Source organism: Carcharodon carcharias, chromosome 3 (assembly GCF_017639515.1).
Source record: "Carcharodon carcharias isolate sCarCar2 chromosome 3, sCarCar2.pri, whole genome shotgun sequence".
Taxonomy (NCBI): Eukaryota; Metazoa; Chordata; class Chondrichthyes; order Lamniformes; family Lamnidae; genus Carcharodon; species Carcharodon carcharias.
In genome coordinates, this window is record NC_054469.1 from 77,639,074 (window position 1) to 77,906,875 (window position 267,802).

The 267,802-nt window shown below is 43.0% G+C and overlaps 2 protein-coding genes across 6 annotated transcripts; one reads left to right on the top strand and one right to left on the bottom strand.

Annotated features, from left to right (window-relative positions):
- The first annotated feature begins 49,151 nt into the window (after positions 1-49,151).
- Positions 49,152-92,554, top strand: sgo1 (shugoshin 1). 2 transcript variants are annotated; one of them, XM_041183472.1, is made up of 9 exons: positions 49,152-49,221; positions 63,892-64,062; positions 64,149-64,339; positions 70,023-70,135; positions 77,720-77,856; positions 84,037-85,005; positions 89,031-89,279; positions 90,095-90,281; positions 92,066-92,554. In XM_041183472.1, the coding sequence occupies exons 2-9, from the start codon at positions 63,915-63,917 to the stop codon at positions 92,214-92,216; spliced, it is 2,145 nt and encodes a 714-aa protein (XP_041039406.1). In that variant the 5' UTR covers positions 49,152-49,221; positions 63,892-63,914; the 3' UTR covers positions 92,217-92,554. The 2 variants fall into 2 exon arrangements, with proteins under 2 accessions (XP_041039406.1, XP_041039405.1); XM_041183471.1 differs by lacking the exon at positions 49,152-49,221 and adding an exon at positions 63,723-63,809.
- On the bottom strand, positions 85,441-213,160 carry kat2b (K(lysine) acetyltransferase 2B). Of its 4 annotated transcripts, none has more exons than XM_041183467.1 (19): positions 212,761-213,160; positions 205,092-205,218; positions 201,073-201,218; positions 181,694-181,783; positions 177,771-177,952; positions 159,492-159,683; positions 157,898-158,001; positions 157,467-157,622; positions 156,247-156,383; positions 155,263-155,471; positions 153,980-154,106; positions 146,911-147,021; positions 139,249-139,392; positions 134,519-134,651; positions 134,359-134,395; positions 121,158-121,221; positions 120,977-121,061; positions 110,311-110,500; positions 85,441-85,645 (listed from the first exon to the last, which is right to left on the bottom strand). In XM_041183467.1, the coding sequence occupies exons 1-19, from the start codon at positions 213,028-213,030 to the stop codon at positions 85,630-85,632; spliced, it is 2,520 nt and encodes an 839-aa protein (XP_041039401.1). In that variant the 5' UTR covers positions 213,031-213,160; the 3' UTR covers positions 85,441-85,629. The 4 variants fall into 4 exon arrangements, with proteins under 4 accessions (XP_041039401.1, XP_041039403.1, XP_041039404.1 ...); XM_041183469.1 differs by having other exon boundaries at positions 85,442-85,645; positions 134,537-134,651; XM_041183470.1 differs by lacking the exon at positions 85,441-85,645 and having other exon boundaries at positions 109,482-110,500; positions 134,537-134,651.
- Positions 213,161-267,802: the final 54,642 nt, after the last annotated feature.

Sequence of the window (267,802 nt, forward strand, 5' to 3'; positions counted from 1 at the left end):
AAAGTGGCATCATCGGAACAGATGCGACGGAGGTGAAGCAGCTGAGAGAATGGGATGGAGCCCTTACATTATGCAAATGTGCCTTTTAGGAATTTGTTCCTTACCAACAAGTATTTAAAGAAATGATGAGGATCCAAGATGAAGATATTTGGTAGTTAGTGGAGAAGAGTTTTTTTTATTGGCATGCACAAATGAAAGATTTGCAACACTGACAATGCCAGCAATCATATACATAAGGAATTCACATCTCCAGGTGATACCATTGAATTTCATCTTTAGAAACTGGAAAGGATTGGGTGCCAGAGGACTAGAGGACTGCTAATGTTGCCCCATTATTGAAAAAGGAAGGAAAGGGTAGAGCAAGAAATTACAGGCCAGTCAGTCTAACCTCAGTAGTGGGGAAGTTACTAGAAAGAGTTCTGAGGGGCAGAATATATCTGCACTTGGAGATACATGGATTAATCAGCAATAGTCAGCATGGATTTGTTAAGGGATGGTCATGTTTGACAATTTTGATTGAATTTTTTGAGGACGTAACCAGGAGAGTTGATGAGGGTAACGTATTTGATGTGGTCTACGTGGACTTTAGCAAGACTTTTGATAAGGTCCCTCACGGAAGACTGGTCAAGAAAGTAAGAGCCCATGGGATCCAAGGCAAAGTGGCATGTTGGATCCAAAATTGGCTGAGAGGCGGGAAGCAGATGGTGATGGTAGAGGGATGTTTCAGTGACTGGAAGTCTTTCCAGCGGGGTAGCACAGGGCTCGGTGCTGGGGCCCTTGCTGTTGTGGTGTACATAAATTATTTGGACTTAAATATAGGAGGCATCACAAAAATTAGTAGGGTGGTAAATAGTGAGGAGGATAGCCATAAACTGCAGGATGGACTGGTCAGCTGGGCAGAGCAGTGCCAAATGGAATTCAACCCAGAAAAGTGTGAGGTAATGTACTTGGGGAGGGCTAACAAGGCAAGGGATTATACTATGAATGGTAGGACCCTGGAAAGTACTGATGATCAGAAGGACTTGGTGTGCATATCCACAGATCCCTGAAGGTAGCAGGGCAGGTAGATAAGGCGGTTAAGAAGGCATATGGGATACTTGCCTTTATTAACCGAAGCATAGAATACAAGAGCAGGGAGGTTATGCTGGCACTGTATAAAATGCTGGTTAGGCCACAACTGGACTTCTGCGTGCAGTTCTGCTCACCGTAGGAAGGATGTGATTGCACTGGAGAGGGCGCAGAAGAGATTTACCTGGATGCCACCTAGGCTAGAGGGTCTGAGCTATGAGGAAAGATTGGATTGGCTAGGGTTGTTATCCTTTGAGCAGCGAAGGTTGAGGGGGGACCTGTTAAAGGTGTATAAGATTATGAGGGGCATAGATAGGGTGGATAGGAAGGCAATTTTTCCATTAGTAGAGGGGTTAATAACCAGGGGCATAGATTTAAGGTAGGAGGTGGAAGGCTAAGAGGGGAGTGGAGGAGAAATTTTTCACCCAGAGGTCAGTGAGAGTCTGGAACTCACTGCCTGAAAGGGATGTTGAGTCAGAAACTCTCGTAACATTTAAGAAGTATTTAGATATTCACTTGTGTTGCCATAGCCTAAAGGGCTAACGGCCAAGCACTGGAAAATGGGATTAGTATAGTCAGATCTTTGTTGACATGTGCAGACTCGATGGGCCAAATAGCCTTCTACTGTGATGTAAACCTCTATGAGTCTACGAGTGACTCTATGGGCAGAATTTTGCTGTCGGTGAGCAGGGGGTGGGGCTCACTCACCGACGCGTAAAATGATGCGGGATGACGTTGGCCAGAACCCCTGACGTCATCCCGCCCCATTTAAATTTTCAGGAAGGTTGGCGGGCAGGTCAGGAGCCCCAGCAGCAAATAGAGAAAACATGAAACCTCGTCCACAGGCAGGATGAGGTTTCATGCAGGATGTTAAAATTTTAATAAAGTTAATCTGTAAATTATGAACATATCCCGTCTCATGTGACATTGTCACATGAGGGGGACATGTTAGGGATTTTTTTTTCTATTTTTAATATTGTTCAGAGTGGAAGTGATCTCCCTGAGGCAGCACTTAGCCTCAGGGAGGTGTGCGCCCTTTCGTGCGCATGCGTGAAAGAGCATACTCTCGCTTTTAGGGAAACACCCCCGCCCGCACAGGAAGTGTATAGCGCTTCCTGCCGGATGTCATGCTGGGCAGGCCTTAATTAGCCCGCCCACGTAAAATGGCACGAGGCCCACTTCTCCGGCGGGGATCAGCTCCCCGCCCACCGGAGATTGGGTCGGGCCCGTCCACCTGACCAGCAGAAAATTCTGCCCTATGACTCATTGCTTGTTCGATTTTGTGATGATGCAATAGTAACAAAACAGCACACTACTTTTACCTCAGAATTAAATAAGACTTTTACTGTTTAAGAAATTTTGCTGTACCAGCAAAGTAAGAAAATAAGGTAGGCTTGCCTTCATAAAAATGAGAATGGAATAATACAGGAGAGAGAATGCAGGAATCAGACAGGATATAATTTAAGCAATTCAAAGGGAATACAAAGTGGCTGAATGATTATCTAAAAATGGGGCAATGCAATTAACCTAAACAAAAACATTACACTAATATTATAATACCCTAGATAAGAGAATTTGACTTTGGAATTGTCTCAGAGTATCTTTCTATTTGGAAAGCAATGGAAGATACGATCGCACAGATATGTTAGGTAAGAATAAAAATGACTCCAAACTGCATTATAGGTAAAATAGCTGATTAAAATATTGTTTTGTACTTACTGAGGGACAATCTTCTCATTATTAATGGGAACAACCCTATTATACCATCAAGATGATCCCTTTAGTTCTTAGAAAATGCAACACTAAAAAAGTAATACAGTAATAGCATTCCATGAGTAAGCATCCTCTGTATTTCTCTGAAGAACAGCTAATGTGCCTTGTACCTGGATCATACCCCCAAGACCTTTTTTAAAAGGTCTTTTTTTTAAAAAATGTATTCTCTTATGAGGTGTGGGTGTCACTGGCTAGGCCAGCATCTATTGCCCATCCCTAATTCCCCTTCAGAAGGTGGCGCTGAACTGCCTTCTTGAACTGCTGCAAACCATGTGGTGTCGGTATACCCACAGTGCTGTTTGGAAGGGAGTTCCAGGTTTTTAGCCCAGCAACAGTGAAGGAATAGTGAGATAATTCCAAGTCAGAATGGTGTGTGTGTAGGAAGGGACCTTCCAGGTGGTGGTGCATGCATTTTCTGCCCTTGGCCTTCTAGGTTGTAGAGGTCACGGGTTTGGAAGGTGCTCCTGAGGATTCTTGGTGAGTTGCTACAATGCACCTTGTAGATGGTATACACTGCTGCCACTGTGCACCGGTAGTGGAGGGAAACATTGTTTAAGTTAGTGGATGGGGGTGCCAATCAAGCAGGCTGCTTTGTCCTGGATTGTGTTGGACATCTTCAATGTTGTTGGAGCTGCACATATCCAGGCAAGTGGAGAGTATTCCATCACACTTCTGACTTGTAGATGACGGGCAGGTTTGGGGAGTCAGGAGGTGAGTTACTTGCCGCAGAATTCCCAGCCTCTGACTTGCTCTTGTAGCCACCACTAATCCAGTTCAGTTCCTGGTCAATGGTAATCCTTAGGAAGTTGATAGTCATGAATTTGGTGATGGTAATGCCATTGAATGACAATTTGAGATGGTTAGATTCTCTCTTGTTGCAGATGGTTATTACCTAGCATTTGTATGGCCACTTATCAGTCCAATCCTGAATGTTGTTCAGGTGTTGCTGCATAAGGACACAGACTGCTTCAGCATCTGAAGAGTTCCAAATCGTGCTAAACATTGTGCAGTCATCAGGAAACATCCCCATTTCTGATCTTATGTTGGAGGGAAGGTCATTGATGAAGCATTAAAATAAAAGCAAAATATTGCAGTACTGGAAATTGAAATGAAAACAGAAAATGCTGGAAAAACTCAGTGGGCAGAATTTTGCCCTTGGATGGCGGCCGGGCCCCACCAGCTTGACGGTGGGCGGACAGCCAACCCCCGTCACTGAAACGGGCCCTGCTGCCATTTTAAGTGGGCGGACCAATTAAGACCCACCCAGCTATGCGCTTCCTGTGCGGGGGGTGGGGTAGGGATTCCCCATCTGTCAAAGTGCGCTTTTTCGTGCATGTGCGCAAAAGACTGCACTTCTCCCTGAGGCGAAGTCCTGTCTCAGGGAGATTATTGACAGTGGAGAAAACGTTAAAAATAGAAACATAAAAAAAAATTAACATGTCCCCCTCATGTGACAATGTCACACGAAATGGGACATGTTAATAAAGACCATATAAACTTTATTATTTTTTTACAAAACGAACATGAAACTTCATCCCACCAGTTGATGAAGTTTCATCAATAATCTGAAGCCCTCTAGGACTCCTGGCCTGCCCGCCAGCCTTAAGGTTGGACGGGCAGGTCTTTAATTACTTTAAATAGCCTGTCAATGTCCACAATTGGCCATTGACAGGTCGGCGGGCGGACAGCTGATTTCGCTGTCCACCTGCCTTCCTAAAAATTTAAATGGATCGGGATGACCTAGGGGATTCCTCCTGACATCATCCCGTGTCATTTTCCCCTAGGTGACCGGGCCCCACCCCCAAATCGCCGAGGGGAAAATCCTGCCGAGTAGTTCTTGTAGCATTTGTGGAGATACAGAGTTAACAATTTGAGTCCATATGGTTCTTCAGTCAGAGACAGAGTTAAACAACAGATTTTTTGTTAGAGGGTGAGATTTACAGAGCATTGCATTTGAAGGTAATAATGAACATATACATTTGCTGCCTCATTTGAATTTCATTTTCTTGATTTCATTCATTGGAAGTGGGCATTACTGGCATTTATTGCCCATTCCTAATTGACCATGAGAAGGTAGTGGTGAACCTCTACAGTCCTTCTGGTGTAGTACACCTACTGTGTTATCAGGGAGGACATTCCAGGATTTTGACCCGGAGGTAATGTAAGGAGACCACTTCAAGTGGTATTATTTAATCCCATTTTCTTCCGTTTTCCCTGAATCTCTTAAACAGGTATTCATTTCACCAAATACTTATTCAGTCCCTTTTTAAATCAAGTCACAGTTCCTGTGTCAATAGCTCTTTGTGATGTAGCATCCCTTATTCTGTCCATATGTAAAAGAAACTTCTCCTAACTTCCTCTTTCATTCTTCTCATGACAATAGTGAGTCTATGAAGAGAATCATGCTCCCAGAGGTTTAATTTACCAACCAGTGAATACAATCTTTCCCCATTTAGCTGTTAAAAATGTTTCATAGTCTTAAAACATATATGAGGTCTTGCTTAAGCTTTCCTGTAAAACAAACATCAAATTTTCAAGCTGTTCTCCATAATTGTAACCTTTTCTTGCTAATATTATAGTCAATCTTTACAAAATGTTTGCTTTGGTCTAAAAGAGTGCCATGACCTGAATGAAAAACTTCAACTACAGCCTAACCCAATGTATTGTAGAAATCCAATATAAGTTCCTTACTTTTATATTTAGTTTATTTTTCTCACAAAAGGGAAGATGAGGAGAAGACCGGCGGGGTAGGTGAGAGGTGGGAGAGCGATCACAAGGGTGAGAGGTGGCATATGGTGGGGGAACCAGAGATGGTAGGGGAACACCCACCCCCCCCCGAAGAGATGGCAGAGCTCCCCCATTCCCCTCAAGAGATGGTGGTGACTCTGTCCCAAGAGATGGTGGGGGGCTGCCAAGCGGTGGAAGCATACCCATGAGATGATGGGCAACCCCAAGAGATGGATGGATTAAAAGTTAATATCCTTTAATTAAATGAAACCTTGATCTTAATCAACTAAAATATAGGCCAGGATTTTGCCCTCGTCAGGCGGGCTCGGCAGGGCAGCAGGACTGCCGCCCGTGATCGGCAAGTGACCACGATTTCACATGAAATGCATGCTGCAGCGCTCAACGCTGCCTGTGTGGGGTGGCGAGGAGGGCAAGCAGGGAACTTGGCGCGTGCGCACAGGTGTGCACTAGAAAAGCTCCCTGAGGCACAGAGCTGCATGAGGGAGATGAAGATATAAAAAATTTAAAAAAAAATAATTTTAAGGTGTTAAAAAATTGGACCCCTCATTTGACTCTGTCATGTGACTCCTGAGCAGAGACATGTTAGAAATTAGTATGAAAACGTTTCTTTAATGACAGATTGAAACCTCATCCTGCCCGTGGATGAGGATTTGCAAAAAATGCAAAGGCTGCCTGATGCAGGCCCTTAAAGTGGCCACGTTCACAGGAGGAGCAGAGGTCCACCTCTAAAAGTGGTTGCACACAACCACGTCACTGTGCCATCACCTGGGAGGATTAATAATGTTACATTCAACATTACCCAGTAATGTTGAATCCTTTGGCCTTTGAAGGGGTGAGCAATGAAGCTGAAGACAATGCTGCAGAGGCACCCCAGCAGCAACCACAGGAGGCAGAACAAGGCCAAATAGATGGCAGCAGGGGAGAGGCAGACAAAGGCATCAAGTGTACCCTCGAGTCTACTGCACGAGGATGACCAGTCTGCAAATGGCAGAAAGGCAGTGCCAGAGCCTAGAGATGACTCTGCTTTTCACGGGAAACAGTGACCAACCAATGTGGCCTAATGTAGGATGGCCTGTGCCTGAGGAGCTTTGGTGGAAACCCAAAGCCAGTAGCACTTAAAGGGACAGCCTCACTAAATTTGTACACCATGGGTTCATTCAAGGGTCAACCAGGAAGCTCTGTAGGATCTCTCAGACAGCCACTCACCATTGCATAGAGGAAATCACCAGAACTCTCTTCACATGTCACCATTAGAGCACCTTCAAACAAACCAGTGGCATTCATCAACAGGGAGGGGTTCTATTCGTTAAATGTTCAGACTGTGTGACCATCAAATTCTGATTCTGCAGGTGTATGCCAGGTATCCAGCCATGATGCCCACATGCATCAACACTCCCAGGTGCCACACCTGTTCACACCACAGCGGCAATTGAATGGATGGATCCTGAGTGACCAGGGCAACCCTTTCTGGACTTGGATCATACACCATGAGGAATCCTCGTACAGATGCGGAAGAAAAATAAAATGACAGTCATGGCTCCCCAAAAGCCATCATTGAGTAGATGCAAGATGTGTTTCTGTTATCTGGACCATTCAAGGGGACACTTCACTGTGATCCAGTGAGGGCTTCGCGTGTTGTTGTGGTATGTTATGCCTTACAAAATCTGGTCATGCAAAGGGGTGAGCATCTAAATCCTGATGAGGAAGAGGAGTCAAAAGCGTCATTGGACAAGGACAATGGAGAGGAGGATGTGGCTCAGGGAAAAAGAACAAAACATCTACAGCTACAGATGCAGAGTGATGGAGTTTGATGAAAGGGAGGCAAGAGAAAATCTAATCCTTACTCAATTCCACCAACCTGGTATACAATGGGGGCCAGCCGTACAAAGGTTTTCCTCCATGGCCAGTGAAGTAAAATGTCATTCAGCTCAAAACCTCACATATGCCTTTCACATCTTGTGAGCTGTGCTCACCCATTGAAACTGCAAAACATCATGTCCATTGCCCACCTGTTGAAGGGTGCTTCCACTCTTTCGCTGCCCAGTGCTAACCCTCAATGACTGGAGCACACAACACTGATAAACCATAGAAAGTTTAATGCAGCATAGATGGTATAATATTTACAAAGTCATAGAAACCCCAATGTCTCTGCAACTCCAGCAGGCTGACTGTGACTCACAGAGGTGGGCCTTCATCAGCCTTGGATGCAGCAGGGACCTCTCAGTGGCCTTGGCTGTCACAGGCTTTGTCGTCTACATCCGCTCAACAGTGAAGTGTTCACCTGAGTGGATCCCAGAGCCAAAACGTGTGCATCTATCCTTCCCTCCCGACCCCCCTGAGGTGCGTCTATCTGTGCTGATGTTTGGAGCAGGGGAAAGATGTGGCGTTGCACACTTTGAGACTAGAACATTTTCATCCTCAGAGGAGATGACATGAGACTCACTGGCAACTTTCTGCAGCGCATCTTCGTGCGACGTTTCTGCAAAGGAAAGACACATACAATTAGGTCCTCAGATGATAAACTCTCAAATACCAATCATGGGCTCAAATCTCTCCCTTTCTATTTCATTGCCCATGCGATTTCACGCTCGTCGCATGGGCAAAACAGGCAGGCGGGCAGTCCAGAATTTCTAAAATCTCATCCAAGGGCAGGATAAAGAAGGTCAGCAGCATTGCCAATGTGAGTAGTGAGGACTTTGGTAGATAGTTTGCTGCTGGTGACTTACTGGTACTTGGCAGCTTTATCTCTGTTCGGTGCTTCAGTCTTAGCATTTCTAGGCTTCATTTCAGGACCCCTTGGCGTCTGCAAGGCCCCCGGAGGATTCAGACCATATGGACCCTTCCAGGTATCAGGGAGTCTTCCCTTACCCTGGTAATGGGGATTGTGGTCTCCACTGGAGGCACCTCCTCTGAGGAGGAAGAGGGGCAGAAGGGAGGGGAGGCCAAATGCCCCAGTGCAGCTTCCAGGGGAGGAACCTGTGGGAGGAGAGGTGCAGGCACAAGGGGTGCTGGGCCAGCAGCTAGCCCAAGGTGGAAGGAGCCGCAGAAGATGCCAGTGTCCTGCTGCCAGGGTATACAGGCAGCTACCTCAATATGTCGGAGGTGCTGAAGGAGGCTCCGCCTTTCCAGGGAGACAGTGACCGCCATCTGTCAGATGATTGGGTCTGAGATCATCTCCAACTGTGTGGGTGGACACCTCATGCCAGTGGCTCTGAAGGTCACAGTGGCTCCAACTTCTAAGCCTCCGGCACCTCCTAGGTGTCAGTGGGGCATCTGTGTGAAGTCTCCCAATCAGCTGTCCACAGTTGCATCAAGCTGGTGACAGAAGCTGATCAGATGAGTACTGACCTTTATTCTTTACCGTATGGACCAAGGCCAGCCAGGCTGAGCGAGCCAGAGCCTTTGCAGTGATTGTTGGGCTCCCTCGCATCCAGGGTGCAATAGACTGCACACATGTGGTCATCAAGGCACCAGCAGGTGAGCCCGGTGCCTTCGTCAACAGGAAGGGCTTCCACTCCATGAACGTGCAGATAGTGTGTGATCACAGGATGCAGATTCTACAAGTCTGTGCAAGGTACCTGGTAGCTCCCGCGATGCCTAAATCATCAGACACTCCCAGGTGCCGGGTCTCTTCAGTACTCCCGTCTGGCTGGATGGATAACAAGGCTGCTGGGTAACAAGGGCTATCCATTGAAGAGGTGGCTCGTGACACCTCTCCGCCACCCAAGAGCAAAGGCAGAGACGTGTTACAAGACGAGTCATGTCTCCACAAGGGCAGTGGTAGAGTGGACCACAGGTTGTCTCAAGATATACTTCTGATGCCTGGACCATTCAGGGGGAGCACTACAATATCCCCACTGGAGTAGGTGTCACTGATTGTGGTCACATGCTGCGCTCTCCACAATCTGGCACTGGCAAGGGGGACCCACTGGAGGAAAAGGATCTTGACGCAGCTGCACTGACCACAGATGATGAGTCCAGTAGTGAGTTTGAAGAGGAGCACAGTGAGGAGAATGCTGAGGGCATGGAGCCAGACCTCAGTAACCTGCAGGGAGGCAGGGTCACCAGGGACACCTTAATCCAACGCTCTTTCAGCTGGGCTACCAAAGATCAGCTTCAACCGCATGCCAGGGCTACCATCTCCATCCTGGATGTCTGAATAGACCCTTTCATTTGAACACAAAGAACACTCAGTACCTGTGTAATAAAGTTCAGACCCACCTACGTCCAGCATTACATACTGGCATTCCTCGCACCAATGAAATAAAAAGGTGAAGCATACTCAGGCCATGATGACAAAAATAAAATTTATCTCATTCTGACAGTTCAATAATATTTAAATAAACATTTCTGGTCTTCAACCCCAGACCAGGATACATAAAGTAAACATAAATGAACATAAAATCACCTGTAACCTGTCTGTCTTGTGCTCATGCTGCCTTTAACTTACGTTTGCGAGTGCCACGTCTAGGTGCTCCCCCCCTCACTGCACCGGCGTTGGGGGCAGCCTGCTGACTCTGCTGTCTTGTTGGCCTTGATGACCTTGGCAGTCGTCCTTAGGCCAGTGGAGCCTCTGCTGGCCCCGGATGGGAGGGACCGGCCAGTGCCATGGCTGGCATCTCCCTAGTTGCTGCAGCCTCATCAGATGCCACGGTCGCTGGCCGAGGAGCAGAAGAGCTGCTGCTGTCATCCGGACTGCCCCAAGAAGAGCCGGCAGAGATGACAGGCAGCTCGTATGCTAACGTGAGGTTGCTTTGGACCTCCCTGCTCACCATTGAAGGACGCGCACCTAGCTGGGATACTAGGTGCCTCATCCATCTCCCACACTGAACTGACCACCTGAGGTTAATTGCCTGTGTGAGGGCTTGCAGGTCTGAGGGCAACCCCAGGAACCCCTGATTCTATTCCTGGAGCTGCCTCTCTATGAGAGTTGCCACTCTCTCAATAGAGGAGGCAGTGTGCTCGGCCATGACTGTCAACGCATTACTGTTGATCTGCAAGGACTCCTCCATCATGGAAGTCATGGCACTTATACCCTCATGGAACTCCGCCAGATCCTCCAGCACATCTTGCTTGACATCCAGCATCTGCTGGCTAATGGACGACTCCAGAGGCTCACCATCAGCCTTCGACTCAGCATCGTCCTGATCCCCAGCAGTCCTCTGACTGCCGGCACTCCGGGCACTCTTTGCCTCCGCCTGCACCTCAAGTGAGTATGAAGTGCCCTCACCATTTTGCACCGAGATACTAGCTGCCGAACTTATGCCTACTGAGGTGCTAGTATCTGCACTGATGCCTGCTTCAGACAGCAGGTGTGATGTAGGTGCAGCTGAAGCCCGGTGGTCCTCCAGTGTCACAGGTGGCCCTTCGGGTCCAGAGAGCGCATGCCTGCTGGCGAACCTAAAAGGGAGAACAAGGACATGTAATTAATTAAAGTCATCACACTGTCGCTATGCATGCCCGGCACACTGGTGAGACCATGGAGACTACATCACAGCGCCCTTGTCTTCCAATGATCAATGGGGTCTCCAGGTTCAAGGCTCACATCAATGATGAGACTACACTAGAATGGTTGCACAAACAGAAAGTCTCACCTCTGTGCACTGCTCTCTTACCTCTGTCTGGCACCCCTGCCTCTCCATGCCTGGTTGCACGTGAAGCGTGTTGGCTCCTGAGCTCCAGGGGGTCTAGCTCATGTCTGGAAGGGATTAGGAGGCTATCGGAGCCTCGGCCTGCCCGACAACCTCAAAATTCAGCCCCTTATGTGTTTCAATAAGATCACCTCTCATTCTTCTAAACTCCAATGGGTATGGGCCAAACTGTCCAATCTTTCTTCATAAGACAGGTCCTTCATCTCAAGAATGAGTTGAGTAATCTTACTCTGAACAGCTTCTAATGCAATTATAACATTTTTCAAATAAGGAGACCAAAACTGTACACATTACTCCAGTTGTGATCTCACCAAAACCTTGTACAGCTGTAGTAAAACTTCTCCACTTTATATTTCATTCCCCTTACAATAAATGTCAACTTTCCATTTGCCTTCCTAATCACTACGTACTAACCTTTTGTGATTCATGTACCAGCACACTCAGATCTCTCTTTACCACAGAGTTCTGAAATCTTTCTCCATTTAAATTTATACTGCCTTTCTATTCTTCCTAACAAAGTGGATGAGTTCATATTTTCCCATAACATACTCCATCTGACAAATTTTTGCCCACTCACCTAACCTATCTATATCCCTTTTCAGACAGTCTGTCCCCTCTTGACAACTTACTTTTCTACCTATCTTGGTGTCATGAGCAATTTAGCTACTGTACATTGTGTACCTTCACCCAAGTCATTGATATAGATTGTAAATTGTTGAGACTCTAACACTGATCTTTGTGGCGCTCCACTAATTACAGCTTGCCAACCTGAAAAGGACCTATTTATCCCTACTGTTTGTTTCCTATTAACTAATGGATCCTTTATTCATGCTATGTCATGTGCTCCTTTAATGTGGCATCTTATTAAATTACTTTTGAAAATCCAAGTACACCACATCTATAAGCTGCTCTTTATCCACCTTGCTTGTTACTTCCTCAGAAAACTCTTATTAGTCAAGCATGATTTCCCTTTCACAAAGCTATGCTGATTCTGCGTGATGATTTTTAAAATATTCTTCTACAACTTCCTTAATAATGGATTCTAGCAATTTCCCAATTCAGATGTTGGGTTAACTGGCCTATAGATTCTTGCTTTCTGTCTCCCTTCTTTCTTGAATACAGGTGATACATTTGCAATTTTCCAATCTGCTGACACCCTTCCCAAATTTAAGGAATTTTGGAAGATTATAACCAATGCCTCCACTTTCTCGGCAGTCATTTCTTTTAAGACCCTAGGATGCAGGCCATCTGCTCTGGGGACTTGTCAGCCTTCAGTCTAATAATTTTCCCAGCACCTTTTCCCTGGTGATGGTGATCGTTTTAATTTCCTCCCTCCCTTTCACCTTGTGTTTTTCAAGTATCTTTGGGAAGTTCTATAAGTTGTCTCCAGTGAAGACAGAAACAAAATACCTGTTCAATGCCTCCACCATTTCCTTGTTTGCCATTATCAATTTCCCAAACTCACTATCTAGAGGACCAACACTAGCTTTGGTTATTCTTTATTTATTTAAATACTTGTAGAAACTCTTAGGATCTGTTTTGTATTACTCATTAGCTTTCTCTCATACTCTACTTTCTTCCTAATTATTTCTTGAGTCATTCTTTTCTTTCAATTTGATACAATCCTTAACTTCCTTATTTAGCTACAGATGATGCATCCTTCTCAAGGAGCCTTTCTTTCTCACTGGGGTAAATCTTTGCTGAGTGTTATTAAATATCTCCCTAAAAGTCTGCCACTGCAGAGCCACTTTTTCCTAGCTTCCTATCTTTTCAAAATGTTAAATACCCTTCAATAGGAGAGATGGTAGCATCGTGGTTATGTCACTGGGCGAATAATCCAAAGGCCCGAGCTAATGTTCTGAGGGTGTGGGTTCAAATGGCAGCTGGTGGAATTTAAAGAACTAGAATTAAAAGCTAGCGGTGACCACAGAACATCATTGATTGCTGTGAAAACCCATCTGGTTCATTAATGTCTTTAAGGGAAGGAAATCTGCTGTCCTTAGCTGCTCTGGCTTACATGTGACTCCCAATCCACTGCTAGGTGCTTGACTCTTAACTGCTCTCTGAAATGGCCTAGCAAGTCACTCAGTTCAAAGGCAATTAGGGATGGGCAAGAAATGCTGGCATGACCAGGATTGCTCATATCCTATGAGAGAATACATTGAAAAAAAATTTGGGTCCCAGCCTTGATCACCTTGCAACCATGTCTCTGTAACGGCTATCAGGTCATGCATTATTATTTCTATCTATGCTAACAATTCATTCATTTTGTTATGAATGCTGCACACGTTAGAGCCTTTACCTGTCTTTTTACTATTTTTTCAATCTCAGGCCTTATCTGCAGGTCTGAGTTTATAAGCTCCATCCCATCCTGCCACACTCTGCTAATCATTACCCAAATTACTACCCTACTCTACTACCTCGACGTGTTCCTTTGATTAACAACATCCCCTCTCATGTGATCCCTTCTCCTCGCTACAGTATTTAGTTTAAAGCCCACTCTGCTACCCTCGTTATTTGACTCACCAGAACACTGATCTCAGCAGGGTTCAGGTAAAGACCGCCCCAATGCTATAGCTTCCACTTTCTCCAGTACTAGTGCTAGTGCCCCATGAATTGAAACCCATTTCCTACACACCAGTCTTTGAGCTACATTCATCTCTCTAAGCTTATTTACACTACACCAATTTTCTCATGATCCTCATTCTACACGCCAAACACTCCACTGTCTGGATCCAAAACCACTCTGCTCCCCAGCCGGCTCCAGGGCTTCCAATTCCACATGGGTGAGAGCACAGATATCGGCCACCACTCCACCACTCTTTGCCCCCTCCAGGCAATTGTGAGCCCTTTTGACCTGCAAGCACAAGTGCACAGCGAGTTAGACTGCAGGTGAGGCTAAGGAAAAGCCCTTGACACAGGACCTCCCCCGGTTCAATGACAGAAGAGCACATGTAGGCGTCCCTCCCTTGCGTACACTCTTATGTGAGATGGAGAGGGAGATGGACTCACCTGAAACCTACATACATCCAATAATCTTGAAGCAGTTGCTGAGAGTGCACAGGATACACATAAATGACCAATCCTTCTGAAATTGATTGACCCCTCTGTCCCTGTCCACATTTCATCCACGTATAACATTACTCAGACTCACCCTTGCGGTTCGGAATAGGCCATTCAAACTCTTCTGACATTGGACCCAGTTCCACTGCTGCACACCCCAGCTGCTCACCTCTGCTGCAACTTGTGTCCAGGCTTCTTTGGTTATGCATGAGATCTTTTGTGGCCAAATGAAGGGAATAGAATATCTCGCCACTCTCTCCCAGCTTGCAAAACTCGATAAATGAGGCATCACTGAAACTTGGTGCTATCCTATGCCCAGATTGCAATATCTCTTCACATACAGTTTTAAGTCAAAATTGGGACTTGCAGAAGAATTCCTCATTTTTGCTCCACAATTCTGACCTTGCTCCTTTCCATCCGCAGCAGCCTTTCATTTAAATGGATTATTATACTCTGAGTACTGGTCTGACTGCCTTTTAAAAATGACGCCAGTTTCATGCTCATCTCAGCTAATGTGCAGCATTCCCATGCCTGACACTTGATCAGGCAGCCTGTCTGGATCGCTTGATCAGCTAACGCATAATTGCATTCAGCTGGCCACTGGAGACCTGTGCCACATTGTTGTAGTCTTCCTGAATTGGCATCAGGAACCACAACGCCACAACTAAATTCCACCTGCTGTATAATTAATTCAATAATGTACTATGTTGTTATTTCATTAATAAACTTAAATCTATTTATAGATTTATATCCTTGGTCCTGCAGCTGTAAAATAAATTTTTTAATAAAATATTTCTGGCTCACTCTAACAAGATGTATAATTCATTTAATAGTGCATGCTGCCTTTATTTCATGAATGCGTGTAGAAACATCATGTTGTATCGATCACTTTTATTTAATTAAAATATTTTATGGGGAATCCTTTTGGATCAAATGGCTGCTATTGTTATTTAACTAATAAATTGTGCACGTGCACTCTATTAAATAGCTAACTGCTTATTTCAAATGGCCATTGCGTTTAAATTACTAAAGCTTTGATAAATTCCATTCCATTAGTTGGCCCAGACTTCTATGCAATTTATATATTTTAGGGGTATCACACTGCAGTAAACAATCACTGCTTTTATTTAATTAATAAATCATCAGAGGCATAGTTTAATTCCTCCAATTTACCATCAGCAGGAAATCTACCAGCATGTTTAATGCATGCAATCAGTGCAATATGTATTATTGTTTTTAAATGCCAATTGAAATTTGTATTAATGAAATAAACAAACCAACACATGTATCACTTTAAATTTTAATCATTTCGTGCAGCATTAAGGACTTAATTTTCTATATATCTGTAATGAAAAGAAGGTGTCAAGGAGCTCCTCCTCATTAGATTGAAATATGGGAACCATTGTGTCAATCGATCTATCTGCAGAGGTGCACAACAATTGCTTGCAATTATATAGTGCTTTTAACATAGGCAAATATCCAAAAGCAGTTTTCAGTTGGAGTCAGACGTAAGCAGAAATGGGACATAGACCATGGAAGATGCCAGAATAGACAGTTTAAAAAGGCTGAGTTTTAAGAAGGAAATTGAAGGTGGCGAGAGATGTAGAAAGACAAAGGGTTCAGAAGAATTCTGAATCTGTTTCATTGGGCAGAATCTTATGGAGGCGACAGGGGTTGTGTCTTCTTTTTGAGAAGGCCCACTGTATCTTGTGCCACTCAGAAACTTGAAAGGCTAGCAGCAGACCTCCTTCTGGACAGACCCTGGGGACAGGCATCCTGCCCACCAAGAGCTGCCAGTTAATCAGAGGTCAGCAGCTCTTCTGTACTCAGCAGCACCAGTGGAAAGGCAGTGAGTGCTGCTAGTACTATGCCCATCCCAGGCCCCGGATCAAAGAGGGACCCAGGTACAGGTGATTAATGGTGGGAAGGGAGTTATGGGAGCTGGGGGTGGCTTTCAGTGGACCCTCCTTTCCAATGCCGGGTCCCTTGATCAGACTCCCGAGTGCCTTTGAACAAAGAGCTCCCCCCACCAACTCCCCTCCCAGGAGCCCACAAGAAAAATTGCCAGGGTTTGCTTGTTGTGCCCCCTGCATGGCGAATCCCCTGCCTGCTGCTGGGTTAATACCAGCAGTGGCAGATGAGGCCATTATGTCGGCATTAATTGCCCAATTAAGGTCCTCAGCTGGCAGCAGGGTGGAAGGTCATCCACGGGCCTTCTCACCAGATACATAATCAGAGTGGAGGTGGGAAGATGGCAGCGTCCCCATCTGCAGGGCAGGGAGTGCTGGAGCTGCAGGAAGGGGCCTTAACATTTCCATTTTAATGAGAAAAGCCAACATTTTCTCAGTCAGCCATTCTTCATAATTTTTAACCCTGGTAATATTTACTGTGTCCCTTCCATAGCTATATCTTTCCTATAATGGGATGCTCAGAATTGCATACAATACTCTAACTGTGGCCTAATCAATGCCATGTACAAACTCTTCATCACGTCATGTTTTTATGTTTAATGCTGCTGTACAATAATTCAAAACATATTGTGCATACTCTTTATAACACAATCTTCCTCAAATATATGTTCTGAGCTCATACTATTCTGAAATCTTCTTTTATCAATTACCCAGCTGACAGCCTATATTCTAAAATATGAAATAGGTATCTATACCTTCAGTATTTCCTCCTTTACTTTCAAGTTTAAAATTTGCACCTACATCAACTGTATAAATGCAGTGTCATTATAGCTATTTATATGGCAGCACTTAATATTGTGTTTTGTTTCATAATTAACAAAATAGTGTTTTTGTTCATTTTCCCTAATGAGGAATACTTAGGGCATTCTAGTAGATTTACATGCAACAGTGAAAGGTCTTCTTCATTGGAGCCAAAGATGGAGTAGTCTTACTTGACAATAGTTTTGAAGTAGGATAAATTTCTTGTTATTGAATGTTTGTTTTGTTGAACAGTATCCATGAAGCCTTGACATTAATCATTCTCGAAATAAATAGCATGTCTTTGACAAGCCAGTACCATATCTCCTTCGTTGATCTTGGATGTTTTAGCTCTGACATAGTGAGTTGCATACTTTTTCTTTTTTTTTCTTTTTACCTCTTCATCTGTTTTGCAAACAAACCTGGCACCTATTTGGTGGACAAGCATAGGAAGCCTTACACACAATTTTATATACATATGCAAGTCCTGTTAGAGATTTATCTGCAGTGTGCTGGTATTTTGCAAAAATTCAAAAAGTTGTGATTTCCATGGGTTTCCTGCCTTGCTATTATACTGTATACATGAAATACCTTTAGGTTGCTTTTAAGAACATAAGAACATCCAAAATAGGAACAGGAGTAGACCATTCGGCCCCTCAAGCCTGCTCTGCCATTCAATAAGATCATGGCTGATCTTCTTGCATATCGATTTCCACATTCCCATTGTCATGAAGCTATTAATGTATATAATATTTTGGAAAATATTTTTCTTTAAAATAGAGGTTTAGTCTGCGGGTGTGTCTTAACTGAATTAAAGTCAGCTAGTCTGGGTGCTTTGATATGTATTAGTCTGAAATGTAAACAGAGAGGTAGAGAGTATTTGCATTTTTTGAATAGACCATTTAAGAAGTGGAATGAAAACTGATGTCTTTCTAGCAGTTACCAAGCAATATGTTTATATTACTAATAAAATTGGTACGATGAAAGGGGTTTCATTGTTAAAAGGGGAAGTTCAAAGAGGCTGGTGAGACAATGAGAATTTGAATTCAATCAGTGGTGGTAGGTATAATTTTAGCAGTTTTGGGTATGCAGAGCAGAGGCAATGTGAGATCAAAAAGCAGCTGTAAGCCTCCAACTGCCTCCACAGTGAAGAGAACCTCGTTTTGAATTCGTACAGTGAAAATGTTTTGCCTGGTGTTTGGTTAAGTCTATGGGTTGCTGTTGCTTTAATTGAGATTAGTTTGGGAATTTGTCAAAAGTTATGATAGTAGTAATTTGTAGCCATGTGTATATACTTTAACTTGTATAAATTAATAAAATTTTTTAATTAGTTTAATGTAAAGCCTCAAAAACTGGTGGTCTGACTCCTGAATTTAGAGTTGCATCTCAAACATAACACTTAAAATTATAGGTTATAACAGTTGTTTAAAGTTTCCCTCTGGGATTTTTAAATAACTCAGCTTTACCAACTGCATCAGTCATAACACCCATCTAACCTCTTGCCTAACAAGAGTTTATCTAACTCTGCCTTATAAATATTCAATGACCCCGCCTCCACCACTTTCTGAGGCAGAGAGTTCCAAAGTCGCACAACCCTCTGAGAGAAAAAATTTCTCCTCATCTCTGTCCTTCTTCCCCTAATTTTAAAATAGTGACCCCTAGTTCTGGACTACCTACAAGAGGAAACATCCTTTCAACATCCATCTTGTCAAAGCCGTTCAGGATCTTGTACACTTCAATCAATTCACCCCTCACTCTTCTAAACTCCAGTTGAAACAAGCCCAGTATCAATCTAGTAAATCTCCTTTGAACCACCTCCAATGCATTTACATCCTTCCTTAAATAAGGAGACCAAAACTGCACACAGTATTCAAGGTGTGGTCTCACCAATGCTGTATAACTGAAGCCATAACATCCTTATTTTTATGCTCCATCCTTCTCGTAATAAAGGATAGCATTCCATTAGCCTTCTTAGTTACTTGCTGTACCTGCATGCTAACTTCTTTGTGGCTCATGTACTAGAACACCTAGATCCCTCTGCATCACAGAATTATGCAGCCGTTCTCCATTTAAGTCATCTCTGCTTTTTTGTTCTTCTTGCCAAAGAGAACAAATTCACATTTTCCCACATTAAACTCCATTTGCCAGATCTTTGTCCACTCACTCAACCTATCTATATCCATCTGCAACCTCCTCATGTCCTCTTCACAACATATTTTCCTTTCATCTGCAAATTTAGCTACCATGTCTTCACTCCCCTCATCCAAGTCATTGATGTAAATCATAAAAAGTTGAGGCCCCAATACAGACCCCTGTGGGACTCCACTTGTCACATCCTGCCAATCCAAAAAAGACCCATTTATGCATACTCTTGCTTTCTGCCAGCCAGCCAACCTTCTTTCCATGCTAATATGTTACCCCCTAAACCATCCGCTTTTATTTTCCGTAATAATCTTTGATGTGGCACCTTATCAAATGCCTTCTGGAAATTCAAGTATAGTACGTCTACAGGCTCCCTTTTATCCACTGCGCATGTTACTCCTTCAAAAAACTCCAATAACTTGGTTAAACATGATTTTCCTTTCATAAAACCATGCTGACTCTTCCCAATTGCCTTGAGCTGTTCCACATGCCCAGCTATAACCTCCTTAATGATCGACTCTAATATCCTCCCCACGACAGACATCAGGCTAACTGGCCTATAGTTTCCTGCCTCCCTCCGTTCTTGAATAGAGGAGTTATATTTGCTACTTTCCAATCTGATGGAACCTTTCCCGAATCTAGCGAATTTTGGAAAATTAACACCAGTGCATCGACTACCTCATTAGCCACCTCCTTTAAGGCCCTAGGATGTAGTCCATCGGGACCCGGTGACTTGCCAGCCTGCAGCTCCATCAATTTGCTCAGGACCATTTTGCTAGTGATTTCAATTTCACCAAGTTCTTTTCTCCCGTTCACCTCCTGATTTGCAGCTGGGATGTTTTTGTATCCTCTACAGTGAACACAAAAGCAAAATATTTGCTCATTTCTTCCACTATTTCCTTATTATCTGCAATTAACTCCCCACTGTCACTCTCTAGAGGACAACACTCGCTTTACTTATTATTTTCCTTTTTAAGCACCTGAAGAAACTCTTGCTATCCATTTTTACATTTCTAGCTAGCTTCCTCTCATACTCCAATTTCTTTCTCCCGACTAACCTCTTAGCCATTCTCTACCATTCTTTATTCTCTCCAATCATCTGTCCAGCCACTTATCTTTGTGGAGCTGTATGCTTTTTCCTTAAGTTTGATGCTTTCCTTAACTTTTTTAGTTAACCACAGGTGGTAGGTCCTCCTCTTAGAATTTTTCTTTATAGTAGGAATGTACTTATTCTGAATACTCTGAAATATCCCCTTAAAAGTTTGCCACTGCTTCTCTATTGATCTATCCTCTAGCCTAGTTTCCCAGTTCACTTCAGCTAACTCAGCTTTCATCCCCACATAGTTGCCTTTTTTATGTTTAAGATACTAGTCTTTGACCCACTCTTCTCCCTTTCAAACTGGATGTAAAATTCAATCATATTGTGGTTTTTGCTACCTATGGTGCTTTTACTCTGAGGTGCTACCCTCCACCTTTACCCAGCTTTCTTTCCTTCTTGTATGTCATGTACTCCTCAATATTAAGGACCCAGTCTTTATCGTCCTGCAGCCACGTCTCTGTAATTGCTATCGGATCATATTTATTTACTGCAATGTGGGCCATCAATTCATTTACTTTGTTATGAACACTACATACATTCAGATAGAGAGCCTTCAGTTTTGTCTTTTTGTTACCTTTGTAACATCTCGTCTTGACTGTTGATGTACTCTTAGGTTTTGTCTCTCTGTCCCTTCCTGCCATTCTCTAACCCTCATTTCTCATATTACTATCTTGCTCTCCAGTCTTGACCCTACACCTTAAATTTCTGCCTCTACCCAAGCTTGATCCCTCACCCTCTTGTTTAGTTTAAAGTGTTGGCAGTTGGTGATTATTCTACATTTGAAACTCATACATATTCATTATCATTGAAAAGAATAGCACAATGCATTTAACATGTTGGGGTACAATGAATGCTGAAAACATTCTATACAACTGGAGTTATTGGCATTAATTTTTCCAACCTCTGCTATAGAGTGCCTAAAATATTAATTGATCACTCATAGTGAATCAAAAAGGTCAACAAAACTTTACATCTTTTCCTATGGCTGTTCAAGCAAGCATGAGATTGGTAATGGTTGACACTTTATTTTCCAGAAATGTAGTTTGTCGTAGTGCAGATTTTGAAAATACATTTGCCTATTAATAAACATTCAACATCTGTTTCACTGTTGCAACAGCACTGATACTTCAGATCAGTCCTAGTTAATACACTGACAGCTATGTGGTGACTGATGAACTCTTATCATATAGAATGTTGCACCTATTAGCTTTGCTTTCAATTCCTATAAACTAGTAGAACTATACTCAATCAATGTGCTTGTTTTTTGTAGTTGTACATATTGTTTCAGTTAAATTGAAGTATTCTTAACAAACATGTTGGCACTTGATGTGGAGTTTATCATTGTTTTCAGAGGTGTTGTTTTAACCACCTATTGTCTGGGATAGATTACACAATCTACTGGATAAATATATTCCCCATCTGTGCTCAGTCATTTGAATTGTCTTTTCCTGATAGCAGTTCAAAAATATTATGAACCCTGTTACCATAGTACCCTCAATGGCAGAAATTTCCAATCCGGCCAGCAGTGGGTTTCATGGCCGGCGGGAGTGGAGAGTTCAGAGTGAGCCCAAAAGTTGGATACCCGCCGGTGGAAAAACAAGTCATAATTTTCCAGATGCCACTTTCATGGCGGGATGATAGCAGATTGGCTTTTCAGCTGATCTGTGTTGGGAATGTCATTTGCATGTATTAGCATGTCATGAATACTCATTTTTTTTATTCGTTCATGGCATGTGGACATCACTGGCTAGATCAGCATTTATTGCCCATCCCTAATTGCCGTTGTTCAAAAGGCATTTCTGAAGAGTCAACCACATTACTGTGAGGGCCTGGAGTCACATGTAGGCCAGACCAGGTAAGGATGGCAGGTTTCCCTCAAGGACATTAGTGAGACAGATGGGTTTTTACAACAATTGGCAATGGTTTTGTGGTTATTGTCAGACTTCTCAATTCTAGATTTTTATTGAATTCAAATTTCACTGTCTGTCATGGTTGGATTCAAACTCATCTCCCCAGAACATTACCTTAGTTCTTTGGAATACTACTCCAGTGATGATACCACTATGCTACTGCCTCCCCATTAAAACTGCAACTTGCTGGAATCACATTCCCCTCCTGGTTACTTGCCACACCAGCAGAAAATTAGACTGGTCTAAATCACAACCAGTTACAAGTGGTGTGCACCACTCTCATTTCACTTGCACTTTGAGGCGAGTGCAACATTCAAAGCCTACCTGCCACAGTATTACTCCAGTTCCTCAGTGATGACAGTGTTAGCCCACACTGGTAGGGGTGTATGATGAGGTTGCCTGCGATGCCTACTTTGGTTGTTGAGCTGGGCTGCTCACCATGGCTGCCTCGAGTGTGAGGTGTGCTAATCTGGCAGGACAACATTGTGTGCTATGAGTCTCAGGTAGGGCTGCACTCTAAATCAGAGACCAGCATAGTGACCAGACCTGAGGGGAGGGGGGTGGAGGGAGATGAAGGGAGATGGCAGAAACATGAGGGTTGGGGGTGGGGTGAAACAATGGCAGGCAGAGGGAAGATTGGGGTTGGGAAGCTGGAACCCAACATGGAACAGCAGAATGCAGACACAGAAGAGGGTGGATGGAATTCAATTATCATGAATGGGAGGGGATGCACACAGAGTCTAGAGTACGAACGGAGGGGTGGTTGGTGCGACACAAGAGTGAAGGGTTGTACAGAGACTCATGAATGGTATGGAGGGGGAAGGCTTGCATAAGTGGCATGGGTTGCAGAGAGTCTCATAGAGAGTGGGGGAGGGAAACGGCCTTGTGGTCATTCATTAAGGAGCCCGAGAGCTGAGTGAAAGGCAGTCATACTCCCTGGACTGATGCAAAGAGGTTGGAAGATTAAAGGCATTCCTGGGGCTCTGGAGACCTTGTAGTCAGGGTGAGAGATTAAAAGCAGTCTTGAGGCTCTGTGGGCCTTGAAGTCAGTGTGAGAGATTAAAGGCAATCCTAGGGTTCTGTTGGCTATGCAACAGACCTATGCATGGCACGCACGTCGTGTTCCTGCTCCAGGGAGGGTCAGGACCTGTGTGCTCAATGGGGTTCAGGCACAGCTTGGTGTGCAGGGCGTGTTCATAGCCTCACAGTCGGGGGTGATGGGAATGTCTGGCTTGGTACTTGGATTCAGATGAAATAGTCAGGGGAGGCATCTGCAGCCTGTAAATGAGGAAAAAGTAATCAGGGGGGATACTCAAAGCTCTCCTGGAGGTTGGGGTGTCACCTCTGTATATAACTGCACAGCCTCAAGATGGGGTGAGGTCCACATGGGGCATGGGCACATCAACGGTGATGTGTTCATGGGGAGAGCAGGAATGTCCATTGCAATGACATTGGGATCCAGGGATACTGAGGGAGGCAGGAAAATGACTGGAGGGAGTTCTACCTGTACATCGTGATGTTCCAGGAAGATTGGGAGGACCCAAACTCTGACAGGGGGAGGGTCAAAGCTTGTCTCAAAGTAGAAATGCAGCACTGCCATCTTAAGACTCCAAAATTATGATGCAGTTCAAAATTGAAACTGGAAAGAAATCTGCATATGAGGGGCCTGAGGCAGTTTGGGTAGAGCTAGCCCACAGCTGGACTCAGGGGACCTAACAGGGGGCTCCTTCACACTGCTTATAATAACATGGAAATGGAGTCTAAGCTAATAGAACTCAGGAAGATTTTATTGAGAAGGTGCCATTGGAGCCACTGACATTTGGAGCACTTTAAATTGAGGCTGCAGGAGTCATTGGGTTCACAATGAAGTTGATCAATTTGAGCATTAAGAGAGAGCATTGTGAGATTGGAAGATGCAGTCAATCATTAAGGCAGCTGCTGGATATCTGCAAGATGATCAATGGAAGCCTCTAAGTTGCTTTCTCCAATAAACATGGCTAACAAGCCAAAGGGTATCCATTCATTCCAAAAGTTCAGGTTAGGTATAATCAGTATATCAGATCAGACATAGTAGGAATGCCTTTGGTCAGCTTGAATAAATCCTGGATGCCTTCAAGCCTCTTCCAATCTCTCTGGGATTAAGATGTCAAGTTGCTAGGGTGGCATCTTGGTCACCTAGATCTGTGAGGTAGCGCCTCAGCTGGAATGCTGGATCATGGAAAGGTACGTAGTGTGGACGCAGCTCTAGGGCAAGACAGTGGCTTTCTGGTAACGATTGGGGGCTCTACTATTGTTGCTCATTACTCATTCATTTGTTGGATCAATCTGTCCACAGGGAGGAGGACGATTAAATAATGTTGCCTGCTCTCAATGCTGCCTCAATGGCGGCGACCTATTTGAAGAGAAGAAGGGCCCGGCGTCACCTAGAACAGCTTCGAGAGACCTAGCCTGAGGCCTACGGTCCAGGGGAGCCCCAACAAGACCTGGAGGATGAGGAGGTCAGAACCATCCCATGGAGGTGACAAGTATGACCAAAGGTCTACTGAAGACGTCATTCCTATTTGGATATGAGTGAGAGATAACGCCGCGCACATCTATGCTTGTCAAGAGGTGTGGTCGCTCATATCTGCCACATTATTTGGGAGGAGCTAACATCGCATGGACTGGGAGGACATCTACTGCCAGTGCCCATGAAGGCCACCACCACTCAATTTTTTTGCCAGCCAATTTGTTCCAGGGATCCACATAAATGTGTCAAGGAGGTGACAGATACCCTCCACAGTAAGGGTCATCATTATGTGAAGTTCATACTGGATGAACTTCAGTTCATGGCTGCTAGATTCCTGGGTTTCTCTGGCTTCCCTAGAGTACAGGGTGCGATTGATTGAACACATGTCACTTTTAGAGCTCCATGGCAGCAGCCCCTGATGTTCATTTACAAGAAAAGGTTCCACTCCCTAAACGTTCAGCTGATGTGCGGTCATCAGAAGCACATCATGCACGTTTGTGCCAGGTACCCTGGGAGTTCCCATGACTCCTACATCGCGATCCACTCCCAGGTGCTTCAGATATTCGAAACGCCACAGCGCTTACAGGGTTGGCTGCTTGGAGATAAGAAGTACCCACTGACACGATGGCTCATGACACCCATGCGTTGTCCTCAACATGCCTCGGAGGAAAGAAACAAAGTGGCGCATAGCTCAGCAAGATCCCTGGTAGAGCAGGCCATTGGCATCCTGAAGATATGCTTCCAATGATTGGACTGTTCAGGTGGGACTCTGCAGTATTCCCCACAGAGGGCGTCCTGCATCATTGTGGTGCATCGTGCCCTGCGCAAACTGACACTTCAGAGGGGAGATCACTTGCCAGAGGGATACATAGAGAAGGCCGAGAATTCCTCGGATGATGAAGACCTGGAAGGGCAGAAACCTGAAGAGGGTGATAATAGGGAGCTCCTACATAAGCATGCAATTGAAGCTGCAAAATGTGGAAGATATGCCCTTGAGACACTCATGGCCACAAGGTTCCAGGAGGAGTAATGTGCAGGTGAGGGTACCCACGCACATATCTCCTGTCCCCTAGTCGCATGTCAGTGATCCAAAAGGCCTTTACAACTGCTAACATTGAGAGTGAGTTCAGCATTGGGCCTTGGACCTCCAACCCTCATGTTTCACCAGGCCCTAATCTTTGGAAAGGTCAGCAGCCAAAGTTGTATGTAGTATCAAGTGAGGCACTTTCTGCTGCCACAGCAATGCGCACATGGCTGGAGAGACCATCATGGCTGCAGGTCTTGTTCTTTGGCACAAACAAAGAAGACAGCTATTTGATGATGAGACAACAAGAGTGGTAACACACCATTGCCATTGAGCACGCATAACTCCATGGTGTCTTTTAATGAATTTCACTTCCTAATGCAACTTGCAGTCACTTTCAATAAAGAGGTTGACACATCTCCTTGACATTCAACAAGGGGCAAGTAACTAACATGAGTCAGCTCGGTATCACATGAATGTGAGGTTTATAAAGATCACAGAGTGGGAGCTTGGGTCACCCTCACAATAAGAGGCCACATGCATAGATGTATGTTGTCTTTGATGACTTTGGCAGGTGTCCTCTGGAGGGCTGAGGCCTGGAGGGCCCCAGCCTGTTTTGGGTCTCCCGCTGTGAGGCGGTGCACCTTCCTCAGCCTGTTCAACTGGAGGTGATGAGGTCAAAGGCTGGGGGATTGGATCAGCTGAACGCCCATGGAGTCACCTGAGTGTATGGCCCTGGGGTGTCCAGCTCTGGTCCTCCTCCCTGTGGGTGCCCGAAGGCCCCTGCCTGACTCCTTAGGAGAAGGGGCACCTGCAGGGTGGTTGAGATGCCCAGCCCCCCTCTTGCCTAGCCATTGATGGATCCCACCAATGCCTATAGTGATGGGGTGAAGGTCCAAATGCAAATCCAGCAGAATTTGCTGGACTAAGGTCTACAAGGTGGCCACCACCCTTCCCATGGAGTCCTCAAGGTGTTCACATGTCAGAATACGACATCAGACAGATGGCAGACAGACCCTTCCATCCTTCGCTCTAGTCAGTTGACAGCCTCTCCCAATTCAGCCTGATAGACCACCACCTGTCTTTGCATCCCCAGCATGTTAGCGTCGGCCCGCTTCCAGAGGCTTATCATCTGACTCAGGCTCAGTGGGTGGCTATTCTCCAGCAGTCCTCCAAGTGCCAGGGACCTGGGCTGTCACTGTTTCCACATGCTGCAAAGATGTGTCAGTCTGTTTCCCAAGCCTAATCTAGAACTATGACCCCCGGGGTGTGCATCCCTGTACTGCTGGAGGGTGCAGATGAATGCTGTGATGGGTCTTCTTCAAATGGACCTTCAGCATCCTCCTCTGAGGTGGTCTGGGGACTAGAGCTCATGTTGCCTGTGCTGGTTTGTCTGGTCCTGCTGTTGCCTGTAAGATAGAGAAGATAGATTTAGTTTATGAGTAGGCTGAGTACAATTTTCCATGTCATTCTCTGTGAATGTCAGAATGCGATCAACTCATGGAGGGCTTATCCGTACAGGCTTGCTGGGAGAGGCCAATCTCGCCTTCTCCACAGGAGCGATCTCTGTCCTCGCCCACCAACTTGGCGGCATCCTCCTCAAACATTCTGGGCGTTACTATTGACCAGAAGCTGAACTGGACTAGCTACATAAATACTGTGGCTACAAGAACAGATCAGAGACTAGGAATCCCGTGGCAAGTAACTCACCTCCTGACTCCCCAAAGGCTGTCTTACAAGGCACAAGTCAGGAGTGTGATGGAATGCTCTCCACTTTTCTGTATGGGTGCAGCTCCAAAAACAGTCAGGAAGCTTCACAACTTTCAGGACAAAGCAGCCCGCTTGATTGGCACCCCTTCCACAAACATTCACTCCCTCCACCACCAACACACAATGGCAGCAGTGTGTACAATCTACAAGATGCACTGCAGTAAGACTCCTTACACAGCACCTTCCAAACCCATGACCACTACCATCTAGAAGAACTAGGGCAGCAGATAGATGGGAACACCACCACCTGGAACTTCCCCTCCAAGCCACTCAACATCCTGACTTGGAAATGTATTACCGTTCCTTCACTGTCACTGGGTCAAAATCCTGGACTGCCTCCCTAACAGCACTGTGGGTGTACCTACACCACATGGACTTCAAGAAGGCAACTCACCACCACCTTCTCAAGGGCATGAACATAAGAACATAAGAAATAGGAACAGGAGTAAACCATGATGTGCCTCGAGCCTGCTCCATCATTCAATAAGATCGTGGCTGATCTTCTTGTGTTTCGATTTTCCACATTCCCATTTAACCCCAATAACCTTTGATTCCCTTGCCTAACAAGAATCTATCTACCTCTGCCGTAAAAATATTCAATGACCCTGCCTCCACCACCTTCTGTGGCAGAGAATTCCAAAGTCGCACAACCGTCTGAGAGAAAAAAATTCTCCTCACCTCTGCCCTAAAAGGGCGTCTCCTAATTTTAAAACAATATATCCTTATTCTGGACTCACCTACAAGAGGAAACATACTTTCGATGTCTGCCTTGTCAAGGCTGTTCAGGATCTTGTATACTTTCAACAAAACCACCTTCACTCTTCTAAACTCAAGTGGAAACAAGGCCAGTCTCTCCAACCTTTCCTCATAAGATAACCCACTCATTCCAAGTATCAATCTAGAACAAGAACAATGAACAAAGAAAAGTACAGCACAGGAACAGGCCCTTCGGCCCTCCAAGCCTGCGTCGATCATATTGCCCATCAATTAAACATTTTGCACTTCCGGGGTCTGTATCCCTCAATCTAGTAAACCTCCTTTGAGCCGCCTCCAATGCATTTACATCCTTCTTTAAATAAGGAGACCAAAACTGCACACAGTATTCAAGGTGCAGTCTCATCAATGCCCTGTATAACTGAAGCATAACATCCTTACTTTTATGTCCAATCCCTCTTGTAATAAAGGATAGCATTCCATTAGCCTTCTTAATTACTTGCAGTGCCTGCATACTAACTTTTTTGTGACTCATGTACTATAACACCTAGATCCCTCTGTGTCTTAGAATTATGCAGCCATTCTCTATTCAAGTAATACTTTGCATTTTTGTTCTTCTTGCTAAAGTGAACAACTTCACATTTTCCCACATTAAATTCTGTTTGCCAGATCTTGGCCACTCACACAACCTATCTATGCAAACATGTTTCTTGTTACTTCTGACTCCCCTTTGATATTCAAACAAACTCTCAACTTATCTAAAGATGCAAATGTTAGATCTAACCTGTTCACCTAACACCTCTATCCTTTTATTGTTTTAAAACCCTCAGACAACCTGTCTTCTATTAATCTCTGCCCAGCTTAATTAAATCATACACACACACTGACACACACAGCCTTTTTTACAGAATTATGCAATATTCCTTAAAAATATATTTTTAAAAATCCATTGCTCACATTGCTTAAAGGAAACTAAGAAAATAAATCAGACAAAAGACTACAAACCTAGTAGCCATTGTGGATAATAGCAGAAAGCTAGTATAAATTATTAGGGTATGATTACTCCGTCATAGTCTTGGAATCTGAACCATATGACCAATGGAAGAATGAAGTAGGTATGCGGACACAGGTTACAGCCATACCAAAGAGGAAAGAAGGTTTGGAGTTGTTGCTTCCCACAAGAGATAAATCAGAAGTATTTTGTGAGCTGGATGCCTGTCAGTTGGATAATGATGAAAGTTTGTGCCTTCTATTAGAGTTCTTGGATGAAATTTACAAGAAATGTGATCTGTTAATTGCCTATAAGGCATGGTCAGACTTTGACAGATTTCGGAAAACAAGGTCATTCCATGGAAAGATACATCATGGCCTTTAACAAATTGTAAAAAGGAATGCCAACATTCAATGTGGGGATCCTTGGATCAGTACTAGCTTTTAAGTTACTGGATTGTGCCAAGGTGCCCTGTATGTACAGACTACTGGGAATAACTGGTCTTCGATTCTCAGGAAAGGAGACCCTGCGGATCAGATGTCTGCTACTTTGAAAAAAATTACTGGGAAACAGTCGTGGAATAAATCGGACATTCCACAGTAACACAAAGAATAGAAGGCTCAATGATTGCCAGGTTTTGAAATGGCCCAGACACTGGATGCAGGTGATAGTACAATGGAAGAATTAAAGACAGGCAGAATGTAGATGTAAACACTTGTAGCAGATTGGCTACTGGATTAGAAGACAAAAATTGGAAACCAATAATAGGTCAATGAATCCCAGTAATTCCAAAAAAGCAGTTAATAAGTGCTTCAGGTGTGTCTCAAAGTATCATTATGTGGTGAGGAGAGCAGAAAGCTAGGATCCTTGAAATAACATATGTTGAAAAGAATTCTGAAGAAGAAGTTGCAGATAGTGATGAATCCAAATAAATTATGCTGGTCATGAGGAATTTAGTCCTGTGCTGAATGTGTCTTTCCTCACAATTAATTGTAATTACAAAATCTCAGACTCTGATCAGCTGATAAGAGTAAATTAGGCAGCTTGTAGCTCAAATGCTGATGTGTTTTGTGAAGAAGGTCCTGAACGTAGGAAAATAGGAACAGGAGTAGGTCATTCAGCCTATCGAGCCTGTTCCCCCATTCAATTAGATCATGACTGATCATCTATCTCAATCCCACTCCATATTCCTTGATATCATTAGTCTCCAGAAATCTATCAATTTCTGTCTTGAACATGCTCAATGATTGAGCTTCCACAGCCCTCTGGGGTAGAGAATTCCAAAGATTCACCACTCTCTGAGTGAAGAAATTCCTCCTCATCTCAGTGATAAATGGCCTACACCTTATTCCTGAGATTATGTCCCCTGGTTTTAGACTCAGCAGCCAGCGGAAATCTTATATGCATCCAGCCTGTCACGCCTGTAAGAATTTTGTAAATTTCAATGAGGTCACCCCTCATTCTTCAAAACTCTAGGGAATACAGACCTCGTCTCCTCAATCTCCTCACATAAAACAATCCCAACATCCTGGGATGAATCTGGTGAACCTCTGTTACGCGCTCTCTAAAGCAAGTATATCCTTCCTTAGATAAGGGGACCAAAAATGTGCACAAAACTGAGTAACAGATTATGGTTGATCAAGGGCTGGATAATGGTAACGAGAGTGATTCTGACACAAAGGACAGAGCTATCACATCCTAAAGCCAATTGCCCAGTTGAGCTTTGCAATTGCTCTGTCTCTTCCTTAGATATACCTTTTTGTGAGGACCTTGGACAATTAACTGGAATGGGAATAGTACTCTCTAAGTAGGATTGTTAATTTAAAGCTGTTCCAGACCTAGTCTGCTTCTGTGTTGGAGTTAAATTACAAAATGAACCACCACAAAGTTGAGAATGTTTTAAGAGCAAATAAAACATTTTAAAAATCTGGACAAATATGTTCTCAAGTTTCCATCCTTAGGTGATCCAAAGAACATGAAACTTTCATTTTTAGTAATGCTTCAAGTGCTCATCTTCCCGATATGTATTCTTGTGCAGCTGGTTTCATAACATTTCTTGTGGGTGAAAATGGGAAACTAGGAAAACAAAGAAAAAGCATTGTTAAAAGTGCTTTGGTTGCTGAAACACTAGTCCTTATGGAGGCAATGGAAATGGGATTCTATTAGTCAAATAATTTTAGTGATATTCTGTACAATTGGTGCACTGAAGGCAGTATATTCATTATTTACCCATTGAATGTTACGTGGATAATCTTTCATTGTGGAATAACGTACATGCTCTGAAAAGTGTAAGTCAGAAAAGGTTACAGATTGACGTTGTTGACTTAAAACGATTGGAGAGAAAGCAAGTCTCTAAAATTAAACAGGTGGATGCAAGTTATCATCTGATTGCTTTACAAAAAGAAATGCACGTATAAGGAAATTGTTAGGGGTCCTAGAGAAGGAGCATCTTGCAGTGTAATGCTTTGTACCTCATATGGAGGCTTTTGATTTAATTTGTTTTGAAATTTTAGTGGTGTATATTGCCTCTAATTTTTATTTAAAGAGAGAGAATGGGCTCTGTTAATTATATATTAATTGTGTTTAATTATATGCAGGTGGTGGGATTCATTTGTGCCCCTGTAAATAGACTCAGTCTGAAACTGTGGTTGTTGGGTTAGGAGATGTGTAATTGTAATGTGTAATTCTGTAAATTAATGTTTACAGAAAAAAAAACATGTGAAGATTGGCACTAGTTCTATCCTTCAGCAACTGGTTTTCTGGATTTAGAAATCCACCATCACTGTGGCCTAAATATGTGCTATGTACAAGATACAAAACAGAAACTCATCATTCTTGTTTCAACAGCACTACCAGTCCAGCAGCCACTGTGACAAGAAGCATAAGAACAGCAACATCATGGGAGAGTCATCACCTTCAAGTTCACTTCCAAGTCAACACCATCATGACTTGTATACATACTACTGTTTCTTCATTATTATTGGGTCAAAGTCCTAAAATCCCTTATCTGAACACTTTCATGGGGGGACCTCCACTGCAGCAGTTCAAAGAGAAGGCCCACTACCAACAGCTCAGGGCAATTAGGGATGGGCAATTAATGCTGTCTTGCCAGCATTGTGTACATCCTGAGCATATACATGTTTAAATTAAAGTTGTACTTACATTTTCAGTTTTTCCTAAAGATGTTTCTTTTTCTGTTACTCAAATTCAACTTGACAATGGTTATTTGAGCAAATAAAGGATACAGGATCTATTCTATTTAAGCCAATCCAAATGTATTGCACATTTGCATAGGCCAAGGGGGATGAATGTTGCTAATTAGCAAATATGTCATTCTGTGAATGAATGAAGGGTACTATTTAAAGGAGGAATGGTAACCACAACAATGGGAAAACTTCATACTGTCATGGGTATCTGCTATATCCCAATAAATATAGAAAAATCTTAATTTTTTTTTGTATCTTTATTCTCCTTCTTTTCACCTCCTGCATTTGTTCTATAATCCTTGGCTTGGAAACCATTAATACCACATGAATCTAGAGAGTTCCTGAATGATGCATAATGGAATCTTTTCTCTGACAATTTTCTCTGCCTCACAAAGATGACCGAGCTAAACTGTCAATTTTGTCTCCAAGCATATGTCAGGCAATACTGAGTTTGATGATGTATTTTTCAGTAACTACCAGACAATCCTATGATGGTAAGTATTTTCAACTTTTCATACAACAAATATTACCATTAAAATAACCAACATGTGATATAAATCTGAACTAATTTGCAATTTTCTACAGTAGGCAGTAGAGTAACAGTAATTTATTACTGGTGAATCTGTCGAGAATAGTAACTTCTGCAGGGTTGCAGTGCTACCTGCAGGCTTTGCTGTGTTACTGTATGTGAAATCTAAAGGCAAGGGAAGAGAAATCAGTTTGTGTTTCTTTTATTCGTTCATGGGCTGTGAATATCCTTGTCAAGACCAGCATTTATTGTCCATCCCTAATTACCCTTGAGAAGGTGGTGGTGAGCTGCCCTTTTGAACTTCAGCAATCCTTGTGGTATATAGGTACACCCAAAAAGCTGTCAGTGAGGGGAGTTTCAGGATTTGACCCAGCTACGGCAAAGGAATAGTGATTTTGTTCCAAGTCAGGATGGTATGTGACTTGGAGGGGAACTTGCAGGTCATGATAGTCTGGTGCCCATTCTGCCCTTGTTCTTCCAGTAGCAGAGGTCACAGGTTTGGAGGGTGTTGAAGGAGCCTTGGTAAGTTGCTGAGGTGCATCTTCTAATTCAGGCTTGTCCAACCCGCAGCCTGTGGCCAGGATGATGGCCCCCAAAACCATTCTATGTGACCCTCGGAGCCACTGTTCAGAATGCCGGTAAGACAGGTAAGTGAAGTTGAAGATTCTGCAAGGTGCTGCTCCTCCAATCACAGGCCATTTCTCTCCTGCAATTCTTTACGGAATAATGTACATGCTATGAAAAAGTGTAAGTGAGAAAAGGTTGTGGATTGATCTTGTTGACTTAAAACCAACTGGGCATCACTGGCTAGGCTAGCATTTATTGTCCATCCCGAATTGCCCTTGAGGAGGTGGTGGTGAGCTGCTTTCTTGAACCACTACAGTCCATGTTGTGTGGGTACAGCCACAGTGCTGTTAGGAAGGGAGTTCCAGGATTTTGAACCAGTGAAGGAACGGCGACTGCAGCTTCCAAACCCACAACCACTACCATCTAGAAGGACAAGGGCAGCAGATAGATGAGAAACCACCACCTAGAAGTTCCCCTCCAAGTCACTCACCATCCTGACTTGAAAATATATCGCTGTTCCTTCACTGTCGCTGGGTCAAAATCCTGGAACTCCATTCCTAACAGCACTGTGGCTGTACCCACACAACATGGACTGCAGCGGTTCAAGAAGACAGCTCACCACCACCTTCTCAAGGGCAACTAGGGATGGGCAATAAATGCTGGCCCAGCCAATGAAGCCCACATCCCATGAATGAATAAAAAATATATATATTTCCAGGTCAGGATGGTGTGTGGCTTGGAGGTTCTTTTAAATGGTAGTGGTCCTGGGATCAGATGGTGCTGTCTAAGGAGGCTTGGTGAGTTCCTGCAGTGCATCTTGTAAATGTTACACACTGCTGCCATTGTGTGTTGGTGGTAGAGGGAGTGAATGTTTTGGATGGGGGTAACAATCAAGGGGGCTACTTTGTCTTGAATGGTGTCAATCTTCTTGAGTGTTGTTGGAGCTGCACTCATCCAGACAAGTGGAGCGTATTCCATCACACTTCTGACTTGTGCCTTGTAGATGGTGGACAGGCTTTGGGGAGTCAGGAAGTAAGTTACTCACTGCAGGATTCCTAGCCTCTGACCTGCTCTTGTTACCACAGTATTTATATGGCTTGTCTAGTTCAGTTTCTGGTCAGTGGTAACCCCCAAGATGTTGTTAGTGGGGGATTCAGTGATGGGAATGCCATTGAATGTCAAGGGGCAATGGTTAGATTCCCTCTTGTTGGAGATGGTCATTTCCTAGCACTTGTGTGGTGCGAATGTTACTTGCCACTTGTCAACCCAAGCCTGGATATTGTCCAGGTCTTGCTGCATTTGAACATGGACTGCTTCATACTCTACACCCCTATTAATAAAGCGTAGGAAACTGTATGCTTTATTAACCACACTCTCAACCTGTCCTTTCACCTTCATGGCCTGCTGACATATTTCTGTTACTACCTTAAAGTCAAATAAAGTAACATAAGCTGTAACGTATTATAAAGTCTCAGTTGGATTAAACCACAGGTGAGATGGCCAGGGCAGGGTATGGGTACAAGCAGCAAGTTAACAAAGCCATTGCTTTTATATAATTCTCAGAATATTAGAAATAAAATGTTAGCTAAACGGCTGTGGCATAGTGGTATTGTCACTGGACTAGTAATCCAGAGACCCAGGGTAATGCTCTGGGGACCTGGGTTTGAATCCAACTACGGCAGATGATAAAATTGAACTCAATAAAAAATCTGGAATTAAATACCTAATGATGACCATGAAACCATTGTTGGTTGTCGTAAAAACCCATCTGGTTCACTTATGTCCTTTAGGGAAGGGAAAATCTGCTGACCTTACCTGCTCCAGATCCACAGCAATGAGTTTGACTCTGAAATGGCCTAGCAAGCCAATCAGTTCTCAAGAGCAATTAGGGACGGGCAATAAATGCTGGCCTAACCAGTGACGTCTCCATTCCATGAATGAATAAAACAAAATAGCTAAAATGAAAATAGCAGAGTTACAGTCTTATATAGCTATGGAAGAGTTAGACATTATCAATGTCTCTGAAACATAATAAATAATAGACATGAATTTCAATTAAATGGTCAGAAGGGGTACCAAGAGAATTGGGTGGGACACGGTTTAGATCTATTAGTTAAGGAGGATTTAATTTTTATTGGTGAAATTAGCATGGTCTAGGACCTCTGAATTGGTGACCTTGTCTTGTCAAGAAATGCTGAGGATACGTCTGAGACAGTGAAGCTGGAAACTGTTCAGCTTTTTCTCCTGCTTATCATATGTTGTCCAGGTCTCACCACTGTAGAGGAGTGTGCTGAGTAAGCTGGCTTGGTGGACTTGCAGTTTAGTGTTCTCAGTCAGGATGCTATTGTGCCAGACTCTTACTCATCTTGGATATAACATAATAGCTAAGCCAATTCATTGCTAAGCCAACAATGTCTGCGCTGGCTCGGCCATGTTCATCGGATGGATGATGACCATATACCCAAAGACCTCCTGTACAATGAGTTGGCCACTGGCTCGCGACTTCCTTGGCATCCATACTTCTGCTACAAGGACACAAGCAAGTGGGGCATGAAGATGGCAGATATTGACTGACACTGAGAACTGGGAGGCAGTCGCTGACAGCCATGCACTGTGAAAGCTAACTGTTTGGAAGGGCATTGTAAGATACGATGGGCCAAATGGCTTCCTTCTGTGCGGTAACAATTCTGTGAAGAGGCAATCAGAAAAGAAAAGCTCAACTGGCCGAGAAGAGGGCCAAGAGAAAAGAGGCCAGTGAATTGTGCATCTTCTCAGTTTATGTCTTCTTCTGCAGCAAATGAGGCAGAGACTGCAATGCCAGAGTGGGGCTCCTGAGCCTCACCAGGCGATACTTAACACAAAGTTAACCACCCCAGCACAAATCATCATGCTACAAGCTGGAAGTCTGTCATGCACAATTCTTACTGAGAAATTATTTTGGTCTACTGGAGGAAGCTGAGCAATTTGGATGTGGCTGGATTATGTTCTTGGCTCTAAACTGATTAGTGGTACCTGATATGTGCTTTCAAGTCAGAGGACTAACCAGGACAAGCTAATTTCTGCATCGGAGTTACAGGGTTAAAAGGGTAACAGAATTAGGTAATGTTTGTAAAAAGTGGATTTTAATTACCCAATTATTCAGTGATCAACTAGAGGACAGCCAAGTATTGAACTGAAATCATAGAATGATACAGCATTGAAAGAGGCCATTTGGATCATTGGACCTGTGCTAGGTCTTTGAAACAGCTATCCAATTAGTCCCATCCATCTTTCAATTCTCCATAGCCCTGCAAATAATTCCCCCTTCAAGTATATATCCAACTTGTTTTTGAATATTATTACTAAATCTACCTACGCCATCCTTTCATGCAATGCATTCCAAGTCATTACAAATTTACTGCTTAAAAAAATTCTCCTCATTTCACCTATTGTTCTTTTGCCAATTACCTTAAATCTGCATCCTTTTACCACTGGAAGCAATTTCTTCTTACTTACTCTATCAAAAGCCTTCCTGATTTTGAACACTTCTATTACACCTCCCCTAAAGTCTCTCTGCTGGAAGAAGAATAACACCAGAACCAGGAGTCACAGTCTGAGGAGACAGGGTGAACCATTTAAGACTGAGATGAGTGGAAGCAGCTTAAAATTATTGTTGTGGTTTTAAAAAAGAAATTTTTCTAGTCTCTCCACTAAACTGAAGACCTGCATCCATTCTAGTGAAACTCCTCTGCACCCCCTCTCAGGCCTTGACGTCCTTCTGAAAATGTGGTGTTTAGATTTGGGCACAATACTCCAACTGGGGCCTAACCAGTAATATATAAAGGTTTAGCATAATCTTCTTGTTTCTTTTTTAAAACCACAACAATAATTTTAAGCTGCAAGAACAAGAATCCACATTTCCGTACAAACATGGAAAATAGGAGCAGGAGTAGACCATTCAGCCCTTCGAGCCTGCTCCACCATTCATTATGATCATGGCTGATCATCCAACTCAATAGCCTGCTCCAACTTTCTCCCCATATCCTTTGATCCCTTTCACCCCAAGAGCTATATCCAACTCCTTCTTGAAAACATACAATGTTCTGGACTCAACTACTTTCTGTGGTAGCGAATTCCACAGGTTCACCTCTCTCTGGGTGAAGAAATTTCCACTCATCTCAGTCCTAAATGGTCCACCCTGTATCCTCAGACTGTGACCCCTGGTTCTGGACTCCTCTACCATCGGGAACATCCTTCCTGCATCTACCCTGTCGAGTCCTATTAGAATTTTATAGGTTTCTATGAGATCTCCCTTCATTCTTCTGAACTCCAGCGAATATAATCCTAACCAACTCAATCTCTCCTCTTTTGTCAGTCCCGCCATCCCAAAATCAGCCTGGTAAACCTTCGCTGCACTCCCTCTATAGCAAGAACATCCTTCCTCAGATAAGGAGACCAAAACTGCACACAATATTCCAAGTGTGGTCTCACCAAGGCCCTGTATAATTGCAGCAAGACATCCCTGCTCCTGTACTAGAATCCTCTGGCTATGAAGGCCAACATACCATTTGCCTTCTTTACTGCTTGCTGCACTTGCATGCTTACCTTCAACAACTGGTGTACGAGGACACCCAGGTCTCGTTGCACATTCCCCTCTCTCAACTTATAGCCATTCAGATAATAATCTGCCTTCCTCTTTTTGCTACCAAAGTGAATAACCTCACATTTATCCACATTACACTGCATCTGCCATGCATTTGCCCATTCACTCAGCTTGTCCAAATCACACTGAAGCATCTTTGCACTCTCCTGACAGCTCACCCTCCCACCCAGCTTTGTGTCATCTGCAAATTTGGAGATATTACATTTAGCTCCCTTATCTAAATCATGAATATATATTGTGAATAGCTAGGGTCCCAGCATCGATCCCTGCGGTACCCCACTAGTCACTAACTGCCATTCAGAAAAAGACTCGTTTATTCCTACTCTTTGTTTCCTGTCTGCCAACCAGTTTTCTATCCATCTCAATACACTACCCCCAATCCCACGTGCTTTAATTTTACATGCTAATCTCTTATGTGGGACTTTGTCGAAAGCCTTCTGAAAGTCCAAATAAACCACATCCACTGGCTCCCCCTCATCAACTCTACTAGTTACATTCTCGAAAAATTCCAGCAGATTTGTCAAGCATGATGTCCCTTTCATAAATCCATGCTGACTCTGTCCTCCGATTCTGCCACTGTTTTCCAAGTGCTCAGCTATTAAATCTTTTATAATGGACTCTAGAATTTTCCCCACTACCGACGTCAGGCTGACTGGTCTATAATTCCCTGTTTACTCCCTACCTCCCTTTTTAAATAGTGGGGTTACATTAGCTACCCTCCAATCTGTAGGAACTGTTCCAGAGTCTATAGAATCTCAGAAGATGACCACCAATGCATCCACTATGTCTAGGGCCACTTCCGTAAGTACTCTGGGATGTAGATTATCAGGCCCTGGAGATTTATTGGCTTTCAATTCCATCAATTTCTCCAACACTATTGCCATACTAGTATTGATTTCTTTCAGTTCCTCCCTCTCACTAAACCCTGTGTTCCCCAACATTTCTGGTATGTTATTTGTGTCCTCCTTTGTGAAGACAGAACCAAAGTTCTTTGTTCCCCATTATAAATTCCTCTGTTTCGGACTGTAAGGGACCTACATTTGTCTTCACCAATCTTTTTCTCTTCGGATACCTATGGAAACTTTTACAGTCAGTTTTTATGTTACCTGCAAGCTTACTCTTGTACTCTATTTTCCCCCTCTTAATCAATCCCTTGGTCCCCCTTTGCTGAATTCGAAAGTGCTCCCAATCTTCAGGTCTGTTGTTTTTTCTGGCCAATTTGTATGCCTCTTCCTTGGATCTAATACCATCTCTAATTTCCCTTGTAAGCCATGGTTTGGCTACCTTTCCTGTTTTACTTTTGTGCCAGACTGGAATAAACAATTGTTGCAGTTCACCCATGCGCTCTTTGTACGTTTGTCATTACCTATCCACCATCATCCATTTAAGTAACATTTCCCAATCCATCAGCGCCATCTTGCGTCTCATACCAGGGGGGCAACATACCATCCTGGAGTCTTGTTTGCAGCCACAGAAATGCCTATCTATTCCCCTTACAATTGAATCCTCGATAACTATTGCATTCCCACACTTTTTATTCCTCACTTGTGCAGCAGAGCCAACCGTGGTGCAACAAACTTGGCTGTTGCTGCTTTCCCCGAGAGGCCATTTGTACGAGCTCTTCTGAAGTTTGAGGAAAGGGATGTAGGGGCATTCTTTATCTCGTCTGAAAAGGTGCAAAGCAAATGAAGTTGCCAAAAGAAATCTGAACATTGCTCCTACACAGTAGGTTGGTGGCTAGAGTGTCAGTGAGCAGGTTATTACTAGGAAAGTGCTGCTTGATAGCACTGTTGATGGCCCCTTCCATCACTTTACTGATGATCGAGAGTAGACTAATGGGGCAATTGTACGTCGTGTTTGATTTGTCCTGCTTTTTGTGTGTAGGGCATACCTGGGCGATTTTCCACATTGCCAAATAGATGTCAGTGTTGCACTTGTACTAGAATGGCTTGGCTAGGGGTGCGGCAAGTTCTGGAGCACCAGTCTTCAATATTATCTAAGTCGAGATGGCTGGGCAGGTGATGTGCTGTAGCTGTATGATGTGGGAGCTGGCAGATCCCATTGCGAGCCTCAGTAAGTATTAGTTGCTGGAGGAACTCCAGCTCAGAATTGATGAGCTGGAGTCCGAGCTCCGGACGCTGCAGCACATCCGGGAGGGGGAGAGTTACTTGGACGCTTTGTTTCAGGAGGCAGTCACACCTGGTAGATTAAGTACCTCAAGTTCGGACACTGGTCAGGGTCAGCAGGGTGTGACTGCAAGTGAGGCAAGTAGAGGGATCCTGTATTCAGAAACAGAGGAGCCTCAGCTCTTGACCTTGTCCAACAGGTATGAGGTACTTGCTCCCTGTGTGGATGAGGAACAGGGCTGTAGGGAGGATGAGCCAGCTGACCATGGCACAGGAGGCCATTCAAGAAGGGGGAGCAAAAATACAAGTGGTAGTTGTAGGGGATTCTATAATTAGGGGAATTGATAGCATCCTTTGTAAGCAGGATCGAGAGTCCCGCATAGTATGTTGCCTGCCCGGTGCCAGGGTGAAGGACATCTATGACCGGCTTGAAATGATATTGGAGAGGTGGTGGGGGGGATCCACTTGTTGTAGTCCACGTTGGGACAAATAACATAGGTAAGACTAGGCAAGAGGACCTGTTTGGGGATTATCAGGAACTAGGAACTAAATTAAAGAACAGATCCTCAAGGGTTATAATCTCTGGATTACTACCCGAGCTACTTGCAAATTGGCATAGGGACGAGAGAATAAGGGAAGTAAACACGTGGCTAAAGGAGTGCTGTGGGAAAGAGGGGTTCCATTTCGTGGGGCATTGGCATCAGTATTGGAACTGGAGGGATCTGTACCGTTGGGACGGTCTCCACCTGAACCGATCTGGGACCAATGTTCCAGTGAAAAGGGTAAATAGGGTGGTCAACAGAACTTTAAACTAGAAAGTGGGGGTAGGGAAGGATAAAACTCGCAGAAGTATGACTAATGGGAAACAAAGCAGCAGGTTAGCGTGTGGGGTGGGGTGGGGGGAGTTGGGGGGGGGGGTTCAACTTCATGGAATATTATGAAAAAACTGAAAAGAAAGGAGAGCCCAGGAGAGGCTATTAAAGTCTCCAGAACACAAAATAGGACAGAGTGTTTGGAAAGGGCTAGGAATTTAACTTCAAGCGCATCAGATAAAGGGACGACAATGAGAAAAGGTACGGGAAATACAGGACTGAAGGTGTTGTATCTGAATGCACGCAGTATATGAAATAAGGTAAATGAGCTTGTGGCGCAGATTGAAATTGGCAGGTATGATGTGGTGGGCATCATAGAGACATGGCTGCAAGGGAATCAGGACTGGGAGCTAAATATCCAAGGATATACATCCTATCGAAAAGATAGGCAGATGATGTAGAATCTGTGTGCGTAGAGTTGAGGAACCGCAAAGGTAAAAAAAACCATAATGGGAGTTATGTACAGGCCTCCGAACACTAGTCAGGATGTGGGGCACAAGATACACAAGGAGATAGAAAAGGCGTGTAAGAAAGGCAAGGTTACAGTGATCATGGGGGATTTCAATATGCAGGTAGACTGGGAAAATCAGGTTGGTAGTGGATCCCAAGAAAAGGAATTTATGGAATGTCTATGAGATGGCTTTTTGGAGTAGCTTATGGTGGAGCCCAATAGGGAACCGGGAATTCTAGATTTAGTGACATGTAATGAGGCACATTTGATAAGGGAGCTTAAGGTGAAGGAACCCTTAGGAGGAAGTGACCATAATATGATAGAATTTACCCTGCAATTTGAGAGGAAAAAGGTGGAATCAGATGTAACGGTATTACTAAAGGCAACTACAGAGGCATGAGGGAGGAGCTGGCCAGAATTGATTGGGAGATGAGCCTAGCAGGAAAGACAGTGGAACAACAATGGCAGGAGTTTCTGGGAGTAATTTGGGAGACACAGCAAAAATTCATCCCTAGGAAGAAGAAGCATACTAAAGGGAGGACGAGGCAACCGTGGCTGACAAGGGAAGTCAGGGACAGCATAAAAGTTAAAGAGAAAGCATACAATACGGTGAAGAGCAGTGGGAAACCAGGGGATTGGGAAGCCTACAAAGACCAACAGAGGACAACTAAAAAAGAAATAAGGAGGGAGGAGATTAAATATGAGGGTAAACTAGCCAGTAATATAAAAGAAGATTGCAAGAGTTTTTTTTAGATATATAAAGGGTAAGAGAGAGGCAAAAGTGGACACTGGGCCTCTGGAAAATGACGCTGGAGAAGTAGTAGTGGGGAACAAAGAAATGGCGGAGGAACAGAACAGGTACTTTGCGTCAGTCTTCACGATGAAAGACACAAGTAACATCCCCAAAGTTTAAGAGAGTCGGGGGGCAGAGGTGAGTATGGTGGCCATTACCAAGGAGAAGGTGCTAGGAAAACTAAAGGTCTGAAGGTGGATAAATCACCTGGACCAGATGGATTACGCCCCAGAGTTCTGAAGGAGATAGCTGAAGAGATAGTGGAGGTATTAGTGGTGATCTTTCAGGAATCACTGGAGTCAGGGAGGGTCCCAGAGGACTGGAAAATCGCTAATGTAACCCCCATTTAAGAAGGGACTGAGGCAAAAGACGGGAAATTACAGGCTGATTAGCTTGACCTTGGTCGTTGGTAAGATTTTAGAGTCCATTATTAAGGATGAGATTTCAGAATACTTGGAAGTGCATGGTAAAATAGGGCAAAGTCAGCATGGTTTCATCAAGGGGAGGTCATGCCTGGCAAATCTGTTAGAATTCTTAGAGAAGGTAACGAGTAGGTTAGACAAAGGAGAGCCAATGGATGTTATCTACTTGGACTACCAGAAGGCCTTTGAGAAGGTGCCGCACAGGAGGCTGCTCAGTAAGATAAGAGGCCATGGTATTAGAGGCAAGGTACTAGCATGGATAGAAGATTGGCTGTCTGGCAGAAGGCATAGAGTGGGGATAAGGGGGTCCTTCTCAGGATGGTGGTCAGTGACTAGTGGAGTTCCGCAGGGGTCAGTGTTGGGACCATAACTTTTCACCTTACACATTAATGATCTAGATGAAGGAACTGAGGGCATCCTGGCTAAGTTTGCAAATGATACAAAGATAGGTGGAGGGACAGGTAGTATTGAGGAGGCGGGGAGGCTGCAGAAGGATTTAGACAGGTTAGAGGAATGGGCAAAGAAGTGGCAGATGGAATACAATGTGGGGAAGTGTGAGGTCATGCACTTTGATAGGAAGAATAGAGGCATAGACTATTTTCTAAATGGGGAGAGAATTCAGAAATCTGGAGTGCAAAGGGACTTGGGAGTCCTAGTCCAGGATTTTCTTAAGCTTAACTTGCAGGTTGAGTTGGTAGTTAGGAAGGCAAATGCAATGTTGGCATTTATTTTGAGAGGACTTGAATATAAAAGCAGGGATGTGCTGCTGAGCCTTTATAAGGCTCTGGCCAGACCACATTTAGAATATTGTGAGCAATTTTGGGCCCCGTATCTCAGGAAGGATGTTCTGGCCCTGGAGATGGTCCAGAGGAGGTTCACGAGAACGATCCCAGGAATGAAAGGCTTAACATATGAGGAACGTTTGAGGACTCTGGGTCTATACTCGATGGAGCTTAGAAGGACGAGGGGGGATCTGATTGAAACTTACAGAATACTGAAAGGCCTGGATAGAGTGGACGTGGAGAAAATGTTTCCATTAGTAGGAGAGACTAGGACCCAAAGGCACAGCCTCGGAGTAAAGGGAAGACCTTTTAGAACAGAGATGAGAAGAAATTTCTTTAGCCAGAGAGTGGTGAATCTATGGAATTCATTGCCACAGAAGGCTGTGGAGGCCAGGTCATTGAGTGTATTTAAGACCAAGATAGATAGGTTCTTGATTGGTAAGGGGATCAAAGGTTACAGGGAGAAGGCAGGAGAATGGGGTTGAGAAACTTATCAGCCATGATTGAATGATGGAGCAGACTTGATGGGCCGAATGGCCTAATTTCTGCTCCTATATCTTGTGGTTTTATGGTCTTATTGCTGGGATATTGACAAGGCCCATAGCCTTTGCAGTAACCAGTGCCTCCAGCTGTTTCTTGTATCATGTGGAGTATATCAAACTGGCTGAAGACTGGCATCTGTGATGCTGGGGTCCTCCGGAGGAGACCGAGATGGATCAATCACTCAGCACTTCTGACTGAAGATTGCTGCAAATGCTTCAGCCTTATCTTATGCATCGATGTGCTGGGTTCCCCCATCATTGAGGATGGCGATATTTGTGGAGCCTCCTCCTCCAGTGAGTTGTTTAATTGTTCACCACCATTCATGATTGGATGTGGCAGAACTGCAGAGCTTGAATCTGATCTGTTGGTGTGGAATCCCTTAGTTCTGTCTATCACTTGCTGCTTATGCTGTTTGGCATGCAAGTAGTCCTGTGTTTTGGCTTCACCAGATTGACACCGCATGCTCTTCTGAACTCTTCATTGAATCATGGTTGATCCCCTGGCTTGGTGCTAACACTAGAGTGGGGGATGTGCTGGGCCATGAGGTTATAGATTGTGGTTAAGTACGATTCTGCTGCTGCTGTTGATGGCCCACAGTTCCTCATGGATGCCCAGTCTTGAGTTGCTAGATTTGTTCGAAATCTATTCCATTTGGCACTGTGGTTGTGCCACACAATCCAATGGAGGGTACCAATGTGAAGATGAGATTTTGTTTCCAGCAGGACTGTGTGGTGGTCACTCCTACCGATACTATCATGGACAGGTGCATCTGCGGACGTCAGATTGGTGAGGATGAGATCAAGTATGTTTTTCCCACTTGTTGGCTTCCTCACCACCTGCCGCAGATCCAGTCTAGCAGCTATGTCCTTCAGGATTCAGCCAGCTCAACATGTAGTCATGAAACCAAGCCACTCTAGGTGGTGGACATTGAGGTCCCCCACCCAAAATACATTCTGCACCCTTGCCACCCTCAATGCTTCCTGCAAGTGGTGTTGTACATGGAGGGGTACTGATAAATCAGCTGGGCGGGGGGGGTGGGGGGCTGCAGGTGGGGGCCTGCAGGGTACAGGGTCAGGGGTGGTACACAGGTTTCCTTGCCCATGTTTGACCTGATGCCATGAGACTTCATTGGGTCTGGAGTCGATATTGAAGACTTCCAGGGCGACTCCCTCCCAGCTGTGTACCACTATGCCGCCACCTCTGCTGGGTCTGTCCTGCTGGTAGGACATGACATACCCAGGCATGGTGATGGTGGTGTCTGGGGCAAAGATCTGGCAAATGGAGTTAAATGTGGGAAAGTGTCAAGTTGTTCACTTTGGTAGGAAGAACAAAAAAGCAGAGGATTACTTAAATGGAGAATGGCTGCATAATTCTGAGGTGCAGAGGGATCTAGATGTTCTAGTACATGAGTCACAAAAAGCTAGTATGCAGGTACAGCAGGTGATTAAGACGACTAATGGAATGCTATCCTTTATTACAAGAGGGATTGAACAAAAAAGTAAGGATGTTATGCTTCAGTTATATAGTGCATTGGTGAGACCGCACCTTGAATACTTTGTGCAGTTTTGGTCTCCTTATTTAATGAAGGATGTAAGTGCATTGTAGGTAGTTCAAAGGAGGTTTACTGGATTGATACCTGGAATGAGTGGATTGTCTTATGAGGAAAGCTTGAACAGACCGATCTTGTTTCCACTGGAGTTTAGGAGAGTGAGAATATATAAGATCCTGAATGGCCTTAACAAGGCGGATGTTGAAAGGATGTTTCCTCTTGGGAGTGGGTGAGTCCAGAACTAGGGGGCACTGTTTTAAAATTAGGAGACACCCTTTTAGGACAGAGGTGAGGAGAATTTTTTTCTCTCAGAGGGTTGTATGACTTTGGAATTCTGTGCCTCAGAAGGTGGTGGAGGCGGGATCAGTGAATATTTTTAAGGCAGAGGTAGGCAGATTCTTGTTGGGCAAGGGAATCAAAGATTATCAGGGTTAGATGGGAATGTAGAAATTGAAACACAAGAAGATCAGCCATGATCTTATTGAATGGCGGAGCAGGTTCCAGGGGCCGAATGGTCTACTCCTGCTCCTATTTTTATGTTCTTACAGTCCATGAGGTATGATTCCATGAGTATGACTACGTCAGGCTGCTGCTTGACTAGTCTGTGAGACAGCTGCCTGAATTTTGGCACTCACTCAGATGTTAGTAAGGAGGACTTTGCAGGGTTGACAGGGCTGAGTTTGCTGTTGTCATTTTCGTTTCCGGTGCCTAGGCTGATGCTTGGTGGTCAGTCCAGTTTCATTCATTTTACACTTCATAGTGGTTTGATACAACTGAGTGGCTTGATAGGCCATTTCAGAGGGCAGTTAAGAGTCAACCACATTGCTGTGGGTCTGGAGTCACATGTAAGCCAGGCATACATATGAACAAATGAACATATGAATTAGGAGCAGGACTAGGCCACTCGACCCCTCAAGTCTGCTCCACTTTTCAATAATATCATGGCTGATCTGATTGTAATCTCAACCCCACATTCCTGCCTACCCAATAACCTTTCACCCCCTTGTTAATTAAGAATCTACTGAACTCTGCCTTACAAACATTCAAAGACTCTGCTTTCACTGCCTTTTGAGGAAAAGAGTTCCGAAGATTCACGGCCCTCTGGGAGAAAAAAATTTCTGCTCATCTCTCTTAAATGAGCGACCCCTCATTATGAAACAGTGATCCCTAGTTCTAGATTCTCCCACAACAGGAAACATCTTCTCCACATCCATCCTGTTAACACCCCTCAGGATCTTAAAGGTTTCAATCTCTCAGCATTTAGATAATAAGCTTCTTTTTTACTCTTCCATCAAAATGGACAATTTCACATTTGCCCACATTATACTCTATTTGTCAGACCTTTGCCCATTCACTTAACCTATCTATGTCCCTTTGTAGCCTCCTTATGTCCTCTTTACACCTATATTTGTGTCATCATCAAATTTAGTAACCATTCCTTCGGCCCCTTCATCCAAGTCATTTATCTAAATTGTAAAACGTTGAGGCCTCAATACTGATCCCTGTAGCACGTCAATTCTCTGCTTCCTGTTAGCTAGCCAATCTTCTATCCATGCCAATATTTTACCCCCTATGCTATGTGCTTTTATTTTCCACTTGATGTGCCACTTTATCAAATGACTTCTGGAAATCTAAGTAGCGTGCATCCACCGGTTCCCCTTTATCCACACTACATGTGACTCCTTCAAAAAACTCCAATAAATTGGCTGAACATGATTTCCCTTTCACAAAACCATGTTGGCACTGCCTGATTGCCTTGAATTTTTCTAAGTGTCTTGCTATAACATCTTTAATAATAGTTTCTAGCATTTTCACTGTGACAGATGTTAGGTTAACTGGTCTATAGTTTCCTGCTTTCTGTCTCCCTCAATTTTTGAATAGAGGAATTACATTTGTTATTTTCCAATCTAATGGAACCTCCCCCAGTCTAGGGAATTTTGGAAAATTAAAACCAATGCATCAACTAGGCACTTTTTCCAAGACCTTAGGGTGAAGCCCATCTGGATCTGGGGATTTGTCAGCCCGCAGCCCCAACAATTTGTTCAATTCCACTTCCCTGATGATTGTACAGAATCAGGGTGGTGGAGGCGGGTTGCCTCACATCCTTTAAAAAGTACCTGGATGAGCACTTGGCATGTAATAACATTCAAGGCTATGGGCCAAGTGCTGGTAAATGGGATTAGGTAGGTAGGTCGGGTGTTTCTCATGTGTCGGTGCAGACTCGATGGGCTGAAAGGCCTCAGCTGCACTGTGATTCTGTAATTTTCCCGAGTTCCTCCGTCCCTTCCTTTTCCTGATTTACAGCTACTTCTGGGATGTTACTTGTGTCCTCTATAGTGAAGACTGATACAAAATACCTGTTTAATTCATCTACCTACTTGCCATTATTAATTCCCCAATTGATGATAGCCATCATGATCAACATTACTGAGACTAGCTTTCAGTTTATTAGTTGAATTCAAATTCCACCAGCTACCATGGTGGGATTTGAACCCATAGTATTAGGCAGGCCCTCTGGCTTTCCTAATCCAATGACATTACCACTATGGCACCACCTACCCTATAAAGCTGACAACATTGAGCTTTAATGCATCCATGAAATCGAATTGTACAATAAGCAATACAAAATGGGCTGCACCCACATGGAAACAGGCTCCCAGCCACCAAAGAGTGATAACACAGTGGCGGAGGGGATAACACTTCAAATTAGTAACAGATAATTTTCAGATTGATACAATGATATTCTTCTACCAATAAACTTCCAAATAAAAAAGACTTACATTTATATAGCCCCTTGCATGAACTCAGGACATCCCAAAGCACTTTACAGCCAATTAAATATCGTTGTAATGTAAGAAACATGGCAGTGAATTTGAACACAGCAAGCTCCCACAAACAGCAATGTGATAATGACCAGACAATCTGTTTTTCTGATGTTTATTAAAGGATAAATATTGACCAGGCCACCAAGGATAACTCTCCTGCTCTTCTTTGAAACGACATCATGGGATCTTTTATGTCCACCTGAGAGGGCAGACATGGCCTTGGGTTAACGTCACATCCAAACCACAGCATCCCCAACTGTACTGCACTAAAGTGTGAGCATTGATCTTTCTGTTTATGTCCTGGAATGGGATTTAAACTCACAACCTTCTGACTCAGAGGGAGGAGTGCACCGAACCTCGCAACATCTGACACTGGATAAAGCAGCACTGTCGACGCAAGATCCCTGCAATTAGTTAAGAAAGTATTTGGAATTACGAGAGCTTTAAAATCCACCTGAATAAAAGAATTAGGATGTGTCGAATGGTCTGCCTCTGTTCCTTCCCTATTTCGATTCAATTATCTTCCTCCACCTCAGCTTGACCTGAAGACCTGATCTGGCCATTTAACAATGTTTGAAAATCCTCCTCACATCCCCCAGCCCACGGTTGATGTGCTGCATGACGTCATGGACACCGTCCGTTGGTGGTCACGTGCTCGACTCAGGGAGCCAATCAGGTCCGGCGGTGGTCGAGTTTGAATCGGTTGTTTAGAATCTGCAAAATAGCAGCTGAGTCCCGTAGCAGGTAGGCTCGGGTGAAAATGGGGCGGTTAGCAGGGCGGGGATGGTGTCCGAGGCTTTGGTCCGGGTCAGAATCGGGTGGTTTAGCGGGACAGTGTCCACGATGCTGGCCCGTGTGAAAATAGGCTGGTTATTGGGGCGGTGGCACTAGGTGTAGCGAGAGTCGTAGTCCGAAATGTGCTGGTTCTCTCTCCTCTCCCAGCGCAGACGGGTCCGGCCCGAGTGGCCTCCTCTTCACAAACAACAACAGTGGCGGCGGCGGTGTGGCTGTCCTTGGATCGCGCAAAGGCCAGGCTGATCTCTGCTAAAAGGAGGGGAGCTTGTGCGCGGTAATGCGTACGTAGGATTCTGTCTCTAGGCAAGTGTCCCTCCCCCCTCCCCCTCCATGTTCTTTGGGACACTGGTGGGCAACAGGCTTATTCGGTCCGGTACCTTTCCGCGCTACTGTAACTAAGTGACTCTGAGGATGGGAAACACGAGTAAGCCAAAACTAAAAAGAAATTTGCATATAAATCGAAAGATCCTAAAGCGCTTCACAGCCAGTGAAGCACTTGCCTTGGAAAACTGAATAGGGAACTGTTTTAGTTGCAGCGGAATGACAGATATATTTAGAGGTTTTTTGATAAAATGATTAAGGCAAAATCTATTTCCACTAGTTAGCTGATAAGAGCATCAGCAATTTAAAATTAAGAAATTAGATATTCATTTACATGTTGTGCTGAATGCTTTGCCATAGCGAATAGGTGCACCAATGACCATTTATATAGAAACAGAATTAAGTCATTTAACCCCTCCAGCCTTTCTGCCATTCGATAAGGTCATGGGTGATCTGTGCACTAACTTCCATATGCTATTATTATCTTCGGTTAACAGAAATCTATCATATCTCATTTAAATTAACTGTTAACTCAGCATCAACCGTGCTCCTACTTTTGAATGTAGAGGATTTCCTAACCATCCGCGGAAGGTCAGGTCTAGTTTTTAGGCATTGCTCCTTAGTCCTAGATTTCCAAACCAGCAGAATGAGTTTCACTTATCAATTCCCCTTAATACTTTGAAAGCTTAGATCTATCCTTTTCAGGTCTGAAGACAGACTTAAAAGAAAAGAAGCACTTGCATCCTTCTCTGACACATTTTAACTCATTCAATCCTAAACTTCTCATTCTGTTCACAATGCATGAGGCTGGAGATGTTGGCATATTAGTAATGTCACTGGATTAATCTAGTGACCCAGGTTATTGCCCTGGGGTAACAAAAACAGAAAATGCTGGAAAAACTCAGGTCTAAGCAGCTCTGGAGAGAGAAACAGAGTTAATGTTTTGAGTCCGTATGACTCTTCAGAGCTCTGAAGAAGAGCCGTAGGAACTCGGAATGTTAACTTTGTTTCCCTCTTCATTTATGCTGTTAGACCTGCTGAGTTTTTCCAGCATTTTCTGTTTTGTTTCAGATTTCCAGCATCTGCAGTATTTTGCTTTTATCTTAATGCCCTGGGGTCATGGGTTCAAATCCCAACACAGCAGCTGGTGGAATTTAAATTCAATTAATAAATTTGGAACATAAAATTATAATAAAATGTAAAATACCATACTAATATAAAACTATAACACGAAGTAATGGTGACCATGAATCTATCATCAACTGTTGTAAAAACTCATCTGCTTCACAAACATCCCTTAAGAAATGAAATCTGTTATCATTACCTGGTCTGGCCTACATGTGACGCCAGACACACACCAGTGTGGTTGACTCTTAACTACCCTCTCAAATGACCTAAAGCCTACTCAGTTCAGGGGCAATTAGGGATGGGCAACAAATGCTGGCCATGCCAGTGACACCCACATCCCATAAAAGAATAAAGAAAAAGAGGTAAATGTTCTGATTTGTGGTTGCACTGTAACCTTTCCTTTAAAGGAAAAGTGAGTAAGTATTTGAAGCAAAGGATGGTGCGGCTTTGGGTAGAATGAGGTGCCTTTAATGTAAACGATGTTCCAAGTTGCTTCATGGGTTGTAAGAAAACCAGATGCTGAATTAGAAAGGGACAGATTGTGGAGTGATGAGATGCTATGTTGAGCTGATAAGATTTGAGGAAGATTTTAAAAAGAGTTGGGGAGGTTAATGGTCAAAAAGTTTGAAGGAATTCCGGACGATAGGACTCAGGCATTGCAATTGTGTGTGTGATCTAAGCCAGGAGGAGATTAGAGACTGTAGAATTAGAGAATGGCTTCCTTCTGTGCCATATGATTCATCCCATCCTGCCAGTGCTGGCTCTTTGGAAGTCCTGCTCCCTGCTTTTTTTTTCTACAGCCCAGCAAATTTTTATTTTTCAAGGAAACAGCCAATTCCTTTTTCAAAGTTATTGAACCTCCTTCCAATACCCTTTCAGGTAGTGTGCTCCAGATTATCATAATTTGCTGTGTAATTTTTTTCATGTTACCCCTGATTCTTTTACCCAGTTACCTTTGTGTTAGATCTGTGTCCTCTGATTTCTGACTTCCTGCCACTGGGAACAGAGTAAATATAGTAAAGAAAAACTAGCACAGCGCATTCAGATTTTGAACATGTCTATCAAATCTTACCTAACATTAGGAAAGCAATCCCTGTTTCTCTAGTCTCTTCACTTAACTGAAGTATTTAATCCTTGGTACCCTTCCGCACTCTCACTAAGGCCTTTTCATCGTCTGCTGTCCCTTGATTTGAAGATGATGTCTACTCAGGGTTGCTAGTTTCTGCCAGTGTTCTTCATATGACTGAACAGGCCGATTCTTGACCTTCATATTTTTAGGGCAGGATGTCCTATGGAATCTGGATTGCGGGATTTGATCCATTTGTGTTACGTTCTGTGTTGAAAAATTTAGAGTTTCTTTCTTTGACCATAAACATGGTGATTTTATTGTGTGTGGCTTCCCAGCCAGAAGAGGATGGGACAGCCTATTTTTAGGGCATCTTTTCTAGCCCCCCCCCCCCCCCGCCCCACCTTATAGAATGAGTAAAGGGTATCCTGAAGAAGACTGCTCACTCACAGATGCTGCTGCTCAAAGACATCGCTATCCCAACACAGGTGACCAACAACCTTCATGCGTCTTGTGTCTGTGTGCCAATTCTTGACTAGGGACTCCAAGGTTTACAGCCCTGTCCCATTGCCAGTTCACTATCTCCACGGGGTTTGGCTGATGGATCCCTGGCAGAAACCTGTATATGACTTTGTTTAACATGGGGACCCTGGGGCACCATCATTGTCCAGTTGACCATGTTGGGTTGGTGGTCAGGTTTACATGACATGTCAAACCTCGATGAAAGGAACCACCTTGCCGCTGCAGCCATTTTCTACCTTTGCAGCGGTATGGTTCACAGTCTTCCTTCGCCTGTCCTGCTGTTAGGGACTTTTTGGACTTTGCTTTTGTCATGTAGCTCCCCCTAACCTTGCCACCATGGGTGGCCCTACCAGGAGCAGAGTGCTCCCGAAGGAATCTCTCAAGGGATCCTTGGAACTCTTGAGCCTCACCACCATGTGAAGGTGGTGGTCCACTGTCTAAAGTGTGGTGCCCAGAATTGGACACACTGCTCCATCACAGACCTAACTAGTGTTTTCTTTTTTCGTCCCTGGGATGTGAGCGTTGCTGGTAAGACCAGCATTTGTTGCTTATCTAATTGCCTTTAGCAGGGTGGTGGTGAACTGCCTTGAACAGCAGTCCATCTGGTATAGTTACACCCCTGGTGCTGTTAGGAAGAGAACTCCAGGTTTTTGACCCAGTGACAGTGGAATGGCTTTATAGTTCCAGGCGAGGGTGGTGTGGCTTGGAGGGGAACTTGCAAGTGTTCCCATGCATCTGTTGCCCTTGTCCTCCTAGGTGGTAGAGGCTGTGAATTTGGAAGGTGCTGTCGAAGAAGACTTGACGAGTTGCAACAATGCATCTTGTCGATGGCACACTGTGCTGCCCCTGTGTGGGGGTGAAAGGAGTAAATATTTAATATAGTAGATGGGGTGTTAATCAAGGGCCTGGTCTACCTTGGAATACCCTGGAAGGGCAAAGTATCTCAAAAATTTGAGGTGAAGCTTGCTGTTTCATGCTGCTACCATGCGGTAGCAACATGAGTGGTATTTGCCACTAACAGGATGCTGCCAGCAAGCCACAAAGTAATTCTGCCTATCACACAAATGAGTAATGTGGTAAGTGAATTTCAATGCCAGTGTGATGCTAGGTATGTAGGCTGTATGTTCCAAAGATTGGCGGATCGTATCAAACAGCATGTCCCAGCCGCTGTTCACAACGGGCAGAGTACAGACTGTACCCAACTAGCCCGTTCTTGCAAAACTCAAAACACAGTGTCCAACGTTAGATGCGAATCCGTGATTGGACATTTGCTAAATAATCCTCAATATGCTAAGAATTACACTGACAACCAATTTAAGATTATCAGTTGGGCTGGCAATGTGGCACATTTGCTTGTATTGGAAGCTACATATCTTAATACACAGGGCCCTTTCTTTGCAGACCGACAGAACATGCACATATATTGTGTCTGTTTCAGCTAAACAAAATAAGTAACAGTCATTCGCTGACTCACTCCTCAGGGTACTACCATGACCAATCAGGTTCAAGCTGCCTGGTTTAAATTTCAAACGATGCTTGGCAGTTAACTGTCAGTCATCATCAGTGGTCCATTCTCCATGGCAATGCCACTTGTCAACCAATCAGTACTCTTCACTTACAGTATAAATTGTTGTTTTTCCCCTTATATCAGTATTCTCACCAGCGTCCTGATGAATGCAAGGCGAAAAGCTTAGACATGATACCTTTTTCAGCAATAGTCATTAATTTTGTTGCTGGTTATCTTAGATTCCCCACATCAAAGTTGGGCTGATTGGCCTGTAATTTGTCATGTTTAACCGCTTCTTTTTTTGAACAACGGTGTAATGTTTGCATTATCCAGTCTTCTGGTACCACTCCCAAGTCTAGCAACGTAGGGTGCATCCCATCTGGACCATGTGATTTTACTGCTTTGGGCATTGCCAACCTTTTAAGTATCCCCTCTTCGTGATGGGATGAAGCTTGAATGGAATTGAAGATGAAGACTGTGGGGGAGGGAGTGGCGAAGGAAAGGCGCTATTGTAAATCAGTAAGGAAAGAGATAATAAACTTAGTGCAGATTAGAATTAGCACGAGTTTAGAGTGTGGAGGAAGTGAAGCCAGCAAAGGTAGTTTTTGAATAATTGAGCCTGAAGGTGACAGTCATGTGAGACCTTCACAGTTTGGGGTTAAGGCAGGTGATGCTGTGAAGGCGAAATTAAATAGTTGTGGGCGGTGAGGGGTCTGAAACTAAATTCAGGATTAAGCAGGGCACCAAGATTAAAAGCAGACTAGTTGAGCATGAGATGGTGGCTAGGGGAGACCAAGGAGTCACTGTCAAAGAAGCCAAATTTGTGCTACGTACTGGAGACTCTGTTATAAAAGCAAAATACTGTGGATGCTGGAAATCTAAAACAAAAACAGAAAATGCTGTAAAAACTCAGGTCTAGCAGCATCTATGGAGAGAAAAAAAACAGACTTAACGTTTCAAGTCCGCTCTGAAGAAGAGTCATACAGACTTGAAACGTCAACTCTTTTTTTGCCTCTCCACAGATGCTGCTAGACCTGCTGAGTTTTTCCAGCATTTTCTGTTTTTGGAGATGTCTTTGGTACTCCTGAAATTGAGAAGGAGGAAGTGGATATTGGACAAGCAGAGTTACAGCTGAGGGGCCAAGGGAGGTGTTAGAGAGGTAGAACTAAATATCATTGGTGTACAAGCTGAAGTTGACTGAAAACATGCAAATCAGTTTTAAATTGCTCTCGCAAAGAGTCAGCACAGACTTGATGATAAATGAATAGTGATGTGTGCTCAGTTGGTTACATTTCTGCCTCTGATCAGAAAGGTTGTGGGCTCTTGCTCCAAATAAACACAAATAAGAAGGCTCCCATTTCGCATTGATAATAATGGTGAGGCTATTGGACCTCATTGTTATTGGAATAAATTGGAAAGCAACTTCCAGAATCTGCACATGTGCATTTAAAATGCAGAAGTCTGGAAGTTGTCAGCTACTCCACTCCTCCATAGATTGTGATGTAATAGTCCTCTGATTGATTCGGCACTTAAGTAAATGTAATGGTGTGAGGTTGCAGTGTAAGTTACTAACTAAATATGGCAGAAAAAAGTAGGGCTGGTTCATCCAGGGGTGAGTTTTTAATGGTATGTTAAATGTGGAGACACATTACTCAAGAATACCTGGTTTAGACTCTGTGCTTTAATGATTTTTCAATCTGGTTGTTTCTTGCTCTGCTCACAAATGCCAAAGATACCTCCTGTAATGGGTGCCATGTTGAATTAAACACCTGATGAAAGCAAGTCTCTGCTCAAAAGCCAGCAAAAACCATTAGGCAGCTCAGTAGAGTGAACAATGAGCACAGAATCTAGACTGTAAGGTAGGATGAAATTAGTGTAGTCCTGAGGCAGCTATATAAAAGTGACTACTTCAGAAGTAACCTATTGTCTGTGGAGTGTTTGGGGGATGTCTGGAGCACTTAAGATACTATGTAAATGCCAAGTGTTTTTTCTTAACAAAAAGCCCCAGAGTATAGGAGAAGCCATGCTTCAAGTTAAACAGTAGAAGCCCCATTTGATGGCTCCTAATCCTGCTAAGTTCAAATATATTTAGAAGGCCACAAGCACTATCTAGAGGATACTGTCCTCAGCCCTACCATCTTCAGCTACTTAATTAACGCCCTTCCTTCCATCGTAAGGTCAGAATCGGGGATGTTCGCTGGTGACTGCACAATGTTCACCATTCGTGACGACTCAAATACTGAAGCAATCCATGTCCAAATGCAGAAAGACCTGGACTATATCCAGGCTTGGACTGACAAGTGGCAAGTAACATTCGTGCCACACAAGTGTCAGGCAATGACCATCTCCAACAGGAGAGAATCTAATCATCGCCCCTTGACATTCAATGGCATTAGCATCACTGAATACCCCACTATCAACATCCTGGGGTTACCATTGACCAGAAACTGAACTGAACTAGCCAAATAAATACTGTGGCTACAGAGCAGGTCAGAGGTTAGGAATCCTACGACGAGTAACTCACCTCCTGACTCCCCAAAGCCTGTCCACCAACTACAAAGCAGAAGTTAGGAGTGTCCACTTGTCTGGATGAGTGCAGCTCCCACAACACTCAAGAAGCTTGACATTGTTCAGGACAAAACAGCCCGCCTGATTGGCGCCGCATCCACAAACATTCACTCCTTCCACCACCGGCGGACACTTGCAGCAGTATGTACCATTTGCAAAATGCACTGCAGGAATTCACCAAAGCGCCTTAGACAGCACCTTCTAAACCTGTGACTGCTACCACTTAGAAGGACAAGGGCAGCAGACACATGGGAACACCACCTAGAAGCTCCCCTTCAAGTCACTCACCATCCTGACTTGGAGATAAATCGCTGTTCCTTCACTGTCACTGGGTCAAAACCTGGGAACTCCCTAACAGCATTGTGGGTGTACCTACACCACATGGACTACAGCGGCTCAAGAAGGCAGCTCACCACCACCTTCTCAAGGGCAATTATGGATGAGCAATAAATGCTGGCCCAGCCAGCGAAACCCACATCCCGTGAATGAATGAAAAAGGGACAAGACTTCTGCTGGTGTCCTCCTTCAGCCAACACTGCCAAACCAAATTAGTTGGTTAATTGTTTGTGGGATAAAATTAGCTGTTCACATAAAGTTTTGGCATGCAATGCTACATAAATATATCAGCTGTAAAGCCATTTAATTGACATTTTTAACAAAAGATAGATGTAGTTTTGGAACTTAGCCCCCCAAAACACTGATGAAATCCAGTGTAATAACACTGGAATTTCATATTCATTAGGAATTGCTCAAAATATAAATTAGCATAAAATGATTCCCCAAAACCTTTAGACATGATACGATGGAAAAACTGGATATCTCAAACCTGGGTAAATTCATATAAGTCAGATTTTATTTGAAAGATCACTTTCAAAGAAAAACTGAAGACTTAATAAAAAGCTAAATTAAATGACAATCCACAGCTGTTTATAAATTTCATGCACGGTACTTCCATGAACCTAATGCCCTTTCTTATTCTAATTAAAAGCTAAGTAGGTATAATTTCACTACATTTATCCTTGCATCTGAATTCTCCACAATACGGTTGAACAGTTAACGTTTTAAAATTAAAGTTGGTCATAATATAGAAGATGTGTCAGACAGTGTATGTTTACTAATTTATTTCTTCAAATGTAGCTGACCTATACAAAAAAACAATTATTGTATCAGAGTTTGATGGAATGTAAAGTACCATTGAAAGGTTATTACCATTGCAACAGCTCAGTTGGCATAGAATGCAGTAAACTTTTACCTGCACAAAATAGAGCCTGCTTTATCTGTTATCAGGTCTGCATGTGTGGCACACAGTATACACGTCCTGATCACGTGGATGTGATATGCATTACTCAACCCTATTTAGGTAGGAAGATAATAGATTTTTAATGATAGTGGATTAGTTTTGTAATTAAATCTCTCTACACCCTCAGATTTATACTAGATATCAGTAATTAAATATTTTAGTTATCCTTAATTATAATGCAGATTTGGTGTAGATTTGGCACATTGACTTTCTCTTAACAAGCATTTAAAATATACTATGTCATTGTTTAAAAGAAAGATAAGGCAGGTGGCATTAAATGTAGATAAGTGTATTATTATGCACATGTGTAGGTCTAATGCCAAGCATGTGTATATCATATTGAATTTTGAACTAAAATTTGTTGATTGGGGATGTGACATAGCTGTTATAGTGATTAAAAACAAAAAACTGCGGATGCTGGAAATCCAAAACAAAAACAGAATTACCTGGAAAAACTCAGCAGGTCTAGCAGTATCGGCGGAGAAGAAAAGAGTTGACATTTCGAGTCCTCATTGCAGTAAAAGTGCAATGTCTATACATATTCTTTCTGTTTGCAGAGGGCAGGACCCTGCTTATGAATATATGTCACTTCTAGTAAGTGAGCCACATTGCAAGCCCGAGTTTCTGAGCACACTTGGGATTATTGAGTGCTGCCCAATTGTGGAATCCATCTAATTTGCAAACACAGGCTCGTTGTGCACTCTGCCTGTAGTGAACAGCCGAAGGGTCATGAGGACTCGAAACGTCAACTCTTTTTTCTTCTCTGCCGATGTTGCCAGACCTGCTGAGTTTTTCCAGGTAATTCTGTTTTTGTTTTAGCTGTTATAATGAATGAATTGCTGAAGACACAGCCAGTGTCAACAGGCTGCAGTAAAAGCAAAGAGTATTAGGATGCCTGGCCAGGATAGTTTTATATAAAATAAATAACACCTTGGTGTCCTTGCACAAGACTTTTGTTCGGCTTTAACTAGAATATTGTGTCCACTTCTGGTTACCTTGTGTCGTGAGAGACTGAGAAAAATTCAGAGGAGGGGTATTAAATTAATACTTAGTTTAATAACCCTCACTCTAGAGAAGTGTAGATTTCAAGGTGATTTAATTTGTTTTTAAAATAATGAAGATGCTAGATTGTGCCCATGTGGATAGATTATTTGAATTATGTTAGACAAAGATGCAAAAGTTATGCAAAGATAGAGCTAGGTTAGATGTTAGGAAGTTTTTTCTTCTCACAAGAGGGTCATAAACCTTTGGAATAAATTGTTGGCTCATGCAGTGTGTGTGGCCATGTTGTAGAACTTTAAAAGGGAGCTGAATATGTTCCTGAAAAATGCTAATATCATTGAATACAAAAAGGTGGGGCATTGACTGACCTTGTTATCTCCTGGAACTTGTTTATGATCATCCTTGAATGTTGAGGAGGAATTTTTGAGTCCCACTTTCTCTGAATTAGCCTAGGATTCTTTCTTCTGTTTTATTTTGTTTCTCCCAAGGAATTAAATGGCAAATGATAGATATAAGAGTGTTGAGGGACATCATTGAATGGGACAGGCTTGATTGATTAGTTGGTCTTTCATGCTTGCATTTATCATATAAAGACTGTTTCCTACCTCTTATAACAATGATATAGTGGGAATATCAGAAACGTGGCTGTATGCAGAGGATGGAAGTAAATAGAAAATTCATTCGTATAAAGAATTTAGAAAAGATAAAGTGGACAAAACAGTTATTGTATCTATATGTCATGGACAAAAGTTGTTGATCTGGGAGGTAGAAAGCTACAGTTCGAATTATTCTAGTTAGACATCTCTAGAGCAAAATAAATCAAACAAATATATTGCCAATGCTATTGTTTGCTTTAATAAACAATCAGAAGGTTGTGAGAATGTTGCTGAAAAAAGAGGTGCGCTGTCGAAGCTTTTTGTCTTGGAGTCGTCAAGACAGACGCAGGAATACCAGATTTCAAAGGAAACAATTTATATTGCAGGAGGAAAGGATGCTGATTGGTTGGCAAGTGGATTCTGGTCGAGGTGTTGCCATGTGGAATGCACCAGGGGACCGTTGCCCCACCCCCATTCTTTTGTTCAATTGAAAGAAGTGCAATGTCTATACATATTCTTTCTGTTTGCAGAGGGCAGGACCCTGCTTATGAATATATGTCACTTCTAGTAAGCGAGCCACATTGCAAGCCCGAGTTTCTGAGCACACTTGAGATTATTCAGTAAGTGCTGCCCAATCCTGGAATCCCGTCTAATTTGCAAACACAGGCTGGTTGTGTACTCTGCCTGTAGTGAACAGCCGAAGGGATCTGCTCATTGATAGAGATAGGCCCATTCATGAGTTTGATATTATCCACCAGTTGTTGGGACATATGGCTTATATACTTGGCATCACACTGGCATTGAAACTTATACACTACATTACTCATTTGTGTGAAAGGCAGAATGACTTTCTGGCTTGACAGCAGCATCCTGTTAGTGGGGTTTACCACTTGTGTTGCTACTGCAAAATAGCAGTGTAAAACTGCTAGCTTCACCTGTTGTTCAAATTTTCTAGACACCTTACCCATCCACGATAATGTCAGCTGGACTCAGCATTTTTCTGGACTGATGGTGTCGGCCTTAGGCTCATTCATGACTTTGCGTGATATATAGCAAGCAATTATCTGATTGGAGTAGCCATTATCCCAGAGGATAACTTATGTGCCCTATTTTATTGTCATCACGCTCACCATGCAAGCTTGATCCCTAAATAGGATGCATCAAACCTATCCTGTGAGATAAGGGCTACCCCTGGATCAGATCATTGCTTGCTGTATATTGTGCATGAATAGGCCTAAGGCTGCTGTTTTCAGTCCTGAAAAATGCCCTGTCTAGCTCAGATAAGGTGTCTCAAAAATTTGAGCAACAGGTGAAGTTAGCTGTTTCATGTTGTTACTAGGCAGTAATAACACACATGGTAACCTCGACTAACAGAATGCTGCCTTCAAGCCAAAAAGACAACACACACACAGCCTACTACACAAATGAACTTGTATATGAATTTGTGTCGGAATGATGCCAGGTATATAGGCTATTCGTATCAAACAGCATGTCCCTTTGGCTAAAAACAAAAAAACTGCGGATGCTGGAAATCCAAAACAAAAATAGAATTACCTGGAAAAACTCAGCAGGTCTGGCAGCATCGGCGGAGAAGAAAAGAGTTGACGTTTCGAGTCCTCATGACCCTTCGACAGAACCAGCCTGTGTTTGCAAATTAGACGGGATTCCAGGATTGGGCAGCACTTACTGCATAATCTCAAGTGTGCTCAACTGTCCCTTTGGCTGTTTAGAATAGGCGGAGTACTGACTGTACTCAACCAGCCTGTGCTTGCAAAATTCAGAAAATAATATTTAATGTTAGATGTGATTCTGCAATTGGACAGCACTTACTGTACAATCCTGTATGCACTAAGAATTACGTTAATAACCAATTTAAGGTCATCAGTCGGGCTTGCAACGTGGCTCACTGGCACTTGCTAGATGCTGCATATGTTCATACATGGGGCTCTATCGTCTACAAACGGAAAATGTCTACATATTGTGCCTTTTTCAATTAAACAAAAGCATGGGGAAAAATGCATTCCCCCTTGCAATGTCTAGACCAGAATGTACTTGTCAACCAATCGGCACCCTTTTCTCATGCAGTATGAATGCCCTTTAAAATTTGGTATTCTTGTCTGTCCTGATGAGTGTAGGTTGAAAAGCTTCAACAGCATGTCTCTTTTCTCAGCAATGCTCAAGTTCTGTACTACCAAGTGACTGGTCGTGAGAATAGAAAAGTTACTTTGAATCTTCAGTCAATTTTATATAAACTGGGAGATTCCAGAGTTGCTATTGGTAGGAGTAATGTTGGATTCTCAAATTTGTGGGCTTCCCTTTATTATTCACAGAGGTGACCACTTGCCTCATGATTGAATGCAATTATTTTATTCATCATGGGATGTGGCGTCACTGGCTAGGCCAGCAATTATTGCCCATCTTTAACTGACTTTGAGAAGGTGCTGGTGAACTGCCTTCCTGAATCGCAGTTGTCTATGTGGTGTAGGTTCACCCACAGTGCTATTAGGGAGGAAGTTCCAGGATTTTGACCCAGCCACAATGAAGGAATGGCAACATATTTCCAAGTCAGGATGGTGAATGGCTTTGCGGGGAGCTTCCAGTTGGTGGCGTTCCCATGTGCCTGCTACCATTATCCTTCTAGATGGTAGTGGTTGTAGATTTGGAAGGTGCTGTTTGAAGATCCTTGGTGAGTTCTTGCAGTGCATCTTGTAGACAGTACACACTGATGCCACTGAGCATCAGTGGTGGAAGGAGTGAATGTTTATGGATGGGGTGCCAGTCAAGTGGGCTGATTTGTCCTGGATGGTGTCAAGCTTCTTGAGTGTTGTTGGAGCTGCCCTCATCCAGGCAAGTGGAGAGTATTCCATCACACTCCTGACTTGTGCCTTGAAGACAGACAGATTGTCACCAACTAGCCCTCATATAGGTTAGAATTAGGCTTCTCTATTCACTCTACCATTGTGCAGAGTTGCATTGACAAGCGACCCAATAGACCTAGAAGTTCCTGATTATAGCCATTGGTCATCTATACCATGTACCCTCTGGAGCTGGGCTAGGATATGAGCCTTTCTTTCAATGAGCTGCCTCCTAATTCCCCGAGTGGCTGTGTTAAGCCTTATGATGTATTTCACCTTAATCTCCAGAAGACTTGTTAAAAATTCCAGTAGAAAACTGTTAATGAACTCAAAGCTGTGGGGTTTCAGGATAAAACTTGTGAAAGGATAAGAAGACTCCACTTCTCTAATGAATATTTGCTTTTATTTTTAATTTACATAAATGGCCTGTACGGTAAGCAGAACGACTTCAAGTTGCCCCACTTGAAGTGTTCTGCTCTAACGTTGGTTAGTTAATGAGGCCCTTATTCCCATTTGTCATTGGGAATTTTGTTTTAAAGTCATTTTGCCATGTTGCACTGCCTGATTGGAATGGCCTCTGTTGCTCCCTGGCCCTCCCTCCTGCTGCCTCTCCAGCTTGGAGCTTACCTCCTGCAAGTCAAAGCTGTCGTTCCTGCCTCTTGCCATTCATCTCCAGAGCCCTCACTTACAGTGAAGGTTCGGAAGGAGCAAGAGGTGCAGTGAGAGTAAGAGTCTGCACCAAGAGGGGAAGGTCAGGGAATGGCAAAGGCTGACCAGAGGGCCAGGATGTATGGAGAGGTTCAGTGAATAGGATTGGTGGCAAGTGGGAGAAACATAGAAACTAGGAGCAGGAGTAGGCCATTCGGCCCTTCGAGCCTGCTCTGACATTCATTATGATGACTGATCATCCAACTCAATAGCCTGCTCTCGCTTTCTCCCCATACCCTTTGATTCCTTTCGCCCCAAGAGCTATATCTAACCCCTTGAGGAGGTAAGTAGAAAATTAACATTTCTTTTATTTTTAAGTTCTTTCATTTACCTATATAGGAATTTAACAATGTGAAGTATTTCTATGCTCCTAAATTCCTAACTTACAGGGTATAATTCTAATGTGTTTTCTCTAAGAGAGGTCCTATGCAACCTAACTACAGCTTTTACAATGGTTTTAATGGGAAAATCTCATTCACTTAAAAGTTGCGCTTTTCAGGAATGCAACCAGAACTTTAAATGTATTCAGAAACTCTGTGCAGAGTGGCCAAATTTATTCATGCTGGCTAATGAAGGAGAGTGAAATTGGAAGAGACTGTTCAGATTACAGAACAAATTTCATTGCCCTTAGCACTTACATAAGCTATATTGTTTGACATTTAATGCAAACGGGTGTAAAGTGCCAGACATGGGAAGGCAAAATAGAGAAGGGGGGCACTCAGTTAATGGTATTGAAATAGTTAAAGATTAAGCTGAAAGAGACCTAACCACCTCTAAGCCTTACAAGTACCTCCCATTGAAGCAGAAATCTCGGTTCCTCTGTCTGACTCTTTTTGTACTTCCTGTTCCTCTGACCCACTATCCAAAATTAGATTAAGGTAGAAGTGATTAGTGGGAAAGATCGTTAAGGATTTCTGTGTTTTTAGTGCAACAAGGAAAATGGATCTGGTCTAAGGAAAGAAATGTAAGGAGTGTGATGTTCTCATTTCCTGTTTTCACATATCCCTATGATGCTTTATTTCATTGCTCTTTTATTATGTTATCAGCTATTAAAGGATGAAGAAGAAAAATGGCTTTTGAACGATGTCAAAAGATTTCTTTCCACGAAAGTCTGGAAGCTATCAAGGAACGAATGAAAGAGAAACGGAATCAGAATCAAACTAAAATTAACAGGGCTAAGCAAAACTTGACTTCAAAAGCAAAAACCAAAGTACTGAGTAAGTATGCAGTTTCATTTCTACTGAACATTAATTTTCAGCTTTAAACAGCTGTTTTTCACTTTTTGTTACTTTTTATTTCACAGGTAAGAGCTCTTTTATAAAAAATATCCAAGTGAACAATCAAAACCTAGCTGTCTCCCTAGAAGCAGAAAAGAAGAAACTGAGAGTAGCGTGTGATGTCATACTGTCCTTGAAAAGAGAACGGCAAGCTATGATGTTCTACATTCTCATGCTGAAAAGAAAACTTGAAGATCGTTTCCCAGAGCAATTTGAGGTATATGTGCAAGATCAAACTGATTGAATTTTATTTGGATTTTTTTTTGTAATCAAATAGCAAATGCATTGAATTGGTACAATTTTGTGTGTAAAATATTTTTAAAACTCCTCCAAATTTCCCAGGGTTTACAAATGTTTTTAAGCTGAAAGGATTTCCAAGGGCAAAAATGAAATTAAAGCATAGCAAGAAATGGCTGACTTTTGTTTTTAGAGAAGTTTTAGAGGTTTTGCTGCAAGAGAAATTCAGCTATGACCTTCCCAGATTACCTTTTAAAGGCATAGCCACAGCCTTGTTTCTTGGATCATTTCCTGTGCAACGAGTAAATGGTCTGAAGACATGATCGTTGAGATTGTTGTTGTGTTTTGGGTTTTCTTCTCCATTGTTTGAACATAAGAAATAGAAGCAGGAGAAGGCCATTTTGGCCCCTTGGGCCAGCTCTGATATTCAATTAGATCATGGCTGATCTGATTGTGGCATTATCTCCACTGTTCTGCCTGCCCCCCCCCACCCCCCCCTCAAACTCAGCACCCCCAATAACTCTTGACTCTCTTGTCAATCAAAAATCAATCTAACTCAGCCTTGAATGTATTCAATGACCCCCATCTCCACTTCTCCCTGTGGAAGAGAATTCCAAAGACTAACAGCCCTCTGAGAAGAAATTCCTCCTCTTCTCTATCTTAAATGGGAGATCGCTTATTTTGAAACTGTGCCCCCTACTTCTAGATGCCCCATGAGGGAAACATCCTCTCAGTATCTACTCTGTCAAGTGCCCTCAGAATCTGATATGTTTCAATAAATACCAATGAATACAGGCCCACCCTGCTCTCAACCTTTCCTCATAAGACAAACCCTTCATTCAGGAATCAACATAGTGAATGTTCTCTGAACTGCTTCAATGCAAGTATGCCCTTTCTCCAATAAGCTGACCAAAACTGTACATAGAACTCTAGGTGTAGTTTCACCAATGCCCTGTACAGTTGTAACAAGACTTCTCTATTTTTATACTCCATTTCCCTAGAAATAAAACCAATATTCCCTTTGCCTTCCTGATTATTTGCTGTCCCTGCATGCTGACCTTTTGTGATTCATTTACAAGGCCACCCAGATCCCTCTGTACTGCAGGATTCTGCAGTCTCTTGTCTCTTTAAATAATATTTAACTTTTCTATTCTTCCTGCCAAAGTGGACAAGCTCACACTTCCCCATATTATACTCTATCTGCCAATTTCTTGCCCACTCACTTAACTATATCTCTTTGCAGACATGTGCCCTTCTCACAACCTGTCTCCCTACCTAGCTTTGCATCAGCCACAAATTTGGCTACAATACAGTTGGTCCCTTCATCCAAGTCATTATGTAGATCATAAATAGTTGATGCTCCAGCACTGATCCCTGTGGCACTCCACTAGTTACAATCTGCTATTCTGAAAATGGCCCATTTACCCGACTGTTTTTTGTTAGCCTGTCATTTATCCATGCTACTATATTGCCCTCAATAACAGGAACTCTGCCCTTGTGTAGTAACCTTTTTATGTGTGGCACCTTTCACGGAGTTATATAGTGCAGAAACCAATCGTGTGCGTGCCGGTCATCAAGTAATTATCTATTCTAATCCCATTTTCCAGCACTTGGCCTGTAGCCCTGTATGATATAGCATTTCAAGTGCTTATCTAAATACTACTTAAATGTTGTGTGGATTCCTGCCTCTACCACCCCCTCAGATAGTGTGTTCCAGATTCCAACCACCCTCTGGGTGAAAAGATTTTTCTCAAATCCCCTCTAAACCTCCTGCCCCTTGCCTTAAATCTATGCCCTCTGGTTATTGACACTTCCGCTAAGAGGAAAATTTCTTCCTCTCTATGCCCCTCATAATTTTGTATACCTCTATCAGGTCCCCCCTGAACCTTCTCTTTATCAAATGCTTTTTGGAAATTGAAATACCACTACACCTACTAAACATGATTTCACTTTCACAAAACCGTTAACTCTGCCTAATAGTATTATGATTTTCTAAATGTCACCTTTTTAATAATGGATTCTAACATTTTCCCAATGACAGACTTGCCACATGCATTTTTTAATGTAAGGCATTGTTTTGGTGTGTGAGATGGGGATTTCTGGAGGGGAAGGAATATTGTGACTGTGCTACTCCTATTTGAAGGGGAGTTTTTACAAAAGTAGTAGACTAGACTGCTGCCTTGCTTGTTTCCTTATAATGCTTTGTTTTTTAATATTTGAAAGAAATCTTAGAAATGACCGTTAAGTAGGCAACATTTACATTCATTGATTGTATGAGGCATGTAAGTTTTTCAATGTATCTGATTACTATACACGTGAGGATCTTTGAGAAAGTTAACCCTTAGTAAATATAGCATTTATATGTAGAGCAAAATTAGTTAACATTTTTGGGCATTCATAGATATTCTATTATCTTTCTCCCTTCCTTCTCTTACTTCTCCAAACAAGGCATGGGGCAATTGATCTTTTCCTGGGCACCTGCCACTTTTGAGCTGCTTACTTTGGGAATGCACACAACAGCAGCAGTTTTTTTTCTCTTTAGCCTCTGGAGTTGGTTTCCTGCAAATGGACTGTTGAGACTGCCAGCTCAATGTGTGAACTCATTTCGTCACTTAACTGTGTAAGAAACAGTAATGCACTGCATTATTGTGGTTAATCTTTCACTTTTGGGCATAGTCACCCCCAGCTGTATTAGCTTTGTCTGTGATCAAATTCATCTGCTGTATGTTGCTATAATTGTGGATGTATATAAAAAGCAGTTGATTGAATGAAGTTCAAAAACTTTTGCTTTTGAAATTCCCAAGTTACATGTCATTAATGTTAATAAAACATTATCTTGACTTGGATTAGAATCTCATGAAAACACAAGTTTTTGGTACTGAAATAAAACTTGTCAGCCAAAGAAAACTTAGAGTTTGATTTGTCTGAATGAGATTTTTGCAGTTGTTAACAAAGAGACAATCTGTTCTTGGGAAATTATGTGAATCGCTGGTTGCTTACTTATAATTTGCAGAGAAGACTATAAAAGCTTGTTGAAGTATACTTTTTATGGTCGGGGAAGGAAGATCACGATCATGTTTTGACATCATTAGGAGCTGGAAATTTGAAAAAGCTGTTCACTCTGTTGTCAACCTGGGCTTGATTCTAGAGAATGTGACCAAGTATGCTTTCAGATTATGAAAGCAGCCATAAATTAGATTATAGAGTCAAAGAAACTTCGAGCCTGCTCCGCCATTCATTATGATCTTGGCTGATCATCCAACTCAATAGCCTACTCCAGCTTTCTTCCCATACCCTTTGATCCCTTTCGCCCCAAGAGCTATATCTAACTCCTTCTTGAAAACATACAATGTTTTGGTCTCAACTACTTTCTGTGGTAACGAATTCCACAGGTTCACCACTCTCTGGGTGAAGAAATTTCTCTTCATCTCAGTCCTAAATAGTCCACCCCATATCCTCAGACTGTGACCCCTGGTTCTGGACTCCCCCACCATCAGGAACATCCTTCCTGCATCTACGCTGTCTAGTCCTGTTAGAATGTTATAGGTTTCTATGAGATACCCGCTCATTCTTCTGAACTCCAGCGAGTATAATCCTAATCGACTCAATCTCTCCTCATCTGCCAGTCCTGCCATCCCAGGAATCAGTTGGGTAAACCTTTGCTGTACTCTTTGTAGCAAGTACATCCTTCCTCAGATAAGGAGACTTAAACTGCACACACTATTCCAGGTGCGGCCTCACCAATGCCCTGTACATTTGCAGCAAGACATCCCTGTTCCTGTACTCAAATCCTCTGGCTATGAAGGCCAACATACCATTTGCCTTCTTTACTACTTGCTGCACCTGCATGCTTACCTTCAGCGACTGATATACAAGGACACCCAGGTCTCGTTGCACATTCCCCTCTCAGATCAGAATTATCTGATATATTGAATCTTAATTCCAGACCAAAGTGTCCATTTTAAAAGAATTAACCTCTAAATTAATTCAATTTCTGGAGACTGCTAACCTCCTTTAACCCTGTGCAAGATCTGTAAGAAAATTACAGTATTTCTTTGTAAAAGTGCGATGAAAGAAATGCATTGAATGGAATATTTTAGTAAATTGTGCAGAATATTACTTTTTTTATATCTGAATGGAAATCTACAGATCTCGCAATCCATTGTTAAAGTAGTTTGTTCATGTTTATAATTCTGAGCCTGAGTATAATTGAAAATTTTGAGTTTATAAAAGTTGCAAATCTCCCTTCCTCCTTCACACATACAATGTTCTGACAATAGTATTTGCCACGTTTGGTCATGAAATGTTGATTTTATTTGCATAACAAAATTGAAAATCCTGAAAATATTCTGCTCAGGTGCCATCTATGTGGAGAGCAGGCAAGTTAACAGTTTGGGTGCAGGCCTTTTGTAAAAGCTGGTCTACACCCAAATATTCACTTTTCTGATATTACCTGATCTGCTGAGTTTCCTGTATTTTCATGTTTTGTTTTGTTTAATTTTCAATATCCACAGCTTTTTGCATTTTGTTCAAGATTTTCATTGTGTTGGAATCTTGGAAGTGTTTTCTTTTAAACTTGAAAAACTGATTAGCATTTCGGATTCATTGACTTAAAGCTGTTATGGTCATTCTGTTGTGGTCATAAGAAACTTATTGCTAAGCAGGTATTTTGAATTTGTCAGATTCATCTGATTTGATAGTTTGGTGATTCACAATTCATAATCTATTCTGATACTTATCAAATACTTAGGATGTTCTTATGTAATTTAAGTTTAGTTTCACTTGTTCTTTGTCAACTGAAAGGTGAATTAGTCAATAGATTGCTTGTAAAATTTACATTTTGACAGCACTTTAGCCACTTAGGAGATGGATACTTCAAAGTTATTGACAATAACAGAAAGCCAAAGGGATGCAGGTGGATAAGCATTTTACTGCTTGTAAGTTTTAACATTAGTTTCATTCTGCTTCATTCATTTGCCTTTTTCAGTAATAATTGCATGGATGCATGCATGATTGTAATACTTGTCTATATGTATCCAGAACCTATGATGTTAATAGTGTGATCAATTAAGAATCATCCTAAGAAGGCAACAGAATTGCCCTTATAAACCTTGGGTTTCAGAAATTTGATTTCCTGGTAAATGTGAAAGTTGTTATGTTTCTAAGATTTTTTGTAAGATTTTAGTTCAAGAAGTAGTGTTTGTCATTGGAAATAAATGCTGTGAAAAAGCATTTAATTTCTTCAGGCTGTAGTATCATATGGCAACTTCATGGTTTGATTTTACAGAAGTCTTTTAAGCTATCTTTGCAACTAATTCACAAACATTTTGAATTGGATTTCAGTTGTATGTACAGAAATGTAGTGGGCAGATGTATAAAATTGCCTTTTTCTAGTTTTGTGTGTGAGTCTTAATCTTAGAATTTAACACTAATTCTTCAGCCTTAAATAATTTAATCTAATCCTTTTTATAGGTCAGGAACAAAGCTCTAACCTGTTGCTTTTCTCTTTCTTTCATTCTTTAAAGAAACCTTTGTACTGACTCAATTATTGTACTGCAATTCTGAATGATAACATTCATAACAGCGACAGTCAACAGGAAGTTCAAGTACATTGTGAAGAATGCAAAATATATTGTACTATTTTGTCACCCTTTTTTTTGCAGAATTTGAGAATCATTTCTGATTCTATAGGGGAGGATCTAAGCAACTTTGGGGATGATTTGCCACAATGCATACCAGAACCACTATGTTCCTCGCCTGTTGAGCCCTTTATTCAGTGAGTATGTTTTGGAATTCTAGTCTTTAAAGAATTAGGATACTTCACAGTGAAGGTTTTAATGAACACATATTGTTCCATGTGTTACAGAAAAATAGGTAAGTTTAGTGTTAATGTATGGGCTAACAGGAGATGACCTTTCCAGTAGAATAATATCACCAGACTGAATCTTTCCTGCTATTTCTGTCTGCAGACACAGTATATTGTTATAGTGCATTATTGCCACTAGTGATCTTTGCTTTCCCATGTCTAGAATGAAATGTTTTGACTTCACAAAGGCTGTAAGGGCAGATATTGTTATGCACAGGCTGCGGGGTTTTTGGGTACTTCCCAATTACTTTTTCTGTCTTGTAGTTCAGGTTTCATGCTTGCTTGTGTTGGTAGAAGTCCTTCTGTCATTTGTTTTAGTTTTTTCAAGGGAGCATTACTGGCAAGGCCAGCATGTGTTGTTCATCCCTAATTGCCCACAAGATGGTGAGCCACCACCTTGAACTGTTGTTGCCTATCTGGTGCAGGTACCCCATAAGTGCTGTTAGGAAGGGAATTCCAGGATTTTGACCTAGCAACAGTGAAGGAGCTGCGATATAGTTCCAGGCCAGGATGGTGCGTGGCCTGGAGAGGAACTTGCAGGTGGTGATGTTCCCAAGTATCTGCTGTCCTTGTCCTGCTAGGTGATGGAGGTCATGAGTTTGGAAGGTGCTATTGAAGGGAACTTGGCAAGTTGCTGCAGTGCATCTTGCTCGTGGGTGTTTTCTTTTCAATATTGCAGAGATTTTAGTGGTTAAGTTTAAAATTGACCTGGTATGAATGTCAGAGTAACAAACATGCAAATTGATTTATTGGTTATTGTTTGATAGTTATGTATATCATATACATTCTGAGATAATGTTGTGCACATTGAAGCAATATTCCATTTGTGAATTATACTCTAGTTTTCATTAACAATGTACACCAATATATGACATTTAAAAATGAACTTGAATGCAATTAAGATAACTTATTAGAAGGCAGTTGTAACACACAACCTGATTGGCTACAATCTGATCATAGTTTTCCTATGACTCTGTTAAATAATATGGATTTGTCACAAAGGACTGGCAAGATAACACTAGCAAAATCATGGTAATGGTCGTTGCAGCTGGTGACATGGCGTGTAATGACAGTATTTAGCATCAGCTGTAAGTGAAAGCAGATTCCTGACTTGAGCTGTTTATTCCCCTCTTTGAAGCAGTGTCTGCTCGCCATTTTGATAGCATTTCCATTCAGCTTAATATGATATGATTAAAATTTAATGAAAGGGAAATACCACAGATGGTGAAATCTAAAATAAAACAAAGTTCTGGAAATACTCAGGTCTAGCAGCATCTGTGGAGAGTTGAATAAGACTTGAAGATGAGAGTTCAGTTCATTTCATACTCTTTGCATGATGTCCTGAACATGAATGTGATGAAAGTTACATGTAAAAATTAATTTTTGAATTGCAAATAATTTAGGGTTATACTGATCTTTATAAAATCTGAGATAAAGAGATCTGTTTGAAAGGTGAAGTATAATGATTCCCAGCTAATAACCACAAAATTGGTAGATACTTAATATCTCATCAGTGGAATAATATGCTTTGGTGTTCATTTGACATCAAGATTATATTAGGTAAAGTTTGGAATTGTAACATGAATGGTATAATCAAGGGGCATTGTATCACATAGCTTTATGAAAAATTGATTATTTGTAAGATTCTAAGGTCACTGGAGGGCACCAAATGATGAAACACAGTGTATGTTACAATGCTGCATTTGTAAACTTGTCATTGAAAAAATATCTTTTTGCTATTATCACAACTCATTGGGAACAGTGCGCTGCAATATCAAGCCCCACGCCCTGAGCCATGACAAATGTGAAAAAGTTTGATCAACCCACCTAATTGTTTGTTAGGTTAACAGAATACGAGCACCAGGTTTGTAAACTTAAGTAAATAACTGTTTATTGAATAAATTGTCTTTAACCAGTGGCAAAAGAATATGAACTAACTTATAACTCTATAACCTAAACTCTACTCCTTCTTAAATCCCTATACACATAAGCATACAAGACACACAAAAACATAGATTTTAAGGGTAGGATAAAACAGTTCAATAGTATCAATTCTGGAGTACAGGATTTGATGGGTTGATTTTGATCAATGTCTTCCAACCTCCTTCCTGTTTTTGTTGATGACACGAGTTGGTCTTCCAGCACTTTCAGCCTTTAGTTCACTGGTTGAGCACTTGCCTTTCAATGTCTCTAAACAGTGATTTTTCTCCTTTGTCTCTTGATAGGGGTTTTCAGGGAGAAAGCAGGTTACAGAGATATGAGGAGAAAAGGCCAGCTAGCTTGTAGAATTACTGGAACCTTACACACAGGAGGCAGAGGCTTTAGGACTTTTTCCTTTCAGGCTAGGAGCTATTCTGCTGCACTACTCTTACACAAGCCCTGGTCATCTGGTCAGGAGCCAATTAAAATGTTGTTGCCAGGTAGTTCCCCATTAGACCAGACTCCTCCTCGGCACCATCCTGTCTTTCATGGCACAGTCTGCTCCAGGACAGCAACATTGCATATATCCCTTACACTGTTCTAGTAGACATGTCTTTCAAATTGCTGCCATCGTAATTTTAATCCACAGTCCAGCAGAAATAAAAATATATGCTCTTTACAACAGTCCAACAGAAATAGAAAGATATGTTCTCTACACTATTTCCAGTTATTTAGGTTTTTGAAGAATTAAACAAAGCTCTTGTCTGTTTGATTTAATGAATTTGAATTTTGATTTTCTTTGTCACACTATTGTACACCAGCATTGTGAAAGAATCTATATGGTATCCATTGCTGTTACTGCACTGGTCATGGAGGAGTGTTTAAGGTAGTGGATGGGGTGCCAATCAAGTGAGCCACTTTGTCTAAGATTGTGTTGAGCTTCTTGAGTGTTGTTGGAGCCGCACTCATCCAGACAAGTGGAGAGTATTCCATCACATTGCTGAATTGTGGCTTGTGGGTGGTGAACAGACTTTGGGGATTCAGGAAGGGAGTTATTTGTTGCAGAACTCCCAGCCTTTGGGCTGCTCTTGTAGCCACAGTTTTTATATGCCTGGCCCAGTGATCCCCAGGATTTTGATAGTGGGGTATTCAGCAATGGTGATGACATTGAATGTCAAGTGGAGGTGGTTAGATTCTCTCTTGTTGGTGTTGGTCATTGCCTGGCACTTGTTGGTACGAATGTTATTTGCCGCTTATCAACCCAAATCTGAATGTTGTCCAGGTCTGGCTGCATATAAACATGGATTGCTTAAGTATCTGAGGAGTTATGAATGACACTGAACATTGTGTAATGATTTTTCTTTTAACTTATTCATTCACAGGATGTGGACATCACTGGCTAGGCCAGCGTTTATTGCCCATCCCTAATTGCTCTTGAGAAGGTGGTGATGAACTGGGGGGTCATTGCCTGGCACTTGTATGGCATGAATGTTACTTGGCACTTATCAGCCCAAGTCTGAAAATTGTTGAGGTCATGCTGCATAAGGGCATGGACTGCTTCAGTATCTGAGGAGTCGTGAATGGTGCTTAACGTTGTGCAAACATCCCCACTCTGATCTTATGTTGGAAGAAAGGTCATTGATGAAGCAGCATTGATGGTTGGGCCCAGGGCATTATCCTGAGGGACTCCTTAAGTGATGTCCTGGGACTGGGATAATTGACCTCTGACAACCACAACTATCCTCCTTTGTGCTTGGTAAGTCTCTAAACAGTGGAGAGTTTTCCTCCTGATTCCCATTGATTCCAGTTTTGCAAGGGCTCCTTGATGCCTTACACAGTCAAATGCTGCCTTGATGTCAAAGGCAGTCACTGTCACCTCACCCATTGAGTTCAGTTCTTTTATCCATGTTGGACCAAAAGCTATAATGAGATCAGGAGCTGGGTGGCCCTGGTAGAATCCAAAGTGAGCATCAGTGAGCAAATTATTGCTGAGTAAGTGCCTCTTGATGGCACTGTCAACGAAAACTTCCATCATTTTGCCGATGATTGAGAGTAGACTGGGGTGGTAGTTGGCCGGGTTGGATTTGCCCTGTTTTTTATGGACAGGACATACCTGGACAATTTTCCACAGTCCTGGGTGCTGTGCTGTAGCCCGTGCTATAACTGTATTGGAGCAGGTTGGCTCAGGTTGCAGCTAGTTCTGGAGCACAATACAAGTCTTCAGTAGTATTGCTGCAATGTCGTCGAGGCCCAGCGCCTTAGCAGTATCCAATTTTTTCAGCCATTTCTTGATATCACATGGAGTGGATCGAATTGGCTAAAGACTGGCATCTGCGTTGCTGGGGTCCTCCAGAGAGGCTGAGATGGGTTATCCACTGGCTGAGCATGTTTGCAAATGCTTCAGGCTTATCTTTTTCACTTATGTGCTGAGCTCTCCCATCATTGAGGATGGGTGTATTTGTGGAGCCTTCTCCTGCAGTTCGTTGATTAATTCACCATTCATGACTGGATGTGGCAGCCCTGCAGAACTTAGATCTGATCCGTTGGTTGTGGGAAAAACTCTGTCTCTTGTTTGCCATCTATGTGGTCCTGTGTTGTAGCTTCCCCAGATGAGTACCTCTTTTTTAAGAATGTCTGGTGCTACTCCTGGCATGCTCTCCACTCTTCATTGAACCAGGCTTGATGGTATGATATAATGAGGGCATGCTTGGCCTTGAGGTTAGATTATGGTTGAATACAATTTTGCTGCTGATGGCCTGCAGCACCTTGTGGATGCCCGGTTTTGAGCTCTTAGATCTGTTCTGAATATATCCCATTTAGCACGATGGATGGGATCCTCAGTTTGAAGACGGGACTTCACCGCACAGTCCGCGTGGAGACAATCACTTCTATCAATACTGTCATGGACAGATGTGAGTGCGACAGGTAGATTGGTGAGGGCAAGTTTGAGTAGGTTTATCCATCTTGGTTGGTTTCTTACCATGTGCCACAGGCCCAGTCTTGAAGATAGGTCCTTCAGTAGTGGTGCTACTGAGCCACTCTTGATCATGTGCATTGATGACTCCCACATACGTTACATTTTACGCCCTTACTACTTTCAGTGCTTTTTCCAAGGAGGAGCACTGATTCATTAGCTGAGGGAGGTCTGTATGTGGTATAATCAAGAGACCTCGTGGGATCCCAAATCCACATCGAGGCCTCACAGCGCAGCTCCCTCGTTTTCTGCAGTGGTTTGGTAAAATTGAGTGGCTTGCTAGGCCATTTCAGAGGGCAATTAAGATTCAACCATACTGCATGGGTCTGGAGTCACAGGTAGGCAAATTGGGGAAGGATGACAGATTTTCTTCTCTAAACATCATAAAATACAATTTCCGAATATCTTAACAGAGAGAAGACTCTTGTACAGGATATTAAAACTGTTAATGTGGTGGTACAATGAAGTGAGGTCCTAAGCATGCTCGCCAACAGCTTCCATTTATAAAGTGCCTTTAACATAAAAGTCCTAAGCTGCTTCATAGAAGTATAATGGAACCAAAATACTTCAGATACTGGAAATCTGGAATAAAAACTGAAAATAATGGAAACTCAGCAGGTCTGACAGCATCCGTGCAGTGAGAGTTAATTTAATGATTTTTCATCAGGTCATATGTGGTAATTATGGTTTTATGTAATGTGCAGTATACCTTTAAGAAGGATGTTAGAAAAGTAGATCACATGATCTCCTTTAACCAATAGAGGGGTAGCACAGGCTACCTCTGCAGTCAGTAGTCTGTAGTTAGAAGCAGAAGTATGGAGAATAGGGTTTGATGTAGAAGCACACGTGTTTAGTTGCTGAGCACCTTGTAAATAAACAGAATGTGTTCCACCTAAGACGTCTCTGCTGATCAACTGTATAGTACCAATTCAGCATCCCACAACAAGCGTGCAACTGGGATTCAAAAGTCCCAATATCATAGAACTGAAGATTAACAATATTTTCTAATTTTTATTGCGGAACAAAATTTGAAAGAGACACCCCAGAAGACATTGGTCAAGCTGTAGCTCATCTGGCTAAAAGGTGGCTTTTTAAGGAACATCTTAAAGGCAGAAGGATATAGGGAGGAAACTCCAGTACTTAGCGCCTAGGCATCTGAAGGCAGGGCCATCAGTGGTGGAGTGATTAAAATTGGTAATGCTCCATAGGTCAAAGTGGAGTACAGAGATCTGGAAGGGTTGTGGGAGAGGGAGATTAGGGCTGATAAGGGCAGTACCATGAAGCAACTTGAAACCAGAACGGGAATTTTTAAGATTGAGGTGTTGTTTCATGTTGAAATAGATTCTTCATTACACTCCCAACTATTTTAGATAAGGATACAAGCTCACACTCCTGCTTTCTGCATCCTTAAATGTGAACTTCTTGATGCATATAAATCCCAATGTTCTTATGCCATAAAATATCTCTGCTACAGTTCTGATCTGTTGTACATAGAGAATTCCATAGTTGTAGGAGTGGTTACAGCATATTTGGACACAATCCACACTCTTCTCCAGTCCATTTCTATTGGAAAAAGGCTTCGAACATTAGTCCCTGGGTATCAGCACATTTTTGAACCCTGTAATGAGTGGCTATTCTGCAACTGTCACTTCATTTCTTTCCAGTCATGTTGGGTGGAAGTGCCAGCACCGGTACCAATCTTGGTGACTGGAAACAGTGTCTTGTGTTTGCGGTTGTCTTGTGATTGTGGAAATATCCATAATGTGGATAAGACCCATTTGTTATTCTGGGCCTTGCTCAATAAGACCATCAGCCCAGGTAAGCAGTGTAAAGGCATCAAAACGTTCGAGGACAGGATCACAATGCTGCAAAGTTGTAGAAAATATGGTCACCTGTTTTTAGAAAAAGATGACGTTCATTGTATTTTAAGTTTGTTTCAGGATGTATTAAATTAAAATGTTTGAACTAGTTAGTAAAAGCTTGCGTTTGAGGATTACTTGTTTGTGATCACTATTATTAGATTATATTTCCTGATAATGAGCCAAAGCAAAAAATAAAGTGAAGGTACAAGACTCAAGATGTTGGTTTTTTTAAACCATGAGGAGCAAACTGGTGAAGATAAAATGAGAAATCATACTTATGATTGCATCGAGCAAAAATGCAATGTATCAAAAGATCTGTTGAGCATATCAATTAAGTGTATAATATAGAATTTAAAACTTGAGTGTGAAGAGGAATTTGACAGATTAAGAAAAAAACAAATGAAATGCATACTTGCATTGATATAGAGTCTTTCATGACCTTAACATATTTTTGAAATGTTGTCGTTGTAATGTAGGAAAATATGTTAAATAACAAAGAAACAGGCACTGAATAAGGTTGGAAAACACTAGAATTTCTAGAGAAGTTAATTTGCATGAAAGAATAATAGCAAAAGTGCTGCACATAAATTTTGTAAATGTTTTATTCCAGTGATTATTATTTCTTCTGTAATTAGCTTGCTGGATTAATTTGAAAATATTTGGCAAAATTACTTAGTTTGCTGTTCAAAGCGCAATTTCTCTTTTATAATATCTATATTTTAAAAAATGGCTTCTCAGGGATATTGTGAGGCATGTTCCCTTGGCGAACTCCAGAATTCATTCACCTGAAAATGCCGATTGCACCACAGCTGAAGAGAGCAGAGCAATATCCAATATGATGGACACAAAGCCTGCATTAAGAAAGATATTGAAAGGTAAGACCATCTGCATTAAATCTTGGTGATAAGAAAAAGTATTTTTAAACTAGCTATTTGCCCACCTCTGCCCCCAGAAAGCTGACGATTTAAAAATGTCTTCCTGCCATTCTGTCTTGATGAAAAATGTAGTCCTGTTTTGAGGGGGAAGGTTGAAAGGGGAGGCAGTAGGGAAAAAGCAATTTAAGATTACAGTAACCCCTTAACATTGTAGTTGCATTCCTGAAAAGTGCAACTTTAAATGAAGGGCATTAAGCAAATCAGATTTTCCCATTATAACCAATGTAAAAGCTGTAGTTAGGTTCTCCAGGACCTTTCTCGTCAAAAGAGCATTAAGACATTATTCTCAAGTTGAAGTACTGTATGTTCCTAAATTCCTATATTTGTAAATGAAATAAGTTTTAAAATAAATTGGGTCACACGTGCTAGGCTGGCTTGGGAAACGACGCCAAAATGGAAATCTCAAAGTCAAGTGCGCAGACCGGCCATATTATATTATATTCGCAATAAAGAGGAGTGACTTAAAGGACAGCTTAAAACAGGCATTAGCTATACTTCTCTTTTTGAAGTCCTGCTTGATCATGACTATTTTCATACATAGCAAGCCAGTTTACTCCCTATGGCATGGCATATGCAAGGCAATTTTTATTGGATCAAGGTTTTTTGACCTAATCTGGTAATTGAAAGCTGATGGAATAAGTCAGGAGGTCTTTGGTTGCGAGCTTGGTTTGGCTGTCAAGTTCACAAACCTTTTTGTTGTCAGCATGCATGGCATTGTGATTGTTGACTATGCCATATCTGATTGTTTCTCCAGCAGAGATCATCTTGGTACCCAGCTTATTTGAATTATTCACTATCCTGTTAAAGGTTGCAATTAAGATCTTCATCCATTTTCAGGCCATTGTTCAACTTCAGTGGATTAAATTTGTGTGACAAAGAGGAGGAGGACATGGTCAATAAATTACACTCTTTTCCCATAAACAGTTTGCCATGATTGTGTTTAATCATTAGGCCTGGGTTATGTTAACTTGATTTTACAGACAGTAAAAGATAGAGGTTTTTGTTCCAGCTTACAATGTGATCTCAGGGCTAGGAAATAGTCATTAACCAATATTCAGTACTGGGAAGCCAATTTCTGCAGCAAACCAAAGCAAATTCTGTAAGACTGCCTTGATTTTGGGTTTCTCCACTTTCTGCAGCACATGACTAGGTATCCTACATGTCTTAAAACTGTAGTTTCAAAAACATTTTACATTTTGTAAAAAATCAGCATAAGTTTAGAGAGACTCTTAATCTATAAATTTATAATAACTGATGAGAGGAAATATGGAGACAGAATCTGCAGAGCATAAATTGGAGCAAAAATAATAGCCTTTAACTGTGTAGGCAAAGAAAGCAACCAGTAAACCGGCCAGTTGTGGGTATCCCAGATTGTAATAACATTGCGGTTTCATTTTGAAGTAAGGTAGAAAGGTAGATAAAAACAAAAAAACTGCGGATGCTGGAAATCCAAAACAAAAACAAAAACAGAATTACCTGGAAAAACTCAGCAGGTCTGGCAGCATCGGCGGAGAAGAAAAGAGTTGACGTTTCGAGTCCTCATGACCCTTCGACAGAACTTGAGTTCGAGTCCAAGAAAGAGTTGAAATATAAGCTGGTTTAAGGTGTGTGTGTGGGGGGCGAAGAGAGAGAGAGAGGTGGAGTGGGGGTGTGGTTGTAGGGACAAACAAGCAGTGATAGAAGCAGATCATCAAAAGATGTCAACAACAATAATACAAAAGAACACATGGGTGTTAAAGTTAAAGTTGGTGATATTATCTAAACGAATGGCTAATTAAGAATGGATGGTAGGGCACTCAAGGTATAGCTCTAGTGGGGGTGGGGAGAGCATAAAAGATGTGTAAAAATAAATAAATAAATAATTTTTTTTTAATGGAAATAGGTGGGAAAAGGAAAATCTGTATAATTTATTGGGAAAAAAAAGGAAAAGGAAGGGGGAAACAGAAAGGGGGTGGGGATGGGGGAGGGAGCTCACGACCTAAAGTTGTTGAATTCAATATTCAGTCCGGATGGCTGTAAAGTGCCTAGTCGGAAGATGAGGTGTTGTTCCTCCAGTTTGCGTTGGGCTTCACTGGAACAATGCAGCAAGCCAAGGTCAGACATGTGGGCAAGAGAGCAGGGTGGAGTGTTAAAAAGGCAAGCGACAGGGAGGTTTGGGTCATTCTTGCGGACAGACCGCAGGTGTTCTGCAAAGCGGTCGCCCAGTTTACGTTTGGTCTCTCCAATGTAGAGGAGACCACATTGGGAGCAACGAATGCAGTAGACTAAGTTGGGGGAAATGCAAGTGAAATGCTGCTTCACTTGAAAGGAGTGTTTGGGTCCTTGGACGGTGAGGAGAGAGGAAGTGAAGGGGCAGGTATTGCATCTTTTGCGTGGGCATGGGGTGGTGCCATGGGGGGGGTTGAGGAGTAGGGGGTGATGGAGGAGTGGACCAGGGTGTCCCGGAGGGAGCGATCCCTACGGAATGCCGATGGGGGGGGTGAAGGGAAGATGTGTTTGGTGGTGGCATCATGCTGGAGTTGGCGGAAATGGTGGAGGATGATCCTTTGAATGCGGAGGCTGGTGGGGTGATAAGTGAGGACAAGGGGGACCCTATCATGTTTCTGGGAGGGAGGAGAAGGCGTGAGGGCGGATGCGCGGGAGATGGGCTGGACACGTTTGAGGGCCCTGTCAACGACCGTGGGTGGAAAACCTCGGTTAAGGAAGAAGGAGGACATGTCAGAGGAACTGTTTTTGAATGTAGCATCATCGGAACAGATGCAACGGAGGCGAAGGAACTGAGAGAATGGGATGGAGTCCTTACAGGAAGCGGGGTGTGAGGAGCTGTAGTCGAGATAGCTGTGGGAGTCGGTGGGTTTGTAATGGATATTGGTGGACAGTCTATCACCAGAGATTGAGACCTCGGACGGCCCGCTTCTATCTCCTACCCAAAATCCACAAACAGAACTGCCCTGGTAGACCGATCGTCTCAGCTTGCTCCTGCCCCACAGAACTCATTTCTCGTTATCTTGACTCCCTTCTCTCTCCCCTTGTCCAGTCCCTTCCCACCTACATCCGTGATTCCTCTGACACCTTACGTCACATCAACAATTTCCAGTTCCCTGGCCCCAATCGCTTCCTCTTCACCATGGACGTCCAATCCCTCTACACCTCCATCCCCCACCAGGATGGTCTGAGGGCCCTTAGCTTCTTCCTCGAACTGAGGCCCGAACAATCCCCATCCACCACTACTCTCCTCCGTCTGGCTGAACTTGTTCTCACGCTGAACAATTTCTCCTTCAACTCCTCTCACTTCCTCCAAATAAAAGGTGTGGTTATGGGTACCCGCATGGGCCCCAGCTATGCCTGTCTCTTTATGGGGTATGTGGAACATTCCTTGTTGCAGTCCTACTCCGGCCCCCTTCCACAACTCTTTCTCCGGTACATCGATGATTACTTCGGTGCCGCTTCATGCTCTCGTCGGGACTTGGAAAAATTTATTAATTTTGCTTCCAATCTCCACCCCTCCTCATTTTCACGTGGTCCATCTCTGACACTTCCCTTCCCTTCCTTGACCTCTCTGTCTCAATCTCTGGTGATAGACTGTCCATCAATATCCATTACAAACCCACCGACTCCCACAGCTATCTCGACTACAGCTCCTCACACCCCGCTTACTGTAAGGACTCCATCCCATTCTCTCAGTTCCTTCGCCTCCGTCGCATCTGTTCCGATGATGCTACATTCAAAAACAGTTCCTCTGACATGTCCTCCTTCTTCCTTAACCGAGGTGTTCCACCCACGGTCGTTGACAGGTCCCTCAACCGTGTCGGGCCCATCTCCCGTGCATCCGCCCTCACGCCTTCTCCTCCCTCCCAGAAACATGATAGGGTCCCCCTTGTCCTCACTTATCACCCCACCAGCCTCCGCATTCAAAGGATCATCCTCCGCCATTTCCGCCAACTCCAGCATGATGCCACCACCAAACACATCTTCCGTTCAAGCCCCCTATCGGCATTCCGTAGGGATCGCTCCCTCCGGGACACCCTGGTACACTCCTCCAACACCCCCTACTCCTCAACCCCCTCCTATGGCACCACCCCATGCCCACGCAAAAGATGCAATACCTGCCCCTTCACTTCCTCTCTCCTCACCCGTCCAAGGACCCAAACACTCCTTTCAAGTGAAGCAGCATTTCACTTGCATTTCCCCCAACTTAGTCTACTGCATTCGTTGCTCCCAATGTGGTCTCCTCTACATTAGAGAGACCAAACGAAAACTGGGCGACCGCTTTGCAGAACACCTGCGGTCTGTCTGCAAGAATGACCCAAACCTCCCTGTCGCTTGCCATTTTAACACTCCACCCTGCTCTCTTGCCCACATGTCTGTCCTTGGCTTGCTGCATTGTTCGAGTGAAGCCCAACACAAACTGGAGGAACAACACCTCATCTTCCGACTAGGCACTTTACAGCCATCCGGACTGAATATTGAATTCAACAACTTTAGGTCGTGAGCTCCCTCCCCCATCCCCACCCCCTTTCTGTTTCCCCCTTCCTTTTCCTTTTTTTTCCAATAAATTATACAGATTTTCCTTTTCCCACCTATTTCCATTAAAAAAAAATTATTTATTTATTTATTTTATATATTTTTTTTTACATCTTTTATGCTCTCCCCACCCCCACTAGAGCTATACCTTGAGTGCCCTACCATCCATTCTTAATTAGCACATTCGTTTAGATAATATCACCAACTTTAACACCTATGTGTTCTTTTGTATTATTGTTGTTGACATCTTTTGATGATCTGCTTCTATCACTGCTTGTTTGTCCCTACAACCACACCCCCACTCCACCTCTCTCTCTCTCTCTCTCTCTCTCCGCCCCCCACACACACACCTTAAACCAGCTTATATTTCAACTCTTTCTTGTACTCGAACTCAAGTTCTGTCGAAGGGTCATGAGGACTCGAAACGTCAACTCTTTTCTTCTCCGCCGATGCTGCCAGACCTGCTGAGTTTTTCCAGGTAATTCTGTTTTTGTTTTTGTGTTGTAGAAAGGTAGAACCAGTGGGAGCAATCTTGTGTCCTGACAGATCAATCTTGCTGCCATAGAGGGTGAAGTACCGGACTAATCAATAGTTGGATTTGGCAATGACACAAGTTTCTGGAGAAAACAGTCTAAAGCAGTTAAGATTCTAGCAGTCAATACTAAGAGTTTCCATTCTGGGACTGTATAACACTAAATGTAGTGGATTAAGTAAGGCAGCACTAAATATTTCAATTTCCGATATATAGGCAACTATTTTTTCCATTTGGAAAAAGCCAAGAAAACCTCTTTTTAGACAGGGATTTGTGCAACCCCTTACAGGACAGGGTCTATAAAAGGAAGTTAAGAATTGATTCTACTTGTGCAATGATTGTTATTTGGGATGACAGTTGCTAGACATTTTGATGCATGTTTGCATGGCGATTGCTCATAAGCATTTTGATGCTGCCGTAGTTCAAACTGGCCTGATTGTGCAAGTATTAAACCACTGTAGCAAACTATCTCATTGTATTTACAGCTGGAAGAAATGGGGAAAACAGATTACTTACCATCTATACAATATTTATTATTCTGTCTGAAATTAAATTTCCACATAAGATCTCCTGACTTGTGCTATCATAATGAGAAATACAGGATATGTCTGGAAACTATTTTTTAATATTTTGCTCATTTTATCATTGTTAAAACTTTTATTTGAATGTGTTTTTTTTCTAACAGGTTGCTTTTACGTTTGTAATTTGTAACTCCTGCTGACCAGAAAGGCATCAGGATAGCTTGCACATGTGCACTTGGTCTGCATTGCAGGCCCTGGTGCATGCACAGTTGTTCCTGATGCCTTTCCAGTCAATGGGCGGTAGGAGCATCAGTGAACAATGTTGCTTTAAAAACTCCAAAGACTGCAAAGGGTTGCCAAAGTGGTAAATACAACATGCTAATTCCTATCACTGTAACTGCATGTGCACATGTACAGGAAGTGCTCCCCTCATGTTGTGGCACAAATAAAGGCAGCCAACAGGTTATTCATCTGTCCTTAAAACCTTTTGATGCAAAGAACTTGTAGCCATTGAAGTTTTATTTGCTTTCTATTTTCAAAAAGGGCGAAGATCTACATTTATTCCAAGTCAAGACTCTGATGCCAATTTAATAGCTCCATTGGATGATGCGTCTTTTGAGAGAATCGATGAGCTGCCAAAAGGGGTTTCTGTTAGGCGACGAAGTGGGAGGAAAAGCCCTTCTTTCCATGGTCAAATTGGTGTTTTTGATTTATTCAACACTTATGAAAATCATTCAGAGGTGTCTTGGGCAAGTGATGAACAAAAGCTTGACATAAATTTCAAAGATCTTGAAAATGTGCCTCCTCTAAATTCTAATCAAGGAACTGATATGGGAAGCATCGAGCTAGAGCAAATTCAAATGGCAGACAATTGGAATCCTGAGAGAGTCAAAAGGAAGTTCAAGAGCAATGTGAGGAACACTGAAATTGTAAATTCAGAAAAAGCAGAGAGGGTTTCAGAAAAAGAACAGGATATTCAATTGGAAGTAGAGCAGAGGGGAAGAAGAGGGAAGGGAATGGAAAGAAATAAAAACATACCATTAAAGAAACAATTGGAACCTGCAAGAGCGAGCGCCAGCTCGAAGAGTAGAGATCGATGTCAAAGCAGAAGTGGTACAGCCAAAGAAAGAAAAAAGTCTCTTGATTATAGCGATACTTACAATTTTGATTATGAAGAAAGTATTCATCTCACACCTTTCCGTAGGAAAGATGAACCAAGTGCATGTGAGAATATAAACAATACCAAAATCAGTACTGATTCAGAGAGTAATTCAGAAGATGATTTGGATGATAGTCTTTATGTACCTCCTGCTGATAAAAGACGTAGGACATCATCAAGCCATAGTAGAGCTAAAAGTGAAGGGTCAACAGTTTTAGCAACCAGACAGAGGTCAAGCAGAAGGACAGTAATTCTCCGAAAAGATGTGCCTCATAAGAAAGGACCTGAAAATGGTGATGAGGAAACCATCCAAAATGAAACAGCTTCTTTCTTGTTGAAAACATCGGAGTATGGCAAGTATATATAAATTTCATGTGGTTGTATCATTTGGTTAGCCAGTCAATTCGGTGCTTTGAAAGGTGAGGTTCAATTCACTTCTGCTTTGTTTTTGAGGAATGCTAATTCCCTGGGTGCAATGCTTATGAAAAAGGGTTGAAGAATTATGATGCATCTGCCTCCTTTGCATTATACACCAATGTCCAGGGCTTCCATGGATTGGGAATACTAAGTGATTGCATCTACAACAGGTGCAAGTGTTGAAATTATTAGGGAAATATGGTGATGTCATAACTGAAAAGACCACACAAGATTTCACAATTTTAGGGAAAAACTTTTACTGACAGAAGAGAAAAAACAAGCACTATTTATTTAGTTCCCCAGTCTGGTACTTAGACTTCCAGGACTCCCTGCCTGAGAGGATTCTGCTGCTGATCTCTTTCACAAGCTTTACTGGGCAGATCTGGTAATCTTTGATTTTTTTTGAAAATGTGGACTTTTCGTTCTGAGCATGGGCCCCACTGGCACATTGCACAGTGTCCCACAGAAACACTCCTGATTTCTGCTGCTTCTGTCCCCAGCTTCTGTTGGACGCTCTCTCTCTTCCTGTTTTCAAGCTGCTTCTGCCACAGACTACCTTCTCAGACTGCTCCCAGGCTGAATGTGAAAACATAGAGGTATATTAAAACAAAAGAAACCTCCCCTGACCCGCCCCCCTCAGCCCATTTCCATGGCAACATGACAGTTTGTTTTCAGATAGAAATGCAAATCAATTAACTTTAAATTTTTCCTTTGATCTGAAAAGTATATGGATACTTCAAAACATTCCCTCGTTTGCATCCGCCCTCACGCCTTCTCCTCCCTCCCAGAAACATGATAGGGTCCCCCTTGTCCTCACTTATCACCCCACCAGCCTCCGCATTCAAAGGATCATCCTCCGCCATTTCCGCCAACTCCAGCATGATGCCACCACCAAACACATCTTCCCTTCACCCCCCTTATCGGCATTCCGTAGGGATCGCTCCCTCCGGGACACCCTGGTCCACTCCTCCATCACCCCCTACTCCTCAACCCCCTCCTATGGCACAACCCCATGCCCACGCAAAAGATGCAACACCTGCCCCTTCACTTCCTCTCTCCTCACCGTCCAAGGACCCAAACACTCCTTTCAAGTGAAGCAGCATTTCACTTGCATTTCCCCCAACTTAGTCTACTGCATTCGTTGCTCCCAATGTGGTCTCCTCTACATTGGAGAGACCAAACGTAAACTGGGCGACCGCTTTGCAGAACACCTGCGGTCTGTCCGCAAGAATGACCCAAACCTCTCTGTCGCTTGCCATTTTAACACTCCACCCTGCTCTCTTGCCCACATGTCTGTCCTTGGCTTGCTGCATTGTTCCAGTGAAGCCCAACGCAAACTGGAGGAACAACACCTCATCTTCCGACTAGGGACTTTACAGCCTTCCGGACTGAACTGTGAATTCAACAACTTTAGGTCGTGAGCTCCCTTCCCCATCCCCACCCCCCTTTTCTGTTTCCCCCTTCCTTTTTTTTCCCAATAAATTATAAAGATTTTCCTTTTCCCACCTATTTCCATTATATAAAAAAAAATTTAAAAAAATAAAAAAAAACCCCACTAGAGCTATACCTTGAGTGCCCTACCATCCATTCTTAATTAGCACATTCATTTAGATAATATCACCAACCTTAACTTTAACACCTATGTGTTCTATTGTACTATTGTCGTTGACGTCTTTTGATGATCTGCTTCTATCACTGCTTGTTTGTCCCTACAACCACACCCCCCCCTCCACCTCTCTGTCTCTCTATCTCTCCGCCCCCCACACACACACCTTAAACCAGCTTATATTTCAACTCTTTCTTGGACTCGAACTCAAGTTCTGTCGAAGGGTCATGAGGACTCGAAACGTCAACTCTTTTCTTCTCCGCCGATGCTGCCAGACCTGCTGAGTTTTTCCAGGTAATTCTGTTTTTGTTTTGGATTTCCAGCATCCGCAGTTTTTTTGTTTTTATCCCTCGTTTACCAGTTGCTTTCAAACTCTTCTCTGACCTGGACAAATTGCATGAACAATTCAAGCCCTCCAGGTTTACACCTTCAATCCTGAGATACCCCACAGACAGACTGCCTCCTCGAGATATTCAGAGAGGACCACTATAACCCTAGGTGTGAATATCTCACCACCATCCTAACAATCTCCTTTGATCTGCAACTGCAGGCCTGTGTGATAAGCCCTTCAGACCAGGTTTTCTTTCAACTATCCTACGTTTAAAACTATAGTCCCCAAACAAGCATAATTTTATCCACCAAAATATACAATCCTAAAAACACACATTTGTAAGAACCTGTTAATCAATGTAAATGTTCATTACAAGATGGAGCACAATGTGAGAAAATGTGAAGTTGTTTGCTTTGTCAGGAAGAATAAAAAAAGCAGAGTATTAAATGAAGAATGACTGTAGAATCCTGAGGTGCAGAGGGACCTAGGTGTTCTCGTGCATAAGTCACAAAGTTAGTATGCAGGTACAGCGATTAATTGAGAAGGCCAATGGAATGCTATCCTTTATTACGAGAGGGATTGAACATAAAAATAAAGGTGTCATGCTTCATTTATACAGGGCATTGGTGAGACCACACCTCGAATACTGTATAGTTTTGGTCTCCTTATTTAAGGAAGGATGTTAATGAATTAGAGGCGGTTCAGAGGAGGTTTACTAGATTGAATGAACAGGTTCTCTTATGAGGAAAGGTTAGACAGATTGGGCTTGTTTCCACTAGAGTTTAGAAGAGTGAGGGGTGACTTGATTGAATGGTCTTGACAAGTTGGATGCGGAAATTGTTTCCTCTTATGGGTGAGTCCAGAACTAGGGAGCACTGTTTTAAAATTAGGAGGTGTCCTTTTAGGACAGAGATAAGGAGAAATATTTTTCTGAGGGTTGTGCAACTTTGGAACTCCCCGCCTCCGAAAACGGTGGAGGTGGGCTCATTGAATATCTTTAAGACAGAGGTAGATTGATTCCCTTGCCTAACAAGAATCTAAGGTTATTGGGGGGTAGATGGGAATGTGGAATTAGTAATACAACAGATCAGCCATCATGTTATTGAGTGGTGGAGCAGATTTAACGGGCCGAGTGGTCTACTTCTCCTATTTCGTATGTCCATGTTTCCAAAGTACTGTACTAACTACTGTAAACTGTGGGCCTGCTCAAAAGCACTGCTGCAAAATAGGATGGCAGAAAATGTGCGATGATGGAGGGATATGTAAACTGTAGCGTGAAAAAAAGGTCATAGTTGAACACAGAACCCAGAGTTCGAACTACCACCAGCCCAGGCTGGAGAAAGTAATGATAAACATTCAGTATATGTTTTTTAAAAAACTGAATAATTTCCTTTCCCAGAAATATACTGAGGCTTTAATTTTTAAATTTAATTCCTACCTATTTGCTGACTTTTCTTCCATTGTCATCATCCATCTTGTCTGTCTATCCCTCTCTCTCTTTCTCTCCCCTACTTGTAGTTGGTTACAGCTCCACGATAGGTGAGTCTGAGAGTTGCGGGGCTTGCTCAAAATTCCAGAGAACTGGTATTTACAAATTTCTGGACTGGGGAGGTTACAGTATACCGGGTTTTAATTCCAAAACAGTTTTGATTTACAATTCTTAAAACTGCCATGGCGGGATTTGAATTTCTATTCTCTGGATTATTCATCCAGGTCTCTTCATTATTAGTCCAGTAGCAATCTGTTGTTACTGTATTCTGGCATTCGACAACACAAGATCATGAACAATGGACTTTTTGTTTGTGGCATGTTAGCACATATTTCATGTTAGCTGATTTATAAGGGCTTCCATATAAGTCACATTTTCATTTTTAAGTTTTGCTTTCAATAATGAAAGAAAACTAGAGGTTTATTGGCATAGCTGGTATCAAGGTTTTAGCCCTAATTTTTTAAAGCCAGCAAGGTTTTTATAGTTCTCAACTTCCTGGTGCTTAATGTATTAATGGATCTTATTTGTCCATTAGATAAAATCAATGTATGTGAACATTTGAAAACAAAAGCAAAGGATATCCAGTTACATTTTGAGTCAGGCAATAAACCAGAAAACACTTCTACCATCAAACATAAAAACGTAAAGAATTTTCAAAATTCTGAAGAAAGTGCTGTTAGATATCTCAAACCACAACTGAAGAAATGCGTGCTACTGCAGCAGAGAGAAAAAAATGCTGGAAGGACATCAACAATAAGGAATGAAGAAAACTTTAAAGCAACAGGTATGGACATTACCCTGGGCTACATCAAACTGGCTCACATAAAAACAACTGATGTCAATCTTCTTGAGGGCAATTGGGGATGGGCCAAAAATGCTGGCCTAGCCATCGGTGAAAAAATTATAAATAAGTGTTGCATTAGATTGGTTTTGGGGACGTTTCATATGGTTTCAGTTTATCATTAGAGTCACTTGTCACTGAACTTTTGAACATAATGTTTAAAATTTGGACATAGCTGACGTAGAAATCTGAGTCCTTAAGCTGAAAATACTGGAAATTGCCAACATGTCTATCGATATCCAAACAAATTTGATTAATGTTTCAGTACAGTCCCTTCTGTTAAGAGTTTTGACCTTTCAAAAGCTTGCACTTCTGGTCCTTTCCAATTTCCATTATTTAAGTTTTTTCTTCCAATCTTGAACCTTTTTAAATTTCTTTTTTGTACATGTGGAAGTGTAAGTAGTTCAGACTTTAATGTAAGTGTGTTCTACATAGATGGAGAAGTTTTTGAACCATAAGCAAAACTCTCTGCAGATCTTGTTGCAAGATAAAATTATTTTAACATCCATATAGTTTCTTCTCACTGCTATATGTGCAAATATTGAATTATAACTTGAAATGGAGAATAGTGATGGTAGTAGTATTGTAAGGCAGGTTATTTTCTGTTAATTGTAATTTTTACAAATGTCATTGGGAAGGTGTGTGAAGTCAGCAGGTATATCAGCCAATTGATTGGTAGTTCTGTACTTTTATATTTTTGTAGGAAAGGAATTGTATTTCACACATGCATCTCTTAATTTTTCCTATTCTTGAAACAGGGAAGAACTTTGAACCTCGCTTCAGTCTGAGTGATGTGACCAATTATTCAAAATTACCCATTGAAAACAAGGAAAAGAAGATGTCCTGTCCTGCTTTCTTAGAAAGAATGAACAGGATTTCTCCAATAATTGTTAGTAAACGCAGATGCACCATGGCTGTAAATTACAAGGAACCCAGTCTCCAATCGTAAGTTGGACTTGTTCATGCATATATATCATTGAGAGGGTAGAATAGAAGATTATCGTACCTGAATCATTCCAAGCCCTTCATCTAGAATTATCTACTTCAATCCCCATTTCACTGTCCTTTCCCTATACACTTTCATCTACTTGCTTTTCAAATACTTAACCCATTCTGTCACAATATTAATGCTGCTAGTCACTTGTGATAAGGTAGTTCATCTTCCAATAATTCTGTTTTACCCCTTTTAATCTTCTGATAATTTTATGCCTTCTTTTACTGATTCAGACACTTATGGAATCATTTTTTTCACTCTTTACCCTCTCTTATCTCCCAGAGAAAAAAGCCTCAGTTTTTAACCTTTCCTTCATAACTATAAATCCCTTAATCCCTCTATCTCGACCTTTCCCCTACCCTTCCTTGTATGCTGTCTTCCATTAGCCTTTATAGACTAGGTTATTCAAAAGGTTCGGTGTTAGGATACAAGTGCTGTCTAAGGTAAATCTGATTTTCAGCACTGGTTAGCCAATTGGAATAATTCGAGGAAGACCCAAAATATGGCACAGAAATTTTTTCACTAAATCATCATTCATGCCTCTGGTAATCCCTGCATAAACCTGGCAAAAAGCCATTTCCACTTAGTAGATATAATGAGGCATTTGTTGGTTACCGATAATCTTTTACTAAACATGAACTGTATTGAGATCATGATAAATTGAAGTTTGATCATTTACGGGTATGGATTAATTTTGTTTTTAAAACTTGCAAGTTGTTTTCACCAATGTATTTTAGTGCTCAAGAAACTCTAATAAATACCATCTTCCAACTCCTGGTCAGCCTTCTGTCTTCTACCCTGCATAATCTTAAACTCATCCCAAAACCTTTCTGCCCATATCTTAACTTGCACCTGGTCCCATTCTGCCATCACTGCTGTGTCCACTGACCTACATTGGCAACAGCTGAGCAATGTCTTGATGTTAAAATTGTCACCCTTGTTTTCAAATCCCTCCATTGCCTTTCCCCTTCTCAACTCTGTAATCTCCTCCAGCCCTACAACTCTCCAATAATCTGCACTCCTCCAATTCTAGCCTTCTGTGCAGCCCTGCTTGTTATTGCTCAACTATTGGCAGCAATACCTTCAATTGCTGAGCACCTGAACACTTGAATTCACTCAAAAACCATGCTCTCATTGAATGGCAGAGCGGGCTCGAAGGGCTGAATGGCCGCCACCTCCTATTTATTATGCTCTGATGTTCAGAACTCTCTCCTCCTTTTAAGATGGTCTTTAAAACCGACTTCTTCACCACGCTTTTGGGTCATCTGCTCATGTAACTTGATGTCACATTTTGTTTGGGAAAGCTCCTATGATTTGCTTTGGAACATAGTAGTAGTGATTAGTGTTGTGTTAAGCAGTAGCTGATACCTTGAGTAATTTCACTTCCCTTTTGGTTGTTTGTGCTAGGGAATAGAGCACTTGTCCATCTATTGTTTTGCCTTAATGCATTCCCTTAATCCCAATGTTAAAGGGCCCCTGCTCCCTATATCAGAGATTAGGGATTGCTATATTCGTCCATGTTTGTGATGGTGTTACGCGCATGCTTTTGTGTTATATCATTGCATCTCCACAGTCTGGTGTAGATTCAAAGCCAGTTATCAAGTGAATAATTGTTCTTGTAGTAGCAACTAGCTACAAGAAGCCTGGTAAAGAAGAAATTCACCATTTTAAAAAATGAAAGGTGATTTATTTATCAGACTTAAATGCTAATTCAACATTTTAATCTACTCGACAGGAAATTGCGGAGAGGAGACAGATACACCGACACACAATTTTTGCATTCGCCGATATTCAAACAGAAAAAGAACAATGCATCCCTGCGTAAACCTGGCCAAAAGCCATTTCCACTTAGTAGATATAATGAGGCATTTGTTGGCTGCCTATAATCTTTTACTAAACATGAACTGTATTGAGATCATGATAAATTGAAGTTTGATCATTTACGGTATGGATTAATTTTGTTTTTAAAACTTGTTTCATGGGAGTTGTTTTCACTAATGTATTTTAGTGTTCAAGAAAATCTAATAAATACCATCTTCATGAGTATATTTAATTGGTTTTGGTTATTACTATAACACTGTCAAATTTCTTTACCTGAATGGACTAAACAGTTTGAGTAGGATCAGGTAAAATGTCCAGAGATGAATACATGACCCTCCGAAACTGTATTTGTTGTATTTAGAATTACCTGGAGCATCATTAAACAGATTGTGAAGAATCTGAATATATCGTCATTGTTTTTGTCTCTGCTTTCTCTTTCATCAACATCTTGCCTTTTGGATGGACTGTCAGTAATGTGTAGTGATCGACTGTTCAACCATCAGTTGGCTCAGGTGTATCTTACTTCCAACAATTGGAGTTCGTAAGGTGGCAATCAAATATAATCAACTTTTACAACTAGGTGTCATTTTACCATATTCAACCTTCTGCTGTTCTTGTCACTTGCCCCCGTCCTCACCTTTTTAAAAAAAAAAAATTCTGTTGGGCCCCATGTTTCACTCTGCCTTGGGGTCACTTGTAGTCCCTGACCTCAGCCTCCTCTCTGCTTCCTTCTTTGCCTATGGCACCATGGAACTAGGGCCAGATCTTCCAGTCAGTGGTAATGCTGGGGATATTGTCGCTGACTGTGAAGATCATTGCAACTGTACCTTTTTGCATCCTTACAGCCAGGTCTTTCTGTCCCAGCTATATCAGTAATGTCTCAGCACAGCCCATCCATGGAGAGCAATTGCGAAGAGGAGCAGTGGAAAGATCACACCTTTTTCTTTTAACAATGTCAGCTGCCTTGTTCAGATAAGTTTTGATGGTGCTAAGGGTGTTAGCAGGGAGTGGGTGAGGGAGTGAGTGAGTAGTTGGGTTGGGAGTGGGTGAGTAGTTGGATTGGGGGATGCGGGTTTTTGGTTGGGCTCTGTTGTCAATAGCCGAGTCACACCACAAATTTAAGTGGGCCAATACTGGCTTAAGTATCTGGCTAAGTATTGTGTAGCTAGCTCAAATCCTGTGGCTTGTGTGAATAGGAGGGGTGGGCAGGGGCATCAGAGAGCAATAAAGTAATCCTGTTTGGGGCAGAGAGAGGAGACATGATGTGGGCATTTAGTTTGGGATTACAAGCAAGAGAAGGACCATGGATCGAAGACAGGATATACTTCTGGATCTGCTGGGACCAACAACATTCACTGTTGAGGTTTAATGAACTCGTTGCAATACAGTACAACTTTCAACCACCATGAGAAACAGCATTAGCAGTTTTTTTTTTAAATGTCAGCCAACTGGAGATTGTCTTGAGCATTAAAATAAGTTTTTGTTTGGAGGATAATGCTGTAAGTTTGTTTGGTTATTCAAAGGATTTTCAAGGCAAGGACATCCTGAACAATGAAGTCTGAAATTCCTGATCAGTGTGTGATTAAACAAGGTCAATCTCATCAGCAAAACCCTGTATTTTATTCCAGTTCTTTATAATTTTCAATATGTGGCATGTATAATTCCTCCTACACTAAGATTGTTACATTAAGAGAAAATTTGTAAATATTTACCCTGCTGCATGTCATAGTGTAGCCAGTTAACCTTGTGACTCAGACGAGTGCTACCAATTGAGCCATGTCTGACACTGACACTCGAGACACGTCATGGCATATCGACTACAGTTAATCCTATACTGCACAGGTGAATTAAGGTTACTGACGCGAGACTCACTGGCCTGTAGTTTCCTGGCTTATCTCTACAATCCTTCTTAAATAGAGGAACCACATTAGCTGTTCTCCAGTCCTCTGGCATTTCCCCCGTGGCCAGAGAGGAATTAAAAATTTGGGTCAGAGCCCCTGCGATCTCCTCCCTTGCCTCCCTCAGTAGTCTGGGACACAAATCATCCAGACCTGGACCACTGTCACCTTGCCGCTTCATCATGCTGGGCGCCATATTTAAAACCCAGCCAGGTGCACACATCTCAGTGCTTCTCTGGTTCAATACTTTACTGCTTTTTTATTTCTTCTCTGGAAATGGAGGACATTAGCATATGTGCATTTATTGCCCAACCTTTGAAGTCAGTGGGGTGTTGCTTTGCAATGCTGTAGTTCATACACTGTAATACCTCACCCAGTACTATCATGGAAGGAGATTGACCTGATGCTAATAAAGGAAAGGTGATATATGTACATCAAGATCATAGAATGGTTATAGCACAGGAGGAGACCATTTGGCTCACTGTGTCCATACCAATTTGCTGCAAGACCAACTCATTTAGTTCCACTCTCTTTTTGTACAGGGTTCCTATAGGTCATGGAAAATGTGGAAAAGTCATGGAAATTTCCAAAGTCATTGAAAAGTCATGGAATATCTTAACGACAGGGATGAGATTTTTCTGACTTGGGCCAAATTCCAAACTTTTCCAATGTTTTTCTGATGCCCACTTCCTGTAATTGTGTGCTTCCAAAACTGGTTTGGTTCTCCTACCTGATTGACTGCTTTTGAAATTGACAGAACAAGTGGTATTTGGCCAATTAGTCAGTCAACTGGGGACAGTCTATATGCCACATTGGATGCTTTGGACACTTTCAGAACAATAACTGTAACTGCTGAACAATACATGCCAGACTCCCCAGTCCTTCATTTCTTGCTTGCTTTTTGTGAAGAGAGGTGCAATTGTTGCTGTCAGCTGCAGATCTGTTGTTGTGGAGATGAAGGACACGGCGCGCTTTCTTCAGAGCCAAAATATGCTAAACAAGGTAAGGCAAGCAGGAGACAACATCAAAAATGCTGCATTTTTATAGTTGAGACCCACTTGCTCTGATCTTTCACTTGATACTAACTGAAAATTATTTCTTCAACATGGAAAAGTCATGGAATTTTATTTTACTAAAGGTGCAGGAACCCTGCCTGTAGCCCTGCATTTTTTTTCTTTCCAAACAATTGTCCTGTTCTCTTTTGAAAGCCCATGATTGAATCTGCCTCCACCACATTCAGGCAGTGAATTGCAGACCCTAACCACTCACTGCATTTAAAAAAAAAAAGTTTTTCTTATGTTGGTTGCCATTATTTCTTTTGCCAGTTATCTTAAATCAGTGCCCTCTGGTTGTCAATCCTGCCAATGGAAACAGTTCTTCCATATCTACTCTGTATGGACCCTTCATAATTTTTGAACACCTCAATCAAATCTCTTCTCAACTTTCTCTTCTCCAAAGAGAATGGCATCAGCTTCTCTAATCTATCCACAAACTGAAGCTCCTCATCCCTGGAACCATTCTCATGAACTTTCTCTGCACCCTCACTAATGCTTCCCATCTTTCAAATGTGGTAGGCAGAACGATTTGTGCACATTTACCACCCCACCCCCCCACCCCCCCATTCTTCTGCTCCTGCACCCATTTAGAATTGTATTCTTTATTTCATATTTCTTCCTACCAAAATGAATCAGTTCATGCTTCTCTTCATTAAATTCATCTATCAGTTGTCCACCCATTCCATCAGTCTGTCTGTGGTCTTTGAAGTTTATCACCATCCTCCTCACAGCTCACAATGCTTCCAAGTTTAGTGTCATCCATGAACTGTGAAATTGTGCTCGGTACCAACCAAGTCTGTCATTGATATATTTCAGGAAAAGCAGGGTTCCGACACTGATGCCCAGGGAATCAACTGTATAAATCTTCCTCCAGCCACAAAACAACCATTTACCACTAGTCTCCTGTCACTCAGCCAATTTTGTATCAATGCTGCTACTGTTCCAGTTATAGGTCTGTACAAGTCCACTTAAGTCTCATTACGTACAAATATATATTTGATTACAAAAACAGAATTACCTGGAAAAACTCAGCAGGTCTGGCAGCATCGGTGGAAAAGAAAAGAGTTGACATTTCGAGTCCTCATGACCCTTCAACAGAACTAGGTGAATCCAAGGAGCGGGGTGAAATATAAGCTGGTTTAAAGTGGGGGGTGGGGGGAGAGAAGTGGAGGGGGGGTGTGGTTGTAGGGACAAACAAGCAGTGATAGGAGCAAATAATCAAAAGATATCACAGACAAAAGAACAAAAGAACACAGGTGTTGAAGTTGGTGATATTATCTAAACGAATGCTAATTAAGAATGATGGTAGAACACTCAAGGTATAACTCTAGTGGGGGTGGGGGACATAAAAGATTTAAAAATAATGGAAATAGGTGGGAAAAGAAAAATCTATATAAATTATTGGAAAAAACAAAAGGAAGGGGGAAGAAACAGAAAGGGGGTGGGAATGGAGGAGGGAGTTCAAGACCTAAAATTGTTGAATTCAATATTCAGTCCAGAAGGCTGTAAAGTGCCTAATCGGAAGATGAGGTGCTGTTCCTCCTGTTTGCGTTGGGCTTCACTGGAACAATGGAACAAGCCAAGGACAGACATGTGGGCAAGAGAGCAAGGTGGAGTGTTAAAATGGCAAGTGACAGGGAGGTTTGGGTCATTCTTGCGGACAGACCGCAGGTGTTCTGCAAAGCGGTCGCCCAGTTTACATTTGGTTTCTCCAATGTAGAGGAGACTGCATTGGGAGCAACGAATGCAGTAGACTAAGGTGGGGGAAATGCAAGTGAAATGCTGCTTCACTTGAAAGGAGTGTTTGGGCCCTTGGACGGTGAGGAGAGAGGAAGTGAAGGGGCAGGTGTTACATCTTTTGCGTGGGCATGGGGAGGTGCCATAGATGAGGGTTGAGGAGTAGGGGGTGATGGAGGAGTGGACCAGGGTGTCACGGAGGGAACGATCCCTACGGAATGCCGCCGGGGGGGTGAAGGGATGATGTGTTTGGTGGTGGCATCATGCTGGAGTTGGCGGAAATGGCGGAGGATGATGCTTTGAATGTGGAGACTGGTGGAGTGATAAGTGAGGACAAGGGGGACCCCATCATGTTTCTGGGAGGGAGGAGAAGGCGGATGCGCGGGAGATGGGCTGGACACGGTTGAGGGCCCTGTCAACGACCGTGGGTGGAAAACCTCGGTTAAGGAAGAAGGAGGACATGTCAGAGGAACTGTTTTTGATGGTAGCATCATCAGAACAGATGCGACGGAGGCGAAGGAACTGAGAGAATGGGATGGAGTCCTTACAGTAAGCAGGGTGTGAGGAGCTGTAGTTGAGGTAACTGTGGGAGTTGTTAGGCTTGTAATGGATATTGGTGGACAGTCTATCACCAGAAATTGAGACAGAGAGGTCAAGGAAGGGAAGTGAAGTGTCAGAGATGGACCATGTGAAAATGATGGATGGGTGGAGATTGGAAGCAAAATTAATAAATTTTTCCAAGTCCCGACAAGAGCATGAAGCAGCACCGAAGTAATCATCGATGTACCGGAGAAAGAGTTGTGGAAGGGGGCCGGAGTAGGACTGGAACAAGGAATGTTCCACATACCCCATAAAGAGACAGGCATAGCTGGGGCCCATGCGGGTTCCCATAGCCACACCTTTTATTTGGAGGAAGTTAGAGGAGTTGAAGGAGAAATTGTTCAGCGTGAGAACAAGTTCAGCCAGACGGAGGAGAGTAGTGGTGGATGGGGATTGTTTGGGCCTCTGTTCGAGGAAGAAGCTAAGGGCCCTCAGACCATCCTGGTAGGGGATGGTGGTGTAGAGGGATTGGACGTCCATGGTGAAGAGGAAGCGGTTGGGGCCAGGGAACTAGAAATTGTTGATGTGACGTAAGGTGTCAGAGGAATCACGGATGTAGGTGGGAAGGGACTGGACAAGGGGAGAGAGAAGGGAGTCAAGATAACAGGAAATGAGTTCCATGGGGCAGGAGCAAGCTGACACGATCGGTCTACCGGGACAGTTCTGTTTGTGGATTTTGGGTAGGAGGTAGAAGCGGGCCGTCCGAGGTTGGGCGACTATCAGGTTGGAAGCTGTGGGAGGAAGATCCCCAGAGGAGATGAGGTCAGTGACAGTCCTGGAAACAATGGCTTGATGTTCAGTGGTGGGGTCATGGTCCAGGGAGAGGTAGGAGGAAGTGTCTGTGAGTTGACGCTCAGCCTCCGCGAGGTAGAGGTCAGTGTGCCAGACAACAACAGCACCACCCTTGTCAGCGGGTTTGATGACAATGTCAGGGTTGGACCTGAGACAACAGAGTGCAGTAAGTTCAGAGAGAAAGAGATTAGAATGGGTGAGAGGAGCAGAGAAATTGAGATGACTAATGTCTCGCCGACAGTTCTCAATGAAAAGATCAAGAGAAGGTAAGAATCCAGCGGGAGGGGTCCAGGTGGAGGGAGAATATTGGAGGTGGATAAAAGGATCCGTTGAACGGGGAGAGGAGTCCTGCCCAAAGAAGTGAGTCTGGAGACGAAGACGGCGGAAGAAGAGTTCTGCATCGTGCTGAGCCCGAAATTCATTGAGATGAGGGCGTAAGGGTATGAAACTAAGTCCTTTGCTAAGCACGGAACGTTCAGCGTCAAAAAGGGGAAGGTCAGGGGGTATAGTGAATACATGACAGGGGCTGGGATTGGAAGATGGGGTGGGGATGGAGGGACAGGCAGGGGTGGAGGGTCCTAGATGGGTGTTGGTATCGATGAGTTGTTGGAGTTTGCGTTCCTTAGCACTTGAGAGAAAGAGAAGTTTCTTGTTGAGGCATCGGATGAGATAAAGAATAAAATGAAACTGGGGGCAAGCGCAGTTTTCAAAAAGGGTACGACAGTACTGCTGGAGGGAGAGGTCGAGTGTGTTCATATGGCGGCGCATTGCACTGAGTGTGGATCTCAGAATGTGACAGGAACAGCAGTCCAAGAAACATTTTATGTCCCGGAGATACCTGTAATCCTGGGTGGGTTCGAAACATGAGGGGTGGAATTTTAGTTGAAATTCACGTGGGGTAAGTCGGAGACGGAGACAGTCACTGAGAAAGGAGATATGGCTGTGAAAGCGGGTTTTAGGAAACATCTTGTCAAACACCAGGAGAGAAATGGAAAGCAATGAAGGTGAACAAGGCAAAAGAGAGATACGGAAATCTTGTCGCAGAGACGAACAAAACTTCTTCAAGGTAGGCATTTCTTGAAGAGGAGTGGCAGTCAATTAAACACAGATATAAAAACAAAAAACCGCGGATGCTGGAAATCCAAAACAAAAACAGAATTACCTGGAAAAACTCAGCAGGTCTGGCAGCATCGGCGGAGAAAAGAGTTGACGTTTCGAGTCCTCATGACCCTTCAACAGAACTAGGTGAATCCAAGGAGAGGGGTGAAATATAAGCTGGTTTAAGGTGGGGGGTTGGGTGGGGGGAGAGAAGTGCAGGGGGGGTGGGGTGTGGTTGTAGCAAGCAGTGATAGGAGCAGATAATCAAAAGACATCACAGACAAAAGAACAAAAGGACACAGAGGTGTTGGAGTTGGTGATATTATCTAAACGAATGTGCTAATTAAGAATGGATGGTATGGCACTCAAGATATAGCTCTAGTGGGGGTGGGGGGGGGCATAAAATATTTAAAAATAATGGAAATAGGTGGGAAAAGAAAAATCTATATAAATTATTGGAAAAAACATAAGGAAGGGGGAAGAAACAGAAAGGGGGTGGGGATGGAGGAGGGAGTTCAAGACCTAAAGTTGTTGAGTTCAATATTCAGTCCGGAAGGCTGTAAAGTGCCTAGTCGGAAGATGAGGTGCTGTTCCTCCTGCTTGCGTTGGGCTTCACTGGAACAATGCAGCAAGCCAAGGACAGACATGCGGGCAAGAGAACAAGGTGGAGTGTTAAAATGGCAAGCGACAGGAAGGTTTGGGTCATTCTTACGGACAAACCGCAGGTGTTCTGCAAAGCAGCCGCCCAGTTTACATTTGGTCTCTCCAATATTTGATTAGCTTTGTGCAAGCTCTGAGGTCAGGTAGCTACAGTTTGCTACATAAGCAACAGCATGGAATCCAATGTTGAGTTCTCTGTTACGCCCATTCAGATATACATTTCTGTGGATGGAAATAAATGACAAGGCAGTAGATACAAATGAAACAGCCAGATATTTTTTATTTATTCTTTCATGGGATGTGGGTGTTGCTGGCAAACTCAGCCCATCCTTAATTGTCCTTGAACTGAGTGGCTTGCTGTGTAATTTCAGAGATTTCAACCACATTGCTTGTGGGTCTGAAGTCACATGTAGGCCAGACCAGATAAGGATGGCAGTTTTCCTTCCCTAAAGGATTGGATGGGTTTTAATGACAATTGATGATAGTTTCATGTTCACCATTTCTGAATCTAGTTTTCAATTCCAGAATTATTAATTTATTGAATTTAAATTGTGGCGGAATTTGAACCCATGTTCCCTGAGCATTGGCCTGGGTTTCTGGATTAGTAGTTCAGTGACATTACCACCATGTACATGAATGCCAGCATGTAGAGCCAGGAATTATGGCAGACAGCAGTTTCTATCCGCTTGGCCTCTTACAAAGCATCACTTTAGTATTTAATTTAACATTCTGATTTAAACGACACTTTTGATGCACAGGGGTTTATCTGCTAAGGTGTGAACTGTAAATTCTGCATTATTCACTGAGCTTTGGATAGTTGCAGGGAAGGGTGAAAATTTGTGTTTAGCTCTTGTGAAGCTCCACCTCTTCCACCACCCTCCCCCACTATTAGTTCACTGCTTTTTTTTATTCTCAATACAAGTTAAATTTTGCCCACAGTACAGCTTAGCAGCTGCCATCAGTACCACCTTATAGTATCTGCAAGGATATTGCCCTGCTCTGGGACCCAATATTTTGTCAATTTGCTGAAATAGTCTTTGAATTGAAAGGTTTATCAGGTTTATGATCATTGTGGAAAATAAATCTATTGAGATAATATTCTATAATGGCAGTGTAAAAATTTAAACTAGAAAAGTGATATGCACTGTCTTGTCAAATCATCTAGTTTAGAGGGGACAGGGGTTAAGAGAGCCAACACTGGAAATTAAATATAGGAATATGCCGTATTCAAGTACATAATTTGAAAATTACACCATTTATTTTTAACTTGGTACAATATATTAATTTTACAAATGACATTTATTGTATAGATAGCAAATACAAAAGTTTACAAAAATCACAAAAGTGAAGTTTACATTATTGCACAAAATCTACTATTTTCCCCTAAAAATGAATGAAGGAAAAATTTAGAAAACCTGTTAGTCTTTCAGTTTTTACATTCTAATTTTGCACCGCTGGAGGAGAGATTTTTGGAAAAGAAAACATTAAACATTTTAAATTACTTTGTTTCAGCTACTGAATAAAAGCTTTGATGTTCAACGACCTAAATTATGTTCATTATGTTCCCACAATTAAGGCTGGCTTTCAGATTATTGGTAGAAAGCACAAGCCGTACAGGCTTGAATCATAGCATTTTAAGTTTTAGTTTGCTTTGGAATCTTTCTTTGACTGTATTACATTCAATCACATGAGTATTAACAACAGCTCTCAAATGAATATGAAAATGTTTGGAGCCACTTGTCCAATGATGCATCCAACATGTAAAGCTGGAACATTCATCCTGACTTTAACAATAGGATGCAATATCCATTTTAATATCAAAGTGCTTTCAGAAATTCTACCCATTATATATAAAAGAAAATGAGAATTATTTTTACCAAGCATACTGTAACACTTGTGGGTGTTCCACAAATGTAATCACCTGTTGAAATTTGTCGTCTTCAAAATTCGGATGATGATTAATTCCACATTCATGGGAAATCGCCATAAAAAGTGAAAAATGGATTCTGGGTTTAACCTCGAATCACATTTGCACAATTTCTCCAGAGTAGCTCTTCTACTTTTTTAAGAACAAATTAAAATGGTTTTGGATTTAAAAATTGGAAAACTTAATATGTAGCACAGTATGATGAAACAGGACAAAACTTTTTCTAGTTCCTATAATAAGGAATTCTGTTTTGCAAAACAAATGCTGTTAAAAGCACTTCAAGTTTGAGTTTTACATTTCTAAATTGAATTTTGCAAACTAAACTTGGAAAGGAATAGAGAATTATAGAAATGGTACAAAATTGAATATGTTTTTTTAACAAATAAGATTGCATGTAGATAAAGTTAGATCACAGCATTTTAACTACAGTAGTTACTGCAATAGTGCAATATTTAAGTTTAAGAAAATTAAGACCCAATGAAACTTGAGGGTTTTTTTGTAGGCATTGCAATATCTTTAAGTTTAGGATGGACTATTTAAATGAAGATGAGCACAATTTCAGTCAGGAAGTTGTGTCATTGCAAACAGAGATAATTATTTAAATATGCATTAAAGGTTTTGCTATCTTCTGGCTATATTAAATGAAATATGTAGACAGCGTTCTACTCATCTCAACTCATCATTGTAAGGATATGACTCTTCCATCAAATAAATTGCAGTAAATAGCTAAACTTTTGTACATATGTTCTCATAACTTAAAATACCCTTAGAAAAAAGCATTTGTGAAGACTGGCGTTAATGACCTTCTTTCACACCACAGTTAGCCATTACAATATTTGCTACTTGAGTTATGAGGGGAAATCATAATTACATTTATATATTTCCCAAAGAAAATGAGTTTTGGTATTGCCTAGCATTGTATTGTATTAGCATTTTGCCTGCTTCTTGTCATGCATAAACCATGCAATATACTTGTGTCAGCTGTATACTCTTCACTTAATTGGAACGTCCAATAATCTGAACTTGTGAAGTGTTATGTTACAGGGGTGTCCAACCTTCCCTCCCTTTTCCCCTCAATGAGTCCTAGTAAACCAGCCCTTTAAGCTTAGGAAAGTCAATTTGGCAAGGCTTGCATGGAGTATAAATACCAGCATCATACACACGAATGGGAATGTAGTAATAAACTTTACTTATGATCCCCAAGGCTCTCAATTAGGGCCCAAAAATATAAAAGTTGAGCAACCTTGTTCTTTTGAACAGTAATGTATAGTTCTGTGATTTTTTTCCCCCTTTTCAGCCATGATTACAACAAGCATCAATATAAATAAGGGAACTAAAAGAAGAAGGATCAAAGAAATGGAAAAAGCCTAATGTAAAGTTAAATGTAAAATGAGGAATACATCAGGAATTCAGTCACTTAAGAGATGAGTCCTGTTTAAAACTGCAAATTAGTTATTGGCCAATACACAATAATGCAAGTTTGTTTTTGTTGAAAATGCTAAGAATTTATTGTAATGGTTTAAGTCACAGACTTTGTATGTGTTACCTCCTGCCCTTCATGTAACTCATGGAGCTGCAACTGTTAAGGATGTTTCAGTATCTACAACAGATTCAATTGTTTGTAGGAAAAATTTATTCTTGAGGTGCAAAGTAATTGGATGGCTTAGCTACTAGAACTCAGTGTTTGATTACATAATACTCCAGTTTTGATGAGGATCAAAAAACGTAAAAGGACTAACTTAAAAAGAATTCACTTCTGACAAAACAACTTTATTTTAATCCCAGATTATGAAATCAAACTTTCTTCTCTGAAGTAAAGTATTTCAACAATAACAAAAATAGCTAATTTAGGAAGCAAATAGCAAAATGTTAGAAATAAAAACAGTGCTGAAAAAACTCAGCAGGTCTGGCAGCATCTGTGGAGAGAAAAAGAGTTACTGTTTCAAGTGCTTATGACTTTTCTTCGGAGCTCTTCTCTTTAGCTCTGAAGAGGAGTCATATGGACTTGAAACATTAACTCTGTTTCTCTCTCCACAGATGCTGCCAGACCTGCTGAGCTTTTCCAGAATTTTCTGTTTTTTATTTCAGATTTCCAGCATCTGCAGTATTTTGCTTTTATCAAAATATTAGAAGTTCACTGGGAGCCATAACCTTAAAAATATTTTTAAAACTAATTATATAAGACATACTGGTGTGCATTTGGAAACAAAAATGGGGACAGGATCAGAACAAATTTATCTGTTCACTGAAATAAAACAGGTTAGTTGTCCCTTGGTCTGGATTTCAGCACCCAACAGTCCCTGTGGAACACAAGGTCCATTTTAAAGGCCTAGCCACATTAAAATTGTCTTCAGGCTGTGGCAGAGACTGGGCATCCTGGGGCAAATTGCCACGTTGGGACCACTGCAACATCTGACATTCCAGTCAGAAATGGTTAGGTCTGTGGTGCAGTAAATGGTGACTGATTTTGTGGTTTTTGTGGAGCTTGGATGAGAGCACTCTGCTCCTCCTGGCCTTACAAAACTATTGGAAAATCGAACTTTGGGCTCATCTTTGGTTAGAATGTCAGCTTATTCTGAACAAAGTACATGCAATGCAAACTTATCCCAGTACAACCCTAAAATGACAAACAGCGTCCTATATGTTGATCATAGAATCCCAATAAATCTACAGCCTGACTTGGGTGGGTATTCTGGTCATTTAGTGATATGCTTGGGGGTAATTTTCAGTGACCACAGTGATGGCAGGAACAGGGTGGTAAATCATTCCCCACCACTTATGGGGTGCTACCAGCATGTTTCCACTGGGTAAAGGGCCTCAAAATTCACCTCCCCACACCCTCCAATTGCATTTCTCTAATCCTGTAAATAGTTTAGTTTTTTTAGTGTGTCAAGATTCCCGTTCAATTGTTGAAAATTTTCCATCATTTATAGCAACACAAGATTTTACGTTCTCTTATGTTCATATAAAAAGCTAACAACGGTGGAAATTCCTTTTTAAGGTACATGAAAGCTAGCCTTAGTTGTTTTAGTATTGAGAAATATAATGTGGCTACAACTGTGGTCTTCAATTTAAGATTTTAGAATACGTCATTGCTAGAAGTATTTAAAGTAAGTGAAGGCTAGCAAGGGAATTCAAACTGCCAATGTGTCATGAAAGAGTGTAAGATGTTAATTCTGCAGTCAACTATCTGTTTTAGATACAGATACACTGTAACATTCCTGGATAAAATATCATCTGATCAGGAGGATGCAGTCTGGTAAGCAAATATTGGTAATATATCCAATGGGTGCATGCACCTCTAAACACTGATCACATACTAATCAGAGGAGAAAGAATGTTCTTAAGTATTCTAGCCAGTTTCATGCTTATCTTTCAGTGCACAGATGAATCTAAGGTGCAAGATTCAGCAGCCCCAACCTTAATTGCAGAAAAAAAATTCCTGAAATCAATTAATTTCATCCCTGGAAAGGAGACTGTCTAATTATTCAGTCATTAGAAGAAATGTAAAATGATCAGCTTCTGTCTACATTGCGAGAGAGTCTTATACTATAGATTTTTCCCCCAATGTAATTAAATATTAAATAATTCAACTTATTTTAAAATGTTTACATTCTTTCAAATGCAAAACTCGCAATTACACTGTACAGGATGTCTCTCTTAGAGCACTGGGGTCTGATAGTCAGAAACCCTTTACATTCAGGTTTTCAAACCAAAATGTTCAGAAATCCAGTTTTTACTTATGGATGTGGAGTTGACACATGGACTGCAAAATTTGGTGTAGCACCCACATTTTTTGTTCTATGAGTGCTGTTTTGGATACAAAATGGCATTCCCACTGCACACACTCCCTTCTAAGTGGGGGCTAAATGGACACCATCTGATGTAGTTGATAGTGTGCCATAAGTATGCAGAGTAGGCAGATTTTAATCTCAGTCAGCGTGTAACTTTGATTTGACTCTTGTGATGCCATTTTCCATCTGAATGCTTCAGTTAACGCCCTCTCTTAATCTTGTACAGCTAACATGTGCTCATCAGGAGTAAGGACCCCTACCCAGCACTACTGAAAGGAATTGTCATCCACTTTCAAGTTCGTTGTTGCTTGATTGAGTTCTACTGGCTGTTGCTGGATTAGTAGAAGTACTTGTTGGTTTGTACTTCGATTTAAATTTGGTAGAATCTATAGGGCTCGATGTAGTAGGTGGTGAAGCCCTTTGTTCTCACTTTGAGGGTTCTGCTCACACTGCTTGCTCCCAGGCAGGGTACTGTAGTTTCTAATACCCTTGGGCTACAGGAGAATGCGAGGCAACAGAGATGACAAGCTGCTTTAGCGATGAGGGACAGGAGGCCATGTGCATCCAGGGATTTCAGAGATTAATTCTCCTACCTCAATCTAATCTAGGAATAATGCGTGGGACCTTTCTGTTTCACTAAGGAATTGTTCACTGAAATCTGTTGCTTATTGCAGGCGGACCTCAAGCCTCAGGGCAGGATGAGGATAGCACTGTCATCGGCTGTGAAGGTGATGTATTTATGAATTTTTTTATGTGGGTCTCATTTCAGGCTGGAGTAGGGGACATCTCCAACATCTCAGTTTGCTGTTCACTGTTGGATAAGAGAGGTGGCTGACATCCTATATGCAAAGAGAGGGGAATTATATTGCCTTTTCTCTTTGCAAGGAGAGCACGAATATGGCTTTGCTAGGATAGTGGACACCCCCATAGTGTAAGGTGCCACTGACCACATATACGTTGCTTTGTGGGAACTGCATCTGAATTTGGTTGTAAAATCGCAGAGGGCTCCATTCTCTCAATGTTCAGCTGCTGTGCAACCATATTCAGCTGATCATGCATATCAATTTCCAGTAGCCTGGCATATGCCACGTTGCCTTTATTTTATGCCAATCTGTACCATTACCATTTGAGCCGCAATGAGTGACCAGAGGACGGCAAGTGGACGACAAGGATTATCCACTAACTACCTGGTTCATGAATGATGTGCGCAACCCACATACATCAGCAGCATGCATATAATGAGAGCCATGCTGCCAAACGAAATATCATCGAGCAAACCATGCTGATGCTCAAGCAACACTTCTGCTGCCTGGATCACTGTAAAGGAGCCCTACAATACTCAGCAGAGCGTATGTCACGACTTGTTATGGTCTGCTGCCTCCTTCAAAATCTCGGCATTACGAGGGCACAACCTGTGGCATCAGCTTTACGGCTAGCAGTTGAGGAAGTGTAGATTGAGGAAGGTAGGAGGCATCCCCTTTCTCCAAGCTATCTTTGATTAGCTCCTCCGACAGCAGTATCATTGAACATAACCACAGTTTACCATTTGACAATAATCCCACACCTCTTTCATGGACCGTCTCTTAGACCCAATGCTGAAACAAAAGCTATCACAAAAAAAATTCCAAACCATCTTTATCAAACAAACCATCCAATATTCCATATAAAGATCAACTAATCAACCTTGTGCATTGTCTTAGTGCCTGTTGTCCTTGTGCTATTGCTGGGCCTAGTGCTCCTATGCTGTGCTATCCCAGCAGCTGCATCATGACTGGCAGAAGACAGCTGACTTTTATTGGAGGAGACTGCAGATGGCCTTGCAGGGTTACCTTGCTCTAGAAGGTCTGGTTTCCAACTGTACCATCTTGGCAGTAGTCTGGGCTCATTGGAAACAGAGAGGAGTGGCAGTGCTGGGAGGACAAATGCAATCATCCTGAAAGGTCAGCAGGTTTGTGCTTCACGGAAACATTGCATCTCCCCTAGGAAAGTACATCAGCAATTTTACTAATTTGCCAGAACAGATTGTTGACTCACTGAGAGACCCTGCAAGCCACTTTGAGCACTGTTATCCACAGCCATGATGGCAATAGTCTGCATCTGCATGACATTAAACTGAGCTTGTGTGACTTAGTCTGAGCTGCCACCACAGCATTCAGATGTTGTGTGACTTCAGCTTCTGCTTCAATGGAAGCTGGGACATCAGCCATGGATGCTGCATCATAGTCCAACAAGTGTTTTCATGGAATTGACCATCTCTTCTATGTTGGAAAGGATGGGCCTCGAGCTCTGCAAAGCCCAGTGAAAGGTTAGTGCCAGACTCCTCCATGCTCCCTGACAATGACATCAGGCTTTCTGGCAGGCCTGCCAATGCACAAAGCACTTATGTATCCATACCTATCAGCATTTTTCTGTGCGCCACCCCATCGACGACCTCATCTGAATCCTCTTCAGCAGGCCTTGCTCTCTGGTATGCTGGAACTTGTGCTACTCTTCCTCCAGTCAGGCTTAAAGCCACGTGCCCATTTCTCACCGTGTGCAAATTCCTTTTGTAAGATATCCGATAAAATAGGCAGTGTGTCAGGATCTGAGCTGGTGCCTGAGTGTCAGAGTTTCTTCATCATCAATCACTTTTCCCTCAACAACTTAACACTCCTGAACGACTGCTTGGCCAGGTTGCTGTCCTTTAGTATTTGTTAGGAGAAAGGCACAAGGGTAGGGTTGTGTGGAGAGGGCCTTAGGGGAAAATAAGAGTCCATCCTTATACCATGGAGGCTTGTAAATCAGAAGAGATTGTGAGGTGTTAAAAGGAGTGGAATTAGGTATGAGCATACCTACTTCAATGGTTTCAGCTCCACTGTTGGCCACAGCCTTGGTCATGGCTGCTTCGATGGTGGCTAGCATCTTCTCCTCCTCCAATGGGCTGAGACCATGCAGATAGCCTGTCTCACTCCAGTTAGTCCCTGCTATCTTTGTTATGCAAGAGAGAGGGAAGCATGTCAGTGAGCGTAGTGAAACTTATTTGGGTGATGTGGCTGTTATAATGTGTGCAAGCAGTGAGTGAAAGGCTTGCTGCAGTTTTGATAGTGAGGTGAGGATACAAATGAGGTTTGCATTATGGTTGATAGAGATTTATTGGTAGTTGAGGATAAATTCACTGACCATGACCGCTCATGTGATGTCATTAGAATTTCTAAATGGCATCCAGGTTTTCAGGCTACATTGACTGTATTGACAGCGATGATGATCTGCCTTCACAAAACTTGTCTGGAGGGTCTCCTGGCTCAGTCAGTCTACCTCATGCACCAAGGCCTCCAGTGCGGTGTTGGTGAACCGTGCAGCACATTCTACGCCCCTGTTTTTGCCAGATTCATTCTTCTTGTAGGTCAGATGCTCTTCCCCAGCCACTTCCAGCACCTGCTAGAGCCAGAAGGCATCTCCCCTTTAAGACGTGTAGGCAGGCTTTAAGTGGTGCTAACCTCACAAAAACTTTTTGACCCCTTATTCAGGCATGCAATCGTTCAGGTAGGCAGTCATTCAGCACTGTGTTTATCGCTGGGCTGAAAGTTTCTAGCATTTGAATGACCAGGTAGCAGGCAGTTTGACATCTGCCTGCATCAGAAGGTACAAGTGCATCATGATCCCCATGCCTGTCCTTTGGTGAGGTGGGGGGACTAACACACATTGTCCTATTTCACTTTAGGGCCTCACTTGAGATGCAAGGTTTAGGAACCCCGCCCCCCACCCCCCCACCCCCCCTCCAAATGTGTGTGGAGTTTAACTAGGTAAAACCTTGTAGCTTTTTAGCATAGCGCATTAGGAAGCTCCCAGCAGCTTATCCAGCCGGTGCCACCCTAACTGTGAGGGTCTGGCTTGTAGTGATATAGAGCTCATTGGGAAGAACTCCCAGCCCCGATTAAAAAATCTACCCCCATCAGGTCTTTTCAGTAAGCCAGGTCAATCATCGACAGCATGCAAGAACTACGGACCTGTCTGGCTCGGTATTGCCTCACTGAATCTGCCATAGAGATGGCCTTGTTTCCAGTCTCTCATCACTGTGGTTGGTTACAACCTCCCCACGAACAGCAGGATAGTCAGCTGATTGATAAATAACTGAAAAGTGTGGATTTGAGCACTCACTAAGTAGGCAGCAGAAGCTCACAAGCAACAGGGTAAGTAGCACTGCTTACTCAGAAATTTGTGAGCACATTGTCATCAGCCTCCTTATCCAGCATGGTTACACGCCACACCCTACACCACTGGTTAGACATGTGAAGGTTCAGCAATTAAATCAAAGTACTCACTGAACCAAGCATATATGGGCATTTGTTCACATGCCTGTGCTCCAAATATTATCTATTTACTGGAGCTAGTGACCCAGGTCTCAACACTTTCTCATTATGTGAAAGAGCTCTTAGAGTGCAAAACTGATCCAACCTGTTTCGAATTGCAACTGGCTGCATGAGGAAATTCCCACAAAATCTACAGCAGCCAGTTTCTAAAGCTACTGGTAGGCATTGTAATAGACCTATATACTCTACAGTACATTAAACTAGCATTGACTAGTCAGAGCACCACAAAAAATAAACTTTTGAAGTTACTTGTCTATCAGTCCAGCTTCTTTAATTTTACTGTAAAAGTTTTTTTCCAAGATGTTGGCACACTTGAAGTATTCACTTTCTGGAGGATTATATTCTCGACAGTTGGTAAAGATACGCTGCATGTCTGCCATGAACAATTTCTTGGTCACGTAATAGCGGTTTTTGACACGTTCACTCATTGTTTTCAGATCTGTGAAGCAATTGTATTAAAGCAAATATTAAGGAAAGGCATTCTCATTGTTTAAAAGATATATGTGACATGTCCAAATTTGGCACGATTGCTGTCTATGTTAAGAACATCAGAAATAGCAGCAGGATTCACTAATCACAGCATTCACTAATTCACTAATGTCCTTTAGGGAAGGAAATCTGCCACCCTTATATGGTTTGGCCTACATGTGATTCCAGACCAACAGCAATGTAGTTAATTCTTAAATGCCCTCTAAAATGGCCTTGCAAGCCATTCAGTTGTAACAAACCACTAGAAAGTAAAAAAGGAATGAAGCCAAATGGACCACTTGGCATCAACCTAGGCACCAGAAACAAAAGAACAGCCAGCCCTGTCGACCCTGAAAAGTCCTCCTTGCTAACATCTGGCAGCATGTGCTAAAATTAGGAGAGCTATCCCACAGACTAGGGAAGCAACAGCCTGACATAGTCATACTCACCGAATCATACCTTGCAGACTATGTCCGAGACACCACCATCACTATCCCTGGGTATGTCCAGTCCCAGCGACAGGAGAGGCCCACCAGAGGTGGCAGCACAGTGGTATACAATCTGGAGGGAGTTGCCCCTGGAGTCCTCAACATTGACCCCAGTCCTGTCTCATGGTATCAGGTCAAACATGGGCAAGGAAACCTCCTACTTGTTACCACCTACCGTTCCTCCTCAGCTGATGAGTTAGTACTCCTCCATATTGGACACCACTTGGAGGAAGCATTGCGGGTGAAAAGAGCACAGAATGTACCCTGGGTGGGGGACTTCAATGTCCATCGCCAAGAGTGGCTCAGTAGCACCACTACTGACCGAGCTGGCCGAGCCCTAAAGGACATAGCTGCTAGACTGGATCTTTGACAGGTGGTGAGGGAATCAACAAGAGGGAAAAAATCTACTTGACCTCATCCTCATCAATCTACCTTTCACAATTGTGTGTTTCATAACATAAAAAGGAGTGGGAGGCTATTCAGCCCTTTGAGCCAGTTCTACCATTTAATGAGATCATGGCTGATCTTCTACCTCAACACCATTTTCCTGCACTATCCTTGTATCCCTTGATGTTCTTAATATGTAGAAATCTATCAATCTCAGATTTGAAGGTACTTAACAACTGAGCCTCCACAGCCCTCTGGGGCACAGAATTCCTAAGATTCACCACGCTCTTGAATCAAGGAATTCCTCCTCATCTCAATCATAAATGTCCAGCCCCTTATTCTGTGACTGTCCCCCCTGGTTCTAGACCACACCCCACCACTCCCCCCCCTCCCCCAGCAAGGGAAACATCCTTCCTGTATCTACTCTGTTGAGCCCTGTAAGAATTTTGTATGTTTGAATGAGATCAACTTTCATCCTTCTAAACTCCAGAGAATAAAGGCCCAGTATATTTAATCTTTCTTCATAGGACAATCCCTCTATCCCAGGAATTAGCTTAGTGAACCTTTGTTGCACTCCCTCTATGGCAAGTATAGATTTCCTGAGGTAAGGAGACAAAAACTGCATACAATACTCCAGGTGCAGTCTCACCAAGGCTCTATATAATTGCAGTAAGATATCTTTACTCCTTTACTCAAATCCTCTTGTAATAAAGGTCAATATACCATTTGCCTTCTTAATTGCCTGCTGTGCCTGCATACTAGCTTTCAGTGACTCATGAACAAGGACACCCAAGTCCCTTTGAAGTTCAACACTTCCCAGACTCTCACCATTTAAGAAATACTCTGTATTTCTGTTTTTCCAACCAAAGTGGATAACCTCACATTTCTCCACATTGTACTCCATCTGCCAAATTTTTGGACACTCACTTAGCCTTTCCAAATCCCCTTGAAGCATCATTGCATTCTCCTCACAACTCACATTTCCACCTAATTTTGTGTCATCTGCAAATTTGGGAATATTACATTTAATCCCCACAGCCAAATCACTGATATAGACTGTGAATAGCTGGGGCCCAAGCACTGATCCTTGCAATATCCACTAGTCACAGCCTGCCCTCTGTTCCTACCCTCATTCCTACCCTCTGTTTTCTGTCCATTAACCAGTTCTCAATCCATGCTAGTATATTACCCCTAATCCTATGAGCTCTAATTTTGTTTACAAACGTCTTGTGTGAGACTTTATCAAAAGCTTTCTGAAAGTCTAAATATACTGCATCCACCAATTCCCCCTATAGGGCAGAATTTTACGGAAGCGGGATTTTACGTTCCTGCTGAAGTCAATGGGATTTATAATGTCTTGCCGCATTTTTCAGCCTCATCCCCACCAAAACAGGGCCATAAAATTCTGCCCATTGATTCTGCTAGTTACATCCTCAAAAAACTCCAACAGGTTTATTAAACATAATTTCTCTTTCAGGAATCCGTTTTGAGTCTGTCCAGTCCTACCATTATTTTTTAAGTGTCTTGTTATCACATCCTTTATTACAGATTCTAGCATTTTCCCTACTTCTGATGTCAGGCCAACAGGTCTGTAGTTTTCCTAACTTTCTCCCTCTCTCCTTTCTTAAATAGTGGCGTTACATTTGCCACCTTCCAATCTGCAGGAACCATTCCAGATTTTATAGAATTTTGAAAGATGACCATCAATGGATGTAGGTCATTAGTTCCAGGGGTTTATCTACTTTAAGTCCCATTCATTTCTCTGGTACTTTTTTCACTAATATTAATATCTTGCAGTTCCTCATTTACACTGGATCCTTGATTCTCTATTATTTTTGAGAGGTTTTTAGTATTTTCCTCTGTGAAGAAAGACACAAGGGGCAGGATTTTGCCCTTGGCGGGGGTGCTTGCTGGGGGCGGTTGGGAAGCCCTGCAATCGGCTCTGCACCATGATTTTATGTGGGTGGGCCAATTAAGACCCGCCCGGCGTGGAATGCGAGTGGGCCTAGTGCGAACTTCACACATGCACGCAGGAAAGCGCTTCATTCTCCCTGAGGCATGGAGCTGCTTCAGGGAGATGAAGCGCTGTTTAAAATAAAGAATAAAGGAAATAAAATTGTCATAAAACATGTCCCCTCATGTGGCTCTGTCACATGAACTGGGACATGTTTTTAATTCAAAAATAACATTTTTATTTGATGTTTATTTGCTTTAGGAAACCTCATCCCACCTGTGGATGAGGTTTCCTAAAAAATGTGAAGGCCGCTAGGACTTTTCCCCAGTGTAAATTTTAATTTAATTAGCTTCTTAATTTTAATTGTCAGCGAGTGTGCAGCCAACTCGAGCACGCGCCTGCCAAATGAAATATCGAGAGACTGCATGATGACATCGGGACGTCATCGTGCAGCATTTTACGCTCGGGTGTGCGCCTGCATGCCAAGCGTAATATTCTGCCCAAGATATTTGTTTAGTTTCTCTGTCATTTCCTTATTCCTCACTGTATATTCTCCTGATTCCTCTTGTAATGGATCCACATTTGTTTCCGCGAATCTTAGTGTTTTTACCCACCTATAGAAGCTTCTACAGTCCATTTTTATGTTTCTTGCTGGTTTACTTTCATATTCTATTTTCCCTTTCTTAATCTTTTTCTTGGTCCTCCTTTGCAGAATTCTAAAATGCTCCCAATTCTCAGGCTTACCATTTTTTGGGCAACTTTACATGCCTCTTCCTTTGATCTAATGCAATCCTTGATTTCTGTCAGTAGCCATGGGGCAGAATTTTATATTCCGCGGGTGCGTGCCCAACCCGAATGGGTATAAAATTGTGAGAGATGATGGTGGACGAGCATCCCGATGTCATTGCGCACTCGTGTGATATTTTGCTCAGCGGGTGTGCGTGGCAGTCGAAAAAGCACCCGCTCACAATTAAGCCCATTAACAGCGCAATTGTCTGCGATTTTTCATGGCCCGTCCAACCTTATGGTTGGCAGATGGGCCAATCAGCCAGGTGGCCTTTACTTCAAAGGGTGGGATGAAATCTCCGTTATGATATATAATAAAAAGAAATATCTGGGGACAGCAATTTTACGAGATATGCTTTCAGGTGCTTGACTGTGCTGCATGGACATTTTTTGCAGCATTTGTGTGCTTTCTTTTATTATTTACAGGTCTGCAGCTATCTACCTTCAGGGAGCTCAGTGTAAGTGCTCACCTGCACCTGCGGTAACGTCAGCAGTCGCCCTCTTCCCACCCCCACATCGGCAGCGCTGAGCTTTTCAGCGTGCGTTTCGGCTGGCTGGCCATTAATTGGCCAGCCAGTGTAAAATCACAGTCGGAGGCTGATTGCGGTCGGGGACCCATTTCCCGACTGCTCCCGGGCCTGCCAATTGCGCATGCCCAATGAGTGCAAAATTCACTTTCCTTGCTGGGTTTTTGTGCATTAAAGAAATGGGTTTTTGTTATAAACTATATATTAGTTCCTTAAATGTTAGCCATTGCCTGTCCACCATCATTCTATTTAATGTAGTTTCTCAATCTACCAAAGCCAATTTGCCCCTCATATCTTCATAGTTTCCTTTGTTTAGATTTAAAACCCTAGCCTCTGAACTACATCACCTTCAAACTTAACGTAAAATTCTGTTATATTATGGTCACTCTTTTCTAAAGGCTCCTTTACAAGAATTATTAATTAGCCCTTTCTCTTTGGACAATACTAGATCTAAAATAGCCCATTCCCTAGTTGGTTCCTCAATGTACTGCTCTAGAAAACCATCCTGCATACATCCCAAGAATTTGTCCTCCACAACACTGGTACTAATTAGGTTTACCTAATCTATATCTAAACTGAAATCCCCCTTGTTACATGCACCTCTAATTTCCTGACTTTCACTGTGACTTACACTGCTACTGCTGTTTGGCGGCCAAAAACAACTCCCACTACTGTCTTCTGCCTCTTGCTGTTTCTTGTTTCCACCAAAACTGATTCTACATCTTGATCTTTAGAACTAAGCTCACGTCTCACTACAATACACTAATGACCTCTTTAATTAACAGAGCTACCCCACCACCTTTTCCCAGCTTCCTGTCCTTCCTGGATGTCACAAACCCTTAGATATTCAGGTCCTAGCTTTGGGTTCCTTGTAATCATGTCTCTATAGTGACCATCTGGACACAAATATGAAATTCTATTTGAGCTGACAATTTATCTGTTTTATTGCAAATGCTGTGGGCAATCAGATACAGAGCCCTTAATTCAGTTTTTTTTGCTGTTTTTGTCAACTCAACTCTGGCTCTATCTGCTGGCATGCTTTTAAGTTTACAATCAGTGTCCCTTTCTGCCATATATTGATTATCATTACCTTTATTGCTACCTTGGTCTATTGATTGTCATTGATTTTATGCTTGCCTTATTGCTACCTTAGTCTATTGATTGTCATAGAGGATTGTCATTTCCCTTTACTCAATCTTCCCTAATATGATCCCTTTCCCCTCTAGTTAGTTTAAAGCCCTCTCTACTTCCCTAGTTATACGACTCACCATGACAGGGTTGATAGGAGTGACCACTGCACAGTCCTTGTGGAAATGAAGTCCTGTCTTCACAATGAGGATACCCTCCATCATGTTGTCTAGCACCACCACCGTGCTAAATGGAACAGATTTTGAACAGATCTAGCAACTCAAAACTGGGCATCCAAGAGGTTATCGCTGTATAAGTGTTGCTTGATAGCACTGTCGAGGATACTTTCCATCATTTTGCTGATGATCAAGAGCAGGTTGATGGGGTGGTAATTGGTTGGGTTGGATATGTCCTGCTTTTTGTGGACAGAACATACCTGGGCAGTTTCCTACATTGCTGGTGTTGTAGCTGTACTGGAACAGCTTGGCTAGGGGCACAGCTAGTTCTGGAGCGTGTCTTTATACTATTGCTGGAACGTCTTCAGCTCTTTCTTGATATCATGTGGAGTTATTCGATTAGGCTGAAGACTAGCATCTGTAATACTGGGGACCTCAGGAGGAGGCCATTAACAGCAGCACAACTGTATTCAACCACAATCTGTAACCTCTTGGCCTGGCACAACCCCCACTCCACCATTACCATTAAACCAGGGGATCAACTGGAAAGTTTAGGTGGACATGCCAGGAGCATCACCTGATATATGCATGAGGCAAACCTGAAAATGAGCTGTCAACCTGGTAAAGCTACTTGCATGCCAAATAGCAGAAACAGCATGCAACAGACAGAGCTAAGCAATCCCACAACCAATGGGTCAGATCTAAGCTCTGCAGTACTGCCACATCCAGTTATGAATAGAAGTGGACAATTAAACAGCTAACAGGAGGAGGAGGCTCCACCAATATCCGCAATGAGAGCGCCCAGGACATCAGAAAAAGACAAGGCTAAAGCATCTTCGACCATCTTCAGCCAGAAGTGCCAAGTGAATGATCTACCTCAGCCTCTGCTTTAATTTTTTGGGCGATGGCCTTTTAATTAATATGAGGCTGGATTTCCATCCATCTCCAGGAGGAAGTCCTGCCTCAAAGAGTTGCCGGCAAATCAGAGGCCAGCAGTCCTGCACCACACCAGGATTGGTGGCCATGCTGGTATCGCAAGAGACCCAGGAGGAAGAGGAACCAAGAATGCCCCCAAACCCCAGTAGGTAGAGGATCTCTCCGCGGCTGGGTTGGTAGGCCATGAAAAACGGCATATTGGACAGAGTGGGGTGGTGGGGAGATGTGGGGAGCTGGTGGATGCAGGGAGGCAAAAACCATAGGGGCATTGCCAATTGGCAGAGGGTGTTCAGGAAGGAGACACCCCCACTTTTCACTGACCAGCAGCTTGGAGATTTAAACCTGCCGGGCTACACGTTGGGTGCAGACCTCTCCCATTGCCTGTTAAATCAGAGTGATGTTGGGATGAGGCCTTTAATGGGGCATTTATTGCACACTTAAAAGCCTCAATTTGGCCACAGTCAGACAGCCCACCTGATGCCTCACCCACTGCTTGTAAAATTGTGGTGGTCAGGTGATTTGCAGGACCACCCACCTATTTCCTCTCACAGTTGACCCATGAAATTTATCCCTAGGTGTGATCTCACTAATGCCACATATAATTGCAGCAGAAACATCCTGGGGGTAAAAAATTGAATTAGGCTGGAAAATGGGCTCAGGAATCATGAGCTGTGACTAACAGTTAATTTATGTGCCTCCATTAATTTAAACGATAGTGACGTGACAGGCAGATCACCCAAAAACATTGCACCACCCTCACAGGCACACTTACCTCTCTGTTGCAGGACAAGGTGGCCCACAACCAGAGTCAGCAGCACCTAACAAACAGGCATAGCTGCCTGCCCTCACCCCCCAATTGAGTAGACGGTGCGTTTAGCTTAACATCTTTCACAGGAAAAATCTTTTGCAATCAAGCAAGGTCAACATGGTTTTGTGAAAGGGAGATCTTGTTTGACCAATTTATAGGAGTTCTTCGAGGAAGTAACAAGCAATGTGGATAAAGGGGAACCTGTGGATGTGCTGTACTTAGATTTCTAGAGGGCATTTGACAGGATGCCACATCAAAGGTTAATACGCAAAATAAGAACTCAGTGTAGGGAGTAACATGTTAGCATGGATAGAAGATTGGTTAGCTAACAGGAAACAGAGAGTAGGCATAAATGATTCATTTTCAGGTTAGCAAGAAGTGATGAGTAGAGTGCCACAGGGATCAGTGCTGGGGCCTCAACTATTTACAATTTATATCAATAACCTGGATGAAGGGACCAAATGGAGGGTTGATAAATTTGCTGATGACACCAAGAAAGGTAGGAAAGTAAGTTGTGAAAAGGACGTGAGCCTGCAAAGGAACATAGATATGTTAAGTGAGTGCGCAAAAATTTGGCAGATGGGAGTATAATGTGGGAAAATGTGAACTTGTCCACTTTGGCAGGAAGAATAGAAAAGCAGCTTATTACTTAAATGGAGAGAGATTGCAGAACTCTGAGGTGAAGAGTGGTCTAGGTATCCTGGTATATGAATGGCAAAAAGTTAGTATGCAGATGCAGCAGGAAGGAAAATGGAACGTTGTCTTTTATTGCAAGGGGAATGGAATATAAAAGTAAGGATGTTTTGCTATAGTTGTACAGGGTCTTGATGAGGCCACATTTGGAGTGCTGTGTACAGTTTTAGTCTCCTTAGTTAAGGACATAATTGCATTAGAAGCAGTTGAGAGAAGGTTCACTCGATTATACCTGAGAATGGGGGAGGGGGGTTATCCTATGAGGAAAGGTTGGACAGGCTGCACCTGTGTCCATTGGAGGTTAGAAGAATGAGAGGTGATCTTATTAAACATATAAAGATCTTGAGACAATTTGACAAAACGGATGCTGAAATAATGTTTCCCTTTTTGGGAGAGACTAGAACTAGTGGACACAGTTTAAAAATAAGGGGTCTTCACTTAAGACAGAGGTAAGGAGAATTTTTTTCTTGCAGAGGTTTGTGAGTCTTTGCATTTCTCTTTCCCAGAAAGCAGTAGAGGCAGGGTCATCGAATATTTTTAAGGCTGAGGTAGATAGATTCTTGACTAACAAGGGAGTCAAAGGTTATTGGAGGTAGGCGGGAAAATGGATTTGAGGCCGCAATCAGATCAGCTTTGATCTTATTGAATGATGGAGCAAGCTAGAGGGGCCGAATGGCCTACTCCTGCTCCTAATTCATGTGTTTGCATGACAATCATTGGACTGAGGCTGTGACCAGTTACAGGGGATGATGGTATTTTCTTACCTAATCCAACTTCTAACATCCCACTTCCCCCTTATCCCACAATTACTTCTGATTTAAAAGTTACAGATGGTGTAAGCAAGCTTTTCACCCTTTTCTTCACCCTAGTTCCACCCTTGTGCTTTTGTCCTTTCAAAAATCCAGGAACTGACACCTGTTCTTGCACAGTGAAGTACAAGAGAAGCAGGACACTGATGAAGAAGAAACGCTATCACTCGATTTCACACTCACAGCCACCAGCTCAGCTACATTTAGAAGGTGGCAAAGAGGAAGGACACTTTGGGCATGAGCGGCCTCAGCCATGGCAAGGGAAAGTATAGCTTGAAAGTAAGCCTATCGGACAACGAGGTCACACATGGGTTCTGCTGCAGCGGACTCATGAGAATTTCAATGGGGTGGCCTGCAGAAAAAGGCAGATGGTGATGTACACAAGAACCCTTGCTGTATCTGCAGGCCAACCAGAAAGCCAGGGCAGAAGCATGGAGGAGTCTGGCTACAACTTGGCACAGGGCTTTGCACACGCTGCTCCAGATTTGTGTTGAAGTGTTTCCATAAGATCCTAGGTAGATAAGGCCTTTCACTGACACCTCTTCTCCCTTGCCTCCTCCTTTCTGGCAGAGCAGCTTATCCCTCTTCTTTGCTTCTGCTGCATCGCTGTCTCATGCTGCAGACTAAGGGCAACCATAAATGGGAGCAAGCGTTCGGACCAGAACTCTTGAAATCAAAGCCAAGGCTTTTTCCGCACGCAGCACCACTCCGAGTCGACTTCATAAACTTTAACCAACTCTACAACCATCAAACACCTGTACAAACTCAAACAGAGCCAATATAAATTAATTATCAACTAGCCTGAGAAGAGCACTGTCATCAAATCAGGCTAACTTATTGACTGACATTTCAATCTGCATGCGCTGCATACTTCTAGAGCATGTTCCTGACAGACCCACACTAACACCAAGATGATATTCGGCATGGTCATCAGCGGACATCCCTACTTCTGACCTTATGATGGAGGAAAGGTCATTGATGAAGCAGCTGAAGATAGTTAGGCCAAGGACACTATCCTGAAGAACTCCGCTGGTTTCCCCTTGCTCATTATACCATCAAAAAAAAACTCTAATACATTTGTTAGACACGATTTCCCTTTCATAAAAACATGCTTACTCTGCCTAATCACATTAGTTTGCTGGTACCACATCCTTAATAATAGATTTTGTGTTGGCTTGCTGTTTATAGGCTTAGATTTACAATTTGTTCTAATTCAGTAACTGATTTCTGTACAAATTAAAGACTCCGGAGTTAGCTATTTCAGTTCCACTTTAATTTTACTGTAAAATTATTTTTAATTTTCAGCCCTATCTCCAGACGAAATGAGTGACCATCCCAAAGCCACCACTGCTATGGCAATGGCAATATTTACTGGGCTTACTTCTGGGCAGACATTTTGACTAAACTGGCTGGAGCAGACACCATGCACTCACCATCGCTTAGTATCAACTGGTGGCATAAATAAATATCTCCTTTCGTGGAACCAGGACATCCCTGTGTTTTTTTGCTGCCTCTCCAGAAGACTGGGTGACTATGGAGGACTATGATGCATGTAGGATGCACTGTGTCTGGATGGATAAACTCTGTCCTTTTTTGTGCATTTGTAAAAACATCCTTTCTTGAACAGTTTTCAGGACAAATCGTGACATTTCAACAACATAACATGAAGGTCACTTTTAGGTCAGACTCCAAACTGTAACTTTAAAAAGGTTTAATTAGGAGTCATTGAAGCTTTATAGAAGAATTCTTACATACCCATTGGAAAGCGAATTACTTCATAATATCCAGGGGCCTCAGTTTTCTTAACTGGTTCCATAAACGGCCAAGCACTTTGGTGACTCTGTTAAAGACAATTCAGATTTTTAGTTTCAAGTGGCAAAAATAAATGTAAGATAAGTAAACAGCTGTAAATATTAAGATCAGATTTGCTTTTTACCTTTACTTGTTGTAGGATGTTCTTTAAAATATTGTAAAGCTGGTCAGGGTCTCTGGAGTCTTTTCTGAAACAAAGCAGTCAAATTTAATAAAGGAACCTGCAGTGGAATCTCCTAATTCAACTGTTCATATTTGCTGGAGCAAAAATAAAAGAAAAATGGTCATAAGTGGACAAGTTCAAAACAACACATTTTCTGTTTTTGTAATTTATTCATTTTTTATGGAATTACCATCCTAAAAAAGTCACCATCCTACCTGAAATTCACAGTGATTTTGCTGAAAATATTTTATTCAACGAAATTAATAATCCCCTGTGCAAGGTTTAGCCTATTGGCAATGAAAACTTAAACATTATAACAGTAGTAAGTCTAATACTTTGAACCTGTAACAAACTCCAAAATTCCTGCTCTGTAAATGCAGACACAAAGGCAATGATTGTGCGTGCATTTCACTTTGGAGAAAGTAGCTTATTTTGCAGTGAGAAGCAGCCATTATAAAATTGATGTACATTATTTTTTCATACAACATCCAGATAACATGTTTCTGTTGTCAGTATGTATGTTGTATAGAGCCAACTCTGAACCAAATACTGAGCTGGAACAACACTAATCAATATATCTAATCCCATTACTTTGGAGCAGGCAGTTTAGCAATAGCCAACAATGACTCTGGAGAATGTCCCAGCCATGGCAATGACTGACAAGTGTCACAGCAGATCCCCGTTTGTGTCAACACACATTGTAACATATGCTCCAAACTGCACTCTGGTGGTGTAGATCAGGCCACTTAGTCAATTTTACACCTCTTCAGTTCCCTCATCCACATTACTGGGTGAAACTGCCATTGAACAGTGATATTCCTTTATAATATCAACATTGGGTGCTGCCATAGCACAGCAAACTATTGCCTTCCAGTAGGGTGAATCAAGGTTTAGTCAAAAGGATACATTTTGAGATGGTTTTTAAAAGATGGAAAGAGAAATACTGAGGAAGATTGCAACAAATTAAAGGAGGACATTAATAAATTTGCAGAATGGGCACAAGCTTAGCAAATAAGGTTCAACACAGATAAATGTGGAAGAGTACATTTTGGTAGGGTTGCTTATTACTTGGAAGGTGCAACTCTGGTGGGATAGAGGAACTAAGGGATATTGGAATACAAGTACATCAACCAGTAGAAGTTCTGCCAGAGGTTATCAAAGCCATTTAAAAAAAAAGCAAAAGTTTTTATTTCTAGAGGGACAGAATTGAATAGGGAAGTTATGCTAAACCTGTATCGAAGCTTGGTTAGACCACACTTAAGAGAGTACTGCCTGCAGTTCTGGATGCCATATTATAAAAAGGATATAGGACAGTGGAGAGGGTGCAGATAAGATTTACAAGGATGATACCAGAAATGCATGGGTATACATATCACAAAAGGATTCAGAGGCTGGGGCTCTTTTCCTTTGAAAAAGAAGGCTGAAAGGTGACCTAATAGAGGTCTTTAAAATTTTATAAGATTTTGATACAGCGAATATAGAGAGAATATTTCCTCTTGAGGGGAAAGGCATAACTAGAGTCCATCAATATGCGATAATCACCAAGAAATCCATTAGAGAATTCAGAAGAATTCCACCTATGAGTGGTAAGAATGTGGAAATTACTACCACAGGGAATGTTGGAGTGAATAGTATAGCTGCACTTAAGTGGAAACTAGATAGGACTAAGAGTGAGAAGGGATCAGAGGATTATGATGATAGAGTTAGATGAGAAAAGATGGGAGGAGGCTCCAATGGAGAACAAACACCAACATGGACTGGCTGGACCAAATGGCCTGTTTCTGTGCTGCATTTCCTGTGTAATCCTGAATATCTTATGAAATGGACAGAGGAGAGATTTGTGGAGAGAATTCCAGAGAGTAGGGTCATGGAGGGATAAACGGAGGGGAATGAACAAGGCAAACCTGGAGGGCATAGAACAGGGCATAAAGCCAGCAGAAAATGCCAATATGGCATAGGACAGGCATCGGATGGACTTGAATATAAGGATGAGGGTTTAAAATGCAATGAGTTGGGCCAGGATCAACATAGGTTAGCTAGGACTGTTGCAAAAGCAAGAGATAATGTTGGACTTCATGAGACAGAGGTCAGAATGTGGGAGTTAGAATCGCAAAATAGGCAGGAGGTCATTTGACCTGTCATGCTGTGCTGTGCTGAAGGGGGAAATCACCTCATCCACTCTCCTGCCTTTTCCCTGTAGCCCTGCAATATTTTCTTTCTCAGATAATCATCCAATTCACTTTTGAAAACCTCAATTAACACTGCCACTGTGAAGATGGATGCTACTTTTTCAATATTTTTGGGAATGTGGCAGTATTCTGTGAAGAAGGCTGGTGTGTGTATGTGTGTGTGTGTCTATGGGTAATTAAACTGGGGGAAGGTTAGGAAAGAAAGCTTGCCTGTGGAAACTGAGAGATAAAAGGTAAAGATGCTAGATACATGCATCTATAGTGAGTGTATGGTGAAGCTGAAATTACAAGTAAGTAAGTTGGGTTTTAAAATTTGCATTAGGTGATAGAGAAGGACTTGACTTTTCAGTTGTTAAATTTTAAAGGGAGTTTAAGGGACTTTTAGAACTTACAAAGGTTTCATAATAGAGGAAGGTTATTAAATTTAATTTGACACGAAAGTGGAGGCAATAGGAAGACATGAAAGATTTTTATATTTTGGAAAATTTGAGTTCAAAGAGGTGCTTAGGTCAATGGAGTCTAGGATGAAAGGGAAAAAAGGATATTTAAAGAAAGACGTTTAGTTGAGTTCAGCTTGCTGTGGTGGGGGAGATGTCCTGAGACCGACTCAATGCTGAGAAAAGTTGTGAATTTGAAGCAGCCATCTAGTTTCAAGCCAGAAAAGTCTTTGGGCAGAATCGTCCCAGATTTGCACAAAGTGAGCTAGTGGGTGGGAAAAAAGTTGTTTTACTGGCCATCTGCAAAGATGGGTTTTCACGATGTATAGTTCCATTCCTGGAACGCCCTGCCTCATTAATAATGCATTCCTGGGAAACACGCCGGATTGCTGGTGAGGTGGCCTCTGATCTGCCCGCCCTGTCGTCACCTCTGGCCTTCAGTAATCTGACAGCCATAGTTAAAGGGCCAGCATTCTTTAAGAGATCGGAAGGTGTTGCAAAGTCATGAATGCCAAAGGGAGGAAACATGCTGCCCCCAAATTTAGCGACACCTTCCTCGGGTGTCTACTAGATGCAGTAGAGTCCTGCCGTGAAGTCCTCTACCCCCGCTCTGGGTGAAGACCAGCAAGCAAGGTCACCAATCCACCATGGGAGGTGGTGGCAGCAGTGGTCAGTGCCAACGCTCTGCAAAAGAGGGCAGCTAAATAATGCCAAAAGAGGATGAATGATCTCCTCTGTTCCATCCGGGTGAGTCACTCTTCTCATAACTCTCAATTCACACACTCACAAACTCATCACACATCCACAGGGATTTCATTTACTGCCAGTTCAAGGGACATCATCATTCACTCTCTCATACACTCTCTCACACCTTCATCTGCCCTACAGATTGTGTCCCCATCCCATCTATGGCACCACTCACCACCCACACTTGCCAGGCATCCTTCTCATCTAGCCTGGCAGCCACCCTGCTTACACTCTCCCCATCTGTGTTCATGCAGGACAAGCCGACACATAACAAAAGGGAGAGGTCACAGACTGGTGGAGGAATGCCCAACATCAAGGTCCTCACAGATTTTGAAAATATAGTCATCCACCTGGACGGTGTAGATCTGGACATTCCTGTGCTGAGGGCAAAGTCGGCACTGCCAAGCAAAGTGAGGATCCAGCAGTGCAACATCCAGCAGACAACCATGCTGTGAGTGAGTTCCCCTGTTCCACAGTCCCCTACCATGTATTGATTATTTCGCAGGCACATCTGGGAAGCAACCGAGGGGGTCCATGAGTTAGGTTCTCGACTCAAGCCCCGAAGACACTTGGGAGGAAGAATCTAATATCCCCTAATTGAAGACCTGTCATAGCTCTCATCCACACCCTCCACCAGGTTAGAGACACACACCTCGGTGGGAACCAGTTCTAGAGTAGGTTCAGGGTACAATCCGGTGAGCACATCGCACTGTCTGATCAGCAGGTGGAGGCAGGGACTTCTCAGGTTTCCAGTACTTGGAGGACTATTGGAGGCCAGAAATCTGCTGAGTCCGACTCAGATGAGGAGCCTCTGGACTCGGTCATGTCACAGCTGCTGGAGCTGCAAAGGCAAGCTTGAGAACAACAGGAAGGGATGTCCGCTGCACTCCTCAGATTGCAAGGCAAATGGGAGGAGTCCATCTGCCTTCAGTGTGAGGTGATAGCACCAGCATGCCAATGCACCAAGGTCAACACTGGTAGTGCACTAGTAGGATAGCCATGGAGACCTTGATCCAGGACATCGGTCCTGCATTGCTGCACGGGCTAAACTCCATCAGTAACGCCATAGTTGGCCTCCAACAGTGTCAATGTGAGAGAGGTGCAGGCAGCTCAATCTCACTCCAGCTCCCCCTTCTCCTTAAGGAGTCAGCCAGGGGCCCTCAGGCACTCATAGGGAGGAGGATCAGCAGGTGCACAATTCCGGGAGTGCCTGGCCCATCCGAATCCCCTCTTCCTATGATCCCAGTAGCTACAGCTCCACAGGCCGAGGAGCACTGCCGCACAGGACACTGGAAGCAGGCCGGGGCCTTCCAGAGGATGCCCACCAAGGTCATCACAAACAGGTTGTAGCAGTCAGCAGGCTCTTGTATGTTTAAGCTTTTTTTCTTCTTGTTAATAAATATTTTAATGTTAAAATCCTAAAAGTGTTACTGGGATTCTATGCTCTTGGGATCAGTAGTTTTCCCCTCAGTTTCAAAATACAAAAAAAAGTTATGATCAATAAGGCAAGTTTTCCTCTGGGATTTGGCTTGCTCAGCAAATAACATCAGCTGCGGTCGTAACATCAGGCAGTGCATTCAAAATCCTAAACACTCGCTGCACGAAGAAGTTTTCCTCATGTCACCATTGCTTCTTTTGCCAATTACCTAAAATCTGTGCCCACTGGCTTTTGATCTTCCACCAATGGGGACAGTTTCCCGCTATCTACTCTGTCTAAACCCCTCATGATATTGAATACCTTTATCAAATCTCCTCTCAACCTTCTTCACCAAACAGAACAGTCCCAACTTCTCCAATCATTCTATGTAGCTGAAGCTCCTCGTCCCTGGAACCACTCTTATGGGTCTTTTCTGCATTCTTTCTAATGTCTTCACATCCTTCATAAAGGGTGGTGCCCAGAACTGGATGCAATACTCCAGCAGATGCGAGGCTAGTCTTTTTGTATCCTATGCTCTTAATGATAAAGCCATTTGCTTTATTTATTGCTCTCTCAACCTGTTCTGCCACTTGCAATGATATATGCAGGTCCCTCTGCTTCAGCACCCACTTTATAATTGAATTCTTTATTTTATATTGTCTTGTTGGATTCTTCCTACCAAAATGAATCACTTCACACTTCTCTGCATTAAGTTTCACCTGCCACTTGTCTGCCCATTCCATCAACTCACGTTCTTATGAAGTTCCTACTCTATCCTTCTTGTGGTTTACAATACTTCCAAGTTTCGTGTCATCCCCAATTTTTGAAATTGCATCATGTACACCTGGGACTATGTCATTAATGTATATCAGGAAGAGCAGGGACCTTGGGGAACTTCAGTGTAAGGTGATAGCACCAGCATGCCAATGCACCAAGGTCAACACTGGTAGTGCACTAGTAGGATAGCCATGGAGACCTTGATCCAGGACATTGGTCCTGCATTGCTGCACGGGCTAAACTCCATCAGTAACGCCATAGTTGGCCTCCAACAGTGTCAATGTGAGAGAGGTGCAGGCAGCTCAATCTCACTCCAGCTTCCCCTTCTCCTTAAGGAGTCAGCCAGTGGCCCTCAGGCACTCATAGGGAGGAGGATCAGCAGGTGCGATAAACCTTTCTCCAATCCGAAAAACACCCTTCTCTGTTTTTTGCCACTCAGTCAATTTCATATCAATGTTGCTACTATCCCATCTATTTCATGAGCTCTAACTTTGCTCACAAGTCTGTTGTGTGGCACTATATCAAATGCCTTTTGGAGGTCTATGTAAACCAAATCAACAGTATTACCTTCATCAATCCTCTCTGTTATCTCATCAAAAAGCTCAACCAAGTTAGTTAAACAAGGTTTTTTCTTAACAAACCCATGTTGGCTTTTCTTAATACAAATTTGCCCAAGTGAGTATTAATTTTATCTGGAATTATGGTTTCTAAAAATTTCTCCACCACCAAGGTTAAATTGACTGGCTTGTAGTTGCTGGGCTTATCTTTACAATCTTTTTTTGAACAAGGATGTAAATGCAATTCTCCAGTCTTCTGGGACCACCCCTGAATCTAAGAAAGATTGGAAAATTATGGTCAGTGCCTCCGCAATATTCACTCTCACTTCCCTCCGTATCCTTGAATGTATCTCATTCAGTCCTGGCACCTTATCAACTTTCAGTACAGAGTGCCTATCCAAAACCTCCCCTTTATCAATTTTGAACCTTTCAAATGCTTGAATTACCTCCTCCTCCACCATGCCCTGGGCAGCATCTTTTCCCTTGGTAAAGACAGTGTAAAGTGTTCATTCATCCTCAGCCATGTCCCTGCCTCCAACTGTAAATCCCCTTTTTGGTCCCTAATCGGCCCCACTGCTCCTTTTAGCACCTTTTTACTATCTATATGCCTATACAAGACTTTTGGATTCCCTTTTATGTTAGCTGTCAGTCTCTCCTCAAACTCTCTCCTTGTGTCTCTTACTTGCTTTGTCAATTTCCCTCTGAACCCTCCTTATTTGGCCTGGCTCTCAACTGTATTATCCACCTTACATCTGTCATAAGCACACTTTTTCTGCTTCATCTTAATCGTCATCCAGGGAGCTCTGGATTTGTTTGCCCTTCATTTCCCCTTAGTGGGGCCATTCCTTGAATGTACTCAAACTATCTCTCATTTAAAGGCAGCCTATTGTTCAGTTACAGTTTTGCCTGCAAATGTTTGATTCGAATTTATCCAGGCCAGATCCATTCTTACCCCATTGAAGTTGGTTTTGCCCAGTTAATTATTATTATTCTGGATTGTACTTTGTCCTTTTCCATAGCCAATCTAAACCCTAATATACAATAATCACTGGCAGTGCCTACTTTCGCATTAGACTAGATTCGCATTAGAGTGGTCTAGATTCTGTCCTCGACCCAACTAGGTCATCCTCTTTCTCCAACACTGCAAAGTTCTCCTTAATCAATACTGCCAACCCTCCTCCTTTCCTTCCTTTCCTGAAGACATTGTATCCAAGTACATTTAATGACTAGTTCTGTTCTTCTTTAAGCCAGGTCAATGATAGCACCAAACATTCTATTTCCACCTGGCTATCTACACTTTTAACTCACCAATCTTATTTACTACATTCTGTATATTGACATAGGAGAGGTGATAGTGTAGTGGTATTGTTGCTGGATTAGTAATTCAGAGACCTAGGGTAATGGTCTGGGGACCTGGGTTTGAATCCTGCCACAGCAGATGGTGGAATTTAAATTCAATAAAAATCTGGAATTAAAAATCTAATAATAATTATGAAACCACTGTTGTTTAAACAAAAACCCATCTGGTTCACTAATGTCCTCTAGGGAAGGAAATCTGCTGTCCTTACCTGGCCTCCAGACCCACAGCCATGTGGTTGACTCTTAGCTGCCCTTTTAACTCTGGTACTATCTGTCTCTCGCAATATTATTTGCACCTTGGTATCACTCTCTAGTATTACCTCCTGGTTTCCACATTCCTGCGAAGTTAGATTCAACCCTCCCCAATAGCACTAGCAAATTGCAGGAGAGAGGTCAGGGTCTGGGCTTTGTGGGAGCAAGGTCAGGGTACGGGACTTTGCGGAAGAGAGATCAGGATGCGGGACTTTGTGGGAGAGAGGTCAGAGTGTGGGACTTTGTGGGAGAGAGGTCAGAGTGCGGGACTTTGTGGGAGAGAGGTCAAAGTGTTGGACTTTGTGGGACATCGAAAGTTGAGTTTGATCAAGTGCAATTTAGGATGGGAGACACGCTAGGAAGTCTGTAGAGAAACTGAGTCTAGAGATGGCAAAAGCATGTACTAAGGTTTCAGCAACAGTTAGGAAGGTGGCGGGTGTGTGTGGTTATGCAGAGATGATCTTGTGAAGGTGAAGTAAATATTTACCAAAATAATTCTTGGGAAATGGAAATTGTTGACAAGGAAGGCATGTATTGTCAATCATGCCTTGAACCACTATAGTCTATATGGTGAAGGTGCTGTAGGTATGGAAGTCCAGAATTTTCATCCAGGAATGATGAAGGAATGGCAAAATACATCCAAGTGAGGAAGATGTGCTACTTCGAGGGGAACCTGGAAGTAATGGTTCTCCCATGCATTTTCTAGATGATGGAGATTGTGGGTTTGGGAAGTATTACCAAAAAAGAAGCCTTGGTGACTCACTGCACTGCATCTGTGGAAAGTACATACTTCAGCCATGGTACAGTGGCTGCGAGTGCAGATCAAATGGACTGCTTTGTTATGAATGGAGTTGACCTTCTAGACTGGTGCAGCAGCTGCACTCATCCAGGCAAGTGGAGAATATTCCTTCATGCTCCTGTGTTTCATTGTTGGTGGAAGGCTTTGAAGAGTCAAGAGGTGAGCCATTTGCTACAGAATACCCAGCCCCTGACCTGCTCTAAAAGCTATTGCATTTATGTGGCTGGTCCAGCAGTGAGGGATAATAAAAGAAATGGATTTGATACATTTGGTCTGGATTGGTAGTGGCCTTCATGGTGTTCAGGATAAGTCCCATGCTCTAGTAGGCTCCGGTGAATATGTCAACCATCTATTTTAGCTCTTCAGTGTGAGCACTAACTTGTCCAGCATTAGCAGTATTACAAAAGTGTTTTTTGTCTTGATTGTGGCCTTCAGCATTTGAGGTTGAAGAATTTACCATCAGTATGACAAGTTACCCAGCGGGAGCCTGTCAGTATTAAGTTGCATCATTGCTGTAAAATAAATTCAAGGTGATCACATAGAGTCAACATGGCTTTGTCAAAGGGAAGTCATGTTTAACCAATTTATTGGAGTTCTTTGAAGAAATAACATGGATATGTTATTGGACAAAGGGGAACCAGTGATGTACTGTACTTAGATATCCAGAAGGCATTTGATAAGGTGCCACATCAAAGGCTATTGCAGAAAATAAAAGCTCATGGTGTAGGGGATACCATATTGGCATGGATAGAAGATTGACTAGGTAACATGAGGCAGAGAGTAGGCTTCTAGTTGGTTTTCTGGTTGGCAAGATGTAACAAGTGGTGTGCCACAGGGATCAGTGCTGGGGCCTCAATTTTTTACTGTTTATATAAATGACTTGGATGAAGGGACCGAAAGTATGGTTGTTAAATTTGTTGATGATACAAAGCTAGGTTGGAAAGTAAATTGTGAAGAAGACATAAGGTGGCTACAAAGGGATATAGATAGCTTAAGTGAGTGGGCAAAGATCTGGCAAATGAAGTATAATGTGGGAAAATGTGAAATTGTCCATTTTGGCAGGAAGAATAAAAAAGAAGCATATTATTTAAATGGTGAGAGATTGCAGAGCTCCCAGATGCAGAGGGATCTGGATGTCCTAGTGCATGCTCACAAAAGATTAGAATGTAGACACAGCAAGTAATGAGGAAAGCTAATAGAATGTTATTATTTATTGCAAGGGGAATTGAATACAAAACATTACGCTTCAGTTATACAGGGCATGGGTGAGACCACGGGCATAATTTTCCATGCATGCTGGCACAGGCATCATGGCAGGTGTGAGCAGGCAATATGGCGGGAAAGCCAAAAATCGGTTTCATGATATGATGAAACCATTTGCAATTGTTCTCTCCGCCCATCAATGGCAGGTCCCATTTCCCGCCACCGCATATCGGTAACTTCATTGTAATCCATCTGCATATCATTATAAACACGGCTGGCCAGAATCATTCCCCTACGCTGGATCATCTGAGCGCACACCGATGTGTTTCACAACTGTACATAAGCGATGTGTACCTGGTGAGCTGCACTTCGCTTGGGACTTCGAGGTTTGTTTGCTTACCTTGCTTTGGGGCAGCACTCGTGGTCATCAGTGACAGGCTTCACAGGCAGCACCACATCACTTTTAGAGGGGCTCACAGGCAGGTTTTTACCTACCAGACCAACAGGGAGGTGAGGGTGGTTTTTCAACAGCTGCAGGGCTAGGGTTTGCTTGGGGAAGGGGAAGAAGTGGCCTCAGCCAAGGGAAGAGGCTGTAGTGTGAGGGCTGTACTGAGGAAGGGAGCTATCCCAGGGTGTGTGGGGGCACAGCTGATCTGTGCAAATGGCCTCAAGATGGTGAGCGCTGAGAAGGCAGTCTCCAGAAGGGATGAGGCCAAATAGAGATGTGAAGATGTGTGTGAGGGAGTGAGTGGTGATACCCCTTGAGCTGGCACTGAGTGAGATGCCAGTGAACGTGCGATGGGCTTGAGTTTGTGAGTTTAGAGTGATGAGATAGTTGCCTTACCCTGGTGACATGGATGAGATCATTCATCTTCTTTCTGCACCAGATGGCCAACCTCTTCTGTGCAGCGTTGGCAGTGGCCACCACTGCCAACACCTCCCAAACTGGAGTAGTGAGATTGCTGGACCCCTTGCATCCAGAGTGGGGGTGGAGGACATCGGACCTCCAAAAAGCATTCCAATGATGGGTCACTGAACTCTCCTTGGCTTTCAGGTCCATGTATTCACTGGAGCAGTCCTGGACTGTAAACATTGAGAACTTTGTGGGCAGCTGCAGTTTAGATATGGCATCCTGAGTGAGGGAATGGCAAGATAACGGCATGGCAGGCAATTCAGAGGTCGCCTGCCAGCAAGACGGTGTGTTTTCTGTGGCTGCATGATTAATAAGATGGGATTGGGATGATACAGCATGAAAAACTGCAATTGCGGCTGGCAGGTAAAATGTCCTTTTTCCTGCTCGCTACTGCACTCAGTGCAAATCTGGGATGATTCCTCCCCACATCTGGAGTACCGTGTACAGTACTGGTCTCCTTATTTTAGGAAGGATGGGAATGTATTGGAAGCAGTTCAGAGAAGGTTTACTAGATGAATACCTGGAACGGAGGGTTGTCTTATGAGGAAAGGTTGGACAGGCAAGGCTTGTGTCTGCTGGAGTTTAAAAGAGTCAGAGGTGACTGATTGAGACATATAAGATCCTGAGGGGAGGATATGGAAAGGATGTTTCTTCTTGTGAGGGAATCTAGAACTAGGGGTGTGGGGGGGTCACTGTTTAAAAATAAGGGGTCACCCATTTAAGACAGAGAAGGAAAAAAAAATTTCTCTCAGAGGGTTTTGAGTCTTTGGAACTCTCTTCGTCAAAAGGAGGTGGAAGCAGAATCTGAATATTTTTAAGGCAGAGCTAGATAGATTCTTGATAAACAAGGGGGTCGAAGGTTATCGGGGATAGGTGGGAATGTGGAGTTGAGGTTGCAATCAGATCAGCCATGAACTTATTCAATGGCAGAGTAGGCTCAAGGGGCCAAGTGGTCTACCCCTGCTCCTAATTCATATGGTTATATATAAGATTGAAAATAGTGCTGGTGCAATGACACTCCCCTGTTTGATGCCTGGTTTGACAGGGAAAGGATCTGTAGTGGAACTACTGCTTATATTGTTATTTGCATATTGTCATGCAGGAGACAGAACATGTTTGCGAACTTAGCTGGGCATCCATGTTGCTGTAGCATCTTTCAAAAGGCAGTTCGATTTTCCCAAGTCAAAGGCTTTTGTGAGATTGAAGAAAGCCATGTTTTGTTCTTTGCACTTTTCCTGAAATTGGCAGTGAAGATCATTTAAGTTGTTCCTCTGGATTGTCGCAGGCCACCCTGGGACTCTGGAAGGATCTTCTCTGCAACTGGTGAGAGGTGATTAAAAGGAAACCTAGCTAGCATTTTGCCAAAAATTAAGAACAATCCAAACCCCTGTAGTTGCTACAGTTCGGCTTGTCTCCTTCCTTCTCGGTCGTGATAATCACGACATGCTTCATTCTGCCAACCTTCTCAAATAAGGCATGTATCCGAGAGATCAGTATGTTTCCGCCATGTTTCAGTACTTCCATAGAAATATTATCAGATTAAGGAGCTTCACTTTTTCAACTTTTCAACAGCAGTTATCACATCATCGAGCGTTGGATCAATGCCCAGTTCACTTCTGATTGCATGTTCTGACAGGTTCTATAGCAGGTGCATGTCCACCGTGGGGTTCTGAATAGTAGTTCTACAAAATTCTCTTTCCAGTAGATGTTGATACTGTCCATGTCTTTGAGGAGAATCCTGCCATCTTTGACAGACCATAATAATCTCACACCAGCTGAGATGGTAGGGATATGTCATCAGAATGCCCAACTCAAGGCTGCCCAAACAGGTGCCCTACTCAGAACTATGCCTGGGAGCCTGTACACACAGGGCCCTAAGGAAATATTTCAAAGATATTCTTAAAGCCTGCATGAAGTCTGCTCTACTAACATCAACATGAGAAGCAAATGCCCTATCGCAACCAAAATGGCAATCCATCATCAAAACTAGTGTTAAGACTTCCAATCAACAAGACCAGGCACTGAGAGAGAATGGAAAGAGACAGCAGCTGCTCAAGCCAACAATCTGTCACCACTTTTACTGATCGACAGCCAATGTCCTCACTGTGGGAAAGCCTATAAGGCAAAGTTAGGGTTATAAACCATTTGCAAACCCACAGCCAACACTGACATTTCACTTAAACACAGCCACCCATAAGGAAGAATCATCCTTGATATGAAGGATTGCTCATGATAAACAGAACACCATAGTTTTACACAGTCTGGTTCAAATGAATGACTGGCTTGGGATGAGAATGGAGTAGTGGGGTGAAGCAGTGTTTATGCACAGGACCAAAAATGCTGGCTTTGCTCTTTGTGGTCAACTGAAGAAAATTTTAATTCATCCAAAACTAATCTAATCTTAAAGCCATTTAGCATATCTTATCTTGTCGCAATACGATCCTGCTTTTGCACAATCTACTTAAAAGACATCCTCCCATACAGCCACACCTACTTTTTAAAACAGACTTACCCTCTTTCTTTTCCACTAGGTTTCCAACCAGATTCCTCTGTAGATAAATTAAATCAGTCAATCAGCTCAAGTCCATTAAAATTATATTCAATTTTAAAGATCAGCATTAGGTGCATCATAAGGATGCATTGTTATAAAGAGTAGTGGAAATACTTCAAACCTGTGCTAGGTTGCTTACTTATTCCAGGTATACTTTCAATAGGAATCTGTCGCACTCCTTCTTTAAAGCAGGAGAGTCCTGGGTACACCTTTCGAATTTGTGCTTGTTTTCTTTCTATCAACTTTTTTATGATCTTAAAAAAGAGAGAAGCAGCATGATAATTAGGGATAAGAAATAGCTTGTACAGTTCCTTTATCTACTGCGCTCTGCAGACCCCTCAAAGGCCACTAGGAAAACATTCAGTAAGAATGACACAATAAAGAGGAAATGTTGGAAATGCCCAGCAGGTTCATCAACATCTATACAGAGAAAAGGTTAATACTATGGGTGTTGCTCTTCTTCAGAATTGAACTGAAAGACAAACGAGTCCTTTTGTAGGGTGACATTAAGAAAAAAGGTAGGGGCCAGGGAAAGTGACAACAGAAATGCTGATCACTAAGAGGAAATTAATGGATTAAATTTACCTACCATCTGCTTAATAGAGAGGCAGGAACCTGAAGAGATATCATCTTAGTGAGACAATGAAGAGGTATAAGAAGAGCAAAAACATGTGCAAATAATAAGATCCCCTCCCCCGCAACTCCAATAAAACTGTACCATCCCACATTTCTTTCCTTCCACAGCTTCTGTACCTTTGCTAAAGAAAAATGGTAGATATAGATAGGGTCTGAATTTCAGGTTAGAGATCTAACCTGATCTCTAGGTGAGTGATCAGGAGAAATTATTCAGTTGGAAGATTGAAGACAGAATGTAAGAGTTGGAATGAGAAAGGGGACTTAAGATCACAAGAAGATCAGAGTCATGTGTGCTGACAGAAAGGAGAGCCATGATGTTAATCCCACCCCAGAACAGGGGTAAGGAGGTTAAACCTGAATAAGGGAGAACAATTCCCCAACCCAATATTTATGTACTTCTTGTCATTATTCCGAGAGGCAGGACATTTCAATATTTTTAAATCGGGATCCCATAGTGAAAATGGGAGCTCAATTTAAATTTAACAGTTGACGGCTGGGTTTCCCAGTGGCCAGGAAATCCAGCAGCAAAATGGAGATGGGAACAGCTGGTTGCAGAAGCTAAGTACTTTTCAAAGCACTCCTGAGCCAGGAGGCATAGGAGTGCTCTGCTGGCCCATCAAACAAATCTTTAGCTTCTCTTCTGCTGTACATGGCCTCTCCCTAACCATGACCATGATTGGTAATCTCCCCAAACCTCCCGATCCCAAATTTGAAGTTTGATGCCAATCCTGTACACACCACAACTGATGCCTGCCCTGTGATTTCCTGAATAACCCTGAACCAATGCCTGATGCGTCATCCCAATTGCTTGTAACCATCCCAAAGCCCCCACAATTGTTGCCTCCTATTGTTGATTTTCCCATGTGTTGGCCAGGCTGCCTGAAAGAAAAAAAATCACATTGTAACCTCTCTAGTCCAGGTACCCATTGTTCAGAAACACCAGAGATAAAAGCAAAGAACTGCGGATGCTGGAAATCCAAGACAAAAACAGAAACAGAAATACCTGGAAAAACTCAGCAGGTCTGGCAGCATTGGTGGAGAAGAGCGCAGTTGACGTTTCGAGTCCTCATGGCCCTTCAACAGAACTAAGTAAAAATAGGAAAGGGGTGAAATATAAGCTGGTTTAAGTGGGGTGGGGGGGGGGGGGAGAGTGTTGGGACAAGAAGAGATAGGTAAAGGGCCAGCGATAGGTGGAGATAACCAAAAGATGTCACAGACAAAAGGACAAAGAGGAAGGTGGTGATATTATCTAAAGGAATGTGCTAATTAAGGGTAGAAAGCAGGACAAACAAGGTACAGATAGCTCTAGTGGGGGTGGGGTGGGGTGAAGGAATACTAAAAAGGCTAAAAGGTAGAGATAAAACATTGGATAGAAATACATTTAAAAATAATGGAAATAGGTGGGCAAAGAAAAATCTATATAAATTATCGGAAAAAACAAAAAGGAGGGGGAAAATCAGAAAGGGGGTGGGGATGGAGGAGGGAGTTCATGATCTAAAATTGTTGAACTCAATATTCAGTCCAGAAGGCTGTAAAGTGCCTAGTCGGAAGATGAGGTGCTGTTCCTCCAGTTTGCGTTGAGCTTCACTGGAACAATGCAGCAAGCCAAGGATGGACATGTGGGCATGAGAGCAGGGTGGAGTGTTGAAATGGCAGGCAACAGGGAGGTCTGGGTAATGCTTGCGGACAGACCGAAGGTGTTCTGCAAAGCGGTCACCCAGTCTGCGTTTGGTCTCTCCAATGTAGAGGAAACTGCATTGGGAGCAATGAATGCAGTAGACTAAGTTAAGGGAAGTGCAAATGAAATGCTGCTTCACTTGAAAGGAGTGTTTGGGCCCTTGGACGGTGAGGAGAGGGGAAGTAAAGGGGCAGGTGTTGCATCTTCTACGGTTGCATGGGAAGGTGCCGTGGGAGGGGGTTGAGGTGTAGGGGGTGATGGAGGAGTGGACCAGGGTGTCACGGAGGGAACGATCCCTACAGAATGCCGCCGGGGGGGTGAAGGGAAGATGTGTTTGGTGGTGGCATCATGCTGGAGTTGGCGGAAATGGCGGAGGATGATCCTTTGAATGCAGAGGCTGATGGGGTGATAAGTGAGGACAAGGGGGGATCCTATCATGTTTCCGGGAGGGAGGAGTAGGTGTGAGGGCGGATGCGCGGGAGATGGACCGGACACAGTTGAGGGCCCTGTCAACCACCGTGGGTGGAAAACCTCGGTTAAGGAAGAAGGAGGACATGTCAGAGAAACTGTTTTTGAAAGTAGCATCATCAGAACAGATGCGACGGTGTGAAGGAACTGAGAGAATGGGATGGAGCCCTTACAGGAAGCGGGGTGTGAGGAGCTGTAGTCGAGGTAGTTGTGGGATTCGGTAGGCTTGTAATGGATATTGGTGGACAGTCTATCACCATAAATTGAGACAGATACAAGGAAGGGAAGGGAAATGTCAGAGATGGACCACGTGAAAATGATGGATGGGTGGAAATTGGAAGCAAAATTAATAAATTTTTCCAGGTCCTGACAAGAGCATGAAGCAGCACCGAAGTAATCATCGATGTACCGGAGAAAGAGTTGTGGGAAGGGGCCGGAGTAGGACTGGAACAAGCACTCCTCTATTATCTCCCTGACTGTGTAAATAACAGGGGCGAGTTGTTTGTCAAAGAGGTTTCCTAAGCTGCATTTGGCCTCCCCATTGTGGAGAACAACACTGTGAATTGTGAATACGGTATATTAGACCACAGAAAGAATGCCTGACACCTTATACAACGGTAAGTGATTGGATGGCTGGTATATCCGCTGCACTTTCAGTGCATGGTGCTAGAAAAAGGGTGGTGAAAAAATGAATAAAAGAATTCTAAAAGAAGAGGGGGAAGGAAAGGGGCTTTTGTTTTAAGAGGTGGGATATTATCTCGTCAATGCAGGGGCTGGTGGAACGGAAAGGGATGACAAGGTTGTGGGTGATGGCACTGGTGTAACAGGGACAAGGATTGAGAGGGAAGGCACAGGATTAAGCACTGTCACAGGATAACCCTGGTTATGAAGAAAGGAGCGCTTTCAGGAGCTTTGCTGTGGAATGTGGAGATACAAGGCAGATGTGACAGAAAAACAGAAAAGGATGGCTGCATCAATAGGAACAGCATAGCATAATCATTGGAAGTGCATTGAGTAATGACTAGTGATAAATTAGTGGAAAATAAAATCTGTATAATCAGTTGTCAACATTTTAGGAAGGAGAAGTTAAGTTCTGCAAAAGTTTCCTGCATTACAACAGTGACCGCGGGTAGAATTTTGCTGGCGGTGTGTGGGGATGGGCCAGACACGCCGACATGTAAAATGACGTGCAATGATGTCGGGCACGCGCCAGAGGCAGCTGTGTGCCCGCTGAAATGTTAATGCACTATTAAGGCCATTTAAAAAGTAATTAAACTTGTTAAGAACGCTACCCGTCCAACCTTAAGGTTGGTGGGCAGGTGAAAAGCCCCAGCAGCCTTCGCGTTTTTCAGGAAGCCTCATCCATAGATGGGATAAGGTTTCCTGAAGCTTTTATAAAATAAACAAATGAATTTTCCAAACTTCATAAACATGTCCCAGCTCACATGAGGGAACATGTTTAAATAAATTTTTACTTTATTTATTCAGACGTTTATAGTCCATTCAATCTCCCCGAGGCAGTTCCGTGCCTCAGGGAGATTGTTGCGCTCTTTCATGTGCATGCGTGAAACAGTGCGGGCTCCGATACTCCCTCCTCCCCCTGCCCGCACAGGTAGTGCCGAGCGCTGGGCGGGCCTTAATTGGCCCACCTGCGTAAAATGGTGGCGTGCAGCTGATCGCGGGCAGCAATCGGCACTGTGCCCACCCCCACCCAGCCCACCCGCCATAGGAAAAATTCTCTCCCACGTTTCAAAAAGTACTTCATTGGCTGCAAAGCGCTTTGAGATGTCCAGTGGCTGTGCAAAGTGCTGTACAAATACAAGTTTTTCTTTCTTCGATAATGGCAAAATTTAATAATAGGAAAATGCTTTTATCTGATGAATAATATATTTTCTCTAATTATTAATGTTTTATGTACTTAATATAAGGGGGCAGTACAACAAAATAATTACAGGTTTTTGCCCTGAAAAATTGATAATTTAACTGCCTGCCTTATAAGGAGATGGGGAAAAACGCTTCTTACTAACTGGTCAGAAGTCAAATGTCAGCAAAAATAGGCAAGCAGTCACCTCTTTCTGTTTCTTTATGATCACAGAGAATTCAGTGTATGGAATCCGTGGATTCAGTTCACAGCCCATCAGAGTGGCACCTTCATAGTCTTTAATATAACCAACATACTTGACTTTTGGAACTTTTATATCCTTGGAGAATCCCTGAAACAATACAGAATATCATGATGTTTTTCTTTTTTACCACTCAATGTACAAAACAAAATAAATGTCAATTTTCTCAAAAGCAATTATGTTGAGAGTCACTTTAAAATGCTTAAAACTTTTCTGAAGCTTGTTGATAAAATTGGTACACTCTATCTTAACAGTAAGCATTAGTCTTTTGAATACATAAAATAATTAAATGTTAGATTTTAGGTCCGGTTATTTAATTGAATAGTTTCAAATTTACAACTTGTATCAGGTGGCAAGATTTCATACCTTGAGAAATTGTAGGACACACTGCAACTAAGTTCACATACACATGCTACTGCTAGGTTTAGATGAATGCAATTTGTATACAATCCTAAATGGTTTCATGTGCAGTGTACTGCTATTAATCACTCAGCCCATTTAGAAAAATTATCCTTTGACATTGGAATGTAAATTTCTCTTCATGCAACAATAGTGAATTTACGATATTTAGATGTGCACAATATTCTAAAATTGATAACATAAAGCAAGCAACAAAATTATTATCCTTGATTAGGTGAAGTTGACAGTTATGTTTGAACTTTCTTTTTGCACTAAAGATGCCAATACATCAAAACCCACGAATATCTCATTCTACCTGGATACACAATGTTTTCTTGCTCTACTAGACTCCTAGGGATATATTTCTGCAGGGCTTCTCCCACTCAATTGCTTTAATTTCAGCAGAAGAGCTGGAGGAAACCATGGAAAAAAGCTATCAACTTTTAAGTGCCACTATTTTACTTTCTCCCCGCTGGAAATACCAGTGTAGATGTGGTATGTTATTTTATATTCTGGTGAAGAACAAGATCTAGAACATGAGACCAAGGGGTGGATGTTAATTTCAGGCATGGAATGAGCAGGCACAAGGTGGATCACCCACTTATTCTTGCTGGCGCAAGGTCTGAGACATTGAGGGCAAGACCACATTAACTTGTCACTGGGAAACTAAACGCCCTGTATGAATATCCTGCTGCAGCTCACTAGCTCCAGGCTGGTGCAATATCAGATGAAATGGACCTCAAGCAACCATCAGGCAGGTAGCAATGTCCCAGAACCGACTATAGAAAGGTGGTGGGCTGGTTGGTGGGGGTGGAAGTGGGAGAGCGTAGGTCGTCACTGTGGGCACTGAGGTCAGACAGCAGTTACACAGGAGGCATTTTATAAAGAACATGGAGAGCGAGGAGACTTCATTTAAAAAAGAGCGCAGGGACCATTTTAGAAAGACTGCAGAGAGCGGGGAGACTTCATTTTAAAAAGCGCAGAGTGTGGGAAGACTTCATTTAAAAAAGAGTGTGGAGAACGAGGAGACCATTTAAAAAAGCACGCGGAGACCGAGGAGACTATTTAAAAAAGAGCACGGAGAGCAAGGAGGCCATTTAAAAAAGAGCATGAAGAGCAGGGAGACTGAGCGCGTGCTCAGGACTGTGCGTGCGAGGACTGAGTGCATGCAGTTGTTGGGTAAGAAAGTCTAAATTTTTATTTTATACAAACCTAATTTAGTTTGTAGTTTGCAGTTGGCATTAAACTGAAACCAACAGTTTAAATTCTGTAATTGCCAGCCTTAAACCGGGGTTTCTCAAGGGTTCCAGTGAAACAGCAGTTTAATTAAGAACCAGGTGAAACTGGATCCTCATTGAGTGACTCATTTAGGCCTTTTGTGTTAGGAGCCAACTTATATAAGTAGCCAACTTAGTCCGACTTACAATACTGTGCAGGAGTTGAGTGCTTCAAGGTGATCCAGAGCGAACACATCTGGAGTAAGTGTTTGCAGCTGGAGGAACTTCGGATCCGAGTTGAGGAGCTGGGGTCCAAGCTGCAGACATTGCACACGTCAGGGATAGGGAAAGTTACCTGGACACTTTGCTCCAGGAGGCAGTCACACCCCTCAGATTAGGTCATTCAAAGTTGGTCTGTGATCAGCAACAGGAGGGTGTGACCGCAGGTGAAGCAGGTATGGGGACCCAGTGGGTAGCATTCGAGGAGCCTCGACCCCTGCAGCTGTCCACCAGTTACAAGGTTCTTGCAAGCTGTGTGGACGAGAGCGGGGACTGCAGGGAGGATGACAGAACTGACCATGGCACCATGGTACAGGGAGCCATTCGAGTGGGCGGAGAAAATAGGAAACTGGTGGTAGGGGACAGCATAATTATGGGGATTGATACCGTTCTCTGCAGCCGTGAGTGTGAGTCCTGAAAGCTGTGTTGCCTGCCTGGCATTAAGGTTAAGGACATCTCCTCAGGGCTGGAGAGGAACTTGGAGCGGGAGGGGAGGGATCCAGTTGTCGTCGTCCACGTTGGTACCAACTACATTGATAGGAGTAGAAAGGAGGCTCTGGTGAAAGAATTTGAACAGTTAGGAGATAAATTAAAAAGCAGAACCTCTAAGATAATAATCTCGGGATTACTACCTGAGCCATGGGCAAACTGTCATAGGATATATAAAGTTAAGGAGTTAAATGCGTGGCTCAAAGATTGGTGTGGGAGGAATGGGTTTCAGTTCATGGGGCACTGGAACCAGTACTGGGGTAGAAAGGAGCTGTTCTGGTGGGACGGCCTTCACTTGACCCATGCTGAGACCAGGGTCCTGGCGAATCGAATAACTTGGGCTGCAGAGGGGGCTTTAAACTAAATAGAGAGGGGGAGGGTTCTGGAGAGGGGATATGTACACTTACAAAGCAAAAGGATATGGCAGCATTGCAGGGCAGCTATTTAGGTAATGATACCCTGAGTGTGACAGGAAGGGAACAGAGTATACAAACGTAAAAAACAGCAAAATAGGGTCAAAGGAGTAAAGAATGTAAAAAGGCAAAATTAATCGCTCTTTACATAAATGCAAATAATATTTGGAACAAAATAAATGAGTTAACGGCACAAATAGAGGCTAATGGGTGTGATCTTATAGCCATTACGGAGACATGGTTATAAGGAGTTCAAAGCTAGGAACTAAATATTCAGCGGTACATGACTTTTCATAAGGACAGGCAGGAAGGAAAGGGTATCGGGGTAGCTTTGTTAGTACGAGGTGAAATAAGTACGAAAGCAAGAAATTATCTTGGATTGGAAGATGTAGAATAATATGGGTTGAGGTAAGAACTAACAAGGGGAAGAAGACACTGGTGAGAGTAGTCTATAGGCCCCCTATCAGTAGCTGTACTGTAGGACAGAAAATAAATCAGGAGATAATGAGGCCATGTGAAAAAGGCAGTACATGGGCGTAATCTTCATGTAGATTAGGAAAATCAAATTGTCAAGAATTTGGGACAGTTTCCAAGAACCATGTTTTTGTTTTATTCATTCACAGGATGTGGGCGTCACTGGCTAGGCCAGCATTTATTGCCCATCCCAAACTGTCCTTGTTCAGAGGGCATTTAAGAGTCAACCACATTGCTGTAGATCTGGAGTCACATGAAAATGGCAGACGTTTAAGATAATCGTTCATAAGTCACAACAAAGATATATCCCAGTGAGGAAGGGGATGAACCAACCATTGTTAACCAAGGAAGTTAAGGATTGAAAGGAAAAAAACATTTGTGAACTAGATGGGTTTTTACAAACAATGGTCATCACCAGACCTTTAATTCCAGATTTTTATTGAATCCAAATTTCACCATCTGCCATGGTGAGGTTTGAACCCAGGTCCCCAGTCAGTAACAATACCACTATGCCACCACTTCCTATGTTATGGAACCAACCAGGGATCAGGCTCTTTTGAATCTGGTAATGTGTAATGAGGCAGGTTTGATAAATGATCTCAGAATAAAGATCCCCTAGAGAACAGTGGCCATAACATGACCATAACATGGTAGAATTTAGCATTCAGTTTGAGAGTGAGAAACTTGGGCCAGAAACAACTGTGCTAAATTTAAATAAGGGTAATTACAAAGGAATGAGGGTTGGCTGGAGTAGACTGGGAAAGGGGTTTAGCAGAAAACACAGTTAATGAACAACTGCAGATGATTAAGAAAATAGTTCATGACTCACAACAAAGATATATCCCAGTGAGGAAGAAGGATTGTGGGAAGGGGATAAACCAACCATGGTTAACGAAGGGGGTTAAGGATTGAACGAAAAAAACATACAATGTGGCAGAGGTTAGTGGTAAACCAGGGAATAAGGAAAGTTTTAAAAACCAACAAAAGACGACCAAAAAATTAATAAAGAGGGAGGGGAAAATAAACTTTGAGGTAAACGAGCAAGTAATATAAAAACAGACAATAAGAGCTTCTCTGAATATATGAAAAGGAAGAGAGAGGCCAAAGCGAACATAGGCCCCTTAGAGAATGAGGCTGGAGAAATAATAAGGGGGAACCAAGAAATGGCAGAGGAGTTGAATGAATACTTTGCATCAGTCTTTATGGTAGAAGACACTAATAGCATTCCAAAAATACTAAATAATCAAGGGGCAAAAATGGGGGAGGAAATACATACAATAACTATCCCTAGAGAAAAAGTACTAGGAAAACTAATGGGGCTAAAGGCTAATAAATCCCCTGGAATGATAGGCTGCATCCGAGGATATTAAAGGAAGTAGCTACACAGACAATGGATGCACTGGTAGTAATCTTCCAAGAATCCTTAGATTCAGGAAAAGCCCCAGAGGATTGGAAAACTGTCAATGTAATGCCTTTATTCAAAAAGGGAGGGCAATTCAAAAACAGGTAACTATTGGCCAGTCAGCATGGCTTCATGAAGAGGAAAACAAGCTTGACAAATTTATTAGAATTCTTTGAGGAGGTAACAAGCAGGGTAGCTAAAGAAAAACCAGTAGATGTAATATATTTGGATTTCCAAAAGGCATTTGATAAGGTACCACACATAAGACTACTTAATAAGATAAAAGCCCATGGTGCTGGGGATAGTATATTAGCATGGATAGAGGATTAGCTAACTAACAGAAGACAGAGAATTGGGATAAGTGCGGCATTTTCAGGATGGCAACCTGTAACTAGTGGAGTGCCACAGGGATCAGTGCCGGGGCCATAACTATTTACAATACATATTAATGACTTAGATGAAGGAAGTGAATGTACTATCACCAAGTTGTGAATGACACAAAAATAGGTGGGAATGCAAGTGGTGAGGATGACACAAAGAGTCTACAGAGGAATATAGACAGGTTAAGTGAGTGGGCAAAAACATGGCAGATAGAATATAATGTGGGAAAGTGTGAGGTTATGCACTTTGGCAGGAAGAATAGAGGAGCTGAGTATTATTTAAATGGAGAAAGACTGAAGAAAGCTGCAGCACAGAGGGATTTGGGGGTCCTCGCGCATGAATCCCAAAAGGTTAGCATACAAGTTCAGCGGGTAATAGGGAAGGCAAATGGAATGTTTGCCTTTATTTCAAAAGAAATGGAGTATAAAAGTAGGGAAATCTTGCTAAAACTATACAAGGCACTAGTTAGGCCACACCTAGAATGCTGTGAACAGTTTTGGTGTCCTTATCTAAGGAAAGATACACTGGCATTGGAGGCAGTCCAGACAAGGTTCACTAGGCTGATCACAGGGATGGAGGGATTTTCTTATGAGGAGAGGTTGAGTAGGTTGGGCCTGTACTCACTGGAGTTTAGAAGAATGAGAGGCAATCTTATTGAAACATATAAGATTCTAAGGGGGCTTGACAGGGTAAATGCTGAAAGGTTATTTCCCCTTGTGGGAGAGTCTAGGACCAGAGAGTATAATCTCAGAGTAAGGGGGTGCCCATCTAAGACAGAGATGAGGAGAAATTTCTTCTCTCAGAGGGTAGTGAATCTGTGGAATTCTTTACCGCAAAGGGCTATAGAGGCTGGGTCGTTAACAATATTCAAGGCTGAGACAGACAGGTTTTTAATCTGTAAGGGAATCAAGGGTAGAAAAGGCAGGAAAGTGGAGTTGAGGATTATCAGATCAGCCATGACCTCATTGAATGGCAAAGCAGACTCAATGGGCTGAATGGCTTATTTCTGTTCTTACGTCTTATGGTCTTATGGGGCTGGAGGATGGCGATTGTGGAAAGCACTGCATGGCAGCAACCTGTAATATTTCTGTGGATTGCTGGGGGAGCATATCTACTTCTCCCGGAGTCACAAAATGCATGCACTAGGGAGGATCCCATTTATTTTCCACCTTAAGATCCCAAGGAATATGAAGACATACAGAATCTCAGTGGGAATGGGACAGTAAATTTCAGATTTTCTTACTTTCTATGGCTGCACAGTTTTATTTAATGTGCTGTGAATCTGTCAATTTGTATTGTATGTTGAATTTGTAACATACATTCTATAGCTTTTTTTATTCATTCATGGGGTGGTGGCTTCACTGGCTAAGCCAGCATTTAATGCACATCCCTATTTGTCCTTGAGAAGGTGGTGGTGAGCTGCCTTCTTGAACTGCTGCAGTCCATGAGGTTATGTACATCCAAATTGCTATTAGGAAGGGACTTCCAGGATTTTGAACCAGTAACAGTGAAGGAGCAGTGATATATTTCCAAGTCAGGATGGTGGTTGGCTTGGAGAAGCACTTGCAGGTGGTGTTGTTCATCATGCATCTGCTGCCCTTATCCTTCTAGATTGTAGAGGTCGTGGTTTGGAAAATGTTGTCGAAGGAGCCTTGGTGAGTCGCTAAAGTGCATCTTGTAGATTGTATACACTGCTGCCGCTCTGCCTCGGTGGTGGAGATTGTGAATGTTGAAGGTGGTGGATAGGGTAATAACTAAGTGGACTGCTTTGCCTTGGATGGTGCTGAGCTTCTTGAATGTCATTGGAGCTGCGCTCATTCAAGTAATTGGAGAGTGTTCCATCACATTCCTGACTTGTGCCATATAGGTGGTGGACAGGCTTTGCAGAGTCAGGAGGTGCGTTACTCGCTGCATAATTCTCAGCCTCTGACCTGCTCTTGTAGCCACAGTATTTGTATGGCTGGTCGAGTTCAGTTTCTGGTCAATGGTAACTCCAGGTTGTTATAGTGGGGGACTCAGTGATGGTAATGCCATTGAATGTCAAGGGGAGATGATCAGATTCCCTCTTGTTGGAAATGGTCATGCACGAATGTCATTTGCCACTTATCAGCCCAAGCCCGAATGTTGTCCAGATCTTACTGCATATGGACACAGACTACACCAGTATCTGAGGAATTGCCACTAGTGTGGAACATTGTGCAATCATCAGCAAACATCTCCACTTCTGACCTTATGATGGAGAGAAGGTCATTGATGAAGCAGCTGAAGATGGTTGGTTCCAGAACACTAACCTGAGGAACTCCTGCAGCGATGTCTTGGGACTTAGATGATTGACCTCCAACAACCACAACCATAGGTAGCTAGCTAGTTTAATTGATACTGCAATATATACATGAAAAGTTCTAGGAGTAGATTGTTACACTGCATGGAAAACAGAATATCTTATTAAGATGTTATTTAGGTTTCTCATCAGTAATTGTATACGAACTTATCCATCGTATTTCACAACACGCTCTTTGAAGAGCATAGAAACCAAGACCACAAAATTACATACCTGCTTTTTGAAGTAGCCAATTGCATATTCATCTGCATAAGTGAGGAAGTTTAGAATGTTATGTTTGATGTGATATTCCTTCAGATGATTCATTAGATGAGTTCCATAGCCCTAAAGAATAAGCATTTGACCACTGGTAAAGAACAAAATTCTACTTAATTTTCCAATAATACTAATAATTAAAATCATTTTTTATTGAACAAAAATTTACATTTCTATAGCACTGCTCATGTATTGAAGCAGATCTCAAAGATCTTTACAGGAGAAAAATTTTAATACTTCCACAATTTATTTTTAAAGGCATTGGCATAATAGAGTTCAACAGTGAAGGCTGTGGCTCATGAATCCAACACTACTGGCTGCCAATGGTTTACACATTTATTTGCAGCTTCCCAATTGATAAAGCTGACTCTTAACTCAACTAGGTTCAATTCCTGGTCTATGTTTAGTTAGTTGATCTCAACTAAACTGGCACAGAACACTAAAATGGTCACCGTGGGCAGAATTTTCCCGTCGGCGATTTGGGGGCGGGGCCCCCCTCGCCAACGGGAAAATGACACAGGATGAAGTTGGGAGGAACCCCCAACGTCATCCTGGTCCATTTAAATATTGAGGAAGGCGGGCGGACAGTGAAATCAGCTGTCCGCCTGCCGACCTGTCAATGGCCAATTAAGGCCATTGACAGGATAATTAAGCTTGTTAAATGCCCTGCCCGCCCAACCTGAAGGTTGGCGGGCAGGCCAGGAGCCCCAGCGGGCTTCTGATAATACATGAAACCTCATCCACTGGAGGGATGAGGTTTCATGTCCGTTTTTAAAAACTTTTTTAAAGTTTATGTGCTTCTTATTAACATGTCCCATCTCGTGTGACATTGTCACATGAGGGGGACATGTTAATAATTTTAATATTTTTCTATTTTTAAAGATTTTTGTACTGTCAGTAATCTCCCTGAGACAGCACTTTGACAGATGGGGAATCCCTCCACCCCCCGTACAGGAAGTGCATAGCGCTTCCTGTCAGGCAGGCCAATTAAGGCCCGCCCATTCAAAATGGCAGCAGAGTTCGGCTGCCTGCCCAACCCCAAGCCGGCGGGGCCTGTCCACCCCAAGGTAAAAATTCTGGCCCATTACTTGTCTTAGGAGGTTAGGCTGTCTTCTCCCAATTTCTAACCAATGGCTCCTGGAAAGTTCACCTGTATGACTGTAGGTTCAAGGCAGATTATTGATTTGATTAGAAAATTAGCTAAGCAGCAGAAGACAGGGAGTAGGGATAATGGGTAGACGTTCTAGTTCGCAGGATGTGACTCATGGTGCCCCACAAGGGTCTGTAGTGGGGCCTCAACTATTCACTATACGTATTAATGATTTAGATGATGGAATAGAGAGTCAAATATCCAAGATTTTGGATGACACAAAGATATGTGGCATTGCAGAAGCAAAAGGTTATAAAGGGATACTAATAGATCAAGTGAATGGACAAAACCTCGACAAATGGCTTTCAATATAGACAAGTGTCTATATCATCTATTTTGGTCCTAAAAAGTACTTCAGTACTTCATAAATGGTGAAAAGCTAAAAACAGTAGATGTCCAAAAATACTTAAGAGTCCATTAGGGTGGATCGTTACAATGTCATAGACAGCTACAGAGATTAATCAGGAAGGGCAATGGAAAAGAAGAATACTGTGGATGCTGGAAATCTGAAATAAAAAATAGAAAATGCTAGAAATACTTAGCAGGTCAGGCAGTATCTTTAGAGAGAGAAACCAAGTTAATGCTTCAGGTCAATGACCTTTCATCAGAATGACTTGGCCTCCTCTACATTGGGGAGACCAAATACAGATTGGGTGACTGCTTTGCGGAACACTACCATTCGGTCCACAAGCATGACACTGAGCTTCTGGTGGTCTGTTATTTTAATTCTCCACCTTGCTCTCAGGCTGACATCCCTGTCCTTGATCTGCTGCACTGTTCCAGTGAAGCTCAATGTATGCTTCAAGAACAGCATGTCATTCTTCAATTATGAACTTTACAGCCTTCCAGACTCAACATCGAGTTCAACAATTTCAGACCATAAACTCTGCCCCTCGATTTTGTTTCCCTTTCTTTGCATGTTTTGCTTTTTTTGCAGTTCCTGTTGTTAAGGCTGATGGAATGTTGGTCTTTATATGTAAAGGACTAGAATACAAAGTGTTAGGTGTTATGCTACAGTTAGACAACGCCCAAGTTAAAGCAAACCTGGCATACTGTGTTCAGCTCCGGGCACCACACTGTAGGAAAGATATATAGAATGGACCAAGTCCAGAATGATTCCTGGATTCCAAGAGGTAAATTATGAAGAGTGATTACACAAGCTAGAGTGGTATTCCCTGGAATTTCAAAGGTTAAGGGTGATGTGATCCAACTTTTCGAGAAATTAAGCAAGGAGTAGATGGAGAAAACTGCTTCCATTGGTTAGGAAGCCTAGGATTCAAGTACGTAGCACATAAAGATTAGAGCCAGGCCTTTCTGGATGAAGCTAGGAACACATCAGGTTGAAGGAGGACAATGAGGGGGAGAAGTGCAGTATGAATGATCAGTTTTAGCAATATTATTGAAAATAATTTGCATTTCAAAAATTACTATATTTGAACCTCTGCACACAAGGACAAAGTTCTAGGAATACTAAAGTGTAGTTGCTGCCTTTCTTATATTCATGACTTAAAATAAGTAATTTACTCTTCAACAAGCTTTTTCAATCATGTTTGCCACTTGTTTATTCCAGTACAGTACAGGTATGATTACAAACAGGGCAACTATACTGAAGAGAACTTGGTACTCTGATAGAGAACAAATGGAATATCTAGAGTTAATCTTTCTCACCAGTTACTGATTTGTTGTTCTAGGGATTCGGCACAACACAATGTTGATGAACTTGATACTTGATTGTGGTCTGAATATTACTTGTGGCAGCGTGCGTGATCGGTGGGCCCAGGAGTGGTCAGGAAATGGACTGCCGACCATGATCGGCCCCTAGCTGCAATTTCACGCTAGCTGGCCATTTAACGTCCAGCCAGCATGAAACACGTGCTGAAATGCTCAGCACTGCCAGGGTAGGGGCGGGAAGAGGGTAGTCAGTGATGTCACAGTGGGCGCAGGTGTGCACTGCAATACAGATCCATGAAGGCAGATAGCAGACCTGAAAACACTCAAATAAAGGTTTTAAAAGCTGAAATAATGCATTCCAATCAATCACCTGAAAATATAGCTGATAACAATGCTGCCCACAGTTATTTATTTTAATTTTATTTCATAGCAGAAATTTCATCCTGCCCTTGGATTAGGTTTGATGAAAAATGCAAAGGCTGCCTGGCCGAATTACCACGAAAATTCGGAGACAATTGCGCCGTTAATGAACTTAACTGGCTTGTCAGCGAGCGCACTTCCAACTTTTGCGCATGCCCACCGAATGAAATATTGCGAGTGCATGATGACATTGGGATGCTCACCTGACATTATCGTGTTCTCGCGCAATTTCAGGCCCGATCAGGTTGGGCACGCGCCCACCCGGGGTATGTAAAATTCAGCCCTATGTTTACATGCCTGCAGGGCTTTGATCAATGCTCACTTTTCAGTTACCCATTGTGTTCAGGGTGATGTAACCAGCAAGATCTCAAATGAAATTGACAGCTTTCTTCCATTTCTGTTTCCTTGAATACAGTTTCCTCTTTTATGCCATATTCCCGTTAAAAACTCTTAAGACTCTATAACACTCAAATCTGCCCAAGACTTCAATAATACTTCCCTATCTGGGAAAGCTCTTCTAGCACTCCAGACAGAATAAAGGAAAATTCTTGTTGGCTATTGCGAAACCTACCTTTCAAAGTTATGTCTGCAATCCCTACAACATTACTTTTAATTTATTTTACTGATATGACGATGATCACTGCTCCACTCTTTTTTCCTTGCTCCCCTTCTCCCCGAAACATACCATTATCCTCATTTCACCATCATTGCTTAAATTAAGAATTATCAAGCTGTTCATTGTAATTCATATTTTCCCAGGTCTTTAAGAAAGATTGGACTCCTTACATCTAAACTACAGCAAGAACTTGCATTATATAGTAAAATACACTAAGATGCTTCTTTATACAGTACGCAAATATTTTAACCATAAACTTGGTATCACTTAATCACTATTTCATGATTTATAACTGCTATCTAGTTCATAAAAATGTCTCCTGCATTATGGGTGTTAATCCTTCATCTATATAAAGATACACAGTTTCAATGCTTCATTAGTAAAAATAGCCTGGAGAAATAAATTGCAACCTCGTGAAGTGTGTCAATAAGTAGGATTCTAATCTAAAGCTAGTTGAGAGTTGTATGAGCTGTAGAGAAGAAAACATATGGGGCAGAACATTCCCCCCGTTTGGGGGTGGGGGGAGAAGTTTAAGAATGGGCGAGCGGAGCCACGCCTCCGATCGGCGCCCCCAATTAGGGGTGCACCGCCATTCTATGTGGGTGGGCCAATTAAGGCCCGCCCAGCGTGAAGTCTGCAAGGAAGCGCTACGCACTCCCTATGCGGGCGGGGGGGGAATTCCCTGAGCCTGAGAGTGTGCTCTTTCGCACATGCGCATGAAAGAGCGCATTCATCTCCCTGAGGCTAAGTGCTGCCTCAGGGAGATTGTCTCTACAGTAAAAAAGCTGAAAAATAGAAAAAAAAATTCTTCACATGTCCCCTCATGTGACACTGTCATATGAGTTGGGACATGTCCATCACTTTTGAATACACTTTAATTACATTTTTTAAAACCTACATGAAACCTCATCCCACCCGTGGATGAGGTTTCATGCTTTTTCTAATGCCATCAGGACTCCTGGCCTGCCCACCAACCTTAAGGTTGGACAAGCAGGTCCACTAATTAGTTTAACGACTTTGTCAATGGCCTCAATTGGCCATTGACAGGTTGGAGGGCACACAGCTGACTCTGCTGAGCCCCCACCCATCTGAAAATTTAAACGGGGCGGGGTGACATCGGGAGTTCCGCCCGACGTCATCCCACGTTGGTGAGCGGGCCCAGCCCCCCTCTTGCCAACCAGGAAATCCTGGCCATGAATTACAATGACAAAAACAGGGAAGTAAAAATTAATAAAGGATTTTTCTAAATGGTGATTTTCCCTCTCCAAATAAGTCTTTATTAGAATGTGATGTATGTGACGAGTCATGAGGCCTATTTGGCTTGTATTGTACAAGTGTAAATGAATGTTCCACTACAATTAGTATAAACTACTACATCAAAATAGTATAATAATGCAGTTTCTCTTGTTACAACTTATTATTAATCTTAATTTCTGCACTGACCATTCTTTATAACTGTACCTGACTTTGATTATCCTATAAATTAGCTCTTATTTTCTGACTTTTTCTTAAACACATACTATCCAAAAAGATAGTATGGACGATTTCTAAAAAGTGCACTCCAGGTGTGAAACCTCAGCTACCAGAAAATCATGCGCATGCTATACACAATTAAAATAAATAGGCAAAAAACTGTGGGGATCACTCAAAATTTATTTGCTGATATGCACTTCAGGTGAGCCTTCATGAGAAGAATTTTTTTTCATTCATTCATGGGATGTGGGCTTCACTGGCTGGGCCAGCATTTATTGCCCATCCCTAGCTGCCCTTGACAAGGTGGTGGTGAGCTACTTTCTTGAACCGCTGCATTCCATGTGGTTTAGGTACACCCACAGTGCTGTTATGAAGGGAGTTCCAGGATTTTGACCTAGCGACAATGAAGGGGAGGTGATGGCACAGTGGTATTATCACTAAACTAACAATCCAGAAACATACCATTCTCCTCATTTCACCATCATTGCTTAAATTAAGAACTATCAAGCTGTTCATTACAATTCATGTTTTCCCAGGTCTTTAAAAAAGATTAGACTCCTTACTTCTAAATTACAGCAAGAACCTGCATTACATAGCAAAATATGCTAAGATGCTTCTTCATACAATATGCAAACATTTTAACCTTAAACATGGTATCACTTAATCACTATTTCATGATTTATCATAACTTCTATCTAGGGTAATGCTTTGGGGACCTGGGTTTGAATTCCACCATGACAGATGGTGGAATTTGAATTCAATGAAAACCTGGAATTAAAAGTCTAATGATGACCATGAAACCATTATTGGAAACACCCATCTGATTCATTAATGCTCTTTAGGGAAGGAAATCTGCTGTCCTTGTCTGGCCTGGCCTACATGTGATTGCAGGCCCATGGCAATGTGGTTGACACTTAAATGGCCCGTGCAAGCCAAGTTGTACCAAACCATGACAAAGTCACAATTTAGTGGACTACTTTGACTATCTGCAAAATTCCTAACAGACAGATCTATTGGCCAGGATTTTCCAGTCAGTGAGCGGGGGCGGGGCCTGCTCGCCGACGCATACAATGACGCGCGGTGATGTCGGGCGGAACTCCCAACATCACCGCACCCCATTTAAATTTTCAGGTAGGCGGGGGCTCAGCAGAATCAGCTGTGCGCCCGCCAACCTGTCAATGGCCAATTGAGGCCATTGACAAGAGTCATTGAAGTAATTAATGGACCTGCCTGTCCAACCTTAAGGTTGGCGGGCATGCCAGGAGCTCTGGCCGGCATTAGAAAAGGCATAAAATCTTATCCACAGGCAGGATGAGTATGCATGCGTGAAAGAGCGCACTCTTGGCTCAAGGAATTCCCCACCGCCCGTACAGGGAGCGCATAGTGCTTCCATGCAGACGTCACACTGGGCAGGCCTTAATTGGCCTGCCCATGTAAAATGGTGGCACCCCCCCCCCCAATCGGGGGCGCTGATCGGAGGCATGCCTCCGTGTGCCCGCTCTTCAACTTCCCCCCCCACAATGGGGGGAAAACTCTGCCCATTAATTATTTGGGCCTACCTCTACTACCACCATAAATTATCATTTAACACCATAAATTGGTGTTAATGTTCTGTAGTGTTAGAGAACATTATCAGAGAATATTCATTGATGGTTGGCGAATACAAGTTACTAATTATTTTTTAAATTCACACTTACCTTCACTTGTTCATTTGAGGTGACTGCACAAAACACAATCTCTGTAAAGCCTTGTGTTGGAAACATCCGGAAACAGATACCGCCAATCACACGGCCATCTTTGATCAAAGCAAGGGTCTTGTGTTTACTAGGATATAACCAAACAAAATAACTTTAAAATTGAAAGCTAGTCAACTAGTCTTTTTATAGCCTGTATTTATTTTTGCAATTGCTTCTTGTGATAAATGATTGAACTATAAAAGGTTGGTCTTGTGCACTGATGTTTATTTCTGAAGATCTGATGCTGATTAAAGGAGATAAAGTGTTACCTTCAGTGATGGTGATAAGCACATAGGGCTCAGACAGCCAACCCTAAAAGATGCTGTCCCAAAATAAGATTATTTAATCTAAAACTCAATAGCACTTGCCATAGTATTTAGTTCCTGAAATATTTAGAATATTTGCTTTAGTTAGGAATTTAGTTAAAATTCAGGTAAACTGGCCTTGCTAATGATTAAAACAAATTGCACATTTTCAACTCAAGTAAGTAAACGAGTACCTTTCCTTTTTTTATGTTCTGTGTCTATAATACATCCATTAGTTAAAAAAAGTATGAAGCATGCATCATACAACCGCTCAGACTGTTGTCCTTCACTATTCATCAGACAAAAAATGTTCAATTATTTCTTTTATCAATATTTCCTTTCATGTCTCTAATTCAGTTTTATTTATCCATTGCCATACATCTCCAAGGATGGATAAGTTATCTTCAAATAGCACTGAAAAGAGATGCTTATGATTTCTTGAGGTCTATGAAACGGAGTCTCCAAAGCTAATCTCTGTGCTGAATTGTGCTGCACACTGGCAGCTTGTGTTCTGCTGTATTGAGCGTATTTCTACAGAACAAGCCTGAGAAGCCCTAACAAAACTTACTGAGTAAAATAGAATCTACTCAAAAGCTGACAAAAAAGATCAGACTTCGTGCTACTGAATTTGTTAGTATTGTCAATAGTTGAAAATAAGTACTGCTTTAGAATTATGTGAACTAAATATAATGGGGGTGAAATTGATCTTTGGCATCAGTGGAAAAGAAAATTGCTGCAAAGCGGATTGACAATTCGTTATCATTCAATGTGTGCTACCACCCAAGACTAATTTGTCCCTCATTATGGTTAAAGATCTGAGTCCTGCCACATGACAAACAAATGTTTTTTCAATTCAATTAACAAAGCAATATGGGAGGTTGACTGAATTGAGATATCATATTCATAGTAATACCAGTTGTAAGCCACGTATGTACTCACGGGTCAAAGACAAGTCGAGTGATGTATTCCTTAGGCATTCTGGGTAATTGATGGGAAAAAACATTCTGTAATCCAACTAGCCACATCATCATTTTCTTGTTTGGTTTTTGGCTCAGTGAGTTTCCTACAACATGGAACTCAATTACGCCCCTTCTTTCTTCAAGCCTTGCTGCCTCGTCTCTGGCTGCATGTGCAGATAGTAAGCTAGTCTTGTAAAGGACAGGATAAATAACATTTTCCCATTATATTTTGTAAAGTTTAAATGGATTGCAATCAATTTCCTGAATACTTGAACCACATAAATTGATTTAACAAGGCGACCCAAAACTCCATTTTCTCTGCATGTCCAAATTGCAATAAATGCCATACATGGAACAGGGAGGAAGTTGTAACTAAATCAGGAACTTGCTATTACAAATAATGTATTCATGCGATCTGAAACCCAAAACTTAACTATTACTTAACTTGCCTATTTTCAATAAAATATAAAGTAAAAGTTGTAATTCCAAAGGACTGACAATTATATTTGCATATTGTAATAACTAACCCATGTTTAAACAAATGCCACAAACGCTTCACATTGATTGTATATCTATTAGGTTATTACCTAATACCAGATGCCGAATTATTCACTACTGTGCATACATTAAAATCAAAATGAGGGATCTAGATTCAATATTACAGAATATATCTCAAGGGTATTGCAATATAGCTACAAAGAGGATTACAGGTTTCTAATTTGGGTGTTGAAATCTCATATATGAATGAATTTGATTCATGTATGAAATTTCAAAACCCAAATTAAATTCTTGGCATCAATAAGCTTTGGAGGGGAGTTGAGGGAACAGGAAGACAGAGTCATCTTATAAAAGTCAAGGGAAAAACTTAAAAAGGGATAATTGGCTTAACAATTTTCTTTGTTTAAAGCTGGCTTAACCAAAAAACACCTCAGTAACAAAACTGATTTTCACTCCATGTACTTACCTCTGGACCCAACATTGCAGCTGGGTCTGTGATAGTTGACATTACTTCATTCACTAGTTCCATAGGGATATCCCCCAAAACTCTCTGTCTCTTAGCATCTTCTGTATTAAAAGAGTCTGTAGGTTTCCTTTTCTCTCCTTTACAAACAAACAATTCTGTCAGAAATTCTATCTGGTTCAATGATAAGTCTTTTAAGATTTTTGTGATAAAAATTGATAAAATATATTTAAGGTGACATATGACCAATTAGTAACATAGAATAGAGTGCTGAATCTTTTTTTGCGGTGGTATGAATATCGCACCACCATATTTGAAAATAACAGTTCAAAAGTGAGGTTTTCTTAATAATCCCTCCCTACAAATGCACAGCTGGGACTGGCAACTAAATGCCACAGATAAATCAAAACTATACCTTTTGAGCAGCCACTTTTACAAAAATATCTAGAAATTAATTTGCAATCCAGACTTGTAAAGCACTGGGAAAAAAAGAATGAAAAATGTATCATATTAAAAATCTACTTTTTCCTATTTGCTCCCTTCTCATTTTCTCCCTGAGATTAGGCATCACCTACTGCTGAGTGTACAGACACTGTAGATAACCCATTCCCAAACTTACACCTGGCACCAGGAAAAATGTTGACAACAGTCGGGAATAAATTATCTGGTGCATTTGTCCTCCCTCTGGAACTTCTTTCCATGACAGTGTGGCTGAGGGTAGGTACACGGTGGCATTGGGAGTAAAACTTGTGTCAACCACTTCATGGCTTTGTGAGGTGACGATCTGGCTATGGCTATATGTGCAATAATAGTGACAGAAGCTAACATTGTGTTTGATCTCCTTATAAGTTCGAAGGCACAAAACAGACCATTAGACAAGTTTGATGCTGGTGATATGAAAAATTTCATCTACATCCAGTAAATGAAAATCTTACCAAGGCCAAATCATTCCAAGGTGAAGATCAGGTAATGGTGTCTATCCTCTTCTCAGGTAAGAAGATAGATTTCATGAATTATATGTAAAATGCAACAAATTGTTGGCTGAATAATGTTACTAGTAAAGTCTCTACGGATGATGCTCACAAGGTGTTCTACAGTGACTTGTGCAAAATGTTCATCTGCATTCAGTAAGGATATGGATCAATAGGTTTTGTATCATTAACACCTTTTGCCAGGCTTCAGCAATAACCTCCCCATTTTTAAGATTTATCAGTCCGTCATACCCAATATTTGCTCTGAGCCAGAAGACACTTTGTTCCTCCAGACAGGACTCAAACTTCCACTGTTGGTTTGGTCAATGCTGGCAGAAGCTGGGCTCGGTCCATGCCCGAATGGCTTCATGTTTGGCAGGATCCCAGGAACCACCGGAGGGTTGACAACTAACATTCCAAAGACACAAAGAAGCCAAAATAATGAAACAATGATCTGAAAGTATTAAGTTTAGCTGAGGTGTTATAACAATGTGCTCAGCACATTGCGTAAATTAGTCAAATTTGTTATAGAAAAACTTGTTATAGGAAAGCAAACAAGAAATAAACCTGAGCTAAAGAAAGACTTTTCAAAAAACATTTTAATTTTAATATTCCCTTTTTGTTAATTTTTTCTGAGACTCCAAACCTGTTGGAAAATTCAAAAAATGCTGACCATTAGTTACCTGGTTGTATCCCTAGTTGGATGTTACCAGAGGACAGCATGAAGTCTAAATCCCATATAGGAGAGTTGTGGCTGTACACTTCTTCCTCTAACATAGAAAGGAATCTATAATGTAAAAAAATGCAGTAGTATTTTCTATGCACACTGTAGTAGCTTTATATTTGGGAGATGATAACAACATTAACAGTTTTCAATATCCAGAATTTTGAAATATTAAAAGAATGTTGGTCTCTCTGTTCCTGCATTCCACTTAAATGGTATAATTTAGTTTATGCTACCTCTTGTCATTTATTCTACCAAAATGTATCACTTCATACTTCTCTATACTAAATTTTGTCTGTCAGATGTCTGCTCACTTCACCAGTCTGTGTCCTCCCGAAGGCTGCTGCTATTCTTCTCATTGCTTAAGATATTTCCCAGCTTTTGTATCATTTGTAAACTTTTAAATGATGCTCCCTATACCTAAATTCAGGTGCCTTTGTCACCTCAAGATGCAATGCTCGCTGGACCAGTTCCCATTCTTTATCCCCACCTCCCATAAACCCCAGATCATCCTCAATTCCTCCTCTGCTATCATATCATGCAATGTTCCATCACTCCTGGTTCTTGGTCCCTGAAAGCTTCAAGCTTAAACTCCTAATCCTTGTGTTTAAATTCTTTTTTCGAGTCACCCCTCCCTATTTCTGTCACTTCTAGGCATACAATGTCCACTATTCATTAACACATTGTTGCCTATTGGTTTCAGCAAGATCCAATGCTCTGGAATTCCCTCCCTAAATAAAAATAATTTCTGTAGCTGGAAATGTTCATTGCCACCTCTCTAATGGCAATCTTATGGCAATCAATCACTTTTGAGTCAACTGCCACCATTTGTATAAATAAGTACACCTGTTTTCATGCAATAAAAACAAAAAATGCTGCAAAAACTCAGCAGGTCTGGCAGCATCTGTGGAGAGAGAAACAGAGTTAATGTTTCGAGTCCGTATGACTCTTCTTCATGCAGGTGTACTCTCTCTTGGTCCTAGTAAAAGTGGAACTTGTGGATTATCTGGTTGGGAGTTGTTATCCGCTAACCTTGTCTCTTTGAGTGGCATAAACTAGGCACGGCCACCCCATTGGTTGAAATTCTTTCAGTAGAAATGAGAACAGTCACAAATCCTACCTCCCTGCCAAATTAAGTTTTATTTAAATCCTCCCAGGTCCAGAAATGTTGGGGCCATGTTAGTTCATTTTCTCTCCCCCCATCCATCACCCCCACACCCCCAACCCACCACCATCTCTTTATCAAATAACTACATTTCAAAAATTACCTCATTGTCTATGAAGAGCTTTGGGGCATCCTAAGGTCAAGAACAATGCTCTACAAATGCAAGTTCTTTATTTACTTTTTATGTTTATAAAATTGCAAACTATCTCCATCAGATAGACCTAAAGCTAATATGATAATTTTTTAATGGAATCATTTAAATGGAATACTTTGTTTAACAAAAGCTTTAGTATGGATTCTAATTCAAGTGCGCACAGACTATGTAAAACAATATGATGGAAGAGCATTCAAGAAATGAGACTGTAGAAACTTCCAAATAAATACTTACTTTGGAAAATGGGTAAGGATCAATGTTTGTTTTTCTAAAGGTAGCTTATCTTTCTCCTGCCTGGACTTCTCCAGTAACTGACGTCTCATGACAGTAAAAACAGCGCGAAGCAACGTCCTGCCAAAAACCTGGGTGGTTTCATGTCTTGGGAGACTGTCACAGAACTGAGGGACATTACAGTAACAAAGCCACCTGAAAAGCATTAACAAACTTATAGTTGAGTTTATATAAACATATAATGGAGATACAATTCTCACAGTCCATGTATGAATAATTAAAGCACGATTTGAACCAAGCATAGCCATTCTTGGTAAAGTAGTTATATATCTGAACCAGTCTTAGAATTCAATATGGTTCATTTATAAGTTGCTAATGACTCTGGATCTCAACCTATTTTGTGCATATCTGGTGCTTAAATGGCTTGAGTGCAGCATAAATACAGGCATGGAATGGTTGGGCTGAATGATCTGTTTCCATGCCATATATTATGGAATTTGTTGAGGACAGGAAACTCCCTCCTGAAAGCCCATATGAAATGAGGTTCCCTGTTCACCAGGGACTGTGCTGCATACAGAAGTTCCTTTCTAGACTATTCTATTTTTTTTCTGTCATCATTGAAATTCTTAAGAGTTTTTGTAGTAATTAACAGGATCAGTTCCTAGTTGTGGATGAGGAAGGCCATCTGGCCCATTGTAATTTATCCATCCAGAATGCCCCCTCTTCAGTATCTAATTGTTTTTCAAAAGATTTTCGGGTTTTTGTCTTAGCTATGTTATTCTATGGATTCATCATTCTTTATTTAAAGAATAAATTTCTGATATCCGTCCTGAATTTACCTTTTATTAGTTTAAATCTGTGCCCTTTATCCTAAACTCGCAATTTAACTTAAACCAACATTTTGGATTTTCCTTTTCTAATCCTTTAACTGTCTTATATGACTTTGTAAGACTGCCTCTCAGGCATCTCCTTTTGAGCCTGAAAATTCTAAATTTCTGTGTTGGCTCTCATTTATTTTCAACAGTTGCAATTATCTTTCCCCAAGGGAATTCCCCTTTATCTGTATTTTTTGGAGGAATAGAAGGGGGACCAATAAAGGGCTGGCATTTAAACACTACTAGCCATATAACAGAATCTATGGGCAGAATTGGACAAAACTCTATTCGTCCAAGAGGAGCAGGACAGACTTATACTGCATTATCTAATCATAACTGCAGCAAAGTTGCTCCACGGCCTTTAGCCTTTATAGCTAGGGGTCATTTCAGACTTACAACGCAGACATTGGTAATAAGGCAATTAGCTGTCCAGGATGTGTAAATGTGTAAAATGAGTGACCAATATTTTGTTGCTTGAATAAGCAAGTTCATCTCCTTCACCACAAACAATAATAGTATGATAGGACCAAGACATTGTATAGAGTGGCAAGGTTCCTAAAGTTTCAGGGTTTGCAGATTCTACCTATGCGGCCCTCCCAATCCCAAACAATACAATTACATGATCAAGTAGAAAAGATTCCACTCTCTTACTGTTCTGCTCATTTGCAACCATTACATTGGATTATGTAAGTTAATGCTTGTTTTCCAGGCAGCTGACAGAATTTTAAGGGAATCAGTCATCTCATCAATATTTCATACACAAAACAAACTTCAGTGTGGATCCTAGCTGATGGAAATTTTGCAGTATCTCAGGCACCAGTTGTGCACATGGTAAAATAAAGAGCTGGCATTGACCAGAGTAATCATCAAGCACACAATTTGCATGTTGAAGCGGTACTTCAAATATCTGGATAGATCTAGGCCAATACAGCTGAAAATATTGTGCGAGTGTTCACTGTTCCTTTGTGACAGTACGTGATATATCTGCTCTTAAACCTCAGTGGCGGTGGTATTTGAGTTGGTTGGCAGCTATTTGAATGGGAGATGCTTGGGGTTGTGGTAACCCTCACATTCCATGAGCTAACTCCTGAGATGCACAAGCTGCAAGCTGCAACACTTCAACTACCAAATGTATTTAATTCATTGGATGAGGTTGTTATCAGCATTTATTGACCAGCCCTAGCTGCCTGAAAGTGGTTGTTGGCCTTTCAATGGTTTTCGATATAACTGAGCAGTTTCCTAGATGGCACTTAAACATTTACCATGTTGATATGTGAGACTGGAGCCACACACAGTCTAGACTAGATATGATTGAAAGGTTTTCTTACCTAAAAGACATTATTGAACTGTTAGATCTTTACAACAAACCAGTGACTTCAAGGTCAAGCCTTCTATTTCCAGATTTTTAAAATTTGAATTTAAATACTCATATACTGTCATGGTAGGAACTGAAGTCAAAGTTCTCTGTAATAATACTTAAGGCCACTGCATTACTAGTCCAGCACCATAAGCACTACTGCACCATTGAGCAGCCAGCGCCCAAGTGTTTTCTGGCACCTGTCCAAGTATCAGAGGGGGCTTACAAGATGGTTGATATGGCATCCTGAGACAGCATCATAATTTGTGCCAGCCATGCCCCTATTACTGAGTATTTTATCACCATGGCCACTGATAGCCATGATGGCAGACCTAATGACACAAATGAGATCAGGAAATCCTACCTCATGGTTCTTTGGACAGTTCACAAGCCTGTCAAAAATGGAAGAGATTGCCCAATCTACTCTGTATCCTAGACTCTAGGTCTGCAACCTGAGCATCCATTGGAGAAGCCTCAAATGCCCCAAGGATTTCTTGCTGGGTGGGGGACTGTAGTATTGCAAAACTGTCATGCAAGGTTGCACACATGCAACTATCAGACCACCCCAACTGAGCCAGCTTGTCATGGTCCCTAATATTTGTTGTAACACTCGATTCTCAGAAAGCATTCTTCTTCTAAAACTAGCCCCTTGAGGTCACCAGCCCCAGCAGCTGGGACAGAAACTAGTTGGTCCTCTAGATAGCAGGTTCCTCCTTCTCTGGCACCAGCAACACTGGCTCCTGTTCGTTTATCACTTATGCTGTCTCATGCAGTGCATTCGCCTCTAGCTCATTCTTCAAATTCTCTGGAATGAATGGACCTGAGCTGGTCCTTTAGAGGGATAGAGGGAGTAATGGTATGTCCTGTGAAGTACTGGTGTGCCTGCATGTAGTGAAGTCTGGCTCACTTTTCAGTGGTGTACCTAGAGAAAGGTAAGAGGGAGGACAGATTCCGATCTATCCTGATGACTAGCCTTCACATTTAGCTTTTAGTAAGAATGACATGAATAATGGCAGATGTAAGTGAATTAAAGAATAGGAAAAGAGGGAAGAAGAAGTTTAGAACAAACCCAAAGATGCAGCAAACCTCCTATTTCCTATCCCATCACCTTCTATGGCCTCCCTTCACAGGATTTCAAGAGTTTCTTCCTCATATGGGATTTGAGGTTTAAAGTTAGGGGGTCCTCCGCCTGTAACTGTTTTCACTCAACTGTTATGGGCTGTCTTCTCCTGCAAGCAGAGTAAAAGAAGTGAGACATTCCAATTGTTAAGATGATATGAAATAATATCCGTGTCAGGATGCAGCCCATAATAGTTGTGAGGCAACATTCAGCTACAGCAGATAGAAATGTTCTTTAGAGCTAAATGCATGTACTTTGTGAGTAAAGAAACACTTCCAGGTGAAGGCTGGGGTATAAAAAGAATCCTGCAGATATTCTTGGAATGGTTTGAAAGTGCTCAATGTATGAGGGCTAGATAATTTTAATTGTTATATATATGCGTTGTACATTGCTTAAATAGAAGACTGTTGTGTGTTTTTAAACACTTTTTGCACTGCTTCACATGCTGGTGTAATGAAGTTGCATCCATGCTGGTGACCATGTCTTCCCATTTCTACGTGCTGCTCTTTAAGATAATCTGTGGCATTTACTGCCAAAGAAGGACCCCCACCTGCAGAGAAACGCTAAGGCCCTATTGAAAAAACAGGCCACTCAATAGCCTCTTGCTCAATCTTTAGACGTTTTTCACACCAGCTTATCAACTTCCAAATTTCCGAGAGCAATTGGATTTCCCAGCCTAGCTGTTTACATCATAAGCTTTGACATCATAAAGTTTCCCACCTCTAATATTACAGTTAGACTGATCTTGTAAATACATACAGAGATCAGCATACAGTGTCGACAAGTTTTACACTGCTTCATGATTGATGTAATCTGATTAATCTCTGCCAATGCATGCTTTAGGTCAAAATTCTGAACTTCATTTCCCAGGTGAAGTTATGTTAGAAAATAAAAGTTAGAAGTGAGGAAGTCAGCTTATCAAGGGCCTTCTGTTTGGTACCCTACTTCTCTTAATGCAGCATCTAAATGTATTTTCAATAACCTCAAGGTTCTTGCCTGTACTAACTCAGATTATGGGCAAAACTTTTAGCTCAGTATGTGGGCATGCGCCCAACCTGCTCGAGCGTAAAATGACATGCGTTGACATCAGGTAAGCGTCCTGATGTCAACATACAGGCACACAATATTTTGTTCAGCGGGCATGCACCGGAGTTGGCAGCGCACCCGCCACCAATTAAAAGGCCTGCTAAAACCATTAAATTATCAATTAAATAGAACTTTTCACTGCATGTCCACCTTACGGTTGGTGGGCAGGCGAAAAAGCCAAGCAGCCTTTGTACTATTTCCAAGCCACTATCCCGACCTTGGAAATATATCGGCGTTTCTTCACTGTCACTGGGTCAAAATCCTGGAATTCCCTCCCTAACAGCACTGTGGGCGTACCTACACCACATGGACTCCAGCGGTTCAAGGAGGCAGCTCACCACCACCTTCTCAAGGGCAATTAGGGATGGGCAATAAATGCTAGCCCAGCCAGTGAAGTCCACATCCTGTGGATGAATGAAAACATTTTTAAAAAAGGGAACCTCATCCACGGGCGAGATGAGGTTTACTAAAGCAAACAAAAATAAAATAAAAATTTTAAAACTTAATAACATGTCTCTGCTCATGTGACAGTCACATGAGGGGATATGTTTTATTACAATTTTAATGTCTTTATTTTGTTTTATATAACTTTTCATCTCCCTGAGGCTGCTCTGTGCCTCAGGGAGATTATGAAATGCACACTTGTCCGCATGCATGAAGTTTGCGCTCGCCCCTCCGCACAGGCGGCGCCGAGCGCTGCCACTCACATTTCACGCTGGGCAGGCCTTACTTGGCTCACCAGCGTGAAAACACCTTCCAGCCCCGACCGCCCCCGCCAAGCCCACCTGACACGGGCAAGATTCTGCCCTATGTTAAATATTTAGCAGACTAAGGAATGATGTCCCTTCTGATACCCATTTTAAATTTACTCATTTATATATGTTTCTCTGGTCCCACCTAATTAGTTATTCTAAATTAGTAACCTTTGCTCACTCTTTCTATACAATTCAACATACTTTGATGAGGTCACCCCTTAACTGCCCTTTTTAATAGAAAAGGCTTTTTTAATCCTTTTCTTAGCTCAGCCCCAGCATAATTTATATAAGTGAGGAAGAAGGATTCAAGGAAGGGGATAAACCAACCATGGTTAACCGAGGAAGTTAAGGGCAGTGTCAAATTGAAAGAAAAAACATACAATGTTGCAACGATTAGTGGTAAGCCAGAGGATTGGGAAAGTTTTAAAAACCAACAAAAGATAACCAAAAAAAAGAGGGAGAAAATAAGCTGAGGATAAACTAACAAGTAATATAAAAACGAATGGTAAGAGCTTCTTTGAATATATAAAAAGGAAGAGAGAGGCCAAATTGAACATAGGCCCCTCAGAGAATGAGGCTGGGGAAATAATAATGGGGAACCAAGAAATGGCAGAGGAGTTGAATAAATACTTTGCTTCAGTCTTCACGGTAGAAGATACTAATAGCATTCCAAAACAATAAATAATCAAGGGGCAAAAGTGGGGGAGGAAATAAATACAATAACTATCACTAGAGAAAAAGTACTAGGGAAACTAATGGGGCTAAAGACCAATAAGTCCCCTGGATCTGATGGCTTGCATCCTAGGATATTAAAGGAAGTAGCTACAGAGAAATTGGATGCACTGGTAGTAACATTCCGAGAATCGTTAGATTTTGAAAAAGTCCCAGATGATTGGAGAACAGCCAATGCAACACCCTTATTCAAAAAGGGAATGAGACAAGAAACAGGTAACTAGTGCCCAGTTAGCTTAACATCTGTCATTCGGAAAATGTTGGAGTCTATTATAAAGGACGTAATAGCACAGAATTTAGAAATACATAATCTAAGCAGAATCAGCATGGCTTCATGAAGGAGAAATCATGTCTAACAAATTTATTAGAATTCTTTGAGGAGGTAATAAGCAGGATAGATAAAGAGGAACCAGTAGACGTAATATACTTGGATTTCCAAAAGGTGTTTGATAAGGTACCTCACATAAGGCTACTTAATAAGATAAGAGCCCACGGTGTTGGGGGTAGTATATTAGCATGGACAAAGGATTGACTAACTAATAGAAGACAGAGAGTTTGGTTAAGGGGGGCATTTTTGGGATGGCAACCAGTGAAGTGCCACAGAGATCAGTGCTGGGGCCTCAATTATTTACAATATGTAAAAATTATTTAGATGAGGGAAGTGAATGTACTATCGCCAAGTTTGTGGATGACACAAAAATAGTTGGGAAGGCAAGTGGTGAGGATGACACAAGGAGTCTACAGAGGGATGTAGACAGGTTAAGTGGGCAATAACTTGGCAGATGGAATATAATGTGGGAAAATGTGAAATTATCAACTTTGGCAGGATGAATAGAGGAACTGAATATTATTTAAATTGAGAAAGAGTGCAGAAGGCTGCAGCACAGAGGGATTTGGGAGTCCTTGTGCATGAATCCCAAAAAGCTAACATGCAAATTCAACAGGTAATAGGGAAGCCAAATGGAATGTTGATCTTTATTTCAAAGGGAATGGAATATAAAAAGGGAACAAAAGCAGAAATAGCTGGGAAAACTCAGCAGGTCTGACAGCATATGTGGAGAGGGAGACAGAGTTAATGTTTTGAGTCCATATGACTCTTCATCAGAAAGGGAAGTCCTGCTAAAACTATACAAGGCACTAGTTAGACCACATCTAGAATACTGTGAAAATTTTGGTCCCCTTATCTAAGGAAAGATATACTGGCATTGGAGGCAGTCCAGACAAGGTTCACTAGGTTGATCCCGGAGATGGAGAGATTTTCTTATGAGGACAGGTTGAGTAGGTTGGGCCTGTACTCATTGGAATTTAGAAGAATGAGAGGCAACTTTATTGAAACATATAAGATTCTAAGGGGGCTTGACAGGGTAGATGCTGAGAGGTTGTTTCCCCTTGTGGGAGAGTCTAGGACCAGAGGGCATAATCTCAGAATAAGGGGGCAATTTAAAACAGATATGAGGAGGAATTTCTTCTCTCAGAGGGTAATGAATCTGTGGAATACTTTACCGCTGAGGGCTGTAGAGGCTGGGTCGTTAAGCATATTCAAGGCTGAGATAGACAGGTTTTTAATCAGTAAGGGAATCGAGGGTTACGGGGAAAAGGCAGAAAAGTGGAGTTGAGGACTGTCAGATCAACCATGATCTCATTGAATGGCGGAGCAGACTTGATGGACCAAATGACCTACTTCTGTTCCTACATCTTATGGTCTATAATTAATTATCGTTGCTATCTTGTACACTTCTCAATGTAAGTATATGGTTTCTTCGAGTTTATGGCAAAAATTAAATACAATAGTATAGGTTGAAATTGTGCTTAGTGATCAGTAAAAGTATTAGGTCCGCAGATTGTATAATGAATTCTGAGTAATGGAAATAATTTTAATTAATAAATTATACCCTCTGCATTCTTCTAAGGATCGTAATAAAAAGGCAAAGGAACTCTTTGTACAGAGACTGTGGAGAAAGCAAGCATGACATCAAGATATGTGGTAAATGCAGCACCGACATTTGAAGAGATGTGTAAAAAATGCATGACTTAAAAGAGAAATGCAAAGTACACAGCCTGAGGGAAGATCATCCTTATACTTACATCGACAGAATAAGCTGTCATGAGGATGGAAGAGTGAGCATGAATAGCTTAATTATGAGGAAGAACCCTATTGAAATAACACCACAAAGCCCTCATATATCAAACGCAACAGTTCATTCAAATAATAGTACAGCTGCAGCCATAATGGCATTAATCATCTCTTCCTGACCTATCAGGTTACTGCATAATGAACTTGCTACTCTAAACATTTCCTTTACAGGACAAGCTGATATTTAATAAAATAAAATGACAGGCAGCTAGAAGTGATACAATTATATCCATATACTTTTTGAGGAGGCAAATATGAACATAATAGCTCATAATGGGTGATACCAAGCCAGGTGTGCAGCCCCATCTACTGGTTAGTGTCCTGGCACAATAATGCCTTCATAAAATCTGATTGGCTCAACATGCTTTGTAAAGTACGGGTGACACTACAGATTTTCATAGCATAAAGGAGCCCATTTACGCAGGTATAGTAAAAAAAAAGGAAGGCAAATAGTATATTAGCCTTTAGCAAGGGGGCTGAAGTACAAGAGAAAGGAAGTCTTGATTCAATTATATAGAGCTTTGTGAGACCACATCTGGAGTACTGTGTACAGTTTTGGTCTCTTTACCTACGAAAGCTTATACTTTCTTGAGAGGGGGTGCAACAAAGGATTATTGGATTGATCCCTAACATGAGAGGGTTGTCCTTGGAGCAGAGATCGAGTAGAATGGGCTTATATTCACTGGGGTTTAGGAGAATGAGAGGTGATCCCATTAAAACATACACAATTCTTAAAACGCTTGACAAGGTAGATGCTGAAAAGCAGTTTCTCCTGGCTGAAGAGTCTAGAACTAGGTGTCATGGGGTGGAATCATCCCAGATTTGCACAAAGTGTGGTAGTGGGTTGGAAAAACGATGTTTTATCCACTGGCCGCAATGGCAGTTTCTTATGCTGTATTGTCCCAATCCCACCACATTAATTATGCATTCCTGGGAAACATGTTTCGATAGCAGGCAGGCTCTTATTCGCCTGCGCGCTATCACCTCACCACTTCATCACACCGGCGCCATTTTGAAGTGCAGCTGCACGCACACCTCTCAGTGCTTCCAGCCCACAGCTGCTACAAGGAAGCCAAGGCCCCAAAAGGCACAAAGACTGCAGCACACACACCCCCAACCCGGTTTAATGATGTGTCCTTCGAGAGCCTTTTGGATGTAGTGGAGGCCTGCCGTGATGTCCTCTACCTGCACTCTAGCCGCAGAAGAGTCCCCAATCCAGCATGGGAAGTGGTGGCAGCAGTGGTCAGCGGCAATGCCCTGCGAAAGGGGACAGCCACCCAAAGCCGCAAAAGGATGAATGGTCTCATCCGTTCTGCCAGGGTAAGTCACTCTTTTCATCATCAACTCATACACATCCAAAAGGATCTCACACTTCAAGGGACAACGCCATTAACTCTCACGCACACCCTCACATCTCCATCAGGCTCATACACTCTGGAGCTCACAGCCTCATTCTGTCCATGTCTCCAGGCACCACACAAACATTCCACTCAGTGCCATGTGTTCTACTCACACTCTCTGTTTTCATGCAAGAGAAACTGCTCATACTCTCTATCTGTTTTCATGCAAGAGAAGCTGGCTCACAACAGGGAGAGGTCCCAGGCTGAGGGTGGAGTGGCCCACATTAGGCCGCTCACTCACTTTGAGGAGTGTACGATCACGCTGACTGGTGAGGATGTGGACCGTGCCTGCGGCGACGATGAGGTCGGCGGTCACGTGAGGAACCTGCAACACATCATTCCTCTCTCAACGCAACTGTGAATGCTCTCTCTCCTGCTTTTGACTGTGCTGCCATGCACGAGTCATCTCTACTTTGGTTCACAGGGAGCTCTGCCAAGGGACCAACATCCTCAGCCAGCAGTACCTCAGCTCCATCCATGTTCTCACCTCCAGCCAAGAGGACTCCTCTTCCATTGAAGAGCTGGAAATAAGCAGCTTGGAAGAACCGTCACAGAGCTTACCCACACCCTGCACCAGCGCAGGGACACACACCTTAGAGGGACCTAGATGTAGTGCAAGCTTGGGTTCACAATCTCGTGGTCACCGCACACAAGTGTCCACAGCAATAGGAGGCAGGTTCAGCCGAGCTCTCTGGTGCTTAGAGGACTGATGGGGAAGAGGCATCTGTGAGGTCCGAGTCTGATGATGAGCCTCATTCTCGAGTCAGCCGAAGGCAGGGGAACATCACGCAGAGCTGTTGGAAGTCCTCAACAGAGTGGCATGCAAGTCAGAGGAGTGCGTCTGCCTGCTCTCTGATGAAGTGATGACCACATGTGCGCCTATAGAGGTCTCCATGGGGATGATGGCGGACAGCGTAGAGACCCTGGTCCAGCAGAATGCGGAGATGTGTGCAGAGCCGCACTCCATCACGGGAGACATGGGTGAGTTCCTGCAGTGGCAATGCGAGAGGGAAACGGGTCACCTCCCAGGTGTTCCTTCCCCTCAAGGAGTCAGGCTGGGGCTCCCGGACACCTTAAGGGAGGAGGAGTGGCTGCTGGTCACCCCTGGGTCATCCACTAAAGAATCTCAGAGGCTGATCTCTCCATCTGAGTCCCCTTTGCCTGTAAACCCCTCGACCTCGTTTTCCTGTTACTGCAGAAGGAGCAGCTGACCCACAGGAGGACAGTCAAAGCAAGCCGGGGCCCCCAAGCTTCCGGCTCTCCAAAGGACCCACATCTAAGGCTTCAGAGGCAACAGGGCTAAACTATTGCACAAGCTGTCTCCGCCCCTGCTGTGGTAGTCTGAGCAGCAACTAGAAGTCCAAGGCATTCAAAAGTTAAGAAATTCTGATCACAGTTGGTTGAACACATTTTGTCACTTTATCAGTGAAAGTCAATATATTTCTATATTGTAATGTGTAATGGTGTCTTTCACCTTCATTGACAGGCTTCACGAGTCCTCCCCACTGCATCTCCCCATGCCCCACCCACCCCACTAGCAGTTCAGTTGTATGCAGCCCGCCCATGAGTGACTCTGGAAGGAGAAGTGAGCATGTTTGTGCCTTTCGGAGGCTCATGCAAGCACTCTCCCACACGCATGGATCCTTCCTGTAACACATGCATCTCAATGTCCTGAGCATTTTCAATGCTGCCCGCTGGGGTCTGCTTTCAGTTGACCATCTGAGCTGACCTGCATCTCCATCCCTCCATGTAGCACCTGATCTTGCCACGACTCTCATTTCACTTTCGATTTAGCCAGCATGGTTCTAATACAGTTTTTCTTTCATTCCCCCATCCTTTCCCCTCCCTTTCCCCCTTCACAGTTGACCCCCCCGGCATCACCTTCCCTCTGTGACCAACCAGACACAACCATTTCCTTTTGGGGATGTCCAGGTGAGCGTGCACGTTCCCTTCCTGAAAATCCCACTCCCATCCACATTAACCTCCTCCTTCCCACCCCCAGGGTCCTTGTCTGCCTCCGAGTCCCCACCAACTACCCTTATCATCCCTTCTGCTGATACTGTCAACCTTCCCAACCTACTGCCTCACACTGCCCATGGTCATTCTCACCATTCCCTCATACCACGCCCACCCTAAGTTCCCCCTTTAGGAGGCAGTCATGGACTCATCAGAGCCCTCCCTTGCAAGTTCACCTGGACATTCCACCCCCAACCCCCCGACTCCTTCCTCCCTGCAGACTCCTTCCCCTCTTGGAACCCTTTTTATCCCTTGGAACCCCTTTCACCCTCATGGAATTCCTTTTCCCCCCTTGGAACTCCTTTTCCCCCCTTGGAACTCCTTTTCTCCCCTTGGAACCCTTTTCCTCCCTTGGAACCCCTTTCCTCCCATGGAACCCTTGCTTCTTCCCCATTCCTAACTCTTTCTTCCACCCCTACATTTTCCTCCAGCCTTACTCCTTCCCCCTTCCTGACTCCTTCAGACACCTTTACTTCTTTCTCCAGCCTTACTCAATCCCACTTCCCAACTCCTTCCTCCGCACTTACTACTTCCTATACCCTTACACCCTCCCCTCTCCGCACTCCTTCCTCCCATTGGACTCCTTCCTCTCCCTAGATTTCCTCCCCTCTCTGCACTCCTTCCTCCCCCCAAGACTGCTGCCTCCCCTGGACTCTTTCCCCTCTCTGCACACCTTCCTTCCCGACTCCTGCCTCCCTCTGGAATCCTTCCCCCCAAACTCTTTCCCCCTCCTTCCCTACAACTTCCACCCGCGCCCCCCACCCCTTACACCTACCTCCCCATTTGCCGTCTTCTCCCCTGTTGCCCCCTCCTGTGCCGTCCCAACCTCCCCCAATGACACCTTCGTTCCTCCCTCTCAACCTCCCCCCTGACACCTTTGTTTTCCCCATCCCAACCTCAACCCCCACCTTTGTTCTCCCCTCCCAATCTCTCCCACCCTGGGACCTTCATTCACCACCCCCCCCCACCCCCCAACCTCCCCCCCTGCAGACACCTCTTCCTCTCCCTGTCGATCCTAGATGTTCCTCTCCCAAATACAGCTGGACCTTCCTCTCCACCCCCTCAACCATCATCCGTTGAGAGCAGACCCTCAATGACAACTTTCCACCTTCCGTGAGCTGCTTTGCAGCACAGCCATTTCCATGAGAATCCACCCAGCATGCCATGGATGTTCCTCCAGGGTCCCGTTGCTGTCAGGCTCCAGCATCTTCTGTTCTTCGGATGTCCGCAATGTGAGCAAGGCCTTGGTGGTAACTCCCGACGCCTGGGCATCAAACCTGTTGAGACATGTTCTGCACCGGCGTGTTTTCCCGCCGACGTGGGTGGACGATCTAGCGGGCTGACCTTATAATAATATGCAGAGGTTCCCAACGTCCAATGGCGAGAAATGCAGCCCGCCATTGATGGGCTGACAGGACGATCACAAACTGGTTTCACAACGTCATGAATCTGATTTTTGGCCTTCCCGTCATACTATCCAACGGATACGGAAAATTCTGCCCATAGTGTCAGGATAAGAGGTTGCCATTCAGGTCTGCCATAATCTTACTGAATGATGAAGCAGACCTGAGCAGCCATATGATTTACTCTTACTCCTTTTTCTTATGTTTAGACGATTGTGTATATACTGTTTCTTTGATAGAGCAATCCACAACTAACAACCCTCAAGTTCTCTAGAGCAACTTACTCTATTTTAATTATTGAAAACATCACTCTAGGAAGAAATAAACTCTATCTCAACCATTCTTTCATGGCGTATAGTTCCTTTTCTTGTTTTTTCCTCCAAGAATGTATTATATCACACATTAAGTTGCAGCTGTCACCTGTTTGTCCATCTTGCTGCTGTATGTTTTCCTAAAGTCTTTTACAATGACTCCCAATGTTTTCCAAAACCTTACTTTTACGTCATCAGCAAATTCCATATTGTGTTTTCTACACTGAAGTCCAAATTATTTATATATATCATAAAGCAAAGTGGACCTAATGTTAACCCAAGGTCACCACTTCCAATCCTACACTAATCCAAGCAACATTCATTTATGTCAATTCATTTTTCCTGCCAACCAAGTTTCCATCAATGGTCCTCTTATGCCATCTGCCTGTTTTTTTTTAAACAATCGCCCTTTGAAGCATGTCAACCAACACCTTTTGAAACTTATTTGCAGCACATCAATTTCTTTCCCTTTATCTATCCAACTGATAACTTAAGGAAAAAGTCCAGCCTCTATTCTTAACTGTCCACACTTTTCTCAGAGATAAGCAAGACATAAGGCTACTGTGCGCTGAACAAATCATAATTAATCCTTTAACATATTCAATTCTGGTTGTATTATAAAGACTGTATAAATGCTTTGGAAAATATACAGAAAATAACAAGACTGATTGCAAGTGAAGATATAGACAGTTATGAAAAATTAGAGATATTTACATTCAGGGTGATAAATGTAAGATTAATTCAATTTATACGAAAAGATCTACTTGTTTATCTAATCTGTTCTATATATTTGTGATGCCCTATACACCACGATGCAGAAACTTTCTACCCACCTAGAGCCATATAATCTTCCTGGCAGAGGTGAAAAACCAGATTTAAATACTGGTCAGTGAGAGATAAAAATCTGGAAAATTCATCTCCAATCATTTGAGGCAATTAAAACTTGTCCAGGGCATCTACTTCTTGTACAATGATCACTGCACCACAGAGCAACAGGTTTTATTTCCTCTTGAAGGAATATAGTGAATCAGTATTCCCTGCAAGAGTCAGCAATCTGTTTCACAAGCCTGTTATTCTCTGGGAAAAGAAGAAATGCCTAACATGCAGTCTAGGTCATATGTAATTTATAAGCATGACCCCTGGTTCTCCCTAGCCTATCCAGTTGTAATAATTGGTCCATATAAATACAACAGGGAGCTGGATAGCTTAGCTGGTTAGCTAGCTAGTGTGTGGTTCAGAATAATGGCAACAGCATGGATTCAATTCCCACTCTGGCTGAGTTAGACTTGGGCCCTGCCCCAGGAAGTGGCTCAGAATAAAGCATTAGCAGACAATGAGTCCTCAGGCAGAGCACCATGATCGTAATACAGCCCCTTCATTATATTATTAACCTCTTATCAAATTTTTCCCGTCTATTCTTTTCTCAGATATACAGACCCATACATATCCATATTTAATGCAGAAAAATGGAAAGTGATTCATTTTAGTGGGCAGAATGTAGAGAGACAATATAAAGTGAAGGGTACAACTCTAAATGGGATACAGGAGCAGAAGAACTTGGGTGTATATGTGCATAAGTCATTGAGAGCTGCCAAGATTGAGAGCACGACTAATAAAGCATACAGATTTCTAGGCTTTATTATTGGGGCATTATTGCGTACAAAAGCAAGGATTTCATGTTAAACTTGTAAAGAACATTGGTTCCACCTCAACTGGAGTATTGCGTCCAGTTCTGGGCACCACACTTTAGGTAAGATGTGAAGACATTAGGGAGAATGCAGAAAAGACTCACGAAAATGATTCCAGGGTTGAGGAACTTTAGTTAAGTATAGATTGGAGAGGCTGGGACTGTTTTCCTTGAAGATGAGAAGTGACAGATTAGATAGAGGTATACAAAATCATAAGGTGTTTGGACAGAGTAGATAGGCAAAAACTGTTCCCGTTGGAAAGATTGAAAACACAAGGGCACAGATTTAAGGTAATTGGCAAAAGAAGCAATGGAGACATGAGGAAAAACTTTTTCACACAGCAAGTGGCGAGGGTCTGGAATATACTACTTGGAAGCAAGGTCAATCAAGACATTTAAGAGGGAATTGGATTGGGGAGAAGGCTGGGGAGTGGCACTAGGTAAATTGCTCCTTCAGAAGGCCAGCACAGACACGATGGGCCAAATGACATCCTTTAATGCTGTATTCATTCTGTGAGCCAGCTCTTTAAGTGGATAGCTAAAGAGTTTTAGACTGGGAATTAATCTGATGGTCTTCCTCTGTTCCCACTCCATTGCCTCAATATACACATTATACAAGGACACCACTATGCTGAGACCTAAAACAGGGTCTAATACAAGGACAAAATGGAATGCTTTGTTTTTTGGTGAACTGAACTGTGAATACACCCTAGAACCCTGTTTGCTTTGGCTGTAACTTCATGGCATTTGTCATGAAGCTTTACAGAGTGATGGACTATAACATTTAGATCTCACTCTTTCATCACTAGTTTCAATGTTTCCTGCTGGGCGTATATATATATTTGGCATAGACCTAGCATTAGAATACAATTTTCTATGTTAAATATCAATTCCAAAATGCAGGTTCATTCCAACATATTCAGATCAATTCAGGATAGTTAAGCATTCTTAACAACCCTAACACATCCTAACAAATCCTGGTGTCACATGTAAACTTGCGGATCATTACCCCAATATCTACGTCTAGGTAATTAACAAAAAAAAAGCAAAAATCCTACCAACTATTCCTGTGGGATATCACTGGTGAATGGTCTCTAAGTAGATCCAAATACATTGACAACAACTTTCTGCCTAGTTATTCATCCAATTCTAAACCCACTGTAACAAATTATCACTAATCTCACTAAATTCTATCTTGAGAGGCACCTCATCAAAAGTTTTCTAAAAGTCCTAGTAGACAATGGCCAGAATTTTCCAGCCCCTCATGTCAGCGGGATCTGCTGGTCCCACCGATATGAATGGGGATTTCAATTGCTCATTGGTCTCGCTGTGGGATAACCTGCTGCAGGGCACCTGGAAAATTCCGGCCAATATCTCCCAAGTTACCCACTTCCATGGTGTCGTCTTCAAAAAAACATATTCAAATTTATAAGGCACAACTTTTTTTTCTGAAAGCTGTGTTTGGTGTCCCAAGTATGGCAATCTCTATTTAAGTCGTCATATAGGGCATCTCTAGTTATACCTTTGGGCATCTCAACTATTATTGAAATGATGTAATGGGCCAATATTTAGCCAAGTCTGCATTATGACCCTTTTTAAAAACTGGAACTACGATGGAATCCCTCTAGTCTGAGGGAACAGTCCCCTACTCCAGCAGACTATTAAAGAGGTGAGCAAGGTGCTCACATTGCACCATATTTTTAAGGAGCCTCAGATAAATATCAGCTTGGCCAAAAGCCCAAATTATTTTAAGGCTCCTCGGTTCTAAGACAGTATCTTCATCTATTTCTGATTTCAAGTATGCAATAGGACAAGAGGACTTAAATGTGAGATTAGTGAGAAGTAAATTTAGAAACGTCATATTGAATAACCTGGGAGGCTAAGTTGTAGAGGCAAAACATTAGTCTTACCATGATTCTATAGAGTACTGAGCTTTGATGGGCAAAATACTATTTCTCATCCTTTGATTTTCTTATTTTCTTACTATGGTTTGCCATTTTACATGCACCCTTAGTGAGAACAATAAACGTGGGCCATCCACCAACTCCACTGAATTTTCCACCTCTGGGTTAATCATTTATCCATTGTAAATTTCTGTCTTGTATTGGGCTGTCCCCAGGAGAATACACAATGAGAATCAGATTCTTTGTTCTGGTTCACTACTAAAAGGACTGCAGCAACTATTTAAAAGTAAATGTCATGTAAAGTGGCCATTGGCAGGGGAAAAAAGCAAATTAAAGCAATGGAGAGGCCAGAATGAACTTGAGGCACAAAATAAACAATGATAATGGCACAGGAACTGAATGTGTGTTTGATAGATACCAAAGTGGAAGTGTAACTGAACAAGTAGGCTTGGACCTTAAGGATGCTCCAAAGCACACTCCCCTGAAAAATAGCAATGAAGAACTTATGGGCTTTGTTGGACCTGCATTCTGCTTTAGTCCATTACTCATGTTGAAGTGTTGTTAGTCAGGCTAAAGAGGGTCTCTAAGTAGCCACTCTCACAATCTGCTTTCACCTTCAAATAAAGATGAACAAAGGACTGTGTTAAAATGAAAGCATCATGGCTGCCACCTAGGCAGAATGCCTGCATGATGTGATTGATGTTCCTGCTCAATAGTAGGTTTAAAATGGGGGAACACTAACATTTTGTGATCATTTATTCTGTCATATTGTAATCCAGCCATTGCATGTTTATATACTATAAATAATCCAATAAGGAATTTCAACCCATGGAAAATTTTCATCCTATTCCCTTCAGTTTTCAAAGAACAGGTGAACTAAAGTTTGGTGTCTCTGTTCCTCAGCCCCATAGTTATCTGAACTTGCTGTAGGCTATGCCCCGGCCTTCACTTATTGGAAAGCTGTGATATCACCAGGCAGCCACAGCAATAAATTTTAACACCACTGCACTCCTAATTTGTTCAGCTGAAGTAGTTTCACTTCCTGCATCCTATTAAAATCGTGGAAATCCCGGGGTGGAATTTTACACTGGCTGGATTCTATGATCCCGCCGAAGTCAATGGACTTTTGAACAGCTCACCGCACTTTACAATCCTGCCCGCACCACAACAGTGCCATAAAATTCCACCCCCAGTCTCTCTTAACTGAGTTAAAGTGAGGTTTGTAAGGAGATATATTCAGTCCTTCATGTCCTTTTGTAACCTTTGACTTCAGCTAGTCTCCAGGGTCATCACCAACCTACCTCACTCAGTAAATCTTAGTCAGGTTTTTTATGTGAATGATATAATGGACGCTATGCTACAAATGTATGTCATTGTGTTTTAACTAAAGAACAATTGCAACAAAAAATGAGAGCTTTTAAAAATTAAAAGTTATAGCATGGCCTATATCAAGTCTCACATCATTTAGGGGTTTCATGCTTTGTAGATGGTCCATCTAATACCTTGTATAATTAACTTTGTATCCAGCACCATCATCATTTGGTGACCGAAGCCTCCGTTGTGAGGGTGTTTCCAGCTGCCAGTAGTTGATTCGATTCAAAAACATTTTGGACAGTTCACAAATAGTTTGCCTTTCCTTTGATGGAAGGTGACTAAACTTGTACTGTACAAAGTTAGTAACTCCCTAAATAAAAAAGGAGCAAATGTAAATAGCATGTTAAAAAAAACTCATACAGCTCCTTGTAGCATGCAACAACATGTCAGTTGAAGATACCGTGTTTGTTTCTACTTGTCAATTCACTTTAGAGAACAGCGTAATTTTTGTATGCTGGAACTGATCTCAAAGAAATGACAATAATAGGAAACTGCACTACTTTATAATCAGAAAGAAGAATGCAAGCAATGTGGAAATTCCAGTCTTTCCCCAACTTTGTCAAAACTAATCATCTATATGGTCTTATAAAACATGAGCATTCAAATGTTAACATATTCATCTGAAAATCATCTCTCCACTGCTTTAGCCAAGGTATTAACCAGCTTAAAATAAATAGGTTAATGCCTCTGCTAAAATAGCAGAGGAAGTGCTTCAGACCAACACTCTAATGCTTATATGTTAATATTACACAGAATAATCACAAACCTCAAGAGAAAGTTCTGCAATAAATAATTCCTGATCACCAACTATAGCCAAAGAAACTCTAGAATCTTCATCTATCACTATGACCACACATTATTAAAATTTATTTCCCATATGAATTTTCAAATTCAAATCTCCACCTTGTGTGTTATTCCCTAGGAAAAGGGACAAGGAGGTGAGAAAAAATGCAGAGTAATTTAATTTAAAATGAATCTTATCATGTCTCATGGATAGGTAATTCTGCTTAGGTAGTTGTTCCATTCGAGATAAATACCATGGCCCCACATTTATAAACAAGTAGATATTGTGTACATGTTAGGGCCACTTATGTTTTATACTCTACACTACTATGAATTCTTCTGCACCTATTTAATCTTCTGAGGAATAACTCTACAAAATTACTCCCTCATTCCCAAATGCAATCACAGTGACTAAGCACCTCAAACAAATGAGCTGATCAAAGAGCATCTGCATGGTTTAGCGAATGGTGGGTCAAATCTGACTAATCTAATTGAATTTTTTGAGGCGGTCATTAGCATGGAGGCTAAGCGAGACCAGTATACCAGGGCTTGAAATGTTGAATTATAAGAGCAAGTTGAATAAACGTAGTGTGTATTGTTTGAATTTAGAAGGACTTTAAAATCATAGAGGGATTTAATAGAGAAATTATTTCACCTGGTTGGGCAATCCCAAATAAAGGACATAATTTTAAAATTATAGCTAGGCCTTTTTGGATTGAAATAAGAAAGCATTTTTTAATACAAATTGGCAGTGGACATTTGGAACACTTTCCTCAAAAGGCTGTGAATGTTGGATCAACTGAAATTTTCAAGATGGGAATTGATGGATTTTGTTAGGTAAAGGTATCAAACAGTAAAGGTAAATAGAACTGGGGCACAAATTATCCATTATCAAAGTAAATGCTGGAATATATTCAAGGGGATGTACAGCCTACTCCTGTCTTATATTCCAGAGCATTTTTGCAGTCCATTGCCACTATTCAACTCTGATTTGCTGACCATCAAGCATGATTTCCTTTCCCATATGTCCTGTTGGCCCCAGAGACACATGAACCATCGGCCTTGCTTTTCACAATGACGGAGAGCCTCTCCAACATTGCAAAAATGGCGGAAAAACCCAAATCCATAAATCCCACTCCTGATCATGGCAGCTACCATTTTCACAGGGGCGGAAAGGGGCCTGGGTCAGGATTCACAAATGCGCATTCTGCAGAGGCGGCTGCCCACAGAAATCAACAGCTGCCTCCACTCATGTGTCATGAGAGGTGTCTGAAACCCTACGCACACAGATTAGACTTGGCAGGATCAGGTCTGATCTTTGTTTGGATAGCCAGGGTACCCTTTTCAAAAGGTCTTGAAACACTTTAGGGGGAGGTCAGGTACCCTATGGGGGAGGTCAAATGACCTTTGGGAGAGGCAAGGTGTCCTTTGGGATTTCTAAAAGTAGGCATGAATGTGTGTAAAAAGTGCATAAATTCATTGGAACTGTGAAGCTCATTGGATCTGTCAAAAACAATTGTCAAAAGTGTCAAAGTAACTGTCAAAGGGAGCTATCAGACTGTCAAGACATTTAAAACTCCTACCCTTTAACTCAGAAAAATCTATCTGGAGTGTTTAAAAATGATTGCTTGCTATTTTACTCTTGTCTGTTAACATAAGCCTAAGGGTTACCATTTCTGGATTAGCTACGTGGCTGATTTCACAACTTATCATAGCAGGGTGCCTGCCATTTCAGTTTGATTGACAGCTCCAAATGGTTATGGACTCTTGAAAGTGGGACCATGAATTCCAATGCTGTTTTTGAAAAGGGATTATGCAATTGAATGAAAATGTTGCTGTTATAAAGGATAATGCAGCTGGGGGAATGTAAATATAGTAATTGGGTTTTTATGAATGAAATTTTAAAAAACATAAAGTCTGCAATAGGAACTTGGAATTTTTATTTTGTTTAATCTCAGCATGCATCCTCAGGTCTGCTCATGGTGAATATCGGGTGAGCTGGCATGGTAGGTATAAGGGCAAAGGGTGGTGGGTGGGGGCATGTGTTGGCATGAGTTGGCACTAAGCTGGCACAATGGCTATAAAGGGCCATTGGGGTGAGCACAGGGGCATGGATTATCATGAAGGGTGTGAGGGGTCATGGGAGGCAGGCAGAGATGTATAGATTGGCAAGGAGGATATGAGGGGCCATGGGGGTGGACAAAGGGGCAGAGGTTGGCATAGAGGGTGTGAGGAGCCATAGGTTTGGGTAGGTGGCAGAGGTTGGAATGGGGATATGGGGCCGTAGGGGTGGGCAGAGGTGAATAGGTTGACATGGAGTGTATGAGGAGCCATTGGTATGGAGGGCATGAGTTGACATGGAGAGTGTGTGGGGGTGAGAGTTGGAGGGTTGTTTTAAATTTTTTTAAAAACTTCAATACAGTGCCGGTGCATCGAGGCAGGCCTTCCACCCAGTCCGCCTCCACACCCATAATGCTCTGCACTCGTTCTGGAGTCACCTGGACTGATTCCCAGTGAATCCAACGCCCTGTAATGAAAATCCCACCTTTTGGGGCTACTTTCTCCTGCGTGGGGCTTGCGGAGCCGGGAAATGGTCCGACTCTGCAATCCTAACCTGGGAGCAAAAATCCAGGCCTTTGTGTTCAAGAGTTTTTATCATTTCAGTCCACGCCTTTCCCTACAGCTTCCAATACCATCCAAAAACATGAGAAGGTAAGAACATTTTTATAAAACTGCCTAGCTGAATCACTTCAATTGAAAGTGGTTTAGGAATTGGCTAAGTTTCCACTGGGCAGATTTCATACTTCGATGCCTGAAATTCATGTATTTTCTCCAAAGCAGTGATTGTGACTTGAGCACTGGGCTGTCTGGGCAGACTGCGACACCTGAAAACTGTCAGCAATGTCAGCTGTGCAGCACTTTCAGTCAGAAACAGGGGTTTTACTGCCTGCTACAAGGATGCTTATACAGCATTTGTGCTGTCATACATGGAGGAATAAGGCATGAATTAGGAATTCAAGGAGCAAATGGTAGCATTTGAAGAAAAAGAGGGTAACACACTTAAGGAAAGAACAAGAAGCTCAAAAAGAACCCAACCAATGGACTCTTAGATTACATTTTCCTATACTAAATCTCAGCAGGAATAATCTCTCCCATCCCCCAATATTTATTTTTGGGCATATTGTTGCTTTAGAACCAAACTGTTTTGACAACGCCCACATCTAAAATCAATCTACAGATTGCAGTTTGCAAACTTCTCTCATTTTACCTGTTCAATGCTGGGTTTCTCAAAAGGTGGACTTCCTAATGGTCCTTCCACCACAGGGTTACCCATTTGTAAAATACATTTTCTCAAAAGCTGTAAATGGAATTAAAAACACATCATGAGTCCAGGGAGGAGAAAAAAAAACATAAAATGGAATGAAGATGGCCTTCAAATTTATGGGGAGCATTTAGTGTCAATGAGAATGATAAATGTTCTGGGGAATATGATCAAAGACCAAGCTACAGCAAGAATGGGAAGCAAATAAATTGGGAACCACGACAGATTTAAACAGGATATAAACAATATTTAACAACGATCGTAAATTCTACTGAAGTAATTAAAACTAGAGAGTTCTAGGTATATCTAATCTCTTAGTTAATAAATGCACTGTATATAGTGGTTCTGAATCACATACACCAGAAAGATCCGTGGTTTGAGTTCAGACTATGCAGAGCAAGCATGCCTGACATGAGACTGACAGCCTATTTTGATAAAAAGGGGTTGTAATACTAAAACTGCTAGCAGGAACTGAAGTAGAATTTATATATTTTCTTTAAATCTAGCCGATTTCCTGTAGTCCTGCTAACAGTACGTTGGGGGAATATGCAGTCACCTAGGAACTGGGCTGTTATTTCATGCTACATTTAATTCTAATGTTAAAGAGCAGAAGTGTACAGCTTCATTCTTGTTCCCTTATAAGACATGCAATGCATTATTGAGTCAATTCAAACTTAACAATTTTTAGTCAGATCTTGAAAAAGGAACATAACTAAATTGAATATATTAAATAATTTACATAAACATATTTAAAATGTAAACTAGTTGAAAAAATATAAAGATTATCTGTGCCACCCCTTAACCCACTCATTTTTCACCAGTATCTGCAGCCTGTTTCCTCCAAAACATGCTTACCTGCCCCCAATTTCTTCAATTTTCACATTCCAGTCCCCCAATTACTTCAACCTCAACCATCTCCTTTTGGTTCTTTCAACCTGCACTACAGCACAGATGACATACAGAAACATTTTAATTTGGTACAGTTACACTCATCAACTGGGAAAGGTTTTTTTTATCCATTTATGGGACTTGGGTGTCCTTGCCCATCCCTAATTGCCCTTGAGAAGGTGCTGGTGAGCTGCCTTCTAGAACCGCTGCTATCCCTGTGGTGTAGGTACACCCACAGTGTGGTTAGGGAGGGAGTTCCAGGATTTTGACCCAGCGACAGTGAAGGAATGGCGATATATTTCCAAGTCAGGATGGTGAGTAATCTGGATGGGAACTTCCAGATGGTGTTGTTCCCATGTATCTGCTGCCCTTGTCCTTCTAGATGGTAGTGGTCATGGGTTTGGAAGGTGCTGCCTAAGGAGCCTTGCTGAGTTTCTGCAGTGCATCTTGTAGATGGTACACACTGCTGCCACTGTACATCGGTGGTGGAGGGAGTGAATGTTTGTGGAAGGGGTGCTAATCAAGCGGGCTGCTTTGTCCTGGATGGTGTCAAGCTTCTTGAGTGTTGTTGGAGCTGAAATTCATTCAGGCAAGTGCAGCGTATTCCATTACAGTCCTGACTTGTGCCTTGTCAATGGTGGACAGGCTTTGTGGAATCAGGAGGTGAGTTATTCGCTGCAGGAGTCCTAGCCTCTGACCTGCTCTTTTTAGCCACAGTATTTATGTGGCTAGTCCAGTTCAGTTTCTGGTCAATGGTCACCCCCAGGATGTTGATAAAGGGGATTCAACAATGGTAAAGCCATTGAATGTGAAGGGACGATGGTTAAATTCTCTCTTGTTGGTGATGGTCAATGCCTGCTACTTGTTTGGCATGAATGTTACTTGCCATTGTCAGCCCAAGCCTGGATATTGTTCAGACCTGCTGCATTTGGACATGGACTTCTTCAGTATCTGAGGAATCGCAAATGGTGCTCAACATTGTGAAATCATCAGCGAGCAGCCCGACTTCTGAACTTATGATGGGAGGAAGGTCATTGATGAAGCAGCTGAAGACAGTTGGACCTAGGACACTACCCTGGGGAACTCCTGCAGGATGTCCTGGAACTGAAAAGATTGATCTCCAACAACCACAACTGTTTTCCTTCGTGCAAGATATGACTCCAACCAGTGGAGAGTTTTCCCCGATTCCTAATGACTTCAATTTTGCTAGGGCTCCTGGATGTCACACTCAGTCAAATGCTGCTTTGATGTCAAGAACAGACACTCTCATCTCACCTCTGGAGTTCAGCTTTTTTGTCCATGTTTGAATGAAGGCTGTGTTCAGAAGCTGAGTCACCCTGGCAGAACCCAAATTGAATGTCAGTGAGCAGGTTATTGCTAAGCAAATGCCACTTCAGAGCGCTGTTGATGACCCCTTCCATCACTTTACTGATGACCGAGAGTGGACTGATGGAGCGGTAATTGGCTAGGTTGGATCTGTCCTGCTTTTTGGGTACAAGACATGCCTGGGCAATTTTCCACATTGCCGGGTAGATGCCAGTGTTGTAGCTGTACTGGAACAGCTTGGCTAGGGGTGTGGCAAGTTCTGGAACTCAACTTCAGTACTATTGCCAGAATATTGTCAGGGCCCATAGCCTTTGCAGTATCCAGTGCCTTTAGCTGTTTCTTGATATCACATGGAGAGAATCAAATTGCCTGAAGTCTGGCATTTGTAATGCTGGGCACCTCCAGAAGAGATGGATCATCCACTTGGCACTTCTGGCTGAAGATTGTTGCAAATGCTTCAGCCTTATCTTTTGCACTGATGTGCCGGGCTCCTCCATCATTGAGGATGGTGATATTTGTGGAGCTTCCTCTTCCAGTCAGTTGTTTAATTGTTCACCACTATTCATGACTGGATGTGGCAGGACTGCAGAGCTTAGATCTGATCTGTTAGTTGTGAAATCGCTTAGCTCTGTCTATCACTTGCTGCTTATGCTGTTTGGCATGCAAGTAGTCCTGTGTTGTAGCTTCACCAGGTTGTCGCCTCACTTTTGGGTATGCCTGGTGCTGCTCCTGGCATGCCCTCCTGCACCCTTCATTGAACCAGGGTTGATCCCCTGGTTTGGTGGAATGGTAGAGTGGGGGATATGCCAGGCCATGAGGTTACAGATTGTGGTTGAATACAATCTGCTGCTGATGGCCCACAGCGCTGCATGGTTGCCCAGTCTGTTGCTAGATCTGTTCAAAATCTATCCCATTTAGCACAGTAGTAGTGCCACAAAACACGATGGAGGGTATCCTCAATATGGATAGAGGGGGGTAGTGGTGGAGGTTTGTGGTAATCAGCAGGAGTTTTCTTTTCCCATGTTTGACATGATGTCATGAGACTTCATGAAGGTCAGAGTCAATGTTGAGGATGCCCAGGGCAACTCCCTCCCGACTATATACCACTGTGCCACCACCTCTGCTTGGACGGGACAGACCCAGGGATTTTCCCCATGTTGGGAGGGCCGGTCAGGAGCAGGCGTGGAGCCGATCACTGCCCGTGATCAGCTCCTGACTGCCATTTTATGTGAGCGGGCAAATTAAGGCCCGCCCAGGGTGACGCACGGCCGGTAACATTCAGCGCTATCTTTGCAGGCGGGAGGAGGAGGCAGAGTCGGGGCCTGCGTTCTTTTGCGCATGCGAGTGCACGGAGCTGCCTCAGGGAGATTAAATTCATATTGAAACCTTTAAATAAAGAAAGATAAAAATAATGAGGGGGCATATTTATGAATTGTTCAAAAAATATTTATAGATTTTATTAAACCTTCAGGAAACCTCATTTCGCCCATTTCCTTTCCTAAAGGATATTAGTGAACCAGATGGGTTTTTTTAAAAGACAATCAACAATGGACAATGGTTTTATGGTTATCATTTGGCTTTTAATTCCAGATTTTTGTTGAATTCAAATTTCACCATCTGCCGGGGTAGGATTCAAACCTGAGTTCCTGGAGCATTACCCTGGGTCTCTGGGTTACCAATCCTGTGACAATGCCACTGCCTCCCCCAGTAAAAAGTATTACCAAAGGACAATAACTTGTGTATAAACTGTGTGCTAACAGTTATGAGTACATGGTCCAGCTTGGCAGGAAAAAAGATCATGCGTAAATAAGGATACCAGCAGCGATAAGACATTTTTTAAATGAATAGCAAATTTTCAAGGAAGTATTTTGAAAAAGCTTGTGATCAGAAATTCTTAAGTTTTCTAGGACTACCACTTCTTCTAGGTGCTGCCCTGACATCTGCAGGAAGGTTGAAGACAACCTGTGGAATGGTTGGCCCTCTTGCCTCTGATGACATCGGTTTGGGTCCTCTGGAGAGCCGAGGCCTTGAAGACCCCGGCTTGCTTTGGCTGGGCCAGCTGCTCGTTCAGCAGTGACAGAGGAATAGGTTGAGGGGGTCACAAGTAAAGGGGACTCGGAGGGAGAGGACAGCCTCTGGGATTCCTGAGTGGATGACCCAGGGATGTCCAGCTGCCGCTCTTCCTCCCTTCGAGTGCCTGAGGGCCCTGGCCTGACACCTTGAGGGGAAGGAGCACCAGGAGGGACATTGAGGTGCCCCATTTCCCTCTCACGTTGCCACTGCAGGAACTCATCCATGGTCACTGTGATGGAGTGTGGGTCTGCACATATCTCCTTGTTCCACTGGACCAGGGTCTCCATGGTATCCGCCATCCTTCCAATGGAGACCTCCATACGCGCACATGTGGGCACCACTTCATCAGTGAGCAGGCAAACACACTCCTCCAACTCATGTGACACTCTGTTGGGGGCTTCTAACAGCACTGCATGTTTCCCTGCCTTCTGCTGACTCTCCACATTGAGTTGGAAGGCCAAATCCAGAGGCTCGTCATCTGACTCAGACCTCACAGATGCTTCTTCCCCAGCAGTCCTCTGAGTGCCAGGGAGCTCAGCTGAACCTGTCTCCTCCTGCTGCCGACACATATCCATGTGGTGACCCTCAGATTGTGAACCCAAGCTTGCTCTCCATCCAGGTCCCACTGAGGTGTGTGTCTCTGCACTGGTGCAGGGTGTGGGTAAGCACTGTGATGCGTTTTCCAGGCTGCTTATTTCCAGCTCTTCAATGGAGGAGGTATCCTCTGGCTGGAGGTGAGGACCTGGATGGAGCTGAGGGGCTGGCTGGCTGAGGGTGTTGGTTGCTTGGCAGAGCTCCTGTGAACCAAAGTAGAGGTGATTAGTGCATGGCAGCAGAGTCAAAGGCAGAAGAGAGTGCAATCACAGTTGTGTTGAGAGAGGGATGATCTGGTACAGGATCCTCACGTGGGTAGTTGCCACCAACCTCACCGCTGCCACAGGCACTGTCCACATCCTCACCAGTCAGTGCGATCGCATGCTCCTCAAAATAAGTGAGGGGCCTAATGTGGGCCATCCCAACAAACCCACCCTGGTCTGGGACCTCTCCCTATTGCTGTGAGCCAGCTTCTCCTGCATGAAAACAGTTGGAGAGAATGTGAGCAGGACACATGGCACTATGTGGAATGTTTGTGTGGTGAGCGGAGACATAGACGGGATGAGGACACGAGCTCCAGGGGATACGAGCCTGATGGAGATGTGAGGGTGAGTGAGTGTTAGTGGTGTTGTCCCTTGTGAGACCCCTGTGGATGTGTGATGGGTCAATGAGTGTGTGAGTTGACAGTGCTGAAAAGAGTGACTTACCCTGGCAGAACCCATGAGTCCATTCATCTTCTTTCTACACTGGGTGGCTGTCCTCTTTTTCAGGGCATTGGCACTGACCACCGTTGCCACTGCCTTGCTTGCTGGTCTTTGCCCAGACCGGGGGGTAGATGACACTGCAGCGGGTCTCCACGGCGTCCAAAAGGTGTTCTAGGGATGTGTCACTAAATCGGGGGGTGGCGTCTGCAGGCTTCTTGCCTTTTGCCTTCTGTGTGGCTGTGTGGCAGTCCTGGGTTGGAAACACCGACAGGTGTGCACGCAGATGCACTTTAAATATGGCACCTGGCGTGAGGTGACAGCGTGGCCAACGATCTGGAGGCATCTCACCAGTGAAACAGCATGTTTCCTGGGAATGCATGATTAATGAGATGGGACTGAGACCATACGATGCGAAAACGTGCCATTGCGGCCAGCGAGTAAAATGTTCCTTTTCCAGCCCGTTACTACACTTAGTGCAAATCTGGAACGATTCTGCCCTCTACTTTTCCCTTGTCATTCCCACCTCTAAATCCTCCTGCCTGCTGCTCTTCTGTGCTCTCTTTTTTCATCATTCATTGTTTACCATTGTCTCCTCACTCTCTTTTATGGCTTTCTGTGTTTATACCTGTTGTTCCACCAGGTCTGCTACTTGGTCTTGGCCAGTTTCCCAGGACAGAATAGCACAGTCATCAGTTTAGCTTTAAAAGCGGTCATTGTGCTTACAAAGTCAAGTGCAATGAGTGCTTTCAAAACATGATTGCCGGTTCAGTGTTGAAAAACAATTAAAGATCAGTTAGCAAAGGGGGGCCATCTCACTAGGATCTACCTCTGCATCAGTCCATTTGTAGCTGAATTGCCAATCCTTGTCTTTTTCACCTCCAGATTCACTATTCCAAAATTTTTCTAGCCACCTTCTCCCTTTCCGCCTCCATAAACTTCAAATCATTCAAAGCTGGCCTGTCTACATCACAATTTGTGTCAAGAGCCACTCACTCATTATTTCCGTGTTCACTGACCTATATCAACTCCCGGTCCCTTAGCACATCAAAATTTCAAGTTTTCATCTTCATGTTTAAATCGCTTTATGATCTTGCCCTTTCCAGTCTGGTAGCCATCTTTAGCTCTCCAATCCTCTGGAACTCTGCAATGTTCCAACTCTTCTCTCTTGTGCAACCCTCATTTCCTTTGTCTCGCTATTTGCAGCCAGTACTTCACTAGATCTCAACAGGGGTGGTAGCATAAGTAAAATAAAGCAATTATAGATAAGGATTGGCTTGAGGCAGAAAAGAAAAAATAATTAAATAACTGAAATCTGAAAATAACTGTAGTACCACCTACAGAACAAATCTGGGTGACTGAGCACAGGGGACAACAGTGGGCTGCATTTATGTGCCCCCACCAAGTGTGTTTCTGGCAGGGGTGGCATGTAAAATAGGGCGGGTGCCCACCCCATCTTCCAGTCCACTCACAAGGTCACTCCTAAATTACAGGGAGCCGACAGGCCCCAAAACCAGCAGCCCTTCCACCATACTTGGATAGGTTATCAAGGGTCAATTAGGCTTGTTAGCAGCCAGTTGATCCTGATAATACATTGTCACGCCATAAAACGTTTGGCATGAGCAGTCAGTCAGGCGGGAGCAGGCAGCCTGATTTTTTAAGTACCTTCTTCAAGGTGGGGGGGGGGGAGAGAGAGGAAGGGGGGTTCAATCTTCAGGGGCTGCCCTTTGTAGATCGGGGGCAGCCCCCCACTAAGAAGGAACCCCCTTTCTTCCCAATGCCCCTTCAGCCTTAAATCCCTCCCTGTCCAAGACTCCAGACTTACCTGTTCCGGGGGTCCATTGGGACTTCTCCACCTTCTTGTTGCAACTAACGCGCCGGGCCCTTGTGGCTATAGGGACTAATGGAGCTGCTGGCCAAATTAATTCGCCAGCCGCCCCCCAAGGGGTGGGGCTTCCTCCCCTGTGATGGGGTGAAGTCCCATTTGGCCCTTGTTAAGCCCGCCCGCAGTACATTATGGCTGTGGGGCAGGTCAGCATGGAGTGGGTCGGCTCCACGCTGACTTTGCTTCCGGTGGGGGCGGGTGAGCTGTCTACACAACTACCTCACGACCAACCTCCTACCCACCTCCAACGCCCCACCGTCACCACTGTATTATTCAGCCCACTGGGAGGAGTGAAATGCAATTTTAATGGTAACATTTTTTATGATCGTGTTAGAGATCATTAACATTTAAAGAGAAAACTAAATACCCAATAAATAACTGACAGAATTATGTCACAAGATTTCGCTTTTTTTAAAACAAAAGCAAACTTTATTGTATGTAAAAATTAAACAAGGTAAACACAATTAAGTTAACTTTATAGCTTATAATACTTATGCTATGAACTCAGAGTTCTGTTATTTTACAAAACCTTGAAGGCTCATTGACCTTTCACCTTGGACGAACCCGAAAGCATGCCACTGTCCTCCCAAATTTACTTTAATTTTCCTCAGTATTGTAGCTTTTTCCAAAGTACAAGATTTATGCTGATCCTTGCATTAGCTTTAGGCAAAGCTACTCCCACAAGTTTCTTTACTGTGAACTCTTCAGTTCCTTGTCCTGGCTTTGGACATACATAAAATGTCCACCTGGAAAATGCTATTTCCCAATCTGCTCCAACAGCTTCTGTACATCTCTTTCCAAGCTAACTATTCAAGCTGACTGCAATATGCCACAAGGCTCTATGAGGAACACTGTGGATTTCTTCCTCTAGCTTCAAACTAGGAATTCTTCCAGCTTCTTTCCCCCCTCATGAATTCCAAACTGAGCTCAAGCTCCCACCTGCATTCCATGAGGCAAATGATAAAGTTAGCATTATCTCTGTTTAAATGCATGCCTGTCTAACATTCCTTTCCTTTGGTTCTCCCCATTCACTAAGTTGCAGCCTACAGTCGACCAAATCTGATACTAGCTCTATCTGTTGCCAAACTGAACTGCTTGCTACTGTCAGCAAATACACACATAAATTAAACAAAAGAACCTTCTACCTCCACATCCTGTCTCCGTGGTGACATGGCATGCTCTTGGATGCTCCCAAACAGAAACATTAGCAAATCATTTTACCTTCCATGCCACTCTTTGATTCTGTAACCTATATGAATAACTTATATTACTAATGTAGTTCAAAAAGCCTTTGTGCCAGTCTCCCTGGGTCCACTATAGCTTACAGATGGATCATTCACTGTTGAAGTGTTTTCACTATCAACTCTGACCTTGCAAGATAAACACAGACTACCTTTTAAGTTCAATATACCCAGGCTTGTTTTTGTTTGTTCATGAGACATGAGCATTGCTGATAAGGCCAGCATTCATTGTCCACTGTTAATTGTCCTTGAGGAGCTGGTGGTGAGCTGCCTTCTTGAAACTCTACAGTCCGTGGCGTGGGTACACACACAGTGCTGTTAGGGAGGGAGTTCCGGGATTTTGACCCAGTGACAGAGGAGGAATGGCAATATATTTTCAAGTTAGGATGGTGAGTGGCTTGGAGGGGAATTTCCAAGTGGAGACGTACCCATTTGTTCACTGCCCTTGTCCTTCTAGGTGGTACTGGTCATGGGTTTGGAAGGGGCTGTCTAAGGAGCGTTGGTGAATTCCTGCAGTGCATCTGGTAGATGGTACACACTGTTGCTACTGTGCGTCAGTGGAGGCGGTAGTGAATGTTTGTGGATGTAGTGCCAATCAAGTGGATTGCTTTGTCCTGGATGGTGTCGAGCTTCTTGAGTGTTGTTGGAGCTTTATGCATCCAGGCAAGTGGAGAGTATTCCATCACGCTCCTGACTTGCGCCTTGTAGATGGTGGACAGGCTTTGGGGGAGTCAGGAGGTGAGTTACCTGCAGCAGGATTCCGAGCCTCTGACCTGCTCTTGTAGCTGCAGTATTTATATGGCTAGTCCAGTTCAGTTTCTGGTTAATGGTAACCCCCAGGATGTTGACAGTGGGGGATTCAGCAATGGTAATGCCATTGAATGTCAAAGGGCGATGGTTGGATTTTCTCTTGTTGGAGATGGTCATTGCCTGGCACTTGTATGGGGCGAATGTTGCTTGCTTCTTGTCAGCCCAAGCCTAGATAATGTCCATTGCTGCATTTGGACATTGACTGCTTGTTTGCGTTGGATTTACTTCAGAGTTATTTTTACTAGTTTCTCAAGCAGATGCCCCCATTTTTCTACAGCTAAAGTTTTAATTCCTAAAACTAAAAGTTATATTTTTAAAACATATGAATTGTGAACCAGATTTTTGCAACACCTTAGAGATAAGAGTATAGATGCTTAAGCCTGGATTTTCATCCTCGAGATGGGGAGGGGGAGTTGGGAAAATTCCTGGTTTGACCCGCCTGCCTCAGGAGGCTGAGGAGGGATCTGAGTACGAGAGGGAGTCAGGCCAGCCAACACGGGAAGAAGTGTGCAGACAGCCACACGGGCTGCCTGGGCTGTTTGAATAGTCTGTCTCAGTACTGTGGGACTTTGTCTCAGTGAAAAAAAACACAAAGGCCCTCCCTCACACCCCCTTCCCCCTCAAAACACTCCCCATGCCTCATTCACACTACCTCCCCACTCCGTCAGACCCCTCATGCTTCCTATGCCAGGCTCTGCCCTTCTATCCAGTCCCTATGTCTCCTCATGCTTCCTATGCTGTTACACCCCCCCCAACCACCCACCCATCCCTTAGGCCCCCGATCTCAAGCTCTGCCCTTTCACCTACCCCCTATATCCCCTTATGCCCCATGCCAAGTTCTACCATTTCCACCAACCCCTCAGGCCCCTCATGCTCCCTATGGTAAGCTCTGTTCTGCCACCCGCCTCCTATGTCCCCTCATGGCCTATATGCCAAGCTCTGCCCTTCCACCTGTCCACTATGTCCCTTTATGACTCCTATGCCAGGCTCTGTCATTTCTGTGCCAATAGATCCAATGTACACTTTCTACAACCAGTGAACATTACAATGTAAAATGGGATGTCTAAAAAAAAGCACTGAAAAATGTACTCCATTGATCACTTTCTCCTTTGAACAAAAAGGCCTTTTGAAGTTTGAAAAACTGTCAACACTTCAAACCACTTATTTATGTAAATTGATCACAGAGGTCAGAGAGCCTGAGCTGTCAATCAAATAATGTTTCTTCTGTATTATGTTATTTTCAGCCAAAACTTATTACATATGCTTATTTGAGTTTATGCAGCACTTTCTGTTTTTATTTCAGATCTCTAGCACCTGCAGTATTCTGCTTTTATCTATATATTAAATACTATGCAGACATACAGTATTCAATCTGTGGCATTGCACAAGAGAAGTCTAGACAAATAGTCTTTAGGTGAAGTGGGGTTAAAGGGCAGAGGATATTGGGCCAGGCTATGCAGACTCATTTCAGTTCCCAATTTGAAGAAATACAAGCTCTCCTTATGTTTTTACTTTCATATTATAAGTTTCTATTGCCCCAGTCATAATGGAAAGCTTTCCTGTAAACATGTCAAACTGATAATGTACATCCCAGGGTATTAAAGGAGGGGGCCAGGGAAATTGTGGATACGTTGGTTATCACCTTCCAAAATTCTGTAGATTCTGGAACAGTCCTGGCAGATTGGAAGGTGGCAAATGAAACCCCACTATTTAAAAAAGGATGGAGAAAACAGGGAATTACAGACCAGTTAGCCTAACATCAGTAGTAGGGAAAGTGCTAGAGTCTATTATAAAGGATGCGATAACAGGACACTTAGAAAATAGCGATGGGATTAGACAAAGTCAACATGGATTTATGATAGGGAAATCATGTTTGACAAACCTACTGAAATTTTTTTGAGGAAATAACTAGCAGAATAAATAAGGGAGAATCAGTGGATGTGGTGTATTTGGATTTTCAGAAAACTTTCGATAAGGTCCCACATAAGAGGTTAGTGTGCAAAATTAGAGCACGAGGGATTGGGAGTAATATATTGGCATGGATTGAGAATTGGTCGGAGTAGCAGGTGGTGACTAGTAGGGTACCACAGGGATCAGTGCTTGGGCCCCAGCTATGTACAATATATATCAATGATTTGGATGAGGGAACTAAATGTAATATTTCCAAGTTTGCTGACGACACGAAACTTGGTGGGAGTGGGAGTGGTGAGAAGATGTGAAGGGGCTTCAAGGCATTTCAGACAAGTTGAGTGAGTGGGCACATACATGGCAGATGCAGTATAATGTGGATAAGTGTGAAGTTATCCACTTCAGTAGGAAAAACAATGGCAGAATATTATTTAAATGGTGAAAGATTGGGAAATGTTGATGTACGAAGGGACCTGGGTGTCCTTGTACGCCAATCACTGAAAGCAAGCATGCAGGTGCAGCAAGCAGTTAAAAAGGCAAATGGTATGTTGGCCTTCATCGCAAGAGGACTTGACTACAGGAGCGAAGATATCTTACTGCAGCTGTACAGGGCCTTGGTGAGACCACCCCTGGGATTTTGTGAGCAATTTTGGTCTCTTTACTTGCCATAGAGGAAATGCATCGAAGGTTCAACAGACTGATTCCTGGGATGGCAGGATTGTTATATAAGGAGAGATTGGGTCAACTAGGCTTGTATTAATAGGAGTTTAGAAGAATGTGAAGGGGTCCCAAAGAAACATATAAAATTCTGAAAGGACTGGACAGACTGGATGCAGGGTGATGTTTCCTCTGACTGGGGGGGGGCGTCAAGAACAAGGGGTCACAATCTCAGGACACAGGGTAGGCCATTTAGGACTGAGATGAAGAGGAACTTCTTCACGCAGAGGGTGGTTAACCTACTCCAGAAGGCTGCAGAGACCAAGTCACTGAATATATTTAAGAAGAAAAAAGATAGATTTCTAAACTCTAAAGCATCAAGGGGTATGGGGAGAGTGCGGGTGTATGGTGTTGAGGGAAAGGATCAGCCATGATCATACTGAATGGGGGAGCAGACTCGAAGGGCTGAATGACCTAATCCTGTTCCTATTTTCTATGTTAATTACACGCTACTACTGGTGATGCTGCTGCGTATGTCTAGTAAGAGGAGAGCATAATTACATTATGACAATTTACATATGCTATTGCCATGATAAATGTGCATATAAAATTTGATGGAAAATGTTGACAGGAAATGCACACAGACATGAGATTTTTTAATATGATTTAGCTACATACACACCAAAAGGGTGACGAAGAATTGTGACTCTATGGAATACATTACTTGCAATGAGTTTTTACCTCCAATTCCCATCAGGGTACGTTCATCAGATGCAATGTACAAGAACACTGAAAGCAGACTCACAGAAAGATATGGAACTCCCTTCTCAGCAAGGGGTTCCTGGCTAGAGAGGGAGGGGAGATTGTGTGGTGGTGTGTAGCAGGGTGAATTGCTAAATCAAGTTGAAAACAGAAAGATACAACTCAAAAGTTCCATAAAAGCTTAAAAAAACTTGTAGTTTTCAATAAATAGGTTGGTCCCTGGGACATGAAAAGGAATCCAGAACTTTATTCTTTTGCCATTTTAAAAGAAAGTGGCCTGCTGCTGAACCAAAAAAGGGCTGCTACAAGTCACATGATCACAGGGTTAGCCCTTTGTCCTGGGAATTACCACCAGGAGCTACAGAGCAAAAGAATTTTTTTCTCAGCTAGTGGAATCTCACACCTCACTGTACGGACCCCTTGTAATCGCAAATCCAGGAGACTCGCACACTGAAACTCATTATTCCTGCAGGGCTGTAAACAGACTCATCTCACACTTGGGACTATCCAGGCCCATTTCAAAATGTGACCAAAGGATGTCATTTGCATTTGACAAGCTCACCCTTTTAACAGAGTCAGAGTGTCCGCCTAGACAATGGCTTCCTAAAACCAGACCCTCAGTATGGATGGTAACTCTTTCAACATCTAATGGCTGGGAAATTTACAATCCTGAAATCAAAGCCAGTTCCAGACACTGGATAAACACCCCTTTTGAAGTCATTCTGGAGAAAGGAGGTCACATGACTTGAGTGACCATTTTGAAATCTCTATATGCCTTTGAGAACTGAGAAATCCTAAGTCTGCTGTTCTAACATCCAACTGGAAAGGTCTCCAACTGCCTAGCTGAACAAGCACTCAGTTACCATCTCTTAAATCCTCCAAACCTGTCTCTGCTGAAAGATTTCCTACCATCACCTACAGAACCAGCAAGGTCTCTGCGTACCCACTTCACCTGCAGTAACTGCACCAACTGCAAAGTGAACCCTACAACTGCTGTCTTCTGCCAGCTGAACTCAAACTCCTACAGGAAAGAATTCCTCATTAACGTCTGACTTTGGACTTTGAAAATGACGTGAAGTAATATTCATTTCTGTAGTTCTTGTACTATAAAACCTCTTTTTTCTATCCCCCCGACCCCCCCCCAAAAACAACCTCATACTGTGTGTGTTTGTGTGTGTGTGTAGTGGAGTGGGAAGTTGTGGACACTCCTCCAGGTTTTTGAATGTGAAATAAACTAACTGTCTGAGTTAATCATAGTGGTGGTGAGAAGGAATCAGTGCAGTTTGCTTCCCTCTCTCCTGTCCATAACAGTTATCAGATAAATACTGTATTGCAACTTATTTTTAAATCAAAAAATACTCTATTTAGTCCAATGCCTCCACCTCTTCCCATACAAACAAAAGGAAAAGTCAGTGAAGGTTCCCACTCTTGATTACTATCCAAAGATCATTCATGCAAATATGTGCGTGTATAGAGATACTGAAGTGGACAGAGTAAAGTTTTGCTACAGAGGTCACCATATTTCAATTGTCTGCTGATTTTCGCTGGTGAAACACATATGAACAGCCTACAGGAGTAAATAAACAACCTGTAGAACAATACTCCCACGTAAGTCTGTGTATTCAGAAATAGTAGTGTAAAAGACACTTCATTGTCAGTCATACATGAGATTCTATTTTATATATATATACATATATTAAAACACATGACGTGCACTATAAACACATGGGCCTGGAGTTTTTGCTAGATTGCACTATTTTTCACCCACAACTTGCCCATAATTGACCAAATTAGAACAAAGAATTGAGGAATTTTAACTGCAAATTACACCCAATGCAAATTATGTTCCTGCAATCTTTTCCACTGGTTTAATAAACAGCTACCCAATAGCTTCCATGATTTTTCACACTGAAAGCCAGCTCCACCCACAAAAGCGGCCACAGCCCCAGAGTCCATCTGTGGGCCTTTGAGGTGGTCTTCAGATTAAGTGTATTTTAGGCATGAAAACACTAACAGACCTTTCAAAAGCGTTTAGATATCAAAAATATATTTGATTTACTAAGAAGCTGACCACCGTACACCAATGAAAATAAAAGGTCCTGTATAGTTTTTTAAAATGATTTTAAGTTATTTAAAATTGGTGCGCTCACTGATGGTGGGCTTTGATTAAAAAAACTTTAAGAAGCTTATTTTTTGTGAAAAAACATTTTTCAGCTGTATTAATAAAACTGCAACAGCAGTGGGCTGGACTTTCACAGAGCAACGGAGCTCCATGGACCTTTGAAAATTGTGGATCGGATCTGGGTCTGGAAGTCCCACCCCCATTTCTGAAAGATCCCATTTTCACCAGTAGAGGAAAGGGGGAAGTGCATAATTCACAGGTGAGGGAAATATGAACTCAGCAGGACCATCTGAATTCAAGTGCTGAGTTCAAGCAGACCCCATTTTCACTGTGGCAAGGGCCTTATCCTGCAGTGTGGAAGTTATGAATTTATGAAGGAGGTGTAAAGGCTCATGATGGGTGGGGAGGATCTGTAGAACTGTCAAACTGTGAAGTTATTTATATTGCCAACCCTGAGAGTTTAAAAAAATCTGTCCAGCAGAAAATGCTGGAAAATCTCAACATTTCTGGTATCATCTAGAGTTAGCTGAAGTTCTAAAGAAGTCATATTGGACTCGAAACGTTAACTCTGTTTCTCTCTCTCCAGACCTGCTGAGGTTTTACAGCACTTACTGTTTTTATTTCTGATCTCCAACATCGGCAGTATTTTGTATATATTCTATTATTAACATTTGGCTGCTTTCCACAAGCTACAATTATCCGAGCAGGGGTGTTGAAAGATTATAGTTTGATTGACAGGTCAGAGGTTTTTAAAGGACTTTGATGTAGGGTTATGAAGACAAGTCTCTTTGTTTTCTTTGTTTTCACAAGGGATTAAATACTTGAATTTTTTTTTAAAGTTTTGAATGGGCTTTCATGGGAGAGTTTTTTTAACTATAGTAAAGGCTGTAATAAATATTTAGATATTTATATTTAACAAAATAACTGGGGCAAAGTCCCAGAGAACTGAGTTAGCCCTTTTAAACAGCCCATGCTGGCACTTGGCAGCCCTTGCGGCCACCTCAAATCTGCATTCAGGGGTGGCAGGCCTGATTTAATTCCACACTCGGCTCCTCTGGCCTAATATGTCAAGAAATATCTTTTCACGCAATTAAAAAAAAATTATGTTCTGAAACACTGCTTGATGGAGTTGGTTCATTGAATATATTACATTCTGTGATATGCAAATGAGTTTGAGTGGAATTCATTTTAGAAAGCTGGTGCAATTTTGAATGCAATTCATGTCCAGATTGCAGCCAAAGTGGCAACCCTAACCAATGTGCACGAACATTAAATTTGAGCTATGTACGGCAGAATTTTTTTTTTATTCATTCACGAGATGTGGGCTTCGATGGCTGGGCCAGCATTTATTTCTCACCCCTGAGAAGGTGGTGGTGAGCTGCCTTCTTGAATCGCTGTAGTCCATGTGGTTTAGGTACACCCGCAGTGCTGTTAGGAAGGGAGTTCCAGGATTTTGACCCAACAACAGTGAAGCAACGGCGATATATTTCCAAGTCAGGGTGGTAAGTGGCTTGGAGGGTGGTGTTCCCATCCATCTGCTGCCCAGTCCTTCCAGATGGTCGTGGTCATAGATTTGGAAAGTGATGTCGAAGGAGCCTTGGTGAATTCCTGCAGTGCATCTTGGTATACAATGCAGCTACTGTGAGTCAGTGGTGGAGGGAGTGAATGTTTGTGGATGTTGTGCCAATCAAGCGGGCTGTTTTGTCCTGGATGGTGTCGAGCTTCTTGAGTGCTGCGGGAGCTGCACTCATCCAGGCAAGGGGAGAGTATTCCACCACACTCCTGACTTGTGCCTTGTAGATGGTGGACAGGCTTTGGGGAGTCAGGAGGTGAGTTACTCATCACAGGATTCCTAGCCTTAACCTGCTCTTGTAGCCACAGTTTTTATATGGCTTGTCCAGTTCAGTTTCTGGTCAATGGTAACCCCCAAGCCGTTGAAAGTGCAGGATTCGGTGATGGTAATGCCATTGAACATCAAGGGGCAATGGTTGGATTCTCTCTTGTTGGAGATTGTCATTTCCTGACAATTCTGTGGCGCGAATGTTACTTGCCACTTGTCAGCTGAAGCCTGGATATTGTCCGGGTCTTGCTGCATTTGGATATGGACTGCTTCAGTATCTGAGGAGTTGTGAATGGTGAACATTGTGCAATCAACAGTGAACATCCCCACTTCTGGCCTTATGATGGAAGGAAGGTCACTCAAGAAGCAGCTGAAGATGGCTGGAGGAACTCCTGCAGTGATGTCCTGGAGATTAGATGACTGACTCCAACAACCACAGCCATCTTTCTTTGTGCTAGGTATGACTCTAACCAGTGGAGAGTTTTCCGCCGATTCTCATTGACTCTAATTTTGCTAGGGCTCCTTGATGCCACACTCGGTCAAATACGGCCTCGATATCAAGGGCAGTCACTCTAACCTCACCTCGGGAGTTCAGCTCTTTTGTCCATGTTTGAACCAAGGCTGTAATGAGGTCAGGAGCTGAGTTTCCCTGGCGGAACCCAAACTGGGCATCAGTGAACAGGTCATTGCTAAGCAAGTGCCGCTTGATAGCACTGTTGCTGGCCCCTTCCATTACTTTAATGATGATCGATAGTAGACTGATGGGGTGGTAATTGGTCGGTTGGATTTGTCCTGCTTTTTGAGTACAGGACATACCTGGGCAATTTTCCACATAGCCGGGTAGATGCCAGTTTGTAGCTGTACAGGAACAGCTTGACTAGGGACACGGCAAGTTCTGGAGCACAGTACTATTGCCAGAATATTATCAGGGGCCATAGCCTTTGCAGTATCTAGTGCCTTCAGCCATTTCTTGATAATCGAACTGGCTGAAGACTGACATCTGTGATGCTGGGCACCTCCGGAAGAGTCCGAGATGGATCATCCACTCGGCACTTCTGGCTGAACATTGTAGCAAATGCTTTAGTCTTATCTTTTGCACTGATGTGCTGGGCTCCTCCATCATTGAGGATGGGGATATTTGTGGAGCCTCCTCCTCCAGTGAGTTGTTTAATTGTCCACCACCACTCACGACAAGATGTGGCAGGATTGCAGAGCTTAGATTTGATCCGTTGGTTGTGGGATCGCTTAGCTCTGTCTATCACTTGCTGCTTATGCTGCTTGGCATGCAAGTAGTCCTGTGTTATAGCTTCACCAGGTCGACACCTCATTTTTGGTATGCCTGGTGCTGCTCCTGGCATGCCCTCCTGCACTTCTCATTGAACCAAGGTTGACTCCCTGGCTTGATGGTAATGGTAGAGTGGGGAATGTGCCAGGCCATGATGTTACAGATTGTGTTCGAGTTCAATTCTGCAGCTGTTGATGGCTTCATTGGTGCCCAGTTTTGAATTGCTAGATCTGTTTGAAATCTATCCCATTTAGCACGGTGGTAATGCTATACAACATGATGGAGGGTATGCTCAATGTGACGGCAGGACTTTCTCCCCACAGCGAATGTGCTGTGGTCACTACTACCGATAATGTCATAGACAGATGCATCTGCGGCAGGCAAGTTGGTGAGGATGAGGTCAAGTATATTTCTCCCTCTTGTTGGTTCTCTCACCACCTGCTGTAGACCCAGTCTAACAGCTATGTCACTTAGAACTCAGCCAGCTCAGTCAGTAGTGGTGCTACCACACCACTCTTGGTGATAGACATTGAAGTCCCCCACCCAGAGTATAGTGTGCGCCATTGTCACCTTCAGTGCTTCCTCCAAGTGGTGTTCAAAAAGGAGTACTTATTCATCAGCTGAGGGAGAGTGGTACATGGTAATCAGCAGGAGGTTCCTTTGCCCATATTTGATGCCTTGGGACTTCATGGAGTCCAAAGTCAATGTTGAGGACTCCCAGGGCAACTCCATCCTGACTGTGCCGCCACCACTGCTGGGTTTGTCCTGCCGGTGGGATAGGACATACCCAGGGATGGTGATGTTCTGTAAGATATGATTCCATGAGGCACATCAGCTCTCCCAATTTTGGCACTAGCCACTATTAAATGCATTAAAACATTCTGTAAGTAACGATACTATTTTCTACTTATTATATCTATTGCAATTTGTCTCAAAATGCCTTTTTACGGATTCTTGGTCCCCCGAAGCCACAGCAGAACCTGGCAATGACTGGTGAAGTAATTAAATACATCTTACATAAATAGCCACCAAACATTTACTGTTGGTAAAGCTGTTGCTAGGTTTCAAGTAGCCCTGTGAATTCTATTTAGTAGAGGGTATTTAACAGTTTGTACAGAAGCGATTTAAAAATCAATAATTGTTATTTGAGTAAACATTTCAAAGAATTAGGTACCTACTTAATTGTCAAAGATTTAAAATAAGATACAATGGAAAATTATCTATCTCACTTACTTTGAACAGGTAAAAATAAACTTGCTTTGTGTCTGCATCTTCTTCTTTGTGGACACAGGTAAATAAGTACTCCACATCTAGTACTATTCCAAGTAGCCTATTCATTTCTTCTTCTGATACATTTTCCAAATGGGAAACGTGATCAGCTGAAAAACACAACAGTACAATGTTTCTTCTTGGTTTGCACTTCAACTTTAAAAGGGTTTCACTTCCCTCTGGGTAAACAAAGAAATTACAGTAACAGAATTACCTGGAAAAACTCAGCAGGTCTGGCAGCATCGGCGGAGAAGAAAAGAGTTGACGTTTCGAGTCCTCATGACCCTTCGACAGAACTTGACCAGTATTGGCTTTACAAATCCCACACAACCCCATTAAAACAAAATCACAAGACCACCAACCAGAATGGGAAAATCAAGTGCTGTAAACGGATTGACTATTTCCTGGCCACACAATTTAGAAGCACATTTAGTAAATGCACTGGAGCTCTCAATTTTCTTGCTAAATGATTCTGTTATTTTAAATCAAGTTGGCTTACAAACATAAATGGAAAGGTCCAAACAAATCTAAAAATTCAGCAATGTTAAGACTATCCCACCAATGAAGGTGCTAAAAAAAAGAGATGGAAAGTGATTGAAATAAAATGCAGATTAAATTTAGTTATAAAACAGATAGACAGTATTTGCCATATCACAACCATCTTGATTTTGGCTGATGCAAGGTGGAAAAGGAACAAAAATCTGGTAGGACTGAGCATCGCTAGATTCCCACTCAGTTATTAAAAGTTGAATATTTGTCAGGCCTGTGATGAATGTCTGAATCTCCTGCCAGAAACAGGTGGGAGCTTCATTACTGTATCAAAAGAAGGGGAAAAGAAGAACTTGCAGAGAACTCTGGATGCTGAGTCTCCGGCACACCAAGTGAAAACTGATGGAAGATAAGGCCTCAGGTAGGTATGAAGGCAGGAGGGCATTTCAAAGGCCTACTCATTTTCAAGGTAAGTGCATTAAATCTTTTAATGGCCCACCTTGTAGTTTTTTGTTCCCAGCTGGCATTTAGGCTTTCTTAAGTCAGGTGCAATTATTTATTTATTTATTTTTCTATTTTCTGGTACTAGTCTTTGCCATTGGAAATCTTTTAGTATTTGGAGGAAAAGAGGAACTATTTAAGGATGCCCGGCAAGTCAAGTCGCTCGCGAGGTTCTCTCGGCCTTGTCAGCCGCACCTGCAACAATGCTTTGTCAGCCACTGTTGGAGAAAACTCCACCTTCCAATGTGAGCTGTGGTAGCAGACCTCTTAATGGCACACCTTGAGAAGAAATTGTCTGTCTAAATCTTATGCTGGAAAACTCCACAGAAGCCTTCCAATCGCAGCATTTGTACGGACTTGCATTCCAGGGTGAATAGGATCCAGTGTTGCCTGTTTGGCCACACCTACCAAATGCCACTCATCATTTCTGTGGGTTTTGGCAAGCCTAACTGGGAATGGGCCTTTTCAAAGAAAGATCGGCAGAGGGCAAGAAGCCAAAATTTACCACTTGTTTCAAGGACACCAGCACCTACCATGCAGCACTGAATTTATGCTTGTGCAGATACGATAATAGTCAGTGTGACCTGTAAAGTTAATGGACCTTCTTGCATGCTAAACTACGAGGTGGTGCTGTTGAGAGATAAAGAGGAAAATCCTTGCAAACATCTGACGTAGCATCAACTTAATTTCAGCAGCCATCTATGCTCCACAATCAGTTATCTAAACATTCATTGCTGCCTCTATGTATCCCCGGCCTTGTGTCCTTGCCTGCCATCTCAGTTCCATGCATTGACAAAGGTTGCTGGTGGGCTGAGGATATATTTTAACACCCCCTGACTCTAAAATTCTGTTTGTCTCCGTGTGATTCTTAACATTAAATTTGACTTGCACCCAAATGTTGCCTGTTGGCTTTGTAAAATGAGCAAAGTATGCACTTAGAATGGTTTTTCATTATGTAAACAAGGTTAGAGATGAAGATTGTGTGCTTGTTAGCACTTGAGATTCTGGAGGGTCTTAAAGGAGTGGGTTTTACTGCTAATTTTATCTACCTTTCTTCTCCTATCCCAGATTAAGCATTCTGTTATCATGAGGACTTTGTGAAAAAAACAAAAACAAAAAAAAAATCAAGATTCATTCAGTCAAAATGTTAGAGGAAGCAGCAATTTCAATCTAGGTCTTCAGCTTTTGGGTGGGGTTGTAGTTACAATAGCAAGCTGCCCACTGAAAAAAAATGGCAAAATGTCCAGATACAAAGACAGCTGAATAGTGATGTAAATTTGCCCTATTCAAGTAACACTGCAAAATAAAAGCAAATTAGTGTTGATATTGTAAAAAAACAATTAACTGAAAAGATTGACAGATATAAAGGAAATATAAAATATTGACAATGGAGAACTTACAGAAATTTGATAATAGCAGGATTAGATAGAAAAGTTAAAGGAATTTGAAATTCCAATATAAAAATAACACCTGTGCATCAATTCCTCCTTTTTCCTTCCCCCACCACCATTTTATCAGCGGCCTTTTTGTAAAACCTATTTTCCTACGATATGCATCATCAATGTGTTATTCAGTGTGTTTATCCAGCTTTCCTCAAATTCATCTTCAAATAGTGCCAATATATTTTATTACTTCATTGGTGTTAATACTACTCGCGCCTTCTGGCCATTGCTCCCAGAATTCAGATGTTGGGTGTAATTTGGCATTCAAAAATTTAAAAGAAGGAAAAACAAAGCTTAAGCGTTGTGTTCCTTTGATGATGAAACCTGCCATGCAGAATGATGAGCGTCAAGTTGAAAAGAACTGAGTGACTGAAGCCAGCATGGGGTTCTTCTTTCAGGCAGTGTGCTATGCTGAGTAATTCATCCAGCTCAGTTAAAAGACCATTAGCAAACATACACCCAATTTCAGTCATAGTTAACTTTTTTCCCATTTTTATAATGTTACCACAGGCTACAATTTCCACATATTTCCTAGGCATCCACCGGACACTCAAGACTTTTTTTAAAAAGTTCCAAAATAAAGAACTAAATGAAACCTTGAAAGCCATATTATATCTCTTGTAAAATGAGACCATATCCCCTTAGCAAAGTTAGCCAATGTAGAAATGTAATGTGTACAACTAAACCTCTTACATTTTCAGCTTAAAAAATGCAAATTATACACCTGATTTTGTGCATTTTGATATTAATAGATTTTCTATTCCTTTTCTCATGATAGCCGCAGGTCACATTTGTGTTTACTAGTCCTTGGTATGTACATATTTTGTACTTTCAGCTAAATGTTTTTGAAGGTACCCCATTTGTTCTGAACTGAGGTTTTCTTGACTACTACCTCTGACTAGTTTAAAGTCTTTTATTCCCTTGAAGTTTCCTCTTCTGAAGCCAGTTGAATACTAGTATGCAGAATTGGTTCACTGTTTATACTAGATTATGCCAAGTGAAATCAGATCATGGTTGCTGTTGCCCAGGGTGTTAACACTCTGCCTGTAAGACAATTCAGTTGTTTTTTTAAGAGACAGCATTTCTGAAAGGACCAAAGAAATTTTAAGGAAAACAAATCTGTGGGCAATGGTCTTAAGGCAATAGGTTAGATTTGGCAAATTTGGTGTTAAAGTGCTAACAAAGATTTAGTTAAGTTAAAATATTTATATATTTTTAAAGAAATACTTGGAAACCAATATCACCTGAATCACAAATCTAACAACTTTGTAAGCACAGAAAGTGCAATACAACTTTAAATAATAATAATGTACAACTGTCCACTCTTGTGTTTTCAGTTTAAAATTACTACACCAGCTCCATAGGCTTCCCATTGGAAAATACTATTAACCGGCTCAAAGTAGCAAAGGACTTTCTATTGGTACTGATAAACTGCAGTATAGATAAAGTGAAATTCTCAGATTATTTGAATTGAACAACTTTAAATCAAGAGATTAGACTGCATTATTCATTCCTAGCCAGAAAGTGGGTGGGAGAAAGCTTTATGCTTACCTAGTGTATGACAACAGCTCCGGCACAGTTCTGTAAGACTGACTGCTGTCTGCTGGAGGCTTATTCTTGGAGGAGTTGGAGGGGGATTTGGGTTCTTCCAGCCATTGCACTTGCAGGATTCTTCGGCCTAAAGGGGTACAGGACAGTCATGTCATACATATCAGATCTTCTATAGTGTAGCATTTCTATATTTAAATACATTGTTAAAATTCATTGATTAAAAGATATAACTAAAAAGCAAATCATGAGCAAATACTTCAAAAGTAATTGTCTTTTCTGGCAGGGGTGAAAATTCAGAGTACCTCTTACATAACTTGAGTCTAAAAGTGCTCATATTTTTCTGCAATTTCACTTAAACAAACTAGATACCTACATGCAGTCAAAGGGGCAGTTACAAAATGTTACTATCTGCTTAATTCCATATTCAGTTTACAGTGCAATCAATACATGCTCCCTGAAGGCAGGATTTGGTGAAATTCAGTATGTGCACTTGGAATCTTATTTTTTTTCTGATAAAAGGAAACAGAGATGAAAATTGAAGCATGTTCTCTACATTATTACCCTTTCCAATCACCTTGTTACCTCAGACTTTGTAATACAGTGCCTGATTTAAATTATATTTGTATGCACACATTTCACAAAATAAATTCTCTCCAGAATGCTTCTCCAGAGTACTCATCCAGGCTCAGCTTACTTCAGTGCCAAATTCAAGTTTTTCCTTAATACTTTGTTGTAAGTTGATTACCTCGAACAACAAGCAAACCAAAGTAGATTGTATATGAATTAATTCAACCAACCACAGCCCCCACCTGGGGCCGTACGACCAAAGTACCCCTGAAGATGTGCTGGGGGATCCCCAGGAAGTCCCCGCACAAGGATTGCATTTAAACTTCTGATAGACAATTAAGGTGCATCAGAAACCATCCGATACTCTGTTTTAAATCAGAGTTCCAGCTCTTTTTGCAGAATAGTTACCCAGGAAAAGTTAGGAGGATTAAAACAACTTCTAATTCCTGGGTAACTATGATACTGACCTGACCCTTCGACCCCCGACGATTCTCCCGACCCCCAACTGCACCCCCACACCCAAAGACACCTGCCCCTTAATTACCACCCCACTCCCCGACTAACCACCCAACCAACCCAGCTATGCCCCCTACCCCAACTACCGCAACGCTCTCCCAACCACCATCCGATCACCCCTCCCCTACTGGCCAAACCCCACCACTCCCCCACCCCTGGCTAGCCCCCACCCTGATCACCACCCAACTATCCCCCACCACCGGGCTACCCTGCTACCCCAACTATGCTCCCCAACCATCTGACTGCACACCACCCCACCCCCTTGATACCCCCACACACTCCGACCATGACCTAACTACCACCCCCTCACCCACCCATCTCCTGGCTAACCCCACCACCCAAATAACCCCAACCACCTGGCTATCCCAGATTCCCCAACCAGGCCCCCACCACTTGACTACCCCACCCCATCCCTATTCCCTGACCACCCCCCGCCCTCTGACTGACACCCTCCCCCGAAAGCCCCATGTTCCCAACCCACCCACCACTCATCCTACATCTCCCCCCCACAACCCAGCCACCCCACTCCCCGACCCTTCCTTATACACTTACCTTCTCCCTGGCTTCTCAAAGTGACATTTAAACACTGGGACCTTTAAAACTACTGCATCAAGGCAGCTAATGCTGTAAAAAATGGGTTGTGGCTTCACTTCCCCCGATGCTCCCGCCCTGCACTGGAAGGACTCAGGAGCTGCTGGGCTGCATGTTTCTCCCCAGGCCTGGGCTGAAAGGTTTCTCACCAGGCGAGAAATGTGCAGTTCCAGACCTTAAGCAAAAAGGAGTAGGGAGTGGCAATCCAACTGTGATTGTCACTCCTTGGAAGTTCTGGGCCATCACCTAATCATTTGAAAGATACTTTGGCTGCAAAATTGGGCTTGGAGGGCTCTGTAGCACTGCTGGTTTCAGCACCATGGGAGCCTGGAGGGGCTAGAAATGGCAGTAGATCCCTGCCACTTCCAGCACGGCTTGCCATATTATGGGGGGAAAATACAGTTGTGCCATACATGCACTGAAAGCATGTGGAGTGGACAGATCATGATGTCAGCCAGTGTCAAATGATGATTTAGTGCCTGATCTGATATTTTGGACCTCACAAATTCTATTAATGCCTTCCTCTGAAACGTGCACCTCTGAACACATGAAGAACTCCCCCAGAGCCACTAGCATTATTTAAGGAGATCAGCATGGAACTTCCATGTGAGCTGTTTTTGACTGTTTCTGCTGCTGCTACAGTGTTAGTGGAAGTATTATGTTCTGGGTTGTGGGAAGAACTTTTAACAAGTTGTTGGGAGTCAGAAGGATGTGGTGTTGGACCTTTGCAACAAGTTGAGTGGAACTTGAAGGGCTCTGAGCAGAAATCTTGCTCCTGCTCATGGCATCCACAATTGCAGTCCCTGTTGGGTTGCAGAATTACGGGGAATATGGAGCACGGCCAGCACAGAAACTGTGTGCAAAGGGAGGAGAGGGAAGGCTCTCAATAGTAGGCTGTACCCACCTAGGTTATTCAAAGATAACTTCTCTTACCTCCTCTCAGCCAGGAGCAGTGACCACACAATTCACCAAGGAGGTGGTCACTGTGCTGTGCCACCTCCTCCAACAATATCTGCAAGTCATCATCACCCTCAATTTCCATGTCTCTGGATCCTACAAATGTAGAGCCGACATTACTTGGTGAACTGAGAATGCTGGCACAGCTGCATCAGGCAGGTCAGTGAAGCCCTCTAAGAGACAAGCAGAAAGAGCAAGCAGGGTAGCTCAATAGAGGGATTCTCCATGGTGCAGGAAGACATTGACTGCACACATGGGGAAAAATGTTCCCCCATCGGGGTCGGGGCGGGGGGGGGGGGAAGAGAGAAAGCACAGGAGCGGGTGTGGGTAAGCACGCCTCCGATCGGCATCCCCAATTGGGGCTGCGCCGCCGTTTTACATGGGCAGGCCAATTAAGGCCTGCCCAGCGTGACATCCACAGGAAGCACTGTGAGCTTCCTGTGCGGGCGAGGGGGGGAGGATTCCCTCAGCCGGGAGTGCATTCTTTTATGCAGGGGCGTGAAAGAGCACACTGATCTCCCTGAGGCTGTGCTTCTTCAGGGAGATCGGCTCCAAATTTAAAAATGTTAAAGAAACAATATCAAAATTTCCCTGACATGTCCCCTCATGTGACACTGTCACATCACTTTTACTGAAACCTTTATTAAATATTTAAAAACCCTCATGAAATCTCATCCCACAAGTGGATAAGGTTTCATGCTTTTTCTTAAGCCCGCCAGGACTCCCAGCCTGCCCGCCAACTTTAAGGTTGGACAGGCAGGTCCATTAATGATGTTAAGTACTTTTTAAATAGCCTCAATAGGCCCTTGACAGGTTGGCGGGCGCACTGCTGATTTGGCTATGCCCCCACCGACCTGAAAATGGAAATGACGCGGGGTGACATCAGGAGTTCTGCCCAACGTCATCCCGCATCATTTTACGTGGCCCCACCCCTGCTCGCTGACCGAAAGATCCTCCCCATGTTGTTCAGCAAATGCCACATTTCAACTCAGAGATGCACAGAAATTGCAAAGGGTTCCACTCCTTTAACATACAGTTGGTGTACAACCATGCACACAGAACCATGGTGATGAATGCTGGTAATCCTGGTAGTGGCTTTGAGAGTGCAGGTTTTACACCATGGAGCCTCTGCCACTGCCCTGGGGCTGTGCCTCAGCACAGATTGCTTGACTGCTGAGACTGAGCAGCTGAACTTGCATGGCAACAAGCATGGGTCCCACGACCACAGCCTGAGCTTCCACTGCAGCATTATAGGGTGGCCTCTATCTGTACTGCAAAGGAAACTGAGACATCAGCCACCAGATGCTGCATCACAGCTGGGCCCATAAATGCTATCATGGAGTTGGCTACCATTTCCACACTGGAAAGGATAGGTTCCAAATTCTGGATGAAGCACTGTGCAAAGTTGGAGCCAGACACATCCATGCTCCTTGGCATTGACAACAGTCTGTAGCAAGGCTACCAATGCACCAATCATTTTTGTGTACGTGCCCATTAGCTTTTTCCTGCATGACACCTTCGTGACATCCTCTAGTACTTTTCAGCAGAATTCATCTGCAATCTCTCCCTCTGGGAAGCTGGCACAAACGCTGCCCTTTCCCTCTGTCCTGGCTGCAGCCCACTTGTGCCCTGTGACCCAATCTCACCTCTATTTTACCCTCTAAAATACACATAATGCCAATATCTGAGTTGGTAGCTGTGGGTGTCAAATCAAGTGACAGTGTTTCCTCATCAGACATCGGCCAGAATTTTGCTGCCCATTGGTGTCGGGCGTCATGGCAGGCGTGAGAGGACAATATGGTGAGAAAGCCAAAAATCGGCAAGATGGGGGAGAGGAAAGTCCAACTGTGAGTGGGAATCCGAGGGAGAGGACAGCCTCTGAAATTCCTGAGTGGATGACCCAGGGTTTACAGCTGCCGCTCCTCCTTCCTTTGGGTACCCAAGGGCCCCGGCCTGACTCCTTGATGGGAAGGAGCATCTGGACGGATATTGCGGTACCTTGTTTCCCTCTCGCATTGCCACTGCAGGAACTCATCCATGGCTACCAAAATGGAGTACAAATCTAGGTGCATCTCTGTGTTCTGCTGGACCAGGGTCTCCATGGCGCCCACCATCCTTCCCATGGAGACCTTCATATGCGCACATGTGGGCACCACTTCATCAGAAAGCAGGCAGGTGCGCTCCTCCAACTCGCATGCAACTCTGTTGAGGGCTTCCGACAGCTCTGCGTTATGTTCGCTCACCTTCTGCTGACTCTCCAGGATGATTTGGAAGGCCAAATCCAGAGACTCATCATCTGACTCAGGCCTCACAGATGCCTCTTCCCCAGCAGTCTTCTGAGTGCTGGGGAACTTGACTGAACCTGCCTCCTCTTGCTGCAGACATGTGTCCATGAGGTGATCACCAGGTTGTGAACCCAAGCCTACTCTAGGTCCCACCAATGCATGTCTCTGCACTGGTGCAGGGTGTGGGTAAGTGCTTGATGGGTCTTCCAAGCTGCTTATTTCCAGTTCTTCAATGGAGGAGGTGTCCTCTTGTCTGAAGGTGAGGACCTGGATGAAGCTGAGGGATTGGCTGGCTGAGGGTTTCGATCGCTTGGCAGAGCTCCCTATGAACCAAAGTAGAGATAATTAGTGCATGGCAGCAGAGTCAAAAGCAAGAGAGAGAGAGCACTCACAGCTGCAATGAGAGAGGGGTGAGGATCCTCACGTGAGCGTTCGCTGCCGACCTCACTGTTGCCGCAGGCACAGTCCAAGTCCTCACTAGTCAGCACGATCATATGCTCCTCAAAGTGAGTGAGACATCTATTATAGACCGCTTCACCCTGGTCTGGGACCCCTTCCTGCTGTTGTAAGCCAGCTTCTCCTGCATGAAAACAGATCAGACAGTGTGAGCAGGATGGCACTGTATGGAATTTTTGTGTGGACAGCGGAGCCATGGGCGGGATGAGGACATGAGCTCCAGACGATATGAATCTGATGGAGATGTGAGGGTGTGTGTGAGTGTTAGCAGTGTTGTCCCCTGAAGCGTCAGATCCCCGTGATGGGTTTGTGAGTTAAGAGTGATGAGATGGTTGACTTACCCTGGTGGAACAGATGAGACAATTCATCCTCTTCCTGCCTGTATGGCTGACTTCCTCTGTGCTCCGGTGGCGCTGACTGCTGCTGCCATCGCTTCCCAGGCTGGATTGGTGACCCTGGTAGACTTCCTGGGGCCAAAGTGGGGGTAGAGGACATCGTACCGGCCAGAGGTGCCCCAGAGAGGTGTCACTAAATTTGGAGGCTGCCATCTTATTTGCTTTCGGGGGCCACCTATCTACTGAAGCCATCTTGGTTTGAGGACATGAAGTTTGAGGACATGAGGACATAAATATGGTGCCCGGAGCAAGGAGGTGCTGCGGTCATGGCGTGGTGGGCAAATTTGAGCCTGCCCCCCCAGCAAGCTGCTATGTTCCCCGTGAATGCATTATTAATGAGGCAGGACATGCCAAGAATAAATGATATGGTGCGAAAAGCCACCATTGCGGCCGGCAGGTAAAACGTCCTTTTTCCCACCTGCTACTGCACTTAGTGCAAATCTGGGACAATTTGGCTCTTGTTTACCTCCTTTATCATAAGGCTGCACCAACTGGTTAGGCCCCAGTTCTTGAGTATCTAATAGGATTTGGGAAGGTGCATAAGGCAGGAACATACTGTCGTTCTGGATATTCTCAGCACCATCTTCTCGAAGTCACTCAAGAGATGCAGTTGTGCCTGTTCCTCACTGGCTCTCTGCTGCTCCCCCCATCATGTGTGCCCTTGTCCCACAAGAGAGAAGTCTTTGTGAGTGCGTTGCAATGGGTTGATTTGCATGTCACCTGAATAGTTGGATGTGTGTGGGAGCTGCGAGGTGTGATAACAGTGTGAGGATGAAGTGGAGCGTATGAATGTTAGGCATGAGCCTTGGTTGCTAGAGAGCTAATGGATGAGTATTACAGGTGTGGTGAACTGAGCGGTATGTTGCATTGGTGGTCCAGTGGGTGAGAGATGGCATTTAAAAATGCATTCACTGAACTTGACCACTCATGTGAGGTCATTGAATTCTGTGGCACTGCAGACAGACCCTCAGAGCAGACTCCATGGTTACATTCTCCAATTTCAATTGCAGTTTATGCTTTCAGGGCTTTGTGTTCCCCTGTGGAAACATGATATCTCCACCTTTCCACCGCGCAGAGTGCCAGTGCTGCATCAAACAACCTGGTCTGCTGCTCCTTTGGTACTCCCCTTTTTCTGAAACATTTTCCGAACAGTTGCACCTGCTTCAGCCAGAATGCATCCCACCGCCCCCCCCCCCCCCCCAAACCCCCTCCAATCTCAAGAGATACAGGTTGGCTTTTAAAAAATGCAGGCGAGCTATAACGTGTGCTAGCCTGGCACGTACCTGGACCTCCTGCGGTAGGTGCAGCCACTCAGCCACGCTGGGCTACACGCCGCAATCGTTGAGATGAGCAGGTAGCACAAAGTTTGCATCACTTCGAATGGGTGCGGGGTTGCAATGCATTGCAATTTCTGTGCCAGAGAAATGATTATCCCCGAGATCTATATTTAGTTCCACTTCTTTTTAAAGGGAAAGTAACATTATCGCAACTAAGAAATGTATTGGCTTTGGCAATTCATCAGTATCAAAAGTCAACCTGAAATAAAAACTTTCTCAGTGACGTTATTTACAGTACACATACGACTCTGCCACACCAGCATGCGAGAAAATTACACGAACATTACATTACAATCTTAAAACCTGTCATCGAGTTCTAGAAAATGACACAGCATGTAACGATCCTAACATTGTTTACAACACATAAGCGCCAGAGACAGAAACAAACCCGCCCCCTATTGCAAAACAAGCCGACGCCGACCTGACACGAATACATTCAAAACAAAATTAATTCTGATATGTCACTTCATTGCAGAGCTTGTTTTAAAAGCGAGTTAGTTTGTTGGCTGCGAGAGCCGGGCCCCGTATTTTGCCCCTTCTTGGAGCAGCAGGCTCCAGTTGGTACCTTGCAAGCGGAATAAACGCCGAGTTTTTCCAGCTTCTTTGTCCGGGGGTAGCCGCGGAGCTGCGCCTTCCTCAGCGCGATCCTCTCCCGCTGCTGCTGCTGACTTCCCGCGGCGGCCAAACGGCCACTCTCCGCAACCACGGCGTAGCTGACAACCGGCACAGCCAGCGACATCGGCACGGGGGGCACCGGGTCCGAGGAGCCGACACACACCGTCGGCGATCCCTGCTGCAGACCGCCCGCTCCTCCTCCGCCGCCGCTCTCCGCCATGGCTCCCAGCTGCTCTGTACGTGCAGAGCAGTGTTGTGCTTTTTTTTAAGGAAGTGATCCGGGCTGGAATGGTGACCACAGCGATGGTGGTGGCAGCTCACTGACTGCCCTGCCTCCCTTGTACAGTATGTAGTCCTCAGCATTTAGCAGCACCCCTCCAGGGGCGGTACAGAGCTCAAATTGTCACACAGGCGCACACCAGGTTATTTTCCATTCATTTTTTTTTGTTCCATTCACTTCGATCAGAAAAAATAGCAACATGTCGAAATTCATTTATGGCTGCATAATGGAAACACCGACACAATGACAATCAAAGCGAAAGTTATCAGCAAGAAATTAAATTAATCATTTTCTTCACGCAGCTCAAGCGATTAACCAGCCTTAAGTCTAGTAGAACTGCCAGGAATGAACAAACCGTTCACTGTATTCTGTTGTCCCATGTTTTGCTGCACCTGAGCTCGCAGTTCTTATCTCATTGATGGCTTTTGTCCTGTATTAGCTCAACCTTCTTCAGCCTGTTTATACTACACATATTAAGCTATGGCTTCACTTGGCACCAACGCCAGCTCAAGAGAAAAGCAAAATATTCTGGGTATTGGAAATCTGAAACACCACCAGAAAATGCTAGAAAAATTCAGCAGGTCTAACAGCATCTGTGGAGAGAGAAAAAAAGAGTTAACGTTTCAAGCCCTTATGAGTTCTTCAGAGCGGACTCGAAATGTTAACTTTTTTTTAATCAATGCTAACTCTGTAGTTTAAAAAAAATCTGGTGTGAAGCTTCAGGATCAAACTTGAGCAAGCATTGTGAGGATGAGGAATTAAGTGATATGGATTCAATGGGCCAAATCTTCTGCTCTCTCTGGTGAGCTTGGAGGTAGGAAGGGCGTTTAATTAGGCGAGATGGTGGCATAGTTGAACCCTGCCACCGCCAGAATTAAGCTCTGGGCGGGAAAGCCCATGGTTGCTCTTGCCATGCCACACCCCCAACCCAATTAAAAGACCCTCAGTCTCAGAGGCCCCAATTGAGGGCCTCATCCTGTCATCATTGGTATTAACCCAGCTGCATGCGGCCCTGTCACAATGCAGCGTGCACTGTGCAGCCAGCGTGTCACTCTTGGGGGGAGGAGAGGGGATCCCTCGACTAAAGGCACTCCGTGCCTGATCAAGGGACTAGATATCAGAAAGGGGGAGGGTGGTGAGCGTCACATCACTGCCTATGCTGCCAAACCCCCTGCACACCTCTCCCCACGGCCCCACCCAGTGAAACCCCACCTCCCCCATTACTTATGCATGGCCTGCGTCACTCCATGATCTTGGGAATCTGGTGCCCGTCCTTCCAGCAGCAGCCATGTTCTCACGAGTGGCACCGCTGAGCACAAGAGCTCCAGACTCTGATTGGCCAGAAACTCTTGGTAGGCGAGACTTCAGCCCCTAGGGTTTTGAATCCCGGGGAGGGCCCACCGCTGGTCTCACCACTGCCTGGTTCAGCTGGCTTTCCTGAAAAGAGGCAGGCAGGTCTCTCACCAGCTCTTGAGCCAGCAGGTGAGACCCCCCAATGCCTGAACAAGATTCCAACAAATCAGTGCAAAATGAAATTTCCCCAAAATTGCACTGAAAGCTGAGGAACGTTTTAGTCTTTAACTTCTTTAATGTTAGGACAACACCAATCACCTATCAGTAGGTTTTAACCAATATTTAGACAATACTAAGTACAGTTCCAAATGTATGTTTTCATTGACAGATAATATAGAGCAGCAATATAACTTATTTTTCTAAATTTGGTCTATGAGTGACACTGATAAGTCTAAATTTAGTTTCCAAGCTCAGTTACAGTAATTTTAAAAAATTAATAATTGATGTGCTAAGCGATTAAACGTCAACTACACAGTACGGTTTCAAGTTACGCGTAAACTAGATGAGATAGGCGTTCTCTCTTAGTGGGCTGGATAATTCCATGGGGGTGGAGGCGGGTTAGGAGGCAAGCAGGGGGCAAGACTACCAGCCAGATGTGGCTGGACATTAATTAGTCTCATTATTAATCCAACTGAGTGGTCTATTTCCTCCAATCCGCAATGTTTCTAACAGTGCACTGGCCTTTTGCTGAAGCCGAAGCCTGGCTGTTGACTGAAGGTGGCCTCTTTTAATTATTCCCCACTCCCAGAGCCATGGGGCTCAGCGGCCCACAGCCGAGGCCACGTGCCATTCTCTGGAGAGGCTCACCCTCCAAAACAATGGCCTGTAAGTTGTAGCCACACTTATTTTTGAACAGTTTCAAAATCTTCAGAGGGTTCCTCCATTTTGAGGAGATCTTGCAGTTCCCTACCTTGTTTCATGTATAAGGACAGCAGTGCTTCATCAGCACTTGGCTCTGTGAGAGTCTTTATTGAAATTACTTAAGATGTCTGCTTACAGAGAGACAGCCTCATGGCATATAGTTATATGACTACGGAAAGCCAGATGTGACATCAAACTGATTACATTTCAAAACCCAAACATCCCCCTTTTCATATCAATCAAAAGATATAAGCATCCCACTTTTCCTAACGAACAGAGGACACATTTGTGTGACTGTGAATAACCCAAATTACCCACTATACGCCCACTATTCTCATGTTTCTTCTACTAGTCAGCCTCTGTATATACATTGCACACATAGGGCAGAAATTTCCCCCATTAGGGGGGCTGTGTGGAGGTGGGCGGGGGGCGGGCGTGAACCTGATCGGCGCCCCCAATCGGGGCCGTGCCAATTTACGTGGGCGGGCCAATTAAGGCCCAGCATGACGCACACTTGGAAGCGCTGACTGCTCCCTGTGCAGGCCGGGGGGGGGGGGGGGGGGGGGGGGGGGGGGGGGGGCGGGGGGGAGTTCCCTGAATTGGGGCCTGCACTCTTTTCGCACATGCGCAAAAATCTCCCTGAGGCACAGAGGTTAGTTTAAGCTTTAAACATCTAAATAAATAAATTAAAAACTTTTAAAACATGTCAATGAATTTTTTTTTTTAATTTTTATTGGCTTTTTGAACACTTCATGAAACCTCATCCTGCCTGTGGATGAGTTTTCATAAAAAATGCGAAGGCCGCCTGGGTTCTTCGCCTGCCCGCCAACCTTAAGGTTGGACGGGCAGCTCATGTTATTAGTTCAATAACCAGGGAAGGAGTAGGGCCAATTAAGGACCAAAGGGGCAATCTATGGGTGGAGTGAGAGGACATCGGTAGAGTGATGAATGAATACTTCACATCTGTCTTCACCCAAGAGAATGAGGATTAAGGTATGAAACCCGGGGAGACTGCGAGGCTCTTAAGCAAATTGATACAGGGAGTGACAAGGTATTGGAGGTGATGGCAGGCTTAAAAGTGGACAAATCTCCAGGTCTGGATGATTTGTGTCCCAGACTGCTGAGGGAGGCAAGGGAGGAGATCGCAGGGGCTCTGACCCAAATTTTTAATCCCTCTCTGGCCACAGGGAGGGGTGCCAGAGGATTGGAGACAGTTAATGTGGCTATTTAAGAAGGGTTGTAGAGGTAAGCCAGGGAACTACAGGCCAGTGAGTCTCATGTCAGTGGTAGGGAAACTATTCGAGAAAATTCTGAAGGAGAGAACCTATCTCCTCTTGCAGAGGCAAGGTTTGATCAGGGATAGTTAGCATGGCTTTGTCAGAGGGAGGTAGATGAGGATAGTGCAGGTGATGTAGTTTATATGGATTTCAGCAAAGCCTTTGACAAGGTCCCACATAGGAGACTGATACAGAAGGCAAAATCACATGAGATACATGGTAATTTGATAAGGTGGATTCAAAATTGGCTTAGTTGTAGGAGACAGAGGGTGATGACAGAAGGATGCTTTAGTGACTAGAAGCCAATGTCCAGTGGTGTACCACAGGGATCTGTGCTGGGTCCCCTATTATTCGTCATTTATATAAACAACATAGATGACTATGTGGGGGGTAGGGTTAGTAAGTTTGCAGATGACACAAAGATTGGCTGGGTGGTTAACAATGAAGTTGAGTGTCTTGGGCTGCAGGACGATATAGATGGGATGGTCAAATGGGCAGATAAGTGGCAGATGGAATTTAACCCTGAAAAATGTGAGGTGATACACTTTGGAAGGAGTCATTTGACAAGGAAGTATTCAATGAATGGCATGACACTAGGAAGTTCTGAAGAACAAAGGGACCTGGGTGTGTGTCCATAGATCTCTGAAGGCAGAGGGACATGTTACTGGGGTGGTGAAAAAGGCATATGGGACATTTGCCTCTATCAATCAAGGCATAGGTTACAAAAGTAGGGAGATCATGTTGGAGTTGCATAGAACCTTGGTGAGGCCACAGCTGGAGTACTGTGTGCAGTTCTGGTCGCCACATTATAGGAAGGCTGTGATTGCACTGGAGGGGGTGTTGAGGAGATTCACCAGGATGTTGTCTGGGATGAAACATTTAATTTATGAAGAGAGGTTGGATAGACTTGGGTTGTTTTCGTTGGAGCAGAGAAGACTGAGGGGTGACCTGATCGAGGTGTACAAGATTATGAGGGGCATGGACAGGGTGGATAGGAAGCAGCTGTTCCCCTTAGTTGAAGGGTCAGTCACAAGGGAACATAAGTTCAAAGTGAGCGGCAGGAGGTTTAGGGGGGATGTGAGGAAAAACATTTTTACCCAGAGAGTGGTGACGGTCTGGAATGCACTGCCTGGGAGGGTGGTGGAGGTGGGTTGCCTCTCATCCTTTAAAAAGTATCTGGATGAGCACTTGGCACATCATAACATTCAAGGCTATGGGCCAAGTGCTGTTAAATGGGATTAGGTAGGTAGGTCAGGTGTTTCTCAAGTGTCGGTGCAGACTCAATGAGCCAAAGGTCCTCTTCTGCACTGTGTGATTCTGTGAATTAGTTTTTAACAGGCCTTAATAGGCCTTTGACAATTCATGCCAAACTGAAAATTTAAATGATGCGTGGTGACAACGGGACACCTGCCAGACATCACCGCACATCATTTCACTTGTCAGCGAGCGGGCCCCACCCCTCCTCGCCGACTCAAAAATTCTTCCCATAGTCTTTAAATCGTGCAGGTCTCTTAATGGAACGCATGCGCGTTGACAGTGGCTGTTCATCTGGGTGCTGTTCCTTGTCTGTAGAGTGTCGTTCCCATGCCTCTTGTTGCCTTGGTGACTGTTGTTGTTCCATTGTGATTTTTGGGGACAGTTGGACCTTCAGGTTTGATGGTAGCTCTGTGCTTCTCCCTGACCAGCTGATTGCAGTGAAGGAACAGCTTCACTCGTTGATCGTATATGCCTAAGGTAGCGCCAGTATATGTGGTGCACCACATATGATCGAGGTGGCAATTTCTCTATACATGTCCCAAGCTTACATGAGGGCTGACTCCTGTTGAGAGCATTGACAGTTTGTACTCTGACCGATTCCTCATGTTTTTCCATGGCTACATGTTTATTCTTTAATAAGTCTTTCAAGGTTGTAACTTCTTTGCATGTCTTTTCTGCTTGCCATTTTGCCTGGCTGTACATCTGGTTGAGTTTTTTCAACTCATGCTTTGAGTTGCTAACTGTGGAATTGAGGGTCATTATTTCCTTTTGGTTCCTTTCTGTTGTCTATGAAATCTGTTTGTTCAGATCTCGCACAACATGGTTCATTAAGACGTCAATTTAATTTTCAACAGTATATGCACAGCTGGAATCCTGCCCCTCAAATCTTCTTCAGCTTTAATGTGCACATTTTCCTGTAGAACTGCTTCAGTTACCTTCGGCTCATGCATTTCATTGCACTGACGTGGTGAACAGCCACCTTGTAGTTTAATTAAATATTGTCTCTCTTGCTCTGCAGTCTTTTGTTTCCCTCTCTCTGTCGCCTTCTCTCTGGAGTCTTTTGCTGCCCTTTCTCTGTTGCACGTTTAGGGTTACCAGCCCAAGCTTTAGACTTCTTTCAGCTGAGGCGAATTGACGTTGTGTCCCATCTATGATCTGGAACTCTAGATATTCCTTCTTGCCAATACACTGGGCTGTCAAACTAATTTGTTCGCTCACTTGTGCCATCATATAGCCTCAAATTCACTTTCAGGGGCTTCATTTTTGGATTGCCATGGTGTGCCACTTTGCATAAGTCTGTGAAGCTCATTGTGTTGCATGACACACCAGTGACTATCTGATATTCCTTGTTTGCTTGATACTCTCCCTCTGCTGTCATCATTGTGACAGTCACAAACCATTCGTCACCTATAGACCTGACAGAACCAACCTGTTGTGTTGTGTATAGTTCTTCATCAGACTCTTCTGATGATATGCCTCCAGTGCCCATCTGTATAGGCTTGTTTTGCCTTTTTCTCACCAAACACTTGTACGCAAAATGATTCTGCTTCTTTCAGTTAAACACTGCTTTCCCTATGCTGGGCAATCCTTATTTTCCTTTGTATGCTGTCCTCTGCAGTATTTGCATCCTGCCCTTTGTCTGCAATCGTTCAGCTCTTTTGGCCTGGAATGTCTCTCAGCATAATGCATCTCCTGATCTGCATGCCATTATTACACTCTAGATGATGTTTCACAACTTCCGCATTTCAACACATGTCTATTGCTTCTCATCTTTCAGCAGACTTGCTCTCATCAAGGGGCCTTGCACGCCTAAGACAAATCTATTTTTAATCAGGTCATCTTCTACCTGTCCAAATTCACATGATTCTGCAAGCTGCATTACTACCGTCACATACTGTTCAATGGTCTCGTTTTCACCCTGAGCTCTAGTGTTGAAAACATAGCGTTCGTATGTAACACTCACTTGGGGTTCAAAGCGGTCGTTCAAGGCTTTCAAAATCACTGCCATCTTTTTTCTTATTCCATCAGTTAGAATTTGGGCAGTACACAATTTTCAGCAGTCCCTCCCCAGCAGTGTTAGGAATGTGGCTACTCTTATCGGTTCAGGCTTGTTAATTAAGTCTGTTGCAATCTCGTAGTTCTGCCATTGCAAGCAGAGAAACTGTTAATTTTGCCACGTATCTCCTTTCATTTCTACTGGAGAAGGAAGTGGAAAATTTACTGCAGCCATGCCACTAATTCAATATTTTACTTGCAGCCTTCAGTTTGTTTGCTTTTCCTTAACTCTTTTTTTCTTTACCTTGTCCTTTTCGGCAGCTATGTGTTTCTTCAGTGCTGCTTCCTTAACTCCTTTTTAGTGGCTTTTTTGCAGATTGAACATTTCTGTGTGCCTTTCTTAGCTGTGGCTTCTCTGCAACAGTTTAAGGGTTCAAACGTCTATTTTTTCTCCACTCCTGATACCATGGCCAGGATTTTACGGCCCCTCCTGCCGGGTAGGATATTGGTCCCACCGAACTGAATGGAGGTTTAAGTGGCTCGCCACATCCGCTGGAGGGCACGCTGTGGTGGGGATGTAAAATCCTGGTCCATGTTTCAAGTTTAGTGTCTGTCCCTGTGAAAGTCTTTATTGAACTTACTTAAGTTGCCTGCTTAAAGCGAGAGTGCATAGTCACATGACTACAGGAAGCCAGATGTGACATCAGACTGATTACAATTCAAAACCCAAACATACATGGATTTCAGTGCCATGTCTACCAGTGGGGTTGTCAGCTCAAACCTATGCTATGTAGTTCTAGATCCTAGGTTCTGGGAACACACAGAGAGGGATCTTATGATCTGGGGCAATAGGCAGGGAGTTCCCAAGATCTCAAACATGCTCATGAGGCATTGGGAATGTGACCTAGAAGTTTCTGAGCACTCAGAGTTGCAGGTTTTGGGAGTAGAGCGAAGGAAATTTTAGGATGGAGATCATGAAATACAGCACAAGGACAGTGTTTCAGAATATTGGGGATTACTGTTATCTAGCAGTATTTTTCAATTCTCTCCCTCAGATTTTGTGCCCCCAAAATCCAGCATAATCTGTACTATTCCTCTGCCTTCTTATTCTAATGCTGCAATCCCAGGCTCGAACTTTCTCTTGAATAAACCTGTGTGCTTGGCTTAGGATAGGCAGGGGTTCTGTTCCTCAACCCTATGCTGGCAGAGCTTACCTCCAGAAATTTCAGGCCCTACCTTATATTGCTTTTCTTCTTCCTCCTCAGAAATGATAGGGCAATCTAATACACTGTAGAAGATACAGTACAGCTATCTTTTTAATTGAACTGGGTAGATCTTCCAAGTCCTCACCTTTGGTGAGGAATCTGGCTTGCTATAAGCATGGACCAGGAAACCGTGATTGTGCTAAAAGGTTATTTTTCATTATGGCAATGGGAGATTTATCTAGACTTGTCATGTTCCTTTTCTTCATGCTCCAACTATAATTGCTTAGAACAGTGAGCAGATATTCTCACAACATCCAAAATTCCTAGACACAGAGTATAGTACTGTCATTCACAATGGAATTGCCACAAGGTAGGAGCTCTGCAGAGTCAGCTGGGAAAAAGAAGAGGAATAACATGTGGGAAAAGACCATGGGGAAAGGCACTTGGGGAAAAAAAACAGAAGCAACATTTGGTAAGGACAGTACACAAGAGAGAGAGAAAATAAACTTCAGAAACTGAATGGGGAGGAGAAAAGAAGCTATGAGCTGCACAGCTCAAAAGAAGGTAGGAGAAGTGCTTTAGAGGGGGCGGGAAGCTTGTAGCAGTGTTTTGAAAAACCTCGAAAACAGATTTATAAGATACAATTATGCTAAATATAGTGCATCCCTTTTGGTAATAGCATAGCTATAGTCATTATCAAGACTGTTCAACCTTCATTAATTACACCATGCAGAAACACCATTTTTATGGCATCAAATACAATTTGAAAAGTAATGTAAATTTTAAGATCACAAAAAACGATCGATCTATTTTCGTAGAAAAATGCATTGAAAATATTTGTAAATTGACTTTGAGCTTTAAAATATTGATAGCTAAAAGGAATTTGTAAAGTGGTCTTCATCAAGATATTGAGCACAAGTATTCTGTGACTGACTGAAATACGAAACAGTTGATGCTAAAATTTAAATTTTGCAAAATGTGCTAAGAACAGTATCTTGCAGCAATTGTATGCATTGTATCCATTTTGTTAATAACAGAGCAATGGTTTTTATCAAGGCCCTTCAATATCTATCGTGACATTATGAATGTAATATCTCCAGACCTGATTTTTGTAAGAGTACAAAAATGTCATTTTTCTTTCAACAAAATTCAAGAGCAATCAATTCTACCAGTTCACCACCCCCAGTGGAAATTTATCAATGGAAATAGGTAAAAGTTGATTTTAAAAGTCCCTAATTAAGAGTAAGAAATCTAAACAGGTAAACAATACTTTTACTGTAAATTACCACTGGATAGTATATAGGATTCCACTGTGTCTCATGTCACTTCAAAAGGTTGGCAATATGTCCCATGCAACACAATTTCGTATCAGGCTAATTGATTTTTGGAATAGAATGGTTACAGTTCAGAAGGAGCCCATTCAACCTGTCATTCCGAGGTGGCTCTTTGGAAAAGCCATAGTTCTATTCCTCTGACTTTTCCCTGTAGCCTTACAAGTGTTTTTGCTTCTGATAATTAACCAATTCTCTTTTGAAGGTCTCTTTTGAATTTGCCTCTGCCGCACTCTCAGGCAGAGCATGCCAGATCCTAACTAAGCACTGCATGAAAAAGTATTTCCTCATGTCAATATTGCTTCTTTTGCTAATCACCTTAAATTAATGTCTTCTTGACCCCCCCGCTAATGGGAACAGTTTCTCCCTATCTACTCTGTTCAGATCACTCATGATTTTGCAAACCTCTATCAAATCACCTCTAAATCTTCTGTTCTCTAAGAAGAACAGTCCCAGTTCCTCCAATCTATCCATGTGGCTGAAATTCCTCATCCTTGGAACCATTATCATGAATTTTTTCTATACCCTTTCTAATGCCTTCACTTCCTTCTTAGAGAGAGGTGCCCAGAATTGGACATAATACTCCAGTTGAGTGTAAAACCAGGGTTTTATACAGGTTTATCATAACTTCCTTGTTTTTGTACTCTGTGCCCCTATTTATAAAGCCCATGATTCCATATGCCTTATTAACCACTTTCTCAACCTGCCCTGCCACCTTCAGCGATTTGAGTATGTATCCCCCAGATCCCTGTTCCTGCACCTCCTTTAGAATTGCACCCTTTACAGCAGTACCTCATTTTAAGTAGTAGATATGTTCTTGAAAACCACTACTGACAGTGAAACTACTTACATTAAAGCTTTTCCCACTGAAATGCAGGCAATATGTGGAGAAGCGTTCCTAAACCATGATTTACGCACCCAATAGACAAAATTCTTTTGTCTCAATTTCTGATTTGAAGAATGTGCAAATGGATTTTTGAACATTATGCCTTTGTTTTTCTTGGTGCAACTCCCTGTAGTAGTTAATGACTCTTTTAACCTCTCTGCCGACTTTTTTTCCAAAGAAGGATCATTATCTTCGAAGATTTTAAAGGTTCTGTCAATTAGCTTGGAAGCCTCTGATACGTGTTGCAATGTTTGTTACTTGCTTTGTGATATTTCCTCCTCTTCTTCATCTGCTTAAGATGCATCAGCTCTTCACTGGTCAGTGAGTCACTGTGGGACTCCAGCACTTTCTCAATGTTATCTTGGTCCACTTCAGAAAATCCTACCTTGTTGGCCATAACCACTATGTCTTGGCAAATGGATTCAATTGGCTCAGTGTGGTTGTGGAAGTTGTGAACAGCTTCAGGGAAGATGTTGCTACTGTTTTACCTCCTCCCAGCACCTGCAATGTTGTTCGTAACCTGAACAATGTTGTAGCCATGCCAGAACTTACGAATCGTTGCTTTCATATGCCATCGGTCTCCTTGATGAGTTGTGTGAAAATCCCAGGTAGATAGCAAACCTTCAAAGTGAGTTTGATCAAGTATTTGTTGTTTATAGGGAAGTATTCTACACAGACCTCTTTGGGGAGGTCATTCAGATTTGAAGGATATCCTGGCACATTGTCCAGAAGTAGCAAAACTTTATAAGCAATGTTTTTCTGAGCACAATCGGAACACACAGTCATTGTCGCCCAAGCTTTCTCATCTGACCTGCAAATCACAGGAAGGTATGCCTTGCTGTAATCCTTCATTGCTTGTGGATTTTCTGAGTGGTACATGTTCAATGCCTAAATATACGCAACTACAGTCATGCTCATTCTCACACAGATAACAAGCGCACTCTGGAAAAGACTGCAATTATAAAAATAGCATGCGTTATGTTTTATAATTTCAGGAGCTCTTTGTAACACTTGCTTTTCCCCAGGGTGAAGACTTGAAATGATGCAGACCTGTAATCCTTTCTGTCCACTGAAAAAAACATTTGGTAGTTTACAAGAAGGGATTTGCTTTTGTTTTATCTTCGCAGTAGCAGACTTCTCTTATCCAGGCAAAGCACAATAGCAAAGCCCTGGTATGGTTCCTCAGGTAAAGAGTTTAAGGCCAACTCAAGTCTCTACCTAGAGGTGGCTTAAGAGCAGGTGTTCTTAGGCTTCGTCTTTTCCCTTTATTGACATAGATGTTCCTGCTGTCTGACCAGAATATGCCTTATTAAAACCCTTTCAGAAACCTTGACTCTGTCATGTGCCCAGAGCATCTCTTCCCATTACCCTCACAAATAGCTTCTGATGGTTTGGCCATTGTCAGACAATGGGAGTCCAGATGTCACTCATCCACCTATCATATTGATAAAATAGAGCTTTTCACACCCATTGGGTAGAATTTTATGGCCCAATCGCAGCACAGGCAGGGCCATAAAATGCAGTGAACCATTCAGAAGTCCATTGACTTCAATGGGACCATAAAATCCTGCTGGCATAAAATTCCGCCCCCTTGTTTCTGGATTTCAAGTTTGGAATTGCAGATGCTGCAACAGTATTCTGAACCCAATCTTTTAAATTAGTTGGAGAAATGCAGCCATTATCACAGGAAGGGTTGTTTGCATTTTAATGCCTTCACCGAGACCTGTTCAAACATGAAAATTAGCTCAGTTCCATGCATCAGCAAGAGAAAGGTCGCCAGGCCCCTCAACCCCATGTAGTGTTACAGGAAATTTCGGGTTTATACTTAATAAGTTCATGTTTATAGTTCATAAGTTTGTAGTGTGTGAGTGTGACAAAGGGTGGTAAGTTTTCAACTACATTATAAAAAAGCTACATTATTTGGGACTATTTAAAGCTAGGTATAGCTGTATTTTACATTGCCTCACCTCATTCTTCTTACAAGATGAATCACTTCACATTTCTCTGCATTAAATTTCATCGGCCACTTGTCTGCCCATTCCTGCAGCCTATCTAAATCCTCTTGAAGTTTGTCACTATCCTCCTCACAATTCACAATACTTTCAACTTTGTGTCATCCACAAATTTTGAAAATGTGCCCTACACATAAAATACCAACTCATTAATATAGATCAAGAAAAGTAGTGGCCTTAACATCAATCCTAGGGGAACCCCACAATATATCTCCCTCCAGGTCAAAAAAACCGTTCATCACTACTCTCTGATTCCTGTCATTCAGCCAATTTCATATATCCATGTTGCCACTGTCCCTTTTATTCCAAGGTCTTCAGCTTTGCATACAAATCTGTTATGTGGCACTTTATCAAATGCGTTTTGCAAATCCAAGTATACCAAATGACCGAATTACCCTCATCAGCCCTCTCTGTTGCCTCATCAAAAATACTCAAGCAAGTTAATTAAATACGATTTGCCCTTAATAAATCCATGCCAGCGTTCCTTAATTAATCCACAATTATCCAAGTGACTGTTAATTTTGTCATGAGTTATCATTTTAAAAGCTTTCCCATCACGGAGGTTAAACTGACTGGCCTGTAGTCGCTGGGCTTATCTTTACACCCTTTTTTGAACAAATATGTAACATTTGCAATTCTCCGTACTCTAGCACCACCACTATATCTAAGGAGGTTAGGAAGATTATGGTCAGTTGCTCCACAATTTCCACTCTTACTTCCTTCAGTATCCTCAGATGCATCTTATCTGGTCCTGGTGACTTCAGAAACTTTAAGTACAGCCATTCTTTCTAATATTTCTTTATCAATTTTTAGCCCATCCAGTGCCTCAACTACTTCCTCTTTCACAATGACGTGGGCAGCAAGTTTTTCCTGGGTAAAGACAGATGCAAATTACTCATTTAGTATCTCAGTCATGCACCCTACTCCATGCATAAACCCCTTTTTGGACCCTAAACAGCCCCAGTCCTCTTTTACCACCTTTTACTATGTATATGCCAATAGAAAATTTTGATTCCCTTTTAGTGTTAGCTGTCAGACTCTTCTCATACTCCATCTTTGCTTCTCATATTTATTTTTTCATTTCCCATATGAAGTTTCTATATTCAATCTTGTTCTTAGTTTTATTATAGACAACATCTGTACTGTGCATGCTTTGTAGGTGGTGGACAGGCTTTGGAAAGTCAGGAGGTGAGTTAGTTGTATCAAACCACTATAGAATGGCTTGCTAGGCTATTTAGGTGTCAGCAACATTGCTGTGGGTCTAGAGTCTAGAGTCACATGTAGGCCAGACGAGCTAAAGATGACAGATTTCCTTCCGGATGAGTTTTCACAGCAATCACAATGGTTGCCATTGGACTAGCTTTTAATTCCAGATTAATTTAATTTAAATTCAGCCACCTATGTCCCCAGAGCCTTAGCCTGGGCTTCTGGATTACTAGCCTATTGACATTACCACTATGCCACTGCCTCCCTAATCAGGGACAAGGCTCAGCAAGTCAGCCTGATTCAGAGGCTTGGATCCAGTCAAGCAGGAGCACTCCAGTGCAGGCTGCAGTCACAGGTAAGGAGTCTGCAGCTGCTAGTGAGAGTACGGATAGGGCATCACAACACTTGTGGGGCAGATTTGATGGACCAGATAGTCTTTTCTCATCTGCTATTTTGTCTGTCTGTATATTCATAGTTATGTGTGTATAGAGGATGCTTTCATTACAGTTTAACATGAAATGATTCTTGACACAACATTTATTTGCCCATCACTTTCGATTCCTACTGCATTACACAATTCTACTGCCTCAAAGAATACTTGAGTGAAATCCATTGTGAGCACTCTTTCCCTAAAATTCTTAGGGAAAGAGTGCTCACAATGGATGTGAATGCAAGGCTATGGGAGTAGGGAGAGAGAGGGAACCAACTTTCACAATATCTTTGGCACTCCTTATGAACTGGAAACAATTGAGATCCTGGGAGAGAGTGCGTTGGTGATCAGGAAGTAGGAGAACCCGTAAAAAGACTTGCATTTACATAGCTGGTTTCATGACATCAGGTCATTCCAATTGCTTTATAGCCAAAGAAGTACTTTTATGAAGTGCATTCACTATTATTAAGTAAGAAACATAGCAGCCAAATTTGCACACAAGATTTGCCAAACTGCAATGAGATAAATGATCAGATCGGGGTAAATGATCAAATCATCTGGCTTCTTTGTAAACGGTTGGTTGAGGAATAAGTAGTGGTCAAGGCACTAGGAAGAACACCCTGCTCTTCTTTGGTATCACTATGGTATCTGTTACATTCACCTAAGAGGGCAAATGGGGTCTCAATTTAATGTGTCATCTGAAAGATGGTACCTCCTTCAGTGCAGCATTCCCACAGTACTGCATTGTGTCAATCTAAATTTTGCATTCAAGCCCCTGGAGAGTGTATGGCTGGGATTTTCCAGCTCCTGATCGTGGCAGTGGGCAGATGCGGAAAATCCTGCTGTATGTGTCAGGGTGGGGTGCTGCCAGAGGGGGAGGGGACGTGAAGGGGGGGTGGGGTGCGGGAAGGAGAGTTCAGGCTAGGGGAATTTAGAAAATTAAAGATTCAGGACGTTAAAGAGAAAAGACAAGGCAGTAATCATAACCAGGGTGTGGCAGGAAGGGACAAAGAGTATGAACATAAGAGTGCACCAACGAATAGGGTCTGAGTAGGGAAAGATGGTAAAATGACAGAATAAGGACTTTCAATCTGAATGCATGCAGCATCTATAACAAGATAGATGGCAAAACAAAGAACTAAATTAGTACAATATGATGGCCATACAGCAATGTGGTTGCAAGGTGACAAAGTCTGGAAACTGAATATTCAAGGGTATTTGACAATTTGAAAGGATAGGAAGACAGAAAAAAGAGATGGTGTAATTCTACAAACAGATGAGATCAATGTAATACTGAAAAATGATTCTGGTTCAGCAGATCAAGATGTAGAATCAATTTGGTGGAGATAAGAAATAGCAAGGGAAATAAGTCACTAGTGGGAGAAGTTTATAGCCCCCCAAATAGTAGCTCTATTTTAGGACAAAGTAGATATCAAGATATAATGGGCTTTGTAAGGAAGGCAGTGCAATAATTGAGGATGATTTTAATCTTTGTCTAGAATAGAAAAATCAAATTGGTAAAGATTGCATGAGGACAGGTTCATAGTGTATTTGGTAGAGTTTCTTAGAGCAATACATTGTGAAATCAACCAGGTTTGGACCTGGTAAAATATAATGAAACAGGATTAATTCATGATCTTATAGTAACAGATCCTCTAGACAAGATTGATCATAGCATTACAGAATTTCCAATTCAATTTGAGGGTGAGAAAAGTGGGTCTAAAACTAGCATCTTAATCTTAAATCAAAGCAATTGTCAAGATATGAGAACAGATGTGCTAAAGTAGACTTGGAAAATAGGTAAGAGGTAAGCTGTTGCAGCCACTTAAGGAGATATTTCATAACTTTCAACAAAGGTTATTCCATTGAGAAATGAAGTCTCTATGGGAAGGATGCACCATCTGTGGCTAACGAAGTTAAGGGTGGTATCAAATTTAAAGAAAAGGCATACAATACTGTGAAGATTGGTGGTAGTTCAGAAGATTGTGAACATTTTAGAAACCAGCAAAGCATAACTAAAAAGATAATAAAGAGGGAGAAATTAGAATGTGAGAGTAAATGAGCTAGAAATATAAAAGCAGATGGTAAGAGCTTCTACAAGAATATTAAAAGGAAGAGCTTATTAAAGGAAACAATGGTCCCTTAGAGGATGAGGCTGGGGAATTAATAATGGGAAACAAGGAAATGGCACAGACTTTGAACAAGTATTTTGTATCTGTCTTCATGGTAGAAGACACAAAAGGCAACCCAAGAATAGTAGGCAATCAGGGAGCAAAAGCAAGGGAGGAACTTAAAACAATTTCTATCAGGAAAAGTATTGGGAAAATTAATGGACCAATAGCTCACAAAATTCCTGGACTTGATGGCCTGCATCTTAAGGTCTTAAAAGAAGTGGCTGCAGAACTAATGGATGCATTGGTTGTAATCTTCCAAAACTGCCTAGATTCTGGAAAGGTCCCAATGGATTGGACAAATGCAAATATAATGCCCCTATTCAGGCCTTTTAGAAAAACAGAATACAATCAGCTGAGTCAGCATGGTTTTATGAAAGGGAAATCATGATTGACAAATTTATTAGAGCTCTTTGAGGATGTAATAAGCAGGGTGGATAATGAGGAACCAATAGATTAAAAGAAGAGGCTTACAATATTGCAAAAAAAACAGCAGCAAATCTCAGGATTGGGAATGTTTTAGAAACCAGCAAAGGGCCCCAAAAATGATTTAAAAAATGGAAAAATAGAATGAGAGTAAACTAGCCAGAAATATGAAAACAGATTGCAAGAGCAAAAGAGCAAAAGAAGAGAGTAGCTAAAGTAAATGTTGGTCCCTTAGAAACAGAGACAGGAGGAAATATCATGGGGAATGAGGAAATGGCACAGACTTTGGTCAAATATTTTGTGACTGCCTTCAAAATAGGAGACACAAGTTTCACACCAGAAAAACTGCAAAAACTGCAAATTAATGTGTGTTTTAGGGGCAGCAGAGTAATTGGCCGACTGGGCAAGTTGTACAATCCACCTGCGAAAGATGGCCATGGCTCAGTCACTGGTGAAAGCACTCACAGCCCCTTGCACGGTCTTTATTAAGGTTTGGACCAGCATCCATTATGGTTCAAGCTAACAGCGCCGCCTTACAGTGTGGGTTAGGAAAATGCCTGTGTCTGAGTTGAGAGCACAGTATACAATCCAATGGCTGAAGCTGCCACCAATCAGTTAAATGGAGTGGAGCAGAGGTGGGTGGGATTTCAGACAGCCAATCAGCGCACTACACACTGGCCATCCAAGTAGTGGCCAGCACTCTTCTGCATGCATGAGGAGGCCTTCAGGCTTAACCATGAGAGGTTCTTAGTGCACCCATACTAACCCATGCATCTCTCTCTTTGATCCTGCAGGAGGAGAACATCAGGATCATGAAGCCTGGTGATTTAGTGGTATGCCTCATGACTTACAGAGAATAGAGAAGAAGAGAGCACCAGAGGCACCTGGCTCGGCAAGGAGCAGCTCCCTCAAGATGGTGGTGGGAGGCCTGCGCATGCAGCTGAAGACCCACAGTGAGCCCTCGCTCTTAGGTGCCACACTAGGCCCAGGGTCTATAGATGGTATCTGCCATTCCTGCAGATGACTACAAACCAGAGTCACCAAAGGTTACACATGTCTAGGGAACCTAGACATGGCCACATATGCCACCTGCTGCAGGATTCGGCGCCACGGGGACGTGGAGGGCATCAACTACCAGTGGCAGGGAAAGTGACCGCAGCTCTACTAGGGCTCCACAGGTGACCTATGTGGGATCTCGCAAGCCTCCATAAACAAGTGTTTCCAGGAGGTCATGGCCCCCATCTTCACGGAGGCACAGAATGTTGTGCCTTTTGCCTGAGATCAGGAAAGCCAGGAAGCAAGAGCACTGAGATCTCAGATTTTCCGAAGGTGCAGGGTGGCAACGACTGCACTCAGGTGGCACTTAGATCTCTGTGGCAACAAGCAGTCAACTACATCAACCGCAAGGGCATCCACTTGTTGAATGTTCAGCTGGGTGCAACCACCACAAACACATCTATCGGTCTGCACATGATTCCCAGGAAGTGTCCATGACTCCTACATACTTAGCAGGTCTCAGATCCCTGACATCTTCCAGGGTCCAGAGAGGCTGCAGGGTTGGCTCCTCAGGGACAAGGGCTGCCCACAGTGGACATGGCTGATGATGCTTGTGTGGTGGCCTCAGACTTCAGCAAAGCGACAGTATAACGAGGCTCAAGCTGCAACCCAGACTTTGGTGGAGCAAACAATGAGCATTTTGAAAATGAGGTTCTGGTGCTTCGAAGGTCCAGTGGAGCACTGCAATACAGTCTTCAGAGGGTGTCACGCATCATCATTGCTTGCTGCGCGGTCCACAACCTGATGCTGCAAAGGTGGGAGGACCTGGCTGAGGAGAAGGAGGAGCTGCACGTAACCTCCAATGAGGGGTCTGTCGAAGGGAATGACAATGATGAGGCCCTCAAGGGTGAGGATGCCGGAAATGGGACCATTATACTGGCCAGAGGAGGCAGGCGTGCTTGGGAGGCCCTCATAACCACAAGATTCATGGAGGATGATGACGAGATGCAATGAGGACAGTCCAGATATCCTCACCTTGCATCTGTGAACATTTGACTCCAGCTTGGCTGATAGCAGCACATATACCCTCAGTGCTCAGGCTCGTGTCATGGAGATGCAGCAGAGGCCCTGATAGTCACTTGATTCCAGGAGGATGATGCCAACATACAGTGAGGACACTCCATAGATCTTCACATAGCCTCTGTGAATGTCTGACTCCTGTCTGGCTGAGGGAAGCTCGCTTGTGCTCTGTGATCAGGGTCATATCATGGAGACACAGTGTGAAACTTTAAGTGCACCTGATCCTTTGTCAACCTTCAGCACCTGACCTCTTCAGGAGCACACCTTTGCCGATCACAGATGCTGGAGAGATGGGGGGCCAGCCCCACCTCAAAGGCGCTGAAAGCACACGGAGAGAATGACAGAACTCTGTGGCACCTGCCCATGATGTTGTAGCAGCAATGACAAGCACCATAGAGATGCAGGCATCACTAATGTGACTAGTGAGGGTGAAGCCAGATCATCACTTTGGACTGAAGGTTACACGCTGCACAGGGAAGAGGCCCTAGACTGAAACACTTCCCTTTATCTTGTGCAGGAACCAAGGTTTCATATCTGAATGACATGAACACTGTTCATCATAACAAGGAGCCACAAGCAAGGAACCATTCTTAGGAGTTTATTTACAATAGTGAACATTATGTGCCCAGGCTGTGCAACTACATCTTCTTAACCTTTCTAATCCTGCCACTATGTCTTGGTGCTCCGACATCCACAGCAGAGATAGAGGTCTGCTGACTGCCACGCCCTGTCGATAATGACCTTGGCAGGCATCCTCTGGAGGGCCAAGACCTGGAGGGCACCGGCCTGCTTTCAGGCTCTTGCTGTGTGGCAGTGGCACCCTCCTGGGCCTGCAGAGCTGAACCTGCTGGGATCACAGGAATAGGGGAATCGGATGGGTGAGACACTCCCGAAGTCATTTGGGTGAATGGCCTCGGGGTGTACACCTGCTTTTTCTCCTCCCTACGGGTGGCCAGATGTTCCTGGCTGACTCCTTGAGGAGAAGGGGAAGCTGGAGTGAGATCAAGCTGCTCCGTACCCTCTTGCATAGACACTATCAGAGGCCAACTATGGTATCAGTGATGGAATTCATCCCACGCGGCAGTGCAGGAGAGGAATCCTCAACCAAGGTCTTCATGACGGCCACCATTCTACCAGTGTTGACCTCGATGCATTGGCATGCTGGCACTATCACCTCAGACTGAAGGCAGACAGACTTCTCCATCCTGGCTTGCAATCTGAGGAAAGACTGCAGCGGACATCCCTTCCTGATGTTCCTAAGCTTACCTTTGCAGCTCCAGCAACTGAGACATGACTGAGTCCAGAGGCTCCTCATCTGACTCAAACTCAGCAGATTTCTGGCCTCCAGCAGTCCTCCAAGTGCCAGGAATCTGGGAAGTCCCTGCCACCGCCTGCTGTGGATTAGACGGTGAAATGTGCTCACTAGATTGTGACCCTGAGGCTACTCTAGAACTAGGTCCCACCGAGGTGTTTGTTTCTGCGCTGGTGGAAGGTGTGGGTGAGCCATTTGAAGGGTTATTTAAGGTGCCATCAGATTCTTCTTCCCAGGTGTCTTCGGGGCTTGAGCTGTGGACCTGGCTCATGGATTCCATCGGATGCTTTTCAGATGCACCTGCAAAAGCAAAGAGAGGTAATTAGTGCATGGCAGGGGACTACAGTATTGGCAAACTCACTCAGTGATGGATGTTGCACTGTTGGATCCTCACTTGGTTCAGCACCGCCAACCTCACCATCAACAGAGGAGCTGTCCAGATCGTCGCCAACCAGTTGGATGACTCTATTTTCAAAGTCTGTGAGGACCTTGCTGTCAGGCATTCCTCCACCAGTCTGAGACCTCTCCCTTTTGTTGTGTGCCAGCTTGTCCTGCATGAAGACAGCTGGAAGCAAAACACCTGCCAGGCCAGATGAGAAGGATGCCTGGTATGTATGGGTGGTGATTGGTGTCATAGACGGGATGAAGGTGAGTGTGAGAGATTGAATGGTCATGTCCCTTGAACTGGCAGTGAATGAGATCCCTGTGGATGTGTGATGGGTTTGTGAGTGTGTGAGTTGAGAGTGATGAGAAGAGTGACTTACCCTGGCAGAACAGAGGAGATCATTCATCCTCTTTCGGCACTGAGTGGCTGTTCCTGTTTTGCAGGGGGTTGTCGCTGACCACCACTGCCACCAGCTCCCACGCTGGATTTGTCACCTTGCTGGCTGGTTTTTGCCCAGAGCTGGGGTAGAGGACTTCATGACGGGCCTCCACTGCGTCCAGTAGGTGTCTGAGGGATGCATTCCTAAATTTCCACCCTTTCGCAGCCATGACTTTGTAGTAGCTTTCAATCCCTGAGAAGAGCTAGCTTTGTGCAGGTGTGCCCTTTAAATATGGCACCCAGATTACTGGAGGCCTGAGGTGGGTGAATTAGAGGCTGGCCCACCAGAGATCCAGTGTGTTTCCTGGGAATGCATTATTAATGAGGCGGGACGCGCCAGGAATGAGATGATATGGTGCAAAAACCCACCATTACGGCCGGTGGGGAAAACGTCCCTTTTCCTACCCGGTTCTGCACTTGGTGCAAATCTAGGATGATTCGCCCTCAGGTGTACTTGTACAAGGAATGCAAAGAGTTAGCATGCAGGTACAACAATCAGTTAGTAAGCCACGGGGATTGGAGTACAAGAATAAAGAAGTCTTGCTGCAATTGGATTTTGGTAAGACCATATCTGGGATACTGTGTGCAGTTTTGGTCTGGTCTCCATATTTAAGAAAGGTTACGCTTGCATTGGAGGTGGTACAGCAAAGGTTCACTAGATTGGTCCCTAGGTTCAGGGATTTGTCCTATGATGAGAGGCTAAGTAAATTGTGCTTATGATCTCTGGAGTTTATAACGATGAGAGGCTATCTCACTGAAACCTACAAAATTCTGAAGGGGCTTAATAGGGTAGATGCTGAGAGATTGTTTCACTAAGACACGGGCTGAGTCTGAGGATAAGGGGCCAATCATTTTGGACTGAGATGAGGAGAAATTATTTCACTCAAAAGAATGTGAATCTTTGGAATGTTCTACCTCAGAGGGCTTTGGATGCTCCATTGCTGAAAACATTTAAGGCTGGGATAGACAGATTTTTGGTATCCCAAGGAATTAAGGGATATGGGAGATGGTTAGGGAAATGGAGTTGAAGCCCAAGATCAACAAAGATGGCATTGAGTGGTGGAACAGGCTCGAAGGGCCATACAGTCTGCTTCTGCTCCTATTTCTTGTGTTTTTGTATGAGAATTGTCAGAACAGGTGGTGGAGTTTATCACTGATGCTTTCACTGCTAATGCTGAGGGATCCTCAGGGCACCCAATGCTGCACCCTCAAGCAGCAACTCCAGTTGCCCTGTTCTTGGCTCCTGCCAACCTTCCCACCCAATATGCATGTTGGAGGCTAATTCACTAAAAGCACATGATCATTCTAAGTGCCAAAGCTGTGCTATTTTCATATCATGTATAATGCACAATTATCGTTGAATTTAGGTAATAGTTGATCATGTCTCCTTACTCTATTTTCTAAGATACTGCTTCATAGCAACATAGAACTTAGAACCTTGGACCCTGCTCCAATAAGATTATGGCTGATCTGGTTGTGGTCTCAATTCCACTTTCCTAGTTGCCCCTCACAACCTTTGAATGCAGTTCAATGTTTAGCATTAAAGTATTCTTTCATAAAATAATTAAATTTAAGCTAAAAGATATTTATTTCACATTAAACTCTTGCAAAGCAAAATCTTTGTGCCTATGACTGAATAATTCTAAAGGAATGTTTGAATGTACACTCCTGAGGGCTGACCTGTTTCAATTTGGTCTGCTGAAATTTTTTTTGAAGAAATTTTAAGAGTAATTGAATACGAGTCGCTGCTATAAAATGTTGTGGGTAGGTGCTTGTTACTGGGTCCAGTTAATGAATGAATTGGATTAAAATTATTTTAAACAATTAAAGCAGTTAAGAAGGCAAATGGTATGTTGGCCTTCACTGCAAGAGGACTTGAGTGCAGGAACAAGGATGTCTTACTGCAGCTGTAATGGGCCTTTGGGAGACCGCACCTAGAGAATTGTAAGAGGTTTTGGTCTCCTTACCTAAGAAAGGATATACTTGTCACAGAGGGAGTGCAGCAAAGGTTCATCAGACTGATTCCTGGGATGGCAGGATTGTCGTATGAGGAGAGATTGGGCCGACTAGGCCTGTATTCACTGGAGTTTAGAAGAATGAGGGGGGATCTCATTGAAACGTATAAAATTATGACAGGGCTGGACCAACTGGATGCAGTCTCTTTCCTCTGGCTGGGGGTCTGGAACAAGGGGGTCACAGTCTCAGGATAGGGGTAGACCACTTAGGACTGAGATGAGGAGAAACTTCTTCACTCAGAGGGTGGTGAACCTGTAGAATTCTCAACCACAGAAGGCTGTGGAGGCCAAGTCACTGAATACATTAAAGAAGGAAATAGATTAGACTCTGAAGGCATCAAGGGGTACTGGGAGAGATTGGGAGTACAACGTTGAGATAGACGATCAGCCATGATCATATTGAATGGCAGGGCAGGCTCGAAGGGCCGAATGACCTACTGCTCCTATTTTCTGTTTCCATGTAACTTGGTGCTCACGTTACTTTTTGAAAAAATGCTGTTATAATGTTGATTAGTGCATTTAGCTCTGTTTTTCTGACAGATTTGTTCAACTCTCTTTTGTAATAATCTAAATTTTGTATTAGGAACGCTTGCTTTGTATGTTCATGACTGGTAGAAAATTTCTTACAGGTCTCCGCAGCGCTGCTTCCGCACTTTGTTTAAGTTCTTGTCCACCCCCGCCACTCCCGTTACACGGCAGTAGCTCAATGCCACTGCAGCCAGCGACTTCCCTTTTTTTGCAGTTACTCTGCACCTGGTCGAACTCAGTCCGAAACCCACCTTCAAAGCCCGGGGAGATTTGACCGGTACCTTTGGGACCTGTGAATGACCTGTCTTCAACCGCCGCCGGGGCGCCTCATGGGCAAGCCTGCCCACCCTGAAGCTCCGCCGACCGAGCACCCCTTTCCCCAGGAGGATGCGATCCAAGAAATGGAGCTGGGGAAGAGCCCAAGTTGGTGGCGGGAGCTGGAAAACTCAGCACCGGATTGTCAACTTGGCCGTCTGCACGTGGAAAGCCCAACACTGTCCCTGGGAGCCTGCCCGTGAATACCTGTATCAAACTCCTCGGCATCTTGTCTCTCTCTCTCTCTCTCTCTCACACACACACACACACACAAATGACATTGTTTTGGCCATTCCAAATGGAAAAGATGTTTACGTGTTTTTTTTTCCTCTGGGTTGTTACCTCAGCCGGAACAGCCTGTGGGCTTATCAAGACTGGCCGTGGATTATCCAGCTCGCTCCCGAAGCTCGCCCAGATTCTGATCCTTGGAGGCCAGACAATGGCCGGACATTCCTTCCTATCGGCCGCACAATGGCCGGACATTCCTTCCTGTTGTCCCGCGCTCCTCTCCTCACCTTCCATCTGTTCCTCCCCAAAGCAACGCCACCAAATCACACCACTCCATCCTCTCTTCAGCGACAGCTGCGAGCAAATAGGCACCCAAGGCCATCTTTATAGGTCGATCCAAGGGGCTCTTGCGAAAGCCTTTTGTAAAATAATGGATTATTGCCGCTGGGGGAGGGATAACGAAAGTTCGAAGATCTCGAGCCACTAGACGTCTACTTGAACCTGCAGCTTCCTCGAACACAACAGGCGAGACAGGCGCTAAAGGAGTTCCTCGGGCCAGAAGGTGTGAAATCGGAACGTTGCACATCGCCAGGTAAACATGGTAGCTAAACAAAATAAGTTAGTAAGACTAACACTTGTGTCATTCAATCTCCTGCCTTCCACCCTATCACAGACCTTTTGTGCTTGTCCAATCCACCCCCTTGATCAAAAACATTTCTAACTTTTCCCAGTTCTGAGGAGATGGTATTTTCCTGAAACTAACTCTTGTTTCTCTCTCCACAAGCACTGCTTGACCTGCTGAGTATCTCCACCGTTTTCTGTTTTTATTTCAGGTTTCCAGTATCTGTTATATTATGATTTTTCATTCGAATATAATTCATTGCCACTTCTCTTCCAGGAATGCCTACCTTGAAGAAATTCTGCTCTTGCCTCTGACAGAATTTCTTTGTTCCTTTTACCCTGTTTGCCTTCATTGCTTTCTATTTCCTTCTGGTGTTTGATCAAGAATCTTTAAAAGAAAACTGCTTCCACAACTACATTTCTTTCCTCAGCAACTCTCTCTGATTTCAACTTATTCCATGTGGATTCCAGTTGAATTTCCACCCATGATTAGGAGTATCTCCTAGATAGGACAGCTGTTTTTGCTTCATCCTGAAACCCACTCAATGCCGTGCACCACCACATGAACAATCTTGACCTCTATCTTCAGCAGCGCCAACTAACTTCATCTCAAAGCCACCCTGCTCTGCAGTTTAATTTCATCCTTTAACTGATCTGATGTTTTAACGAAAACATTTTCTTTCAGAGGTTAAGGATCACAAGCTCTAACAACTCATGGGTACCAATGCCCCTTCAGATCTCTCTTCCCCTTAACTTCCCTCTGACCCCATCCCTTCTTCTAATATGACATCCCTTCTTCTAATCTGACGCCTTGCCATGTATTCATGATATCCTCTAACTTTCCTCTCTTTGATGCTGAATGATCTATCCTTAGTAAAGGTCTTAGCTTTATCCCCTTATAACCCCACCTTAATGAACTTCAAGCGTGGTATGACACTGAGTTCTCCTTCTGTTGTCGTCAGTCCCTTGCCCACTTCTTTGACCAGCAGTCCTCCCCATCCACCGCTCAGTGGACCCTTTCACCCATCTCCAGTGTTCTCCCTCCACCTGGAACCCTCCCTCTGGCCTTTTACACTCTCTTGATCTTTTCCTTGAGATCTGTTAGTGTGACATCAGCTGTCTCAATTTCTCTGCTCCCCTGACTCATTGTAACCTATCTCCCTCTGAACTTGCTGCACTCATTTCTTTCAGGTCGAACCCTGACATTGTTATCAAATGTGCTGACAAGGCGAGGGGTGGAGGGGCTGGAAGGGGGGCGGGGTTGCTGTTGTTGTCTGATGAACTGACCTCTACTTTGAAGAGATTGAACACCAACTCTCCGATACTTCTTCCTACCTCCCCCTGTTCCATAAATGCACCACTGAACATCAAGCCATTATTACCAGAACAGTGACTGACATCACCTCTTCCAGTGATCTTCCTTTCATGGCTTCCCACTTCATAGTTCCCCAGCCCTGTATAGCTCACTTCTACCTCCTTCCCAGGATCCATTAACAGGACTGCCCTGGTTGACTTATCATTTCAGCCTGTTCCTGGTCAACTGAACTGATTTCTTCCTATCTTGACTCAATGATTTTCTCCTGTGTCCAGTCTGTCCCCACCTACTTCTGTGACTCTTGTGATGCCCTCCATCATTTGAAAAAGTTTCCAATTTCCTGACCCTAAACCTGAAGTCTCCACTTCACTATAAATATCTAATCTCTACACGTCCATCCCCACCAGGATGGTTTGAGGGCTGTCTGCTTATTCCTTGAACAGAGGCCCAACCAATTTCCATTGAACACCACCCTCTTTTGCCTGGTTGAATTTGTTCTCTCACTGAACATTTTCTCCTTTAATTCATCTCACTTCCTGTAAATAAAAGATGTTGCTACGCTTACCTGTATGGGTGCCATGGGTGTCAACTATGCCTGTCTCTTTTATGGAACATGTGGATCATTCCTTGTTTCAGTCCTACTCAGGTCCACTCCATCAAATCTTTTTCCAGTACAATGGTGGCTATATTGGTGCCATGTCCAGCTCTTGCCCTGAATTGGAGAACATCATCAACTTTGCTTCCAATTTCTACCCTTCTCCCAATTGTACATGGTCCATCTCTACTCCTCCCTTCCCTTCCTTGACTTCTCTGTTTCCATTTCTGGTGATAAGTATTCAGCTAATACAAAAACAGAGTTACCTGGAAAAACTCAGTAGGTCTGGCAGCATCGGCGGAGAAGAAAAGAGTTGACGTTTCGAGTCCTCATGACCCTTCGACAGAACTTGAGTTCGAGTCCAGGAAAAAGCTGAAATATAAGCTGGTTTAAGGTGTGTGTGTGGGGGGCGGAGAGATAGAGAGACAGAGAGGTGGAGGGGGGGGGGGGGGTGTGGTTGTAGGGACAAACAAGCAGTGATAGAAGCAGATCATCAAAAGATGTCAACGACAGTAGTACAATAGAACACATAGGTGTTAAAGTTAAAGTTGGTGATATTATCTAAATGAATGTGCTAATTAAGAATGGATGGTAGGGCACTCAAGGTATAGCTATAGTGGGGTTTTTTTATAATGGAAATAGGTGGGAAAAGGAAAATCTTTATAATTTATTGGGAAAAAAAAGGAAGGGGGAAACAGAAAGGGGGTGGGGATGGGGGAGGGAGCTCACGACCTAAAGTTGTTGAATTCAATGTTCAGTCCGGAAGGCTGTAAAGTCCCTAGTCGGAAGATGAGGTGTTGTTCCTCCAGTTTGCGTTGGGCTTCACTGGAACAATGCAGCAAGCCAAGGACAGACATGTGGGCAAGAGAGCAGGGTGGAGTGTTAAAATGGCAAGCGACAGGGAGGTTTGGGTCATTCTTGCGGACAGACCGCAGGTGTTCTGCAAAGCGGTCGCCCAGTTTACGTTTGGTCTCTCCAATGTAGAGGAGACCACATTGGGAGCAACGAATGCAGTAGACTAAGTTGGGGGAAATGCAAGTGAAATGCTGCTTCACTTGAAAGGAGTGTTTGGGTCCTTGGACGGTGAGGAGAGAGGAAGTGAAGGGGCAGGTGTTGCATCTTTTGCGTGGGCATGGGGTTGTGCCATAGGAGGGGGTTGAGGAGTAGGGGGTGATGGAGGAGTGGACCAGGATGTCCCGGAGGGAGCGATCCCTACGGAATGCCGATAAGGGGGGTGAAGGGAAGATGTGTTTGGTGGTGGCATCATGCTGGAGTTGGCAGAAATGGCGGAGGATGATCCTTTGAATGCGGAGGCTGGTGGGGTGATAAGTGAGGACAAGGGGGACCCTATCATGTTTCTGGGAGGGAGGAGAAGGCGTGAGGGCGGATGCGCGGGAGATGGGCCGGACACGGTTGAGGGCCCTGTCAACGTATTCAGCTAATGTTCATTATAAGCCCACTGACTTCCAGGTAGCTCGATTATACTTCCTTGCTTCCTATCAATGCACTTAGTGCCATTCCCCTTCCTGTAACTCTGCACATTCTTCCTTTTCATATATTCCTATTTCCTCTTGAATGCCTCGATTAAACCTGCCTCCACCACAGTCTCAGACAGCTCATTCCATATCTTAACCACTGTGTGAAAAGATTTTGCTTCATGTCTCCATTGCTTCTTTGGCAATTACCTTAAATCTGTTCTGTCTCGTTTTTGTTCCTTCAACCAATGGGAACAGTTTTCCCCTATCTACTCTGTCCAGAGCCCCCATATCTCCAGACCCATCATATTTGATAGAATATCTGTTTCAAATCTCCTTGCAACCTTTTCTTTTCCAAGGAAAACTGTTTCCAATCTACCTATGTAATTGAGATAGACAGAGCATACAAACATAAGAGTGCACCAGTAAATATAGTCAAAATAGGGAAAAATGGCTTTAAGCTAACAGAGGGGGAAGGGAAATTGTGTGAAGGGAAATTTAAAAATCTAAAGATAAAAATTGAGGCAATAAAAAAGTATATTGATGTGGGTGAAGACAGGTTGAGTGAGACAGGAAGTGACAGAGAATTTAATAATAATAGTACATCAGAGAGTAAAGTCCATGCAGGGACTAGTAGTAAAAATAAATTAAAGTCACTTTATCTGAACACATGGAACATCCACTATAAGGTAAATGAACTAATGGCACAAATAGAGATAAATGGTTTAGATATAATCACCATTACCTACACATGGTTACAAGGTGACCAAGGTTGGGAAATTAATACTCTGGAGTACACAATATTTTGAAATGACAGGCAGAATGCAAAAGGTGCAGAGGTAATTCTGTTAATAAAGGATGACGTAAGGATATTAGTGAAAAAGGATCTTGGCTCAGACAAACAGGAAGTAGAATCAGTATGGGTGGAGATTAGAAATATCAACGGTCAGAAAACACTGGTGAGATATTTTATAGGGCCCCTGACAATAGTTATACCATTGGACAGAGCATTAAAGAAGAAATTATTGGAGATTGTGAAAAAGGCAATATAATAGATGTGGGGGACTTTCATCTTCATATAGACTAGACTAATCAATTTGGCAAAGGTGATCTGGATGATGAGTTTGTAGAATGCTTTCATGACAGTCTCCTGGAGCAATACATCATGGAATCAACTGGTGATAAAACTATTTGAGATCTAGTATTGTGCAATGAGGTAGGGTTAATTAGTAATGCCATAGTAAAAGATCCACTGGGATATAGTGATCATAATACAATTGAAATCCACATTATGTTTGAAAATGACATTCTCCAATCACAAACAAGAATTTAAACTTAGACAAAGCCGGTTACATTGGTGTGAAGAGAGAGTTGGCTAAGGTTGATTGGGAAAATAGACTGAAAATTATGGCAGTAAATAAGTAGTGGGAAACGTTCAAAGAACCATTTCAACATCTTCAATAAAAATGTATTCCATTGAAAAGCAAAAGCTCAGTGAGAAAGATCCATCTGTGGCTTATTAAGGAAGTTAAGGATAGTATCAGATTAAAAGAAGAGTCTTATAATGTTGCAAAAAAAGTCATGGGGAAAATTTTCCACGTGTCGGGGGGGGGGGGGGGGGGGGGGTATGTGCAGGTGTGGGCGTGGGCGGGCAGCCCTCCGATCAGCACCTCCGATCGGGGGTGGGCCGCCATTTTTAGTGGGCAGGCCAATTAAGACCTGTCCAGCGTGACGTCTGCGCAAGGGACTAAAACTTTACAAATCCCCTGGACATGATGGCCTACATGGTAGGATTCTAAAAGAGATAGCTGCAGAGGTAGTAGATATGCTGGCTATGACTTCCCAAAATTCCCTAGATTCTGGAATGGTCGCAGGGAAGCCCAATGCGCCTCCTGTATGGGCGGGGGGGGGGGGGGGGATTCCGAAAATCGGGAGTGCGCTCCGATCTCCCTGAGACTAAGTGCTGCCTCAGGAAGATTGGTTCCCAAAGTAAAAAAGTTAGTGCAGTGAAAATTTCATTCACCATCCATGTCCCCTCATGTGACAATGTCACATGAGTTGGGACATGGACATATCGTTAATTAAAAGTGTCTCTTAATTTTTTGAATCAGCAATGAACCCTCATCCTGCCCGTGGATGAGGCTTCATGCTTTTTCAGGAGGCCGCCAGCACTCCCGACCTGCCCATCCAACCTTAGGTCCACTAATGAGCTTAATTGTTTTTTGAATGGCCTAAATAGGCCGAACTGACAATTAAATGACGCAGGGTGACGTCGGCATGCACGACTGACATCACCCCGTATCATTTTACACGTCAGCGAGTGGGCCTCTATGAAAAGAAAGAGAGTAACTAAAGTAAATGTTGGTCCCCTTGAAGCAGGGACAGGAGAAATTATCAAGGGGAATGAGGAAATGGCAGAGACATTGAACAAATATTTTGTGTCTATCTTCACAGTAGAAGACACAAGTTGCATACCAGAATAAAGGGTAACCTAGGGGCTAATAAGAGGGAGGAAATTAAGGTAATTAATATCAGTAGAGAAAAAATTCTGGAGACTCAAGGGGCTAAAATTTTACAAATCGCCTGGACGTGATGGTCTACATGGTAGGATTCTAAAAGAGATAGCTGCAGAGGTAGTAGATATGCTGGAATGGTTCCAGTAGATTGAAAGTTAATAAATCTAATACTGTTATTCAAGAAAAGAGGGGGACAGAAAACAGGAAACTATAGGCCAGTTAGCCTGACATCAGCCATCAGGAAAGTGCTCGAATCTCTTACTAAGGAAGTCTTAACAATGCAGTTAGAAAAGCATACTATGATTAGAACGAGCCAACATGTTTTTATGGAAGGGAAATCCTGCTTGACAAAGTTATTAGAGTTTTTTGAGGATGTAACTAGTAGGGTAGATAAAGGGGAACCATAAAGATGTAGTATACTTGAATTTCCAAAAGGCATTTGATAAGGTGCCACACAAAAAGTTAAAATGCAAGTAGTTGGGGATGATATATTAACATGGATAGAGGATTGGTTAATGGACAGGAAGCAGAGAGTAGGGATAAATGGGGCACTTTCAAGTTGGCAGGCTATGACTAGTGGAGTGCCACAAGGATCAGTGCTGGGGCCTCAGATATTTACAATTTACATTAATAACTTAGACAAAGAGACAGAAAGTAATGTATCCATATTGGCTGACAATACAAAGCTGGGTGGGAATGCAAGCTGTGAGGAGGTACAAAGAGGCTGCAAAGAGATATAAACAGGTTAAGTGAGTGGGCAAAAGATGGCAGATGTGGGAAGAGTGAGGTTTATCATTATAGTTGTAAGAATAGAACAGCAGAATATTTTTAAAAGGTGCGTGAAAAAGTGCAGCAATCTGCCTGAGGCACGGAGCTGCCTTAGGGTGATTGAATAGAAATAAAAAAAGTCCAATAAATGATGTAAAAATGTATTTAAACATGTCCCCTCATGTGACAGTGCCACATGAGTTGGGACATGTATGTAAAGGTGGGATAATTAATTTGTTAATTTTATAAAAGCTTCAGGAATCCTCATCCCACCCGTAGATGAGGTTTCCTGAAAAACACGAATGCCACTTGGGCTTTTCGGCTGCCCCCCCAACCTTAAAGGTTTTCTTCCTTGTAACTTTAGAATTGTAACTCTTTTGAGTATAAACACGTTTCCATCTGTTTCAGATGAAGTTACATTGTTTCATAGTTTGCCATTGTGAGATTTGAACTCTTGATTCATAGTTTGCCATCGTGAGATTTGAACGTTTGATCTTGGGGTTACAAACCCAGTACCATAACCACTTGGCTATTTAGGCCAAGCGCCCCCCAACCTTAAAGATGGACCACATTCTTAATTACTTTAATTAATTTCTTAATGGCCTTAATAGGCCATTGACATTTCGGCGGGCGTGCAGCCAACTCCGGTGCACACCTGCCCAACGAACTATCGTGATGACGTCAGGACACGCACCCAACGTCATCGCGCATCATTTTACATGTCAGACCCGCCCCCACACGCCGACTGGAAGATTCTGCCCTATGTTTTTATGTGTTGCAGGCAAATATTTAATTCAGTCTACTTATGAGTTAAACTAAATCAAGTAATTACTGGTTGTTAAAAAAACCAAAAGCTATAAGCTAAGTTGATCAAATACATAAACATTAATTAAATAAGTAAAACAAGGTTGTATGGGGGTGACAGTGCAGGTGGTCTGCCACAACTGCAGCTTGTGGGAGCTTGTGGGGAGTATTGTGATCCCAGACAACTAGATTTTCAGTAACTGTCTGCATCAAGAGCAACTTCAGCTCAGAGTTATTAAATTGGAGTCTGAAATGCGAATATTGCAATTCCATTGCTTAGAGACAGAAGGTTGTGACTGTGATTTCGGCAGGTAAAGGGAGGGTAGGTGCAGCACTGGACAAGGCTCACTCTTTACCCTTATTGCTACCATTTCCATTCTGTCTGTGTGGATGACGGCAAAGTTTGCAGGGCTAGTGAACAAATGGAACATGGAACCATACTACAGGAGGCAGTAAAGAAAATGTGCTCATGGATAGTTTGGTCAGGGAGATAGATATTGTTCTGTGCAGCTGCGACTGGGCGTACCAAAGATTGTGTTGTCTGTCCCAATACCAGAGTTAAAGACTTCTCCTCATGGCTGAAGAAGAACTGGAAAGGGTGGGGGAGGATCCAGTTGTGGTCCATGTAGAAACCAAATACCGTAAATAGAATGAGAGGTTTGAGAAACTAGGGTCCAAATTAATAAGCAGAACCTCAAAGGTATTAATCTGTGGATTACTAGCTGAGCCAAGCAGGAATTGGCAGAGAGTTGAACAAATTAGAGAGTTGAATGCGTGGCTCAAAGAGCAGTGTGGGAGACAGGGGTTTCCAATCAAAGGGCAGTGGCACCACTACCGGGTGAAGGACAAACTGTTCCATTGGACCCTGCTTAATCTGGGCTAGGACCAATGCCCTGTGATTCAAAAATCTAGGGCTTCTGATAGTGCCTTAAACTAAAATAGTTGATGAGGAGAGTCCTGGAGAGGGGAAATTTTATAAATCTAAAGAGAAAAGTCAAAACAATAGAGCTGTGTAGCAATTTGGGGAAAGTTAAAGTGTGACAGAAAGGAACAAAGAGTTGAGCAGAAGTAATGCCGAAATCAGTGAATAAGGTCAAATCAGGGAGAAATGGTAAAAAGTTAAGAGTTAAGGTGCTAAATCTAAGTTCATGAAGCATTCATAATAATAGACAGATTAACGGCACAAATAGAGATAAATGGGTTTGATCTAATAGCCATTACTGAGAGGTGATCAAGGTTGGGAAATTTAGGAGGAGGCGATGGTGTAGTGCTATTGTCGCTGGACTAGTAATGAAGAGACCCAGGGTAATGCTCTGTGGGATCCAGGTTTGAATCCTGCCATGGCAGACGTTGGTTTTTGAATTCAGTTAAAAAAAAAATCTGGAATCAAAAGTCTAATGATTACCATGGAATCATTGTCGATTGTTGTAAAAACCCATCTGGTTCACAAATGTCCTTTAGGGAAGGAAATCTGCTGTCCTTACCTGGTCTGGCCTACACGTGACTCCAGACTCACAGCAATGTGGTTGACTCTTAAATGCCCTCTGAACTAGGGCAACTAGGGATGGATAATAAATGCTGGCCTAGCCAGTGAAGCCCACATCCCCTGAACAAATTTAAAAAAATCCTCCAGGGTACTAGATGTTTGAAAAGACAGGCAAAATGGAGAAGTATGGCGGTAGCCCTGATAATAAAAGATGACATAAGGACAGTCATGAGAAACGATTTTGGCTCAGGTCAGGAAGTAGTATCAGTATGGGTGGAGATAAGAAATAACAAGTGTCAGAAAACCCTGATGAGAGCAGTATACAGGCCTACTAATCCTCTAGTAGTAACAATACTGACAGAAAGTATTATTCAGAAATGTAAGGGGCTTATAACAAAGGCAATGCAATAATTAAATGCAAGAAAAAAGCAATAGAGAAAAAGTGGTATTTTTTGTTGGCAGTCTGTGACTAGTAGGCCACTCAACTATTTACAATCTATAATAATGGATTAGTTGAAGAGTAATGCATCCAGGTGTGCTGATGATACAAAGCTGGGTGCGATATCAAGCAGTGAGGAGGACACAAAGGCCATGATTTTGCGTATCGCCGGGATTCCTGTGCCCCTTCCCCCTTGAGAAATTTGATGGTGACTCTGCCCAAGGTGGCCCCGTAGCCATTTAGTGCATGGAGGAGCATTAAGTGGCTTAGGACGAGACTTCCACTCCCATCTGGGGAGAAAGCTCCACTTCCGAGACCTGCTGGCCAAACAAATGGCTGGTAGCTCTCTGGTCCCAGTAGCGCCACTGTTGAGACTGCAGCAGGCCCCAACACTAGGGCCGGATGGAAAGGTAAGTTCAAGGAGGTCTCGGTGGGACCAGGGTGGTGAAAAATGGCTGGGGTGAGCAGACCAGGAAGGAAGGGAAACCCTGGGGAGATTGTCAGACCTTGGAAGGATCTTTATATAGGTTGGACAGATAGTTAAAGGTACTTTGGAGGACAAATTCATAGACAATGTGTGGCGGACCTAACCAGGGAAAGTTTATTTTAGATCTTGTATTCTTTAATGAGATAGGGTAAGTCTCATATTAAAAGATCTTATGGGGGACAGTAATCATACTATAATAGAATTTCACATTAAACTTGAGTGTTATATACTTAAATCCACAATAAGACTCTTAAACCTAAGGCCTGTAAAAGGAGGCACCCGCACCCCCCATCTCCAGTTCCCATCAGTAACCTAAGGATTTGGACCTGGTCGGCTTCAAAGTGGAATTCTTCTTCCACCAGCCACATGAAAAATTGCAGTGGGGCAGGAAGAGGCCCTTAGATTACCATTGATTGGCCACTTAAGGGCCCCAATTGGCCCAAGAGCCGTTTGGCTGCCCCTCTTCTTCTGCTGCATTTAAAATTGCAGTGGGGTTGGGGGTGGGCAGGTAGGCACCAGGAATGGCACCTATGGCATCATACTCAATTTTACACCCCCGCCCACCTGCCAACCTGTCTCTGAGGATGTGTAAAATTCTGCCCAAAAAGACAGCAAAGGGAAGTAGACAGGTTGGATGGAATATTCTGAGTCCGCTGGCGGCGGGCGTGATAGGTGGCTTGTGCAGAAAATATGGCACGATCTGCTTCACCACAGCATGAAGGCAGGTCAGGATTGTCCACTCAGCCCACCAACAGTGGGCCACGTTTCCACCCATCAGTCAGCGGGGAGCTAATAATACAGAAATATAAAACGTAGAAACTGGGAGCAGGTGTAGGCCATTTGGCTCTTCGAACCTGCTCCACCATTCAATATGATCATGGCTGTTCCTCTATCTCAACACTATGTTCTTACTTTCTCTCCATACCCCTTGCTGCCCTTAATATCCAATGTGCATGTCTAGGGACCTGATGGCTCACATCTGCCATTTACTGCAGGACTTGGCACCAAGGGGACATGGAGGGCATCCACTGCCAGTGGCTGTGAAAGTGACTGTGCCACACAATTTCTATGCCAGCGGCTCCTTTCAGGGCTCCACAGGTGACCTCTGTGGGATTTCTCAGTCCGCCGCCCACAAATGCATCCATGAGGTCACAGATGCCATCTTCTCCATGGCACACAACTTTGTGCATTTCACCCAGGAGCAGGACAGCCAGGATGCAAGGCCCATTGAATTCGCCCTGATCTTGAAATTCCCACAGGTGCAGGGTGCAACTGACTGCACTCATGTGGTGCTCAATGGACTTTATCAACCGCAAGGGCTTCCATTCACTGAATGTGCAACTAGTATACAACCAGAAACGCATGCTGCAGGTGTGCGCACGAGATCTGTGTGCACAAGTCACTCACAGATCCCTGCAGTCTTCCAGGGTCCACAGAGGCTGCAGGGTTGGCTCCTTGTGGACAAGGGCTACCTGCAGAGGTTGTGGCTGATGACAGCCCATGCTGCAGCCTCAGACTGCAGCAGAGCGACGTTATAATGAGGCTCATGCAGCAGCTCGCAGCTTGATGGAGCAGACCATCAGGATGCTGAAGATGCGGTTCCGGTGCCTGGACCGGTCTGGTGGAGCCCTGAAATACAGTCCGCAGAGGATGTCACTCATCGTCATTGTTGGCTGTGCCCTTTACAACCTGGCACTCCCAATGGGGAGACAAGCTAGCTGAGAAGGACATGGAGGAGCTGGAGGTCTCCTCGGATGAGGAGGATGCCAACGGAGATAAGGGTGAGAGGGTCCTTGGTGGTGACGATAACAGGGATGAGGCTCTCGCACTGGTTAGACAAGGCAAATGCACTCAGGAGGTCCTTCATAGCTGCCAAATTTGTGCAGGATGATGACAACATGCAGTGAGGTATCTGTCCTCATAGATCCTCACATCGCAGTTGTGAATGTTTGATTCCAGCCTGGCTTATGGCAGCACCAGTACTCTCTGTGAGAATGCTTCTGTCATGGAGATGCAATGGAGGCCCTAATAGTCGCTCGATCGCAGGAGGATGATGACAACATGCAGTGAGGACACTCCATAGATCTTCAGATAGCCTCTGAGAATGCCTCACTCTTGTCTGGCCGGAAGCAGCTCACTCATGATCCATGATCAGGGCCATATCAGAGACGCAGCCATGAAACTTTATCTGCAGCTGATGCTGTGTCCACTGTCAGCACCTCAGCCCTTCAGGAGCAAGTGCACAGCATCACTGGTTCAGTTCACCAGGGCACAGGTCCCAGTCTGGTTTAAGTGCAGCCCACCCCAAGGGAGTGGGTCCCAACTTCTCCAGTGCTGATGCCAGTGTAAATTGAATGAAACATTTCCACACCATTTTTGTGCCACACCGTTAACTCTTTGATCTGCTTTACCCTATCCTAATCTGCGCTCAGCTCGTTTCCTAATCTAGAGATTATCACCTTAATGTTTTCTTATTAATTTAGAACCTAGTTCCTCAAACATCTTCCACAGAATCTCATTGGTTCCTACAATTGGATCCCCCCCCTGTCCAACTCCCAAGTTCTTTTCCAGCTGCGATGAAATATCCTTAACCCTGGCACAGGGTTAAGCCCTGTTGTGGCTGCAGAGAACAGTATATATTCCGTTATACTAACCCCTACTATTGCCAAGTTCCTTTTTTTGTCTCCATACAATGGTCAGTTAGCCCATCCTTCTTGTTAGAACCATAGAACACTACAGCACAGAAAACAGGCCATTCGGCCCTTCTAGTCTGTGCCAAAATATTATTCCACTAATTCCATTTACCTGCACCTAGTCCATAACCCTCCAGACCTCTCCCATCCATGTATCTATCTAATTTATTCTTAAAATTTAAGACTGAGCCCGCATTTACCATGTCAGATGGTAGCTCGTTCCACACTCTCACCACTCTGAGTGAAGAAGTTCCCCCTAATGTTCCCCCTAAACCTTTTCCCTTTCACTCTAAAGCCATGTCCTCTCGTGTTTATTTCTCCTAATCTAAGTGGAAAGAGCCTACTCACATTTACTCTGTATATACCCCTCATAATTTTGTAAACTTCTATCATATCTCCCCTCATTCTTCTACACTCCAAGGAATAAAGTCCTAACCTGTTTAATCTTTCCCTGTAACTCAACTCCTTAAAACCCGGCAACATCCTAGTAAATCTTCTCTGCACTCTCTCAATCTTACTGTTCTCATTCATACAGGTAATAAGTGCCTCAAACATGTTGAATAAGGTCAAGGGTCAAGGCTCCTCCATTATTACATCCTGGGTCCCCATACTTGCTTGACTCACAGTCACACCCACTTGTCCCTGACCAATGACAAACTCTAAAGTACTGCTTAATCTAAGGGATGTGATTGCTTCCTGTCCAGGTTACTCTCAATTTCTGATGCTCAACAATGTCTCAGCTCAAAAACCAACCCAACAACTCTGAACCGAATTTCCTCGCACTGCAGAAACTTTAGAAAGTGAGAGCTGATCTCATTGAAACATATGCAATTCCTTGGGGGCTTAACGGGATAAATACTGAGAGGCTCTTTCCCCTGGCTGGAAAGTCTAGAACTAAAGGTCATAGTCTCAGAATAAGGAGTTGGTTATTTAGGACTGAGATGAGGAAAAAAACTGTAAAGGTTGTGAATCTTTGGGATTCTTTACTCCAGAGGGCTGTGGACGCTCAGTCCTTGTGTATATCCAAGCCTAAAATTGATAGATTTTTGGACTCTTAAGGGAATGAAGGGAATTGGATGGGAAAGTGGAACTGAGGTTTGCGATCAGCCATGATGTTATTGAATGGTAGAGCAGGCTCCGGGGGCTGGGAGGCCTAATCCTACTTCCAATTCTTCTACTTTGAATAATTGAATGTAAGTTAGTATTCAAGATGTGGGCAAATATAAGTCTTTTCCAGGTGTTAGTTTGGTCAGAAATATTTCTAATTTGGCGCTCACGTTACTTTTTGAAAAATCCTGTCGTTTGATTAATGCTGTGTTTTACTGATGGGTTTCCTGTTCTCCCTTCGTAATTACATGCCTATTGTGCCGATGACGTTTGTTTTAAATATTTATGACAAGTTGAAATATAAACTTTTTTCATTTTACGTCTTCTAAAACACCTGTACTTCAGTCAAGTTCGTGCAGATGACTGAAGCAACTTACTTTCCTTTTGCAGTTACACTCCAACCTCTGCGTGTACTTCCGTGCAGGAGATGAAAATGCCTCCGAAATCAACCCAAAACACACCTCTGGTCCCGGGAAGTGCAGAAGTCCTGGATGTGTCTCAATGTGACGTGCTGACAGTACCATGCTTGGTCTGCAAGAAGAAACTGTATGCGTTGAATGTCCGCCACCATAGGATCCTGCATCGCACACTCGGCATACTGCAGTACCAGGCGGACAAACAGCCTGTCAGCCTTCTCTCTCTCCGGCTCCGCCGGCGGGGCATCATCGCCAAGATGATGCGGTCCAAGAAATTCAGCCCACTGGAGCTGCAGAATATCGACTTTGCGTACGAGACAGTGAAGTCCAGCCAATTGCGAACGTGGCCGTTTCTAGTAGAAAGCCCCATTGTGTGCAGTAAAGAACTCCCGCTGCCCCTGAAGCTGCCTGACAAGCCCTGCGTGAAATCTCTCGGGGTCTGGCAGAACAGGAGTGCTCTTCGGAAAGCCCAGATGGAAGATGCATATGTCTTTATGGATTGTTACGGTGGTCGGAGCAACACATGGTTCATCGGGATCTTTGATGGCTTTCAGGGGACGGCTGCGGCACAGTCAACTTCCAAAGAATTGCCTATCCTGATTCTGGAACAGTTGGAAACAGCTGGACACCCTTACACTCTGTCCAACGAAGAGCGTGCATACCTCTCCAGCTACGATCAAGGCATCTCCAAGGAGTCACACATCACTCCAATCTCTACAGCAGCATCTAAGAGCAGAGGCACCAGCGACCACCCTTTTGGATCGATCCATGTGGCTTTTGCTAAAGCCTTTTGGAAAATGGACAGAATGCTGCGGCTCGGGCGTAATGAAAGTTCGAAGGTCCGCTGGAGCGGTTGTACAGCTGCTACCTGCCTGTTAGAGCCTGCATTCCCCCAGTCCCCGAGCGCAAGTGAAGTGAGTGGCGGCAGTGCGGAGAGCCTCCTGGACGGCAGGAGATGGGAAGTCGGGACGTTGCATATTGCTAATGCAGGTAACGTGGTCCGTGAACAAACAGTGGGCCGGCCGCCTTTCAATTTTTATGAATTGAATGGATGAGGCTGATTGTGGCACGTCCGGTCAAGAGTTTCTATTGCAACAGGTCAAATAATTTGTGTCGTGAATACTCGCGTTTATAACCTAATCCAATAATTTGTTTTTAAAAAGCTTTAAAAAGACCAAGGATGAAAAGGCTTAGTGTCATTCTGCTAGGAAGCGGTACACACACAGCCTCTTCTCGCATGGCCTGCTCCATGCGTGCTCCCCTCGTTTGCCAGAAGCCCATGAAGGAGCACTGTGCACTATCCTGATGTCACAGAGCTCAGTCCGCTGATGCGACGCCAGCACAGCAAAATTAGACCACGCATGTCCTGGTCACGAATTAATACATCACTCTAACGACAGTGACCTTGCAGTGCTGTCCCTAGAACATAAGGAATAGGAACGGGAGTGCGCCATTTGGCTGTTGGAGCCTACTTTGTCATTCAGCACGATCATGGCTGATCTACCTCAACTCCATCTACCTACATCATCCCTGTATCCCTTAATTGCCTTAGTATCCAAAACTATTGACTAAGCTGGAGCCCACTTTCATCGCCCGTTTCTATTGCGAGGTGACTGCCACAACAGGCAAAAACTGACCCTCGACCCCACACCCGCACAATAGCAAACACCCCACCTTCCTTTCGCTGTCTCAGAGCATGAGCAAAGGAAACAAGATGAGAAAGGATTTTGACTTTGCACCTTTCATCGCCTCTGGGGCATCCCAACATATTTGACAGCCAAATGAAGTTTTATTTTTGAGGAGGTGGGGGGTGCTGTGGAGTGCTTAGAAACCTCCCATCGCAAAACACCTCATTTTCCAGACTTTATCCAGTTCTGGTTCACAAATAAGCCTTTAATAGAATGTCATCTTTATTTCCCAACGTCCAAAAAAAGCATATTAACTTCTGTCTTGAACATACTCAATGGTTAAGCACCCACAGCCCCCAGGAGTAGAAAATTCCAAATATTCAAAACCTTATGAGTAAAGAAAGTTCCCTTAGTCCTAAATGGCTGACCCCTTATTCTGAGACTGTGATGGTTTTCTTGATTCTGTAGCTGGGAATCTACTGTCAAGCTCCTTAACATTTTATACCTTTCAATTAGACCACTCCATTCTTCTAAACTCCAGGGAATGCAGGCCCAGTCTGCACAGCCTCTCGTCCTAGAACAATCCCCTCACCCCAGGAACCAATCTAATGACTAATGAATGTCACCTTGTCCTGCAACAGAGAGGGCAGTATGTCAGTGATTGTGTAGCACTGTTCTTTTTAAAAATTAATTAATTGGATGTGGACGTTGCTGGCAATTCCAGCATTTATTGCCCATCGCTAATTGCCCTTGAGAAGGTGATGATGAGCTGCCTTCTTGAACTGCTGGAATCCATGTGGTGTAGGTACACCAACAGTGCTATTAGGTTGGGAGTTCCAGGATTTTGACCCAGCGACTGTAAAGGAACAGCAATGTTTCTGAGTCAGGATGGTGAGTGACTTCGAGGGGAACGTCCAGCTGGTGGTGTTCCCATGTGTCTGCTGCCCTTATCCTTCTAGATGGTAGCGGTCATGGGTTTGGAAGGTGCTGTCTAAGGTGGCTTGTGGCCTTTTGGAAGTCCATGTGCACCACATCAACTGCATTACCCTCATTAACTCACAGGGTGCCCGGCTGGCATGCCTGCCCGCCTGCCTGCTGCTTACCTGCCCACCTGCCTGCCTGCCAGCATATCTGCCATATCAAAATTAGTCAAATTTGGGGACAGCCTAAATATACCTAAGTTCTAAATGTGGCAGGCAGGAAGTGCATGCACAAATCTGCTGGAAAGTCTGCCTGCAGCCATATTGGATAAGCTAAATGACATAGTGGTAGGAGCACACATTGGAAACATTTAAACACCGAATAATTATTCAAATTAGAGTCCTTACCTCCTGGAGGACTTGTTTTGAATTTTTGAATGCTATTGTTGTTTACCCGCCACATTGCGAAGTTGCAAAGTACAATGTGATGCTATGTGCCACGAAGACCCCACCCTCCACTATTTAACAGGATCATGCTATACACAATGTTTGGCTTATCATTTTAGACTGCTGGTTGACTGCTGGATGTTCCTTGATGGGTGTTATCATTCAGGAAAGATTCTTTTGTTTAAACAGGGAAAGGTTTGGCTGGTGTTGCAATGTTGTTGTTTGCCTCAGAAATGGGTGCTCTCATTGGGCTGCCTTCAACACTGGACAATAAGGCGGAGCAGAAAGAAAGACATCATAGAGAAAGAGCAACAACCCCAAGAAGGATGAGGAGGAGAAGGAAGGCACTACGCAGCAGGCCAAATCCACAGATGACATTTTTTTTCATTCTTGGAATGTGGGCTTCACTGGTTAGGCCAGCATTTATTGCCCATCCTAATTGTCCTTGAGAAGGTGGTGGTGAGCTTCCTTCTTGAACTGCTGCAGTCATGATGTTTAGGTACACCCGCAGTGTTGTTAGGGAGGGAGTTCCAGAATTTTGACCCAGCGACAGTGAAGGAACGGCAATATAGTTCCAAGTCAGGGTGGTGTGTGACTTGGAGGGGAACTTCCAGATGGTGGCGTTCCCATGCATCCCCTGCCCTTGTCCTTCTAGATGGTAGCAGTCATAGGTTTGGAAGGTGCTGTCTAAGGAGTCTTGGTGAGTTCCCAATTAATATGAACATCATCAAGGAGGTTGTCACCAAGCTATATTACGTGCTGCAGTGCAGTGTGAGCTTTGCATCAACTTATGATCAGCACTGCCTGTGGCTGTTAAGGTTAATGTGGGCCTCAACTTTTATGGCATGGGCTCCTTTCAGAATGCAACAAATGATATCAACCACAACTCCCAGTTCATAATGCAGATATAGAAATCACTAAAAGTAGCAATGGAGACTAATAAGGTCATAAAAAGGCAAACAAAGTATTGTGATTCTAGAGGATAAAATTGAAAAGCAGAGAAATTATTTTGAACTTTTATAGAATCTTGATCAGACAATATTTGGAGTGCTGTGCACATTTCTGATCTTCATATACTAAAATGATAAAGAGGCACAGGAGAAAGTGCAAAAAAGATTTCCTACAATGGTGTCAGAACTGAGAGGTTATACTTACCAGGAGAGATTAACCAGGCTAGGGTTTTTTTTCTAGAAAGCAGAAGACTGAGGGGGTCACCTGATCAAGATACTTAAGATTATGAAAGGTTTTAATAGCTTAGATGTAAAGGAGATCTTTCTACTTGAGGGTGGGGCCAGAATGAGAGTCATAGAGTGTTGAGAACAGCATCGATGCATTAAGGGGAAGCTAAGCTACATAAGCACATGAAGAGTAATGATAGAAGAATATGTTGATGGGGTTAGATGCAGAAGGATGGGAGGAGGCTCATGTGGAGCATAAACATGGGCATGTATCGCTTTGGTTGTATGACTTGTTTTGTGCTATGAATACTTTTTAACACTTTGTATATTTGATGTATCAGGGAGGTAACCACGAGTAAACCTACATCTCCTTTCCAGTGGAAAGAGCAAACCAGTACAAGAGAGCACGAGGTTTTGACTCCATGTCAAGCTTCTTCATTGATCAAGATACCATAGACTGCACACTTATTGCCATGCCTGCACCTTATCAGCAGCCTGGCAACTTTATCGATCAAAAGGGGTTCCACCCCCTCAGTGTACAATTAGTTTGCCTGGGCTACCTTTATTGAAAACAAGCTGTCAAGTTACAAGCCAGCTATTGGGTGACAATGGCCATGTCTTCCAGTCTTGTCTCATGACTTCTGTGAGGAACCCATCATAGCTGCAGAGCATGCCCACAACAGAAGCCATGATGCCATGAGGAACATTATTGAGCAGACAATCTGGATATCCATCGCCTAGACCATTTCCAAGATTTTCAGTACACTCATGAGCGCGTATCTGGATTTGATATTGTTTGCTTTGCTGTCATGAGGACCCAACCTTTACCACCGTTTAGGCAGCAACAAGTGCAGGAGGACAAAGAGGAAGAGGAGTGAGAGTGGCCACCAGTACCCCTAGCTGCCAGAGCTCTCAGAAATCAGCTCATTAAGGAGTACTTCACCAAAATCTTCCCTTCTGTTCCCCAGTCACCAACAATGCCACAATCCTTACCACTTTCCTTGACTTCAGATTTATGGGTCTTGCCCTTAACTCACTACAAAGAAAAACATCAACACCAAATCCAGAACAAAAGCCACATTTATCAAACGAATATTCTGACTGTTTCTCCTGCCACACAGAAAAAAATTAATGACTTTTGGGCAAGCTTTTAGTGTCTTTTGTGTGTGCTTCTTTTCCTATTCTTATACTTCTATGAAGTGTTTTCCCAGTGGCCAGAGCTTTATAATGAAAGGCAGTTAAACTTGCATTGAGAATACTTCAGATGTTATTGGAGGATGACTGTCAACAGTGCTTGGCCTAGAGGGCTCAGGTACAGATTGTCGCACCTTGTTGTGGCCTACATTAGTTTGGGCCTGCTGGCAGTTTGGCTATATCAAGGGTACTGACAGAATGGCTGGTGAGGGAGCAGGCATGAACTGAGAAAGAACTGTATTGGAGCCAGTGCCCTGCAAGCCACTTGCAACAATGACCCCCTAATGCATAAGTGGCAGCTGTATGAGGTTCCATGCCAGCAATGTTAGCTGCTTTTGTAGCGCTATGAGCTCCCAGGACAGCAGTCTGTGCTACTTGCCATAGTAGCCTTCTGAACCTTGTCAGAGCTATCATAACAGATTCCATCATGGTGGGTTCCACTGTGGTGTTAATGGCTTTCACCACTCGGTTCATGTTAGACAGAATAGTCTCCATGTTGTGCTCACAGCCTTGAGACAAAATGGAGTTCAACTCCTCCATGCCCACAACGTTGTGCACAAGCTCTCTGGCAGATTGACCAGTGCACCATACATTTCCTGGCAGGTAACAATCAGTCTTCTTCAGTAGCCTGTCCCCTCAAATGCTAGAGATGAGCCCCCTGTGACAGAACTGGTATGTGACCTTGCCCTTCAAAGGCTGCACTTCCTATCCCCTTGCCCTAGGTCTTATGTAATTTGAAGCAAAATATGATACAGCACAGAAAGATACCATTCAACCCATTATGCTTGCTCTGCACAAATTGGTTGCCATGGTTTCTACATTGGCTGCATTTGCTGCCAACGCAGCGTGGCCGTCATCCTTATAGGGAGCAATGTGCAGCAGTCATTACTGACCCTGGAATTGGAAATATTACAGCGCCAGCAGCATCAAGTTAACACATTTAACAATGCCCTCCATCCACAGCTCACCCTGCCTTGGATCATAATTTTCTTCACAAATCTAGAATGGTCCTCACAATTGCATCTTCACTTTAGTGGTGAACACAAATCTCCACAAACTTAGCTGAAAATCATAGCCTTATAAACTGAGACAGGTTGAAGTGAAGATCTTACACTCACAAAACTAAGTATGTTTAGAGGTAAAGCCCTGGACCTCACAAACCCAAGTAATTTGTTGCCATTTTGGGGATATGTGGGCAATGAAATAAGAAGCTATCACCATTTATGAAGGTTTATGTGCATGCGCAGAAGCGCTGTCGGTGACCGTCTTGCATTGACAGGAGTGCAGTGTTCTACATTACAATAGTGACAAAACTTCAAAAGTAATTAATTGGCTGTAAAGCACTTTGTGATGTTTAGTAGTCATGAAAGGCACTATATAAATGCAAGTCTTTTCTTTCATTCCAATTATTCCACACCCCTTGCTTATTCCCATGGTAAATATTTCTCCATCAAGTATTTATCTAATTTCGTTTTGAAAGTTATCACTGAATCCGCTTCCACTACGCTTTCAGGCAATGAATTCCAGATCATAACCACTCACTGCGTAATCTTTTTTTCCTCATGTCTTGTTCTTTTGCCAACTAATCAACAACTTGTCAACAACCCTTCTGCCACTGGAAACTGTTTCTCCTTATTTAATCTATCAAAACCCAGCATGATTCTGAATGCTTCTATCAAATATCTCCCTAACTTTCTTACTTTAAGGTGAACAATCCCAGTTTCCCTACTCTCTCCATATAGCTGAAGTTTTTAATCTAATCTAGCTCCTGAAGTCTGTGTGGTGCCACTATCTGAGAGGATTCCAGCAGGAGCAGATTGAATGTAGGTACCTTTTTTAGAAGGTTGTGATCCTTTTCCTTAAATGACTGAGTAGTATTCACATTATTAACAGCTAAAATGAAAGATCCGACTGGTTGGATTCAATCCCAGCTCCAACAGTTAAATGGGCATTGTATCTGGCACTAACTGTGCCCGTCTGTTCCTCCCCATTTGGGACTGTTATCAGTGTGTTCTTAGTCTCAGAGGAAATTACTTTCCTTTTTTATGATCTCCCCATTAAAGATAATTAATTCCAACTTTTCATGCAAATATTCTGTACCCCTACTCTCAGAGCATAACAATTTCTAGTTCATTTACAGTTAACTAGCCCACTTTGGCAATTTGTTGCACATATTTCCATTTTATGGAGTGCACAATTTTAATCGCCATTGAATTGAAATGTATCTGAATTCCCCATAGGTATTTGTGGTTGGTGCTCACAGGCATTGTGATTTTATAAAAATTACTGCTTATGTAACTGATCAGAATTGAACTTGAAATGTGACTAATTATTCTAATTTTTTTACAACCTTGAGTACTTTTTAAAGTGTGTGTGAAGAATCAGTTCATAGCTGTTGTCTGCATACAATAAGCCAGCATTAGAAAGTGACTAGATATTTATATCTTCAGTACTTAATCAATAAATCAGTATTGTCTTTCCGCAGGTGATGTACATGCTGTCTTGTGTAAAAATGGAAAAGGTTACCGTTTAACTGAAAACCACAGCACCTCAAACCGTAAAGAATGTAACCGTATTCTTCGGGCCGGTGGAAGTATCAGTAAAAATGAACGACATGGACTTGTGGAGGGATTCATTCAATCAACGCGAGGGCTTGGATTCCATGGAGACCCCAAGCTTAAAACATCTTTTGTACCAATACCATATACTGCCTCTGTCCCTATTGATTCCTCATGCCAGTTTCTTGTTCTAGCTTCAAGTGGATTTTGGAAAGTGCTAAATAGATTTGAAGTAGTTTCAATCTCATTGGAAATGCTTTCTTTTTATTTTACAAAACCTAGAGAAATTCACTCAAGAATTCATTCTTCACACGTTATGGAACCAGATGACCAAAATGTGAACAAAATTCCTGCCATAGTTCAGTTGCTTGAGGAGTTTTCACAGCAGGGGCGCGAAGATGTTATTATAACCCTTGAACATTTATTTGAAGAGCTGTTAATAAGCAAGAAACATGATTGGAACAGGAAGAACAGGCCTGATCTACACAGTCATTTTTCATTAAGGAAAGAACATTGTGCTCTTTGTCAAACCCTGCATAATTCTCTTCAGAATATTGCAACAAAGAAGGAATACAAGCCATTTAATAAAAATATTACTGATCTGGTTTCAACAGAGCTGGAACATGACAGCAACATATTCATCAAAAGTTTTCCTGAGGATACTTTAAATGAGGAGAACAGTGAGGACAGGACAACAGTGGACAATTTTCCTGAGAAACCTGCACTAGAGGAGGAAGTTAATGGCACCAGGACTGCCACAGAACACTCTACCAAGGAGCTTTTAACAAAGGAGGAATATAATGATGACAAAATATCAGTGACTCGTGCTGCTGAGGTGCCTTCACACACCGAGAGCCTAAAGGGTCTCCATAAGCAAGAGGAAATAACCAAAAAATCAAAGAAGCAAAAATCAGTGATCTTGAGTTCTGAACAAATTGAAACATCTTCATTAGAAAGGTTTGCTGTTGAAGAAGCTTATCTTACGAATCAGGGAGAAAACAGAAAAGCATCAAGTCTGAAAACAGCTGAGGAGCAACAAGAAATTCAGTATGAAACTTTAGCAAACACTATCAGCAAACGATTAGTCGAAACTGCTAAACAAGCAGGAGCTTGTGACAACATAACAGTGCTCATATTGTTGCTTCCTGGATGTGCTAAATCACATTCTGTAAAATAAATGACATAAGCTCATCCATTACAGAAATGGTACATTTAAAGAAAATTAAACTTTCTGCCTCTGTAAACATGAAGCTGGTCACAGCCAAATGTGATACATTTGTTAATTTAAAAAAAAACAACTGGTTAAGCATATCACTGCACATAAAAATTCAATGCTTGTTCCATCCACAATATAAGCTTTTCCCAAGATACAGGGAATACATGTTGATGGCTTTGTGGATAAGTGGACTGGCACTATTCCTTGCCAGAATGGAGATGATTGGATAATTCCCCTGTCAATCATGCCTGGCGACCACACTGCTATAAGTGACTAGGGTGGATTTTACCCACATAATTTGCACTAAACTATCCACCACTCACTGTATTTTGCTGGAGAAATCACGGTTCTTTTATCTGGAAAAGTTGCTGTGGTTTCAGGCATGCACTCTTTTTACTATTATTGGTAAAGACTCAAATAGACTCTGTTGATTGTTTGCTGTAGTATGCACTGTAAATAGACTCTGTTGAGTAAATAAACTTTGTTTGCTGTAAAGTACATTGTTTCCTGTAACAAAAACAAAAATACCTGGAAAATCTCAGCAGGTCTGGCAGCATCTGTGGAGAGGAGCACAGTTAATGTTTCGAGTCCGAATGACCCTTCAACAGAACTAAGTGAAAATAGAATAGAGGTGAAATATAAGCTAGTTTAAGGGGGTTGGGACAAGTAGAGTTGGATAGAGGGCCAGTGATACGTGGAGATAACCAAAAGATGTCACAGACAAAAGGACAAAGAGGTGTTGAAGGTGGTGATATCTGAGGAATGTGATAATTAAGGGTAGAAAGCAAGACATTGTTTCCTGTAAGTCTTGCTGTAAGACCCGGTCTGCATCCAGATCATTGGCTCTGTGTAGTGCGACACTGAGCATTAAAGCTTCAGCAGATTCAATCCAAAACATTGGTAAATTGGCTGATCCCGTCTGGCTCAGTGGAAGAGATGTGACAGATGACTGTACTGTCTCTGAGAAAGGGAGAAAAAAATAAATCAGCCAGGATTTCTGCTGTTCATTGCTAGGCATTAATCATACTGAGAAATACATGGCAAATGCTGTGTCTGAGTGCATATCCATATTTGGTTGTGATACCTTCCTGATAAAATAGCCCACATCAAGGTCACAATGTGAACCTAAAACTGGGGAAGGTGCAGAGGAAGCCATGATCAGGTGAAGAATCTGGCAAAATCGCGAACATGGAGGCCCTGATGATGTTAACAGTAGGGCTTTATTTTAATATTGCTGGGCTGCTTCCACTTGGCAGCAGACAAAGTTACAATCTGGCCAACGGGATGGAGAAGAAGCTAATGGTAGTAGGCTGCAGCTGTAGACCAGAGGGGACAGTTGCCGGCACCCAGAAGATAGTGTCTGCTCAAGACTATAATTGGGAGCAGGAGTTTGGGAGAAACAGAGATTTACATCCAGATATACGAATTAGGAGTAGGAGTAAGCTACTCAGTCCCTGAGCCTGCTCCGCCATTCAGTAAGATCATGGGTGATCCTATTGTAATCACAACTCCACATTCCCAACTACCCTTCATAACCTTTCATCCCTTGCTTATTAAGAATCTATCTAATTCTGCCTTAAAGATGTTCAAAGACTTTGAAGAGAGTTCCAAAGAATCACCACTCTCTGAGAGAAAAAAATTCTCCTCATCTTTGCTTAAATGGGTGACCCCTTATTTTTAAACAGTGAAACCTAGTTCAAGATTCTCCCACAAGAGGAAACATCTACTCCACATCCATCCTGTCAAGACCCCTCAGGATCTTATATGTTTCAATCAAATCACCCCTTACTCCACCTCTTACTTACACCTCTTGTATCCAGTGGATACAAACCTAGCCTGCCCAACCTTATCTCATAAATCAACCCTCCCATTCCAGGTATTAGTCTAGTAAACCTTCTCTGGACTGCTTCCAACGCATTTACATCCTTAAATAAGGAGACAAATACTGTACACAGTACTCTAGATGTGGTCTCATCAATGCCCTGTATAACTGAAACATATCCTCTCTACTCTTGTATTCAATTCCCCTCACAATAAACAATAGCATTCTATTGGCTATCCTTAATACTTTCTGTACCTGCATACTAACCTTTTGTGATGCATGCAATAAGATGCCCAGATCCTTCTGCATCTCAGACACTTGCAACCTCTCATCATCTAGATAATATGCTTCTTTTGTCTGTTTCCTGCTCTATATTTAATGGGATAGAGAAGTCTTGGCCAGGATTTTCCCCTCGGTGATTTGGGGGCGGGGCCTGGTTGCCGAGGGGAAAATGATGTGGTGACATCGGGAGGAATCCCTGACGTCATCCCAGTCCATTTAAATTTTTAAGAAAGCGGGTGGACAGCGAAATCAGCTGTCCACCCGCCGACCTGTCAATGGCCAATAGAGGCCATTGACAGGCTATTTAAAGTAATTAAAGACCTGCCCGTCCAACCTTAAGGCTGGCAGGCAGGCCAGGAGCCCCAGCGGGCTCCAGATTATTGAAACTTCATCCACTGGCAGGATGAAGTTTCATGTCCGTATTGTAAAAAATTAATAAAGTTTATGTGGTCTTTATTAACATGTCCCATATTGTGTGACATTGTCACATGAGGGGGACATGTTAATTTTTTAATTTCTATTTTTAATGTTTTTGACACTGTCAGTATTCTCCCTGAGACAGGACTTTGCCTCAGGGAGAAGTGTACTCTTTCACGCGCATGTGGTGGGGGTCAGCAGCCCGCCCGCCGCCAAACCGGTGGGGCCCGCCCGCCATCCAAGGGCAAGATTCTGCCCCTTGTTACAAATGTACAGGGTGTTGGTGAGGCTGCACCTGGAGTACTGTGTACAGTTTTGGTCTCTGTATTTAAGAAATTATATACTGGCATTGGAGGCTGTTCAAAAGAGATTCACTAGGCTGATTCCTGGGATGAAGGGGTTGACTTATCAAGAATGGCTAAACAGGTTAGAGTTTTAGAAGAATGAGGGATGATCTTATTGAAACAGACAAGATTCTGAGGAAGCTTGACAGGGTAGATGTTGAGAAGATGTTTGCACTTGACGGGGGGGAATCTTGAACTAGGGGATATAGTTACAGAATAAGGGAATGCTCATTTAAAACTGAGATGCAAAGGAATTTCTTCTCTCAAAGGGTAGTGAATGTCTGGAATTCTCTACCTCAGAGAGTTGTGAAAGCTAGATCACTGAAAGTAGTTAAAGGAGGTAGATAGATTTTTGAAATCTCAGAGAGTTGAGGGCTATGAGAAGCTATCACGAAAGAGGAGTTTTGGCCGGGGCAGATCAGCCATGATCTTATTAAATGGCAGGGCAGGCTTGAGGGGCCGAATGGCCTACTCCTGTTCCTATTTCTTATGCTATTATGTTTTCCGCATTGAACTTCATCTGCCACCTATCTGTCCACTTTAACTTGTCTCTGTCCTTTTGAAGTTCTACGCTGTCCTGCTCACAGTTCACAACATTCCCAAGCTTTGTATCATCCATAAACTTTGAAATTGTCCCCTGCACACCAAGATCTAGCTCGTTAATATATATATCAGGAAAAGCAAGGGTCCCAATACAGACCCCTGGTGAACTCCATTACAAATCTTCCTCCAGCCCAAAAAACATCCATTGACCATTACTGCTTCCTATTTTGCAGCCAATTTTGTATCCACGTTGCTACTGTCTCTTATTCCATGAGCATAACTTTTCTCACAATTCTGTTGTGTGGCACAGTGTCAAATGCTTTTTGAAAGTCCATGTATACCACATCAACATTACCCTCATCAACCTTTGTTACCTCTTCAAAAAACTCCAGCAAGTTAGTTAAACACAATTTCCCCTTAAGAAATCCATGCTGGCTCTTCCTTATCAACCCATATTTTTCCATGTGACTATTAATTCTATCCTGAATAATTGTGTCTAGAATCTTGCCCACCACTTAAGTTAAACTGACTGGCCTGTCATTGCTGGGCTTATCCTTACAACCTTTTTTGAATAAGGGCATAATGTTTGCAATTCTCCAGTCCTTTGGCACCACCCCCAAATCTAGGGAAAACTGAAAGATTATGGCCAGTGCCCCTGCAATTTCTCTTCTCACTTCCTTCAATATCCTTGGAATCATCTCATCTGGTCCCAATGACTTATCAGCTTAAAGTACTGTCAGTCTTTCAACACTCCTTCCTGTCAATTTTGAACCCTTTTAGTGACAGAGTTTCCTCATCTGTCACCATGGCCTGGGTAGCATCTACGTCCTTGGTAAAGACAGATGCAAAGTATTCATTTAATACCTCAGCCATGGCCCCATCATCCATGTGTAAATTCCATTTAGGTCCCTAATCCTCCTTTTATCACCCTTTTACTATTTAAATGTCCATAGAAGACTTTAGGACTCACATTATTGTTGGCTGCCAGTCTTTTCTCATAATCCCTCTTCGCTTCTAATATGTTTTTTCACCTCCCTTCTGAACTTTCTGTATTCCTCTAGGTTCTCAATTGTATTTCCTACTTAACACCTGTCAAAAGTGCACTTTTTCTTCTTTATCTTAATTTCAATCTTTTTCATCCAGGGAGCTCTAGATTTGTTTGCCCTACTTTTCCTTTTCAATGGAATATACTTCGACTATGCCTGAACCAATTTTTTTTTGAAGGTAGCCCATTGTTTAGCTGTTTTTTCCTGCCAACCATTCATTCCAGTATATCTGGCCCAGCTCCGGTCTTGACCCATCGAAGTCGGCTCTTGTCCAGTTAATTATTTACTCTGGATTGCCTATCGTCATTTTTTTATCATCATTCTTCAGGTTTAAATTTAAATCCAGATGAAAAGTAGCAGAAAGGGTACATTTTCAAGTTAAAATAAATTAGGTGGAAGCCAAACCTCATTCAATTAACTTTTTTGTGTGATTTGTTCCTTCTCAATCATCATGCTTCTCCACCACCACCACCGCCACCAACCCCCCCCCCCCACATTTTAAAAATAGATAAGCTTCCCAAAAAGAACCTGTACAACTTAAACATTTTAGGTGAAGAAATTGTTAAAACACCATTAAAGGTATTGCCTACAATTGGTTGAAAATTTTAAAAGGAATTTAAAGTCAGGGAATAAGAATATAAACTTTGATTTAGACCGAGCCACTCTTGCTGGCTGTAAACACACAGGGAAGAGGGTGGAGTCATGATGCAAGTTTTGGTGGTGAGCAGAATTCCAGTGGGAGAGTTAGAGAACCCAGCTGTAATTGCACAGATAGTTGAAAAATGTAAAGAAAAATACAACTTAGCGTTAATTTATCTTTTGACAGTATATTGGTGGGGTGAATCAATACATTCTAGATCAGTTACTCATATTCAGGTGAAAGAGGTACGCACAACCGAATTTTGCAATACTCAAAAAAATTACAAGTAGAAAATGTTCTGTGTTGGCATGTGAGAGAATTTGAAGTGAAAAATCAGTTAAAATATAGCAAAATGTAAAAACAAGGAGTTTTATCTATAAATTCAGACTCCAAATAGTTCCCATATGATTGATCATACTCGGAGGGGAAATCCAATAATTTATTTACAATCCTTTTTGGATTGGTCGCAAACTGCTATATCGTCAAAATTCACTGCTTCTCTGACAGGCACCTACAGCAGTATAAAGAAACAGACATAACAGCAGCACTGAGAAGTACAATGTCCGATTCTACAAATCATCAAGGGTTGAAATAGCCTCTGCTGTGGTTGCCCCATGGTTTACCTCCACTGATAGCAAGGCTGCATCTGTGGTTTTCGTACTTGTCAATTTAGGTCAGCAAGTCCTCTTCAGGAACCTCCAGTTTGGAAACCACTATTCTTACGTTCTTAGTCACATACATTGCGAGAGTGTCAAGTGAAGAACTCTGGATCATAGCCAAAAACTGATTAATATAACATGGTTTTGGAAACTATGATAGGGCTCTGATAGGAGAAAGTATGCCCACTTATTAATTTCTTCCCAGAGATTAAATCATGGGACACCTAATTTTTGTCAGATTTTAATTAGTTGGACAATAATAGTTTTTGACATGTGCCTTTTTATTTGAATGACACCGTTGAAAGTGAATTAAGTATGGTGTCAGTCTTGGCTCAGTGCTAGAACTCATGTTTCTAAGTCAGAAGGTTGTGGGAGTAACTCTCAGGAACCTATAATCTAGACTGATACTTCTGTGCCATACTGAGAATGTGATGGACTGTCAGAGGTATGGTTTTTTGGAAGAAACATTAAGTCTGTCTTCCCTCAAGAAGGCTTGTTGGAAGCTAGCCCATCAGAATCCTGGACTACTCACTTATCTAGATTCGAATACATTTGAATATGCTGCCAATGTAAATCTGCAAAAACTGAAAGGCATGTGAAGACTGGAAAAGGCTAAAACAAAGGATACAATATTGTTTTTGTTATTTTTTCAAGGGGTAGGAGCATCTCTGACAAGGCCAGCATGTTACCCATCCCTAATTGCCCATGAGAAGTCGTTTAGCTGCCTTTTTGAACTGTTGTCGTCCATGTGATGTAGTGTGGTCAGGAAGGGAGTTCCAGTGATAGTGAAGGAACAGTGATGTAATTCCAAGTCAGATGGTGTGGGGCTTGGGAACACCATCTGCAAGTACCCCTCCATACATTTGCTGAACTTGGCCTTGTAGGAGGTAGAGGTCATGGGTTTGGAAAGACTTGGTAAGTTGACAGAGCGCATCTTGTAGATGGTGTATGTGCTGGTGGAGGGAGTGAATGTTTAAGGTGGTGGATGGGGTGCAGATCTTGTGGGCTGCTTTGTCCTGGATGGTGTCAAGCATCTCAAGTATTGTTGGATCTGCACTCATCCAGGTAAGTGGATGAACTCCAGCAACGACCTCAGGCTGAGGCAATTGGTTTCCAACAACCACAACTATCTTCATTTGTGTTAGGTGTGACTCCAACCCTTGGAGAGTTTTCCCCCAATTCCCAATGACTTCAATTTTGCTAGGGCTCCTTGATGCCACACTCTGTCAGGTGCTGTCTTGACGTCAAAGACAGTCACTTGTTGACCTCACCTCGAACTCGGCTCATGTCCTTGTTTGGACCAACGCTGTAATGTCAGGAGCCGAGTGGCCCTGACAGAACTCATATTGAGCAGCAAGTACTGCTGGATAGCACTATCAACAATGCCTT

What these genes read in the sequence shown, in the direction of transcription:
- sgo1 (XM_041183472.1), top strand. Translation starts at nt 63,915, where the DNA reads ATGGCTTTTGAACGATGTCAAAAGATTTCTTTCCACGAAAGTCTGGAA. An exon ending in GTTGAAAACATCGGAGTATG is followed by an intron (nt 85,006 to 89,030) that starts GCAAGTATATAT and finishes TTTGTCCATTAG; the next exon opens with ATAAAATCAATGTATGTGAA. An exon ending in AGAAAACTTTAAAGCAACAG is followed by an intron (nt 89,280 to 90,094) that starts GTATGGACATTA and finishes TTCTTGAAACAG; the next exon opens with GGAAGAACTTTGAACCTCGC.
- kat2b (XM_041183467.1), bottom strand. Translation starts at nt 213,030, where the DNA reads ATGGCGGAGAGCGGCGGCGGAGGAGGAGCGGGCGGTCTGCAGCAGGGA. An exon ending in CCAACTAGGGATACAACCAG is followed by an intron (nt 157,623 to 157,897) that starts GTAACTAATGGT and finishes TTGGAATGTTAG; the next exon opens with TTGTCAACCCTCCGGTGGTT. An exon ending in AAGTAAGCAACCTAGCACAG is followed by an intron (nt 134,396 to 134,518) that starts GTTTGAAGTATT and finishes ATTTATCTACAG; the next exon opens with AGGAATCTGGTTGGAAACCT.